The sequence below is a fragment of the Barbus barbus genome, assembly GCF_936440315.1.
Source record: "Barbus barbus genome assembly, chromosome: 20".
In the NCBI taxonomy this organism is placed as follows: Eukaryota; Metazoa; Chordata; class Actinopteri; order Cypriniformes; family Cyprinidae; genus Barbus; species Barbus barbus.
In genome coordinates, this window is record NC_136748.1 from 23,600,025 (window position 1) to 23,841,383 (window position 241,359).

General features: G+C 37.6%; 4 protein-coding genes across 18 annotated transcripts; 1 reads left to right on the forward strand and 3 right to left on the reverse strand.

The window, feature by feature from the left end:
- Positions 1-2,784: 2,784 nt before the first annotated feature.
- On the reverse strand, positions 2,785-29,633 carry LOC306886510 (stonin-2-like). 3 transcript variants are annotated; one of them, XM_079443665.1, is made up of 7 exons: positions 29,604-29,633; positions 21,579-21,738; positions 20,629-20,775; positions 16,774-16,956; positions 9,382-11,256; positions 6,999-7,201; positions 2,785-4,178 (listed from the first exon to the last, which is right to left on the reverse strand). In XM_079443665.1, exons 2-7 carry the CDS (start codon positions 21,652-21,654, stop codon positions 4,101-4,103), a joined length of 2,562 nt encoding a protein of 853 aa, XP_079299791.1. In that variant the 5' UTR covers positions 21,655-21,738; positions 29,604-29,633; the 3' UTR covers positions 2,785-4,100. The 3 variants fall into 3 exon arrangements, with proteins under 3 accessions (XP_079299791.1, XP_079299793.1, XP_079299792.1); XM_079443666.1 differs by having other exon boundaries at positions 3,042-4,178; positions 20,636-20,775; XM_079443667.1 differs by lacking the exons at positions 16,774-16,956; positions 20,629-20,775; positions 21,579-21,738; positions 29,604-29,633 and adding an exon at positions 13,257-13,369 and having other exon boundaries at positions 2,795-4,178.
- Positions 29,634-39,247: 9,614 nt separating this feature from the next.
- On the reverse strand, positions 39,248-146,520 carry LOC306886526 (forkhead box protein N3-like). 8 transcript variants are annotated; one of them, XM_079443706.1, is made up of 8 exons: positions 146,037-146,520; positions 145,725-145,841; positions 140,346-140,863; positions 106,137-106,693; positions 89,966-90,102; positions 73,359-73,426; positions 45,732-45,840; positions 39,248-42,912 (listed from the first exon to the last, which is right to left on the reverse strand). In XM_079443706.1, the coding sequence occupies exons 4-8, from the start codon at positions 106,677-106,679 to the stop codon at positions 42,447-42,449; spliced, it is 1,323 nt and encodes a 440-aa protein (XP_079299832.1). In that variant the 5' UTR covers positions 106,680-106,693; positions 140,346-140,863; positions 145,725-145,841; positions 146,037-146,520; the 3' UTR covers positions 39,248-42,446. The 8 variants fall into 8 exon arrangements, with proteins under 8 accessions (XP_079299832.1, XP_079299833.1, XP_079299828.1 ...); XM_079443707.1 differs by having other exon boundaries at positions 146,281-146,507; XM_079443702.1 differs by lacking the exons at positions 145,725-145,841; positions 146,037-146,520 and adding an exon at positions 142,453-142,479 and having other exon boundaries at positions 140,460-140,863.
- Positions 146,521-161,680: 15,160 nt separating this feature from the next.
- efcab11 (EF-hand calcium binding domain 11) lies at positions 161,681-215,075 on the reverse strand. Its single transcript, XM_079443730.1, has 6 exons — positions 214,878-215,075; positions 211,635-211,730; positions 210,536-210,578; positions 204,732-204,833; positions 198,593-198,683; positions 161,681-162,499 (listed from the first exon to the last, which is right to left on the reverse strand). The coding sequence occupies exons 1-6, from the start codon at positions 214,953-214,955 to the stop codon at positions 162,394-162,396; spliced, it is 516 nt and encodes a 171-aa protein (XP_079299856.1). The 5' UTR covers positions 214,956-215,075; the 3' UTR covers positions 161,681-162,393.
- Positions 215,076-215,630: 555 nt separating this feature from the next.
- tdp1 (tyrosyl-DNA phosphodiesterase 1) lies at positions 215,631-240,806 on the forward strand. Of its 6 annotated transcripts, none has more exons than XM_079443678.1 (16): positions 215,631-215,688; positions 216,078-216,679; positions 216,775-216,818; positions 216,922-216,977; positions 217,087-217,183; positions 217,384-217,418; positions 218,844-218,936; positions 221,795-221,965; positions 222,849-222,927; positions 223,610-223,795; positions 225,019-225,067; positions 225,152-225,218; positions 225,826-225,933; positions 227,745-227,847; positions 234,182-234,287; positions 240,143-240,806. In XM_079443678.1, the coding sequence occupies exons 2-16, from the start codon at positions 216,088-216,090 to the stop codon at positions 240,214-240,216; spliced, it is 1,860 nt and encodes a 619-aa protein (XP_079299804.1). In that variant the 5' UTR covers positions 215,631-215,688; positions 216,078-216,087; the 3' UTR covers positions 240,217-240,806. The 6 variants fall into 6 exon arrangements, 3 of the variants coding, with proteins under 3 accessions (XP_079299804.1, XP_079299805.1, XP_079299806.1); XM_079443679.1 differs by having other exon boundaries at positions 215,670-215,750; XM_079443680.1 differs by having other exon boundaries at positions 215,680-215,989.
- Positions 240,807-241,359: the final 553 nt, after the last annotated feature.

Sequence of the window (241,359 nt, forward strand, 5' to 3'; positions counted from 1 at the left end):
AGATAGACAGCAAATTGACAAATGAAAAGACTGATAAACAAACATGCGGACGGCTTGATAGGACATCTGAACACGCTAAGATCCGCTACAGTGCCCTCGGCTTTGCAAGCCAGACGGTCGTGCCAACCATCTTGCCGGCGCACACAGTATCCCACGCACGCCAGCAGACCCCTAACCCACAAAGAACAAATCAATAATGTGGCTTCATCACATGCATAGCACACCAGGTCAACGTGGCGTAAATTGACAAATTTGAACATTTTCCATAAAGAACACAAAAAGTTCAGTTTTCTTACTCCATCGTCTATAGGAGTTACTGCAAAAGTTGAGCCAAGTTGTGTTTGAAAGGACCTTATTGAGCATATGGTAACATTATATCCCGATGACATACTGCAGATGAATACAAGCCAGTTCTAATATGTAGGCCAAGAAAAGCAGTGTGTGGAGGACTGGGGTGAAGCAGCTGTTGTTGACTCATCCTTCTTCATTTAAGTTTGTTGTTGGCGTCCTCTGCTGGGTAACATTTCTTGACACAACAAATGCAATTGATACTATCCTCTACGATTGTTGTCAGTCGTATTGTAACGTTTTATCTATCTATCGATCTATCTATCGTAAATCACTCTACCTTTTCTCCATACATATTCTATTACAGAAATTTCCAGCTTCAGGTGGGATAATATAAATTGAAAATAACAGTAATTGAAAAAAAAATTAAATCCAGCTATAGGCTACGTATAAAACAGTCCTTGTGAGGTTTGGAGGTATTGAATTCAAATGACTTTATAGTTCAACTGCATCTCCTGGAGAAGTCTCACCCTATCACATTTATGCATGTGCAGACAGAGGATGAATTATTAAGAATTTGAGAATCCTCACAGGCGCTGTCCCTGCTAGAGAGAAACCTCTGCTAGATCAATACCTGCTTCACCTAGTGTCACTCGACAAGCGCTGGGAAATTGCTGCTCTACAGAATAAAAAAAGTCCTCATTTCTCTATAGGTCAAAGCTATTACTTTTCCAAAATATCACGGGCTTAGAACGCTCGAGCCTATCCAGGATTTTCTTTGTATCGACAGTGTAGGAAAATACAATAAAGCTGCAGGTCTAGTCTCGAGTGGACCTTTCCTTCACATTTGCAGCATTTCAATTTTCGAGATGGTAACCATGGAAATGTTGACTACGATTATTTGAGGGGCTAATACTTTCTTCACATTTTCTATTCAGGTTATAGACTGGAAATATACAGGTTCATGATATTTCAAACGAACCTAACTGACATCTATAAATTATAGCAGCAGCAAAGCTTGTACAAAAACATCCAACGCAGGACAAAAGTTGAATAGTGGGAAAGGAGGCATCTAAAAGCAAAAAGTCTGATCATTACTCAGAATATTTGAGGATCAATGTAAAAATGTCTGAAAGTACAGAGAGTTATGATAGGCAAAACCCTGGTTCTATTGCTGCCGTACAATAATAAATCTTTTAGGCAGATCTTTTTAGTACAAACTGATGACTGCCAACAGCAGCTCAGTTTCTGAATAGTCCAGCATTCAAACCTTTTTTCTCTCAAATCATTATCCCAGCAAATTGTTGAATCAAGCCTTTAAAGTAACAGTGCAAAAGCAAGAAAATAAGTTTTTATGTCTTTTGGTAGACAGCTGAATTCATGGTTCGATTTATCACAGCAATGTCCGGCCATCGGTTCGTGACCTCAAGCTGAAGCGAACTTGGGTTCTACAGCAGGACAATGATCCAAAACACACCAGCAAATCCACCTCTGAATGGCTGAAGAAAAACCAAATGAAGACTTTGGAGTGGCCTAGTCATTAAAATAACACTGTGCAAAAGCAAGAATATAAGTTATTTGGGCCACCTGACATAGAGAAAATTAGATGGTATTCGATGCATGTTCACTTGCAATGTAAGCATCATGTGTAAAATGGTACTATATACACTTTTTTTTTTTTATTACGATTCTAGGTAGAAAAAACTCTGTTGAAGCACTTGACGGTATTTTGGAGAACCATCCACCTAAGTACAAAAACAAGACATAATAATAATGTCTATGCTTACATGTGGGTTTCTGCTCCTCTGACTTAAAACCTGTTTTGTGGTCCATGCATGTCACTAAAATGTTAATGTTTATGTTAATATAACCCTATTACATTGTGATCATATATAGGAAATATTTCTCAAACTCATAAAACAAAAAGCATAGGCATCCACAAAATCAAAATACAAGCTAATTTCTAAATAATTTCCTTTTTCTACATAAAGTAACAATATTTATTTTTTTCCCCAAATCAAACATACTTTATTGTATGTATACCATCCAGCTGATAAATGATGACTGACAGATTGATGTTAGTGGAATTATAATTATGTGGAAGACGAAGAAAACACATCTAACAGTATTAAATGAATATCGTTAGACATTTCCAAACACGAACAAAGAAATTCAACCCAACAAAATCAATCAATCCTGGAACACACAAAAGACTCTTTAAGACATAAATTAAATTGAAGACGCTATTGCAAAATATGTCTTTGCCCAAAGTGTCAGTATTAACAGAAGTATTCAAATATTGCATAACTATTTATTTATTTTTTATTTTATGTCAGTGTATTTAACAAAATGCCAAATAAGAAGAAAAGCCAACAACATTGTTTATCATTTTTTGTTTAACTGCGAGATCATGACCCCCCCCACATGATTGTAAAGCGCTTTGGGTGTACAGCAATATACAATAAAGCGCTATATAAATGCATCATTCATTCATTCATGATCAGGTCAGATGAACCATCATCAGGCAATTTATAGTTCTATTAAATGTTTTCCTCTGCATTACAGGATAAAACAGAGCAATCTTAATTCATAATCATTTTGAATTAAGATTTTAAAAAAATACAGTCATTTTCAAATTCATTCTTGATTAGTACTAGGTTTGTGCACCGAACAATGAAAGCAACTGTGACTCCCAAAACCAAAACAACAAAACATGAAATACAAATGCAACAAAATAATGGACACATTATTTTGGAAATGTAATCTTAAATATAATTTTTTAAACACTTATTACTTATCAGTAAAAGTTCAACAACAATTAGTTAAAATCAACTGAACATAAACCTGAAAAGAAATCTGAAGAAAAATATTACAGCAGTAGTTAGTAGTTTAACAAACTTTAAGCCCACGTTAGTCATTATGACACTACTTTTGAACCTACTTAATTGTTAAACTCAGTTAAAAAAAATACTCAGTAACTCATCAAGATATGCAAAGTACAAGGTATTTGACATTCACAATCATTTCCCTCACTGCAGTACTACGCTTTAAGACTTAAACACATTTACAGCCACTCATTCTGTGTGTGGCAAACAAAACCCATAGAAAAAAAGTGAACAAATTGAATCTGAAGGACATTTTCATTTGGAATTTTTGTTGCTCTAATAAATATTCATAAAAACAAATTCAAATGTTCTTATAAGAGACTCATGAACACAAATCTAAGGTGAACAATTTGCATTACTGGTACCTTTTATTTTACTAGCATTTGTTTAATTATAATTTAGTGAGGTTTACTTGTTTGTCTTCTAATTTAAAAAATTAGAAGACAAACGAGTCCCTCGTTATCCTCTGTACAAAGTTAAATAATCAAGAAAATTTACTTGGTAAAACTACACAAATGACTCTTCATAGGCCAAAATATACAGAAACATTTACACAGCATTTCTGTGATATCTGCAGCTAAGACGAAACACAACAGCTGCATCGTTTTAGGCAAATATGATTACTTAAATATGAGATGATTGCGAGTTGCTCGCCTAGTGGACAAAGCCAGATTTTCATGTACATAAAATACGATTAATAGCAATAGCAAATCATATTCTTGAAATATTTGGACATGCGATGCTTGCGGAGATCTGGAAATATACTGTAGTGTTGCATGGGATCCCTTTTTGCATATCAATCTTACACGTAACATTTGCAAAAGGGAAAAAAACAATGTCCAAATGAGCAAGAAATGTAAACGAAAACTGCCCCAGTTCTCTCGTTCAACAAGTGCAAGATGTAAACCTCCTTCTCTTCCTGGTTCCTCACTGTTGAGTACACTGGCCTGGTTGCTCCTTCTGAGGACTGTCCAATGTGCTCTCATTCTTCTGCTCCACTGCCACCTACAGGACAACACAGGCAAGTGCAAGTGAGTAGTCGAGTAGTAGCAAACATTAGCCACAAGGAGGCAGTCACTCACAACGAAAGGAAGTCGGGACTAATAACCTAGTGTGAACTGAACAACCTAATCAAAAGCATCTCCTGTTCTCACATGCTCATCCCAATTCAATCTATCCGTGACTGACCTCACCGGGGTTCAAACACCTGCTGCCACTGTCCTGCCCCACAGCTATGCTGCATTTATCATATACAGCAAGATGCTTCATCAGCAGCTTCCTCTGTCATTCCTATACTGAGGTTACAGGCAGAGTTTTACATCTTGTTCCTGCCGTCCTGCTGTTTGTTGTGCACCTCTGCTCAGTGATGAATCACTCCCTGTGGCTGCTGAACAGTAATGGGAACAGATGTTTGTAGAAAACATCTCCAGCCACCTTAATGACATGTTTGGAATGCAGTAGGGAAAACAAGCTCTGGCAGCTGACACAGCGGGTTGCTTGAGGGTGACAACTTGTCTTTCAGTGGCTTTGTCACAGGGTACATGACATTTAGCTCAGACCCGCCCGAAGGGTTTGAAAATCACCACTAAATAACCTAATTAAATTACTGGTTTTCTAAAGTGTAATACTTAAGGTGAGGACAGGTGTATAACAAAACATGGTATAAACAGCTTTAATCACTACTACACTAACACAGATTTACAGCAGAGTGGGGTCATGATGTGTCAACCCTTAATCTAGTAAAGTGTGCATCATTTTTGTCATTTGACTGTACATTGCCTATTTGTATATTTGTATATTATTCTTTTATTATCTGTGTCCTGTCCTGTTGCTGTCTTTCTGTTGCACTGTGGAGCTTTTACACATAAAAGGAACAAATTCCTTTTATGTGTAAACATACTTGGCCAATAAAGCTCATTCTGATTCTGATATATAGCATTTAGTTGGCACCCATTATATACCGTTTCTTGCAAAATGAATATATTAAAATCCGTGTGAACTGGAAGTTTGTGACCATTTTTACTTCCGTATTGTGACGTACTTACAAGAGAAACAGAATACTGAATGAGGAAAATATAGGGCATGGCTTGTTTTTTCTACTGCGAATAGATTGGATGTAGTAAAGTAGGCGTTTCATTCATAAATGAACACTGACAGTTGGAGGGGCGTGGTTAAGCATGTTGTGTTAATGCCCAAGCCGTCAAACTGATGTCATCGGAGAAGGCCCATCATTTAGAGGGGAGAAGCATTTTCATGTTCGGATTAAAGATTATGAAGGCAAACTATTTTTTTTTTGTGTGTGTGTAGATTGACTTGCATGGATGAATTGTTCACCACAAAAATAGCAATGTGCGCTAACAAAATAAATATAGTCAATTTTGATTTCACGCGGACTTTAAAGTGCCCCTATTATGGGTTATGAAAGGTTCATATTTTGGTTTTGGGAGGCCCCAACAACAGGTTGACATGCATACAATGTAAAAAAAAAAAAAACTTTCATTTTCTTTTAATATGCATTTATTTTTACCTTATTTGCTCAACGACTCCAAAACGATTCGCTCAATGATTCATTTTTCCAAACCCCTCCTTTGCGTGGTCAATATACTAATGTTTCATGTTGATGTCAACATGAAACAGCTTGGGATGAAACATGCAGTTTTTAAATGAAGGTTTTTTTTTATGAAGGGAAAACAAAATCCAAACCCACATGGCCCTGTGTGAAAAAGTGTTTGAGGACTGACGAGACAAAACTTGAACTTTTTGGAAGGTGTCCCATTACATCTGGCATAAAATTAACACAGCATTTCAGAAAAAGAACATCCCATACCAACAGTAAAATATGGTGGTGGTAGTATGATGGTCTGGGGCTGTTTAGCTGCTTCAGGACCTGGAAGACTTGCTGTGATAAATGGAACCATGAATTCAGCTGTCTACCAAAAAATCCTGAAGGACAATGTCCGGCCATCAGTTCGTGACCTCAAGCTGAAGCGAACATGGGTTCTGCAGCAGGACAATGATCCAAAACACACCAGCAAATCCACCTCTGAATGGCTGAAGAAAAACAAAATGAAGACTTTGGAGTGGCCTAGTCAAATTCCTGACCTAAATCCTATTGAGATGCTGTGGCATGACCTTAAAAAGGCGGTTCATGCTCGAAAACCCTCCAATGTGGCTGAATTACAACAATTCTGCCAAGATGAGTGGGCCAAAATTCCTCCACAGCGCTGTAACAGACTCATTGCAAGTTATCGTAAACGCTTGATTGCAGTTGTTGCTGCTAAGGGTGGCCCAACCAGTTATTAGGTTTAGGGGGCAAGCACTTTTTCACACAGGGCCATGTGGGTTTGGATTTTGTTTTCCCTTCATAATAAAAAAACTTCCTTCAAAAACTGCATGTTGTATTTACTTGTGTTATCTTTGATTAATATTTAAATTTGTTTGATGATCTGAAACATTAAAGTGGGACAAACATGCAAAAAAAATCAGGAAGGGGGCCAACACTTTTTCACACCACTGTATATATTATATGTATAAGTTTTTAATTTTTAATTTTAATTTTAGTTAATATATTAGTAATTTAATTGTTTTTGTAGTTATTTTAGTACATCAAATAAAATTAATAATAATATAAAATAAATGACAATTTTTTTATGAAACTTTCAGTTGATAGCAGATATCTGAAATGGTTAAGTGTGTTAGTTTTACCTCATTCCTCCTTGCCTGGAGGACAACTTAAGTAAAAGGTGGCACAGCTACTTCACCCTCCTCTAACACACACACACACACACACACACACACACACACACACACACACAGACAGAATACCTGATAGGAGTAATGTGATTTGTAGGTGATCCATTTCTTCAAGTCATTTCTGTCCCCTACTGACAAAGAGCGAACGGTGGCTTTGGACGCAGAAGCAGAGGGCATGTCAAACTCAACCTCCACCAGGCACTCAAACTTACGAGGCACCTCCCAATCTGAGCCCAGCTCCAAATGACAGTAGAACGTATGAGGATGTCCCAGTGCTACAAAAAATACCATCCACAACCATATTAATGTAATGTATGCAATATTAACACAAATAATTAATTCATGCAAATTACTAGAGGACCTTTTAGATGAAGTAAACTACTGGACCTGATGTATAATTTAACATTAGCATAGAACTGGCCTCGATTCTGCTAAAATGAACTGAAGAAAGTGATGAAAAATGTTTTCTTCAGATGAATGATGCCAAACAGCATTGGTTTGTGTTCGTCTTGATGGCAAAACTTTGAACATGCCAAAAAAAAAACAATTTTAACTTGAAGCTAAACATGATGTAAATGTCTTTTAAAGTTGCAAAATAAAAAAGCTCACGAGTCTATGAACTAATTCTGATATGTATAGTGCCTTTTTGTCCTTTCAAGAATTTGACATTCTCTTTTTGTGTTCTATGGAAGAACAAGTCATATGGGTGAGTAAATGAACTAAATTATCATTCGATATATTTTTTGCATACTATTCTTTGAAATATGACTTTAGAGAAGAGAGAATTTTACAGAGAAAAAAATTATTTGAGGAAAAGCTGAATTGCAAAGCTCAGGGATGTCAGACTGTGAACCTGTGAATTAACAGATGATCACAGCATGAGCTTTATCTAACCAATCAGACTCATGCAGGAGGAGGAGCTCCCTGCTGATATACTACTGAAAAGCATAAAGCACCGGCCATTGACAGAAAAAAAAATACCAGCACTGGCCACAATGCAAATGCTATGACGACAGAAAATCTACAAACAGAATAAAAGATTTCTACAGAACTGCACTTGCTTTGGGAGTCAATACTGCATTAAGAGGCATGGCTTTTACCACAGCATTGTGATTTGGAGGTTGTGAGGATTTATTCAGCAGCACCAAAATATTAAAATCTTTATAAAAAAAAACTACTATCTATACTGTTATTATTATCATGACTATCGTGAAAAACAAACACTGATAATAAGAGTATAATTTTCAAATATTGGCAATATTTCAAAATCTTTCATACAGAGCAACAGTAAAATCATTATACAGTGACACTAAGAAAGAGTTCGAATTGTTGGGTTAATTTACTGACTTGGTCGATATGACACTCGTGATGAAACAGCAAAATAAAATAAAGCAGCTCTTAAATAACTATTTGCTTATGCTATTGCATAAGAGTAACAGAGGAGAACAAGATCAGTTTGACCTGAATGTAGTGACCGTAGCATAGCTGTGATATTGTAATGCTATATATAAATATTTTGATTTGTAAGTCACTACATTGACAAAAACTTTTAACATTAGGGATGTGCACGTAAACTACTTTTAAACTTCAGAACAACACAGGACACCTTTTCAGCATTCAAAAACTCTTAAAGGGATAGTTCATCCAAAAATGAAAATTCTGTCATTAATTACTCGCCCTCATGTCGTTCCAAACCCGTAAAACTTTGTTCATCTTTGTAACACAAATAACATATTTTTAATGAAATCCAAGAGCTTTCTGACCAGCATAGACAGCAACAGAACTACCACATTCAAGGCCCAGAAAGGAAGCAAGGACATCTTTAAAATAGTACGTGACATCAGTAGTTCAACTGTAATGTTATGAAGCTACGAGAATACTTTTTGTGAGCAAAGACGACAAAATTAACAGCTTTTTTAACAATTTCTTCTCTTTCGTGTCAGTCTGCTACACACATTCGCAACAGTACCACGACGCATGTGTGTGCATTCCTCTGCTTGTAAACAAGGTGAAGTGCATCCAGGTTCTACTTCAGAACGCCGGCTCCTGAACGCCGGCTCCTGTTTCAGCAGCACCACACACATGCGCCATGATACTTTCATGAACAGGCGTCAAAGTCTGACACAGAAGAGGCGAAATTGTTAAATAAAGTCATTATTTTTGTTGATCCTTTGATGTCACATTGACTATTTAAACAATGTCCTTACTACGTTTTTGGGCCTTGAATATGGTAGTTCAATTGCTGTCTATGCAGGGTCAGAAAACTCGGATTTCTTCAAAAATATCTTAATTTGTGTTCTGAAGATGAACGAAGGTCTTATGGGTTTGGAACGACATGAGGGTGAGTAATTAATGTCAGAATTTTCAATTTTGGGTGAACTATTCCTTTAAGATAATTCTTGTTGTTACAAAATTTGACTCTATAGCCACCTCAAAATCAAACCTAAGTTCCCACCTGAGTTCTTGTCTGGCAGGCGACTGATCCTCCACACCACAGACCCGAAGGCCTGTTCGTATTTCGCCGTACCAAGCGTGACCCTCATGGCCGGTTCGGACCCTGACGTGCTGGTTGAACCAAAACTGGCTCCTTTATTGAAGCGTGCCTTCAGGGACTTCTCTCCTGTCACACTCTCCCGCTTAAAGTTCTTTGCCCAAATTTCCGGTATGGGGTAACGGATAGCAATATTCTCACATGGTATTAATGTTAAAGAATCTCGATTGGATGAAAACCCCGTTGACATCACCAGCCAGGACTGTACCTCCACTTCCGCACCCTTGATGCAAGCGACTGTTCTCAGAGTGAAGGGAAGGTTTTTTTCAGCAAATGCCGTTCGGAAGCGCAGCAGTTCAAAACGACGACCAACCGGTGGACTAAACGTAATGGCTCGGGACTCTGCAAACTCTAATTGGTCCGCACACTCATGCAGTCGACAATCCCTCAGTTGAATCCAACGTGACGTTGTGTTGGGAATTATGTCATGCCGAGAAACCACCTCTTTACCTTTGACCTGGACATCATTGAGGCCGATACTGCAAGGTGGAGATCCGTTCAAGAAGGCTAGCATGTTCACTCGGGTCAAAACTAGCTGCTCCAAGATACGGCTGTCCCCTTTGGAGACAATCCCATAGAAGTTATCCCTCACCTCCACGTGGATCTCCTCCTCAGTGTACATTGTTGGCCAGTTAAGACCTTCTTGATCCACCGAGAGGCCCACAAGTCTCTCCTGCAGAGCATGTTGAAAGCTCAAGAAGTCTTCGTAGTTTGTTGTCCCAAGCTTCACCGCTTGCTCTCTTACAGGCATATGAACCACTGTAACCTTGGGCTGGATCTTCCTCTTCTCTTTGTAAACCACATGGTCTACACTGATGGTATGAACACGGCCATTCTCATCGTAGTTCTGAAGCTTGGGTTCAGATATTTCATGCTGGGAGTTTAGCTGGAACTCTTTGAACGGCTTTTCCAGCCCTTTCTCATAGAAAAGTTGCAGCTGGCCGCTGTTCGTCAACTTGACAAATATTGGTCCCCAGTGACGTGAGGACATGATGTTCTTCTTCTCAGGGATGCGCAGGAGCATGGGCCAGCCATCCTGAGGAGTCATATGGTCTGGTTCATAGGTGGAATCATCAGAGTCAATTTCCTCCACTGAACTATCTGGTAGAGTAGGACTACCGTCACGGTCAGGGTCAGAAATGTGAATATTCCTGAGCTGATCCAGACCATCTATAGGAAAGCCTGATGGGATACTATCTTTTCCAACTACAGAGTCTTTCTTAGATGAGAAAAGCATAATAGATTCCCTTTTGATATCAGCATCTTGATACTCAAAGAACGATGAGCTGAAGGTGGACACATCTGGTACCTCCTGACACAAGCCAATGCCTTGGGACGTTTTCAGGTCTGTTTTGTCAAAATAGGCACTGAAAGGGTTGATAGGAGAAGGTTGTAGGTTTGACAGCTCATCATCCAGGAAAGGGTTCTTCTTGGTGTAAGGGACGCTGTTGTTCGACAGTGTGTTATTACAGTCAAAGATGGAATTGGTCCCATCAGGGGTCAAGTCCAGAATGTGCCTCTCTGTCATCTGGCCACAAAAGGAAGAGGAAATCAGGTTGCTGTTGGCATCCTCCAGAGGACAATTGTTGAGGTTATCCAGTTTTATATTAGACTGTCTCCCTGGAGGTTGGAAAACTGAGTCCTCCTCATCATCAAAAGTAACCCAGCTGGCAAAGCGGTTGGAGGTGACATAAGATTGGCCATTAGTGTGTTGGTTGTTTGCTGTCCAGTTGAATGAATCCATGTTCATTCCGTCATCCTCTTGGCACACAGAAGAATCTATCAGTAAAAAAAAGAATACAGAGCTGTTTCAACACTTTTGGATTCAATTTGTGAAGGAAAAAGGGCATATGTCATATATGAGAGGCAGACAATTTTATAAACAAGAAAACGAATGACCTCCTTGGACTTTCCAGTGTCCTTTCAGCCTATTTCTGAAACCTAATGAGAGTCACAATGGTTGGATTATTTTGGTCCAAATCAAGAAACGACTGAAAGACATTTCCACTAACAGGAAAGAGGCAGATTCCAATCAACCACAATTCATAAGCATGCATTTGCATACATTCACTCTCTTTCCACATGCTATGCATTCATTTCAATATAGATCTATTAATATTTTATAGGAAGAGGTGTGATTGACTACAGAATAATGAAGTTTTCAGTCTGAGAGTTGTTTTTTCACTAGGACAAAAATGGATGTGTTTTCAGGAACAATGGGATAATTGAATAATCGATTTCTTTTTAGTCACACCAAGGTCATAGAAGACAGCTTGAAGACCATATCACAAGAGCTTAAATTTATTTGTGCAATACCCCTACTTTTAAAACAGCTAACAATTTGACTGTTTACCACATTCAGATTACAGACCTTGACTCGGTAAGTATGTTTACATGCACTTTAACAACAGAGGGCAGTCGTGGCCTAATGGATAGTCCCACTAACAGTAAAACAGTTTTTAAAATGTCATGTAAACACTTTTCATTTGAAACTGGGACGTTCAAGGATTCTGAATGAACCTGCAAAAAAACATAAGTAAGAGTGATAGCAAAAAAATATCATTCATTAATGAATCCTTCTTGAACCAAGTTCAAACTCTTGTCTGTTCTAGTTCTCCCATGCCAAATTAGAGAGACAGTCTTTACCTGTTGCTAGGCACCAGCATTCCCCACCTCAGACCTACTTTCTCTGCCAATGCAACAAAGCAATGAATGGTCTGTCTCACATGCTGGAAACTGGCATGACTGCACTATGCAAAAAGTCTCAGACTCCGACACGCTAACTCACAAACAACACTTTTTAGAAACTGAAATCCAGTAAACAACTAGTAAAGCTATGGGCCTAATTTATACTAGAATTGTTCAGGACTGCCTCTTTCCAGTCTCTTAAAACACTGCCTATTATATGTGAGAGAGTGTTGGCACTATGGCTTGTGGCTTTGTTAATCTTCTCATATTAGTTCAACAGGGTTCATCACACTACAAATCAACTGAAACCATTACTATCACAGAAAATAATAAGAGACTACAATACATGACATGTGCACACACAGAAGCAGCCACAAACATAAAGAGACTCAGATTTCAAGCTCATATCTTATCAGCCCTGGAGGGAGAAGGTTAAAAGATTATCCCAGCTCAGAAAAAAATGCAATATCCCAAACAGGAATACTTATGAACAGCGTCTGCGCAACTCCAAAGCAAGTTTGTTCATGTTCTTACAAGGGATACATCAAATCAGCCAGAGGGTTAGATGCAAATTGCAACCATTAGAACAAATGTTCAAGGTTGAATTAAGTTCGCGTTAAATTCACAAAAATACAAATTAACCTATGTATTTTTACTTATCTCAATTTTTTTCTGATTTACTGGACAAAAAAAAACATTAAGGAAACAATTCTTGAAGTCTAGAGTGTCTGTTGTTCTACGGAGTAAATCATGAAAGCAAAATCTTGTTGCTAGGCATCAACTTACTGGTATTTCGTCAAACTTCCAACTCCAAGTAAAACTCAGCATGGATAGAGCGCTGATCCTTACGCTATCTAAGCAATGCCAAGTGAGACTCCAGCAAATGCTCTCACCCCGCTTCTTTTTAAAAACAGACTACCCAGTTTTAAAATACACAACTGAAAGACAAATATATGCATAATCAGCATTAAAAGATCACATTATATATTTCTGAAGAGGAAGGACAGCTAAATGAAAATTCTGCAACAACCACAAGTCAAAACTCCGTGCAAAGTCTGTCACAAAGCAACAGTGCAAAGAAAAAGACTCACCAGTAGAGCAGATTCAAGAGTCCAGGTGCTAAAGAGAGGAAACAGATGGGACACCAATTGTGAGGCTTCGCTACTGCACCATGCATTAAAAAGCAGGTCACATTACCTCCTCTGTCTGTGAAGTGCTCGCACAGACATGTAGATGCCTGTTGGTCTGCCTGCCAGCCTGCCTCCTGCACAGGAGGAGTCTAAACTTTTTGACAGGTAGCTGTCTTTACAAAAACCATAGATCAACACTTGCACAGAAAGTAAATTAAAACAAGGTCAGAGAGTCACCTGCACTTTGTGTGCTCTCTCATGTTTGTCTTTAACCATGTGGAGAAGTGATTCTGTCCTTTGAATATCCCAATTATTTAACATATAAAAGAGAAGACGTGGAAATGTGATACAGAAACTGGCTCATCAATAACATGATGTGTGCAACAAACAACTATTTTTTACAGCTACAAAATGTGCAAGTCAACTGCCATCTGACTGCAAACTTAAGAACTGAGACAAATGGTTGACAGGTTGTGTTTGCACTGAAGTCTTGATCTGCTTTGAGATCTCTCAATCCTTTCCTACAGCACTAAGCTACTGACCTTTATTTTGCTGGTTTCAGGTCAGTCCTTCTAAACCAGAGCATTAACTGGGGATAACTTCAGAGTTAGCCTTACTGTGCACCCATTCATTTTCATTAATGTTCTCATCAAATGGAGTCTGGCACTATTACTTTACTGTTAAATAATCATATTTCACTATTGCTCTAAACTTTAAAGTTCACCAAATGATGCATATGAATTATCTATTTTACGATTTTTCATTCACAAAACTATGAATTTATCCTTAATTTAGAAAACACATATGATTCTTTTTTATAACATGTCGGCTTTAAGACATCTCTATGTAAATGCAAACTATTTATTTTCAAATGCAAAATTTCTAAATTTCAATGCTGCTTTCCGAACCATGTTGGTGAGAAGACACACAGTGGAAGTGTCATCTCTGACAGGCAGAGCTTTCCTATAACGCAAAGCGGAGTGATAGCTGCAGGTGCGAGTCACAGGAGGCGGGTGTTTTCACGAGGACATTTGCAGGGGTCAAAGGTCACAGACGGTGAGGAAGCGTGCGGGATTCCCAGCAGGATGTGCTCTTAAACAAGCTGCTGCTCTACTCTATAACCTCTGCTGATCTGAGATTACAGTAACTTCTGCTGTCCTCTGTAGAGATTTGCTAACTGATGACAATGCCCTTCTGTGTGGGTGCCTTTGGACATGACAAAAGCACATCCACACACGCTTTCTCTTCCTCTCCCGACCGCACACATACACACACATTGCATCTCTATGGACAACAACCTTCTTATGCATCACCGGAAATGGAATGAGAAGGAAGTGAAAATGGGCATTGTATATCAAATGCACTGCATGTCCTGATAAAGAACATCATTAGTCAAGTCAAGACAAGTCACCTTTATTTATCTAGCACTTTTAACAATACAGATTGTGTCAAAGCACTTAACAGTATCAAATTGGATGATAGAGTGTCAGTAATGTATAATAATAAGATTAAATATTCATTAGCCATCTGTGCCTGTAAATTAGCCTGACACAAAGCTTTCGTAAAGACCTGGCTGGTCCCATACAGCTACATAAACACTCGTATTCACTCGTAACCAATAGTCTCGGCTTACAATGACACATTCATAGCTATGTTTCATTCATGATCATAAGCTGTAAATCACATAATAGACAAGATCTGACAAACACTGCTTAAAGCGGACACAAGCCATGTGTAATGTGTACAAATAGTGAATCCAACTCAAAAAAAATTACAACAGAAGAACTATGTACACAAATAATCAGCAATTACACACAAATTTACACTCAGTTCAGCTGTAAATAAACAATCATTGAACAACACCCAGGGGTCACATGGTGAAAGGAAAACAAACAGAACGGCACCCTGCTGCCAGCTTTTAGCAGCATACACTTCAACACAGGGAAAATAGGGAAAATCCAAAAAAAGAAAACGAATGCTTCTACAGAAACTTACTGATAATGATTCCTATTGCTCATAGATACTCCTCAATATTAAGCACTCACATGTAACTTGACCTTGTGTACTACAGGCATGAATGATATCTCAAATATTCAGGTTTGATGAGAACAAGGGCACAATTACTTTTCAATATCATCTGACTTTTGTTTTGTTTTTAAGATTTTCACCTAGAGGCCAATACAATGGAACGAAAAAAAGCCATAGCCATATTAAAAGAACAGAGACCTGAGAATAGTTCTCTTTTGAGTAAGTAACCAGTAACCAACCACATCCTTGCAACCACACAGCAATGACCAACTATAACACCCTAGCATCATAGTAAAAATATAGTTTTTAAAAAATATATTAATTATTCATTCCCTTATGCTGCTATCCAAGTGTGTGCTCACCAAGGCTGTACTGATTCGATAAAAAAAAAAAAACCCAGTAAAAAATTTTAATATTGTAAAGTGTTATTACAATTTAAAATAACTATTCTCTATATTATATTTTAATAATTGAATTTTACTCCAGCCTTCAATGTTACATGATCCTTCAGAAATCATTCTAATATGCTGATTTGCTGCTCTATAAATATTTTTTATTATTATTATTATTATTATCAATGCTGAAAACAGTTGTGCTGCTTAATATTTTTGCTGCTTTTATATTTTCTTTTCCTAATTTAAGAAAAAAAGTGAAGAATATTGTTTGTATTCCTGAACAAATGATTTTTAAAGAATGTTTTTATCTTTTTTCTTACAGGCTCAAACACGACCAAACTCCAGCATAGCTTGGCATAATTACACACTTGACTATTTACTGTAACATTTGCTTTAACTAACACTGAGTATGCACTTCTATTCACTCCTGCCTCAAGTGAAAATTCTGTTGCAGTGACTCCATCTTCCCACAGCCTGAGAAATGAAGCATGCTGCATTTTAATAAATAAAACCATCTTAAGCACCTCACTCTCTCCTGTCTCCATAGAAACCCTGGTCTGAGTGAGCTATTGCTGGAGGCCGAGGCGAGAGGCCCGAGATGGATCGCGTAGGAGCGCTAACCGCTCCGCCACAAATTACCTGCGAGAGAGAGAGAGAGCGTCCTGCCTCAAATCAGCACAGCGTTCCTTCAGAGCCACCATCACTCACACGAGAGGAGAGTCTGAGGAGCAGCTGTCACAGACCGTGTGAATTTATTTGTCCCGATTGCTCCATCATTTACTTCTAAACCTGCCGTCTTTTTATTCTGCCTGCATTTCTGGATACGACCCCGGAGGCTGTGCTGAGCAACGGAAGGGATTTATTGATGGATAATTCAGCGTGTGAAGCATTTCCTGTGTGATTCTCACTTCCTTCTGTCTTCTCACGAGGGGACAGATTTTAATTACTGTTTGAGGCACTGGGTGGATATAAAACCGCCACTTACAGATGTTCGACTGATGAGAGTTACCCATTTATTAACTTAGTAGGTAGGACTCTGTGTATGTGGTACTCACTAGGAGAGTGGGGACAGGAGGGTGTTTGACTGGGTGGTTCTTCAGTGTTAAGTGAGGGCAGGTCACAGGAAGACGCCCCCACGCTCACGGAGCTCTGCTCTTCTGATTGGGTGGTCCAGCTGCTCTCCGATGGGGGAACGGCACTCCAGAAACTGGCCGAAGAGCAAATGCTGTGCCTGGGACCTGCAACAAAACAAATGTCTTTAGCGATATATAGGCATAAAACAAATGCCATCTTCATAAACAGGTTAAAATTCTGGATTTAAAAAGGAAAAGTTCACCCAGAAATATGTGTTAATGCATTTCCCTCATGCAGGTCTATATACACATAATCCATATGTATACCATACATTGTATTTGTATAACGATATTTACATGCATTAACTTTAAACAATTTGTGGTTGGTAAGTTTTTTTTTTTCATGTTACTCACCAAGGCTGCATATTGTGATATTGTACGATTGTGAATTATTATTCTTATGCTTTAAATAACTGTTCTCTATTTTAAGAGTTTTTAAAATGTAATTTATTCCTATGATGACAAGGCTGAATTTTCAGCAGTCATTACTCCAGTCTTCAGTGTCACCTGATACTTCAGAAGTCTCATTTGCTGATTTGGTGCTCAAGAAACATTTCATTATTATTATCAATGTTGAAAACCGTTGAGCTGCTTAATGTTTTTGTGGAAACTATGGCAAAGAACATAATTTATTTAAAACAGAAGTCTTTATTGATCAATTTAATGCATCCTTGCTAAATAAATAAAAAATTATTTCCATGAATTTGTTTGCATTTCATTCCATTTTAATTTCCTGAAATTAAACGGCTAAAATTTAATTTAATAATCTCCTGTTTACTACTGTAATTCAGGAATTGAGTTGGAATCTAAAAGGCATTGTCATTTTTTATTCTGAATGGCGCACAACTCAGTTATGTGTGTGTGAATACCGTAAATGTGTGTCGCTAATGAACAGGTGTTATCATTGAATTAGAAACGAGAGACTATTAAATATTCACAGTGGGGAAAAGTGCTTTAGTAAAAGGATTAAACATCAAGGGTGAAGCGAGATAACGCAGCATACTGATGTGTATCAGCCTCGTCAAACAATCGAAGCAATCTACTCAATGATTTTAATTAGCACTCCTGTAATTACTATCAGAGGACACATTACTTATGTTATGAAATACTGCATAGAAGAACGCTTTGAAACAATGATAGAGAGAATACAGTAGTACTACACAGATGATGTTTTAGATTCAGGTTGGAGTAAATATTTAAAGTCAGATTACATACTTCCAGTTCTTTAAATACATGTAGGCACTGCTGATGCTTAATTAAACAATTGGGATTCAGAAACATCCCAAACACAGGATGTGTTCACTGCCTAGCAACAAATCCAGCCGCACGCTTTTTTTCTGGAGCTCAATTAAAAAGTTCACAAAAGAAGTTATTTAAAACTTTATGACCTACATAAAAAAAGTACAACATAAAGAAGAACTTGAAAATGTTACAAGTAAAATATAAACATTTTGGGGTAACGAGTTGAAATGGATGCAGAAGTACATTAGATTAATTGTGTCATTACAACAGAGAAATGGTTGGATGCAATGAATTTAGATCATCTGACTAAGCATCACAAAGACAAAAAAAGATAATGATTGATGATGATGTCTAAGCATAACTTCTGCATCATTAGGTTGTAAAAATAAAAGTACAGTCAGCTAATTCTAAGAGGAATAATGCACATGCACGATTAAAAATTATCACTTGCCAAGTGATTAAAAGTCTTTCCTCAAATTAATAAACTGAATTTTAACTGATTCAAACTACTCAAATTTCTGTATTTTCATATAGCCGTTCTTGCCACTGATGAGTGAAATCTCATTCAAATTAATAGCTTTAAAGATTTATGAGTCTATGTGGGATTACTCCACCTAACACTCCTTTTCCCGAGGGTTCCCAAACCTCTGATTTCACCACAAACAACTTATTCACATTATGTTCACAATATACGTATTTAATACAACAAATATCAACATGAAGTTTCTGCTGCATTAGCATTAAAAAGCATTGCTTTCACTACTAATCTTTGTTGTTTTATCTTCCCATTAAAAAAAAAAATTGTATTCAATCAAGGTGATATGAATCTGGATGCCTTTGAATATAAATAATGGAAGACATTGTGGTTGGATAAACCCTACATGAGACATTGGCTTTCTGGCTGCTAAAGCTTCCTCTAGACCACACATGGAAATTAAGGCATCAAACCTGAAATCATCTGTTGGACAGCCCCTGTAATCAGACTAAATAAGCAGTACTTTAACAAACCCAGGCTTGATCTCTTAGTGATGATATTATGAAGGAATGATAGAGCGGCTGCACCCTTGACTTCATCCTAAGGCAGATTTCATACAAGAGCAACAACAGCCGTGATGAAAACTCTGCTTATGGCTTCAATTAGGGTTTGAAGGATTTGGCCATTTGCGTGTTGCTGCACTCGGCCTCTCACAGGAGATTTCCTGGGAAAGAGTTGCTGGCAAAGCTGCTGGGTTTTGACAAGAGTGGGGGTGGGTGAGTCAATGTGTGCAAAAAAGAGACAGACAGAGATAAACACAGACAAGACTAGACCAAGCATCAGGCCTCAAGGAAGTGACACAGTCAACCAACCCAATTGAGTCAACTCATTGTAGAAATCAGTAAAATAATGTTTCTCTGGAAAACTGGAAACATTGGGAAATTCTTGTTGAAATGGGTGTGGTGTAATGGTTAGAAGCTCAAGGCTGGCACAGGAAAGTTGCCATTGTGTCCTCAAGCAAGGTATAATCCCAGGTTGCTCCAGGAGAATTGTCAATTTCATAAGTCACATGTTGAGGAAGCATCTGTCACCCATTACTTTGAGTTTATTTTGAGTATCATTATGAAACTATGCAACTATTATGACTATTGTTATGAAACAGAGGAAATGCACTTGAGGGTTTAAAAGCAGAAATGTGAAGCTCTTACATGCACTTACATGAACTCTTCCTCAAAAATGTGTAAGTTTGTGAACCCTTTAGAATTTTCTATATTTCTGCATATATAAGTCCTGAAAATAGACAATGAAAACCCAACAAAACCATCTCTGAAGTGTTTGGACTCCACAAATCCACAGTCAGACAGACTGTGTACAAATGGAGGAAATTCAAGACCACCGTTACCCTCCCCGAGAGTGGTCCACCAACAAAGTTCACTCTAAAAGCAAGACCTGTAACAGTCCACAAGGTTGTAAAGGAGCCCATGGTAAACTCAAAGCAACTAAAGGCCTTTCTCAAAAAGGGGCTGCACCAGATAATGAAAGCAAAGATTCACATGCTTTTGCAACACACAGATATGTAACACTGGATTTTGCTTCTCAATAAATATATGACAAAAACAATTGTCTCATTTGTTTGATTGGGATCTCTTTGTTTACTTTCAAGACACGTGTGCAAAAATCTGATGATGTTTTTTTGGGTCATATTTACACAGAAATATAGATAATTCTAAAGAGTTCACAAACTTTCAAGCAACACTGTATATATACACGTGTGTGTGTGTGTGTTTAAACTTGAGTACTTAACCTTAGAGTACTTAAACTGAGCTCTTTTCTCAGAAGACTTTGTTTGTTTCCTTATGATATGACCGCTTTTGAAACCGTGTGCATTACGTTTCTCTATTTTCTTGTACTGTCAGTGGTTTTTTAAAAGAACTGAGGAATGCTGGATTGTATTGTACTATACTGAATCCTGAACATGCCTTTGGGAGCACAGTATACAAATCTCATGGTTAGATTCCAACTTCCATGCAATAAAAAACATATTTAAGTAGTTCTCATACCTTTTACCTGTGATGGGGGAGCAGGAGAGGGTGACCATGGTTTGTCATCAAACTGAGCCCAGGAATTTGGCTGCTCTGCTTTCTGACCAGATACACAGGAGGACTCCAGCACAGGCTGGTCTAAAGAGGGCTGGAGGTGGTCCTCATCTTTGGACCAGAAGAAGAAACACCGTTAGAGAAATACAGCCCCTTCTCAGTAAAAAGGTCACAGATAAATGTTAAATCTAGCAGGGTGCAAGAACTGTGGACCGTTCCCGCAGTAATCACTATGGAGCAATGACCTCAGGACACAGGAATCTCACAGAAAGGTCTGAACACAAACTCAGAGTAAAACAAACTGATATCCACTCAGCAAAACGATTACATGTCTTTATAATTCCTTACAAATGGTGCACATAAAGTCCTGAAACTATTTTTCCAATTAGACAAGAACTTCTAGAGCTTTTTCTTTGCCATCTAAAGCACCATTCAACAATCCGACATTGGACACGGCTTCCCAACTGTCTAAAACTAACATTAGTCAGGGTAGTGCCATATTTAATTTTTGACAAGTATGAAAACAAGGCTATGAGGGATCGAAGTACAGTATGTTTGGTGGATTTGTACAATTGTTTAACATCATGCCATGATGCCAATATTTCAGCTGACAAAACATCATCCCAAAGAAACTTTCTGTAGACAAAAATATCCATAAACTGTTTTGAAAGTTGTGAGTTTTCAAATCTTCAAACCTTTATACAGTACATACTATAGTCTATCCTTCACTTGCATAAAATTCAGTATGGCGTCTGCCCTGACAAATAGAAACCTCCATTTAAATTTATTTGTTTTGCAGACATCCATCAGCAGAGGATTCAAGGTCCACATTTCAATAGTTATGGTTGTTCCATTAGAATATGAACTCACAAAACATCTTGTAACTTGTAAGTAAAGACTAGGTTTGCACTGACCTGCCTGTGACTCCTCATCTGAAAAATCAACCCAGCCTGGTCTGGGTTCAGTTCTGCTATTGGCTGTAGCAGCCATGGAAGTTGTCCTGTCCTGTGTCTTGTTCCTTGTAATGTCGTCTCACTCCCCCCAAATCTTGGACTCCATGCCCACCTAAGAAGGCTTAAGAGGAGAGAAGCAATTAATTAGGATTTTATATATTTCAATGAAGGCAATTGCCAAAAAAAAAAAAATCATTTAAAAGGGATATTGTCCAAAGAGTTAGTGTTGCCAAAAATATTCAAAATGTTTAAAGTAAAACTAAAAGAGTAAATGTTTTTGAAATATCATAAATTTATCATAAATCTGTAATATTTTGAAATATTAGTACCGTTTCTGTTTGAATATATTTTAAAATGTAGTTTATTCCTGTGACGGGAAAGCTGAAATTTCAACATCTTCAGTGACATATTCAGTAATCATTTTAATATGCTGATTTGGTGCAGTTGTGAATCAGTGCAGATGTCAAAAATTCAGTTTCAGGAATCAGTAGTTTCATGTGTAACCAGTTGACATAAAGAGTAGAACATAACATCCCGTAAAGCCAGAGGAGAACTGACTCAATCAGTCAGTTATCCTCTGGCGTTACAGGATGAGTTATGTTCTACTTGCGCTTGTTGAGAATACAAAAAGAATGCACATTTGAGGCTGTGATACCACATTGAACAACCACTGCTACAGGAATAAAATAAGAGACAGAGAATCGGAAACTCAGGGACAACATGTATTGTCTAGGTCTAGGCAAAATCATTTCTCCACAGCAAGTAATGACAGCAGTAAACACAGAAGGGTTGTGTAAGTGTTTTTGACTGCCAAACAGAAAACATGCCTCGACAGGGCCCTCTAAAACAGGATGGAGGCAGTGCGAAGCCACAGGAAGGACTACTGATAAATGTCTGGCAACTGAAAACCATTTATAACACAAATACAGTTGGGCAAAAAAGTATTTAGTCAGCCAACAATTGTGCAAGTTCTCCCACTTAAAAGATGAGAGAGGCCTGTAATTTTCATCATAGGTACACTTCAACTGTGAGAGACAGAATGGGGGGGGGGGGGGGGGTGTTAGAATCCAGGAAATCTCATTGTCTGATTTTTAAAGAATTTATTTGCAAATTATGGTGGAAAATAAGTATTTGGTCAATAACAAAAGTTCATCTCAATACTTTGTTATATACCCTTTGACAGAGGTCAAATGTTTTCTGTAAGTCTTCACAAGGTTTTCACACACTGTTGCTGGTATTTTGGCCTATTCCTCCATGCAGATCTCCTCTAGAGCAGTGATGTTTTGGGGCTGTCGCTGGGCAACACAGACTTTCAACTCCCTCCAAAGATTTTCTATGGGGTTGAGATCTGGAGACTGGCTATGCCACTCCAGGACCTTGAAATGCTTCTTACGAAGCCACTCCTTCGTTGCCCGTGCGGTGCGTTTGGGATCATTGTCATGCTGAAAGACCCAGCCACGTTTCATCTTCAATGCCCTTGCTGATGGAAGGAGGTTTTCACTCAAAATCTCACGATACATGGCCCCATTCATTCTTTCCTTTACACGGATCAGTCGTCCTGGTCCCTTTGCAGAAAAACAGCCCCAAAGCATGATGTTTCCACCCCCATGCTTCACAGTAGGTATGGTGTTCTTTGGATGCAACTCAGCATTCTTTCTCCTCCAAACACGACGAGTTGAGTTTTTACCAAAAAGTTCTATTTTGGTTTCACCCAGCTACTCTGATCAAACATCATACAAAGAGGAGATATAAAAGTAGTGTGTTTTAAAGAAAATCAACGCTTCAAGTGTCAAGGATGACAGCACTCTAACGTATTATTAAGTGTTCACGAGGAACCAGGTAACAAATGCACCACCAAAAAGTCACAAATGCCCTTCAAAAGGTCACAAAAGAGGAAAAGCACAGTGACAAAATCTATGAGGCCATTGTGATCAGGATTTTTCCACATCAGAGAGGGCCTATTTACTCTCCTAAATCGAGACCCTGCAGGAAACACACTTGGATGTGCTGAACAATCTGGTAAACTGGGGCCAATACAGTAGGTATGGTGTTCTTTGGATGCAACTCAGCATTCTTTCTCCTCCAAACACGACGAGTTGAGTTTTTACCAAAAAGTTCTATTTTGGTTTCATCTGACATTCTCCCAATCCTCTTCTGGATCATCCAAATGCTCTCTAGCAAACTTCAGACGGGCCCGGACATGTACTGGCTTAAGCAGGGGGACACGTCTGGCACTGCAGGATTTGAGTCCCTGGCGGCGTAGTGTGTTACTGATGGTAGCCTTTGTTACTTTGGTCCCAGCTCTCTGCTGGTCATTCACTAGGTCCCCCGTGTGGTTCTGGGATTTTTCCTCACCGTTCTTGTGATCATTTTGACCCCACAGGGTGAGATCTTGCGTGGAGCCCCAGATCGAGGGAGATTATCAGTGGTCTTGTATGTCTTCCATTTTCTAATAATTGCTCCCACAGTTGATTTCTTCACACCAAGCTGCTTGCCTACTGCAGATTCAATCTTCCCAGCCTGGTGCAGGTCTACAATTTTGTTTCTGGTGTCCTTCGACAGCTCTTTGGTCTTGGCCATAGTGGAGTTTGGAGTGTAACTGTTTGAGGCTGTGGATAGGTGTCTTTTATACTGATAACGAGTTCAAACAGGTGCCATTAATACAGGTAACGAGTGGAGGACAGAGGAGACTCTTAAAGAAGAAGTTACAGGTCTGTGAGAGCCAGAAATCTTGCTTGTTTGTAGGTGACCAAATAGTTATTTTACAGAGGAATTTACCAATTAATTCATTAAAAATCCTACAATGTGATTTCCTGGATTCTTTCCCCCCATTCTGTCTCTCATAGTTGAAGTGTACCTATGATGAAAATTACAGGCCTTTCTCATCTTTTTAAGTGGGAGAGCTTGCACAATTGGTGGCTGACTAAATACTTTTTTGCCCAACTGTAGCTACAACAGCCCCTCTGGCTACTCTGATCAAACATCGTACAAAGAGGAGACATAAAAGTAGTGTGTTTTAAAGAAAATCAACGCTTCAAGTGTCAAGGATGACAGCACTCTAACGTATTATTAAGTGTTCACGAGGAACCAGGTAACAAATGCACCACCAAAAAGTCACAAATGCCCTTCAAAAGGTCACAAAAGAGGAAAAGCACAGTGACAAAATCTATGAGGCCATTGTGATCAGGATTTTTCCACATCAGAGAGGGCCTATTTACTCTCCTAAATCGAGACCCTGCAGGAAACACACTTGGATGTGCTGAACAATCTGGTAAACTGGGGCCAATTCCGTAACATGTTTTTGTTCTGGTAAATCTCTCCTTTGCATTCACAATTCGGCTGCATGCTACCCTTCCTCAGCCCCCTATTTCACACCAAACAAAGCAAGCACCTCCCTCCAATTAGAGGGTTCATTCAACATCGCACAACACCCACTGTTTCCTGAAAAACTCAGTGGTTTGGATGCTATCAGCACTATATCTTCAGCCATTGCTTGGCAAGTCATGTAACTATTTAAAAGTGATCTCTTTGAATATTTGTGAGAATTTATACAGTTACCAAAAAAAAAAAAAAATTGATATATATATATATAGAGAGAGAGAGAGAGAGAGAGAGAGAGAGAGAGAGAGAGAGAGAGAGAGAGTTACCACCATTTGTAAAATGGCCAGAAAACTAACATTAAAAACCAAAAAAACTCTAATTAGAAATCAATTATTTATTAATTAAAAGAATGAAAAAAATTATTTTTACACTATGCTGTAACTTTTTTCCAATTTTTTTTACAAACCTGTAATTTTGAATTTTTAACTAAACAACAAGTCAGTAATTACCTAATGTAAACATTACAGTAATTGTTATTAGTTCTTGGTTAATATGGAGTCAGATATGAACAGAAAAAAAAAAAAGTTTTAAAAAAGTCAGTCTCTTACTCAGCAGTCATTTAAAGAGTCAAACTGATGAGTTTGGGTCTGTGAGATTTGTGAACCTGTTTGACTGATTCAAATCTTACGAACACACGTGCAAATAAAGTTGCCCTGACTACATTTACATTTTTTCTGAAATATTTCCATTCTGGCCATTTTAGAGTGTGTAGCCAGAATTTCAAAGCAACACCGATATTTGCAGCTGCAAAATCTTACAAAACTCCCATCCACTTCTCAGACTCCAACAGTCTTGGGCTCTGGCGGTCTGTCAGTTATGTCAGTGGTGCATGCGGGCGTCCACAAGATATGTGCACAATATTGGGACGTTTGGCAGAACTGTGTCAAATCTCTCTCTCGCACAGCCATCCGAGAGCTCATGATCATGCATGGCATCATCATTCGGACTGTGCTTTCAGACACTGCATAATTTCCTGCTGTCAGTGCTCACAGTCACAGTGAGTTTGCCTCACACAGTCCAAGTTTTAACACTTCACCAAAACAAAACAAAAGTAGCTAGGAGTAAAAACCAACAAATCAAACAGGAAAAACAGTGTCCAAAGTGTCCAGAAATGCAAGAACAAAACGTTATTATCTATGTGGTAGTTCTGCTTTGTCAAGTCACAGCTAGACCTCAGAAATACATGGTGGTCACAGTCTGCAAGAAGCATCAGGTGCATCACATCATGAGGAGCCAACAGGGCTCAGTTCAGCCTCCTATTGGGCCAGGATAGCAATGATCCAAAGTATGTTGTTGTTATTGTTAAAGGGGTCATATGATGCGATTTCAAGTTTTCCTTTCTCTTTGGAGTGTTACAAGCTGTTTGTGCATAGATAAGATCCCTAAAGTCGCAAAGACTAAAGTTTCAAAACCAAAGAGATATTCAAGTTAAGACTCGACCACGCCCTCCTAAAACGGCTCATTTAAACACGCCCCCACATGCGATGCAACGCGACGCGTAAAAAGACACTATAATCAGTAATTATGTTACTGATTATGTTATCGTTTATAATGGGTTTTATTGTTTTTGTGTCATCGCGCCGGGACACAGCATCACATTTCTGTGTTGTGATGCTGTTGTGAACACTGTCACACGTTTGAGGTAGTCGGCCAATCACAACGCACTGGATAGCTGGCCAATCAGAGCACGCCTCACGTCTCAGAACGATGAGCTTTGTAAAAATCGACGTGTTTCAGAAAGGCGGAGCATAAAGGAGCAACAATAATGTAAAGTATGTGGAAAATTATGTGTTTTTTTTGTTATCTTAAACCGCAAACACATCGCATTACACCAAATACACAAAATAATGTTCTTTTTAGCAACGTCATATGACCCCTTTAACTAACAATAAAATTTAAATTATTTTAAAAATAATTTTGTTAATTGAAATAGATTAAATACAAACTTCAGTTTAACTAAAATTACTAAGACTAAAACATAATATAAATTGATATATAACATGAAATATAAATTAAAGCTAAACAGAAATATTTTTTTAAAATAATAATAATAATAATAATAAATAATACTAATTACAAAAGAACATAGCCAAATGACTAAACCCTAAACTAAGATTAAAACTAAAAATTATAATTCAAAAATTCAAATTCAAAATATTTATAAAAAAGACATAAAAATATAACAAAACAATAAAATAACACTGGGTTTATGATTTTCGAATAAAAATATATAATAAATAAAATTCATAGCAATCAATCAGACCTACAGTTTTAAGTTTTAAAAACTCTGGGGAAAATAAAGTGGCTGGAGTAGTTTTACAGCATGGCAAAAACAGGTGTTTGCTTCCAGACAGCTTGATTATAATTGAAGTGATCAAGATTTGTGTGTTAGTTTTGTTTTGCATCTGTCTAGCCAGATTATGTTGTTGTTGTTGTTGTTTTGAAATGTATATGGTGATGACAATTTCCTGCCTCACCAACCATGGCATTAATGATTCCTGGTTCAAGACCAACAGGTTTAAGCAGCCAGTGAGGAGCCAGATCATCCACCACAACAGGAAAGGAGGTCCTTAACTCCTGCAATGTCCCCTACTCTACCTAACAGGAGAGACCCCGTCATTCCCTAAAGCCTAATCTCATGGAGTGGGCTTGCTGAGATGTCTGACTAAAACTCAGCCCTGCACCAAAAGACAACAAATAGTAGTTTGATTTGAATAAAAAATTGCCTACACCCCCCTGCTTCCCAAAAGTTCTCAGCTTCATGCCAAGTTCACAGAAAAACAGTTTACAGAGCAGCGAAGCTCACATGAATCACACCATAATCTCCAGACGCTCTACCAGAAAATCCTGCTGCGCTCAGTCTTCAAAGACACGGCCATCAGTTCCAAAACAAGTAGAACGAGTAAAAACAAATATCAGTAACTAAACCCATGTATAGGTAAAGAGGTCAATCCACCACCTGGGACAGATGAATGCAGCAAATGAAGGACATTTCCCCTCGGATAGCCACACCATGTGCCCTGCGGTAACACTGCCCGTGTATGAAGATGAATACTGACAACTACAAACTTTCTTTTCACACATAGTCAGACTATAATTGTGTTAATGTACACAAGTAAAATACACATATAGCATTTCCATATGCAAACCTTTACTATGAGTCAGGGAATAAGAGTATTTTCACAGAGGTAGGTGGAATTGTGGGCAGGTTTTGCAATGTAGGACAAAAGATAATATTACATTATGCCTTGAATCATTTCTGAAACATCATGTTTGAGTGAAGCTTTGTAGTCTGGTAATTCCCAACAAGGACATGGATATTTAAGGTGTGTGAATTTGCATAGACAAAAGCAAACTGTACAAGCCCAGCTCTAGCCATGACTCAGCAAGAGAAAAGCTCCATGTTATTCACATACCTAAACAAAAAAATACAAAACATTGCTGCTGCCACCTCCACATGCTTTTCACAGTTTCAGTTTCACCATTCACTGAGGATCTGAACACTTCTCACAAACATGTCCCATGGTAGCCACAGTTTCTGCCAAAGTACCATGGTTACAAGTTATTGCCATAACAAAAAATTCTGCCACCGCTTTCATTAAAGATCCGTGAGTTATCTTAACAAGCACAATTGTATTTACTCTGAATGCATTTCCTATAGAAACTGAGGTTGGACATTTCAAATGGTGCATTTCCTTTTAAATTAATGAATTGATAGCAAGTGTTAGATTTTACACAAATCTATAAAGCCCAGCATAAGCCATCAACATTTAAGCACCATTTTTCCACTAAAACTGAACTGAAGATTGCTTGAAAACTAACACTAAAATGGTAAAACTCTAATTCTGATTTCATAGTTTAGAAGGAAAAAATTAAATGTTAGCACAAAATGATGAAAAGATGCTAAAACCATCTCGTATTATTTCAAGAAAGACCTATATTGAGCAACTTCTGTATTGTTTGTTGGAAAATGCTTACTGTGTAAAAAATAATCACTGGTGAGCCCTTCAAAAATTCGGAATATGCAGAAGTGGGGGCATATATCCATCTAAAATGTTACAACAATAGATAACCAACCATGCATTATGAAAATGTAGCAGATTGCAGAGAGTGGAACAACAAAAAAGTACCGAGAGTTATTTTATAGGCCTAATTAAAATGATTTTCACCAGCACTAAGCATTTAAGAATATTAAAGGTTTTATTCATTATCAACTCAATCTGTGCTGATAACACAACAATAATCTGATGTGATGTTATCAAATGAGTAAAGCAGGCTTCAACACGTAACAATGGCACAAATTACAACTAGAAATCTCTCATCACATCAACTTCACATAAAAACTTCTTCGATCTGAGTATTCTAACATTTGATAGCTTTTTGCTACGTATTACATATATCCTGCTACCTATGTAAACAAAGCACACGCGCTTACAACAACCTGTTGCAATACTGAGAGACAATAGTTTCACGGTAACTAATGTAACTTAAACATTACAGTTGAAAATAGTAAAAGATTATTAGGTTAAATTAAGTCGCCGGTATTATGTTTAACCCAGCGACGAGCCCAAATAACAAGACAAGTGCACGGGAATATTTACATACCGATATCGTGTTGTTGAGTCTAAGCAGAGTGTAGCTCTCACGGTGAATCTGGTCTAATGCCCACCTTACTCGCAGCTGATTGGACGGTGAAAGCAGCGCTGTTCGATGCCACGCCTTCTTGTCATATGATTGGACAGTTAAAGCAGCGCTGCTTCAAATGTCCAATCAGGTGCAAACCAGGTGGAGTACTAAAGAAAGTTGCCCCAAAACGCATCACACCAGAGAATAAAAAGTGCGTCTTTAATAATTTAAATATTATATTTTATTTCACTTTAAATTCAGTGTAATAATATAATTTATATTATATTAGCTACATTGAAGTTAAAGTGACAGCTGTTTTTTTATCTTTAATCTTATGAACAAAAGTAATTTAAAAGGGCCGTTTTGTGTCTACTCCATGGGCTTTCTTTGTTTGAAAGACTGAAAACAGTCATGTCGTGGATTTACATGCATTAATGTATTTAAATGCTTGTGGGATGTCTGTGTGTGGCAGCTTTTCTATTGTTGATATTTCTGCATAGTAATTCCTATGTAGGACTCATAAATTAAAATATTATTTTTAAAGTTAAGATGCATGACTTCTAAATAATTCTGAATAAAGTGAATGAGGTAGCATACAAGTGAAATAGTTTAAGTAAAACATAAATATCTCCTACAGGGGGCGCCAAAGTTCTTATAAAGCCTGGCATTAGACATAACTTTAGATCAACTGCACGAGCCACGTGTTTTTACAAATTAATGAACTGATAATAAATTGGCTTTTTGGAAACCATTTAATATGAAATAAAACATTAAATAAAAAATAAACAAGCAGGTTCGATGCATATCTTCAAATCGACAAAAATGTAGTTTTCTACCTGAGGAATGACTCTTTATCACATGAAACAGGATATCTGAGTCTTGTTTTCAACCCACAGGTATCTGCCTGTATGATCAGGAAGACCTCGGTTACAGACTCTTTGAACCCATTCCTGTCTATCAACCTGTCAAGCTTTGAAAAAGCCAGGGACATTTTCCCAGGAACCCCGAGTGGGAAAAGAATAAGAAGGTGAAAAAAGTAAACACAAAACAACTTTCAAGTCAGCACATCCGTCAGAGAAAGGAAAGCTTTATTTTTAGCATTAGCAGCGGGGTGATTTCTGGCGCTCTGTACGTGAATGGCAGAGACCCTGCTGAGCTCTCGGAGTCTTTAATGAAAGCGCTCGCTCAGTCTCTCACGCGCTCGGCTGTCTGTGTGTTAGCAGCGCGTTGCATAAGTACCAGTGACGCTGTGCTGTTTCTCACTGTTGCCAGGGACGGCGGGCATCTGCCCTCCTGCTGCACAGTCACCACCTCATGCATCTGAGACCCCTCCAGTCAAAGGTATTACTAAAGAAGTTTGCTTTCAAAGTTCCAAGTATACACTCGAAATATAAACATGTTCAGAGGTGCTTTCCTTTGTAGTTTAGCTTTATTTGTGTTTTCAGTAGTGTTTTGTTTAGTTTTAACATTATTTTATTTTTTATAAACTTAGGAGAAATAATATTGAAGCAAACAGGACAATTAATACCTAAATTGAAAATGACTACAACATAATAGGATAGCCCATATATATATATATATATATAGACTATCATTGAGCTATAAAGTTATAAATAAATATAAAATAACTATTGTGTAATAGTTTATAATGGCAATAGTTAAAACATTTAGTGTCAGTAAGTTTTCTTTTCTTTTTTAAATTAAGACTTTTGTTCAGCAAGTATACATTTAATTGATCAAAATTTACAGTAAACACAATGTTGCAAAATACTTTTTAAAATAAATAAAATATATATTTATTTATGTATTTATTATTATTATTATTATTACATTCTATTCATCAGAGAATCCTGAACAAAAATGTATTACAGTTTCCATAAATCGGGAAAAAGTAGCACAACTGTTTTCAAGGTTGATTTTATTAAATATAAATATATGTGTGTATGTTGTAATATAGTAAATATTATTATATTATATATATTATTATAATAAAAATATAACAAATATATTAAATGTTGCATTATTTTAAAGACAATATTTTTTTAATATGAAGTATAGCATTATAGCATAATATAGCATTATGTGTAGATATATCAAATATATTATCATTTCAGACTTTCCAATGGGAAGAAAAAACACTTAAGAATTTTTTTTTTCAAATGGTTCAAAAAACACTTTCTTTATAAAGTGCTTCATTTTTTATGCTAATGGCACTTGGATGAGGCATGTTGTAAGAGCGTGCCCAGAATAGTCGGTCTGCTCTCTGGCACGTGTGTCTTATTAGGAGTCAAGGTGAGAGGAAGGACCATTCACACGCTCCCTAGTCTCCCATCCATTCCACATGCTGGTAATTTATCCCCTCTGGTTAACCTACTTTCATCACAATTAAAATGCCCAGGGCTTCGGCGCATTACTGGTCTCGTTCTCTCTCTCTCTATTGCACAGAGACGCTGAGTTCAATCTTGCTTTTCTCTTTTCATAGAGGAATGATGAGGACATCATAGACTAGCCAGGGCGCTGATACAGTTTCAGTATTATAGGAGGCACCGAGCTGTAAATCTCATATGACATTACATTCAATTTGTGTGGATCAGGGACGCACCACGGCCTTCCCTTCATATTTATATCTGCATGCCGGAATGTCTCCCGCAAACTAAGTCAATCACCAAATCCCAAGCTGGCACAACATATCAGAGAGATTTTATCCCAAGTTCCTTGTGAAGTTTAATTCAAATGTTGATCTAATAAATCTCAAGCTTGTTTCTGATCCACATCAGTCCACACAGGCCTTTAAAATCTGATGACTACATCAGTTCTCCAGGGAGGAATAAACCTGTCCAGTTAAATGAGATTGCAGGAGTAGCTGTGCATCTGGATCCAAATGAATCCGTCGGACAGCCTAATTGTATAATGGCAGTCTCGATCAGAGCAGCTGCAGCCCTTCGCCAAGACACATTAATTCTCTAAATAAGTTCTCAATGAACTCATAGCGAATCAATGGGGTCTCTTCTGTCTGCAGGTGGCTGTGCCGTACAAAGCTGACTAATAGGCGGGTTTGATTGTTACACCGGGTGGAAAATGATCGATAGCGCCAAGTGCTTATCCAGTGGTCCATGCGCCTTCGACTTCACCTCAAATTTGAAAATGCCCCTTTCAATGTGGTTAATTTCCTGTCAAAGCAAGTTACTCAATACACAACAAACTACACTGGAATTGGAGACTCAATATTAAGACAGATTTGGATCTTAAACCTGATGTAATTCCGGGCAGTTTCTTCATGGTGAAGTGAATAGATTTTTAGTCTTAAGCAGACAAACGTGAAATTATGAAAGCATAAGTATGGGACGGGGTCACCTTTTGGACCAAACAATGGCATATGCAAGGGTGGGTGTTTGAAAATAATATTTTCAGTTCCATTTGGTGCCACTATTGGACCAAAAACTATACACATTACAAATTTTATTTCCGTAATGTTACATATTTCCAGTGTTGGTGGTTAACTCACGAACTCACAAAAGTTTGGTAGTATTTTTTGTTTGTTTGTTTTTGAAAGAAGTCTAATACTCACCAAGGCTGCCTTTATTTGATTGAAAATACAGTAAAACAGTAATACTGTGAAATATTATTACAATTTAAAATAACTGTTTCTATTTTTTATATTTTAGAAATCATTCTAATATGCTGATTTTATACTCAATAAACATTTCTTATTATAATCAATGTCTGAAACAGTTGTGCTGCTCAATTTCTTTTTAGAAACAGTGATATATATATATATATATAAGGGTTCTTTTAAGAGTAGAAATTTTAACATTTATTTAAAAAAATGTGTACCATTGTAAAAGCCTTTGATCAATTTAATGCATCCTTGCTGGAAAAAGTCCATTTTAATTTCATTTAACTTTTAATTGAACTTGAGTCAAATAACTCAAAATGACATGCATGCACTCAATTAACCAGACTGATCGTCACAGACACAAATAACTAAACTATACTTTGTGCACAACAGAAAATACAGAAACCTTTTAATAGTTGCTACATTGTACTGTAGTGCAGGAGAAAAGTGCAGAAAGTTAGTGGAGAATTACAAAGTAGTTGAAGTCCTTTCTGTGATAAGGGCCGGATGGACAGACTTGGCTGCTGATGGAAGGGCTTTCTCTCCTCCTCTCCCTCGCTCCACTGGCTTCAGCTTTCCCTGAGTTTCTTTAGGTGGACTCCTAATGAAAGATCAAGGGCATTAGCTGCCGTCGGTGCAAAATGGGGTACCTGCAGTTAGCGCAATGGTTACAGAACATTAATTTTACCGCAGGCTCATTTGTAACTGAGAGAAAAGTGTGTGCGTGTGGGTGCGTATAAAAGTGAAAGGGAGAATAAGAGAGTGACAGAGAGAGAAAGACAGAGGGGAAGAGAAAGAGATCAGTCCTGATTTGAAACTCTCTCACAAACTCAGTGTCCAAAGGTGTAAAATTCGTGGAAAGCATGGTGTAGAGAGCAAAACGGAGAAGTGGGAACCATTCAAGCTGGCATTTCCATCTGCTTCGTCAGCACAGCCTCTGTGGAAAATGTCAGATTCATTACCTGCTCCCTCTTTTCTCTCTCTCTTTACTTTATGATTCACACAACTTTGGCTAGTTCATCTCGTAAGCCCAAAGCACATTGTGTGATTTGTTCTGTCCTTTACGATAAGTTGCTTGACCCCGGTGAGGCCTTGCGTACAAGTTAAGGCAGACTTGGTGTGAGCAATGAAATCACTTCCATAGTCGGACTTTGGATTATTGTTATAATTTTTTATTTTTATAAACTTAATATTTGTAAAGAATTTTGATCATTTTTAACTATTTTTGACCCATTTTTAAATTTCCAATTGACTTGGACATTGATAGAACATATAGCATCAAACACTAATGATGTCATTGCAATGTATCATTGTAACATTGTAATGATTTTCAATAGGCATCTTTTGTACATTTATTTGCATAATGAGTTGTATATCTCTTTGGGGCGGTCGTGGGCTAATGGATAGAGAGTTGGACTTGTAACCTGAAGGTTGTGGGTTTGAGTCTCAGGTCCGGCAGGGATTGTAGGTGGGGGAGTGAATAACCAACACTCTCTCCACCCTCAATACCACGACTGAGGTGCCCTTGAGCAAGGCACCGAACCCCCAACTGCTCCCCGTGTGCCGCAGCATTGGCTGCCCACTGCTCCGGGTGTATGTTCACTACTGTATGTACACTTGGATGGGTTAAATGCAGAGCACAAATTCTGAGTATGGGTCACCATACTTGGCCACACATCACTTCCCTTTCCCTTAATTCTTAATAAGCCATTGAATTATACACCTGTTCATTTTCTTAATCAGTATTTTAGTTGTGATCAATTTATTTGAGAAGCATACGATATTTCAAATGTTTTCAGATAACAAAGGTTGATTTTTTTTTTTATCAAACATGCTCAAAAAATGGGGTAAGACAAATGAACAATTTATAAATTAAGTTTAGATTTGTTATCTATTATCCTTGTAACTTTTTTTCAGGTAAATGTAATTTGTTTTAAATTTGAAAACCTGAATTTTAGTTTTTTCAGTATCCTAGTAGTGCACAACACAATGAAAACAAGCTACAACACAACAGAAACAAGCTACAACACAACAGAAACAAGCCACAACACAACAGAAACAAGCTACAACACAACAGAAACAAGCTACAACACAACAGAAACAAGCCACGACACAACGGAAACAAGCCACGACACAACGGAAACAAGCCACGACACAACAGAAACAAGCCACAACACAACAGAAACAAGCTACAACACAACAGAAGCAAGCTACAACACAACAGAAACAAGCCACAACACAACAGAAACAAGCTACAACACAACAGAAACAAGCTACAACACAACAGAAACAAGCCACAACACAACGGAAACAAGCCACGACACAACGGAAACAAGCCACGACACAACAGAAACAAGCCACAACACAACAGAAACAAGCTACAACACAACAGAAGCAAGCTACAACACAACAGAAACAAGCCACAACACAACAGAAACAAGCTACAACACAACAGAAACAAGCTACAACACAACAGAAACAAGCTACGACACAACGGAAACAAGCCACGACACAACAGAAACAAGCCACGACACAACGGAAACAAGCTACAACACAACAGAAACAAGCTACAACACAACAGAAACAAGCTACAACACAACAGAAGCAAGCTACAACACAACAGAAACAAAGCTCCAACACAACAGAAACAAGCTACAACACAACAGAAACAAGCCACGACACAACGGAAACAAGCCACGACACAACGGAAACAAGCCACAACACAACAGAAACAAGCTACAACACAACAGAAACAAGCTACAACACAACAGAAACAAGCCACAACACAACAGAAACAAGCTACAACACAACAGAAACAAGCCACAACACAACAGAAACAAGCCACAACACAACAGAAACAAGCTACGACACAACGGAAACAAGCCACGACACAACGGAAACAAGCTACAACACAACAGAAACAAGCTACAACACAACAGAAACAAGCTACAACACAACAGAAACAAGCCACAACACAACAGAAACAAGCCACAACACAACAGAAACAAGCCACAACACAACAGAAACAAGCCACAACACAACGGAAACAAGCTACAACACAACGGAAACAAGCCACGACACAACGGAAACAAGCTACAACACAACGGAAACAAGCCACAACACAACGGAAACAAGCTACAACACAACGGAAACAAGCCACGACACAACGGAAACAAGCTACAACACAACAGAAACAAGCTACAACACAACAGAGACAAGCTACAACACAACAGAGACAAGCTACAACACAACAGAAGCAAGCTACAACACAACAGAAACAAGCCACAACACAACAGAAACAAGCTACAACACAACAGAAGCAAGCTACAACACAACAGAAACAAGCCACAACACAACAGAAGCAAGCTACAACACAACAGAAACAAGCCACAACACAACAGAAACAAGCTACAACACAACAAAATTAGCACAACACAACAGAAACAAACTACAACACAACAGAAGCAAGCTACAACACAACAGAAACAAGCCACAACACAACAGAAACAAGCTACAACACAACAGAAACAAGCTACAACACAACAGAAACAAGCCACAACACAACAGAAACAAGCCACAACACAACAGAAACAAGCCACAACACAACAGAAACAAGCCACAACACAACAGAAACAAGCTACAACACAACAAAATTAGCACAACACAACAGAAACAAAGCTCCAACACAACGATATTAGCACAACACAATGGAAACAAGCCACAATACAATGAAATTAGTACAACACAACGGAAACGAGCCTCAACACAGCGAAATTAGTCCTATGCTTTGTGTTGTGGCAATTTCGTTGTTTTGTGCATGGGCCACCCTACCTGAAATATTAAACATAACATGAATAAAATCTGGAATATTAACCCAACCCAATTTGAATGTACAATTTTTTATTAAAACTAAATATTTTGCTGCAAAGTGATGCGCTGTAAATTCAGTGATCATTCAATACTTCATGACGCTTATGGGTCACCTCAGGTACCGTAAGGGTTTTTTACTCTCATTATACATCAATGAGAGATATAGCAGTACCCTGGTGATTTCGCAGAGAGACCATGTAGACCTGAAAAACATGCCCTAGCTGATGAAGTCCTGGCACGTTTCGCCTTATGAGAGATTCCAATTTCTCCTCAAATCCCTCGACTGTGCCCTCATGCAAATCAGGCAGATTAAGGCAAGATGTATGGACTTGCAAATGTATTCAAACATTCTCTTTCCCTTAATGCCACAGATTTGCTGTAATGCTCCCATATTTGTGTCTGACTTACAAGGACCGGCAAACTGAAGGCAGATTTGAATGGTTATTATCTCGCGGCGCATTCCATCAAAGAGCGCACTTATTGATTCGAGCTGCCAATGAGCGCCTCGGTTTCCTGCTACCTTGGCAAACGAGTATAGTTACAGGTGGGAAGTGTTAGATCTGGTTGTCGGTCCTCCAAACCCAAAAAAACCTCCTGAGATGACAACTTTTTAGGTGATGAAGGAGGCAGCTGCTCCCCAGACGCAACAATGCGATAAACCCCAGTACAGTTTTTCATGCTACGTTCTGCAGATAGAGAGAAAGAAAGAAAAAAAAAACCATCCGGATGTGCTGGAATGAAAGCCACCTCACTTTGTTTCCTTGGCAACAAACACATGCAATATGGCTTTTGGAAGTGTGTTTTGGGGCTGCGCGCAGACTCTCGTGGGAGATTTCAGAGGAACGCTAAGATAGATTTACTGAGTAAACGAAACTCAAACACGCACAGACAGCTCAAATTGAATAATGACATTTGTTTGGTGTTTAGTTTAGTTTGAATATAATTTTTTCCCGGACTATGTCGGTGTAAAGTGAAGCGCACGTGTTACCTCAGCTCCGGTAACCTGCGCGCAACCCTTGCAAAATAAATGAACTCTGTATGTCTGTGTCTGGCAAAAATCTTCTTGTACATTTTCAGTCTCTCTTTTCCTGCAGTTGCATAGCAACACAGGCGAGCACGGGTGTGGTGACAGGGTGCAGGGAAGCAGTTGTGATTGCCAAACGCTCACTCTTTGATTAAGAATAGGCCACAGACTCCATCAGGGCTTATAAATGTGACCCTGAACCACAAAACCAGTCTTAAGTGTCAATTTTTCAAAATTGAGATTTATACTTCATCTGAAAGCTGAATAAATAAGCTTTCCATTGATGTGTTGTTTGGTAGGATAGGACAATATCTGGCCGAGATACAACTATTTGAAAATCTGGAATATGAGGGTGCAAAAAAATCTAAATATTGAGAAAATCATTTTTAAAGTTGTCCAAATGAAGTTCTTAGCAATGCATATTAAGTTTTTATATATTCACTGTAAGAAATTTACTAAATATCTTCATGGAACATGATCTTTACTTATTATCCTAATGATTTTTGGCATAAAAGGAAAAATGGATAATTTTGACCCATACAATGTATTTTTGGCTATTGCTACAAATATACGCCAGCGACTTAAGACTGCTTTTGTGGTCAAGGGTCAGATATGATGTGTAAACAAAGTTCACTCTGATAGGGATGACAGATATCATCAAACATTTTCAACACTCATGTTTAATGTTTGTTGCATTTATGAAGATCATAAAATATGGTATATCAGTTTTGCATAGGAACTGATTTAAAAATTAAAATAGTTGCACTGTATCTTTAAGAATGTAACTGTAAGCAAAACCAATAGCTTATGCTTTGTAATCATAGTATTTGTTCATTCAAGTCTTTCATCTGTAAATGTGCAGTGTGTGAAGTTGGGAGGTGGGTTGCAGAGATGGAAGCGACAATCAGGATCAATATAAAAATTGTGTGATGTTCCAGATACTGTCACTGCTGGAGTTTTGTCATGTGACATTCTGTAATGGATCAGTACAATAAGATGACATCAGCAGACAGTAAATAAGACAGTGGGGAAGGTCGTGGGTTCGAGTCTCCGGCCGGCAGGGATTGTAGGTGGGGGGAGTGAATGCACAAAACCATCATGCTAGTCCAGGATCAACTTTGCAACTTTTTTTTTATTTTTTATTGCAACTGGAAGACAATACATCACAGAAACTTGATGGTAGGTTGGAGGAAACAAAAACAAATAGAGTTTGTCATAGTCATGGACAAAGTGGTATTTACATTAATCGATAAAATTGTTGTCTTTGGCAATATGATTACAAGTCAAAGGAAATACAGAGTGCAATTACGCCTCTATATTGACATATTAGCAGGGTGCACATGCCATCAGACCGAATATTTCATCACAAACCAAATGGACTCCATTACTTTCATCTTAAACAACTCAAACACATAACAGAATGGCAGTTAACAGGAACCTTTCAACAAAAACAAAAAAACACAAAGGGAAGAAAAAGAAACACTTCGCCTCCTATTAACAATTTTTTTTGGCTGGCTCTTCTTGATGCTTTTTAACATGTTTCAGTTAACATGAAAAGTTCCGTAGTGAGTGTTGTCTTTGAAGGAAGGCAGTGTATAAAGGACTCATAGCTCTCTCTGCTACCGGTTTCCCAGTTTGAAGCATATTGAACAGAAATGTGATATGACAGATGTTCATAAAGACCAGCAGACAAGGTTATAATCAGGGTTATTTTGCGTCAAGAAATGTCTAGCTCGGTTAGGGGAAAGGCATGCCAACTGGAGACATCACATTAACACTCATGGGTCAGATATAACATTTAACACGCTACAAAACATCGGGTCGAACCATTATCATCATCGTCAGATGAACGGGGAAGGCCGTGTGGATTAATGAAACACAGCAATGCAGTGCGATATTAACAAATATGATGGAGAATATCTTATACATGAGTACTTGACAGAAATGATACAACTTATTGACATGTTTGTGACTGACATATCAAGTACGCATCATCCGTTTTGCAGTGTATAGAGTCATTACAGGCTTTGGCACTGAATCCTTAAGTTCTTTACTATACGTTAAAACAATAAAAGTGCAATTCGGTGAGGTCGTGAAAATATATACACTAGCGTTTGCACTGAGCTCTGGTATCACTTGACTTTTATTGTCTATAAGTGCTTAAATATATATGCGTGGAGGCGTAAATAACCGTCTGACTGCCTGTACCGAGAACAACTGAATCAATACTGATGACTCCTGAACAGTGCTACATGTAAATACAGAAATAAAATGAACCAAAAAAAAAAAACTGCAGATCCAAAGTCTCGCTGAACAAAATGGAAGACCCTGAATAAATCACAGACACGCACATCCGGATTACATATGGAAGTAAAGCAGGCACGAAGCCGGAAGGGGACTGACACTCACTACGAACTTCTCCTTGACGACACGGACATTGACGTAGCGGGTATTCATGGGTATTCGGGACGGCCGCTAGCGTGGACCGAGACGGCCTGAGCCCGAGTCCTCGTATTGCAGAGAGAGTTTCCCAACAGTCAAGTGTTTGTCCCTGAAGAAGGTAATTGTTAAGATGCCTGCTTCAACACAAAGGTGATGAGGACGACAAATAGAAATTAAATCTGACAAAAACAACGAAAGAGACTAGGCCTATTGGCATAGAAATTAGAGGCGGTGCCTTAGTTCTCTAGGATCTATATTTATATGAAAATAATTCATGCTCCATGCTAAATACATTATTTACCTTACATGAACTTTGATTTTTAAAAAAACGGTCTTCTTTTTCTTTACAGAACCCATGCAACACGATTTGGAAAATCCTGCTGGCTACATTGCTTAAATTAAGAAAGGAAAATGGTCTAGTGTTACTTTTATACAGTGTTTATCCTGACTGGATGAAATTGCTTATTACATCACGAGGGTTTCAAATCAAAAATTTGAAAATAACAAACAAAACAAAAAAACGTAAACAAATGAACAAACACAAAACAACTCCACAGTCATTATTTTCTGCTATTAAAATACAATTGGCAGGTATTGTAGCTTTAGCTCCGAGTTTTCATTTTCATTGTGCCGGAGAAAGAGTATCACCATCCACTATCGTTTTAGATGGAAAATATCACTCAATTTGATTGCTTAGGAAAAAAAACGTGGGCAGTTTTAAGAGACTTATTGGTAAATGTATCACTTTTGACTCCTTATGGCTTTACTCTCATCCTGGTAAACTATGATTCATACGAGCCAAACGACAACTACAGACATGAGTGTTTTCCACACGATGCTTTAACGGCCAGAGCATCAAGGGGAAGTGACATCAGAAACTGCTTGAGGATTGTCTTTGGCACTGCCCTGTGCTTCTAAAACATCTTATATTACAGCAGAGTTTACTATAACCCATAATCATCACTAACTCAAGAACTACTCCGACTACAGAACGTGCTGCAGAACACAATTTGTTGTCATGTTTTTAAATGATTAGTTCTCCCCAAAATTACAATTCTGTCATCATTTATTCACCCTTATGTCGTTCCAAACCTAAAGACTCATCTTTGGAACACAAATTAAGATATTTTTAAAGAAGCATGAGTGACTGTCCCACTGAAAGTCTTTTCAGGCAAAACTATCACGTTTCAAAACGTTCGTAAAGAAAAAAAAAAAATTCAAGTGGTATAATCCAAGTCTTCTGAAGAAACAATTAAGAACCTCATTGGTTCTTGCATGTCAAGCATAATCAAATTTGAATGTTATAAACATTGTTCGCTTAATGTTTGTGTGTGAATAAAAGCCCAAATTAAATCTGTTCAGAAGACTTGGATTAAATCGCTTAGTTTATGTGGATTTGTTTTTTAATCTCTTTATGAACGTTTGAGTTTTGGTTGAATAGACTTTCAGTGGAGGGACAGAAATCTTTCAGATTTGACTGAATTTCATTTGTGTTCCAAAAATGAATGAAAGCCTTATGGATTTGAAATGAAATGTGGTGAGTAAATGATGACAGAATTTTAATTTTGGGGTGACCTGTCTCTAACTATGGGGCAGGGCAATTTTTACTATCACTTTTTTCTCTCAGTCGAATGAAATGCTTTACTGAATATCTTAAAAAAGGGAAGGCTATGGCTTCAATCTCCGTAGATTAAAAAAATAAAATCACAATAAAATGAACCCTCAGTAAAATGTTACCTATAAAGATAGGAAAACAACGTGATTGTTGATATTGCCACAAATCAGTAGAATTCACCTGATGTCCTGGAAAAAAATAGTAAATTCTATTCAAAGTGATGTTTTTTTTTCTCATTATAATACAGTCAGTTCATTATTTTTGCTCTTTCTGCCCCTTTGCCGTCCGGTTGGTGATATTGTTCAAACAGGCCCTGACTCCTGCCAAATGAAGCAAGGATCCGGCCGCCTCCATCTCCTCGTCGTCACTTTCCGGAGGCTTCTCCGTGCGCCTCTTTTTTAGAGGAAGAGTGTCACTGGCCACTCTCTGTTTGACTTTTGTCAAATGTTGCCGTTTCTTGTGCTGGGCCAGAGCGAGGGCATCCACGGACCACTCCTTGGGTTCCTTCTTGATTTTGCTCTTGTCGTCCTCCTCGGCATCGCTGCCGGCCTCGTTGGCGTGGAAGCTCACCTCGCTTCCATCGCAGTGGGCCTCTTCTTCGACATCCGAGCTGGAAGATTTGGCAAAACTGTAGGTGTGGTCCTCCTTGGGGTCGCTGTTGACCAGTGGAGAGTTACAGGTTGGCTCGCAGTCACTGGTTATTCTGTACCCGAGTACTGACCTATTAACACAGACGAGAGATGCATTAGTGCAAGTGCACACATGCTGTTAATGTTGTACTGTGTAAGTGCTGAGTAAAACAAATGAACTACATGTGCTTACTGTGTAATTATTTTGTGGAGCTGCTTGTAATTATACTACTATAGCAATTAATTATAATAATATGTGTAACATGGACACTCATTTGATTAAAATACAGTAAGTTATTGCAATTTAAAATAATTGCTTTCTATTTGAATATGTGTAAGAAAATGTTATTTATTCCTGTGATGCAGAGCTGAATCTCAGCATCATTCCTCCAATCTTCAGCTTCACATTATCCTTCAGAAATCAGTTTAATATGCCAATTTGGTGCTCAAGAAACATTTATCATTATCAATATGAAAAGCAGTAGTGCTGCTTAATTTCTTTTTTAAAACCACCTCTTTTTCTTAAATTTGTGTTATGTGCTGGTAAGCACTGCGGCCTTCAAGCGCCTCATCCTTGAATGTTAAAAACAATTAAACATTTGTCTCTGAAACACATTTGAGCTTTGAAGCACCTCTTCAGTTGGCCAACAACATCGTTAAAAAGCTAATTAATTGGTGGATTACAAAACTCTCCACTTTTGGCTAAATTAATATGATGAAAAATGGCAAATAAAGACAGCTGAGCTCTATTTATGCCTTTTAAGTGATGCTTGTTTTGTGCTTCTGGTCACAGTTTATATAGCAGCAGCTCTGAGTGACAAAGAACATCCTGCCGCGCTTTGCAGAAATGTTAAAACTCCCTCTGTGGTTCGAAAAATAATCCTAAGAGCTTTTCAACTTCCTGCCTCATATGTGCATTTATGACTCATAAATTATAGCCACAGCACAGCAGGCTAAAGAAACTGCTTGAATAATTTATGCCTAAATGCAGTGTCACTCATTTTAAAGAGGCAAAGAGGCTGTTTTACTCTTTGGACTGTATGCAGCCTGTCACTGCACGATATGTGCATCATACAGCAACTGAGAGCCTGAGCAGACCCTGTGTGTGAGCAAATGGACAGAGGAGAACTGGTCCTGACTGCTCTTTTCATGACAGAGGTAATAAGAGAGATTTATCAGGTCTATGTTTTTATTTTATGCTAACAAAATTTTATTATTGGGTGATTCAACACACAGATGTTTTACCAGCTAAGAAGTTCAGCAATTTTAGAGTTTCATCCCTCTATCTGATGTGAGCATAAGTATTGGAGCAGTTGCCTCTCAGGTCTTTCTAAGTGATCAGCTGTGTCCTGTTGCATTAATTATTCAGATATTAAAAGCAGGGAATGTGACGTATCAGTTATATCCATTACTTCTGCATTCTGAATCTTGCATTTGATGATGACACACACAAACCAGGATGAAGACGAGGGAGCTGACTTTGAGAGAAAAGCAAGCAATTTGGATGCTAAAAGAAAAGAGGAAGTCAATTAGAGCTCTAGCAAAAACAAAGGGAATGGAGAAATCAAGAGTTTGGAAACCATCAGCGACACCAGCAACCAACACCTGATCGGCTGATAAAACAACAGTAGTTGATGACAGACAAATCATAAAAGCTGTGAAAATTAACCCTAAAAGACGTGTCTGTAAAATCACCAACAACCTCCAGAAAGCTGGGTGATGCTCTGACAATCTACTGTCCTCAGGAGACTTTGACACAGAATTACAGATGCTACACAGCAAGATGCAAACCCCTGACCAGCACCAAAAATAGAAAGGCGAGATTAGAGTTTGCAAAAAAGCACAAAGGCGAGCCAGAACAGTTTTGGAACTGTTTACTGTTTATGTTTATGGAAGATGAACCTTTATCTAAGTGATGGGAAAGCAAAAATGTGGAGAAAAAAAGGGAACTGCAAATGATCCCAAGCATACAGCCTCATCTGTAAAGCATGGTGGAGGTGGTGTCATGGCATGGGCATGCATGGCTGTCTCTGGAACAGGCCCTCTCAACTTTACTGATGACTTAATGTATGATGACAGAAGCAGAATGAATTTGGAAGGGTACAAAACCATCTTGCCTACCAATATTCAAGAAAATGCCACCAGAATCATTGGGAAGTGCTTCATATTGCATCAGGACAATGACCCAAAACACCCTGCCAGTTCCGTCAAGGAATTTATAAGGGCAAAGAAATGGAAAGTCTTAGATTGCCCAAGTCAATCTCCAGATTTAAATCTGATTGAACATGAATTTCACCAGCTGAAGAGGAGAGTAAGGGCGGAAACTCCCCAAAACAAGCAACAATTGGAATTGGCTGCATTAAAGGCTGGGAAAAGTATTTCAAAGGATGAGACCAAGAGTCTGGTGATGTCTATGGGTCACAGACTCACTGCTGTGATTGTGCGCAAGGGATCTGCATTGAGCTGCAGCAGAACTTGGAATGCTTGATTCTGTGACCGGGCCAAACCCTGAGCCCCTGTACCTTCAGCTGAGGGGACATTTTGTGAAGATTTTGCAGTGCACTGACGCTAGCATGCAGTACCTGAGGGGCGGCCTGTTTCTGAGGCCCAGCTTATGAATGTTTCACGGCAAGACAGTCAGTCTGTGTGTTTGGTCATGCCATTAAAAAAAGTGTTTGTGATCAATTATTCACGTCACATCATGCATGCAAGAGTGGGGCCTTAGCCCAGATAAGACTTCCTCTGCAATGACCTGGCTGTTCTGATCTAATGAAATGTGAGTCAAAGGGAGAGATAAGATATGAGCCAAAGCACTGCAGTGTAAGCATGATTCTGATTGGCTGATAAACCTGTGTTGATCATGTAATGAGTCGGGAAATGGGCTGAAAGTGACCTGAGGGACAGGACTGACCTGACAGCTGCTGTCCTGCTGACAATGGGGTTGATGGGAAGGGGTCGGATTCCTGGGAAGAGGCCCTGGCTCATCATTCGAGCTCCATTCTGGATCACTCCCTGAGGGACTGAGGAGAGAACACAGATAATGTACATTAATGCAAACGCTACCTGAAAGCATATGGGAGCAAAAAAACAATGTAAACAATCCTGCATTCATCATGTATAATAGCAGACATACAAAATCCATTCAAAAACTCCACACCATGTTTAAGCATTTAGAAATCTGCTTCAAATGTTTAGATTCCAGTTGTTGATGCTGCAAAGATTAAATTTCCCTATAGTTTCAAACTGTCTCAAATAGACAAGAGCTGTCTGAAATAATCGGTTTAAATCTGTTAGGCTGGCTTTTAGAAAATCTTGTCAGGTTTTCCATATTCAATCATGAAGCATAACCACAAACCCAATGGATGATTATTGCTTTTCTGGTTTACTCATAATGGGAGATGAAAGTAACCCAGACAGAAAAACAGAAAACAAGAATTGTGCTGCATCTGAATTAAAGGGTTAGTTCTACCAAAAATGAAATTCTGTCATAAATTCACACCATCATGTCGGTCAAAATCAGTAAGACCTTCGTTCATCTTCAGAACACAAATTAAAATATTTTTGATGAAATCTGAGAGCTTTCATGCGTCGTGGTACTCTTGTAAACACGCATCGATGACGGACATGGAAGAGAAGAAATTGTTGGGAAAAAAATCATTATTTTTGTTTTCTGTGTGCACAAAAAGTATTCCCGCTTCATTCATTTCTGTTGAACCACTGATGTCACATGGACTATTTTATCGATGTCCTTACAAACTTTCTGGGCCTTGAACATGTTAGTTCCGTTGCTGTCTACACTCTTGAAAATAAAGGTGCTTCACGATGCCATAGAAGAACCTTTTTTTGTCTAAATGGTTCAATAAAGAACCATTAACATCTGAAGAACCTTTCTGTTTAACAAAATGTTCTTTATGGCGAAATAAGGTTCTTCAGATTATAATTCAGATTTGACTTAATGGTTCTTCGTGGGACCAAAAATGGTTCTTCTATGGCAGGGGTGGCGAACTCCAGTCCTGGAGAGCCGCAGCCCTGCAGAGTTCAGCTCCAACCCTAATTAAAACTCACCTGTCTGTAGCTTCCAAGTAACTGTTCAGACCTTGATTAGCTTGTTCAGATGTGTTTGATTAGGGTTGAAGCAAAAGCTGCAGGGCTTTGATTTCTTGCGTTGTTCAATAAAATGCTGATAATGCTACATATAACAAGTGACCTTCTTAAAAAAACAAAAAAGTCAGATTAAGCCATTAAAATATGAGATGTCAAGAAGAAGAATACAATTACACAATTTCTCTCACACACACACACTTTAACAAATATTTATTATAAAATGTAATAAATATGTATTATTCTTTATTACATAGGCCTTTTTCATGGAGGTCCGCAGCCAACCTCATGGTTTTCACTCCGCAGCCAAAAAACTTGCATTTCCGTTAAGAGCATCAATGCAGCATCCTCCTTTAATGAGGGTTAACCAGGGTTAACCACAATTTTGGCGCTGCAGTCAAACAGACCTAATGGCCGCTGCCCTTCTCTCAGTCCAAGTATGGGGCAACATATAGCTCCATCTGGAAAACGAACCTGGACTGGTAGCAGATGGCGAACACAAAAAAAGGACAAAATAACCATCCATTCAGAATCCAGCACACTGATCTGTCCATTAGGCGGGAGCATTGTTGCCTAGGCAACCGGTCCCCCTATGTATGCCATAGTCGCAGAACTCAACACTAGGTGACAGCGAGATGCGGTTGCGAAGCCGAAAGGAACATCTGGGCTGGCTGGGTGCCCTCTTCACCCGCCTCTCCACCCTGAGGGAACACACTGCCATTACAAGGTGAAGCGATGCCCTGTGACAGAGGCCGCCCCAGCTAACAGAGTGCGCAATGAGAATTGACAGAGATGTACAGCTCTCCACCAATTAGCGTGGATGGGCTAGCAAACTGAATGGCTAATGATCTCGCCCCATTGTAGGCGGTTCATGTCGAGCCATCCATCCAGGCATCAGAAACAACAGCAGGACACAAAAGCAAAGCGCATTCACAGTGCAGCTACATCAGGAAGGAAGCCAGTGAGGCTTTTGTGCCTGGGGATGTTCCCTCTTTTATGTGGATGAGAGCTGTTAAACAAAGGCGAAAAAGTGTTCGCTGTCTCAATAGAAAAGAAATCCAGATCTGCGAAGCCAATGAATGCGCCATTGACCGAGATTTTCTATATGGCATTATGTGCGGATAATGCTGTGTTTAACAACAAGTAATAAATAAAGTACCGTGGACGGTGACTTCCAGGAAGCTGGGCACACACGTGAGCTGTGCAAACATCAGCAGTGATTCGTCGGCGTGATGCCCATGGGAAGGTGTCCTGGCGCTCTCACAGGGCCACTGCAGAGGCAGTCAGCGCACAAATGCTATCAGACTGTTCATTCGCTCGCTCTCTCAGCCTTCCTCTCAAGCGTATTAATGTCGGTGGCAGATGGCCCTGGAAACGGCGGCCCTAATGCACAATACTGTATTGAAAAGTCAGTTTCTCTCTAATTCTCTCTTTAACAACTGTATTCTAACAGGGGACAGTTGAGTTGGGTATCAGCGTAATGTTTGTTCTTACTGAAAATCTCATTCATCAGTCTTGTACATCTATTTTCATGCCTCGCAAACTTAAAACTTTAATGTATTCTACATTGTTACAGTTAACTAAATCCATATATAATATTTTGTTACTTTAAATAAAATTAAGTTTAACTGAAATAAAATATTTTTAAAAACTTTTATAATTTTCATTTTGTCTAACTGAAATAAATGTAATAAAATCTATACAGACAAAAAGAAAAACAAATAATAATAATAAAAATGACTTTTATGATAACTAAAAATTTATATAAAATAAAAACTATTCAAAATATTAATAAAAACTAATAGTTTCTCATTGCCACTAATATAAAACTGCTGCAAATTACGCTGATTTTTACTCATGATAATATTTAGAAGTTGACAAAATTGCAAAAATGCCAAAAAAAGAGAAATTAGTACAAACCAATCAATCAAGCAAAACATCTGCATAATTCCTGGCCTGTTTTTGTCAAGAAACTTCTGTTGTTGTTGAAAAAAAAAGTTATAAAAAACTATACATATATAAAAAATGTATAAAATAAAAATATATATTAAAAATAAAATAAAGTAAATGGTTGTTGGAAATAGTTCTTGTTCTGAAACATGCTTGCAAACGTTAATCAAAAGTACTCAACAGTCTTCAGCACCAGTCTTTGCCATATTTTCCCACCAGGGGGACTCATTCACAACAAAGCAGGCATCTACAGTAAGGGAACATTTAGTCCACTCTTTCCACACGCTTCCATATAACCTTATCAAAGTACATAAAAAAACCCATTAAAGTTCATTCTACACAATAATGCTCCCTCAAAGCCTCTCATCACTCGATGCTTTTTTTGTAACAAAAGGGTGAGTAAATGAAGCCTGAATTTTCATTTTTGCGTGAACTATCCCTTTAATACATGACTTACAACTCCTTCACATGAAATTTCACAGCAGTCAATCTGTAGATGAGCCGTCCTGACAGGACTCCTCCTTGGGCAAACTACACATTCTGTAAGAAGTACCTTAAAAACGCTGCTTATACAAAGAGCTTCATGGCGAGAGTGCTTTTGGCCATTGTTTTCTCACAATACAGCTGGGGGCTGCGTGATTCGTACATTCGGGCCTATGACACGCACCACTGCTTCTGGAGAGTGAGCGCTTCTTTACTCACAAAAGCCAAACAGCAGGGACTCCACATCCTCTCAAGAATCAGCCTCCGCACATGGGCTCTATGGCCACTGGGCTTCTTTCTGTATAAACACCAGTGGAGGAGGAGGTGTACTGAAGGGGCTTTTGTATTCAGCTGGCACACTTCTGTATGAACAGGTTCAAGTAAGCAAGGTCAGAGGCCATATAGAATGACCGACTAAAAGTTTGACTTGTATCTGAGTTTGATATAGTGAGAAAATCCTCAGCTTTATGGCTATAAATTGTACCAGCTACACAATAAAGACTGATCCAAAAACAACAGTGTTTATTCGTGTATTAGTATCGATCCAGCATGATTTTATTTAAAAAAATTAAAGTCAATTGTCTTTTAAAGGGAGAATTCAATGCTGAACATTTTGTCAGCATTTACTCACCCTCATGTTGTTCCAAACCTGTATGAGTTTCTTTGTTATGCTGAACATAAAAGCAGTTATTTTAAAGAATGCTCGTAATCAAAGAGCTTATGGTCTCCATTGACTTCCATAGTATTTCTTTCCCTACTTTGGAAGTCAATGGGTGCCAACAACTGTTTGGCTCTTCAAAATTCTTCAAAATATCTTCTTTTGTGGTCAACATAAGAAATACATTTATGTAAATGAGTAAATAATGCACTGTAAAAAGTGATGCTGACCTAAAGGTGCACTGTGTAATATTTAGGATGATCTACAGAAATGCAATATAATATACATAACTACGTTTTCAGAGGAGTATAAAGACCTTACATAATGAACCGTTATGTTTTTATTACCTTAGAATGAGCAATTTATATCTACATACACCGCGGGTCCCCTTACATGGAAGTCACCACCATGTTTCTACAGTAGAGCTATAAACAGACAAACTGCTCTACAGAGCGCGTTTTGTCACTATGTTGTTCTTGCGAAAAAACACTGACACAATGATGAACAAGTAACAGTAATATTCGCAATGACATTGGCTTATTGAATAATTAAGTAAATATAATTCCTTAATTTACCTTTGTAAAGAACAAAGATCCAGGGGGCGGGGTTGGATCTACATCTAGGGGGTGGAGATTGGTAGGTTTAGGGGTTGAGATGGGTGGGTTTAGGGGTGGTGATGGGTGGGTTTAGGGATCAGGGGGTGGAGACGGGTAGGTTTAGGTAAATGTAAGGTGGGAGGAGTTGGATCTAGATCCAACCACACCCCCTGGATCTTGTGTTCTGCAGTGAGGACCATCTCGTCTCAGACGACGGCATCTTAGCCCTGTATCGGCCACCGTAGCTTCTCTAAAGGGAGGGGTGAGCAGGGGACTGAGCCGTTGGATGCAACCTCAACCGCTAGATGCCGCTAAAATCTACACACTGCAAGTAAATAATAATAATAATAATAAAAAAAAAGTTAAGTGAACTTGACAGTTCACTTAACTTATACTTTTTTATTATTAATTACTAATTTTAAGGCAACGGGTTTCCTCGATTTTTTTAAGTTAAGTCAACTTATCACTTTTTACAGTGTAAGATGCCTATTTATGAAATATTGTGTGTCATCAAGCAACACGCAGACTCAACCAGAGTAAAACAAGTTTCACAAAAGATAAATATTTCATTGTGTTTGGGGCAAATATCTGCACTCCTTGAATACCGAATTTGGGGGCTGTAGCTAACTGCTGTAATCACTGTAAAAAAAGAAAAGTTGTTTCAACTTAAAATAATTTGTTACCCCGCTGACTTAAAATTTATCAACTAAAATATTCCAGTTGTCCCTTAAATTAACATTGAGTAACTTAAAATTTCAAGTTGACAAAACTAAAAATTTTAAGTCAGGGGGGTAACAAATTATTTTAAGTTGAAACAACTTTTTGAAAAACAAATTTACAGTGTGACAATTAAAAGTTTTGGGTGAACTTTTCCTTTAAGTAAAAGCTATGATGTCGTCATCTCCGATACACTACCATGTTCCCAAAAATACAAATTCTGTCATCATTTACTCACCCTCACCCTCCAAACATGACTTTCTATCATCTGTGGAACACAAAAGGAAATATTTTGAAGAATAATCACTCTGCTCTTTTATAATGAAAGCAAAAAAAAAAAAAAAAACGCCACAGAGGCTCCATAAAAGCAATCCATATATGATTTATATAACTTAAGTCTTTGAACTATTTGTGAGATTTCCTGAGGTTAATTATTCTGAACAATGTAATATAATTTAATAAATAAATAATTAAAATGTCTACATGTATTATTATTATTAAATTTCAAAATTAAAATTAAGTAAATTCTAAAAGTAATTCATTTAAATACATGTTCTTTTGTGTAAAAAGAAATAAAACCAAAAGGTCACTCTGTATTAGGGCCAGCAGGCACAAAAAATACCAAAAAAGGCAGGCAACCTGGAGCAAAAAAAAAAAAAATGCACCAATTCCTGTCTTCATTTTCTTTTGTTCTGGTTCTGAACTCATTTGGGAGCCATATGGAAATCTCTCATTCCAAGACTAAAAACTGAGCCAAACATATATCGCCTGATTTAAAAATCAGCTCTAGGAATGTCTGTGCCATAAATATCCAATTCAACGAGAAAAAAGAATCCAGATTAACACCAGCAAGACTTAATTGTGACTACAGCTTTGTAGAAATGTGCCAGAGAAACAAGCATTTACATGCCTGCTCATTTAATCTAATACTGCATCCGCTGGAATCACTCCTCCGGGGTATAATGAGTGAGACACAGTGAGAAAAGAGATAAAGACAGATAAACACACAGACAGACACTGAAAGGAAGAGGAAAGGCGATGAGAAATGCAGATGACAAATTCCCTGTACTGTAAACTTGGCACCTGCTGTTGTGCAATAAAGCCCATGCATTTAGCTTAATTCGTTTCCCAGACGAACTATGGGAAGTATATTGGATTTGAGGGGATCAGTTTTCAGCTCGAATATTTGCAGCGTGATAAATGTCAGCATTAGCTGGAATTAAAAGGAAGGAGCAGTCAAGTGATACACTGCTATCTTGAGGCATTGAGGCAGGAATAGCAGTGCAAAACGATGCCGGCGTCTTAAACAATTCTCCTACACGCTACAGAGAGCACTCGGCTGTGCTGATGGATTCTTGGGTTGCTATGAGAAGTTCTTCTGCCTTTCACGGCCAAATAAAAGCCCCAATGCACACTCGCGAGATGGCTAGTGCATACATCACACGCATAAAGCCTTGAGAGACAGAAACCAAGTTCAATAGCAGATGCCTTTTTGTTCATAGAGCCACAGAGACAGCCACGGCACAGAACCAAATCCAAACAAAATGCCATTTAAGGATATCATTTCAGGAGGAGTTGCTGTCAGTACACTGGCAGAGATCGAAGGGCCCTTTGTAGGTCACACAGTGACAAGGGACCTCCTTAGGGACTAATCTTCCGCTCGCTGCTTCACAACTATTTACCAGGCTGCCATGGCAACCCAGACCGACATCTGAGTGTTCGCATTTCACTCAGATCCCGCCTCTCACCCCGGTGACCAGGAGCAAGGTCAAGCTGCAAAGATAAACAGTGCACAGGGTCTCAACGTTACGCAATGCTCCCGCTGACAGAAAGCAGATGCGAGCAAACGAATGCTCTTTTTAAGTCAGCGCCGGCTGCGTAAAACAAGTCGGGCGGGATGCCAGCGCATGTTTTGAAGGCTCGGCATGTGAGCACGCCTTTGATTCTTCAGACAAATGAACATGTTGAAGTGCTTGAAGAATATCTATTATTCACAGGGTGGAGACCCAGCGTTCATTTAAGTGCTAGGCTCTGATGAGATTTTAGCACACGTTGTCAGGCGCGCAAACTTAACAACGCCTCGCACCACGTCGGGGCCCCGGGGTTAAGCATTTTTAAGTGGCACGTCTTCAAACACAATCAGCGTTTTTACAAATAAACCTGTAGTTGAGGTCAAGTTGAGGTATGCAAGTTGGAAAACAAAATAAATCAAGTCATTTCACTATGCTGGGTCTCGCTGCACTCTTAAAGGGATAGTCTACTCAAAAATGGAAATTCTGTCATCATTTAGTCACCCACATTCTGTTAAAAAGCTGTATGCATCTTTTGTTAAAACACAAAATTAGAAATTCTGAAGAATGTTGGTAATAAAACAGTTGCGCGTAGCCATTGACTTCCAACATTGAAATAGTTTCCATACAATGGAAGTCAATGAGAACCAGAATTTTGGGAACAGAATTTTCGATTTTGGTATATGCCTTTAAAAGTAAAGGTTTGAAAAAAAAAAAAAGAGTGTTTTCAGAGTGATGCCATAGAAGACGGTAAAAAAAAAAAAATGGTAACACTTTATTTTAAGTTGTCCTTGTTACACGTTACATATACTTACTATTATAATAACAGTAAATTATGCATAATTACATGCAAGTAACCCTGAGCAACCATATAAATTAATACATGTAGTTAATTAAAGTGATAGTTCACCCAAAAATTTAAATTCTGTCATCATTTACTCACCCTCAAGTAGTTCCAAACCTGTATGTATTTCTTTGTTCTGCCGAACACGATGGAAGATATTTTGAAGAAAGTTTGTAACCAGGCTGTTTTGGGGCATAGTAGGAAAAAAAATACAAATACTATGGAAGTCAATGGTGCCCCAGAACTGCTCTGTTTTCCACATTCTTCAGAATATCTTCCTTTGTGTTCGGCAGAACAAAGAAATTGATGACAGAATTAAAATTTTTGGGTGAACTATCCCTTTATTATTTTTCAGTACTTAAATGTATAATTAGACCATAACAAGGACACCTTAAAATAAAGTAGATATCTAACAAATAGATATCACCATACTTTCACCATACCATACTACTTGATTAATTACATAAAGACATTACATACATTTTTTTTTTTAGAAATATTATGTGTAAATATGCAAATGAGACATTGTCTGATTAAATATGCACTAATTTGCATACAGTTTTAGAACAGAAGTGTGAACACTGGATAAAGGCAGGTTCAAAATTCTTGTTTCATTTTGTTGACATATTAGAATCAAAGGTTTTTACAGAAGGGATTTTTAATACCTCCAATTATCATGAATCAGAAAATACTGTGAACATCCATAAAAAAAAATTTCACAATGCTTTTAGGAATTAAATGTACAAAAGCAGGCAAATTATTCAGTATATAAACAAACCCTGCTGTAGACCCCTTCAGAATATAGATAGGAATACAACGGTAAAGTTTAGTGTAAATACTACTAAAGAGGAGATTTCTGACTTATTTTGACAAAATAGCCTTTGAAGATGTGTATTATACATGAAATATACAGACACAAATAGAAAAAGTCCAATAAATAAAGTAACTGAAAGTGTATTTTGCGTGTTTTCTTTCCACTAGTCTAAAAAAAGAAACATCACGAAAAGTGAAACCAGTGCATGAAAAAAAAAGTTTTTGTCTGTCGTGTCTTGCCTTAAAACAAATTTTCTTATTGTGAAATTTATTTTTTCAAAATCAGAAGAACCTTTTTCTACTATAATCAACTTTCTGTACAATGTAAGGTTCCATGGAACTATAAATGCCAATAAAGAACCTTTATTTTTAAGAGTGTCTGACAGAATCTGACAGTCTTTTTCATATCGCGATGGCTACATAGAATCGATTGCATAGATCATCAGATTTGAATCCATAAGAGCAGCTGTCCCAGTTAAGCATTGAGCCATAGTAGAGGAACATCCCTCCATCTGTGTGTGTGGGGGGGGTAAATAATTCACAAAACCCCTGTGAAAGGTCAATCACCATTTTTATAATGATGTGGATGGGGATTTGCTTGTTTGCAGCAACAACTAAGTTTAATTGCGCAGTTAATAACACGAAATTCCTTCCCAAAATACACCGTGTTGGCAAACAGATCATAGCCGTTGGATATCAGAGACTGAGGGAGGAAAACAGTCTAAGGAGAGAGAAAAAGACAAAGGGGGCAGAAATACTTGAGAAGGGGGGCTATAAAGCCAGTCAGACTCCTAAAGCTAGTGTTGTTTTTGTTTCACTGGGAAAAATCTATAGTACACACACACACACACATCTGAACGCTTTTAAATCCGAGTGCTTTTAAAAACTACTGCGAGCTAAAAACAGAAAACCGTACAGATTTTGGGTGTCCTGCCTCTTCATTTTCATAAGATTAAAGCGACTTCTGTATCTAGAGTGGGTCGCCTCAAAGACGCCGACTCTACTGTACCGCTATAAACTAAGCTCGGAGGCATTCGATGTTACAGTGATGAATAAACACGAAGAGCGTGTTTGTGTGGGTGCCATCACGTGGTCCGTGTTGATATGCAGAAATTGCTCTAATTCTGAGAGAAGTTTCCCTCAGGTGCCCGCCTCAGGCCCCGCAGCGGTGCGTAGGCCTCGGGAGTGCTCAGAGATTAAGGGCTTACAGTTGGCACATTAGCTGCTAAATGAATCCTGCTCTGTCACTGTAACGGGGCCACCTAGCTGTCAGATGCATTTCACTGTAGTCCAACTCCACCCCTTGCCTAAATATACCCTTCAACACGCTAAAGTACACAAATGCTTACCTACAGTAGCTGATCTTACAGACTATGAAATATTATTTATTTTGTTTGGGCCTTTATGCTACTTCATCAATACAATGCAAGGTGAGAATGCAATCAGAAAAATATAAATATTTATATTTGCCTGGCTTTGAAGTTATATTATAATATAAAAAAGACTTTAATAATGGTTCAGCAATGTAGTCAATAAACAAAATAAAAAAAATTATTTTGTGTTCTTCTATACATATCCAAATATATTTTTGAGGACTTTTTAAAAATTGTTTATATATATATATATATATATAAAAAAAAAACTTTAAAAAGTATAATAATGTACCAAAAACAACAAAAAATTATATAGCTGTACTTTTATACACTCAACACAATATTACACAGTAAAAAAAAGATAAGAAACGGTTTAGAAAAAGGTTCTGTAATAGTACTAATAACCTAGCTGTGTTATATAACCAGGTTTATATACAGTATGTATCATCAATAAATCCAATTTGCTTTAATCTCATATATTTTAACTAACTGAATATTACTTGTTCAACAGCTAGCCATATTTAATTTTATATTTATTTTAGCCATACTTTTTAACTGAATAAGTTTTTTTCACAATGAACAGATTTATGTTGATTCTAATCAATTTGATTAAATGTATTTTTAAACTATGATTATTTAAATAAGTGCTGTCATGTTTTATTTACAGTATGATTGACAAATCTGTAAAATATTGTGTTAAAATGGTTTGAATTTTAATATGCAATTCAAATACTTAAATTTAGGCCTCTCTCTCTCTCTCTCTCTAAATATATATATATATATTTAAAAATTTTTTGATGTCCTAAAAGGGAGGAAACAGTTTCAGCAAATTCTTTGCCAGAAGTATAGACGGTTTCAACGCCAACATAAAAACCGTTACGGTGCATGAACGCTTTTGTGGCCCTAACTTAATTTCCGGTAGACATCCAAATAGAATCAATAACAACAGCTAAGTCCCTCTAGAGTAGATTTTTTTTTGATAATAAGCAAAATATGTTTGTTGCATAAATCAGACGGACTTATTAAAAATTCTAATTCATTCTCTGCCAGCAGGAGGCGCTTCAAAGCGAAAGAACCAGGGGAGAACTAGAGGTTTCCACAGTAAAGGCTGTAGACAAAGCAGCACTGAGTTTACAAACGCTGCATTTTCAGGCATTACATCCAAGATGAAGTGAAAATGAAAATGACATCGAACATTTTATAAAGGCAGTCTTCCTTCAGAAATACAGTGATATAAAAACACCCGTGCATCGTTTTCATTTTTAAATATTCTCTAAGTGCTCATGTTTATTCAACAAAGCCTTTTGGATCAGTTTTGATTTTGTGGCAGGTCGCCACAAATAAATCAATGTATGTGAAACATCCCACAGCACAACAACCTGAGTCCAACTTCATTACTCATCACTTAACTTTAACTGTGTTTGTAGCCGGCGCCACTAACCAGACTGATAAACAAACAGACCGGAAGTTAACTGCGGGCCAGGCGCGTGCGCCCGATGAAACCGCCTAGAGCTAGATCTGAAACACACACATACACACTTGGGTGGGCAAATTAGCCAAACATCAGTACTCCAAAATCAGCTCAGTTTTTGTTTTGAGTGTGGGGTGTTAAGTTACCCAGCGGTACCCCACAGGAGGGAGTTGTGTTGTTTTCTCTCTTTGCTTTGGTGCATGTCGATACATGCTAGTGGAGCGTGAAAAGCTGCTGCTACAACAGTGTCCACTCAAACAGTTCTTCTTCTCCCCCTTCTGTCTTTAACTCCCCAAACAAGGATTGTGGGCGGTATGGCGGAGACACCTGCCAAACAGGATCAAACATTACGGAGACACTCGACGTGTGTGGACACCAGTCAGTCTCGCCCCCTTTGGGACACGCCCTTCTCATAATGACCCTGTCTTCACGTAGCCCTCCACAACCCAGCAGATAAGCCACTAGCGCAGGGTTCCTCAAATCTCTCACTGGAGGTCCAATCTGCTGCAGAGTTTAGCTCCAACCCTGATCAAACTCACCTACCTGTGATTTTCTAATGATCTTGAAGACTCTGATGAGCATGCTCAGGTGTGTTTGATTAGGGTTAGAGCTAAACTCTGCAGGAATGGTCCAGATTTGAGGATCCCTGCACTAGCGTCTGTGTGTTTTATGAGCCTCTAATGGCCTCCGCACGCATGAGTAGAGCTTAAAACTGTAGAGCATGCTTATTCTGTCCTCCCCCCTCTGCTAGCCCTGCTAAACACAAATACACACATGCTGGACAATCCTCTCCTGCACATCTTTAATAAGCTAGTGCACCCACTCACTTCCAATACTCTTCCACAGACGACAAAAGGAGACGTTTAGCAAGATGCTCAAGCTGCTTTTTTCCATACAATGAAAAAGCGAGGAGTGATCAACAGCTATCAAGCTCCAAAAATGACAAAAAGCACCATAACAGTGATGATATGAGAGTTGTGCATGGTATTTTAAGTATTTTTTTTGTGTAAAGAACAGACAAAATTATAAATTGCTAGTACATGAAAATCTTAAGATTTTTTTTTTTTCAATTGCACATTGTAATTTGTTACATGTAACAAAATATTATTTGGCAAATTTTTGGCAAAATATTAATCTCATATTTTATTCATCTGATTTAAAAGATTTTTTAATTTGATTGAAATTAATTAGTAAGTTTTGAACTGTCAGAGAGCTACAACTATTGTCTAGCAAGAAAAACTTAAAATTGATTTTACATTTTAAAATCGGAAATTCCTCTTCATCTGAAAACTTATTTATGGCTAATTCACCTCTAAAAAAATCATGAGACTTTAAAGCGCACAAAGTGTATATGGACTAATTTAAAGGAACAGTTCACCCAAAAATGAAAATTTGCTGAACGTTTTACCAAGATGTAGATGAGAACAGATCTGAAGAAATTTAGCATAGCATCACTTACTTACCAATGTAGAAAGCAATCATATCATGGATAGAGGACTCGTATTTTAGCCTGAAGCAATTATTTGAAGATAAAAACACCCTGATGGATTTGTTTATTACAAACACACAGCTTTCTCTGTACAAAACATTAATTGATGGTCTAAAGCAGCGGTTTTCAATTCCAGTCCTCGTGCCCCCCCGCTCTGCAAATGTTGTATGTTTCTCTTCTATTCGACCGTAAGTGCCCTGCGAAGTGGACATCACAGGATATTCCGCCATGATTCCAGTTCGAAGCGAACATATATGTTCCATTAAAAGTGCACTGAAGTGTGCGAGACGTGAACTTAAATTGTATATATTTACAGAGGTATATTATGTCACACTCGTCCGTGTGTGAAGACGTTGCGCAACGCAAATCCATGAATAAATGTTCTTTACTGCAATGATTTTATCAGCTGTTTAGACTTTCATTCTGACGGCACCCATTCACTGTGATGTAATGCAAAATTTCTCTAAATCTGTTTTGATGAAGAAACAAATTCATTTACATGGATATGTGTTGCATTTTTGAGTGAACAATTCCTTGAATTCTGCTTTGTCGTCACCTTTAGAGCTTGACAGGTCTGGTTCACCATTCATCTTTTATATTCTACAGAAGAAACTCATACACAGAAGAAGTCATACAGATTTGAAACAACATATAGGTGTGAGTACATTATGCCATTTTTGGGTGAATATCCCTTTAAAACTCATTTTACAGATGCCTACAATGCAAGAAAACGAAGAACTGTCAGGCACAGACCTTCCCTCCTGTTTTTTATTTTTGGCTTTGCACTGTAAAAACGGCCCAGTGTGTTGAGTCGAGGAGGATTAATAATTAAAACGGCTCTTTAAGACATCTTAGTGAGTTTTTCAGCAACATGCACTCAATGTAAGATCTCCGGACGTCTTCCTTCCTCTTGATTCCTTTCGCTCCCCTGGCCTGGGCTTGCTGTCGCCATGACAACTGCTCACATTTCACACACTCCAGAACAGTATATCATGCAAAGGCCGAGGCTAAAACAGGAAATAGCGCTCTGTGCTCAGTCGTGGCTTTTAGAGGCGTGTTTACAGCCGGTAATAGAAACCAGACACATGGTGGCGACTATAAACGTGGACACTGACATACACACTCTCGGTGTAATATTATAATACGCTGCCCCTGACTTCAGAGTGTATTTATAGAAGTTATTGTGAGGAAGCAGAGAAATCAGGACGCACTTTATATAACAGAGACAAACACATTTCTGTAAATGACTTTTAGAGCCACACTGTTCTCAGGTCAGTTTACTGTGTGACCGACACGCTCAAATCCACTTCCAGCTGACCTCAGAGCCCCCGTGAGCAGTCAGAGAGAGCGCTAGAGTTACGAGGTGAACCCGAGGGACGCGTCCAGATAAGACCTTGAAGCCACGGATGGTTTATTTGTTTTGGCATTTTCAGTAAAGCGGACATAAAACAGAGCAAGACATTTTTTGAAGGGCACGTCAATGTAGCAGCACAAAGCGCTATACGTGTTTCACCTCTGATAATGCGCACGGAACATCCACACAAATCTTTTCAGGCAAACCTCCTTAGAGGAGCCGCTAAAACACAATGTAGGATTGAAAATCAACAAAGACTTTGCTTTTCTGTCCCAATCCTGTCTTCCACAACAAAAGGGCCATTTGGAATGCATGAGGACATAGTGATTAAGGCTATAGGCCAAGATGTGTATACATTGGGGGTGTGCTGATTGTCACACTTTTAGTACAGTGGGGAAAGATACAATCTGCAGACTGGTCAGTTTGAATATCTCAGATTTAGTTTTTAGTCCCGTGGTCAAGGAAGGAATAAAAGAAGATTGTAACAATTGCTTTGTCTCTTTTCTTCGGCTCTCTTCTTGGGGCTCTGTGTTGTCTTTCTCTCACTCTCAGGTAGCATTCTACATACAAGCTGGGTAGAATTACTGTAACTGTATATGCTTTTTCATCTTTCATCTATATTGTAACCAATTCAAGCATAAATAAATAAATACTGTTATTAAACCTGTTATTAATCTCAATTACATACACTAAAGTTTGAGATCAGTAAGATTTTCTAAAGAAGTGCCTTATGTTTACCAAACGCTGCATTTATTTTGATAAAGTAAAAACAGTAATATTTTGAAATATTATTACAATTTAAAATACTGGTTTTCTATTTTAATATATTTTCAAATATAATTTATTCCTGTGATGGCAAAGCTGAATTTTCATCAGCCATTACTACAGTCTTCAATGTCACATGATCCTTCAGAAATCATTCTAATATGCTGATTTATTATCAGTGTTGGAAACAGTTATGCTGTTTAATATTATTTTGGAATCTGTGATACTTTTGTAAGATTCTCTGGCAGTGTTACTGTTTTTACTGTATTTTCGATCAAATAAATGCAGCCTTGATGAGAATAAGACACTTCTTCCAAAAAACTGATCCCAAACTTTTAAATGGTAGAGTATGTGCTAAACTAGTCTTGATTTAACAATACCATTAAAGTGCTAAGTATTGAAATACAATACTGTATATTCACACAATAGCAACACTCTCCTACAAATTTTGCAATTCTGTGCTTATTTCTATCATTGGTATAAGTAGCAGATGGTGGTAATAGACAAGAAATGTGCAGTTTTATACCATCATGCTTACACTATAACATTTCTTTAGTCATTGTAGCAATCCTACAGCCTGAACCACTGTAGTGAAAGCACCCTTACAGTGGAACGGACGGTGACGGTTAAGTGCGGACAGCTTTACAATAGCAGCCTTCAATAAACTTTACACTTTTCACAGAGCAATTAGCATGAGCCATGCCACTTGACGATTTCAATTTGCTCAGCAAGATGCAACACCCACGAAACTCCGTCTGAGAGACGGCGCGAGAAAACAATGCGAAGAACATCACTATTATTATTGATTATTATTCAAAACCGCTAATGCTAAGTGCTAAGCTTCATCCTGAACTTCTACAGACTACAGACAGGAATTCTTTCTTTCGCTCAGCCCAATCAAATCCACCCTCGTTCTTTCTCTCTGTCATTTCATTTTATTGTCTTCACTAGCCTGACAAAAATGGAGATTTATTCTTCTTTCATCTGAGTCATACAGACACAATGCCTTCCTTCTTTGGTGGGAGTGGGAGAAGGAGATGGAGGAAAGATGGGATGGAAAGAGGGAAAGTTGGAGGGATAGAAAGACTTAGGGGCAGTCAGTGTCTATTCAGATATGCAGGTCAGGAGGCACAAGAGCCAATATATTATGTATATAAAGTACAGTGAGCTCCAAAAATCACAAATTACACATATATTACAATATAGCAATTTGAGTGAAAATGATATTGATAAAATATTAATTTCACAATGTCTTAGGATCTGTATTGTCCCTCTTGCTGTAAAGGAGAAACACTGGAGCTGCATGAACTCCACACATTTGCTTAAAACCTGATTATCATGTTCTCCAACATGATGATCCAAAGAGCATCTTGAGCTTCAACAGAAGAAGCAACATTCGTTACATGATCAGTAGCTGTGGACCCTAATAATCCAGTCAGAATAAAAAATGTCACAAAGTAACCTTCTCTATGTGAGTTGTGAATTGACCAAATCCAATTGAAATTTCCTTCGGATTGAAAGAGATGGCTTAAAGGGATACTTCACCCAAAAATGAAAATTGCCCCATGATTTACTCACCCTCAAGCCATCCTATGTGTATATGACTTTCTTCTTTCAGACGAATACAATCAGAGTTATATTAAAAAATGTCCTGGCTCCTCCAAGCTTTATAATGGCAGTGAACGGGGTTTAAGATTTAAAAAGTCCAATAAAGTGCATCCACCCATCATAAAAAGTGCTCCACACGACTCCGAGGGGTTAATAAAGGCCTCCTGAAGTGAATCGATGCGTTTGTGTAAGAAAAATATCCATATATTTAAGACTTTCTAAACTGTAATCTATAGCTTCCGCTAAATGTCGTACACGTGTTCACAAGAGAGTGGCGCTCCAGCAGATGATGTAGGACATAGGCGAACGCGGTGATGAACACGGAAGTGACGAATGTGGAAGCACAGAGGAGAAAGCAAAAAAAACAAAACAGATAAAATAAGGATAAAATAAGTTTTAAATAAGGATATTTTTCTTACACAAAAGCATCATTTCACTTCAGGAGGCCTTCATTAACCGCCCGGAGGCATGCGGGGCACTTTTTATGATGTATGGACATACAATGTGTTAATTTCGTCGACGAAGACGACGACGAAAAATATTCATCAACAAACCTTTTTTGTGTGACTAAGACGTCGACAAGCTAAAACTAATATCTGATGACGAAATTTATGCCGTGTCTTCGTTAACGAGACGAGACGGGACTAGAATGTTATTTGAGGACTGCCGGACACTCAAAATACATCCTATAGGCTAAGTTAACTATCTTGTCTTTCAAAATGTGCGTCTCTGTCATTGGATAAGGTGCGTTTTCATATCTAGTCTCAGTATGGCAGCCGCAGTGGACGGCTAGGCTACCAAAACGCGAACTAGCGATCTGAAACAACGGCTTAACAAAAGGGTTAGGGACCGAGTGACCAGATGTCCCGTTTTTCCCGGGAGTCACAATTTGTTGTCGATTAACAAAGTTAGTGAAGGCGGGATAGGCGGAATCACGCTGATGGAAGTGCTCTCTCTCGAGCGCATGCTCCACTTCTTCAGTCTCAGCGCACGATCAGTTCTCAGCGCTCAAATACACACACAGCAGTCTAAATGTATATTGTGTAGAGTCAGAGAATCTCACGTAAATACAGTCGGTTATGGCTTAAGTGAGTGTAAATAGGTGGGTGAAAACTGAATGCGTGTCAGTATTACATACATACCTTCCATCTTAAATGGACAGCATTCCTAATTATCTGTCATCAGTGTTAACCAACAAAAGATGTTAAATAAATGTATACTTAAGTAAACCTACTGTCTCTGAAACAATGAGTTTAATTTGTATCTCTACCAAAAAATTACAATTTATTCCAGTTTTTCCAAATTCAATCCTTGATTCAAATTTCTCATAAGCCTAATTGATTTGGCCTATTTTTGTTTGAATACTACATATAAAATAGCTACCAAAATAAATGGTGTTAACTGCAATTTGACAAAAATGCAATGACTTTTCGTCGACTAAAACTATGAAGGTCTCAAATGACTAAAATGTGACTAAGACCATTAAGCATGTTAGTCTAAAGATAAAGACTAAGAATAAATCAAAAATGCCAGCCAAAATTAACACTGGCATGGACGCAGTTTTTTTGGCCTTAAATTTTAAAACCCATTCCCTGCCAGCTTAAAAGAGCCAGGACATTTTTAACTCAAAAGAAGGAAGTCATATACACCTAGGATGGCTTGATAGTGAGTAATCTTCATTTTTGGGTGAACTATCCCATTAACCTTTTCTAATCTCTTCAACAGGACATGTAAACACTTGATCGGATTGAAAATATTTGTGCTCGGCACAAACTTTAATGTGCTCATCGTCTCCCAATTAGGACATGAAATAGATAAATATAAAGTCTCAAAGCTTTTTAAATCAAAGAAACAGGAGGAAGGCTAGTATGCATGTCTTGAAGCAATGAGAAACTCTGTATATTCATGCACTCTGCGCATGTCAAATCTGACTGGACGTTACTTATTACTTATTAAAATGACTTATCTTACCTTAGCTCGTTGAAATACTTCTAAAACATTTTCAGGTTTAAATCAAATTTTGGATTCTCAGATTTAAATGTGAATCCCACTGTAAATTGACATTTATACAGTATGCTTTATGTTGGCTGGGACCTTGCGAAATGATCAGACAAGGGTTCCCTAGATTCTCCCTGATACTGGAAGGCATGTACCTTTTAGAGCAGACCCCCCATCATTAGCTGGGGTGGCATCAGAGGCAGAGATTAATACATTTCAATGCGACTTTTTAGTCACTCATCTGACTCATGTAGGTTCAAAGCAGCCGTTGTAGTAGAGAATGAAAGAATGACTGAAATGAAAATTTACATATCCACCTCTAGAGAAGACAGGTAATGTCACCGGCATGACAACACAGCGCTCTATTGTGCTCTCTTTGCACTCCTTCTCTCAATGCTTCTCTCTTTTTTTCAACTAATTCAAAGAGAGGAAGAAATGCAGAACAGTAATGACACAGCAGCTATTTATCAGCGATGAAATCTGAGGAATGGCAGGTGAACTGAGCACAAGGAACATTTTCAGCCTGATCCCCTGAAGCAAAGCCTCCAGCCAAGAGAAACTAACTCTCCCACATTCATTCATTACTGCTTTACATGAAGAAAACACATGCATGGGGGGGGGGTCTATGTTTTCTACTGTAAACATGCATTTCTGCCCACAAAATTTAGGTTACACTTTAAAAAATAGTGTTGTTTGACATAGGCAGTCATATCTTAAATTAATGTTCTGGGTTCAGACAAGTTGAGCTCAATCAACAGCATTTGTTGTCTCCACTTGTCCTTCCTTTTCTTAATTTTTTTTAATAAAAATACAATAAATAAATAATTCTGCAATTTATTTCATAAAAATACAGTGAAAACAGTAAATCTTATTACAATTTAAAATAACTGTTTTCTAATTTATCATATTTTTAATAGTGCTCTCAAACTATTAATCGCGATTAATCGCATTCAAAATAAAAGCTTTTCTTTAAATAATATATGTTACTGTGTATATTTATTATGTATATATAAATACAAACACATGCATGTATATATTTAAGAAAAATATGTTATGTTTATATATTAAATATATTTATATATATATAATATAAAATGTAAGAATATAAATGTAAATATTTTCAAAATATATACTGTATACATAATAAATATACACAGTACACATACATATATTATGAAAATCTTTTATTTTGGATGTGATTAATCGTTTGACAGCATTCATTTTAAAATGTAATTTATTCCTGTGATAGAAAAGCTGAAATTACTGCTGCAAAATTAGTCTTCAGAAATCATTCTAATAAGCTGATTTGATGCTTAAGAAATATTTCTTATTATTGTCAAAGTTTATATATTTTTGTGTGATACATTTTCTTCCCTTGCTGTATAAAAAATTCATTATTTGCAATGCATTAAAACCTTTTTCTTTTAGAGTTATATCCAATCATACAGTATTTAATTTTTGTCATGACAATGTAACATTATAAACATTATAAACCTTAAAATGCCTGAAAAATATTTTATTCTTGTATTAAATGATTGTGTATAAGTTTAACAGAAAAAAAAAAAGTAAGTGCTTTTATAAAATGATAAGCTTCACATTTATGCTTCTAAATCTCATAAAATTGGCCTTAATCCTTCGTGCCTCAACTTTTTTTTTTTTTTTTGCTTTTTTAAAGATAATTGAGTTGGAATGCTAAAAAATATTTTTAACAATAATTAGAAAATTTCAATTGAGCTTAACTTGTATTGAACCTGGATTATTCCTTTAATGTGAATATGGCTGTGATGTCATACTTATCAAATTAGATTATCGATAACCCTAATAACATTACAGTAAGAGAACGCTAGGCAAGGACGGAAAGCGCACAAACAGACACACACTGACATGAAAGTACATACACCCATTCTCATACACAAACTAGACGTGAACTAGACGTGACCACATACATATTCAAAACATGACTCAGTTTTGTCACGTCCATTTTGATACAACTCTTGTAGAACAAAGAGGAGATAAGAGGAAACGTGCAAGACAGCAAGGCAGGCAGGAGACAGTGTTCTCGTTCCAGCGCACACTTGCAGGCGTTGAGAATAATAAGGTCTGAAAAGCATTACTGAAAGAATTCCACAGCTCCGTCCAATCCTGACAGCCTTTCTTCTCAACAAGCGAGTGACTGAATTTCAAACTGTTGCGGCTGAGAAAAACTGAGAGATGTGTCTCTGTGTAATTCTTCAGAATTCAAAAACAAAAGTTAGTTTTAACGTGTCGTCTACATGATGAATATAGTCGGCTTGTGGGAAAAGAGAGTTTTTACAATTTTAGTTTGTGCACTGTTAAGCTGTGAAACGGTTTCTGCATATCTTTGCCCCTTTTAAACTGTGGATGTGACCGGAGAATATGCATGCACTTCCAATGCATGTGTCACAGCACATCAAGTTTTTTTTAGTCCTAATCCTATTGGTCCAGAATGATTCAGCGCGAACATGAAGTGAAATTTACTACAACAACTCATAGATCACACTAGTCACAGAGAGGGGAAAAGTGCACTCTGGTAACTGGAACATCTACTCAACAAGACTTCCTTCCTTTTTATTGTTGTTGTCATGCCTCATAAAAAACACTGACCTCTTCATAGTAAATATGTGCACCTCAATGAGCAATCATGCAACTTGATGAAGAAACTACTCAGTAACCTTCCAGAACACAGATAGAAACCACATAGTAGCCACACAAAGCACCCTAAAAACACCACAGGGTCTTTCCGTGTCAACTCAACCAGAGGTCCCCGGCTCAAATTTTTGAGTTTGATAATATGTTTTCTGAAGAAAGACAGACATGCATAGTAATGAAAGCCAAAATATTAAATGTCATGGATGAATATTTACTGAGTAATCCACTATTTGGTAGATAGGGGTCAAAATAGCAATTTTCACCTGAAATTCAAAGCCAAATTACAAGGGGGTAAAAATGACTTCAGAAAGATGGCAGCATCATAATGTTATTTTTACACAGAGATTGGTAGGTCTGTTAGCAAAATCTGTTGACTTTAGCAATCTTTGTTGCATTTTGTGCCAATGGTGACCATTCAAAAATGGGGAAACGGCACTTTTCAAGTTTTTTTCTCCAAGGTTTGCATGCCTGTAACTCAAGAGGTATTCAAGATATCTTAATTCCCTTTTAGATATAGAGTCTTAACAAACTTTCCTTTTGGCATCTTCATTTTTATGGCCCTATATCATTCGGTTCCATATTGGAATTTCAATAAGGCTCCAGGAGTAAATTGTTCAAATGTGGGTCAATTTGCAAAAATATGAATATTTTAAAACTGCAATGAACATACCTGTCTGAGTGCCATAAATATTTTTTTTTTTCCAAAGTTTGCATAACTCAAGAAGTATTAAAAGATATTGCAATATGATTTTAGTTCTTAATAAACTTTTCTTTTGGGATCTTCATTTTTAAGACCCTACATCGCTCAGTCCCAGAGATATGGGGATCTCAATGAGGCTCCATTTTAAGATTGTTGAATGTTACCTATTTTTAGGGGTTGAAAACCAAATGTTGATCACTTTGTATACAGCTGATACTTACTGTATTTAAAACAGAATGTCTGAAGTATAAGTAATGTTGAAACTAGGAATGCATCTTGTTTCCCTCTATCATTTGTTTCCCCATATCAAAACAATATGAACAGAACACAACATACCTGTCCGAGTGCTAAAAATGCACTGAAATGGTAAAGTTAAGGCACATGACCTTTCTCTCAGTAGTCTACTCATACTTTTTGAAATTTGGTTGATTTGACATGGAATGACCCCATAGCAAACACTCTAGCATTATGAGGGATTTCCAAAAATACGTAAAAAAGTTATAAATCCTTTCACCAATTTAGCAACAGAAGCTGAGTTCATGTTCTACAGAATTTCTAAACACAGCCACAGCTTTCTAGAGGCTTTGAACTTCAGGAGGCGCTACTCAACATAAGGAGGCTGGGGAAAAAAACAGGAAGGAGCAAAAGAGAGGAAAGAGGGGGGTTTATTTGGATCGTTTTTCATGGAGTGTCAAAAGGGCTTCAACAATCACTAAATCAATCCCGACCTACTGGTAACTGGGCGAGAGGTGAGAGGTGCTTAGCTGTGAGAGAGTGTGAGAAAATAAGAAAGAGAGAAAGAGACAGAAAGAAAGGGGGAGAGAGAGAGAAAGCAATGATCAGTTTTGCAGTGAAACTGAAGGAGTAAATCTCACTGGTAATCCCTTATTAAATAGTTCTTAGAACTTCTTGGTCTTTGTGCGGTTCTGTGCTTGTCTTTTCCGTCAGTAAAAAGTGTTAAAATCCAATAAGAGGGCTGGATATGGACCACTTGTCACAGTGCTAATACACACCACCAGTGTGCAGGACCCAGCACACTAATTTACCTCAAGCTTGTGCTATAACAAGATCTCAGGACAGAATAATGCTACATGCAACTTTTTAATAAAATAAAATACATAAATGCATCCTTACAGTATTATTCAAAAGTTTGGGGTGAGTATGTTTTTTTTTTTTTTAAGAAATTGATACTTTATGCCACAAGGGGAAAAAAACGACAAAAACATTTATAATATCAAAGTTACGATTTCATATTAAAACCATTATAACATATAATGGTGGCTATAAAAAAATGCTATAAAGTTTCTATTTATCAAATAATTCTGAAAAAAAATTAAGATTTACACACAAAAAAAGTGAATAAAATAACTGTTTTTAACATTGGTAACAATAAGATTTTTTCTTGAGTCCAAATCAGCATATTAAAATGATTTCTGAAGAAATGAAAAAAAAAAAAATAATTATAATATTTGACAACATTGTTGGGTTTGACTTTTTGATTAAATAAATACAAATAAATAAATTTGCAAAAAAGTTAAAAATAACTATTCTGATTCCATTTCCATCTCAAATAACAAATCAATATTTCCTTTTGTTGATTTATTTATTTGGGTGGCCACTGTTTTAACAAACTTCCTAAGTATACGATTAATTCCTGATGGCCCTACATGGAATATAATGTTTCACCCAGAAATACTTTACATTATGGACTTAAAAAGTGATGCAAATTTAAATTCCAGTTGACTTTATCAACTAAGCTACACATGCCCCCAATCTGTGTTCACACTCGCTTCCAATTTATGACAAGTTAGGAAGTTTCTAGTAGACTTCAAAGAAAGCCATTTTGAAACTAAATGACCTCTGGGCTGCCATGACTGACAATGTGCCAGTGATCGACCTGTCACCAATAAAAGCCACAGTCAAAAGACCTGCAGCTAGTCCATCTAGTGACTTCACAGCAAATCTTCATCTCAGAGAGCAGTGTTGGATGTAACTTGTTACTAAGTAGTTACTTACTGTAATTTACATACTTTTCCCTTGAAAAAGTCAAGTAAGGGATTACTCTTATTTTTTCTGTAATTTAATTACAGTTACTTCTTATGTAATTGAACTTTAATTACTGTGTTTAGAACATCTCTACACAACACAATAGTGGATTTTACATCAAAATGTAAAGTCTAACCTTAAAATATATATTTTTTTATGTACCCAACACTGTCAGAGAGTATAGAAACACAAAAACCTAAATATTTGAGTCTCTTTGTACTTATCAAATGATATCTGAGGATGCAAGTCAATCACGTTCCGCATAAACACTAAACAGCTCATTTGCCTGTCACTCCCTCAAACATCATCTCCAAACACAGTCGAGTGTCACTCCCAGGATCCTCAGAGACATTTCAACTACTTTGCAAGACACCAGTGCTAGCAAACAAACCGAGAGCAATTCATTCCAATGCTCGTTCAGTATTTGTTACAAAAGCAAAACCTCCTTGAAAAATGTTATCTCTAAAATGAAGCTGGCTTGCACTTTCTTCTCCTGCCTTTGTTGAACCCATTCCAAATCCATCTTTCTCATAAAAAGGATTATTTAGCCTTAATAACTCTTTTGCCTTTTAAAAACTTCCTCTAAAATGTCTAATTATATCAAGCTAGCTTCTTAGATCTAACTGATGTTTCAATAGCTATGCAACAGACAGGGTCTTGACAAGCAGAAGAAAACTTTACTTTAATGTTTAATGGCATATCTGAGAAAGAAGGATGCAGTACGTGTGAATGTGCGTTAGTGTGCGCTAGCACTTCTGAGCTCAGCAGATGTCCCTCCTACAAATGTGGCAGCCGTTGCAGGTGTATCGCTGTCGCCTCCCCACGCGTCAGATAATATCACAGCCACAAAAGAGTTTACAAAACAAACAGCTAACTGCCAATTATACCGAACAAGTCGCTGCCTGCACGGCACCTCAATGCAGCGCTCAAAAGCCCCTCTTCGAGAGGGTGTATTGTGATTCTCTCTGTCATTTAAGCATGTTTAAGAGGGTGATGATATATCACCGATTATATATAACTAGGCACTCATTCGCACACATCAGATACTCATTATGGTGCAGAGGTTTATGTAAAAAAGCAAAATAATGATCAGGCTGTGAGTGAGCAGCTAAAGCTGCACTGCCGTGGTGCTGTTGGAGGTGGATGTCTGCTGGGCTTTGGACTGCTGTGAGTGTCACGATGAAAAACATATTTATAATAACAGCTCTTACCCCACACTTCCATTAGTGTGCCGCTTTAAATGCCACCAGGTTAATTAAATCTCTGATTACTGTGATTCACATGCGTGAGTATACATGTGGAGGGAATCCAGCACACACTAAGGAGAGATTTGAACAAGGACATTTTCAGGACAAGAATATCAAGTGTTTCAAGTGAAACAATCCAAGCCATCGCTCAATGTCTTCAGAGTTTGGCGCAAATTAATTTCCAGTCAAATGAAATATAGATCACATCTTAGGTGCGCGGAATGCAAATTAATTTAGGTGGCTAAAGAACCGCTTCCGGACATGTCAATAAGTCAACTGCTTGTATCATTGGACCACAGTAGGCATTGGATAAAACTGTTAAGAGGTGGATTGGTTCACTGCGACCAAACTTGCGCACATGAACCAGTCATGCATAACTTCTTGTCCTCTACCCACCATCTCTATCAATAAAAAGCAGCAAAATTCACATGCAACAAATAGGAAGTATATTATCTGTAAAACATTACTTACTGCTACTTTGCATTGACTAAATAAACTAAAAACACTGTTACTGTTATCAGGACATTTACTCTGCAAGTGCTGGGACCGAGATACTGAGGAAAAGTGCACAGCGACCCATCCAATCCTCTGCCTGCTGAGGCTAATGAGTGTAATAAGGCATTTCATTGCAGCCATTATTAAAATAAGCTAGGAAACAGCTACGAGGTCTAGTTTTAAAAGGTTTGCTATCGTAGATTCAACTTTAAAAGGGTTCTGTGTACAAAACAATTTGTTTTTAGGCAGGGAACAAGCATTAACCCTGTATGGTGTACATTATCGCATAATGGTGGAATATTTTATAGACTACCGTTTAAGTCTTAAAAAATGAATAATTTTACACAACAAGGACACATTCAGTTAATCAAAAGTGACCATAAACACGTTTGTATTGTAACAAAATATTTTTTATTTCTATCAATAAGAGAATGCAAAAATATTAAGTAGCAAAACTGAATTCAACATTAATAATAATAAGAAATGTTTCTTGAGCAGCAAATCAGCACATTAAAATGATTTTTAAGGATTGCCATCAAATAAATACATTTTTAAATATTAAAATAGAAAATATTCACAATATTACCATTAAATACCATTCATTCAAAAGAGGACAATTCAAGAAAGAATAATGATGCCATATGAAAAATGTTTTTATTTTAAGAAAAAAAAATCTTCAAAATAATTTCTTCCTGAATTAATTGTTATATTTCAATAATTGGAACTCTTACATACTAAAGCAGCATATTATCTGGTACTTTAAGCATTTCAATCTTATTTCCAATATATTACATTATATCCTTTTCTGTAAAAAGAGAGTAAATGAAAGCCTTATGGATGCACCATACAGGGTTAAGGAACAAAGTTTAGGCCAGGACATTAACAATCTCCACTCAATCATTTGTCCCATTTGATCCATTTAGCTTTCTTTGAGTACTTTACACTTCAACAAGTTTGTTCAACAATAGAGAAAAGGACTTGCACGTCAGAATTGAGGGAAACATTTCTCAGGATTACAGAATGAGACAGCGAGAGGAAACAATTGAAAAGCTGGCAGGATCCAAATACCACATTGAAAAGAAGTGAAGAAAAACAGTCTTGCATTTGAAGCAGCTCTTTTTAAACCAGGGCAAACAAACCAAATAAACACCCACCCAGCTAATTCCTTTAGGAGCTAGCCAGGTACATGAATATGAGCCTTTTGTTGATGGAAAGTCTCATCTAAAGAGCATGCAAATAAACCAAGATCCCTTCTTGTAGTAGAACTGATGCGGATAAAATAAATAAAGAGCACTTGTCAGTGGACCCAATGACACATTAAGGACAAAATGGTTCAAAGCGTGTAAATACGGTAAGACACGTCACTCTACCTTGTAGCAGGACTCCCTTGTTTTTTCTGTAAAAGGGACTTCCTGGCCAAATTGGAGGACTGGACATACTGTAAAGAAAACACAGTGGAGAGAATGATGAGAAAGTGACACAAACAGATGATGTACAACTGACAGATGGACTCCAATTCTGAAAAACAGACAGCGAAAACGGCATGAAAGATATTTTAAGAGATAAACAGTGCCAAAAGACAGAAAGCGAGAGTGAGACAGATTACCATGGTGACTGTAGCTTCTGCCAATTTTTATGTTGATACTGTAAAATCATAAATTAATACAGGATCGCAGTTCAATTTATCAAGTTATGAGATCATGTTATCACAGTTTTACATTAACAACATTAACTGATGCAGCTAGAGTCTGTCTGATTATGCATGGCTGTTTTAAAAAAAATGTAGCATAACATCACTTGCTCACCAATGGAGTGAATGGGTGCCGTCAGAATGAGAGTTCAAACAGCTGAAAAAACATCACAATAATCCACAAGTAATCAACACAACTCCAGTCCATCAGGCCTAAATCCATAAGTTTCCTTAAGCGATAAAGCCTCTGTTGTCCTTTCACATCTAAATCCACCTTTATATTTATATCTGTGCATATTTCACTCCTGATTCAGACGAAACATTCGACTTTAAAAACGTCTTAATGATGGATTTGTTTCATACAAACACATAGACTTTCACTTCAAAATACATTAATTGATGGACTGGAGTTGTGGATTATTGTGATGTTTTTATCAGCTGTTTGGACTCTCACTCTGACGGCAAATTTCTCCAAATCTGATCCGATGAAGAAACAAACTCATCTAAGATGGCCTGACGGTGAATACATTTTCAACAAATTTTCATTTTGGGGTAAACTGTTCCTTCAAGTATTATAGCTAATCAAAAGTGTAATAAATTAAATAAAGAAAAAAAAGGCTAAAACTAGTAAACCTTTAACAGCCAAGTAGTAAACTTTGGGTACAATGGCAGGTTTCTGTATGGGAACTACAGTACTTCTGCCCCAGGAACCAGAAAACAGCTTCTGACCAAGTAAACAAAACATGGAGGCTTATGCAATATTGAGACGTGACTATGCAGCAACATAGTCATTACATCCTCTTTCAAATTGAGCCCTTGTAGCTTTAATCATTACTTTCTGGTGGTGAGATCAGGTGAGATCAGGCCAGCTCAGGTGATGGTGCTGCAGACTTCAGTATGCAGCTAAACAGCAGGAACTTTTCAGCTGAATTACACCCCCCCGACTGACAGTGAGACCTTTTTTTGGCACAAATGAACCGAGCGATCAGGAAAACCATGTCAGCACTCTGAGCTGTCACTCAGCCAGGAAAATTGGATGTTAATTTTTTATTTATATTGCTAGTTTTATAAAATGCCTGAAAATAGACATTTGAATATGCCTGTGATGAACAGGAAGAAAGCTAGTTACTCTGCTGGCTGCAAGAATCAGACTTCAGGATTGCTCACATATAAAAGCTATTGATTTTTCTTGGTGATCATGGGCATCCTTTGGAGAAGGAGGTCAACAGGTCCTTCATGAAAAGAAATGATGGTGTGAAGCAGGATGTGTGTACAAACTCAAAAGGTATCTGAGAAGAATGTAAGGAACAACAGATCACCGTAACAAAACATCATACTCAGATGCCTGCGGTTCAGTATATTATTTGACATATTAGTGTAATAAATCAAATAATATATGATATATTTAGTACTTATTTTATAATAAATATAACCATTATTGTATTAATAAAAAATGTTAAGCATACATATAAAGAAAATAGTGATATTACCTTATATAATCAGTATAGAAACTAATTGTATTACTAAATAATATTGCATAATTACATGTTTATATTTATTATTATTATTTTTTGATTATTAATAAGTATATAAATATAAATATACATATATGTGTATGTATGCATACAGTATATATACATTTATATAAATAACAATTACATTTATTTAAATCATATATAAACATACACGTGTAATAAATATAAAAATAATAAAAAATATAAATGATAAACATAGAAAAGATAAACTACTGTAAGTGTTGCAACAGTATGTAAACTGCAAAGTAATAAATGTTGATCAAATGTACTACTTGAGAACATTTGTGAAGAATATGAGTGCTTCAAATATGATCAAAGTTCCCAAATTCAGTCACGAATTTTCTCTTTATCTTTTTCATCTCCTCCAATGCAATCTTCCTCCCTTAGTCATGATTTTTCATGCTCCATACTGTTTGCATTCCCAAACACTGATGATTTGTGACAGCACATATGAATGTCCTGACCTTTTTGTTTGGGATTTGTGAAGTACTGGAACATGGTTTCACATTTAGCAGTTCCCATAGAGTTTAGAAATGGTTTATCCACGTCTCTGTTTTCTTACAGTTCCTTCTGATCTGAATGTTTTGCTTCAAAGGTTACGATTTTTTTTTTTTTTTTTTTTTGGATTAGCTGCTCAGTTTCTATCAATTATCTGCTTGCGTACGATTCCTCCTCCATCTCACTGTCTCACTCAGCGCTCACTGTGAGCTTCACAAATCTAATCAGGAGCAGTCTAATCTTCAATTTAGCCCTCTATCCACTTTCTGCCTCCCTGTAGATTCAGTATGTGCAGACACTGGCTCTGTCATCTCCCCCTTCTTAATCTTCTTAGAGTATATTAACTAATTGAGAATTAGAACAAACAGAGGTGGCACAGGGCTTTGAGCACATTTGTCTACATGGTGTATTTAAAAGCCCAATACTGCAGGTTGACAGGGTTGTTTTGGCTCTGGACCTCTTGCGTTGAAGGAGCGCTCTACGGTGCATGGTATCTCCGAGCGTCGAGAGGCCGTGTGCCAAAGCGAATACACACAGCACTGCCACTTCACATTTGCTAATCTCCGCAGGGCTGTCAGACTTCAGGTATCTGCCCTGACAATTGAGGATAATTTAGTGTGAGAAGTAATGGAACCTCTCTTTCTTTACGGATCCATTAATTACAGTGTTCCATCAGAATGTTTGATTTTTTTCCCTCTTTTTTCCTGTTGAGAGTGATTAAAACATATCTCGCACAGCTCAGACGCAGCTTGAGACGAACATCTTCATTAGCATACTAGTCGCCTAGCAACTGAAACATCTCTAACTTTCAACTTTGAGATTTTTTCACTAACCTTACACCTGAGTACAGCACGCAGTCATTACTAATCTAAGGATCCACCAGTTCTGATCCACTTATCCCCACAAATGAATAAAAAAACACAGCGTACCTTAAAACAAGCAAACTAAAACTAAATACAAATACATTTCCTTTTGCTCCTAATAACCACAATAAATGAGACTCAAATCAGAACAGTATAAAAATATTCACTCCACAAAAATCTGAAACTTGTACAGTATAACTTAAAGACCACTGTGAATTTAATTGCTGATTAAATATTTGCGTTGAAGACTTGCAAACTGAGTACTAAAGGCAGAAATTAATATTATCTATATATCTATATACACAAACACACACACATTATATTAGGGATGCACGATATTATCGGACTGATATCGAAATCGGCCGATAATCACTTTAAATGTAAATATCGGCATCGGCCTGACATGCAAAATTATGCCGATATGTCTTGCCGATAAGGGGAAGGGGTTAACTCGCATGTGCTCAGGGTGTGCTAGTGATTAGATCACGTCAGCAATGTGGCTCATTCTTGAAGCAAAGTTTTGTCTGAATGATGAATAGATTGACTGTTTTGGATCGCTGCATTTAATGTGTGAAGGCATGTACAGAATGACGCGTTCGGTGTGGGATAGAGTAAACAGTTATAGCACAAGCAGGGGCAGCAGTGACAGCCTCCCCCAGGTCCTAATGCCCGTTCGGTAAGTAGTTTTAATAGTAGGGGCGCAGTTGGCCTACTTCTAATTAAATTAAAAGTAAAATAGCCTACACAAATAACATTTAGACTGTGTTTCTGATTAAATAAAGCAGTAATTGATGTAATAAAATAAGTATGTTTTGATTTAATAGTCAGAGGCTATAGCTTACATGAAAAAAAAAATCACAAACATGACACTTGTAAATTAAATAATTTTATATATACTGATTTATTCATTAATGTGTAACGTTTTATTTTTTAAACAAATCATGAGCTCTAAAAGATTTTCAGAATTTTTACAACTCTTGTTTTAGACCATCTACAAATGTTAAATCTTAAAATAAAATATTAGGGTTAACACTGCATCTTTCCGGGGGAAAAAATGCAGCGATTGATATAGTTGATTTATATTTATTTTCAAAGCTTCAATGTACTGTTAAAAAACCTTTATTATTTTTTATTTAATTCTAATAAATAAGTTCTTGTTAAAAACTAACCAAAATTAATAATATTTTGCTTATAATTTCTGCACAGGAGAGACTTGGTGTTGTTTCCAAACAAAAGGAAATATATCGGTATCGGCATCGATATCGGCCAAAATGAGTTGAAAAATATCGGCATATCGAATATCGGCAGAATTCCAATATCGTGCATCCCTACATTATATATATATATATATATAACAATTATATTACATACATTTTATATAAAGATACAAAAAAAGATAATGTTTATAGTATTTTTAAAACAATTTTAATATTTAAAATATTTTATATATCTATATTTGATAATTGATTATTTCTATAATTGATTATTAATTAATATTGTATGCAAACTGCTCACTATTTATACTCATTATTACATAAAATATGTATTATATAAATATATAGTATATATTATTATAGAATACTTATTCTAAATCAAATTATTTTAAAAAAATCTGACATCTGACAAGATTTGATCATTGTGGCATAATCCATTTATATATATATACACACAGGGCTCTAGACTCATTCTTCCCTCTGGTCGCACCTTTGCGACTAACTTTCTCAGTTGGTCGCACGAGCACATAAATCATGTTTGATACAACATTTGATTAATCAAGGCATGCTGATGAACTTTTATCATAGATTATAGTTATATGGTAACGAAAGTGTTCAGCATTCAACCCGTTCTTTTTAATCAGTATTATTTGTGATTTAAATTTTGTGAACAGGAATTCCTTTTTTCGTGCACTTTTACTTTCACTTTCAAATTCGCGATTTTGGTGTCACGTTTTACAAGAAAAGATAACGGTCTGTTTTGCTTATATCTATACACCTTTCACTTTTTAAGACTAAAACAAAAGATGGATTCATTGTTATTCTTAATTAAAAAGCACAACTTCAAGAAAACAGTAGGCTGCAATGACAAACTGTCTTACATAATGTTTATTAGCAAAATGCATGGCATAGGACACATCAAATGCTGTCTTATATACCGACTAATAAATTACAGAATGTTTAGCAAACACTGAGGATCCAATAAATAATAATATTTTTCAAAAATTAAGGAAAGTCTCCATAGCGTAACGTGAGGTAAATAGCAAAGATAACAAGCTTCTCAAAACAAAAAGAAAAGTAAAACTAAACTGGCTGTCGCTGACAGGACTTGCATGTTTTTTTCTACAAGAATACCAACATGTTCACCTTCTGTGGTTTAAGAAGCGGTCGTTTACTTTAGTTTGAAAACCAAATCCTCCGTTGCGCTCAGTCCGCTGCGTGCACCTTCATGCTCGTGCTGACGCGGCGAGTATAAACCAGGTGCTGACGCAGCGAGTATACCAGTAAACCAGGCTCTACCCACGAAGCGCTCGCACTGAAAGCAGCTCTCTTCACGTGATCAGTGAAATCTGACTCCTACTACAATGTGCCGCGGCTCTGCAGCTCGCGCTGTATGAAGCAGCGCAGACCATGTCAAATTTTTTATTTATATATATATATATATATATATATATATATATATATATATATATATATATATATATATATATTTTAGCTAAATTAGATAAAAATTATACATCAAAATTGATATACATCAAAAAACTACATAAAAAAAAACTACATCAGAAATTTATAACAAATATTTATCCTAACTTTTAAGAAGAAAAAGTGTGCAGTACCAAAGTATTCTAATGAAATAAAAACACAGATGAAACAGATCTGAATTCACTTACAAACACACTAAGCTACAAATAAATAAGAGCAAACTCTTTTGTTGATATAAACAGTTAGGCGTAGGTATTCACAGGAAAAGAAAGACTGCTGGCTGAAGAACAGTAAGAAAGAGCAAGATCCCCGTGGTGTTGGGTTCACCGTGCCATCTCTCCCTCTTTCTGCTTCTCCTTGCATCTCTTTAGCAGTCAAGAGCAGTGCTTATTCTCCTAATGCACATATGCTTTGTATCGGGTTACAGCTACGGTATGTGTTGCCATGGACACAGCATGCCTCATGATAGACGACTCAGGTCCTTTTTTTAATCAGCTGTAAGAACCGAACCAAAAAAGCAGGAAAGCTTTTATGATATTACGTTATTTATATGTTATTATGTGCCCTCCACTCTCTGAACATAATAAAAAGAAATGAGATCTGCCGCTGCAATTATTTGGCCCATGGTTTCGCCAGTATAATTTAACACATTCAAAGGAGGGAACAATCAAACAGCTGCTGATGAAATTTGAGCCCATGAGGCCTGATGTGGCCTTGTATCAATAGCAGGTCTTGTTCTTGACTAAAGGAACTATTACTGTTGCTCACAGTCAACGTTAGTGATTTGAAAAAAGCTCCTATTCAACTTAAGTGCAAAACCGTTTGTGCTACAGGCAACGAATGATACTGCAAATCATACAGCTAGTTGCTTGGCAGACGATCATCTAAATTAAAGGAGGGAAAATCAGAGACTTAGGGTGTACTCTTTGGCCTTGGGACAATGAGAAACCACCTAGCAACCAGTAAGATCACCTTAGCAACGCCATGGCAAACACCCTACAGGTCTCAACCATAATTATTTTTTTCTACTTGCCCAATCAGGCCAGTAGTTCAGGTTTCTACTTCCTTTCCACCACATCACTGGCTCACAAAAAAATTATACATGTATTTAAAAAATTTATTTATATCAAATTTTTTATCTCTAATTAAAAGCATATATATAATCCTATAATTGTATATGTAATGTACATATATATAATTATTTTATTTAAAATAAATGTATATATATATATATATATATATATATATATATATATATATATATATATATATGAAATTATTTTAAATAAAATAAATGTACAATTTTATTTTGTTGATATTTTTAATTGTTATATTTAGGGATGCACCGAAATTAAAAATCTTGGCAGAAACCGAAAACCGACAAAGAGGAAACCAAGGCCGAAAACCGAAACACCGAAAGAAATTATGCCAATTATTAGTACCATTGCATTTATGGCTATGACTGTGTACTAACTTTACTAAAATCAAGGCATTGCAATTGCATAAATTAATATTAAAGTTTCAAAGAATAAATCAATTACAAATTATGCAAATATTTATTTAGCACATTACAACAATGCACAGTATAAAATCAAATTCAAACTAAAATGTTTAACTTGACCCCACTCATGTGCACTTTAAATAATAATGTACAGGCCTGCTGGCCTGCTGAAAGGTTGTAAAATTAAATGTTCTCTCATAATACAAAGTGCATTAAGGTCAAGTGCATTTTAAATGTTTCTCTGTAGGACTACTACAAGAAAGTGCATTCAGAACAAGTGCAACTGCTTAAAGATACAACAATATTTTCTCTGTAGGCCTTCAACATAATAGTGTATCAAAACAAAGATTGCCATAGCCCATATGTTAACTGTAGAACTTTAACAACAACAAATGCACCAAGAATTGCATATGTGCAAAGTGGATAATAAATATTTAAACACTAGACAAGCCCATTCTACTTCTTGAGGTAAAGTGGCAGGTTTTTCTTGATGAAGAGTAGCTTCTCTGCTTTATCACAGTGAAGTCTGTTCCTCTTCTCATCGAGAACCTGAGCTGCTGCACTGAGCAGTCTCTCGCTGGCAGTGCCAAGTACTTGCGTGCCATCTTTGCTAGGTCAGGAAAGCGGCCGTGATTATTTCTCCAGTAGGCAAGAGGGTTATCACTTCTGGGATGGGGACTTCAGACAGATAACCATCTAGCTGTTGAGCGGTTGAGCTTGTCATCTGCCTGACATTTGAGAAAGATTTGAGAGAGTGTATTTAAATAGGGCCTGTGCATAAATACAAATTTTTATCAAATTAAAAAAATATCTAGCAGAAATATGGCTACAATCTTATAGTCACATATATAGTAGCCTAAGAACAGAATAGCCTACCTATTATATGAGGCACTTTCTTGCAGGATTTCACTGAACATATCAGACAACGAGGGTGCATGCCCCTCATCTGGTGCAGAGAGACGAGTCTTTTTTTCTGTGCTCTGATCTCCTTCCGTCTCCGTCTCCATGCGGGTTCTCCGCATCCATATTCAGTGTAGCGACCGGAATGTTTGGATTTCAGGTGATAAATTAAACCCGACGTGGAGAAAGTCTTTGCAGATGCAACCCCTCTTGAAATTTCGGCATTACATGTTTTGCAAATCGCTGTCCGTGGTTCTTTCTCAGATATACTGAAATACTTCCACAACGCAGACATGTTGCTTCGGACAAGCACGTGCAGGTCACAGTTTCTGTTTGCGTCATCACAAAATTTTGGCTGTATTGTTTCGATGATAAAAGTCTTTTTTTTAATTTTCGTCGGCCGAATATTCGGCACACCCCTAGTTATATTTAATTTATTCTGTATTATATTTCAAAATTATTTTATGTATGTATTTATGTATATACAGGGGCGTCATGCACTCATTATTTTTGAGGGGGCACGAGTTGGGGGGGGGGAGCTGTCATGTGTTTTAATTTTTTTTCCCCTTTTTATTTGAAACATTCCCAAATGCATTAACTATATCATGAAATATCTTAATTCTCACCTTTACAGATTATGTTAATTGATCTAGTGGGCGATGGTTAAAGTAACCTAATAATGTAATATATTAACTATGCTTAAAAACCTGTCTGTTTACTTAAGAGATATGGGTGTCATCAGGGTTTCTACAGACATGAACAAGCTAAATTTAAGACTTTTTAATACCACCTTGTATGAAATTTAAAACCTAAACCTGCAATTGAAATACACATTATATTACAAACACATACGTAATATTTAATGTGTTTAACGTAAAAAGAAAACAATGTCATCGCTGTAATAAATGATATTTATTACTACGATATACAGTGAACTTTCCATATCAGCAGACAATATTCCATACAAAATATCCCCACAAAAGATCCTCACTGAGATTTTTGGTGGTGGAAACAATTTATACTGAAGCAATATTTTCAGTGTTCTATCAGCTTTTCCATACTTACATCTGCATATTGTTATTTACCTTTACAAAGGCCTATTTTTTTACAGACGCATAAATATTTTTATATATATATATATATATATATATATATATATATATATATATATATATATATATATATATATATACATATATTGTCTAAACAAAATAATGAATAAAACAAAATAATTTACAATTAAGAATAAAAAACAAAATTTATATTTTATATATGCATATAAAATATAAATTTATTATATATATTTTATATGCATAAAATGCACGTATATAATCAAAAATGTCAGACAAAGCAATGACCAAAACGAATTTTCCATCAACTAGATAAAAAAAAAAAAAGGGAAATGCTCGTACACTCTGGGCCAGCCTTATTGTTGAGCCGTGTCCTAGCATTGTGCCAGTAAGTTTTGCATGGGCAAGCCTCATTTTCTTCAAAACCTTTAAAAATCTATTTAAAACCTGTTGTATAACAGCACTTGAGGGGTGGAGGGGGAGGGGATACATCAGGGTACAGGGCCTGGGACAGAACAGAGCCGTTACCTCGGCCTGCATATGCATATCCCGGTTATCTAAGCGGAAACGACCCCGACCGGCTCCAGCGGAACCTCTTTGAACCTGCTCTGTGGGAACGTGGCTCGCTCCTTCAGCTGAAATGCTTTTTAATCAAATGTTAATGCCAGCTTTGAGAGCCAAAACCTGCATCTTCAGAGCTCTGGTGGTGCGGCTATGACCGTCAGAGCATTTTCAAAAATGTTAACATCAATGGGGAAGGGCGCTCTTTTGCCCTTGCTGTATGTTTGAATGTAAAACACACGTGCCACCGGCTGAAGTCTTGCTGGGTATATACCCCATCTATTTTTAATCTGCCGCGCTCTATCTGTTTGCTCTGTTAATGCAAACACTCACACCTTTCAAGGAACAGCCGCTTTCTCCATCTCCATCAGGAGCAGGCCTGGGTTATTCATTTTTAAACAAAGCTTACCTCCTTTCGCTTGATTCTATAATCTCATTTCAAATCCTATCGCCCATTACATTTTCCTTTTACCCCTACAATCGCAATCCTCTTTAACTAATCTAAAGTCTAATTGGTGCCAGCACGGGTTCTACCCTGTAGGTTACTTCTCGTCTTGAGGTTTTTAACTTTTGTTCATGTGAAATCTGAACTGCTCTCGCCCGGGCTCACGGCTCACAATGGAGGCTTTCTCAGGGCCAGAGGGTTGTGAATGCCACACACAATTAGTGGAAGGAATTTCGGAGCAGAATCTCGCAGACTTCCTAAACCCGGGCGAATTCCTAAACCTGAAAACATGCAGGTGTGGTAGAGCAAAGTCAGTGAAGAACCTTTAACATCCATAGAACCTTACCATTCCACAAAATGTTGTGTACAGTGAAAAGAAGGTTCTTAAAACATTTTTTAAATGTTCTTCACACTGATTCTTTTAAGCACAGACCACTGAGAGGTTGAGTTTTAAGAGTGTGGAACTTGTCAATTCTACAAAAGGTTCTTTATAGTGGAAAAAGGTTCTTTAGACTATTAAAATGTTCTTTATTCTTCACACTAATAAAAAAAAATGGCTCTTTTAAGAACTGCCCACTGAAAGGTTCTTCAGGGAACCCGAAAGGTTCTGGCATTGCATTGCTACAAAACCGCCCTTGGAGCCTTTATTTTTAAGTGTGTAGATGGTAAACTCAAAGAAAGCATATTTGTAATTTGAGATTCATCTGTACAAACAACTAAATCAGAGCTGGAGGGAAGTGGTTTTGGAGCACAGAAAAAAACAGCTTGTGGAACCAGACTAAATATTTTCCATGGACTTTTAACAGGAAAAAGGCAGGCAGTTGACAAACCTCCAAAAGAACAAAAATACCTCAAAGACAATAAATGTCCACAGACTCGCTTCCAATGACTGCTTACCGCCACCCAAAAAAGCCACAATCTTCCACAATAAGATGTTTGTGTATGCTAAATGAACTTAAGCACTAGACACTCAAAATACCTCAACCGCCCCCAAACCTTCTCTTTGCGAAGGATGTTCTTCTCATGCCTACGTTAATCAAAGAGACATGTGACATGTTCCATTGGAGGGTTCATCAGTCTGGGCTGCTGAAAAGCTAATATATCTCTGAACTTTATAGGCGGAGAAGATCCAAGGGTTTCTGCCAGATATGGAAGCCCCATCATTCACAGCACTGGCCCAGTAGAGAAAGCGTGGAAAAGTGGGCGATCTTGTCATTTAGTGTTACTGAGAAGACTTGAAAGCAGGAAAGGTGGGGGCTGAGGCACACAAATAAACCTAGAAGTCTGGGAGAGAAAGGAGCTAAACAAGACAATACCCGACTGGGGCTTTTCATCAGCTTGTACATTGAATTTGTTTTCTTAGTAATGCGTTTTTACCCACGGGCTGAAATGACAACTATTAAAAATGAGAACTATGTCACTCTCGATGCATTCAGCATTTTTTTCCTCCCCTCCTTCTTTTTCTGTCAGGGCTTCATTTAAAATTAATCTCCTAAAGTAACTGGACCTCCAGTTGTCATCTCTGATAATTCACGCATCCCCGAATTTTTATGAAGACGGACAAAAGCAGGTACAGAAAACCCTAAAATAGGCTCCAAGCCATCTGCGGTTGCTATGGAGAGTTGCGTGTTTCCAGGGCGCTAGTGTATTTCTCGAGCGCTAATGGCCTGTCCTTTTGCCAGGCAACAAATAGCCCTGTGATGCAACTGCACCTGTCTCGCCTATGTGTTACCATGGAGGCGTTCCTGTTGCTATGGCGACCATCACGCTAATAACCTCGCAAGGGCAAACGCTTGTTGGTGAACTCTGAGGCCCAGCTGTTCCTCCTGCACTCTCGTTCTTCTCATATCTCTCAAACTCTCTGAGCATGTTAAGGAATGTTCATCTACCTGAGCCCACACGCGGCCATTTAATATTGGTCAAGGTTTCTTGCACCAAAACCACAGGATTACCGTCCTCTCAGTGACCTTTACACAGTGTACACAACAACATGACAAACAATACAAACATGGAATCTCTTCCATATTAGACTGATTTTGATTGGTCATGACAGCAACAAAAGATGTTTTTGCTACTGTTCTGTAAGACTATTATGTTTGAATTTACATTGATTACTTTAGTCAAAATTACAGTACTTTGAGGGCATACAAGCAGTCCTCAATCACAAAATTATTTATAGAATTTAGCAAATTCGGAATGAAAGGAAGAGGAATTTAGTGTAATGTAATGCATTTTAGGAAAGTGTTTTTTTTTCATCCTATATCCACAAAAAGTTCATTTATTAAATATGATGAAATATATATTCACAAGGTCTAAAAACCTTCAAACTTTGAGGCTTTTTAAACTTTTCAGAACTTTCACACAAAACTTATAACCAGTTACTGTACACTACAGTTAAATTTTGGTGTCAGTAAGATTTATTATTTTATTTTTTGCTCTCCAAGGCAGCATTTACAGTATTTAAACAAAAATACAGTAAAAATAGTAATATTGTGAAATATTACTACAATTTTAAGTAACTGTTTTCAGTATTAATATCATTTAAAATGTAATTTATTCCTTTGATGGCAAAGCTGTATTTTCAGCAGTCATTACTCCAGTGTTGATCCTTCAGAAATCATTCTAATATGCTGATTTGATGCTCAAGAAACATTTCTAATTATTATCAGTGTTAAAAATGTTTCTAATTCTTTGTTAGAAAAATGTAGAAAAGAACAGCATTCATTTGGAATAGAAATCTTTTGTAATGATGTAAAATGTTATGTTAATGTATAATGTGTCCTTGCTGAATAAAAATATTCTTATTCTTTCTTCAAAAAAATACTTTTTTGCTGCCTCAATTTAAATGAAATTTGATTAAGGCGCACCTATTATGCCACTTTTTCCAATATGTAATATAAGTCTCAGGTGTCCAGAGAATGTGAAGTTTCAGCTCAAAATACCCCACAGATAATTTATTATATCATTTTGAAAATGCCTATTTTGAGTGGAAGCAGAAACAGTACGTTTTCGTGCATGTCTCTTTAAATGTAAATGAGCTGTTGTTCCCCGTTCCCTTTTCCAGAATAGGGCTGTGCCTTCACAAAATGTACTTCAGATACTCTGGTTTTGATTATGATGTCTATCGCGCTGAAATCATGCGTTTTAAACCATATTAACTTAAACTTCTGATGTCCGGTTTTCTGAGCGCACACCCCAAAGCATGCACACAGAAAGCGGCTGTCGCACGACACGTGAGTACTAATCTAAGTTCTCTTTCATGTCTTATTGCTCTTAAAATGTCAAGTTTGTTAAAAACACACATAAGCTTGTTCTGAGACACTGCTTATGATTTATGGGGATTATTATTATTTTTTATCATTATATGGTGGTTGTGTACAAGGGTGGATGTTTATGTTCAAAAAACATGTATAAGTGAATTTTGCATAATAGGTGCCCCTTAAAATTAGATCTTAAAATTAAGCTTTGGGGTTTGAACCTCGTGTATCTACAAAATGGATCAAACTATTCTATTTCGAAAAAGATGCCCTAAAAAATGAAATCACCTCCTCCCTCCACAGTGAATAAGGACACATACCTATCCACAGGGATTGATGATGACATCACCAGAACAGACTATGCATTCATCCCATCTGTCTACCTGACCAACAACCTGAAAAAGAGCTGAAGCCCTCAGCTTACCACTCTCAGGATCTAATAATCTCCACGCTATTGCTGTGAGTACAAAAACAGCAAAGATGAAAGAATGGTGTGTTAAAAACAAATTGAGCAGGAAAGAGGAGTGTGTCAGTCTATGACTCAGCTGATTCGTGTGAACCTTAGGAATGCTATAAAAAGCTTCATTCTGCTTTCTGAGAGCCGCAGTGGCCAGATGAACACTTTATTACACACTGCTACATGCAGATTCACCATCTGGCCTGAGAGAGAAAGGATGCCGAGTCTGTGTGTGCCCAACAGTACTGTGCTATCTTTGCTACCTTATTCACACACACACACACACACACACCTTACACAAGGGCCATCAGAACAATCTGAAATATGAGGGCGGAACATAGTATAAACAACTTATAAATATTAATTAGATAAGGTAGAGTTCGTTCAATAAGAGTAACGGATTTGCTCAAAAAGCAATTAGCTGAAAGAAGTATCTCTTGTGTTCGTTTTTACACTCCCAATTTCCACCAAGTAAACACAGCATTAGATTTCTTAGATTTTTTAGGCTGCAAGGTTCTTTGGAGATTAAAAAAGTTCTTAAGGTTCCATTATAAAGTTCAGATCTGTGAATCGGTATCATCTGTTAAAACAGAACAAGTTAAACTCTCCTGAGACCTTTAGAGCAGCACGTGGAAAAATCGAGATTTATAACTTCTTTGTGGACCTTAAAAATTGGAAAGTTTATTTTTAAGAGTGTGTCTTTGAAAATAGTATTGTGAGGTTGTTATAGGCTGTTGTTTTGAAGAGGTGTAGGCTAGAGGGACCGTCCTCTGTGATCTCCTCTTCCCACAGGGCCTCCGCGTCTTTGAACACCTGGTGCTTATAACCAACCCAGCGCTGTTCCCACACAACATTATCAGCGGAATACAACTGACTGCAACACTCAATACAGAAGGGCAATTCTCTAAGAATGAACTGCGCCCACTGACAGCGTCATTTATTTGCACATGCTGTCTGCGCTGTTTTAGCGTGTGAATTATGCAAATCAGGTAACGGCACTAACACAGCCAAAAAATGACTGTGGAATGCAATTTGCACTATTCCACTATTCCATAAGTTTTAAGACTGCTCTGAGCCCTAAGGTCTTTAAAATGCTAAAAAATGTCTTGATATACCCATACACAATTTTTTTTTTTGCCCACAATATATTTTAAATATTTACTCAATCAAGGTGTGTTTGTATATTGTTTAAACCCTTAAATGCCACAATATATTAGATTAAACTTGTACTTAAAGGAGCACATATACCTTTCCAATATATAAAATATATTTTGGGTAAATACCATTTTTTTTTATGTACTTTGGACAATGCAAAAATATTTTGACTGAAAATGGCCCAAAATTTTACAATACTATTACTAAAACTTACTGAAAATATATGTTGCCATTTCGAAGTACATTAAAAATATATCTGATAAAAAAAATGGAGAAGGACAATGTAACCGCATATACCCTTACAGCAAAAAAAATTTAAAATAAATACATAAATCACACACACACACACACACACATATATATATATTTTTTCTTATATATATATATATATATATATATATATATATATAAGGGTGTAGATATATGTTTTCATTGATAACAGCTCACTCAAAGTTAACTTCTAGCCAAATACTTCTAATTTGTGCAATCTATAATAATCCAAACAATATAAAGCATTTACCTGACACCTGAGGGTGGTTATTCAATAAGACTGATTTAGCAGGTGCAAAGGTTTAGAAAAATCTTTCAGATATAATAAGAAACCTTAGAATAGAATAACACCAATTATCATTCCTCTCAAAAAGCCTCTCATCAGGTAAGTGATGATTTTCACTCAGTATTCTGTGCAGTTTGGCCAACAGTGCAATTTCACCTCCTGTACACATGCATTGTAGGAGAAAAAAGTAATGTTTTTTTTATGTTCTTATTCAGCATTTGTTTGTCGAGCTGTGAGATTTCTGCCTTGATGAGGCAGCATTGTGCTGCTGAAGGGAGAAATGCAGGCCGTTGTCACAAAACCCATCCAAAAACATCTGAGCGCGGCTCCCTTCTCCACCTCATTCCTTAATCATCTTGCCATGCTTAAGCAACACCTGAAACCCAGCCGATCTCTCTTACTAGAGCTGTCCGCTTTAATTCAATCTCTTTAAAAGCATCCATCTCCATTTTCCCTTTCTAGCCTCTAAGCTGGCCGCCCATTTGTTCCATATCCTTTGTTAAGGATGATATGCCAGTTTGAGTTTTACAGTAAAGCAATTATTTTGTCTTGTACAGTCGAGTGGCTGGGAGCACGCAAACCTGTTAGCCGGATCAAAATGAAATGGAGTGGCGAGGGAGCCGCTCGGAACCCAACGCCGGGTCTCGCTCTGACAGCTCCGCTCAGCTGGCTGCCGCCCGTGGGTTCCGCTGCTAACCGATACCAACAGGGACAAGCGCGCAACACAGAGGGGGAGAGAGACATTTGGCGAGGTTTAAGGATCGATGTGTCCAGTGGGCCACTTGCCTACCTTTGATATGCCTGAGGAGAGGTGGGAGGCGTGGTGAACACCTGGGAATACGGATGATAAGGCGTCTTCTTCAGTGCCTGGATGAGATTCTGTCTGTATTCTGGGTCTATGCACCACAGGGAGCCCTTTCCAATACTCTGTGGAGGAGGAAGAGGAGTATATAGTCAGAACAGAAAAAGAAAATCATCTAAATGTCTCAAGAGACATCAGTAAAGACCAGGGCGGCTAGCAGGACCAGTCAAATATGTACAGCTGTCACTGTCTTGTGGCAAAAACTGGTGTTTGTGTACTCCATTTACCTTTAGGCTCAGATAAATTGCCTGTTATTCAATGTATGGATCGTATCTATGATCATCAGTTATTGAGCTATACATCCCTTTGTTATGTTAATTTCCTTCACATCCCAAAAATCTGATCATCAAGAAGGAATGAAATCGTGAATATTCAATGATGGATAGCTGAGCATACAAATACTTTTTCTACCTCTTGAAAATGGGCCATCTTGAGATGTTTATCTAAAATGAAATTTTGTTTATTTAAAATGATGGACAGAAATGTGAATACTGTAAACTTCACATAAAATATAATTTATATTAATATTTTATAAAACATGAAATATATAAACTAGCAAACACATTTACACCCAAAATGAAGGAGTGTTCACATTTCCTATCACTTTGTAGCTACAAATCATTTTAAATACAAATACACATCTTACTTGGCAAAATAAGGCAAATATGTTAATTTAGTGGATTTCTGAGTTAATGGTTTGCTCTGGCTACAAGATAAGGCTGAGTTTGTTTGGTCCAGTACAAGGGAAGAAATGAGAACCTGACCACCTGCATTACCTTGACCTCCACATTCTCCAGTTCATTAAAGTGAAACGGGCAGAAAAAAAATGCATCAAAAACCCAAGAAGTGCAAACTACAGCTAGCACATATGCTACAGGCCACTTAGACAAACTCAGCATTTTAAAAAACAGCACGGCGAGCGAACGCTCCTAGTATATAAATTAGCTCTCCTGACAGATCCTGCTGAAAACGAGGAAAGAGCAAAATGTCACTTTGAAAGTGATATCAGGGGAAAATTACTTGGGCTCATTAGTATAGACTACAATCAGTGTCATGTTACTAAGCCCCATTTTTCAGCTCAAGTTATCCTTGTACTCTCAGAGATTTACACAATCAGCAAACTACCGCGACAGAACAAAGTGTAGACTATCACAGTGCTTTTGTAAAGTCAAAGTCATTCCCTTTCACTCAGACACTTCAAAGCGATGGACAGTATGTGCCGTTTTGTTAGACAGACTGGGTGTTCTCAATGAATCAATAGTCATGACCTTCAGATAACTGACAGTGTGTCATACTGTGTGCCCTGAGGTAACACACACACACACACTGGTCTGGGCTGTGTGTCACGTATTCAAACTTCGCTAAACTAACAAACCGGACATTGCTTTTGCAGAAGGTTTCGCTTTCATTAACACCCCTGAAATCAGTCGTCTCTACTGACCGCTGTTAATCACTTCGAGTTAATTGAGCGTTTTTTGAAGGGGCCAAAATATCTTTAACAGAAAGCTGCCATGAGATTTTTTCAGCTTGAATACTAGATTCCCCCGAAAAGGGCTAAGAAACGATAACACACTCTATTGATTGCAGCAAACCCCAGAGCGAGCGCTCGGCTCTTTACCCACAGTATTTGGCTTCAGTGGAAAGATTTGTACCAGAGCAAGTCAAACAATTCAAACCCTTGGAGTGTTTTAGCAAACAAAATAAACAGAACATTTATTGGACTCACAATTCATTTGCACTCATGTCTCGATGATTTACAGCTTGACCAGTAAAATCTGAGGTACAACAGCAACGATGAAAAATCTAGTGGTTAAATAAAGAAAGAATAAATTGTTGTAATAATAATATTAATATCAATAGTAACAAAAACTACTGCAAACACTACTCTTACAATAATTACTAATTATAATTTATTTTTTCTATTTATAATTTAGATTATATAGAATTATTCCAGTAAATAATTGAATAGTAGGCCTGTGGAGTGTTGTATTGTGCCATGTAATATTTTTCCGGAGGGAAAGGTCTGTCCTAGCAAAAAATACAATTTTCTTCTGAAAGCAGCGAATGCATTTATTCTTAGCACAAACTGGCATTCTCCACTTAATTAAGCTGTCAACTTTCCATCAGCGTGTTTTAAAACCATACCTGGACCAACCACAAAGATGAATTGCACCATGAAATTCAATCCTTAAATAGTCTGTCCGGTAGATGCTCTGATGGAAAAGAAAAATTGAGGAGTTGAAAGAAATTAACAGGATGGAAGCAATGGGGGAAAAAAAACGAAGGAAGGCAAAAATATAGTGACTAGTAAAGAAAAAAGAAAAATTAATAAATATATATTATTATAGGGACACAGAAGAATTTAAACCGCAAAAAAACTAATCATTATTAATGATAATTTTAGTATTATTAATGATATTCATATTATTATTACTGTAGGGTCTTAGAAAAATGAAACCCACAAAAAAAAATAGTGTGCTACATTTTTCCCCTTCAAATATTACCTATATTTAGCTAAAATATCTGAAAAAAGTGGGTGTACTGGTCTTTTTGTCTCTTGGGAACAGGTAAAAGTGTGAGATTAAACAAAGACGATCAATTCTAATTACCATAGCATCATAAATCGCAGGGCAAAAAATCTACTACTGTTGAACTGACTAAAGTCAGTTTCTCTTGAGAATATGACATTCTGACAGCTTTAAGAAAGTGAAATAAAAAAACACCTATTGATGAGTATTGACGTTTTAAAGTTATACGCAGTGACTACGTTCTCAACTGATGTATTTGAGTACTATCTGTACATTCAGACACAATAAAGCTTCCAACAGGGCCACATCCGTCTTTAAAGGGTGTGATATGTGATCCTGAGAGCATCAGATTATTCATATATGCTCCGTGGAGAAGAGGCTGCACTGGTCTATCTTTCCAAATGTTCCGTAATCAGGAGAAATCAATAGGTTTCAGAGCACTTTGCCTCAGATTTATCTCCATCTCCTGACAGCTGCTGTGTCCGTCTGAAGGCCAGCTCAATGGCACCAGCCAATAGAGACTCCAATCAGAGAGAGGGGGTGAAAAAGGGAAAGGAGAGCCAAGGAAAAGGGGGGAAAGCACTTGGATTACACTGGTCTCCTAGGCAACAGGCAATGGTGGAGTATATAAAGACTGTTTGATAGTCTTAGCAGAGAGATCTTTCATTCTCTCCAAGAAGCACGGGTCTCTGAAGATGCTATATTCCATTATAAGCAGTAAAGTTAATCCTATCAGTTCCTGAGCAAAATGAAAGACCTGCTATTATGAAGCACCCCCCTTCCCTCAACCGACTGTCCAGAGTCCCCCCTTTTATGCTCACAACTTTAAACATGTGAAAGAACGAACTGTGGGGAAATATTTAACCCAAAAAGCCAAGTTTTGGATCCATTTTCATGAGACAACAGCCCATTATACTATCACTCTGCAGAACTACAAAAACACCGGTTTCTTTCTTTTTTTTATTATGACTGTTTATATTTAGGTGTGAGATTTTAAAAATGGTTTTATTAAGATTTAAAATGAGCTTTTATTTGGGTATTTAATAATCTATAATTTTACTAATTTTGTTATGCGCTTTTTTTAACTATTTGTTTTTCATTTATTTTTATTTTTGGACTTAGTTTTAGTACTGTTTTATTTATTTTTTATTTTTTTACTTGTAGTAAATTTAGTGCTTTAACTTAAAAAAAAAAAACTAATATTCTAATTAATATTTAATCTAAAATTTATTGGATGTGTACCTTTTCCGTAATCAACTGCTCAGATTACTCTTAATCTTTAAAAAATTATCATTTAATAATGATGTTAAATCTAATCTTTAGAAAATCTGAAATTAATATCCATTTTCATACTGTACATTATAACATTTTGATGCCCAAGTTAACTTTTTAATTTATTTACACAAAAGAGTGTATAATTTACATTGGCAGTCACTGGCCAAACCATGAAATGTTTTTATCTATTGGACCAAACAGGTGAAGAAGAAAAAAATACATTTAAGGAGGGACCTGAGCCATTTCTAGGGATTTTGCATTGGCACCATTCACATTTATTTTAGAAAATCAAGTTAATTGCTATTCTTAGTAAAAATACAACAAGGAGATTCTGTTTGACAAAAACACTATTTCTGAAGAAAACCAATTCGCTTCAGCAGCACAGTGTACTGACTTCCTAAAGCGAGTGTGTTAATGCTCTGTTGGTAAGGTGATCTATATAAATGCAGACATCGACTGTTCTGAAACATGGATAAATCAAGGTGTCCAAAAGGACATCATTGCTTTGGTCTCCAAATCCCAGCAGTCATCAGCTGCTAATGGCTGCGGCCCCAGAGTAGTCATCCTTCTGAGGCTCTGCGGCTTAAATCACACGAAGGAGCAGAGAAGCGATAAGCTCGCTCTGTGATTGGTGGAGACACGATGACCTCCGTTCATATTGGCTGAATTCTGCACACAATGCCATTTTTAAATCAGGTCTATATTGTGGAGTTCTGCTGCAGAGCATTAAGAGACCGATGACTCTACTCACCTTCAGAGGCTCTCAGTGCATTAGGAAGGGCATGAAAGGTCATTCATAATGAAGGCATTTGGGGAGGGGGAAGCTTGGCTGTTGTTGGTTCTATTCACTGAGACGAGTCCAACACATCACCCCCATCCAACTCTCACTCTCTCCTTTCAGTCTTTCTAAGACTTTCTGAAGCCTGAGTAGAGCATGAACATCCACCATTGAAGTGTCTTCATGAAGAACATCAGAAGAACACATCACACCTCCAACAATCAACACGAACGTCTTTCCTCACCCATTACAAACAATTTAAACAATGCTATGAAAAAGATGATCCCAACTCTGAATTCTGATTGGATGTCGCAGTCAAATCCAAACTATTGTAAAATAGCTGATATATATTGTTTTACAATGGCTTGGTTGTAACAGTGTCAATGTATAATGTATCAAAGTTGATATAATGCAAAGCAAACATAAACAGCCAACCATACATCTAATGGACTATATTATTTGGCAGAAAAATAAATGATTTAACTAATAATAATAATACATACATATTATTATTATTAAGTAATACAAAATGACAATAAATGCACATGACAATACTCTATTCTCTAGAAATAGTAAGGATGAAATTTCCCTTTAAGTAAAACTCAAAATTAAATATTACAAAATTAAAACAATATACATCTTCAAATTATTATTAGTAGTAGTGGTATTAATGTTACTATTATATTCCCATTATTTATATAAATCATAATTATTATTAAATAATACAATATTACAACATATACAATAGAATATTCTAGTCTCTAGAAATGATCAGAATATGATTTTGGCCATAAACCATAAATTAAAAAAGACTTTTTATAAAGCTATAAAAATGTTGTTACAGATTATTAAATTATTCTAAATGAAAAAAAATAAATACAATTAAACTATTCTAATTTAAAAACTTCTAAATAATTTTTTTACAATAAATAAAATTCTTTATCTTTTCTTTCTTTCTCTCTCTATGTATGCTTTATATTTTTTTCTAAATAACTATACTTTCAATATTTCTTACTTTCATCTCTATTCTAGTCTGCACTCCTAAAAATGTTTGCAAACTCTTGCGTTTTTCCTCTACATCCTTGCAACAGAAAATAAATGGATTTTCAGCATAAGTTTTCTGTAAATGCCCTTTAGTGATGTAGGATTTTTAGACAGCGCTGCCAAATAAAAAAAAAGTCCACCAAAAGAAGCTAAACTGAGCAACGCCACTGACACAACCACGATAAATAATTTAGTTTAACACCAAAACAGGTCCCAATAATGAGGCTCACATAAAAAACTTGGGTTTGCTAATGACCTGTGTAATCCTAATTAAAGAGGATTCCTTTGCAGAGCCTGAAGCCATCCAGAGTAAAGCAGATACAAAAGTAAAAGCTGATGACATGATAAATTGAGTCAAGTTCTGTTCCCACAGCGCAGTCTGTGCCAGAACAGTACCCAGGACAGAGTGTGTGTGGGTGTGTGTGTATATGAAAGCGTGCGTGTGCATTTATAACATCTTCTGAGTGTATATGCTGTACATGATTACCAGTGACGAAGGGTGGCCAGATCAAGCCCGCTGAGATGTAGTCCCACAAATTTCGCACATTCTTGAGCAAACCGTCTCTCTTGGCGTTCACGCACCATGTTTATTCTGACACAGTCAGCGCACGCCGAGATCATACGCAAGCAATATGGTGTCCCCCACGGGTGCAGCATACGGCCACGAGGCGTGAGGAGACCAAGCCTTGGAATCAAATCAGTTACTCAACCTTGTGCAGGAAGTGAACAGACTCACACATGCCATCACATTTTAAACAAAGTGACCTTTTATGTGACTGCAGTTAATATAGCAGTGTAGTCTATTTCGACCTATTGCCTGTTAACTACAGCGAAAGGTTCCTGTCACAGAAACTGAATAATATGCCTCTATAACACTGAATCAGAATGCAAATGAGATTAATAAGTGGGTGGAGCCATGAATCAAAAATCTTAAAAATGGCATAAAATTTGAAATAATATATTAAAATGTATTCAAATATTGCAAAATGTTATATATTATATAAATATATTTTATATAAAAATATGTTTAATATCCATATAACAAATATTTTTTGAAGAATAAATTAAAATAAAATTAAAATCTCTGGGTGGAGTCATGAAGGATTAAATCATTACCATTGAAAGAGCAGCATACTAAAAAAATAATAGTTCAAATTATTGTGTAAAATGTAAAATATAACATTTATTAAAAATAATGTATATATTTATTAAAATATACAATTGTACAAAACAAAAGAAAATAATATAAAATTATAAACATACGTGTGTGTGTGCAGTTGCTAGATCGTTGCTAAGTGATTGCTAGGTTCACGCCCCACACAATGTTGTAATATTTAAGCAATTTGTGATGTAATTAGTGGCCCTTAAGTGCAAATGGTAAAGGACGAGCTATGCACCAAAATTGAATTTGCTTGTTCAAATACCCATAACCTTAAGCATGAGCATCAGACATGGGGGGGAAAAAGCAGTGAAACCCCTAAAACTGTTATTAATTGTGGAGGGAGACAAGCAGACAGCCAGATATCTTGAGGACTGAACTGCTGAGGTTCTCTTGTGTATCAGGCACCTGAAGCTCTACCAAGAGGCTCTTTAAGCGCAGACAATTGACAAAAGACGCTGATTTCCATAATCAGATGGTAAAGATTTCTACCACACAGATTATCTCATTTAACAACACTTCTCACCCTGACAGACTTGTATTCAACACAGATTCAGACACACTGCTCTGTCGGTGAAAAGACCTAATGATGAAGCACTTATGGGGCTATATCTGTAACAGACAAGTCAAACAATCTCTAAAATTGCTCAATTCTACAGCTCAAATGACAGCATTAGCTGCAATTATCCTTTCATCTGTTCAGTGTTAGTCTTGTTAAAAGCAGTAGTCCCAACACGGATCCTAAGTGCTAGCACAATTCTGTTAGGTTGTGTTTTTGACCACAAAATTAAATTTCTGTCATTGTTTACTCGCACTCAAGTTGTTCTGCTTGACTTTCAATCTGTCGTGGAACACAAAAAAGATAGCTTTTGGAATTGTACATTGTTCAAAAATAAACAGTAATATTGTGAAATATTATTACAAAATAAAATTATTATTTTCTATTTTATTACATTTAAAAATGTAATTTATTCATGTGATGAAAAACTTAATTATCAGCGGTCATATATTATTAATAGCAATGTTGAAAACAGTTGTAATGCTTAATATTTTTATGGAAACTATCATACATATTTTCTGGATACTGAATAGAATTGCATTTAATTAAAACACATATTTTGTAACATTTTTAAATGTCTTTACTCTCACTTTTGATCAACTGAATGCATCCTTACTGATGAAAAATGTTGTCATGCCATAGATTTTCTTAGCATATTCATGATGGTTCATGAAGTAACAATGTCCATACACCATTATTTAATAATTCCTTTTAGTTTATTAGTTTAGTACATAAAATCTGTCTATTTCTTCATGAATCTGACTGATCTGGTTTTCACACAGTTATCATATCACTTTAGAGGACCTGAAATATAGCTCACATTACTCTTTGATGATACTTCTGCAGATTTATGAGATTTTGCATGCTTTTAGAACTTGAAAGCTCCATAGCGATCTGTACAATTCTTCCAAATTTCTCCTTTTTGTTGAGGGTGAGTAAACAGAATTTTTCATGTTTTGGGTGAACTAATCCTTTAATCATGCATTCCTTTTGCAGAATGCAAGGTGCTAATAATGGTTTCTTACAACCATTATAGCAAATATAAAACTGCGTAAAAGCCACCCAGTGAACGTTTTCATGTCATTTTAAATGACTGGTCAGTGAGTCATGAGTTAAGTAATGACAGAGCAAGGAGTGCTCTTTCATTTTCGCTATCATCACAACCTACAATAACCATAAAAAACATTGATAGATCCATAGCATTCCCCAAAGTTGCATCAATTGGTCTTATCATCAAGACCAGCCTTATCTTTGCTGCCAAAACTTTAGCTTGGACGTCAATAAGCAAGACATTAAGTTTTAGAGTTAAATCTCCATCCTGCTCTCATTAAATGATTAGTTTACTTCCAGAAAAAAAATTTGCTGATAATTTATTCACCCCTATGTCATCCATGATGTTAATGTATTTCTTTCTTCAGTCAAAAAGAAATGGGTTTTTGATGAAAACATTCCAGGATTTCTCTCTATAAAGTTGACTTCAACGGGGATCAAAGGGTTGAAGGTCCAAATTGCAGTTTCAATACAGCTTCAACAGGCTTTAAACGATCTCAGCCGAGAAATAAGGGTCTTATCTAGTGAAACGATTGGTCATCTTCTAAAAAAAATAAAAAATGTATATACTTTTTAACCTTGCACTAGCTCGACTTCACGCATTACGTAGTCACATTGGAGAGGTCACGTATGACGTATAGGCAGAAGTACTGACCTAATGTTAACAAAGCGAATATGCAAAGAAAGTCAAACGGCCTTTACAAAAAAAAGGTAAAACAACAATGTCGGATAATTTTGAAGATGAAGGAGAAAATGTGAAAAATGAATGAATAGCACAGGTATATTTGTAGCAATAGCCAACAATACATTATATGGGTCAAAATTATCGATTTTTCTTTTATGCCAAAAATCATTAGGATATTAAGTAAAGATAATGTTCCATGAAGATATTTTATTCATTTCCAACCGGAAATATATCAAAACGTAAATTTTGATTAGTAATATGCATTGCTAAAAACTCATCAACTTTAAAGACGATTTTCTCAATACTTCAGATTTTTTTGAACCCTCGGATTCCAGATTTTCAAGTAGTTGTATCTCAGCCAAATATTGTCCTATACATGAATGGTGATGATGATGTATAAATCTCAATTTAAAAAAACGTGACCCTTATTAATGGTTTTGTGGTCCAGGGTCACAAATGAGATGGAGTATTTCGCGCTACCCTACCTTTCTGAAACGAAGTACACAGACGAAGAACTAACGATGCGTGACCTTTCCAATGTGACTATGTAATGCGTGAAGTCGCGGACGTGCATCACAGAGCTAATGCAAGATGAGCATTACTGGTTAAAACGTCTATAAATTTTTGTTTTTGTTTTTTAGAAAATTAATCGTTTCACAAGATAAGACCCTTATTTTGTTTACCAGGGATTGAGTAGAAACTGCAATTTGGGCCTTCAACCCGTTGGTCCCAGTTGAAGTCCACTATATGGAGAAAAATCCTGGAATGTTTTCCTCAAAAATTTTAATTTCTTTTTTCGACTGAACAAAGAAAGAAATGAACATTATGGATGGCATGGGGGTGAGTAAATTATCAGGAAATTTTCATTCTGGAAGTGAACAAATCCTTTGCAACATTCAAATTCCGGAAGGTGCTGACATCCTGAGAGTCAGCGCTCTGCTCCGTGTCCGCTATTGATCGGCAGGTACTGTGGTATCAGCATCAGGATCCCTGGGGGACATGGTGCAGCCAACAAAAGTCAGCCGCGCTAGTGACGTCAAAGGTAGGTTTGCGTGCAAATCTCCCGCAGCTTCCCTCGCAACCAACATCTGTCCACAGGGAACACAACAGCTGGCCAGGGAACATGTCAGCGAGCAGGCCGGCTTTATCTTACATCAACCTGGCTTTCAGAGCAAGGGATAAATCGTGTCACGCGGATCAGCGCTATCGACGTAACCCCTCATGGTTCCATAAAGTTGGGGATTGGAGAGTGGGGATCAGAGAAAAACAAAGAGAGTGATAGATATATATATATATATATATATATATATATATATATATATATAAAAAACACAATGCTCTTTAAATAATTCAACTTCTGAACTCAATCGAATATCCGAGCAAACACCCAGAACATCACCATTACAGTGCTGACAGTACGGAAAACGCTACCCGCTGGAAATGCCAATACGTGCTCTTCCATCCTGTGTTTCTTTAAAAATGGCTCCACTGCTACCTGTTCAACTGCAACTCTTGTGTAACCTCGTGTTGTTGCTATGGAGATGACATCAACAATGGAACAGACACATTAATCATCGAAGCTCCCTCTATGTGTAAACGCCGATGCATGTGCTTGTATGTGAAACAGGCTTTGTAAGGGACACAAGAGCTCTGGAGATCTACCCATATATCCACCACTCAGGTGCCAAGTTCAGATCCTGTGTTCATAACAGTGCCATGGAAACAAATGACAGGGTGTCATTTCTAGACCGCTCACTCTTCACCAGTCACTGTGCATGCACGCTTGAAACCACTAAAGAGTTGCACCACTCTAGTGCACCGAAATTCAGTGCAGAACTCTGCTTCTTATTTCACATACGCAGCAATACCAAGGTCATGAGTTTGATTCCCAGGGAATCCGTAAACTGGTCAAATTTACCTCGAATGCATTACAAGTTGCTTTGGATAAAAGCACCTGCCAAATGCATTAAATATGAATAGAAATATTTATCGAAAAGCAGCTTTTATATAAAGTTACTTGCAGTTAAGTTAAAATATATATTTATCAGTATTTTCACTCCCTGGAAATTGAACCTATGACCTTCAGCTAAGCTACAAGAATTTAAAAATATATATATTTTTTAAAATTATTCAATAATTCTTGGAATAGCAATATTAAAATAATTTTATTTATTAAATAATTTTGAATCATATTTTATTAAAAACCTTTAACTGAGCAAATACCTTATTTCTATGTAAATAAGGGTTATTTTAGGATGTGCCGGATTCATAAATGTTACTGCCACTTGCTTGATATAATTTAAGATGCACTATTACCAGCCAGGGAAGCTGATGGTAAAGAGAGTCATTTTTTTGTGTGTGCACATTTCCTTGTGATTGTTGAAGCAGTAATTTTATACCCGTGTGAAAAATGTATCTTTGGCTGTCTTTAAGCCATTGTCTAGGTACATTTATGTGAACAGGGTTGAACTGCCCCATGCAACACTAATTTTGTTGCCGTAATTTATCATGTTACCTGATTTGCATAATTCCTTTGTGAATCTGGTGCTAAAACAGTGCAGACAGCATGTGCAAATGACGCTAGCAGCGGGTGCAACTCATTCTCAATCCGTAAAAAGCAAAAACAACATTTTCTTGAGGTCTGGATCTCTTAATTTGATTCTCCTTTTGGCCGAAATGAATTATTCCTCCGTAAACCCCTGGGGATTGAGCATCTATCAAATGTTTGTTTATTCAGACTCTTATTTTGCTGGTTTAATTTGCCCCTTACTGTCTCATTATGTAGAGTGATGCATGATTGCATAGCAAATCCACAATGAATCTGAAATTAAAACAGACTTAAAATAGTCATCTCATTCATTAAGTAGGCCAATGAGGCTAGAGAAATTAAATCAAATAGCAAATGAACAGGCATACGGCTAATCATGACTTTGTGACCTAACTGAAACTTTTTTTCCTAAAAAGTATGAAATAAACAACTCTGGAAAACTGGAGCCAACACTAAGTTGTAGAAGTTTTGCCAACATTACTGTTGTCATGCAATGTTAGTGGTGTTTGCTAAGGTTGTCATCATTGTTACTAATTATCATACCAAGACTTGTGGATTTGAAAAAACCCAAGTGATTTGAGTAATGACCTGGCAGACAATAAAAGAACCTAAAAAATATATGCACTCACTTCACATTAAATGAAGACTCTAGAGGCTTTTGACCTGGCACTGTAAGGAACTCTCACCCTAGCAACAACAACACACAACACCATAGCATCATGGCAACAACTTTTGCACATGCAAGGACCACCTAGATCAGGGCTACAGTGTATGAAATCCATTTAATTTTTTCCCTAACTCAGTTTGAATTTTTCTGGATTTAGATTTTTTTTTTCTATTTTCATTTTTTCTAGACTCTGTTTTAATGGTTAAATTTAATTGTATTAATCAAAAAGCATGTACAATTAATTGAAATCATGAACCAGTTTTATTTTTACCAAATTCTGTTTTACATTATTTTTTCTGGATTCCATCTTAATGGCTTCATTAAATATTGATAATCAAAGCATCTCTAATTAACTGACTTTATTTTATATATATATATATATATATATATATATATATATATATATATATAAAATAAAGTATTTATATTGTATGGATGGTCATTTATTGAAACTCAAATGTAAATATTCTAATATTTTGAGATACTGATTTTTGACTTTCATTAGCTGTAAGTTCTAAAAACAAAAACAAAAAACTTTTGAAGTGTTTTACTTTACATGTAATGAATCTAAAATATATGAAAGTTTAACTTTTTAAAATAAGTTACAAGAAAAAATGAACTTTTTCACAATATTCAAATTTTCTGAGATGCACCTGTATATATATATATATTTTGTGACGAGTCGGCTGCCTCCCCCCTTATTATCATCATCACCCCGTCCCGTATTCGCCGCCCTTCACCAGGCTCCCAACGGGAGTGGGTGTGTGTGTGAGAAAGGAGGGGCGCTGAAACAGCCAGGGCTGGCAGCGTGTAATGAGGCGCACCTGATCTGAATAGAGCCTCATCACCGCTGCTGTTTAAATGCTGAGCGCGCCTCTCCTCGAGAGACCGGTCTCTTCCATGCATGCACGCTGGTGTCCTCGTGGGTCCAGGAAGGGAGCGTCGAGAATGGGTCGAGTTCCGCACCCGTACGACAGCTGACGGGCCAGGATGCTGGGCCGTACTATCCCACGGAAACGCCGCGGGCCGAAGAAGGACGAAGCTGCTAGAAGAAGCCGCCGCCCCTCGCTCCCCGGTCCCGAGAGGGGAGCGCATGCGGCCGCCGGACTCCGCCCCTTACCTGGACCCTTTTTTCCAGAACTGCCCTCCTTCACAAACCCCGCAGCATGACGAGGACACCAGACCCCCTGTTTATTTTTGGTCACTTTTACCCCCTTTGGACACTTTTATTTTATTATTTTGTTTAATAAAAGTTTAATAAAAATAACCCACTGTGTTTGTCATTTGCTCCTCCCGCCACTATATATATATATATATATATATATATATATATATTTGTTTTTTTTCCCTTAGAAATGCTGTGTGTATTTACATTTTTATCTGCTAAATAAATTATTTTAAATAATTGTTTTGGTAAATACTGTTTTAAAAATAATGATATTATTTAAAATAATTTAATAATTAATTAAAATAATTGTATTATTAGTGGTAGTAGTACTACCATTACATTAAGTACAATTTCTGTTATGGTTTCGTCAAGTTAAACTGAACTTTTATTTTGACGGGTTGCTGTGAAGACCTTTAGGTTTCTGTTTGTATGTAATATGACAATAGTTTTCTCAAAAGAAACAATAAAATGCTAATTAAGTGATGTAATGAAGTTGTTTATGTACTCATATATTGTGGCGGCAGAAGCTGAAAATGCTGTGAGCCTCATGCACGCATTAGTATCTGTGTAGTAAACGAAATGGCGCGTCTGCGCAATTCATTCACACAGAGACACACAGAACATGCAGGATTCATATTTAACTAGTATTTTAGCGGCTAGTCCATACAGTGCTTTGAATTAAGTGAACTGACCTACTTTTGATGTATCCATCCAAAATTTGGCAAATTCCATGACATTCCACGTTATATAGTAAATTCCATGATTCCGTCGGTGATTTCCGCATAGCGGAAATAATAGGGCCCTACTAGATCACCCTAGCAACCATGCTGCAACATTCTAACAACCAGTCACAACAACCTAGCATCATGTTTGCAAGTTTTTCACAGGCAACACCGTCGAAAAACCACTTAGACCACCCTAGCAACAACCTAATAACCATGCACAAACGCCCTAGCATCATATTGACACGTTTTGCACAAGCAAAAAATAATCACGTAACCACCTAATCACCCTAGCATCCACTCACAAGAACATCATCTTCACATTTTGTTTAATTTTTATTTTTAAAAAGAATATTGTTTCATTTTTGTTTTTATGCATTTCCTATGTGTATAATAAAGAAGTTTAAACTTCCCTGAGATATTATAAGGCTCTTTGTGCAATAAAGAAAAAAAAGAAAAGGAACCTTTAATTCCAAAAAGCCCAGAGCTCAAACTTACACTTCATTTGAATAAAGAAAAACCAACTCGACACTGAGTATCAGCAAGGCACAAATACATTTTGGATGGCAAAGCTGTTAAATGAAATTTGATGAGTGCATTAGAAACAAGCTCTAAAATGATATCTGGAGTCGAGTCGAACATCACAGCAGATGAAAAACAGCCCCAGTCCATTGAGGGAAGATTTTAAATTGAATTTTAACTCAATATTAAGCAATCCTAAACAAAGAACATGTGGATTGAATTCCTCAAGTTAAATATTTTGACCAGGTCAACCAAAGCGAATACACAAAACACTCATTCTGCAGCGAAAATGTTGCTCTTATTATTGGGGCAGGAGTGAAGGGGTTAAATCTGGCAACACTATACTAGCATCAGTGGATTAGCCATTCCCAGCCAGAACACTTTCTCACACACATACACACACAAACACATCAGTTTCTCTGTTGCTACAGCAACAGCTTACTTTCCATGTCAACTGCAAAGCTGTTTCTATGGAGACACATATACAGAAAAAAATCTTTGCTCCACAGCCAGGGACCAGATGGCAATGAACTGTAAGACTCACATGGAATGGCTTTACTGTTCTGACTAACTTGCAGACAGAAGCACACCATAAACACACGCACGCACACGTGCGCACACACACACACACACACATCAGTCAATACTCTAATGAGTCCCAATTCATAAGTTCCATCCCCTTATCAAACAATTATAAAATGTTATTTTATAGGAATCAATTCAATCAACAAGTCACACCCGTGAATATTGACACATTCTGCACACTCCTGCAAAGCCTCTTTTAAAAAAGCAGTTAACTACACAACAACTTTTTTTTTTTTTTTTTAAACAGGCCAAACCTTTCAAACTATATTCTATTATAACATTTGGTAACACTTTGCAATAAGGTTAAATACATTAACATTATTTAATGCATTAGATATCATTAACTAATACTCAAAAACAAACACTGTTCATGGCAATTTTTTAATTTATGATTAACAAATAAAAATGGAAAATTTCTCAAATTGATTCACAAATCATTTTATGAATCGGTTCATTGCTGATCTGAACATTCTGATTCACTGCAAATGAACTGAATTCCCAGCAGCACCTGACAAAAGCATTTATTATTGCCTCGTCTTGCAAATCTATAAGGCTTTATAAGCAAAAAATGTGAACTACAAACGTTCTGTTTAGCCTGTTTGTCACAGCTATTTTTATTTTTTGTAAAGCAGCTGTTTTCAGGCTACTGAAAAATGTCAAGCAAATGTTTGGTACTGCTAAAAAAAAAAAAGTGAAGTCAAATAAAAAGTGTAAAAATGAAATGAAAACTAGAGCAAATTATGGTCAGCGCTTCCCACTCTGCAATTAAAGATTGATGTTTCGATGCAGAGTGGTTTTGGCATGCTTACCTGACTCCTGTCTTTGTCCACTTTCTTAAAACACTTATTAAGGGACAGATTGTGCCTGACTGAGTTCTTCCACCCCGTGGGGGCGTTGGCAAAGTAAGGGAAGTGTTCCAGGATCCAGTTGTATATGTCTTTAACTGGCAGTCTCTTGGAGGGGGCCTCTTCTATGGCCATGAATATGAGGCAGCTGAAGGAATAAGGGGGTTTGCAGTTCGGGTTCTGCTTGGCGTCGTAAGGGAGGTCCGAGTGGGCTGGGGAGGGCGGGGTGTCATCGTCCAAGTCCTGGACGGGACTGACGCTCCTCAGCACGGGGTCACCGAAGCTGTTGAGCAGGTTCTTGCTCTCGTGGAGCCAGTTGAGGTTAGTGAGTTCCTCGTCCTCCATGCTGCCCTTCTCCAGTTTGATGGTGGGAAGAGCCAGGTCCATCTCCTCGGCCTCCTGCAGGGCACGTGTGATGGAGCTCGCCTGATAGAACTGGCTCAGGCCACTCGCGACGCTGACCCCGGAACTTTCCGGCTTCTTACTGGGAGGCATAACCGGACCCATTTAGACCAAGGCTCCTACGGAAGACACCAAAGAGAACACAATCACAGAAGGTCAAAGATGAAATTGTAACACATTAAGAGCACCATTTGGGACAGTGCAAGAGACTACGAAGCAGGCTTTACACAAGATATTTCTCAATCCGAATCCGCTATTGTACAAGTTAACAGACTGACAGTCTTGGAGGATGACTAAGATCACTTGATGTTCAGATCACTGCAGGAAGCCCTTTTTTCCATCCAAGGGACAAAACATTCTCTGAGAGCACAAAAGAATGAGACTATGAGAACCATCTTACTCTGTCAACAGCAAGAATGCTCTCGGAAATGATGGAACAGCTATCGAGCAACCGAAGACGCCTTGCTGTAGTGTGAAATATTTCAAGTAAATGGAATATAACGCTCAAGGTCATCTACAAAGGATCTGCTCTGTTTTATGTTCTCTCAATTGCTCTTTTTATAGTTGCCATATACAGATAAAAGTACAGATATCAATACATATATAATGTAACAAATAGAGATACAGTAATGGAATGATAATTTCTTATCATGATTATAGTGACCAAAATTATCAAGGTTGCCAGTATTATCAAGGTATTGTTAAAATGTGCTGGAAATTTCCAAAACGTACTGACATGATAATTGATTAATAAATGATTATATGTATGATTATAAGCATAAATCAAATACGGTTTTAATGATACTTACATTACTTACTTAATGTAAGCAATCAAAATCAACAAAAGAGCAATGATATGCAAGTGCTATAACAAGCCTCAGTTAGCTTAACGCAGTACACATAGAAAGGGTTTTTTTTTTTTTTATCAGGAGGGAACTTTTATTTTAAAAGTCAGTGAAAGTGATTTTGTGCCTCTTTGGGATGGCACAATAAAGTGACGTTCACTTCCAGAACGCAAGTTTCTAGAGGGCACATAAATCTGAATTAATGAATTTAGGTAAAGGGGAGCAGAGCCAGTGGTGGTTTTGTAGGCAAACATCAATGCCTTGAATTTTATGCGAGCAGCTATTGGTAGCCAGTACAAACTGATAAAAAGAGGTTTGACGTGCATTCTTTTTGGCTCATTAAAAAATTAATCTTGCTGCCACGTTCTGGATTAATTGTAAAGGTTTGATAGACCTGCCAAGAGAGCATTGTAATAGTCCAGCCTGGACAGAACAAGAGTTTAAAATATGAAACGGTAATACTAAACTTGGGGAATTTTATCATGATTTATCGTCAAACCGGTAATGATGAAATAAGACAGTAAAATCATGTGACAATAAGAAATGTTTCTCAAACAACAAATCAGCATATTATAATGATTTCTGAAGGATCATGTGACACTAAAGACTGACGTAATGGCTGCTGAGAATTCAACTTTACCATCACAGGAATCAATTATTTTATGTTTATTTTCTGTATATTATAAAACATTACATTTCAATTGTAATAATATTTTACATTGTAACAGAGTAAAATCTGATTAAATATTTATGCATTACTTCATATTCATAAGCTAAGTCTTGGCCATTTTAAGATGTCACCACAACCAGCACAAATGACAGCCATAGTATAGTATTACTAATCTAAAAATTACTGACTATTTCAATACACTAACCCATAAAGAACTGGGTGTGACAGAGGGGAAAGATATTATAGGGGCATGTCAATCACTGAATCAAACACTCCGAACATGACACCAGAAAAACAGTCTGCGACCTTCCCTGTGATCTGTCACAAAGATCAATTTATGTGGCGCTGTCTCTCCTGCCTCGCTCTTTCGCTCAACACACCCGGTCCATCTGCAAAAGCAATTACTAGAAAGTCACCATCAAACAAGATACTGCTTAAATTACACATAAAAATCTAACTCTGATTCCCCTCTTCAAAGAGCAGATTATGTTTTTCTAAAACAACAAGACCTCTGCTTTACACTGATTGTCATTCAGAAAAGAGAAATACTTAAAGATTACACTTTAGCGCTGCAGAGAGAGCAGCATTTTGAAGAGGAACGAAATCGCCTCTTGTTCAAACCAGCCATCCGCACATTGAAATGCAACGCGGACATGAAAATCACTCATGAAAAATCAATGTACTGCATCTTTCCAATGAGGAGCGCTCATCTCACTCAGCCTCCGATGGGGCGCTCCGGTCCCGTGAGCCGCTGCACAGGAAAATTATATTACAGCTGACAGTAAAGTAATTTAATTGCACTGTTGCTATGACAACGCAGGGCTCTGTTTAGGCCTAATTTGCTGGCAACTGCCAATTGTGTCCCGAGAGACCCGAAACATCATTCTTGACCATTATTTTCGACTTCAAAGAAAGTTTTTACAAAATACTTCTTAGTATCACACGATAAGGAAGAGCAATGATGTGAATTCTCTTTTCCTGGTTTATTTTACAATAAAGTTTGCTGTCAGGTTAACATTTACAAGAAAACATGCATTTAGCAATTTCAGTAAGCTCAAAATGTGAGGGTCATTTTGAACATGGAAAGCTAATTTGCAACACTTTGCTCTTAGAATATCCTCAAAATGCAAACTTTTGCACTGGCTGTTAACGCCATCTGCACCAAAATGGCCCAAAAGAAAAGCATGCATACTGGATCCCACACAAGTTATTGTTGTGAATGACACATTATACTCGATGTCCAGGTTCAGGTTTGTTTCTGCAGGATTGTGTTTCTCTGGCAAATAGCTGTAAATGTGCTCCAGTCATGCGTCCAGATGACAGCAGAAAGCCAGATCACAGAGGGTGGGTTAAAGCTACAGATAATTAGGCATGATGCTCTGATCAGAGCCCAAATACCATCTGCCTGTCTAAATCAACATTTATTTGGCAGCCTCATCATAAATCAGTGATTAAACACATGCATACATTCAGTTTGCATTTAATATAGTCATATACAGTACATCTGCATATGCAAGTGACTGGCCGTTGGACTTGAATAAATTAACGTCCACCCGTGTCTGTCATGTGTTAAACTGCATAACGATATTCTATAATCGGCTATGTTCATTTACATGCCAGTATGAGTGACATAACAAAGACAGCACGATGACAAAGAACAGCACTTTGTTCCCTCATCACCCATCTTAACATCTGACTATTAACCACATGCACGAGTGCCAAGAGAGATCCTCTATTCAACACGCAGACGCGGACTGTCCTGATATTACAAGCCAGCCGACTGCCAAACTGTCACTGTTTTGCTCGCTTGATTGGGAGAGCTGCGTTAAAACAAGCACGAAACTCATTTAAAGTGGGCGAAGAACGAGTAATGAGTCTATTCATGCTGGTAATAAATCGCTCACTGAGTCACTCAGCCACAAAAACAAGAAAAAGTCAACTTTATGTGCAACTTGACTTCTAATATGTCACATTCTCAACAAATTAGACTAAACTAGACTTTTACAATGTCAGAAGAAAATGCGACTGGTGCAAAATTCGTTAGTGGTTGCCAGGATGATGCTAAGGTCAAGTCAAAACCTCCTCAATCTTCTTCTCTTTTCATGCAAACCTGGCGATGAACTAGACGTCAATGGGGTTTAAACAAGAGCAGCTTCCTAGAAGAGTTTGTTTTGTTGCTTGAGGGTAAAAGTATAAAAAATAGAACCACACTGTAATAAATAATCAGATTTAAGAATACTTTGACAAGTCCTTCAGCTTTACATCAAAACAATTGCCATCCATCCCACAAGACTCCTATTTCCTTACTCACATCACACTTAATATCAACCTGACATATAAATGGGCCTTTGAGAAAGTAAAAATAAACTCTGTACCTGCTCTGAGATTTCATTCATAAGCTTGGCGTAGGCTTCTCTCAGCTCTTGTGACAAACACTTTGCTTCCCTCTAGACAGAAACACATTTATATGTAATCTCACACCATGCTACCCATATTTCCGAGGCACTCCAAAGTATGTAATAGCTCTCTTTTGAGGGCATAAACACTCCACAGCCTACGTCAAAATCCCGGCAAGCCTTGACTCATCACAGTGTTTACCTGTAAGAATTCTCTCAAAGGGTGTGACCTGCGGAGGCTCCTCCTCCAGTGGAATCAAATTTCATGCCCTACTATCCTAACTGGCGAAGCCCCGCCCCCGGCATGTCTGATTGGACGCAGGCCCACGAGCTGCAGAGACACGTTTCAGCGAAAACAGAGACAAGAAACGTCATTTACATGAGAAAAACAAACTTAGCTGGAGGACTACTGGCATTTTCTTGAAGCCGGTAATCAACATATTCGAAGCTATGAAAACAAATCCAGTCTTGGTCTCGGCTCGAACAAAAAAAGTCTTGTGCTGTCAATACTCAAGGAATGAAGGAGAGGTGAAAGGTCACGTTCTCTCCGCCGCAGTGGCAGTAAATAGCTGCACTCAGCCTGTTTTTAAAGCAGCTCTCTTATCACTCCGCAACAGAGAAGTGGCAGGTAGAGATTTCATACGGCTCAAAGCGAAAACCATGTCCAACTCAAAGCCTCCACTGAGCAGACACAAAACAACCACTCTGCGTTCAAATAGCCCCAATTACACGAGAAATAATCAAAGGGCTTTAATCTTGGCATGAAAAAACATTACAAAAGTTGCAGTGAGTCTTTTTATCCCATTTGAAACTACAGCTTTTAATTACAGCTGGTCTGTGCAGCTCTCTGCTCACAGTATTGTTATGCCCAGAGCCAAGTATTGAGCAAGAGTTTCCACAGCTTAACACGGTTATCATGGGTTAGTACTTGCAGAAATGATATATAACCACCCTTTTGATTAATCGACCCTAGTGTATTTATTCAAAGCCAAAACACCTTTTGCACAGACAGTCTGTGAACAACTTCACTATGAGATGTTGGTTCACACAAGTGACTCAGAGTTGTCTGAGCATAACTTTCCTTTCATTCTTAACCAGGAATGCTTCATGTTTAATACAAGCTCAGGTATGTTCAACAACATTCAGAAGGATGTTTGGCAAAATATGTAAACTTATAAAAAAACGTTTTGAGACGAAGTTTAGTCTTCTCTCTTATCTGCCCAAGAGCAAAGCCTCATTTTGCCCTCTGTGAGAGCAGACGATATCTTAAACTGTATCTAAACACATCTGGTATATTTATGAATGGCTGGCCTTTCCAGTGTTGTGGAAGCTACTTTGAAACTATAGCTTGCCAACCTACACTTTAAAGCAGTCACGGTACAGCTAAGTTACTAACCACTTATAAAGAGAAATTCTAAAACAGACAGCTAGTAGCATTTAACATTTCTAAAATAAAAGTTCTGAAGAATGTTTACACATTTAAAAACACTATATGCAAAAATATATATTTTTTCATAATATATTTTATAAAACAATTATTTTATATACATGTTTTTTAAACATTAAAAAGAGACATCTTTTTCTTCATTTGTTTTCCTTAATATTTACAAAATATAAATATATTTTAAATATTAAATATTATACTTGATGCATTATAAAAAGTATATGAATATAAATATTATATACAAATATTTATTTAAAATATAAATCAAAATATGTAATTACACATGTAATTTAATTGGGTTATAATTTTTGGTAGTTTTTAAATTAATGAAAAAAATCTCAAAATGGTGACAGCAACAATTTAAATTTAGACATACATTATATATATATATATATATATATATATATATATATATATATATATATTTATTTATACACACACACACACACACACACACACATACATACATACAATTCTAAAATTCTATGTAGATTCTCAAATTGGTCAACTGTTTTTTTTTTTATCAATTCATTTACATGAACTCTCCAAATGAATTAATTCCCTAGAATGTATCAGATGTATCAGTGCTAAATATAAGAGTGCATCTGATTACTGACTTAACTCTCTCTGCAGTAAAACCACATGCAAATTACAATGTGACATTGAAAACAGCAATGTAGCTGTTGTTGCAGTGTGGTTGCGCTACACTGCTACTAGTTAGGAAAAGACTCTTGGAAAAGCTACAGTATTTTGAAGACAACCAAGCGACTGTCATGCTAATGAGAAATGTAGTTAAATCAGTAAAATCACTCCATTTAGTCTCAAATGCTCCTTTGCCCCCTCTGTTTACTAGAACAAAAGTACGGTCAAAAAGGAAGTACTCTTATAGTGAATTCCGCCATTTCAGTAGTACCTAAATGATCCTGTTCTAATTTAAGCACACTGGATTTAAGATATGATATTCTAAAATAGTTTTATCTCACAGCGCCCAATAAGCAGATTACCACAAATGTTCAACCTAGTAGCCGAGAGCTCATTAAAGAAGAAACAAAGACTCGATAGTGTCAGAGGCTGCATATATTTTCCCCACAGAGGTCATTAGGGTAGATTATGACTGTTCTGAGGAGATAGAAACTCCAATTCCTGCTGGTTTCAGCTCTGACTGGGCTGCTGCCCGCGAGGAGAGCTTCAGTCAGGCTGCAGCGGCAACTGTGTCACCACACTTACTCCGAGGCACATGGGCGTCCGTTACCCTGGTAACCGGAGGATGGCTGGGACAAAGTGACAAGCTGTGTTAATTCTTTCACCCGTGAACCCCAGAGGATCACCGCCATTTCTCTTCATTTCCAGTGGATTCGGAGACCCCATTAAAACTTTTTATTTTTTCTTCTAATTACCTTATTTGATACGTCAGAGGGAAAGAGAGGTACACATTGAACAAGAGCTTTGAATAAATGCTGTAATAGATCTCCATACAAGTACAAAGCTGTGTTCAGCTATGGATTTATATCCATAATGTAATCATGCTTAATGGATCTCAATCACATCTACCAACCCCCTCATGAAGCAATGCAGCCTCCACCATGACCATTCTGACAGCAGCGTGAAGAACTCAGGTCAGCCTCGCTATAAACAGCAATGGACTTTTCTTTGTGCTTAGATCACAATCCTGTGGCATACTAGATACCCAGACAACGAGACAGCTAGTTTGTAGTTAGTAGTGATCAAAAATTTCTAAAACATATATATGTATATATATGTATATGTGTGTGTGTGTGTGTATATATATATATATATATATATATATATATATATATATATATATATATATATATACACACACACACAGTTGAAGTCAAAACTTTACATACACCTTTCAGAATCTGCAAAATGTTAATTATTTTACCAAAATAAGAGGGATCATACAAAATGCATGTTATTGTTTATTTAGTACTGAGCTGAATAAGAAATTTCACAAAGATGTTTACATGTAGTCCACAAGAGAAAATAGCTGAATTTATAAAAATGACCCCATTCAAAAGTTTACATACACTTGATTCTTAATACGGTGTTCTGAACGATCCACAGCTGTGTGTTTTTTGTTGTTGTTTGGTGATAGTTGTTCATGAGTCCCTTGTTTGTCCTGAACAGTTAAACTGCCTGCTGTTCTTCAGAAAAATCCTTCAGGTTCCACAAATTCTTTGGTTTTCCAGCATTTTTGTATGTTTGAACCCTTTCCAACAATGACTATGATTTTGAGATCCATCTTTTCACACCGAGGACGACTGAGGGACTAAGTTTGCAACTATTACAGAAGATTCAAAATGCTCACTGATGCTCCAGAAGGAAACATCATGCATTAAGAGCCTTTAGAGAAACTTTTGAACAGAATGAAGACGTGTATATTTTTCTTGTTTTGCCTAAATATCATATTTTTTCATTTAGTACTGCCCTTCAGAAGCTACAGAAGATACTTACATGTTTTCCAGAAGACAAACTGTCTTTCCTTCTGGATCACCAGAGAGTGTTTGAACTTTCTATGATAGTTGCATACGAGTCCCTCAGCTGTCCTCAGTGTGGAAAGATGAATCTCAAAATCATACAGTCATAGTTGGAAAGGGTTCAAATACACAAAAATGCTGGAAAACCAAAGAATTTGTGGGACCTGAAGGATTTTACACAGTATTATGGGTGTATATATTAGGGGTGTAACGGTACACAAATATGACAGTTTGGTACGTACCTCGGTCTTAACGTCACGGTTCAGTATGATTTCGGTACAGCATGGGGAAAAACTAAACTTTTTTTTTTTTTTTTTTTTATAAACAGTGGTTTACTGAACAAGTTGCTCTGTCTTTAAATGCATTCAGTTATAGTTGAAATTTTCTTAGTGATAAAAATCTACCTCAGCTTATACTTAAAACTATAGGGAGCCCTTTTAAATTATAAGGTTACAATTAGGCCTAACAACTTAACCCAAACTTAAATTTAATTATATTTATTTTTAAATAGATGATCAACACACAAAAACAATTGTATGCAAACATGTAAATTGCACATAATGCAGTTTTTAAATTAACTTATGTAAATAAATTATGTAACTAAATAATACAATTTCTAGGCTATTTGTTCAAATATATTCAATAACACACTGGCTGTCACAGCATGTTTCATAACAGATTAATTTAAACATACATTAGATAATTAAGACTAACAGGTTTAGTAAAATATAATGAGTATATGGTGTAATATTTGGCAAAATTCTCCTCTCTAGACTTCATTTCTCTAGTGAACTAACGAGCTGTGGACACATTTTATTTCCACACTGTTTTGTTGATGTCTTTCCGCGGTTGAAACACTGATTGAGCAATTACATGAGGCATGAGCTGTTCAGTCATGTTTATTTGCGTTAAAACTAGTAGTACAGATGAAGGAATGATCGCGTTCACTCGCGCTCCGCTCTGCACAACTCTGTGTCACGGCTCAGACATGGGAACCGGAGCTGATCGCGGCCGCTCGAGTCAATGCTTGTGTTGGGTTTATACCAGCACGTTTCTGAACCATCCTAGAAGCGGCTCTCCGAAGCGTTTATACAGCGATCTGTCATGCCACATCAAAAACGGCATTTATTATATGAATTTCCTGAAAAAAATTAAATACTGTATTCTGAATACACACATATACATATATATATATATATATATATACACACATATATACACACACACACACACGTATCTATAAAGCAAATGAGAGGAAAATACATATTGTATTGTCCCAAGTTTAAAATAAATATTTAAAAACATTATTCAATTAATGTTTTAATAAATACATTATTAATGTCAATTAAAGTTATTATTTTTTATAAAAATGCATAATAAAATTTTACAATTTTGGATTTACATAGACATACATACAGGTCCTTCTCAAAAAATTAGCATATTGTGATAAAGTTAATTATTTTCTGTAATGTACTGATAAACATTAGACTTTCATATATTTTAGATTCATTACAACACAACTGAAGTAGTTCAAGCCTTTTATTGTTTTAATATTGATGATTTTGGCATACAGCTCATGAAAACCCAAAATTCCTATCTCAAAAAATTAGCATATCATGAAAAGGTTCTCTAAACGAGCTATTAACCTAATCATCTGAATCAACTAATTAACTCTAAACACCTGCAAAAGATTCCTGAGGCTTTTAAAAACTCCCAGCCTGGTTCATTACTCAAAACCGCAATCATGGGTAAGACTGCCGACCTGACTGCTGTCCAGAAGGCCATCATTGACACCCTCAAGCAAGAGGGTAAGACACAGAAAGAAATTTCTGAACGAATAGGCTGTTCCCAGAGTGCTGTATCAAGGCACCTCAGTGGGAAGTCTGTGGGAAGGATAAAGTGTGGCAGAAAACGCAGCACAACGAGAAGAGGTGACCGGACCCTGAGGAAGATTGTGGAGAAGGACCGATTCCAGACCTTGGGGGACCTGCGGAAGCAGTGGACTGAGTCTGGAGTAGAAACATCCAGAGCCACCGTGTACAGGCGTGTGCAGGAAATGGGCTACAGGTGCCGCATTCCCCAGGTCAAGCCACTTTTGAACCAGAAACAGCGGCAGAAGCGCCTGACCTGGGCTACAGAGAAGCAGCACTGGACTGTTGCTCAGTGGTCCAAAGTACGTTTTTCGGATGAAAGCAAATTTTGCATGTCATTCGGAAATCAAGGTGCCAGAGTCTGGAGGAAGACTGGGGAGAGGGAAATGCCAAAATGCCTGAAGTCCAGTGTCAAGTACCCACAGTCAGTGATGCTGGTGTTGGTCCACTGTGTTTTATCAAGGGCAGGGTCAATGCAGCTAGCTATCAGGAGATTTTGGAGCACTTCATGCTTCCATCTGCTGAAAAGCTTTATGGAGATGAAGATTTCATTTTTCAGCACGACCTGGCACCTGCTCACAGTGCCAAAACCACTGGTAAATGGTTTACTGACCATGGTATTACTGTGCTCAATTGGCCTGCCAACTCTCCTGACCTGAACCCCATATAGAATCTGTGGGATATTGTGAAGAGAAAGATGAGAGACGCAAGACCCAACACTCTGGATGAGCTTAAGGCCGCTATCGAAGCATCCTGGGCCTCCATAACACCTCAGCAGTGCCACTGGCTGATTGCCTCCATGCCACGCCGCATTGAAGCAGTCATTTCTGCAAAAGGATTCCCGACCAAGTATTGAGTGCATAAATGAACATAATGGCCATTCTTTTATTGGTCGGATGAAATATGCTAATTTTTTGAGTTTCATGGTTTTCATGAGCTGTATGCCAAAATCAATATTAAAACAATAAAAGGCTTGAACTACTTCAGTTGTGTTGTAATGAATCTAAAATATATGAAAGTCTAATGTTTATCAGTACATTACAGAAAATAATTAACTTTATCACAATATGCTAATTTTTTGAGAAGGACCTGTATACTGTGTGTACATATATACACATATATATCAGCACCGACAACAAACCCATGCATTCGAATTAATGCTTCGAAATAAACCAGAGACCTTTCTGACACCAGTTACGATCTTCAACCATTAAGAAACCACCACCCAGGACAGGCCTGCGTGGGGCCAGAGGGGACAAACAGTGATAAAATCAGAATGGCTGCAGCTCCCAACCCAGCAGAAATGAACCGCATTCGATGATAGTGAATCTGACAGAGCTGCTGCGTTGATGCATATGACCTGCTACACCGCAGAGCCTGCTTTTATCACACCGCAAATCAAATGGACCCAGAGCTTTTAAACCATGTGGACACACATAGACACACACCTTGACATTCAAATTCCCTCAGAATTCTCCTCCCATAGGTTTCTATCTTCTCCGTGACGCTTGCCAGATGGTGAGATTGTGCGGCGGTCGAGCTGGGCTGAGGTTTAACATTTCACAGAAGGTCAGTGAACATAGTGTGATTTGAAATCCAGCAGCTTTATCTCTATTGTAGAAACCGGCCATCTCCCCATGAATGCCACTGCCCTGCTGGGGCTCAGCTAATACAGCAAAGCATCCAGGCATGAGAGTACAGGCTAATCTAATTCCAATGACAGAGGCGCGAGCAGAGAAAAATGTCCGCACAACTCTCCAACACATGTACAGGCATATCTCGACAGGAAACACGGGAGGATGATGGGTAACTGTATCCTAGTCACCACGCTCAACCTGGGGCTTGCGGTATGATGGAGTAAGTCCCTGTTGTTGCGAGCATTGGCTCAGGGCCTGCGGGGAACACCTGCGAGACCGGAAATTGAATTTGCCAGTGTATCGTGACAAGGGAAACCCAGTTAGCAGCAGAGTCCAAGGATGCAGGGCCTCAAGGGGAGAGGGCACTTAATGAAAATTAAGATGCTGCTCACCCAAACCACTCAATTCAGCTGATCAGCAGGCCACAATCGAATACAAAGTTTAGAAAGACCTACAAAAACTTTTAGAAACAAAAAGGGTCTGACTAGCCTGATGTCACTGAAGAAGGTTTTAAGCTCTTAAAATAACTTTTTTTTTTTTATTATTAAGAAAGCTACAGCTGAAAAACACATGAAAAAAAAAAACTTCAAAAAGTTTTACTAATTTTCAAAACCAGCACTGACTGACAGGTGAGTGTCCAAAACTTTCAACATTCAAATGCATTATTAAACAAAAAGTCTTGCTAGAAAAGTCATGCAGTCAGTTACCTGAATAAAATTAAATAAAAATACATTGAAATGAGGTATAAAAATTAAATCTTGGGCTGTGTATGTATATGTATGTGTATATATATATATATATATATATATATATATATAAATAAACATGAAAAGGAAAGCCTTAAGAAAAATTATTATTTTATTATATCTAGCAATCATGCTAATAATAATTTAAATAGATACATTTAGTTAGTCAAATTTGATAACTTTTTCCATTCCACTGAAGTGCTGTAGTACCACAGCAACCTCACTATACAGCAAAAAATGGTTCTTTATTGAATCTAAAGTGCTGCAATGAACCACTGAAGAACCTTCATTTTTAAGAGGGTATGTGCTGGCGGGGGAAAGGAAACTTCTTGCTGTTCACTCAGGCCACTCTAACAGGCTCCTAATGAAAGTGTGCCTCACGGGAACTCTTCAGTTGTAGTTTTTCTTTCTTTATTTTTCTTCAATCCCAAAAGGAGTGAGGGATCAGAGTATGGCTGCTTTAGGTTTAATAGCCGCGTTAAACAGGCACAAACTGTCTCGCTGCGCGACGCGTTTCATTAGTAAACAGCACTCAAGACGGCATTGCCATTTGGTACAATAACACGTAACAATGCAATTAATGGTGTTACATGCGGGAGGGGCCGCGGTCTCGGGTGCACTGGGAAGATTATAATTGTTCCAGTCTGACTACCTCTGGGAGCCAGAGAGAGAGAGAGAGAGAGAGAGAGAGAGAAAGAGAGCAGCAGCTATACTGTACACCATAAACAGAAACATAAGCACTCTTTCAAACCGTACTGAGCTGCCTCAATGCATACTGCCTTTTAAGCCAGCATCCTAACCATCTTGAAACCTTGTGACTTATTTGGAATGGCCTAAATAAGCATTAACCAAACAATACAACTCCTCACAGATCCTCATGGAAGACTCAACAGGGTTTTCATTTCAATAGGGTTTGGCGAAGGCGCTAAACTATTTAAAATATTGTTTTATTTCAGCTTTATTTTAATTAACAAAAAATAATAATAATTAAAAAAAATCTAAAATTGTAATTGTTGCTTTGTCAAATAATTGAAATTTTAAGCTTACGTAATAAAAATTACTGAAATAAAAAAAATTTTTTAATAAAAAACTAAAAAAAATGGCAGCACACAAAAAAAAAAATCACTAAAATTTAAACTACAATAAAAATGAAAATATAAAATCTAAACTGAAAATATGAAATATAAAAGCTAAATATTATATTACAAAATATAAAAAATAATCTTTAAAATAACCACTGGTTCTGATCCCACTCCTGCACCCTCCTCCTATCTATCTATCTATCTATCTATATAATTACATTTAATATAATAATTTGAAATAAAAAAGACTGCAAACACACATAAAATGTGCCATTTGAAAAATGGTCTCAAGCATAAAAATACATACAATTTGGGTGAAAAAAGTAATTACACTGAAATATTTACTTCAAGTATTGAATACAATATTAGTTTCTTATTCTTCCTATTAATATACTTCTTGCAATGCATTCTGACATTGCATCCTCTGTGAATAACACATGCACTGCTGCCTTAGAATTTGACTAAAACAAGTTAATTTAGGATGCTCTACGTTTTGGAACAAACTTTGCCTTGATATGCTGCCTCACTAGGTTTCAGAGCAAAGCGATTGACTCTAAAACAAACAGCAACTGCACAGACACAGCGTCCTTTTTCCACAGTCTCAAAGGGGAAGACAGCACGCAAACTGCTCGCTCTTAAATGAAAGTATATTCGTCCCCAACCGCAAGCATTTCGGAGCACATTCCTTTTGATCTACGTCTCCAATGTCTTCCAGAGGAGTCAATAAAAGCTACACACCGGCTCCTTTACGAGCCCTGCAGATATATATTAGAGGGATCTTACTGATTCAAAGCACAGCCATAAACACAATGGCAGGCCTGGCTCAGTGATAAGCCTCCCTTAGTGGAGACTGATGTTATCGGAGCGAGCACTGGACTGAGAGAAGGTTGAATGGATGTTGAAGTCCTTCAAGGGAAAGAGAGAGACCATCAACTCAGTAAATTACAGTTCAGTGTAGGACACAACTCACACACACGAGTACATCACGGCCCAGCAAACAGATTCCCAACTTTCCGCAGAAATCCTGCTAGATGAGGTTGTACAGCAGTCTTAATCTTTAATCACCAAGCCTGGATCAGAAACATTCATTCCCGCACCGATGATAATACCGTCTCCTGTACCTCAGGATCCACCTCTAATCACTCAGCATCCTCCTCCACAATGACAAACAGGGACATAAACAGAAACAATACATACACGTTAATGCCAATTAACCACATTATAGTTATGATACATACTAGGGCTGGGTTTTAACACAAATTTCATGATTTGATTATGCTTCACACGTTTGCAATTCAATTCGATTCTGATTTTGATTCGATTCAGTATCAATTATTTTGGCTATATATCAGGTACAGTACATGGCAAAGTTTCTTAAGAAAAAAACAAATCTCTCAACTAATGCTGTAAAATATACATGAGTCAGTTGGTATTACATTATAATATTGAAGGTTAAAATTAGCTGATTTGTATACAAACACTACACTCAATAAGTTTTTATAATATTGAAGTTATAACACTAACTTTAAATTTCATAATTATATTTCTACTCCATATCGTTTTTTAAATATAAATATTTAAATAGTGGCTGTCATAAAAACTTAACAGATTTATTTAATTATAAAAATTATAATGAATATGTTAGCAAATCTATAGAGTTTCTAGTTGACTAATGAGTTTATTCTAATGAGTTACATGATATTGTTTACAAGCGGTTACATTGACGTCTTTCTGCGGTTGAAACAATAATTAAGTGAGTACATGAGACAGAATACAGATTTTCGGTAAGTTGTACTCCTTTTAAAATACCTTTTTTTATAAAGATTTATTTTTGGCATTTTTGCCTTTATTTTGATAGGATAGTTCTTTTAACATACCCTCGGATGTTTTTTCTAGGGCCGGGACTCGATTAAAAAAATTAATCTAATTAATTAGAGGCTTTGTAATTAATTAATCGAAATTAATCGCATTTTAATCGCATATAAATATTTGACCTGAGAACAGTGAGAAGTAAGTTTTTTTATATGGATTTTTAAATTTCCCATCCACAGGGCCAACCAAAGCGGTCTCATCAGCTTCTTTGTCCATGTTCACTGTGGTTTGTTTTTGTCTGTTTCTCAATATGCGTTCTTCAGCGATCTTGCGTCCTTGTGTTCTCGTTAACCATCGAAGTTCAGTTCCAATTCTCAAGAACGCAAGTACAGAGGATGCATGAAAGTGCCCGGATATGTTCTTGAAACTGAGGATGCATCGAGTGCAGACTTAAGAGAATCGAGCCGTTAGAAATCGCAGAAAACGCTGTGGGCGGCCGGTGTACGGAAGCCTGTAAGCTTTAAAGTCGCTCTCACAAATACTTAACGGCTCTTCAAGTTGAAAGTAAGCATTTATCGTTTTGTTTTGGTTAATTTTAATAAAGTTATAAGACCCGGAGAAAGTCTGCATTTTTATTGGCATATTAAAATTAATCTTAACAGTAAAACATATAACGCTGTAAAATAAAACAATACAATTATATGAAAGTAATATCTATAATAGTATGAAATGTTTTAATAAGTTATGATATGACATTTTGTAATATTTATTGTTCATTGGCCGTTTCTTATGCTGAGACTATGCGGTCAGTTAAGCAGGAATGCAGTACATCTCAGTTCTCATAAGTGTGCGTTCTGTGTTCTCGCGTCCTTCCGAGTTCGTTCTTCCAAGGAAGCTTGCCAAGACTAGGGCTGGGTATCGTTCAAAAAATTTCGATATCGATACCGATACCTTGAGTTCGATACCGGTTCCTGAACGGTACTTTTTTCGATACCAGTTTTATAAAATCAGTTTTAATAAGATTACATTATCTGAAAAAACTATTTTTTTTAGCTTGTTGATATTTATACAGACTCAAAGTCTCATCTCCTGAGCCACTGCACAAAGGAACAAAATATATCCAACACAATAAATAAATAAATAATTTTAATAAAGTTCAAATTGTTTTCAGTTTACACATCTGTTAGGCTACGTTTACATTAGTGCATGTTCATTTTAAAACACATAGCTCAGACAGAATCATCATTTCTAGGTTAAAGACTTCAAGAAATGTAAAACCTTCATCCACTTTCATAAGTGGGTGTTTTATTTTCTTTCACCATATGTTTTATTGTTATTAAATTCTGGTGTAGTATGTCTAATTATTTGAATGCATAAAAACAACTTAGTTTATTTAAATTTATTCTTAAAATAGCCTAATGAAATGTTTTATTTTTCCTCAGAAATTCTGTGTTCTGTATCTGGTTTTCAAATGAAGACATAAAACTTTAATTTAATTTCTCTTTAAATTATTGAAAATCAAAGTTTATTTATTTTGGCAAACAAAGGGAGGTTACTATTACAATTAAAACATGGAATGACTGTTGTGTGATCATTACTAAAAAAAAAAAAAGTTTTAATAATTTTAATAGTAGCCTAGTAGTAGCAGTATGTACTGTCTGCTGAACAATATTAATACCGTTAATATTAAAACCGAACTTTTATTTTGACGGGTTGCCTGGAATACCTTTACAGTTCTGTGTGTATATGAGATGACTTAGTTTTACTCGAATCAAACGGTAAAATGCTCATGAAGTGACTTTCAGAGCAGGTCTGGAGATGTTGTTCATGTCCTCATCTAGAGAGGCGGCAGACGCTGAAATGACCGCGAACGTCACTCGAGCTTCAGTCTGTGTATAATAAACAAACCGCGCGATTTAAAGAGCTGACTGCTCCGTGCGCTTTCGAAACGCTCTCGCGGAGGTCAAACACTGATCAATCTGCACGTCGCCGTTTCTAGTCAAACACAGCTAGTGATGCAGGCTTATTGGCTCACTGATGTGATGAGATTAACCCCTTAGGTATCGAAATTTGGTACCGAACGACAAGACGTTTTTCGATACTCGGTGGTATCGAGGCAATTCGGTCGGTGCCTAAAAAGTATCGAACTCGATACCCAGCCCTAGCCAAGACCGGTCTCCACGAACGCAAGTCCGTTCTGACGCTAGTTGGTGCTCCAGTATAATCGGTCCGCCGAAACTCATCCAGTGAGAAACGTTCCGCGGTGCAGAAATAAGTGCGATTAAAATGCGTTAAAAAAAATTAACGCGTTATTTTTGTGTAATTAATTAATCTAAATTAACGCGTTAAAGTCCCGGCCCTAGTTTTTTCATGTTTATTTCACACTGTAACTGGTACTTAAGCGGAGGAGATGATCAGTTCTCGTGCGTTTCGTGCTACCGCTTCTCTTGAACTGAGGAGTTACAGAAATCTGTCACTTAAACACCGCAAAACTGTATTTATTTTTGGAATACTGTAATAAAAAGGACCTTTTAGCCCTGTTTACAATAGTACGTTTTAGTTTTAAAATGGTGTTTTAAAATGTTTTAAAATGAAAACGATCCTCGTCTACACTGGCGTTCTCACTGCCATTGTCACATGACCATTCACAATGAGCATGATGTTATTGTTTACACGGTCGTCAAGGATATGCAGTGCAAAGGTGGGCCGCCATGGCATCATTTCAATAGTCGTTTACACTGAAAAACAAACCTTGAGTTTACAAACTAAAACAGCACCTTCGAATGTCTGTTTTCGAGGGTTGAAAACACCGGGGTAGTGCAAATGACAGACGTAGCCGTAGCAAAAGTCATGCATTTTAAAACGAAAACACACTGGTATAAACAAATAGTAACAAATCTGGATTTATTGGATGGGAGGTGCACTACAATGTTCCGTTTAACTGAAAACAGGCTAGACTACTTGATTCTTGGGATTTTAGAACTGATATCGTTTTGTTAAAATGCGATAAAAAAAATTCTTTTTTTACCCAGCCCTAATACTGTACATACAAATACCTACACCTTTCAATCATGTTGAGCAATTTCCATTAGTTTTATACTAAGCTAATGACACTTTCTATCCTGTTAACCTAAACCAAACCCTCGCAAAAACCTCTTTGCATTTACTTTAAGTAGGGGTGGGCGATATGGGAAAAATATCATATCACGATTTTTTTTAGAAATATCACGATTCACGATTTTAATCACGATTCTTTGTCATGTTGGTTTTACAAGTTGTCTGAGCATTACAGCCAAACTAGAAAGACAAAGCCTTTCAAGGTAACAAAAAAAAAAAAAAGACATGGCAGATATTTAGGCCAAAGTGGGCGAAGATCAAAATCTTTGTCATCATTCTATCTACACATTACAAATACACATAATATACAAATAAAACAAACAGTGCTTTATTTTCAGGTACAATAGGTGTATTTAGCAGAGCATTCAATGAAATTGAATGAACAAATATAACAATAAAACACTAGATAGACTGACTCCTAAAGAAACTGTATTAAAGTTTTTCAGTCAAGAATAGTGAGTGATTTTTCTCTTTGCGTGTTGTTGTTTTGTTAACGTTAAATGAATAGTTCCCCCGAAAATAAATATTCTGTCATCTGTCAATTCTGTCATAATGTTTTATTTTTATACCATCATTTACTCAAAAGTTGTTTTAAACCTGAATGAGTTTCTTTCTTCTGCTGAACATAAATGCTATTTTGAAGAAGGTGGAAAACCAAACAGTTGCTGGTCCAGTGACTTCCATGGGATTTTTCTTTCCTGCTATCAAAGTCAATGTGGACCAGCAACTGTTTGGTTACCCTCATTCTTCAAAATATCTTATTTTGGGTTCAGCACAAGAAATTAATAGTGGTTTGGGACAACATGTGAGTGAATAAATAATGACAGAAATTACATTTTAGGTTGAACTATCCCTTTAATGACAGTCGACAGCATGTTTAGTGTCCTGTCCCTTTAAGAGCTGCACGCATCTAATATACAGGCACGCATCTGTTTCTCTCTTAACCATTTACTTTCATTTTAGAGATAACCAACTGAGTCTGTCTGTAAACCTTGTGTGTTTTGACAGTATTAGCGCAAAAGACAAGTTAGTTGAGTAATCAGGCGCTGTTAGACAGGCTTTTTAGTGCGCGTGCTTCAGGTGTATGCGCTCAGAAAAAGCGCACGTCAGACCAGCGCGCGAATTAAACATTTAACCAGCAAGGCTTGTGTGCAAATAATGTACTTTTGCGATCGCGAATAAGTGCAGTGTCCTGTCAGAGTAACTCTACTGCTGTATGTGGTGTTGTACAGTATATAGAGACGGAGGCGCCAGAACTGTATTTGACATAATGTGTGCTGTAGCACGATACTACGATATTTCTTCAAAAGCAGATCGTGGAGACATTTTTATCGTCCACGATCAAAAATCGTCATATCGCACACCCCTAACTTTAAGATATATTTAGTATATTTATTGAGCCATTTTATTTATTGGGTCATTCCCCGGCCCCTGCATTGTCGACAAAACCTGACCCGCACTCTCACACAAGCGCACACCTCCAGCTGAATACGTCTCAGAGGTCAACTGTGGTCACGGAGATAAGCTATCATTCATCATTGTGACAGGCGGCGCTCCTGAATTAAGCTCATGGTACAGTTATAACCAGAGGAAGAGAGTCCATATCAGCGCTAAACGAAACCGTCTCAGTGATAGCGGGGTCAGTGAGAGCATGTGAGCGAGATTCTTAAGCTCTCCTGCTCATTTGACCTGCTCTCCTTTCAAACATGATCACTCCACATTCATTCAGCTTTCATATAAAGCAAGATCTGTTAAAGCAGCCTTGAGGAAGAGGTCATTTGAGTGTTTGTGCTTGTCTACATTTCACAATGTCAACGTCCTCACAAATATAGAAATATATGAAGAGACACGTAAAAAAGACAAAAGTAAAAAATAATGTCATTTGAAAATCTAATAATGCCAAAAGGTGTCCTTGCATATGAATATGCCTACTTCTTTACAGGATGCAAAAGAAGAAAAATGTTCTGGTATCCACTTTCCTATCCCATAAGGCTACAGGGGAGGAGTCATCATTGGCAACAGCAACATGGCTGACGTTGTAGTAGGTCAAATGACAACACATCACTGCTGAGGTAGTATATTCAAACTGTATTGATACTACACACAATGCCTACAGATTTACCTTTATATATATTTATTTAGATTAGATCAAATTGAAAGAAGCCTCTATATATGTTCATCAATACTGCATTTTTTAAATACAAATACAGCAAAACAGTAATATAGTTAAATGTTAATGCTAACGTTTTCTAATTTAATATATTTTAAAATGAAAATGTAAAATCTACTAAATTAAATATTCATATATTACTAAAGATGATTTTCCCCCTAGCCATTACTTCAGTCTTCATTTGAAATAGAAATCTTTTGTAACAATGTAAATGTGTTTACTGTCACATTATATCAATTTAATCTAGTCCTTGCTGAATAAAATTATGAATTTATTTTAAAAAACACACAACCAAACAAAAAATCTTAATGATCCCAATCCTTTAGATATAGAGAAAGACAGTAAATTTTGGAGTTCAAGTTGTGTTTAAAAATATTAAGTCTAACTGAGGTCATCTCATGTATATAGTGTAGTGAGATATTTTTTTTGTGCACTGACGGCTGATCTTAACATGAGCATCGCTGTTCATCTGTAAAGGATACAGCCTCCTAATGAGGAGAGTAAAACAGCTGCTCTCTGCACCACTAAATTTAGGCAGTCAAAATCACACGCATAAACGTGCACGAACAAATACTCATGCTCCGGCAGTGCTGGCACAGCATAATTAAAATATTATTCATTGCATTTGATTTGCAGTTAAGGTTAAATGGTCGCAAATTATTTATTCCTCAATTAAACATCACATGTGCAAAGGTGAACACCATTAAATTGTAAATACTTGTGTCAACAGTTTTTTTCCCCCATATTTTTAGCAGTGTGGCATTATTAAATGGAAATTGTGCCCGTGGCGGAAACTAAAATTTGACCCAGGTGAAAATACAAATGAACCCAGCTGTCATTTGCAAAACACAAGCTTTTCATGAATGCAGGAATTATAAGAAACAGCTGCCATGTAGTGAACAGACAATCCATGATACTGGTAACTCAACACTCAACTCAAGGCCCTCGTCTTGGAAAATGAAACAAGGTGATGTTCATCTGTGTGTTCTATTCAGATTAAGCACTGCATTCTGCATTTACAGATCTGTTTATCAAAAAGACTGAAAAATGGGCAACTGATAAATTGGTTATCTGATATTCCAGATATTTTTCTGAAAAGAACTGTTAAAAAACCTTCATAAAATGTGAATGTAGAAAGAGAAAGAGTGAGATTATACAAGTTCATCATACAGCCCAACGTATGGCAGCACAATTTTCTATAAAACAGCAATAACTGCTCAAATTTACCTTGATACAAGCCTACTGTGAAGTCTGCAGTGCTGGAGGCAGTACTCCAGTTTCCCAGCGTGCCGCCAATGTGGAACAACTTATTAAAATATTCTGAAAGTGCCACAACACCACTACTGAAACTACATCAAGGACAAAATAATCACCAATGAAATCATTAATAAGCTGAAATCATTTAAATAAATGAGAATCTGACTCATTAAAATCCTTATTTCTTCCCATCTCAATAATTTAAAGTGCAGCTCAGCCATTAAATGTGGAGTCTCTCCATCATTGTGTGTAAACAGGGAATAAAATATGGATAAAAGTAAGAAAAGTAAAAGTCTGACAGAAGATGCATTAAATTGATCAAACATGTCAGTAAAGACATTTATAAATGTTAATCAAATATTTCTATTTTAAATAAATGATACCCTTTGAACTTTCTATTCAAAGCATCTTGAAAAATTTGTTTCAACAAAAACGTTTTTTCAGCATTTATGATAAGAAAAGTTTCTTGAGGAACAAATCAGGATATCAGAATGATTTCTGAAAGATCATGTGATATGACTTTAGTAATGACGCTGAAAATTCAGCTTTGTCATCAGAATTCAATTACATTTTAAAATCTAGAAGAATAGAAAACACTTATTTGAAATTGTGATATTTCAGTATTTTTACTGCACTTTTGGTCAAATAAATGCAACCTTGGTAAGCATAAGAGACTTATTTCAGAAACTTTCAGTGACTTTTTCTGTGTCCTGAATCTAGCAGACTTAAATCTAAAGAGAGCACGAATCCTTCTCAAACCTGGGCAGGAGACAGATAGAGGTAATCAAAATATATATCCTGTTCTTCTCAATCTCTCTCTGCCTCACTCATACACACATCAGCAGGAGCCAGAGTTTGATCAGTGGCAGGCGCACACTTCCTTAAAGGCTTCCTAATCTGAGGGAGTCAGGTGTTTGTACCTTCTGCCAAAGCTTTGGTGGAAAAGTGGAACGGCGCAATCTGACAATGCTCCTCTGACACAGTTGCCTAGCAACGGCGAAGCTTGGGGTCTCAAGATGATGGTCTCAAGCAGGATTTATCATCTCTGACGACTTTTATTTGATCTAGACAGATTAACGTGCCCTGCGAGGAGCGGAGGACACACAGGCGTATAAACCCCCCTCCATAAACACATATTCGAGCATAAACAGCAGGCACGGATAACAGATGTAGAATATGTCGCTGGCAAGAGAAGACAGGGAAACGAGAGTTACCTTTCCTAAGATCTCTCCTTCCTTGCTCCGCAGGCTGAGAGATCTTATACATTCGGCAGTCGCCTTTTGCTGCCAAGTGCGGCTGATTTTGAGGAGATGAGAGCTCTGGTCTTGGCGTGGTGTGATGAGCTGTTGGGAGACTAATTGCGGAGTGTAATCTGCTCTGATTAGCGGGAGAGGAGCGGGCAGGTGTGAGCACACACACATCGGCTCGGGCCGACGCAGCTGCAGCCTGACCGCGTGCCAGATAAACAAAAGGCATGAGGCCGAGGCCACAATAACACACACGCAAACACACAGTCTCCGTCGCTATCCTCTGCTAATTAACCAACACACCTATCACACTTAACTGCCTGTCATATGTTTACATCCAGATGAGTTTTCATCTCAGCCACCTTCCCAGGAGCGCAGTTCACATCCAATTCTAAAGCGGCAGTGACAAACTATTTAGGAGCACGCACGGGTTGCAGGCAGCGCATACATCTTGTTTAGATTTCTGTAGCGTTGTCCTGGGCTAGGAAAGGCGCATGAAAACGCATGCTGTGCTTGAGTCAGCAGGATCCGGGGCTGGCGCATTAAGTTATCACGCCTCGCTATCCCTGCCCACAGCTGACACAGGGAATTAGAGCTGAGGTTAATATCACGCAGTCACAGACCAAAAAAATGCGTATCTCCCTATCCCATCGCTCTGGAGGAGGAACGCAGGGTCCTCGCAGAATTAGTGCTGGGGCAGCACACGCGACGCCAGGAAGAACATTCCGCGGCCTTGGTGTAACCTTGAGGTACAACTGCTTGGTTCGATACCAGGTTCGGGAATTAACAGGGGTTTTGGACAAAAATGCCATCAAAATGAACAAATTTTAAGATAAGGGGGCCAATAAATTCCCCTGTATAATTCTATTATGGTTTGTCGCAATTAAAATGAAACGTGAACATAAATGTGTTGATTGTTGCATTACACATTGCATCAGATTTCTTTTTACGCATTTTTTCTTTGCAGTGCTGAGTATTATAACCAAATTACACAAGTTTCTGTTGAACTTATGAACGCAATAGACAATCACCACTGAAAATGCTGGAGTTTTGTTAAGTACATGCATAAACTGCAAAAATCTAAGTAAGAGATTCATTTTGCAGTGTAGACAGATTCAGTAGTTGTAACAAGAGCTTTTGTGAGTGCATAACTAGCGCTAGACTGAAGTCATGTCCTGCTTTAGTGATGTTTTTCCTGTTTTCTGAATATAATTTATTCACAGTTTAAATAACTTTTTTTTTTCCATGCTACTAAATTTTCTAATGCATACCTAACACATTAATGGTTCTTAGCTTGTTTTGTCTGTGTAGTCAGATATGACATTTTCCCAAACAAAAAAACATTATTATAATATCAAGAGCAATAACCAACAAAAATTATTTATAAGTGTAGGCATATACTGTAATAGGTTTAAGTTTTTGTCATAATTTATATGCTTTGTGTACAGTAGGCTATTTAAATTATGCATTTGCTGTGTTAATACACACACCTTTGAGCAGCATTAAACAGCCACTTAAAATAAACTTAAGTGCCATGTCAGAGGCATCTTCTGTTTTACCTCTGCAGTGTAAAGATGGAATTTGTTGATGTTGATAACATTTCGTGGATAACAGTCTATATATATTATAATATATATATATATATATATATATATATATATATATATATATATATATATATATATATATATATATATATATATATATATATATATATATATATATATATATATATATGCCACTGGAAATCAACTCTAGGGGGCAAATATCAGTTCATTTCTGCCCCTGTTCTACACACAATCACCTAACCAGGACTCTTAACCTTCTACAGCAAGGTGAAGGGTATAAACCGAAAGGAGACGTGACGGCGATGTTTACTGTGCTCCGGTTCACTTAATCTCTGTGTCAGATGACAATTTATACATGTCATTCCATTACCACACCATAAACTGTCCCCAGTGAAACGCTGCCCTGCTAATCAACTCCCTCACAAACAGAATTAGATTTCCAATTGAATTCGTTTCGGCCTGTAATAATATGACAAACCGCTAGGACAATGCAGCCCGATGGCCGTGGAAGGGCGGTTTTCTTTTGATAATCGAGTTAAAACAAAACATAGCACGAGGGAGCGCTTTCACGTAGTGCTCTGGCGTGGAAAGTGTTTGCAGAGAGGGGAACGAATCTACATTCCAAACACACAATGGCTGGTCAGAGGTCCGTCTCTTTATTTTCCCTTTGCTGTGTGTTGTCGAGGCATCTGAAGACCTGTGGCTCTTTCACTTATCTTTAGCAAACACTGGCGGAGGCTGACTGTCACAAGCCCAAAGTTTGTTCATGTTGATAATGTCATGGCAACACAGGGAACGGGAAAACGGCACTCCAGCTGGGATGGTGGCAAACACGCTAAAAGCACAGTAAAAAGACTTCGGAGGCGTTTATTGTTGCTACCAAAAACATGAGAATGAGAAGCCAGCGATCTGGAAGACAATGCTCATTTTAGAATCAACTACGTCACCTCACCTCAGATTTCACACCTCAGAGTGAAAAAAGGTATTAAACTATTTTAAAATAACATTTTATACTAGATAATTTTGGTTTCAAAATTATTGTCTTTTCATGAATTTGGTAGAAGCACAAAAATGTTGTTATTGAGTGTACCACCATTACATCTTGAATGCAAGAAAAAGTAAATTTCTCCAAAAATGCTTTACATCAAAGTGCTAAATAAATTCAAAAATACATAAATAAAAAAAGAACCCAGGTCTCTTGTTTTTATAAATAACTATGGTAAGTTGTTAAAAAAACATTTTCTTTCCCTCATGTATCATCTCACTGAAAAAGACACATTCCCACATTATCAGAGAAACCAGAACTTCCAGCGGACAAATCAGCTGTATGCAAGATGAAGCACATTGCTTCAAGATCAGCGGAAGAGATCGTGAGAGAAAAGCTGTCTAGGGTCATTAGTAAGGTTTCAAAGTCACTCTGCCCTCTGACAGAGAGCATTTGACAGGTGCTGCCGAGGCAAAGCTTGCCGCAGAAGAGAGAAATGATACCGTCCTGATTAGATCGTCCACCTTAGGGAAGGTGCTGATGCACAGAAATTCTAAAAGAGAGGAAGAGGAGGACGAGGGTGGCGGGTGGCGAAAAAAAAAACTAGAAGTGCAAAATAGAAGAGCTGTCAAATGTGCAATGTTTCTTCCCCCACGTCGCACTGTCCCTCCTCTGGTGTGGTCTGGTGCATCACCCCCAGCGGAGACGTCTCAGTGCAATGTGTCAGTCAACAGAACCCTATCCTTGTGCCGTTCACAAAACTGTCAGGTTTCACACCGACCTGCCAGCCTGTGTTACCACCACGTCAAAAAAATCAGACATTTGAGAAAATAAACCACTCTTGCGCAATCCACCAAACCGAAATTCGCACTTGTTAACCGGGAATGGCTCCCAGAGCACTCCAAGCCCTCTCCCAATCAAGAGCCGATCCTCATCTGGCATTTCATTAAACTCAAACAAGCATTACAATGCATTGGCTCGCACGAAAGCGGAGTAATTCGAGGGGTTAGGCTCATCAGCGCTGGCCGCTTCTCTAAAGTCATTAATGAGGGCTCAGGCCAGGCTAAGGGCTTTCCACGAGTAACTAACACTTCTACAACCCCTCTTCATTTGATGAGCTCGTTCATAAAGCCTGAGGAGCCGGGATGACTTTTTAGAAACGGTCCCTTTTTCCAGGCTAAATGAACAGTTATTAAGTGAAAACAGGTCAAGAGGACTGGGGACACACTGCTAAGTAAAGCTAAAGAGAAAAGTATAATAGCGGTGGTGGTGGGGGGGCGAGAGCGGAGCGGAGTGCGTAAGCATGAAAGCAGAGGCGGACTGGCTGTTGCTCAGCATCTATGGGAAGTGGTGGCAGCACAGAACGAGGTGATTTGCACATTAAAAGCAGCAAATGTAGCGCAGCTTTGAGGAAGCCACCAGCAAAGAATTTACACTCTCTAAATAAATAAAGCAAGTTGACAAAAAACCCTCAACGTTAGGCGAGATAAAACCCTTTCGCTTGAGTAGTAAATCGATGCAGAGTCAGTGCCTGGATGTCAACAATGTTTTGAATGTGTTTTGACACTGAGAGGTGACAGTCATTCACTGAAGACACATTCTGCCTTGGGCTTATGATTGGGCACAGGATGTTTGTGTGTGTGTGTGTGTGTGTGTGCGTGTGTGACGAATAGAGAGAATGATACAAACCATAGTGCGCTGAAAATGAAGCTGAGAGCCACCCCGCTGCACAAGAGCCCCGTAAAATACAGTTGTTTATATGCTTGACAGCAGGGCTGTGCCCTCCCTGACAGAACAAAAATGAAAGCAATATCAATGAAATATGACACTGATGATAGATCGGGAGAGGAGATGGAAATGGCTTGATTCTCCCGAGTTTTCCGAATGAGATCCGACCTGCGAGGATGTGTTCAAGCTGAACTCTGAGATGGCTCGCACTTGTCAGGTTTCTCAAACAATCAGGGCATCAGCTCCGCTGGGAGTTGTCTGAAATGAGCAGAAAACTCAGCAGGTTTGTATGAAGCCCACAGCGGAAGTGCGGTACTGTTAATAAACCGCCTCTAAAGGCTACAGCTAGATCCGAAAACCACTTACTCCAACTACATAAAATGCTGCTGACTGTTCCAATCAGCTAAACTCAACATTTTCTCTGAAAGCTGACTCCTACATGACCTTTATGTTTATCTGTGGTTTGAGAAAGCAAGTGTCCCTATGTCCTTGGGCGAACATCTCTTGCTGTCAGCAGGAACAGACCGTGTCCACTGGCTGTATAGACAGAGTTCTCAATGCCCTTGATGCCTGCAGAACAGAGGACAATAGGATCAGTTTGAACAATGCAAGCCCTCTTAACAACACTGATCCACTAGGCCCAGAACCACAGTTCGTCTTCACTATCATCACACCACACAAAGCCACCAAAGCTTCAATTCAGATGAAAAATGCTTGATTTCTCCTGAATTTAAATGATTAATAATTGAAATGTTGAATCTTAGAAGAATCAATTCTTTTAAAGAGATTCGAATTGAAGATTTGACATGTCAGTTGATTTGAGTGTTATGTATTATACTATTATTATAAAATATAGGCCTATTATATGTGTACAAAAAAAAAAATGGTGCTATATAGCACTAAAAGTGGTTCTTGGCTCATAGTCGTAGGGGAACCACTTTTGGTGCTATGTAGAACCATAAGAGGTGCCATATTACATTGTATTTCTTCAACAAAAATGGTGCTAAATGGCACCAACAGTGGTTCTTTGGCTCGTAAAGAACCTTTAAAAGGGCTTAACAGGTTTTTTTACAGCAGTGGTGCTATATATAATCAACCCAAAGAACCGCTGAAGAACCATACAGGAGCTTAACAGGTTCTGTATATGGTAGAGGCGCAATATAGGAACTCAGTCATGCCAAAGAACCGGTGAAGAACCGCTGAAGAACCACCAAAAGTGGTTCCCCTATGATTACGAGTCAAAGAACCACTTTTAGTGCTATATCTATTTTTTTAGAATAATATATATATATATATATATATATATATATATATATATATATATATATATATATATACATATACACACACACATAGTAGTGTTGTCAAATGATTAATCGCAATTAATCGCATTCAAAATAAGTTCTTATATAATGTGTGTACTCTGTATATTTATTATGTATATATAAATGTGAACAAAACTTTTATTTTGGATGCTATTAATCACGATTAATCGTTTGACAGCACTTCTATATATATATTAGGGGTGGCAGAAAAAAAAACGATCCATCGATGCATCGCGATTCTCTCTCCAATGATTCTGAGAATTTCAGAATCGATTCGGAGCTTAGTTTTTAACCAGTTGTGCGATGATGCCGAGTTTGCTTTAGAAACACCAGTATTCTGCTTGCTTCCAATCCCTCACACACATACACCACTCGAACCTTCCGTAAAATAATCTTTCATAAAGTTGGGAAAGGTTGAAGCGAAATACAACGACATTCACGAGCTTCATTGCACAGGATGCGCTGTGAGAGACGCGCGCTTTGTTTGATGTTACACTTGAAGTGTGTGGTCTCGCGCGTCAGTATTTTCCTTACAAATGCTCTACGAAGTCATCATTTATGTGGTTTGGAATGCAGTGGACTTATATATTTAAAATATGAACCTCACCAACAGAAGGCTGCTTTCAATTTCAAATGCTGACGCGCGCTTTGTTTGTCTTTAAGTGGTTTAATGTACTTGCTTCTCAAAATGGTTTTATGACGCAAAATTAATGTAAACACAGCCAGTTATGTCTTAAGGGATTAAACGGACAGGACAAACTACATTACTTCTTATATTTCAAAAGAGATCCGTGCGTGAATGCAGCTTAATAGATCTCCTGCTGTCTATGATGTCATAGTAAAAAACAACAGTAAAGATGAAGAAAAATCACTTACAGTTCTTGAATAGAAAACGTTCAGATAATCTTAAATACTAAAAGCACTCTTTGTTTGTTGTTTGTTATATGTTTCTATGCTCCTCTTCATTATTATGAAGTTATATTAGTTTAAAATTCTTAACATACAACGGTTTAAATAATTTGTTTTTTATTTGCAATTATTTTAAAAAGTACTTAATTACTTATGTAAGGATATGTAAATGTAAGGATTGTAAAATTCTCAAGTCGGTAAACTAATTAATTAATAAGGGGGGACAAAAGTAGATCAAGAATCGTTCTGGAATCGGATCGTGAGGTGACTAAAGATAGATATATATATATATATAATCTTTTTTTATATCATGCAGCAGGCATAAGTTGACGGTCACTTAGAAAAATAAAACCTCCTTAATTTTCTCCTTAAAGCCACACAGTTTGATTCGTGTCTGTTGCACAAACATTGTGAAACAAGTTACACACTTAAAGTTAATACTTAGTTCTAGGGATTTGAACAAACCCCTAGCATTAATTATAAGCTATAAAAAGTGTGAAGTGTTCACAAGCACATAGTTTTGAAAAGGATCTAAACATTCCGTAAAGCTCTGACAATTATGCTCTGTAAGCCACAGTAAAGAGCCACTGCAGTCAGTGAGCATTTTGGGGCACAATCCTCCATTGTGCCTGTAGCACAGGGCCTTTTGACCCAGGTGTGAACTTGAGTGTCAATACCATTCTAGAGTCTGTTATTATTTGATCGGTAGCGGTCGGCTGGGGATATAATTCCAGTGCACTGGAGAGCCGGTCATGCACTCACACTGGACCTAAGTGGTCAGCCATTTCAGCAGCAGCTACACTTCTCATTTTTCCCAAGTGTTTACATCAAATTTACAGTTATTTTTTCCCTCCTGTGCAACCAGAGAGGCACCAAAAATAAGGAGAGATGATGCAAAAAGGAAACAAAACCAAGAGAAAATTTGGTCTAGAAGGGACAGAGTTCATTTTAGATTAAAACGAGACAAGTGTGAGATTCAAAACATGTCTTTGAAGCTCACTCATTTTTAGCCAGAGTTCAGCAAGGGGTAAACGTGCTTCCCAGAGGTACTGCTGCCAAGGGTCTATCATTCATTAGGCTGCCACCATCATCACATGCATTCCAGACACTTAATCACTAGGATAGAGATAAAATAAAAAGCTTGAAGGTCACCAGGGGGAGATAGCATAAAGGGGTGAAGATGTATGGCCTCATTTTGATTGAGGACGTGACGCTTTCAGTCACACGCGACAGAACACCTGATGAGGAGATGCGTTTTGACTGGAGACCTTTATCACAGACTCCAACGGTTTGGCAGGCTACACACAACAAGAAAACGGCCCTGGAGAATTCATCCGCAAATCACAAGTGAAAACATTTAATAGGACTATCTGAGTCTACCCTCTTCCGTATTCACTTTACGCTCCAAAAGCCGAGCGACAGTAGAGCGTTGAGCGAAACTCTGAATCTGAACCATCATGCATATTTCCCCTTCTTTCCCATCAGGTGTTTTTTTGCCTGTCTACTCCTCTGATGTTTTGACATATTTCTCTGCCTCGTCGAGCGCTCGTCTCCGATTTGCCGTGCTGTTTAATGTTCATGAGGGGCGGTGCAAAACTCGGTCCGTTGACAACCCACTGGCTGTTGTTACAAGATCTCAGACATACAAAGAAGACGAGGTGCACCGCTGAGGAGTCCCACACTCCACTGCCTCAAAATAAAAAGTGCCTTGACCTCCTCGGCAGCTAGCTTCACCTCTCAACTGTGACGGAAGGACGGCGCCCTAGTCTCCTCCCGTGGCCCAGCGTGCTTGAATAATGCCAGCTCTCTGCATGCCCCGGGCCAACAGCCACCCACCATACTGGGAAACTTCTGATGCTTAATCTCCTGAAATGCAAATGTGCCAAATGAGAGACGGGGTCTCGAAAGAGAGCCTGCCATGCTGCGAGTGTAAACGGACACGGTTAAACCCTCCTCTAAGACCAGCTCAGACTGCACCGACAACCAAATCTGAACTATAACAGTCACTTTCCGGGCAGGAATTTGTATGGCATTTGAATTTGAAAGGGTGTACGGTGGGGCATACAGTTTTGCTCGAGGATATTGGATCTTTCAAGAGGCTTTGTTCGCATGCCGTGATGACAACGGCGGCGCGCACCAACTGAGGAGAAATTGTTAAAGCGACATGCATAGAATTTCACAAAAGTTCAGAGCAAAGCGATTTCCCTCCCCTCTCCAAACCTCCCGCCGAAGACGAAACAAGCGATCCACGACACATCCTCTTACTTTAAAGAAAACAAGCGGCTGACACATTTCTTGCCAACAGGCCCTTTCCTCAGATAACACAAGACTCCCGTCAACAGGAAGCCCTTTCACCGGCGGCTCTGCCTCCCTTCACGTCACACAAAACAGCTCCTCAAACCCAGCCCCCACAGCCTTCCCTCCAACTGTTGAGGATAACTTGCAGACGATGCTTGCTGAAAACAGTTTGCAAGGAACCGGACTTAAAAGTGTGGGCTGTAGCCTCGAGTCTTTCAAATGCTCTTGGTCTGAGAGGCAACGTTTTAACAGCCTCAACAATACCCCTGAAATCAATTAACGTGCAGCCCGTGGTATCAATATTACACACAGCCTGCCATTACATCAGATCCCACAAATAGCTCTGGCCAGACGGACGGACATCGTTACGGTCTGTGCAAACCACGGGAAAGGGTGCACACAAAAGCACAAACATGCCCTCTAGGCACGGGTCAATGCTTTAGATTTGTTAAAAGCCTCCAGTTCTGGTGCGCTCACAAGAAGTTTACACGAGTGAGTGCACGAGCACGGTAACGACGTATAAAAGATTTGAGGAAAGTTTGTAAAAAGCAAAGCAGAACTCACGTTAAGTGCAGAGTGCATTTGAAGAGCGGTGAGAGAAGAAAACCTGAGGCAACCTTCATAAGGCAGGGGCTGTACTGTTTGAGCAGCTGCTAATAGGAGAACTGGCAGAAGAGAGAGAGAGAGAGAGAGCAGACGCTTTCTGCAGGCTGCTGTGATGACATGCAGGCTTTTTTTCCTTTTTTTTTAGTAAGGGGGCTTATCTTTGTCTCTATGGTAACTGTGTCTCTGGGTGGTTATTAGAAACCCTGAACTTCCTGTGCATCTGCAGGATCAGCCAATCACACGCCGTGTTTTCATAGGCGGAGATAGCTCGTGCTATAGGCAGTGAAGAGCGGCCACATGAGGGGGCCATGGAAACAGAGGGTCAGGGAAAACTTACAGCACGGCACGACATGCAGGTTTGCATAAAATAGCCCAAAACGGTCTTCACTGCACTCTACATATTTATAGAAACATCTAGTGACTAAAGTAGGTTATAAAACCAAGAGCTCATTTTTTCCATCAAAACAGCCTCCATGACACAAGCTTTTTCCAAATAGGACAATGCCATCAAGGTATTTCAGTATTTTTTAGGATGAAAATGGAAACTTGTGGAAAACACAAGCTCAGCATCTTGGATTCCCAGAAAGAACTTGCTATAGCATTGTGGTAAAGAGACTTGCAGACAGACAGCCCCAGAAAGCTCAAAGCTCAGCAGAATGGCCAGAGTTACCCGAGTCCAGCTCTAATGACAATAAATCCACAGGATGTGCCGTGTACCAACACACTCATGCGGTTCGTTTTAACAGCAGACTGTGGATGAGCAGAACTTAATGCTCTTGAATGCAAATGAACGGAGAGCATGCAGGATTACAGTTGCAAGGCAAGAAGATGACATGGAGCATGCATCTAGGACAGGACTTTCAGCTGCTGTGCACAGAAAAGAACTGGAGAACTTAAAACTATCAGATTTCAATGAGAAAGCTTCGTTTTCCCAGCGGAAAGTAGATATGAACCAACAGTAAAAAGTAATATATGCCTGTTTATCCTTGCAGACAGGAATGGGAACACACTTTTTGTGTGTTTATAGGAAAAACACGCTACACACACACACTCAAGCGCTCACTGCATAGTTTCCCAGTAGTCTCTCTGTCTCCTCGGTTTAAGCTGGTGAAATCATTTGGAGCAATGTGGCTCACTTCTTCCCTGCGCTGACTTGTTTTCCACCCAGCGAGCACATTCAAACTTCACTCGGTGGCTGCTTTATTTAACACCGCATTTGTTGACAAGTCTTGGAGCAAAGTTCCCCACGCAGAACACCCTGGGTGCTGAACTCGAGAACATCAAATACAAACAATGCCGACCAGAACAGAGTGCCCTACCCCCTGAGGGCGAGATGTTACTTCATCGGCACCAAGAAAAACATCAACCGGTCTACTAGGACAGTGAGGGAACGACCCCTGAGGCACACTCAGCGAGGGACGGTCTAGACCTCTTCCAGCACTGTTTACAGCTGCAGCGACTTCCATTCCTCAGTGACAGTGCCCTCTTTCCTGTCTCTGCTGTCACAATATTTCATCCGGCGTAAGTAGCACATGTCCCACACGTAACTAGACTCACCAGCCAGGAGCTCCCAGTGGCGTCTATATGCCCACACTCTTGCACGCCAGCTGACTCCTGACAAAACAGAAAGCCCTGATAGATTACAGCAAGAATGATCAATCACACACAAACCTTTTAATCCAGATCGTCCCCTGATTGGCTGCCTCCGCATGAGCTCCAGATTTTTAAATCCAACTGGTTAATCCCTCCATTTCTCTCAGATTCAGTGTTTCAGCAGTGACCACAGTGGGCTCTAACATTCACTTGGCTTTTTTCTCTCCCTCCCTCTTTCTCTCTCTCTCTTTGCACTCTGTTCTGAGACCGCTCACTGAGCTCTGGAACTAAGGGAGCCTGATCAGGAGGGAAGAGACTCGCTGGGTCCTAGTGTCTCTGGAGTTAACTGAAAGAATGCCATTGTTTCATGTGTAACCCAGGGCTACACTCTACAGATGGCTGATAAGCCCTGCGCTGTGCCAGATCCACTGCTGGGGTATTTGTAGATGGATAGTGATGGAGAGCTGTTCGATATCAATTACCTGGAAAACAATATAATAGTTGAAAGATCATTTACAAACTGATCTAGTTAAAAAAATTAAAATAAATCATTTTCTTATTATGCTTTTGCTGTCTGCAATATAAATATCTAAACATACTTGAAAAATATCTTAAAGTGAATGTATCTTGTTTTAAGCTTTTGTTTTTTTGCAAAATGGCACAAGATATCAAATCCTGTTTTAGAGAAATTATAGCAAAACTGGTAATAAAACCCAAAACAAAATAGTGTTCCAGCCAAATTATTATAATTTTTTCTTTATTTTTCTTACTCCATTGTCAATTAGATTCCTCAAAAAAAAAAAAAAAAAAAAACAACAACAAAAAAAAAAACAAGACTTAATATTTTGTTGGGGTTTTTTCCAAGTAAATATATCTTGTTTTATTGCTCATGAGATGTTTTTACTGTATATGATATTGATATGAGATTTTTTTTTTTTAGATGTCACAGAAACACTGATATAGGACTGACCTCATTTTAGCATTTTCCCTGTTTGCTCAGCTTTGTTAGGCAGAATATTTAGACTGCTGTTTTGCATACTTGTAACTTGTGTGTTACATAGTCTCCTGAAGAAATACAGTAAGATAGCTGAAAGTAGTTATAAGATTTCTGATCAAATCTGTCTTCATTGTAAGATATAAAATTTAATCCGCAGGTTTAACATTAATGATATTGGGCATATGTGAACACGGCAATCGAGTTCGGATCCGTGCCAAAACAATCGGTCCGAGCAGGAGCGGACTGGGACTAAAAAGTGGGACTAATTCAGTCTGGAGTAAGATAAAAAAAATAAATAAAAAAAAATCAATACTTTTATTCAACAAGGTTGCATTAAATTTATTTAATTGACAGTACAGATATACTTATTACAAATTATTTATATATATATATATATATATATATATATATATATATATGCTGTTCTTTAACTTCGTATTCAACTAATAACCCTGAAAAAGTTAGTGTCACAGTTTCCACAAAAATATTAAGAGACAAAAACAATTTTCAGTATTCTTAATATTACGCACCATTTTTAATAACTGAGCACAAATAATAATTGAAAATAATTAAGCAGCAAATCAGCATATTACAATGATTTCTGAAGAATCATGTGACACTGAAGACTGGAGTATGATCCTGAATATTCAGCTTTGATCACAGAAAATAAAAACGTTAAACCATTAAAACATGTACATTAAAATATCTTAAGAACTTCCCTAATCACGGCACTTGAACGCGAAAGTCTTCAGATTTACAATGTTCTACAGTAAGTTTGAGAATTACATTTTCAGCTTTTTTTAAAACATTTTCTTCAAATCACGGAAGAAATATAACAAACATTCACTGTTATCTTGTCTGCTGAAAACGGCTGCGTTAATGTTTCCATGTTACCTTAGACTAGCTACACTGTGGCCAATAATGTAAATAGCATTACAATCGGAGAAATTCGAAAAGGCCAGTAGTAGTTTGCATCCCTGAAAATTAATGTCTGTCGTTTGACAGTTTTTGAAAACAGCTGGCAAATATTGCTAAATTGTCTCATTATGTTTTGCTGATTAGCATACATCTTACCTCAGCTCGCATTCAAATACGGCAGCCGCGCGGCTCAGTTCAGAGAACACGTAATCCCGCCTTCTTCGATTTGATTGGCTAAAACATTTTGACGTTGACGAGCGCTTTTTAACAAGCAGTATTACTTTTTTTTTTTTTTTTTATATATTTTGCAAGTAACATTTTTAGTTTGAAAACATACTTTAAGGTACAAAGATATTTGGATTTTAACAATGTGTAAAACAAGCAACCTATTGCGAGGGATTGATATATAAACCAACAAGATAAAATAAATTAAGATAAAGAACAATAATATATAAAATCTAAATAATGAAATACATAGATAATAATAGCAAATAAAAAAAACAACAATTTGTTTTCTTTTCGTTTTGAATCAAGTAGGGAGTAAGAAACCTCATCTAAACAATGTATCTCTGTTCACAAACAAATCAATAATCTTATTTAAAATCTGGCATGTTTTAAATGCTTTTTTGTTTCTTAACAAACATTGTTACTTGCAAACTTCTCATGGTTTGTGCGAAGATGTCCAGGGAGGTTTATATTGGACATTTCACTTGCATTGCTGGGTCAGTCTGTATGTCTATGCATTCATTTTTATTTTTACAGCGCTTTTCACAATACATATCGTTTCACTGCAGCTTTACAGAACATGCATGTTTATTACAACGCTAAATGAATGCTAGTAAGCCAATCACTTCATGCCATTATTACTGATTTCATTCGTTTTTATAATGTGTGCTGTGGAACAGTGCTAGAAAGCTTTTGAATGCTCTGAGTCATCATGTGGTCACAAATAAACAAGATGAATGCAATTCAATGCTGGCTACCGTGTTTTGCATTAACCTTTATTAGTTTTTTTTTTTTTAAGATAAAAGTATAGCCTACATGCAGATTAATACATGCACACACACTACAGAGTATATGTAGGTATGCTTTTATGCACATTTACTGTAAACACACATACAGGTAAAAAGTGTGGCCACTGTTAATGTTTTTGAAATAAGTCTCCAATGCTCATCAAGCCTGCATTTAATTGATCAAAAATATATTAAAAAAAAGTAATATTTTAATTATAAATATTACAATTTAAAATAATGTTTTCTTTTTTAATATGCTTTAAATTATAATTTATTTCTGTGATCAAATCTACTCTAGGGCTGCAACTAACGATTATTTTGATAATCGATTAGTTGGCCGATTATTCTTTCGATTAATCGGATTAAAAAAATATTGACCAAAAAAAACACTATTCCACATTCTGCCCAATGTCCTTCAAACAAACGTGACAACTGAATGCTATGAAAACATACAGTGCTTAATTTATTAGACCACTTATCATAATAAAGAGAAAACATATTTTAGAAATTTGTCAAAAATTTGTTTAAATTTAAAAATGTTATTGTCATTTATTGGACATAATAATAAAAAATGTCCTCATAACAGCTTGCATTCTTGCTGGTATTGTTTATGTACTTTTTGACTGCAATTGGGTATCGCGAAAAAAAAATACTCAAATAAAAAAAAAAAAAAAAAAAATAAGTGCTCTGGTTTTCTTTCATAGATAACAGCAATAATGATATTATAGCATTAAAAATAGCCTACTACTGTTACTAAAGAGCTTACACATATTGGAGTACTAACCAGTACAGAAAGCCGAAAAATGATTTTGGTTATCACCAATACTGTTACTTTAGAGCAGCAGTGGCACAAACCTTACATAAACACATTGTTAAACTTACATAAATTTGTTAAGCATTGTAAAAATTGAATATAGTTTAAACCTCTATTAAAAATTAAAATAATAAAGATAATAATAAAGACGAATAAAAACACAAACTCAGTGTTAACCAACAGGTAAGAGTAATGTTCTGCAGGAACTACTTTGATCACAGTCACCTCGTCATTTCTTTATCCTGTAAAAGGCCGTTATGGAGCGTCTCATGTTTATATTCAGACAGACAATTACACGCTGTTATCCCTTTAAAGTTCCTACTCTCATAAAATATTTTAATTTATTTTAAACCTTAAATTAACTTTCAACAACAGATAATTCAGCACAATGGATATGTTTGCGCTGAAAAGCCTATTAATTGTCTCCCTCTCTACTGTGTTCTGTCCGTCTGACGCGCGTGCGCGCGCCCGCCGCGCCGACGCTCATTCGGTATTTTAAACTTAACACAGACTGTCAGGACGGACCTTCATGCAAAAATGGAAATGCTCGCGTGAATTTGTGGCATTTATAGATAAGGATATGACCGTAAACTGAACGTTTTTGCGCTGAGGACGCACACGCATCTGTCAAAGCGCCTGACAGGGCAAGCCATTACTCTTATTCATTAACTTAAAGCTTAAAATAAAGAATTATCATGTTTTGGGCAGCTTGGATCACGTGCTTCTCCGGCAGAATCTCATTCTGTTTCCTCCACTATTTTTAGATGCATTTTGTCCATAGAAATGCATTATTCAGTGCCGTAATTTGACTAACCAGCTGAAGTGCACTGTGGGCAGACCCGATTAATCGATAATGAGAATCGTTGTCGATGATTTTCATAATCGATAATAATCGATTTTATCGATTAGTTGTTGCAGCCCTAATCTACTCCAGTCTTCAGTGTCACATGATCCTTCAGAAATTATTCTAATATGCTGATTTACTATCAGTGATGGAAAGCAGTTGTGCTGCTTAATATTTCTTTATAAACTGAGATCATTTTAGTATTCTTTGAATAAAAAGACAACATTTATTTTATTTATAATAGAAATGTTTTGTAACAGGCACTACTGTTCAAAAATTTTGGGTCAATATTTATTTATTTATTTTTAAAGAATATGGATACATTTATTCAGCATTTTTATTTTTTTAAGTGATAGTAAAGACATTCTTTTAGGAAAGATTTCTAGATTTAGAAAATCCCTGCCAGGATCCAGAAAAAAAAAATATTAAGCAGCACAATTGTTTCCAACACTGACAATAACCAAATATCAAATCAGCATCTTAGAATGATCTCTAAAGGACCATGTGACACTTAAGACTGGAGTAATGGCTGATCAAAATCCAGCTTTGCATCACAGAAATAAATATAAAGAATATTACAACAGAAAACGATTATTTTAAATTGTAATATTTCACAATATTACTGATTTTGTCTGTATTTTTTATCAAATAAACGGAGGCTTGATGAGCATAAGAGACTTTTTTCAAAAACATTAAAAATAGTAATGCGTCCAGACATTTGACCAGTACTACATATAAACAAAACACAGAAACTTACATTGCATTTCATCCTCAAGTTGTCAAACACATCTGGGTGCTCATATGGTCACATGTGGTTTAGCACCGTCCCGTTTCCCTGTAGCACTCACTGTCTTACATTACAGATGATGGCTTTCTAAAGACAGAAGTAGAAAAACAATTATCTATTTAATGCACAACATTTACAAATAATACTATTATTGTTTAATACATCAGTACATGTTGGAATTAACATTAGACAAGCAATAATGATGAAAAATGTTTACCGTTAGCTTTGGTAAACTACTGCAGTTAACTGTTTCACTATTCAACATTCAAGTTTACAGAATACATTTCTATAACGTGTTATTCACTGCATTTATCTGCTGACAAGATAGCTAGACAACTAATGAGAACTCATATTTAATTATAGCCCACATAACGCTCGCAATAAAACGGAAATAAAAGCTTGGCCTTTTTCACTAAACAAGAATCAAAATGCCAGGCGCATATGTAAACAATGACGAAAACACAACGCTGCATCATACATGAAAAGTTAACGTAAATAAAGACAAAGAATCAAATGGAAAAAAAACATTATATCCTAGAGCTGCTAGTGTCTATTCTGTCTATCCAGGCGCGTTTCTCGGACATCAAAACCCTTTAATTTCCGATTATTTATAAATTAATGTTAGTTCCAGGCCAGAGGGAGCAACGAGCAACAAGGATCTAATTTTAATTTTGACATTTTAAACAGCAGAATTAAATAAATTAATCGCAATCCCTCTGTGCATCAAGCGCTTGCCGCCATTGTTTTAAATGCGCTGATTGCGCTCGAACGCTAACCGGAAACGTCCGAGGAACAAAGACGTCACTTCCTTATACTGCCGAATATCCGTTGAAATGGTGTTTTTTAACAATGTTTTGCCGACGAATCCTGGACCGATAAATCCAAATGATAAATTAATAAATATATTGACAGCTACAAAAAAAAACAACAACAACAAGCCCTCAAAGTTGTTGTCGTTCCATCTGATGTGTGTGTGCGCGTGTGTGTGTGTATTAGGGATGGGAAGATTCCCCGATTCGCTCGGTGCATCGACAAAAAAGTTAACGATGCGATGCATTGGTTTAAAAAGTGTGCGTCGGATACAAGTTGGCATTTGTATCGCGATGCATCGTTTCTAACATATTTGCATCGGTAAAAAACTATTTATTTATATTTAATTACTAGTGGATGCACAGTACTGTTCCAATACTTTTGGAGGGCACTGTATATATATATATATATATATATATATATATATATAAACCTGTCTTTCACTCTGCCTGTGTCAATTTGAGTCTTGTTAAAGATTTAAATCCCAGCCGCCAAAATGCTCCTCTGTCGGTCACAGATTATGGAAAGTGAAAATTCAAATAAATGGCTTAAGTATGTCATAATCCATGACATCAGCAGCATCAAAGCACACAAATCATTACCATTACCAAAAAAAAAAAAGTCTTCCAAAAGGTCAAAACCCCTACTTTTAACTTCCTCTCTATCCTTAGAAAACATACTGAAAACAAAACCCTAATTTTAGCTCTATCCTTTAAAACATACTAATATTTAAACCCCAAATCCTTTGCTATCACTCTGAAGTGTTTGCTATTGTTTGCAAATGTGGCAGCAATGCTAAAACTATTATGTGCACGGACACTACAGCCAAGGCTATAAATATAAGCAACACATGGAGCGGCAGACTGCAAAACAGGGGGGAATTTGGGCTGCTTATATCTGTCAAGAGCTGCACGAATCAGGCCGCCGGCCATATGATCAGCCTGGAGGCTGAGTCCACCTCCTCAGCAGGGAGCTTTGTAAGAGCGCTTCTCGTTTCTTTTTCAAAAAACAGATTGAGAGAGGGGGGGGGTTGTAAAATGCCCTGGATGCTTATGCGATAAATGCCTCGTGAGGATCATAAAGTGTCTAAAATAAAACTTGGCTCTTATCTAAATAACAGTTGACTAATGTGCTCACAATGTAAACCCAGTGGCTTACCGCAAATCTTGGTGGCCCCCCGGTGAACCATGAGATGGGGCCCTGGACACAAGTGGATACATCATGCACCAGTGCTTCTTCTCAGGGTGAAACAGCATCTGATGGACACAGACAATCATGTCATTTTGGCCAATTTTTCCTCTCAAATCCTTATTTATCTATTATATGCAGATATATCTTTCTAGATTTAGTTTCAGCCAGTAGAGTATGCAAATTCTAACCAGTTAGTAAACAATTACAAGCATGATTTATTCTTTTCCATGATTGTGATTTCTTTGTAAACACATTTACAGTTGGGCAAAAAGTAGCCACCAATTGTGCAAGTTCTCCCACTTAAAAAGATGAGAGAGGCCTGTAATTTTCATCATAGGTACACTTCAACTATGAGAGACAGAATGGGGGGAAAGAATCCAGGAAATCACATTGTAGGATTTTTAATGAATTAATTGGTAAATTCCTCTGTAAAATAAGTATTTGGTCACCTACAAACAAGCAAGATTTCGCAGACCTGTAACAACTTCTTTAAGAGTCTCCTCTGTCCTCCACTCGTTACCTGTATTAATGGCACCTGTTTGAACTCGTTATCAGTATAAAAGACACCTGTCCACAACCTCAAACAGTCCAAACTCCACTATGGCCAAGACCAAAGAGCTGTCGAAGGACACCAGAAACAAAATTGTAGACCTGCACCAGGCTGGGAAGACTGAATCTGCAGTAGGCAAGCAGCTTGGTGTGAAGAAATCAACTGTGGGAGCAATTATTAGAAAATGGAAGACATACAAGACCACTGATAATCTCCCTCGATCTGGGGCTCCACGCAAGATCTCACCCTGTGGGGTCAAAATGATCACAAGAACGGTGAGCAAAAATCCCAGAACCACACGGGGGACCTAGTGAATGACCAGCAGAGAGCTGGGACCAAAGTAACAAAGGCTACCATCAGTAACACACTACGCCGCCAGGGACTCAAATCCTGCAGTGCCAGACGTGCCCCCCTGCTTAAGCCAGTACATGTCCCGGCCCGTCTGAAGTTTGCTAGAGAGCATTTGGATGATCCAGAAGAGGATTGGGAGAATGTCATATGGTCAGATGAAACCAAAATAGAACTTTTTGGTAAAAACTCAACTCGTCGTGTTTGGAGGAGAAAGAATGCTGAGTTGCATCCAAAGAACACCATACCTACTGTGAAGCATGGGGGTGGAAACATCATGCTTTGGGGCTGTTTTTCTGCAAAGGGACCAGGACAACTGATCCGTGTAAAGGAAAGAATGAATGGGGCCATGTATCGTGAGATTTTGAGTGAAAACCTCCTTCCATCAACAAGGGCATTGAAGATGAAACGTGGCTGGGTCTTTCAGCATGACAATGATCCCAAACGCACCGCCCGGGCAACGAAGGAGTGGCTTCGTAAGAAGCATTTCAAGGTCCTGGAGTGGCCTAGCCAGTCTCCAGATCTCAACCCCATAGGAAGTCTTTGGAGGGAGTTGAAAGTCCGTGTTGCCCAGCGACAGCCCCAAAACATCACTGCTCTAGAGGAGATCTGCATGGAGGAATGGGCCAAAATACCAGCAACAGTGTGTGAAAACCTTGTGAAGACTTACAGAAAACGTTTGACCTCTGTCAATGCCAACAAAGGGTATATAACAAAGTATTGAGATGAACTTTTGTTATTGACCAAATACTTATTTTTCCACCATAATTTGCAAATAAATTCTTTAAAAATCCTACAATGTGATTTCCTGGATTCTTTCCCCCCATTCTGTCTCTCATAGTTGAAGTGTACCTATGATGAAAATTACAGGCCTCTCTCATCTTTTTAAGTGGGAGAACTTGCACAATTGGTGGCTGACTAAATACTTTTTTCCCCAACTGTATGTTGAATTTGCACAGCATTAAAAAGCAAAGCTTTAGTAAGCTATAGTACCTGCTTTCATCATGCAACATGTACAGAGTAAATTTGCTCTGTATCTGCAGTTTAACCCTAATGTAATCGACTCATGTTGGCTTGAGGGTCCAATGTTTGACAATGTATACGCCTGAATCGTGAGCACATCTTTAATAGCCTATAACAAAAACTATATGTAAAGGGAAAACAAATGCCTGTCCTTGACTGATGTGTAAAAAAACAGAGCTGTTGGCTTTTGTTATGTGAATGAAGCCAGACTTGTGAGCATGAGAGCTTTCCAAAACTGTACATTTTCAGATCAAGCAGTTAATCATGTTCAATAACGTTTCAGTAACAGAAACCGACTGAGCTGCCAAATGCTCTGGCCTCTGTACGTCTGGCAAAAAGATCCAGCTTTTGCAGCAGCTGTAGGATGGAATTCTGTTTGTGTTTCCCAGTACTAATGTTCAAGTGCCACTAAACATATAAAAATAATAGCTTGTCTCACTATAAGGCAAAATCTTTATGAGTAGGTTGCAAAAATGAAATGTAGCAATAAGTGATTTACATAATTTGTATATATATATATATATATATATATATAAATGACTCTCATGATGCCATAAATTAAAAAACGTATATCATGAGAGCAAATGCATATCAGAATATTGCTTTATTAAACAAAATGTATACAGTATGATTGGATGAACAACGATATAACACCTGTGATTGCACATCAATTCAATTCTATATTAATGTGCACTCACACTCATCTGTGAGCGTTATGTTGCTTGGCAACCATAAACAGCCAGCAGCTGAGCTAATGAACTATATTACTTAGCAGGAGAATTGTTTATGATCATTAACAAATGTAATTATTTATTGAACATAAGTGTCTGCTATCATATTGATGTTGCCATTTAATAAAAAACAATAAGCCACTTGAGGATGTAACAATGATTTTTCCATATCACATTTCCCCTTGCCTTTTGTTTAAATGTAAACTGTACAGAGAAGTGCTCCATAAGCGCTCTAGTAAACAATGAGAGAAATGAATTAGTGTCCATACCTTTCATATATCACAATCTGTTTTGCTATACTAATAAGAATAAGACAATTAATAAAGCTAATTCTGATTCTGATTAATGTTCTTCTCAGTTAATTACTCCACCTTCCTCTGTCACATCTTCGAACGCATTTGAAAAAAAAAAAAATACAAAGCCCAGATGAATGTCTTCATCATATAATATTTTGCCCAAGGCACTTAAGTGAATTAATGTAGCATAATTCCTGAGCAAAGTGCTTGCTTAGTGCAATCAAAGGATTAGAAATATGCATTTTTCAAATGATATTTCAGGCAACACTTACTGAGAATAAAATATGAACGTGTCTTTGAACTAAGCAGAACCCTGGTAAACCCTTGCCTACAACCAAGAAGTGATTTCTGTGTGGTTTCATATTATATTGCTAAACCTGCTCAGTGAATCAGAGTGAACCATTTACTGTACAATTACAAGCAGAAAATGTAATTTGGTGGAAAAATACTTGAAATCATCTCTGTGCTTGATGCAAGAGTTTGATCAATATCGGTAGGGTGAATCTTACAAAACCTGTCAACACCACCAACATCAAAACAAAGGAAGAAGAAATCAAGAAATCTTTCTTTTGTAAGAAAATGAAACCTAATTTAGAATCATTTTTCATTGACATTATTTTATATTTTGCACATTTCCTGCTATTCTCATTGCTATTCAGAAACAAACCAACAAAAGAAAAACTATTTCTCAGAATTTCTTACAGTATTTAACACAATTAAATTATAATAAAATTACACTTTCATTAGTGCAATTCGAAAATATATTTGTGTAGTGCTTTCAAATAGTTTTTATGTTGTTGTTGTTGTACTGCCTTCAGTATAATGTTTTTTTTCCCAGTCTTTATTAGCATAAATTAGTGTTTAGAATTTACTAATTACAAATAGTCAATAAAATTAAAGTCTACTGACATTAAAAAAATCCAGATGCATTTATATGGATGAGAATTTGGGGTAAATGTCCAATGTTTCATTATGAATGAATGACTAAACAACAAAACAATTATTGATTTTGGGGGGAAATTTGACCTGGGCATATTTTCAGGAGTTTCGCCTAGTAATACCCCTACTGAGGTTAAAACTCAAATAACAAAATAATCAACAGATCTTTAAAACACACCTCTCATCTCAATGTTCTGTCATTCCAAACGAACCACAGTCAGATACAGCTGTTTCTGAAAAAACAAAAAAAAACAATCCTTGCTAAATGCTGCAATCATCCTGTATTATTTATCTGAGTTAAACCTACCTGAGCGAAAATGACCTGTACATAAGAGATGCAAGAAATGGAACAGTGCTCTTGCATGAGTATGAATATGATCCAGGCGCATAATAGGATATAATGCAAACCATACTACTTAAACCACTCAACCGATTCCCACCGTCAAAACTCAATAAACACTGTTTACACAGAAGAGGTGGATCTGCACACATCTTTAACTATTGCGCTGTTTTCTCTGCACTCGGTGGCAGAAAATAACTTAAGAGCGCGAGTATAAGAGTTGGCCCCCCATAATTGAAATAAGTGGTGAAATCCGTTAGCTTCGAATCCTCCCAGTGCGATTCAGGGATGGGTAACTAGTCTCACACTATGAGCGGAAATGTTCTTTCACGGGGATGCAGCATCAACTCATATCTATAATGTGACACAAGGGACAATAACCATTATTATAATCTATTGAAGTCTGGGAAGCTAATAGACACCCAAAACAGAATGAGGCGGCACTGCCTCGCTGCTGGGGAGAAACGAGGGTGATTGTTTTTCACTCTCTGCGAGAGTGTGAGCAAAGAGCAGGGAGAACGGGTGATGGATCTAGCACAGCCACGCGCCTGCCGACTGAAAAATCAATCACAGTAATGGCTGGCGCTCCCGCAACGATTCTCCCGCAGAATGAAACGCAGCTTTAATGTGATATGCAAACAATAAAAACGGAGTGCAATTCTTTTTCAATAAAAGAAGGCACTTTTCACACAACAAACGCAGCATGAACAGGAAACTAATGTCGCCATCCCTCCATCCATCCGTCTGTCTTGCTCTTTCTCAGGGAAAAGCACTTGTAGATGGAGCCGTCTCTGACAAATGTACTGCTGGAAGACAGAACAGGTCATGTTAACTGCTGTCTCTGGAATGGTGTGCGGCAGCGCTTCATTACGATGGCTACGCTAAGGACATAAAACCAGTTCCTGTGAGTCCAAACCTTGGTATATGGCACATGATGGCTCTCTAAGCGTCCAGGGGCTTTCACCACCAGGCACATCCTGATACGACCTTGTGGGCCAAAGTAATCCATCCATTGTTTTTTCCATCCCTCATGCAGGGGACACACACAGTGCAGATGGCATAATTTGTTGAGATCCTCACCCGGCTAATGGCCTAAAGCCCAAGTGGGTCATTTGCGCAGAGAAATATTGGGCCTTTTGTCCACTCAATCCTCACACACAACCTACACTCACCTATTGTACTACAGCGCCAACAGCCAGCCACAGGCATTTGGATCAAGGACATGGTGGGTTTGAATTAATGCAGTACATTAAAATTTGTGGTGCATAGCTGAGATTTTATAGCTGGTAACAACTGAGTGGAATCTAGACTATTCATTTGTTTTATTGACAGTGCGGCTATCAGCAGTTATGTGCAAGGCACACATTTGAAACAAAGGAAAAGGATTACAAATATGCCTGCAAAAATTCCCATGCAACTCTTTAACACGGTTTTACTATAGGAATAATATTATTGTGGCAAAATTGCATCAAATACAAATCTAAGCAATGTATTCAGGATACTATTTTTAATAGAAATACAAATGTTTGATGATTGCTATAGAGCTGCTGAAATACCACTGTTAAACTATTTTTAAAAAATTCACAAGGATTAAATAAAAATAGTTTGAGACCAGAAAATATTAACTTACCATACTTTAGGCCCATCATATATCACTATGCGAGATCATCTGACTTTCTTCATCAGATCTGCATGACTTCAACTGGCAGTAATCAAACCTTTAGGAGTCATTTAAATGCAGTGGATGAAAAATAATTAACAGGTGTTTGCATGTATTTAAGCCTCGTGAGAGTACCAGAATTTAAACGTCAAAGGTTGACAGCACATACATTATACATTAGCCACAGGTGGAAAATAAAATGTGCCGAAAAATCAGTGCCATTTAATAAATATCTGCACAAAATTGAAAATCTAATTGAATCTGTGTGCGCGTATCATGCGGGATTCGCTTTGACACACTCCGCTGCATTTTCCCTGATAAAACATTAATGAGAGGAACGCACAACATTTATAATGTTTGCCTCTCACACTGATCATAACATTACCAAGACATAATTTGATATTTTTACTGAAATATTTCTGAAAAGTTACTCATTGAGCTCAAGCCTGTCGAGACGTGCAGCAGATAATGTGTGTAAAAGCACTATTTCTGTGAAAATCAAACCTTCTCTTCATGGAAATCATAGTTTCCCTAAAATAACATAGCTACTGCTACTGCTGGCAGTACATTAATTGTGGAAATAAACTAATTTTAACATGACAGAAAAAAAGTTCTGTGTGATGATGTGGGGCTATTTTAATTCCAAAAGCTAAGGGAACTTTATCAGGATGCATAGTATCCTGGATCCATGAAGTAACTGGCCTTTAAAAATAAAAATCTGCCTGCCTCTATGGGAATTTAACATAGGGGTGCCCAGACTTATGCACCCTGTATTTTAAGGAAGAACATTTATTTATTTACGAGACATTATTCATTCACAAAGAAAATTGGTGTCCTTAAAGGTTGGATTTTTCCTAATTTTTTAAATTAAGGCATTAAGTTCAATTTCCAAAAGATGATTTTTTATTTCTCTTTTTAGTCAACTTTAGCATGGGTGTCTAAACTTATGCATAGCACTGTAGATAGATAGACAAGACAGACAGACAGACAGACAGATATATGATAGATAGATAGATAGATAGATAGATAGATAGATAGATAGATAGATAGATAGATAGATAGATAGATAGATAGATAGATAGATAGATAGATAGATAGATAGATAGATAGATAGATAGATAGATAGATAGATAGATAGATAATTGCAGGTTCACATTCATCTGGGTGATTGATAAACAAGCAAAACAAATAAATTGCAGCTTACCCCAGCATATTGGAAAACCATATTTTCTTCCTTCCTCTGGAGAGTTCTGATCAGATTTGCTGCAAGATATGTATTTTCTGTAACCAGTCACATCATATTAGTCAGCACGGCCTTAACAGGCCTCTACCTTCTATAGTATCCAGCTCCCTCAAATTTATGATTCATTCATGCCTGAGGCAAAGGCAAAGGAACTAGTTTCTTTAAAAGTGGGCCAGAAGCGTGGGGCCAGTGTAAAGCCCCTCTCCAAATGGAGCCCTCTCTGAATACACAGAAAGAGAGAAGGGGATTACAGACACAATACTCTGCCATGTTCTCCGTAGCCAAAACTCCCAAGGGTCTGCTTGAGTCCTCACAAAAGCATTGATCTCTCTTTATTGATCGACTTTATGTACCACTTTTCCTCCTCCTGCTCCCCTCCATCTTTTTGTTTTCTCAGTGTCACCCTGTATGCTCGCCGTGCCAAGTAAGAACTCCAGATCTGTTTGTAAAGGTCTTGGAGTGCCGTTCGTTTTCTTCTTGTGCTTGAAAGCCTTTGAGCTAAGAACTCAGCTCCAGGTAATTGCCTCTTAGATCAGTGAACACGAGTGCTTATTCCTCAGGTTTGAAATATTGAGTGGCTAATTTGATTGCTGGTTGATGAGTTGAATGAAACAAGTGCAATGTGCAGCTCAAATGCATAAAAATACGTTAGTCAAATGATTTCAGGAGGAGTATTGCTGATCAGAATGCATAGGATCAATGTGGTGACAATGTGTCTGACTGCCCTCTATGAACCTTCCCGGTCATTTATTACAGGGGTTTCTTCCTGGTGTATATGATTAATTACCCCTCTCAAATGAATGAACTCTGCTACTTCATTCTTTTGAATGTGTGAACATTTTATATGTAATTTCCATTACTGATAATCTGAAAAACTGATGCATTAATAATAATAAAAAAAGCCCATGAAAAGTTGACTAAGGAGGTCTATAAATATACTAAACATAATAAATCAAATAAAATTATATATATATATATAATATAAAATAAATATATATTAAATATTTCAAAATATTATTTTAATATATATATAAATATATATATATATATATACATATATCATGAATAAATTATAAACTAAAATATACATATACAAAAATAAATAAATCAGATTACACAGCTAATTTTGAATGGCCAGCAACGGAAAAAATAACACATTTTGCATTTTGGGGTGAGACATGTTGAAGGTAAATGGATAACAGACAAAAAGCCTCAAAACTCCAATTTTGATTTAAACAATTAAGTATGTATGTTGACTTGGTCGTTATTATTGCTCTATGCAGCTGTGCCATAAATAAACATGACCTTCTTCCAACGAACTGGCTGTCTACTCTTCCTAAATAGTTTGTGTATTTGTCTGTGTCCCCATTTTATCAATGTCAATAATAAGTCGTGAGCTGGTTAATCTTCCAGCTTGGCTTGAACGCTGATGTTGGTCATTAGTAGGCCCATGTGGCATGAATCACAAACTAGTGGACAGACCGCACAGGGACAAGCAAAGTGAATTGATGAGAGATGCATCTGGTCTGTTTGTCCCATTCAGACAGGCCCGTTGAGCATTAACATATGCGACCTGTTGAAGGAAACAGACAATATGTTGAGGAACTAACATGCAGTGTGGCTTATAATTAGTAGAGCATATCGGTATTGTTTTATAATGACTCATTTAGGCAAAATCAGCTTTCTTTTGCTAAAATGACATAAAGGGAGAATTTAGAGAAAAATCATGTGGCCTTGAACACAAATAAAATGTCTAATACTGTCTTAAAATCTGCTTGTGTGAGCCATTTATCTGTGATCCTGATTAAATGAATGTTTAAATCAATAAACGAGTATTGCGAATGCATCAAATTCTGATATTAAACCTATCAATGAGCTTTAATTCATCAGCGCAGCAACAGAAAAGGCTTGTTGAAACATAATGATTTAATGTTTGTGCAATAATGAATCAAAGGCAGTGAAACAGAACAGCACCTTTAAACATAATACGGTGATAAGAGGCTCTTCAGTGGCTGCCAGTGTGATATTTACACAAGCTAATTGAGCCAAACCCTCTGTGATACAGTAATATGGGCTTCAACTCTGTTTGCACGTATAATTAGAGTTCAGAGACTCTGCGCCCAGCCACCAAGGCATGAAGTAAAACGAATCTTGAGGGGTGCATGAAGGCCACATTTGTTGCATTCAACACCATATGCAGCTATGAGACTTAAAGTGACTTAAATGTATCATTTCAAAGCCCTTCGTGAGATCAAGGTCTTCCTACATCTTAAAAAGACATAATATTCTCAATTAATATATTACAATATTACATTAAGTGCCTTCATTAAAGTGACTTCAGAGAGTAATTGCATCATTAATGTGACTTCAAAGACTAATCAGCGGTAAATTTCTAATTTACTAATGATGCATGTGCCGTTTCTCTAAGTACATAAGGGCAGATCCATTCATTTCTACATAACACACATAATGGACTGTGTATTCTATCTTGGAAATCTTGCTATCCCGTTGCCACACTACTGTTAACATCAACACAGCAAAACATCAGTGCAGTTGAATTTAAGGCAGGACTATCTTTGTCCAATGGCAGGAGTGAGTATTTGAGAAATCTGTTCCATTTGGAATTGCAATTCCATTTGGAAACACCAGCGGCAAAGGAAGTAAAACATTTATCTGGATATAAAGGTTTCGAAGATCTGTTGAATTTCCTGAACCTATAAAAAGTCTTGAAGTGGCACATAAAATAAGATAAAAAAATCTATTGAAACAACCTTTCAAACCCAAGATTTAAATTGGTCTCCATCCATGTAGCAGTTTCACACCTCATTAAGCTAATACACAAATAAATGAAGAACACATCTTTAATTTTTGAACGTGATGAGTGATCTATGGTACTGCGAGGAGACACCACGTCTGTTTCGTCAGTTCGTCTGAGTAAATCACCCATCATTTTTCATCCATTCTCTCCATTACGTTTGGGCTCTTGTGTGGCTAAACACAGCTTTAGGGAAAGAAAAGGAGGAAAGTATCTATAAATCATGTTTAATAGGCCCCCCATAAGGAAATCGATATGCTCATAGCGCCTTGGAATACACCTTCCACCATCGGCATTTTTCAGTGACTGTCAGCCTTTACAAAAACTAGCTCGGAGCAGTATTTTTTATACGTTTAACCCCACAACAGATGGTAGCCAACCAAATGGAAAATTGAGAATTTATAAATATGGCTGACTTCGATTTTAATCTTAATCTTGATTACTCAGATTACATAAAAGTACCAAAAACATAATCTCAGATTAGAAAGCAAGGTTTAAAATATGTCCTTACCTCTCACTTGGTCACTAAGACTTCCTTGAGGAGAATATTTGGCACAGAAAACATTTTTTCCTTTTATTGATGCAAAATTGTAGAGGTGACTTGAAACGATGAAGAAGATGGGAAATATGAGAAAATCTGACAAGACAGATGCTACCTTGTGTCATTCATTTGAACACCTCGGTTCAAAGCACCTGCTGGGTCAACTGTTAGGCCACGACTCATGTTTGGGCACTGAACCAGTTACATCAAGTAAGTAAAATACCAGTTACATTGAATTTCAAACACACAGCCCCTACATTTTCTCTCCAGACTTTGTTTTAAAGGTGCCATAGAATGCATTGATACAGTATTTTAAATTGTTCTCTGATATCTACACAGAAGGTATGTGGCTTAGGTAAGGGCAAAAAATCTCCAGAAACGATTTCTCCCTAGAATGAAACGGTCTGTTATTGGCTTATTTGGCAGGGCCATGAATAATAATGAGCTCTGCTCTGATTGGCTGTTTCACAGTACGGCTCATCAGCAAGAAGGAAGCACAGGGAGGAAAATATATATTTAAATACTTTCTCTCGCAGTTATATTGTCGGGTAATTATACTGTATATAAAACGCGGGCATCAGGGAGCCGTTATTAATATGCGAGGCATTGAACTGCTTTTGAACGATCCATCGATCGCGTTATAGTTTCACTTTCAAGAGACACGATCACACAAACTATGTTTACATTATGGAGCAACAGTACTTACCACACATTTCACAAGATCAGATGCTTGTCAGTGGTGCTCAGGATCTGTAAGTCATTCGCCATCATCCTCATCTCTCCTTACTGAGAGTGAAATCTTATGTACTGTAACAGGCTACCGCTAGCAAGGAGCTAATCATGTCCCTTTAGTGGCTCGCGTTATTTGCTTTCTGTGCCTTTCTGAATACAGACACCAACCCATCCCTGCACTTCACACCCCCTGCACGGCCTGGAACATAACATTTATTGTGTTATTTCCGCTGTTGTCCGCGCTTGTTTATTTACAATACCTGCAGAGCTTCTGATGGTTCGGCCGGCTTAGAACAAGGGCGGGTTTATGCAAATGTTGGGGGCGTAGTGATCCCGACTGTTGCGTCACAGTCGGTGTTATGTTCCGATTCGCCTGTTTTTCAGTGGTCTTTTTTAATCACGAGATTTACATATGATGGAGGAAACTATGGTGTTTGAGGCTCACTGTATGTCATTTCCATGTACAGAACTGTTATTATTTAAATATGCCAGGGTAAAGACAGTTTTTCATTCTATGGCACCTTTAAAGAGCATCATGCCAACAATGACTTGACTTTCAGTAGTAGCAGTGACAGCAGCATGATCAAGTTGCTCGTGACAGGTCTGCTCAGACCGAACTACACAAGAACTCCACAAAGAAGGCACTGATGGACTGCAACAGAGCTTCTCGCTCTGTGGCAGCGCTCTCTTTCTGCTAGAAGGTTGAGCAGGGAGCAAGGTCCCTCATTTGTATCTGCCAGTCCTGATTAATGATATTTCATCCTTACCATGTTCGCTTGTTCTTTTGTTTCCTCCCCCCAACTTGTTCTCTGTGTTTCTCTCTCATGCTCATTTTAATACAGATACATCAAGCTGAAGCAGGACTTATTGATAATACATAGTGCTTCTAAACAGCCCATGACACATGCAGACCTACACATGACTAACTCACATGTGCACATTAGATTGGACGAGGGTAAGAGGACTAATAAAATTAAAGTGATTGCAACATCTCAGTTTCTCCTATAGAGAAACACAGGAAGGATTACATGTCAGTGTATCCAATTAGAACATCCAGAGAACTTGGGGCATAGAAGTCTACGTAGACTAGGGGTGTCACATTATAATAATAGTATTGATGACAACCATGATATTTAAAAAAAAAAATGAAGTAGCGATATCATGTTTCTACTACACAATGATAATATTGTAAATAATCCAGTGTCTGGTTGACACTTCAACAGGATTGGTGGCAAAAATGCATCTTAAAGCCGGATGCCAACCATGATTGTGTAGAAAAAACTAAAAGCATAAAGATAAAATCATAAAAGCATAAAATCATGTTGGAGGAGGCGACACTCATCCGAAAAAAAAAAAAATCTGGGAGTGTTTTGGATTCTGAAAAAAAGACAGTCTGCATGAACTGCCACTCAATGTTGTTATTTTTGCACAGATATGGTTAAATGCTTGTATTTTGAGTGATTCATTGGCCAAAAAATTTTAAACTCAAAATAAACTAAGTTAAAGATAAATTTGATTGGTAGCACTATTAATGTTTTACTTTATTTAATTTTTTATAGATGCCATATTTAATATATATATTTTTTAATATTGTGCATGTTCATTTCCCTTATTTTGACATTTGAGTTACTTTTGCTGTCATCAAACACTCAAAGTTAATCTTTCTAAACACTAATAATTTTATAAAAAAAAAAAAAAATCTTTAGTCAATGTCAAAATATTTTTCATACTGTACATTTTGTGATGCCTACATTGACTTGTTGCATTTACAAGGGTTGATTTTACTTTATAATGTTTTTATTATTATTTCTAATTTGTTTGCTAATGGCTAATTTTATAGCAGTGATATCATCGCAGTGTGGGTCTCCCTCTAACCTGACCGCAAAGTAACACCTAAAATGCTAACATAAACCGCAGTTACAAATGAGGCCCCACGGAAACTTGTTAACATTTGATCAACTGAATGATTGATTGCATTGAGTATCTAAACTTAATAACCAGCACAGCATTCCAACAAACACAGCTCTTTCAGAGGCTTTTTTGGTTTGCTCCACACTCTTTGATTTCAGCCAGACCATGTTAAATTTTATCATGCATTCGCTTCCTGGGTGAGTGTGGAATTATTTTCAAATACGTTTGGTCTTGTTCACAACTGTCAATTGTTGAATTCTTTTTCTCGCTATCAGCTCATAGCAGCTCCATGGCATGAAAACGAATGAGAAAAATAGAAAAGCTATCCTCATCGGCGGAAAAAGAGCTACAGAGAACACAAAGGAACACAATCTATTCCCTCAAACGGCTGGCATAAACAACAGGCACACAATGTGTTAATCTACAGCTCTTTGCACCGTTGGCAAGGCTTAGACTGAAGCCACATCGCAAGACAGCTCTACCGTCTTTCCTCGCACGGGTTTGGCTCACGGTGTCGCACGCTCTCTCCCACAGCACAATACAGCAACTAAACTGGGGGATTCGTTTAATCGAGTTTCAAAGAGGAAGGTGAAGATTAAACTAGCACCTCTCTGTTTATATTTGAACAGCGGGCCATTCCCGAAAATGAACCTATGAGTGGATTAAGCACGTATTTGATTAAAACTGTATTTGATTATTTTTCTCCAAGGCCATTTCCTTACTTGATGCCTCCTGAGCCCCCTGATGGATTGAGGATAGAGTGAGCGTCATGTCATACAGATGAAGACTCAGGACTGATTACAAAAACAAATTAATCTTTATTCAGATGGGAGTGCAGCAAATCTCTCGAAACACAAACAAGTATTTACAGTTCCATAATCGCATGTAACAAGACAAGTCGCATAAAATCCTCCCTGAACGAGTACGCTTGGGCTTTTTAATATATGTCGCTAGCAGGGAGTTCTGCAAAAACAGAATCTGAATGTGATAGTTAATATTCAATTTTTAGGCAACCTGCCTATTTTGCAGATGGAAATTGAACGAGGAAGGAGAATTGTAAAGATCCGACCCCTTAGTTGCCATAAAATGAGGTGACAGAACTCACAGAATTCATTTTAAGAGGCACAGAGTACAGAATATCAGAAGTCAGGGACGGGAATATTGTTCCCGCATCTAGTGAAGTAGACCCTGAGAGGCTGGGTTAAATTTAATGTAGTTTGTAAGGCAACTGCACAATAGAAATGTGTGCTTCTCTATTACATGGTGCAGCCTCAGTCCAAATGGATCGATACAACATCAAAACTCATCATCAAACCCAAGTGTCAAGCATTCGAGGTAACTCTGCCATTTTACCAGACAAGGCCAAACGGTGTTCTCTAAAGTGCTAACAATTATCTATTGGAGATTCAATTTGAAAACCTGACTATCAAAGCTTTAAATTAAAAGCCAAAAGGAAGGGGGGAAAAAAAATCACTGGGTTAGTTTTTTAAAGAAGCCGTTTCCAGACTCTTATTTTGTGGCTCCTGTGAAGCTGCAGATGTTCGCCAAACCATAGCTGATGACATTTTCAAAGTCCTTGAAGCTGATATGACCATCAGAATCCTGATCTGCATACCTGTGCGACAGAAAAAATTTACAACAAATACATTTGTTAATGTTTGTGTAAGAACAAATAAGTATAGCAGGGTAAGATGGGGGAAGAAGTTCCTTTTAAAAACAGTATCCAAACTATAATATTTAGAGATGTGTTAAGCATGTACAACAGGGGTCGGCAAGTAAGTTTGGCATCGGGCCAAAAAAAACAATTAATTACTAGATGGCGGACCAGAACATAGTCAAAGGATAATTGAAGATGTTAATTGATGAAAAATGCAACCAGAATTGCCTGTGACTGACTGTTACAATGTATTTTGTAACTGGTAGTGAGCTGTTACTCTGTAAAATCCTGCGACAGTCATTAACAAAAAGCCACATTTGTGTGGCGGTGTCCGATCAGAGTATGTGAGCGGAGTGGAGCGTCAACAATTTCCCTCCGCGCTCCGAGCATTTAATAATGATATCAGAAACACCGCTCCGCGTCTAAAGTATTTCAGTATGTTTGAAATATCACAGTTCTATGGAAGCCCGTTTCTGCCACTGAATAAAAAAAATTATAAACTTTTATAAGATAAACTTTTTATCTCACAATTCTGACCTTTATTTTTTCTTCTCAGTTTTGAGGGGGGAAAAAGACTGACATATTCTCAGAATTGCGAGTTTATATCTCAGAATTATGACTTTTTAACTCGCAATTGCGAGTTTATATCACGCAATTCTGAGAAAAAAAGTCAGCTTTCAGCTGAAAATATTCAGAAGGAACATACAAATTCCTTGAGAAATATAACTACCACTGCAGTCATCATAGCCTTCACATTCTTTCTGATTTGAGTGATCCTTTTCTATCTAGCTAGCTAAATATGTTTAACGTGAATTCTTGATAAATATGCAGTTATATTACAGGTCGTTGGCATGAATTGTACTCGTGATGCAGCGGTGATGGAGCACTCTTGGAGCGAGTGAAAACCACGACGCTCCGAATTTGAAAAAATCTGCTTCTCGCTCCATTCACAATCACACCGCTCCGCTCCGCTCCCATACTCTGATTGTGAGTAACTGCTGCTGTCATGACAGATCTATTTCAGAACCGGCCGCTATCAAAATAATCTGGCTACGGGCATGGGCCAGATATTATTGCTGGCCCGCGGGCCGCCTGTTGCCGACCACTGATGTATAAGATGATGATGATTCATAATGCAGTATATTAAGTAAAGGAAATAAATGGAAACATTTGCTAATTTAGCAGTATAGTAAAAGTCTATATTTCTCATTACAAGTATGCAATGGTAGCAACAGACCATAAATCCAGATTATATGATGCCACTCAATTGGCCTATACAGGTTACAATGAATAATGGAATTGTTTGAAATGTAAATCTAATGCACATAATTATTCCATACATCCATGAATTATAATTATTTTTAAATTAAATCATTAAAATACCAGTAACAACATCCCTTCTGAGTGCCCCAAAGGTCTAACTTAAACTTTAGCGTAAAATAAATTCATAGATCAAATTTTATCTCATTGTTATTATCTAATAACAATAATTAGATCATTTAACCTCACAAACTGTTTAGATTCAGAAGATTAAAAATTGAGTGAAAGAACATTAAGAGCAAAAACATTCAATAAATGTGTTAATATTTAGTGACATCTATGGTCAAGTGGTGGGACATCTTACCCCAGAGGATATCTTAAAACTTTTCAAAGGGGTCATATAATGCGATTTCAAGTTTTCCTTTCTCTTTGGAGTGTTACAAGCTGTTTGTGCATAGATAAGATCCCTGAAGTTGCAAAGACTAAAGTCTCAAAACCAAAGAGATATTCTTTATTCAAGTTAAGACTCGACCACGCCCTCCTAAAACGGCTCATTTAAACAAGCCCCCACATGTCTACGTCACGATTTTCAAAACACCACCCAAATGTATACGCAAAGAGAGAGGGCATGATTTTTATTCTCGCTGTAGCGTTGTTGCTGCCGCTGGCACCATGTCCTGGAGACGCTGTGTTTCGTTGTGTAAGAGAAAGTACTTTCTTTGGTCTTCCAAAAGAGGACACAACTAGAAATCAGTGGTTAAGTTGTATTTACAACATTGTTCCTGAACAGTTCAACCCAAATATTAGAGTGTGTGCAGCGTATTTTACGGAGGATTATTTCCCGAACCTGGAAGTAGCCTACCAACTGTGCTCAAAGGCTGTTTCTACAAAGTGGGGCAATTCCAACTTTGCAAAGACAGTCTGGCATTCTAACTCACAGCCTGTAAGTACGTTTTCTTATTTAAAGAATTTGCCACTGACTATTCAAATGCGAGTTTTGAGCTGTGTAGTGTAGTGCTTGTTGTTTGACGTTTCTCTGATCACAAATGCAGACATAGTAATGTTTAAAAGACAGTATAAGTCATAATTATAATCAGTAATTATGTCCCCACTGGATGCAACAAATGCCTCGTTTATAATGGGTTTTATTGTTTTTGTGTCGTCGCACCGGGACACGGCATCACAATACGGTAAGGGGCATAACATTTCCGTCTCAAGCTTGAGGTATTCGGCCAATCACAACGCACTGGATAGCTGGCCAATCAGAGCATGCCTTGCTTCTCAGAACGATGAAAAATCGGCACATTTCAGAAAGGCGGAGCATAGAGGAGCAACAATAATGTACAGTATGTGGAATATAATGTGTTTTTTAACTTTAAACTGCATAAACACATTGCATTACACCAAATACACAAAATAATGTTCTTTTTAGCAACATCATATGACCCCTTTAAGTAAAATCATTACAAGACATTCAATTACATGCTGAAGATACAGAAAACATGTAAGATCTGATTAGTTTGAACATTTTAATAGCATTCAGCTGAATTTCTGAACGGCATCAAAAAAAAAAGAAAAAGAAAAGACGTGAGGGCAAAGTGCACTGTAATATTAAGCCAGAACTCAGAAAAAACTATTGAATATCTGTCAGTGTCTGATATAAACTTAAACTGAATAGCAGGAGGGTTAAGTAATATGCAATGCTTCAGCTCTCTCACTCAAATTCAACATGACATCCTTTCTTTGATCTATAGCCCAGGCACTTCATCACTAACATGGCCAGCAATAGTATTCCTTTTGAACTGCACCAAGGCTGTTGATGCAATCTGATAATCCATAAATGTGATGACAAATGAGTTGCGTGGACATTTTCTGGTTCAGCACGTGTAGTCAAATGTCTTTGTGGGCTGACACAGTTGAATACCCGTAGAGGTGGTAGATGTATCTCAGCTCTCAGATGTGAAAGTGACTGATGTTCACTCTAACCTTGCGAGTAAGTGCTGTCTGATTGACTTGAGCGAGCCAGCACCAGACTTATTTCACTTCCTGGTAGTAGTCTGTCCCTGGACAGGTGGTGGATGTGCGGAGAGCTGCTCATTTTCAGCAGACTAAGTCTTATCAGTCCTGAGGGGGAAGTCATGTGGCAGGAAGAGAAGCCTTGACTAGAGGTCTTATACCAAAGCCATGAATTTCAGGAAGTTCCAGTTTAGAAATAAGCTTTTCTAGCTGGAAGGGTCACCGAAAAAGTGTCTTGATACCAAAAGTAAAAGCAAAGAAAATGAAGCTGAGAAAAAGAAATACACCATCTCATCTGGTACCATGGTTATAGGCTCACACACGTTTGTCTTTAAGTGTCAATGTCCACTGACTGTCTCATCAGTCTGTGTCTCGGTTTGATGGTTTTTATTTATTTATTTTTTCTACTTTTCTTTTTCTTAATATTTATGTACATTCTGTGTTTTGTATTCTATATAATTGCACTGTCCTTGGAGCGGACCTGACTTACATTTCACTGCTGGTTATACTCTGTATAATTGTGTATGTGACAAATAAAAATCTTGAAATCTTGATGCTGCAACCAAGTGACTTGCAATTGTCCAGATCTATCACACACTTACAGCTTCTGAGAGCAAAGCTCTTCTCTGTTCTCCCTCTCAAAGCAAGCGCACATTTCACATTGGCGAATGAGTCATTCGTGACATAACGAGCAGATAAAGACAGTGTGAGCAAATTGAATCGTGTCCGAGGAGCAAAGGAGGACATTACAGAGCAATGGGCTGACCATTTCTTCCTCTCAGTGCTCACTTCCTGTTTCAAAGATGAAATTAAAATAGCTATTCTGCTGGAGAGAGATCTTATTTCCTGCTTTTTGGTTCAGCTGTTTATCGTCTACAGTGCATCATGCAAGTCTGCAAGCGCAGAATCAAATTGCAATCACGTAAAACTCATTAAGCGGATGTTTTTACCAAGACCGAGATTAATGCGGATAAAAACCGCCACAGGAAAACTGCTCCTCCAACTGCAGATGAGGAAAAGCAAACAGCAAACATAAGGGAAGAGATATAGAGGGAGCTGAAATTTTCCTGCCTCTCCCTCTCACTGGGGTGATTTCTCTATTACTCTCAACAGCAGACTGATCGTGTGCAAACACAGCAGATGTGAGGGAAATTTGGTAGCAACAGGGAGGAGAATTAAAACAACATTAAGCATCCAGCAACTGGAAAATCACACTTCCCTTTTCCATGCCGGTGACTCCCATTCAAATGGAAGTGTAGCACATCTAATTAGATTCTAATGAAGTCCTCCCCATGGAGGAGGACCGTTGAGACATCAAGCATGCCCCTTTCCTGAGCCTCTGCACCTCTCTGAAGCTTTCAACAGAAAGAAATATGGCAAAGAGAGAAGATGATGAAACTTCACGAACAGCTTTTGAACACCTGTGCTACTTCCACTGATTAAACGAATAAGGCAAAATATCTCTCTTGCTAGCCTGCAATCAAGAGGTTGCAATTGAAGTGTGACAAGGTTGAGCATAATCACGTGTGAAGAGGATTGCGTGGACTGACAATCTAATTTATGTAGCAAAGCGGACCGATTCCTGCATTGCCGTGTTTGATTGAGTGATGTGATATTAGAACTAAGGCTTTGCATCAAACAGACTGACAGGTTGTTATATGAGAGGGCACAGTGCTGTACACGGAGGGACTGTATAGTCTTCATGGTCTTTATCTCAGCGAGAAGAGACACATGAGTGATATTTTAGCTGTCCCTTCTTTCAGATACTGTGAGTTGTAGTTAACTTAGCAGTGTCAATCAAAGCAGGACTGTGTTGCAAAGCCCGTTCATTGTTTGAATGAATGTAACAATTCTACAGCTGATGTGTACGATACCGATTTTCTAGTACAATCATATTTTGATTCAATTGTCATTTCAATTTTATTTCGAATCAGTTGAGTGTTCATTACAATGTCTATTTTGCTTACATAAGAAAAAAGATATATTTGTTAAAGCAGTAAATTTTACATAGCAGTGACTAACTTGTTTAACTCTTTTCCCACCGGAATCTTCCATCATTTATAAGATAACGCTTGCCCACTATTGACAGAATTTCGTCTGGATCAAAACACCATGAAGAAGAAGCAGAAACATGAAATCATGTCTTTAGACTGATGCTTATGTAAAATAACGCAATCATCAAACATTAATCACTATATAAATCGTAACAGAATGAAATGACGATCCAGGACCATGGATGTGTTGATTATCAGTCTGAACCTGATCCTGGTGGGATTATGCTATGGGGCGAGTTCGTATTGACTTCTCCATTACGAGATTAAATGAAAATTGTACATAAAAAAACTGCCCGATCTTCTGATCAACACATTTTACGTAAACCCATTGAACGCATGGTCCGCCAAATGCGGTCGACTGTGAGTAACGTCACGTCCCAACACGAACACGCCCCATAGCATAATCCCACCCTTGACACTGATTGACAGGTTTCTGTGTAAGGCATCGGAAATGGAAATACAAAGGGAATTGCGATTCCATTTGAGTTTTGGCTGGCTACATACGCGACGCTGAGAAAGGGAAAAAGCAGACGTGGTCATTGAAATTGCTATTTAAATATGACTGGGTCAATACTCGTAAGATATGGGAAACACAGATGCAAACGGACTTTGCATTTCCATTTTAAATTTGGCTGTCACTGTGCGTTCGCGTAAACGAAAATGCAAACGGTAATGCGCGATTTGCATTTGCGTTTGGATTGTCACATTTTATGTGTCCACAAATTGAAAACGCAATTGCAAATACAATTTGCAATTCTGTTTGAATAATGTCCGGAATATCATTCCATAGTTTTTTGTTTAAAAACAGAGGCTCTTTGTTTTGACATTACATGTTCACATATTCATTCAACAAAATATTTTGGATGCCATTAAACTTTTGTGAAAATGATCAAAAATGCTGGCGGTGGTTGGCAACTTTTAAAAAAATATGAAAGAGTTAACTGATTAACTATTTTTCAACATTTTGTTTGTAATATAAGGATAAAATCACCCCCCAAAAAATAATAATAATAATAATCACCCTCCTGCCATTCCTTACCTGTACGACTTTCATTATTCTCTGAGAATGTTTAAAGACAACAAAATATTTTGAGAGTTTTTGAGAGACCCCACAGAATTTCATTGTATTGGCTAAAGGACTCACAAATGATCTTCTTGTTTTCTGCAGATGAATGAAAGGTTAAAGGGCTAGTTTGCCCACAATGAAAATTGTCATCATTTACTCACGTCGTGTCCAAACCTGTATGATTTTCTTTCTTCTGCACAACACAGAAGATATTCTGAGAAATGTATCAGTGTTTTTGTCCAAGACTGTCTGGTTACCAACACTCTTCAAAATATCGAGTATGTTCCACAGAAGAAGAAAAAAAAAATCAGGTTTGGAACAGGTTTTGTAATGACAGAATAAAATTTTTTGTTTGAACTATTACTTTAAGCTTCCAATGCTGGTCGTTTCAGAAGGGTTTTCTGTCAGAAGATAGCCAGCTACTCTAAAGAAGGGCTGAGTTGTTGGTCCCTAACCGGGCCTGCCATTCCATGTGCACAGGTGTCTTCCTCCTCGGGCTCTTAACTGCTTGGGTGCTTATTAGCCTTCAGCCAGAGATGAGGAATATCTTGGGGGCTGAGCGGTGATGAAGACTCATCGAAGCATGCAGATCCTCTAATTACCACATTGTCATAGCTAGAATACCGTCGTAATCAGAATAATGGCGCATGGCTCGGGATGTTGTTCTTATTACCACGCAGTGTGGCAGCTGTATCTGTGAACGCTCAGCTAATCAACTCAGCTGAGAATCTGCCAAGTCATTCGCCCAGACCACGACTACTACGAAACACTCGCTGTGTGTGATCTGTGCCGCTTCTGATAACGTACCACAGAGGGGTGAGATGGAACCTGAGCGTAGCGAGAACGACGAGCCAGTCTTCTCAGTCACACAGGATTTGTGTTGGGACAAAAATCAGCATGGAATTGTGAGAGAGTGGGCAAGATTTGCTCGGCAGCAATGTGTTGGACAGCCATAAGTGAGATAAATATTGCCTAGACGATTCGTTTGTCTCACACCTCCATGCCAGGATTCCCTGTGGAGGACACTGCAGCCTTCCCGGGAGATGGAAAGAGGCGGGTGATGACATCATCAGCATGGCCCACAGGAACAGGTGTATTCTTCTGATTGGTGTTCAGATGTTCTTTTTTCCTCTCTCTTTATTTATTTAATTTTGGAACAAGGGGAGATGGGGAGGAGAGGCATGGCAGACCGCAAGCGCTACTCTGTCACTGTCAAGAAAACGCACGCTTCGCTCCTGTACTGACTCTGCATAAACCTGAAGGAAAAAGATGCTCTATTGGCCTAACTTTTCTCTACACCAGCACAGTTTTTATTCTAAGACACAGAACAATATGAAAAGTGCTACAACAGGGGTTTTCAAACTTTGATGTCAACAACCCCTCCTGTATACATTAAACATGAAAAGATACTGAAATTATCAGTTTAATTGAAATTAATTTAAATACTGCTTTTCACAATAAATATCATTCCATAGCTTTTAGTATAGATTTGGCTATTCATTCTTATGGTTAAACACAACAGAATACAATAATCATGATTAATCAAACCGTAAATTAAACTAATAAAAATTGCATGAACATAAAATTTGACAGCCATAATAATATATATTTTGTACAATTCTTTTCCAGTCAAGTGCCCTTGCAGCCCTCTGGACCCTCAGTTTGAAACCCCCTGTCCTAAAATATCTGTAGAGGTATCTGTAGATAACTGTCATCTTCTCTAACACACTGTTTCAACATCCAAAAAGGAGAAAACTTAGACACAATCAGATTCTACTTCAAATAAAGAAAATGACAGATATGCATATGGCCCAGGAGCTCAACAAGCAATCAAAGATGCACGCCATTGTAGAAAAGAAAACCTTCTGCTCTTTCATGCCAGTGGGTAGGGAAAGAGCCACTGCACTGCTGAGATGTGCTCTGATTGTGTCTTAATTGGGACACATCATGGATCCTCTGACTGTTTCATTTAATTTGCTCTTCTTTTGTCCTAATAAGAGAGCACAAAGAGGGGTGGAGCTGGGATCCTGGGAAGTGCTGCATTTTCACCTGTGATAAATGGAGACCTGCTGCACCGTGGGAGAGATGTTACGGCCACAGCTCAATTTTATATTAACAAAATCACTTCCATTAAAACCACTGCACATTGCTGTCATGGCAACTGCTGAAAGTATCAATGGGAGTTGTGAAATGTGCAGCAGAAATTTCTTCCCCGCCTGTGGCCCCCAGACGTGATATTGATGCCGCTGTCAGGGGCGGCTGGCTTCCAGCTCCACAGCTACCTGTCGAGCCTACAAACAAGATGCAGTTTAATTCTGCCAGCAAGAATCTACACATCTTGTCCCCATGCATACACACATAATCCCTCAAGCTGCTTAAGCACGAGGAAAGCTCATATGTATGCCTAAGCAATGTTTTTTTAGACAATACACACAATTAGTAAAGCTGCAATGTTTGAGTTATTGAGTGTGTAGTATTACAAGCCATGACCTGTAAAGATAGGCAGATGAAAACCTATTTTATCTGTATGTACAAACCAGGGCTCAGCAATAGGGATGGTCTGTTGACCCAGGGCCAGAATGAATAGGCCAGACTTACTTTTTTTTATTAAGTACATGCATTTTAATGCCTTTACATACATTTTAAATGCAGTTTTTTTTTTTTATCAAAATGTAAATTCATGCCCCAGTCACATTTTCTTGGAGAAATAAATATAACTTACACTTTCAGAAAAAGAAAAAAAAATATTTTATATTTTTACATTAACAATGTAATCAATATTCTATTTATTAAACCCAGGGATGAATATCATCAAGTTAAGTATTTTACATTTATTCCAAAATAATAACAAGGCAGTAACAATTTAAACAACATATATTATTTGTGAACTTATGTTCAGCTTTTTTTTTTTAGAGTTAACTTTTAACTATTTTTCAGTCATCAAAGCTTGGTAAATATTGGTCACGGACACAGAGATTTACCTTAAATTTAACCAAGCTGATTACTCCCTAAAAACTCCCACAGATCATGTTTTCAGGCCATTCCAAGTCTTATTTTGATGTAACAAAGTGGTTATATCTAAGTGTGTGAGTTGTTTACTTACTTTTTTAAATCAGTCTTCCCACTGATGTCATTATATTGGTCAATCAGACTGATTCATGAAAGAGGAACACGCACAAACACAAGAGGCAGGATTTATCACATGAACTAATCACAGACGATCATAATTCATATCCAATCACACTCACACTGCGATTAGGGCTGCCACTAACGACTATTTTTATTTCGTTTAAGTCTAAATATGTGTTTTATGGATTCTCGTCCGTGAAATGCGCCACTTCCGGTATTTTGCCGGTTAGTCGACGTGAGCAAAATGAAGTCGACAATTTTTAAAAATCAACTAGTCGACTAAAATCGACGAATCGCGACAGCCCTAACTGCGATGAAGACATTGCCTCCTCTCACATGACTTTTCCCCATTCATTCTCAATTAGCCCTCAATCAAACTCATTGCACTTTATGGGGTCTGTTAAAACCCAATGGGCTCAGGGGAGGCAAGAGAGTCATGGACTCCCACTGTAACTTTACCTGCAGGTGTCACTGTCACAGTGTTTCTTTAGAAAAACGAGTGATTTATGCACTTTTTAGTGATATATTTTGTAATGTTTGCGTTGTTATATTTTTGTACTACAATTTTTTTTCTCATCCAATTTATTATATATATTATATATATATATATATACACACACACACAAACAAACACATACACAAGTAGGCATTGTCTTACAAGTAGAAATCTAAACTACTGGCCTCACCAGACCTAATCTTTCTGTTGAGAGCGGTTGCACAGAATACACTCAAACACAGCATGCAACAGCTGTATTTCCATCTGAATTTCTCTATTTGTCCCTCTTCTCTACAGCACAGGTGGTCTGCAAACACCAGTCACCAGGGAAGAAAGAGAGCAGTGCTAGTAGGGACAGTCTATTCTTAACAATCCGACAGGAGTGCACTGAAAACTAAGCTGTTGTTCCAGTAGTCCCACACACCCAGAGAGAGCGCATGCCAAACAACACTCACAGCCTGTCAGATGAGCAGTCTCTTTCTCTTTCACTCACACACACAAAATTGTGCACGCAAACACACATCTAGATAACACAACACAAAACCATTGCACACACACACACCCAAAACCAATCACCTTTCTGTGCACCCGACATTAGGATATAAAGCACTAAAATATCTAAAGGAGAATGCCACAATTTGATTCATGCCATGCTTAAAATCCTGACACGTTTTCAGCACAAAGCCATGAAGGCGAAACTAGGCTGTAAAGCCACAGCTTGCAGCTGTAAATTAGAATGTGCTTACCGCGAGGAGAGATTGATGACTACGTAGTGTGCATCTTGTGACTCGCTCACTTGGTTAATAGGGCATCTCTGTGACTTTCCACATATGCACTCATCCCAGGCGCAGCGGCTTCTTAAACAGAATTAAAAGAGATGTCCGTGTGACATCCTTAAAAAGCTTGTTGACCAATTGGTTGAGGAGGCAATTTCCCCAGCGAGCTTTACAGGTGGTAAATGGATTACGTAACTGGGATTGAAAGTTACGACGATGGGGCTTTGTGGAGCATGCAGAGGAAAACGAGAGGAGCGGTGTTGTTTGTTCCAAGGCTATGGATTTCTAATAAATGTTTACCACTCGCTTTGGCCCCAAAACTCTCAACAACAATCCGTTTTAGTCACGGGTAGGGAAAGTCAATTTATTTAAATCCGGCTCTTATCCTGAAAACTCATCCTGGCTTCAAACCCGTCCCAAGCCACTGGCTCCATTTGGCATCGCTGTCATTTCCAGCCGTCTTCTTAATAACTCCTTGACTTAACCCACTTCCCGACGCAGGGGCCCTCGTATTCAATCATCGTCTGCTCCAGGAGAGACCAATCCTCTGTTTATATTACTCCACAATTTATTCTACTTTAAAAGACTGCTCGGAGAGTGAGGAAGGAAGAGAGAGAAGGCACTGGAGGCTCTTTACAATAAGCCTGATTCATCGTGAAAATTTCCTCGTTGTTTAATCAGCCAGTGTAATGAGAGAGAGTCGCAGTCTATTCAGACGTCTATTGACTCTTCTGCTCTATTCAAACACTTTTGCTGCTTTAGTTCTCTCTGCACTTCATAAGCTTTTCCAGAAAAGCCTCTTAATGGAATGTGAGTCAGAGAGACCGGTGTTTTCTGACAAGTGAAGACACATTCGGGAAAACAAAACGAACAAGGCTGTCGAACGTGGAACCTGCTCTGGTACAAATAAATCCATTGAATCGCTGCCAGTATTGTTCGTATTGTCGAGCTTGGAACACAAACCACGTAGGACAGAAAGCAGGCAAAACGCACAGACTCATTGGGTAATCAATCCATTTCTGTGTCCCTGCAGAGACTTGAATAGACATCTCCTGCACCTACTCCCGTTTAGGCCAACAACCGGGGTATCAGGCAGGCACAGACAAGGTCCTGTTTCTCATGCAGTAGCTGGTCTCTTTTAGAACTGGCCCAAGTTTCCACTGCCTTGAAAGTTATGCCATAGCTATGTTACTTCACAACGTGCACACAAATGTGCTTGAATGCATATTTTGACAAGTAATTTAATGGCTTTATGTTGGGGAAGGGAAAAAAACCTAGTGGATGGAGACACTGTGCACCACTATATGTACATAAAACGTACACCACATGCCTCAGGACCTTTGGGTTTTGTTAGATTTGGTTTGTGTGCCATTGAATTCTAAATTGCACTCAAGTTCCTGATTTTTAATTGAGGTAGCAAAATGGATGCAGAACTGCAATTTAAATTTGCATGTAAGAAAGTGGATATAAAACTCATTTGAGTTTAAATCGAAAAAAAAATAAAGTCAAACAAATGTATATAAATGAAAGTAAAATGAAATTTTTAACTAGAAAAGTAAAGATTGACAAGACCGTTTGAACAAAAGTTTAAATATTTATGTCTGTAGACAGAAACAGTATGTACAATGACGGACGGACGGACGGACGGACAGACGGACAGACGGACAGACAGACAGACAGACAGACAGATAGACAGATAGAGAATTTTGCTCAACCCTGTAGATTGTTGTGAGCGATCTTGTTTTGTATCCATTTTACCACATTGCATACACATAGAAGGTTCCAGATCAGGGCACTGGCTCTGCACCAATAGGCTACCGGCACCCTGACGGTGGAAAAGCAGCGAGAGTGCACTCTTCAAGACAAAAAGCTGAACTCCTGCTACCAAATTACCATAATATCAAAAGTCAATTTTTGCTCATGTCTACAGAAGGAGCCATGGTTACAAATCAAGTGTAAAATTTTTGGGTTATACAGCAGGACTTTAAAGCTCAGCGGAGAGAGTGGGCGTGGAGCATCTGGGCCCAGTCAGGTACAGATGAGAAATCCAGAGAAGAAATGAGGTTCAATATGAGGAAGCCCTGCTGGGGATGAAATGACCCTAGTATTGAGGAGGTAAGGATGGCAGCTTTCCATGTGCGTGGCTCTCGCTGCTGATTAGTAGGACTGATGCTCTCCTGTGTGAGCCGGGCCTGTGGACTGATGGGACATCACCAGGGTTCCACATCGTCTCCATTAACACTTCATCTCGCTCACCTGAGGGGAGCCGAAATATGAAATCAAAATATAAAGAGCAGAGCCGAGAGAGAATCTCTGAGCAGACAAAACATGCACAGTCAAACTCCTCCACTCGCCCATGTACAGTTTATCCCCCACACATACGTTCTGTGGTTGGAACTCCAGATACACACTCTCCAACAGTGCTCCAGTTACATATTCAGATCAAACGCTTCACAGTACTCTCCAGCTGAAGCAAGCGCACTGATCCTCCAAGCTTCTAGTGCTGTTGTGTTCTTGTTGGATGTTCCTCTGTGCTTTGTGACTGAAAAAGAGAGCTCTTTCTTTGTGTCTTAAAATATGCTTCTTCTGCTTCTGTAGCAAGTCACGATTTCTTTTGTCAGACGCAACTGAATGAAAGACCTTCATCTTTCTGGGAGGGGTCCACTGAGACACGTCACACGCAAAATTGTCAAAATCAGTGGAAATGCGGCGCACTGTTGGGAATTTGTGTTTTTAATTTGATTTTTCTTTGCTGTCTAGACTCTGCTGCAAAAACGGTACAGTCGTCGCATTTCCTGACTCTCTATGGAGACATATGCCACTTTTTATCATGCCAGGGTTGACATATAGATGCACGCCACAGAAATTAATTTCAGGGTCACAGTAAGGAGTTTTTGTATAATCAAACTGATTAAAAACTGAAAAACATTAAAACTGCATGCCTTAGATAAACACGGTCTGAACAACAAAAACAAAGCTCTAAGTTGCAGGAGGTCCTCTGCAATTCTTGTTATGGACAACCCACAGAGGCCACAGAGAGTGCCATCGTAACCATAAGAACCCCCCTGTGGGATGCGCACAATTGCAAATCATGCTAAACATAATTTGTGGGATGTTTTGCCCCTTAGGACGACTGCACTCATAATTCATGCTATTGTCCGTACAGACGCATTCGTTTGATGTTTCTCCGATATCTCTTACTCACCCCCTCTCGAAAAAGTCAACACATGCTTGGGAGGAAATTCAAATGTGGAGCACTGCAGCAAATGTCAGGAACAATATAAGCCTTTGAGACCAGCAATGTGAGTGGGGGTTTGTCAGGGAGGAAAGCCAGTGATGGTCTCAGATATAGATGCTGATAGACCCTAGGGCTTCTCGACATGGACATGAGGGGTGTACAGTAAAGCACAGACAGCTGTAAGAGGATACAAAGAATTAGATCCAAAATCATAGAAACAAAATCAAATAATATCAATGCAATAATGACTTAACTTCATGAAGAATAAATCTTGTTTAATCAAACAAGAGCAGTCTGTATGTATTTTAAATGAGGTCACAGACATAAAAAGATGTTTATGACAGCCAAGAGTGAAGTAAAAACAAGACAAAAAAAAAAAAAAAAAAACACGCTGCATTAAAATGAAGGAAACAGTGTATTTTTTGCAAATCCTCTGCTTGAGAACTCATTGTGCTGGGTGACTGATGGTAATTAGTTGAAATTAGGTTGCAAGCTGGGCCACAGTATATCAGAGCAATGCTGTTCTTTTTTCCCTTATTCTAATTTGTTTACAGTCTTTAAGCCTCTTGAGTGAGCTCTGGAGTTTTTTTTATTTTTACATAAACTGGAATTAAAAAATAAACAATAAAAAAATGCAATTCAGGGCTGCAACAAACAATTATTTTGACAATTGATTATTCTGCAGATTATCTCCTGGATTATTCAGACCTGGTTCAATGTGGTTCTTCAAACAATCTGCAAAGCAAAGACTATGTAATATATAAAACACAATATATGCAAGTATAGCTGAAATAAACTCAGCCAAAAAAAAAACTCTTTGGCTTATGCATAAATAACACTATAGTAAACTAGCAACACACTGATTTATAATATTATTTAATATAAAATACCAATATTTACATTATATATAAAATTACATAAGAGTAATTCTGGTTTATTAAAAAAAAAAAAAAGACATCATTCTGTCCTGGTCAAATTGATTGTACATGAGTTGTTGCAGTCCTATTATTGCTTATAAAAGTTGTTTCACTGGATCTGGAAAGAACATACAAAGTATACAAAAGACTATTGAGCATAGTTTCCATAACACTCAAAAAAGTGCTGGATTTTACAAATCAGATTTATTGGCAAGAGGATACATTACAACACATTCAAATGACTCTCCAGAAGAAAAAAAACACTGCTGAGCTGGGCAAAGCTCAAGAGAAATTAAAACTCCAGGGCAACACGATCTTTAAACGGAGGTCAAAACATCTATATCTATGAAATGAGCATCTTTTCAAAATCAAAGCAGATAGGACAGTCCACGTCATAACAGTAAGGTGGATGTCTTGGCATAAAGATCACCAACGAGATTAACATCGAGAATGCATTATACACAATTAATGAGCTATAAATAGTTCCCATCCCATTCTTTTTGAGAACGTTTCACCAGTTTAACTGAGTAAGAAGATCATGGAATATATGGATGGAGAGAAAAAGTGACCAAGGAAAAATATTTGTGTGTGTCAATGCATTATGCCTCAGAGGTTAAGACTTCAATCAGTCACATTATCTCTACCTGAACGTTACCTGTTCACAGCTGGCCTGTTGCATCCCGATAGATTGAATTCTTCAGAGGGACAATGTAATCACTTCTACCTGAGGTTGCCTTATCATACATCAAGCACAGATAAGAGCAATGACAAGCATTTCTAATGAATGAGCTCTCAAAAATGCTATGACTGGGGGGAACTGACTGACTGACTATGATGGACGACTAGAGTGAGAGGCTTTTAAAGGTTTCTACCATTTTATGCTGACTGCCCAGCAGCCATCTTTACTGTGAGACTTACAGGATATAAAATCAACTGCCTACTTGGAAAAAAAAAAAAAGTATAGAAAGAGGTTGTGCTTGTCTGTAAAGATGAACATTCAGTTGGTTCTGACAGTGAAGGCAAAATAGATATAGAAGACTGGGAGATTGTGCATATGGCATTGAATGATGGGATAGATTCCACATTCCGAACATTGAGATGCAGTGCAAAGATAGCAACGCTACGGCTGTGACGGACAGGTGTCAGAATGTGAGTCATCACTTCATCAAATGAAGTCCACAAAATGCATCTGTGATCATTCAGGAATGTGCAAAACTACACATTTTCAGTGAGTCGTTTGAACTGCTAGTCAACTAATTGGTCTTAAGAAGCACAGAACGCCAATTAAAAACTGCTACTAAAAATATAAAAGCATAAATAAATCAAATGCATTATTTTACAGAGAAAGCATAATAAAACATCTTCTTCTAGCTGTGATAGTAGAAGTTTTACCATAAACAGACATCACATCAAAACCTCATTTCAAGACCAGCAAATCTTCATTGATAGACACAATAAGCTGATAACACTTGTTGTTTCACACAGACAGGAATTAGACCAACAGACGCTCGGGATGATCAGAGATCTGCTGAACATGCCAAGTGAGCCGCTCACCCTGTGTTTACTTAACCACAGCCTTCTCAGAAGTATTTACATTTTCTGCACAAATGGAAATCCAGATATTGCGCTGAAGGGTAAACAGCCCCTGCTAGAGAAAAACACGGGTGATTGAGCCCTTGTCTGATTTGATTACAGGTTTTATACATCAACTACATTGGGAGTACCAGTCAGTACAGAGTGCTCACAAGTCTGCCGCTTGACAGAGCAAAAGCTGAGGGATCCTGTGCTGCAATTCATTCATTAGCATGCTAATTACATCCATTCACAAATGAAAATACCCACAAATGCCCACTGCCTTGTCAGAGGCAGAACGCACAAATCCATTAACTGCAGCGTTCAGTGACGTGCCGCCTCCTACATATCTCTTACGTGATCTGCTACACTACCACTCCCATTCACACTGATCTGAGTTTACTGCTGTATGGTGTGGTAATATTTGCTAACAAACTGGCTTTGCAAACTTGACAGAATATGATTAGCACTCAGGGTGAGTGGGGCTGGTGCTTCGCTGAACACCATCAAATTTCTGCTGACAAGCAAAGATTCTGAAAGCATTTAAATGCTACTTTAATATTGGGGCTATTTTCTTTATTATTACTCAACCATTTTCTTTGTGAGCATAATATAAATTAACTTCGGAGACTACATTTTGAAAATTCTATATTAAATGAACTGTAGAGCGTAACAGGTTATTTCTGGCAAAGTTTGATCATAAATCCTTTTTCTTCAAAAGGAGCAGTTCAAAAAACAGCAATGTTGCATTTCATATTTATAATTTCACAAAAACTCCTGAAGTTAAAGGTTCTTCAGTGGTTTATCCCTGTTGAAAAAAACAGCATATGCTGGCTAGGTATGCTTTGCATGGCAGCTGGTTTGAGCTGGTCCTTAGTTGGTCATGAGCTGGTTTATGCTGGTCCTGAGCTGGTCTGAGCAGGAGCTAACCACCTTAGGACCAGCACATGACCATCTTAAACCAGCTCAGGACCAGCTTAAACCAGCTGCCTTGCTTCAAAACATACCTAACCAGCATATGCTGTTTTTTTCAACAGGGATATCAGCACTTAGGGTTCAGAAAAGAACATTTGATAGTTTTTGTTCACATTGCTATTTTCTATACAAAGAAAATGAATGGACAAAAGGACAATCTTCAATATTTTTATGGTACTCTTATAATTCTTTTTAGAGACCAACACACCCATCACCACTCAATTATTTTGCATGGAAAACATTCTGGCTAACAGTAATAAAAGATGATAGAAATTTCATATTTGGATGAACTATTCCCATTCCAAATGTTTTATTAAATATGCTTCAAATCAGCACACTGGTTATTCTAGGTACTGTCTGCTTATATTTTTTAGCTTTTTGCCATTTCGGTGAATGAGACAGACAGCTGACAGAGTAATAGTGAGAAAAGAGGAGAGCCAGAATCAAACCTGGGTTACCTATGCATCAGCAGCACCACCACTCAACAAACCCACAGTTCTCTGAATGGACATCATCTGTTGACAGAGTAAAAGTGAAGCCCTAGAACATCCAGTAGATGCTTTTATAAACTTTCACTAAAGAATGAAAACCTAAAATGGTCATGACGCTGTAAAATCTCTTTCTAGTACAGGCTATAATTGTACCCACTGTTGTACTCTTAATAGCCTCTATTTATAGGTCTCTAACCTGAGAAATATAGCTAACAGATAAATAACTCCATAGCAAGTGCCCAATACCAGTGTGTGGTGTTCTCTGACCCCTTTCATCTGTTCAGATCACTTGTACCATCTACAAAGAGCCCCTAAAATGGTTCAGGTGTTTACTTCAAATTGCCTGTGACACAGGCAATGCAGTCCGCAGGCGAAATGCTTAATGCATTCAAGTTGTAAAACATACTGCCCTCAGGCAAACACAGTTTTCAAAAGCTTTTGATTAGCAGGTAACTGATGAGGACACTTCTTCTCTAACTGTAGAAACACATCTGCTGGAATGGAAATGTAACATGAAAGTGTGTTGTGAGCTGGAGAGACAGTCTAGATATTAATTTATAAACACTCAAGTATCTGCTTAAAACATAATGCCTTGATGTGACTTGTCTGAACAATTAGCAAATTACAAAAATTAAAGGGATAGTTTACACAAAAATTAAAGTTTTGGCATCATTTACTCACCCTCATGTTATTTCAAACCTGTATGAGTTTCTTTCTTATGCCGAGGATAAAAGAATATATTTTGAAGAAGGCTGGTAATCAAACACTTGATGGTCCCCATTGCCTTCCATAGTATTTCTTTCCCTACTATGGAAGTCAATGGAGACCAACAACTGTTGGTTCTTTAAAATTCTTCAAAATATCTTCTTTTGTGTTCAACATAAGAAAGAAACTACAGGTTTGGTACGACATGAGGGTGTGTAAATTATGAAAAAAAAAATATTTTGGGGTGAACTATCTTTAAGCCACATTTCTCATTTTTCATAATTAATAGCATGAAATTCAAAAATAAGATACTAAATGTTCACTAAACCTTCAACAGGACATATTACTGTAAATCAATCACAAAACAGACCGCAAAGTCTTAGAAAATACCATTTCTGAGCTTCTCACGCTTCATCGTACTGTCCATCGAGTATTTTTTTTGTCCTGTAAAACTTAAGGGAAAATGATGAGGGTTTCCTGACAATGCTTTAGAATTAACAATGAGATGTGTCATATTGTGTAGCTCAGCAAGGAGCTGAAGAAAGCTTGTGCCGTGAAGTGTCCTGAAATTTGCTCAAGCTGACATCAGCGGCATCAATAACGTTGTTAATATTGCTAACGCACGGTTCGGCTAGGCTTGAGAGCCCTTGAGCATCACTGACCTTGACCCTGCTGAACAGCCGGCTTCCAGCAGCAGATGACAATTTCCTCTGTACTCTGCCCAAAGGGTCTACCGGCTCCATTAAGCCAGCACATCTGTAACAAAGCTCTAATCACTTCAGTAGAGGTATCTAGTGGCATCCTGGACATGATTATAAGATCAGGAGCGCTGAGAGATCGTAATCATTTAATCCTCTCAGAACACAGAGCTGCCTGATTTCTACAACTCTCCAGTGTTTCCTATTATAGAATTCATTACCGGGAGGGGGGAAAACAATTTAGACCTGAAAACCACAAAAAAAAACAAGAAGTCTTCTTCATCTTGTCTGCTCGTGAACCAAAAATTTCTAAGGAACATCGGGGGAACATCTGTGCATATTTGATCAGACAAAGCAATAAAAATTCATATTGATTTGATTATGAATTGGCATAGAGGAGGGTCTTGTCATCAAGTCATGCAGAAACAGTCTGTGTTCTTCTAGTGGAGGCAGAGCATTGTATCCCTCTATAAATCACTGTGCCATCAACTCCCAATGACAGGGTGGAAACGAAGCCCTTTGCACTGAGAGCCATCTGCCCTTGTGTACAATGACACAATGGGGAAGCACAGATCTGTGAAAAACACACAAACACTCCCTCTGTCTTTTAGCATCGGAAAAGTAGTACACACAGAAAGACTCAGGAACTGGTGCCAGGGATGCGGCAGAAACAGGCATCTTCTCTTCAAGGGGCATCTGCAACTGTAACAGCTATTCGTAACTTATAACTCGGCATAACTATGTGTAACTTTGACCACCCTGAAATTGGAGTCCAATTGCCCCAGCATTGAGGCAGAAGGCTATGCACTGTGAGCAGGTGCCAATTGAGCCCCCACTAGCCACATACCACCAGGGAAACAATCTGAAGGGGATACGTGGAACTCAAAGTGTGCTGATGTTTTTAGACATCCCCATCAGCCTGTCACTCTCCTTAACGCGCCTAAAACCACACACCAGCTTACACCAATACCGCTGTGGCAGTCATCCCACACAGCACAGCACGAGAGGAATCCTGACTCCACCCTCATGTTCAAAGAGATGTCTGAAGAGAAGCCGGCTCGGTTTCCGCTCAAAAGTGAGACAGAGCACACCATGTCTTTCCATCCCAAAAGCAAGGGAGGGAGCTAACTCAAACGTCAACACCTTTCAACACATTTGTTTCACCTATATTTATATTTACATTTATTCATTTAGCTGACGCTTTTATCCAAAGCGACTTACAATTGCTATACATGTCAGAGGTCGCACGCCTCTGGAGCAACTAGGGGTTAAGTGTCTTGCTCAGGGACACATTGGTGTCTCACAGTGGATTCGAACCCGGGTCTCTCACACCAAAGGCATGTGTCTTATCCACTGCGCCATCACCACCCCTCAACCACCCACAACTTCATTTATGGAAGTTATATAATGACACGTCCAGTATTATAAAACAGATAGCTCATGCTAGGTTGGCTGAGCTACATTTGGAGCTGTTTTTGTTACCTGCACATCTATGCAATTATACCTGAATTAGACTAATGATATACTCAGTGAAAGAACTGTTTAATGTAATTTTTAATATTCATGAATAAACATTAGTATGCTATAATTACTATTTCCAACATTTTACAAAAGCAACAAGCCACTTGATGCTATGCGTTACAGTGAATTTACTACAATTAGATAAGTTAATTTATGTTGCATTTTACACAACACAGATTGTTTCAAAGCACCTTCACCTGAGAGGATTTTAGGCGTTCATGCTACACAACAGCCCTGTAACCATAGTAAAAATCACTATACTTTTCAGTCTGGGGAGGCTTATCACCTCTTAAAGGGATAGTTCACCCAAAAATGAACATTTTGTCATCATTTACTCACCCTCATGTCATTCCAAATCTGTTAAACATAAAAGAAATAGATACTTTGAAGAATTTTGAAGAACCAAACAGTTGTTGGTTCCCACTGACTTCAATAGTAGGGAAAGAAATTCTATGAAAGTCAATGGACACCAACAACTGTTTGATTACCAGCATTCTTCAAAATATCTTCTTTTATGTTCAACATAAGAAAGAAACTCATACAGGTTTGGAACGACATGAGGGTGAGTATATGATGACAAATTTTTCATTTTCTGGTGATCTCTTTAATGTGAAGTGAAGGGAAATACTGCCAAGTATGGTGACCCATACTCGGAATTCGTGCTCTGCATTTAACCCATCCAACGTGCACACACACAGCAGTGAACACACACACACCGTGAACACACACCCGGACCAGTGGGCAGCCATTTATGCTGCGGCGCCCGGAGAGCAGTTGGGGGTTCGGTGCCTTGCGCTGTACATTCACTCCCCCCACCTACAATCCCTGCTGGCCCGAGACTTGAACCCGCAACCTTTGGATTACGAGTCCGACTCTCTAACCATTAGGCCACAACTTCCCCAGGTGCAACATATACAATAAAAGAAAGGAGATTAGAATATCCATACTGTATAAAAATACTTGTATCTTAAAACACCAATCACACTTCACTTATAAAGATATTCTACTGCATATGCACACACTTTGAGCTTTAATATAAAATGAAGCATGTGTATACTGTGAATATTAAGCACTCTCACTGCTAAAGGTGTGCTTGCTTCTTTTTCTCAGATAAAAATAAATTTTGCTGCGCTATGCAGGGCTATTTATAAATGAAGGCCAAGTGACTACATGTATGAGCTACTGCTTTTGAACTGATGAACTTGTTCCATTTCCTCTTGTTCTTTTCTCCTCAAGCGAGAAAACAAACCTTGGTTCCGTGCAACCTCTGTAGTGAAGGTAGTGAGTGAGCAGTGTGTGCCAGGAGAGCAGTAAACGCATTACAGCTGAGGACTCACACTGAAGTTGTGGTGCTGGAGGCGCACAGTTCCTGGTGTGTGTCTTGTAAACCAGTCCTCTCACTGAACCCTCTACGACTCACTCGCCTCCCCCTCCTGTTCTCACACACACACACACACACACACACCATCACCGTTTCCACTGGGACCCCTGTCTTTATTATCACAGCCCGGCAGCTTACTGTTTCCATGGCTCTGCAAGATGGATTAATCACACCATTTAATGTGTTTATTTCCCCCTGTCCAGGAGGCACAGGACTTGTGTGGAGGAGGTGGGCCTGTTATAACCGGCTATGTGCTGTCTTTAATTGGCGTGAGAGGGGACATGCTGCGCCGTGGCCCCGAGTGGGACGCACCCATAAAAGGTGCACTACATAAGGGCACCTGGGCCCCAAGGTACACTCTCACACACACCTCCTCTTCTACTCCTAAATCTCATCCATTGATGTGCTAAATAAAAATCCCCCCAAATAAGCACAGCAGTGGAATGTCATACCAACAAATGGCTGGAGGTCTGTTTCCAAGACAACAGCTAAGAATGCCCACGGAGCACATGTGAGAGAGCTCACTATGAATAATTTCTATTTGACTTCCTTTGAAGGCATTACAGTAAGGGCTACACCTTTATATGGGCTTGAGTACCCATCTGAAACACTGAAACAAATACATATGGATGTATAATATATAAAATATAACAAACAAAATGCACATGAATGCAAAGAAAAACAAACACATTTATATATAAATAAAGTGGTGCTCATATGTATTAAAATTGGCATCACATTGCTAAGATTCTGCTTTGTAGTTGTTTTGAGCACTCTTTAGTATGTTGCTATGTGGTTGCTAGGGCATTCGGGGTGGTTTCTTCTTGGCTCACCTCAAAAAATGATGTTTTGTGAAATCACTCTGAAAAGTGCAATATTTAATATTTAAGTGAGTAATTATTCCTGTATTTTTTTTTCTCTGATATGGACCCACATGCATGTTTCTGAGTTAAGAAACAAACATGTTGGTTCATATCAGAAATAATGCAGGAATAATTACTCACCTGAGTTTAATACTTGGAAATAAACCAATAAAGGTGCATTCAGATTTATTGTTCGGCAAATTTTCACAGAAAATCCAGTCATTGGAATCCATTCGAATGGGAATTTTGTTTGGCAAAACAGTTTCCCACTTAGATTTCGTATAGTGTTCAAGTTTGTCATGTGGCAAAGAGTTGCCTGGTTTGAAAGTGACTTCTGTGTGAGCTGTGCTTCATACATTGCTACGCTATTGACAATAAACAATGGACATTTTTTTGCGCACAAATATTGAGCTGAAATTTCGGGCTAATGTGACCATACCTTTACTTCTTCCAAACACCGGTAAGTAGGGCCCTATGATTTCTGCGATGCGGAAAACGCAGATGGAATCGTGGAATCCTAAAAATGGAATTTACTGTATAATGCGGTATGTCACAGAATTTGTCAAACTTTGGATGAATTAATCAAAAGTAGATAATTACACTTGAATCAATTTGTGATATGGACTAGTATCTGTGAATATTAAGTTGCAAAAAGACTACGTAAATATGAATCATGCATGTCTCTGTGAGTGTGAATGACGCAGACGCACGGTTTTGTTTACTACACACATACTGAATCGTGCATGACGCTCGCAATGTTTTCAGTGTCTGCTGTCTCACTAAATGAGGACATAAATACATGAACAACATCTCCAGAACTGCTCCGAGAGACACTTCATGAGCATTTTACCGTTTCATTCGAGTAAACTAGCAACATATCATATATACGCAGAAATGTAAAGGTATTCACGGCAACCCGTCAAAATAAAAGTTTGGTTTAACTTGAAGACATTGAGCCAGAAATACATTACTATTGTTTGATAAAATGTACATACTACTGCTACTACTATTACGAATAATAATAATAATAAAATTATTAAAACTTTATTTTTAAGGAATAATCACACATTTCTTCCAAGTTTAATCTTAATGTTTATAAATAAATATAAATAAAGTTTGTATAATTTTCAATAATTAAAAGATAAATAAATGATTTTTTTTATGTCTTCATTTGATATCCAGTAAAATTTAAATACACAACAGAATGTCTGATGAAGATAAAAACATTTTATGAGGCTGTTGTAATTGTGAACAAATTTGAATAAATTACGTTGTTTTTAAGCATTCAAATAATGAGACATGCTAAAACAGAATTTGGTAACAATAAAACATATGTTGAGAAAAAATAAAATAGGGCCCTAAACATGTCATTTTTGTTAAACTTTTAATAAATTGATGTGAAATGATGTACGTTTGATGATTTAAATTAGTTAGAAATGCTTTTCTATTAATAAAATTCAATTTAACCATTGAAAAGGAGTCTAGAAAAATTTAAACAGGAAAAAAAAAAGAATCCAGAAAAATTAAAATGGAAAAAACGGAATATGGAAAAAATAAAATGGATTTCATAGTAAGCAAGCTAGATGATAGTGAAGATGAGAATCTCCCAAGTAAAAAAAAAAAAAAATAAATAAAAAATCACTAACTATTCCTGAAACTTCTTACAATACAGGGACAAAGAGAAACACTTTATTTTAAGGTGTCCTTGTTACAGTGTAATTATATATTTAAGTACTGAGTAATATTTAACTACATGTATTTACTATATGGTTAGGGTTAGGATTAGGGGTTTGGCACAGGGTTACTTGCATGTAATTATGCATAATGTATTGTTATTATAATATTAAGTACATGTAACAAGGACACCTTTAAATAAAGTGTTACCTTTTTTTTCTCTAAAGCTACATGTACTAGGTTATTTCTTTTCATTTCTTGTTGCTGAAAACTAGAACGCTAAACCATAATAACAAAAATTGCAAATCAATTTTTCTCTTGGTTTAAAAAAAAAAAACCCTGAGCAATCACAACATAAATGTTTATTTAATTTTGAACTGTTCTTTTATCTGTTTTGTTGAACATAAATTAATATAAAAAATCTAATGGCTTTTACAGTATCTTTGTTTGCAACTAGTTCACTGAACAAATATAAAAACCTCCGGTATGACAGTAAACAGCACAGGCTCCAATAGAAGCCCTGTTTTCGACTCTCTAATGTCTCCTCACCGCTCTGTGCTCTCAGGTCTGAACAACCCTGCTCTCCTTCTGCTCACGTCTGAACAAGGTAATTATACCTGCAGGTGTCTGATAGCTTTATTCATGGGACAATCCTTCCAGTTATCCTCTTTGATCAGTGGGAGAAAAAGCACTTTTGGGCTGTCATCTCCATCTCCAAAGCATACTCTCTCTCATGCTACGCTTGCCGATGATGAGAGAGACGTCAGTATGGCAGCTCAGGGGGCCAAGTATAATCTGAATCTGACTGGAAGCTTTTAGAGAGACACAGGAAGTGCCTAAACTCAGATGTCGCCAAACTTAATTTTAAATCTCTCCCTGTTTGAAAACTAGGGTGGTATGTAGAATCAAGCAATCCTATCTTTAATTCACTGACATCAAGCTATTCTTGTGTTAGTCGTGTTGACCCAGAGAACAGAAATATGATCAGAGTCATTTTTCCATCCAAATATTTCTTGGTTCAGTCTGTTTGACGACTGTAACATGAGTTAAAACCATCTTTTACTCATGTAATGTAGGAAAGATCCACTCAATTATTCACAATCAGAATGTTTTGGCTAGTCGGTCTTGGCAGACGGACCAATTCCATTCCAGTTGCAAAATGTAGCTTGTCAAGAAAATGGAACCCTGTAGAAACGAGGCAGAGTCAATCATCTCTTTTCTGCAAGAGACACCACAGCCAAAACAGGAAGTGATGCAATCCTGGACACAAATTACCCATTTGACCCATGATTGTCATGTATCTACAGCTGCCCCAGACCAACGTCCCAGAGATGTTTTTTTTCAAACAAGCATGATCTGGAGTAAGTATTCACCGCTGCTACTGACAGACACAAACAGAATCCACAACTTTGCTTTTCAATCTCCACGGTAATTCAGACAAGACTTACGTAATGTGTGTCACACAAACACGCCGCCTCAAATCCCGGCTGCAAAAACTTTAATGGCCTGCGCCTTTGAAGACAGACCTTCCATGCGGTGGTTGTTTAACAATAAAATCGTGACAGCAGAAAGGCTGTGGAGAAAGAGAGAGACAGTCTCGCTATTCCCATGAGCCTCAGTTTAGAATCACTGACAGCCAATCACAGCTTAGGGCACAGACATGCTTCTAGTTCTCTAAACTAACAGGCTCTTTGAGTGAACAGGCTAAAGATACATTCTACAGTGAATTCATGTCTCAGAAATGTAATAAAAAACATTACAAACCAAGCATAAGTTGATTTGTGTCCTTTGATCAGCAGTCCACAGTGACCCTCAGGGCATTATGGGTAGCCATCTCTGCATTGACCAGTCAGAAGAAGACAAGCAGCAAACTGCCTGCGGAGATCAAAGGTACTCTTTTGCGCCTATGAAGATTGGTTTTGAGAGTTTTCACAGGGTGCTGGGGTGAAAACATAATAGGGGTCCAAACAACATTAAACTCCTTTGACTTTCATTGTTCAGTATTGGACATTTTTTTATATCAACAAAAGAGAGTCAGTCATACAAGTTTAGAAAGATATGAGGGTGAATACATGACATAACTTTTATTTTTGGGTGAACCATCCCTTTAAGCCTGAAGAAACAGCTCATCTCTTATTTAAACCAGGACTTAACGTAGGTTCTTCTTTTAGAAGCCTGCTTGATTTTGAGAGACAGTTCTTATATGCTTACTGCCTCTACACTCTTGATAGTTCAAAGAAATGATTCAGTCAAATAAGAATAATGGACCATGTCAACTGAAGCCCTATACTCATGCCTCTATTAAACATAATGAGATACAAAACATCCGAGAGAAGTTCAAGGAAACTCCTCTACTTGATAATGCCATAGCTACACAGAGAGGGAGGAAATGAATTGAATGATGGAATAATCCCTAAACAAAGACTTCTTATATTATAGAAATATGCCTATTTTCTCTGACTGAAAGGAGGCGGATATAAGACCTATACTTGGCATTCACCATAAGAGCTTTTGAGCAGCCATTCACTCTAAGTGCAGACACAAATGCTGTTCCTTAAAAGTATTCTAACAGAGCATTTACTTTTACAATAATAGCTCCTCCAAATAACGAACATTTATACAAGTACACACTCTTTCCAAGATCACTCTAAAGCCAGCCAAGTCTAGCGGGGAATATTTCAATAATGTAGTGGAGGACTTATATAGTGTTTTGTCAAACATTTTTATCTTCGTTATGTTTTTAAGTCCATTCGCAAATCACTACAGTTCAGCATCAGAATGCGATGCAGCAATATTTCATCTAAGTACTGGAAAATCTGTCACTCTGACAAAACTATTTGCGAATGCATCACGGCGGCATAATTCTATTGCACTGTGCTAAAACAAGCCCTGTTGTCTTTTACGTACAACATATTGGAAAACCAACAGTTTAAAGCCTGCAGTGTACTTTGTAAATGATGACTATAAAGAGAAATGTTGTCCAGTGCAATAATATGATCGCCAACATAATTGGTTGCTGCTTTGCCAGATATTTTCTAGAGAACAGCTCTGTTGCCTCTACCCATGTTGTTTTACAGAGCAAGCTATTCATTACAACAGAGCAGGGGTCTTCAACCGGGGGGTCCACAGCAGTACTGCAGGGGCTCTGGGAATTATTTTTTATGTGAAACAAAATTTTGTGAAAAAATAAGAACATTGAGTTAACTTCGAGGCTAAAGAAACAAGAGTTCAGTTATTTATACATCACATCCCATCCACATATAAAGGGGTCCCTACTCCATCTTTCTATTTGAATTACACAGTTACAATATTTTATTAGGTGACCAATTCCCTTCTGAAGCAGTTTTGAAATGGTTGTCTGTGTATAAAAGACAATATTTTTTCTGATACGTTTGAAAGAACATTACATGAGCATAGCACAACATAGCAGGAACATGAACAGGGGTTATATAAGGTCCTTATGAAAGGAGAATGCAGGACAAACACAAGTGCTGCAGTGAGCTTCCTTCCATCCCTGCAATCCCATCCCATCAGCATCAAACACATACACACAGCCAACACGCTGTAAATGGCCAGGATTTACTTAATGCCCCTGGCTCAGAATGGCTTGGAGCTTGGGCACTTCCTGTATCCTCTCATCCTGGAGAGAATTTGCTTGTCCTGTGGCTTCAGCCCAATTCAACGTCTTGATTTAGTACCAAGAGAAGCATAAGCATCGATAAAGAGAAGCTTACAGTGTTGAGACCGAATGGGCTCCCACTGCTTCCTCTTCCACAATGGGAATGAGAATATTGACAAGTAAAAATGTATCCTCTAGCGAAAATCACGCCGCACAAAGTAAAAAAACATGATAAAGTGTCACTAGTGAAAAAGAGCACAGACAACATCAATCCTGGTAAAAGGGGCTACAGTGACCTTGCGTTTGTATCAGGAAATAAACCTCGATAGATTGTGTGATTTGAGCTTGGTTGGAATGTACCCTCGATAGAAGAGAGATCATTTTCTTTGATAGCCTTAATTAATTCATTGATTTATTCAGCGCTCCAGAAGCTCCTTAAATCACTCCTTAGATTATGATCTCACCGGTACACATCAAACGTGTGAAAATTTGGTGTCTTATGTGCAGTAACGGATATGCCTGCAGGTGGAAATTAAATGAATAACATTCAAAAGCATATTAAACACAGAAAGGTGCCATTTAAAAAAAAGAGAAAGTGTCACACTTTTTGTTACTAAAGGTAAGTTTTTAAAGTGATTCTCGTCACGCATGCTTATCGCCCATCTTCGGGGAGCGCCACCAATGTTACCTCACTCCTGGAACAACGCCTCTCGCTCTCTCATACTTTCTGAGGCGGGTTCTGACGGACATATCAACCCATCTTTATTAGCCTAGACCCCAGGAGAGAGAGTAATGGGCATAGCCCAGCAGCGTTCTGCTATCTCTCTCAGACAGCAGACCGTGGCCCCCTCCGTGGCCCTATTTAAAAGGCACTTATATTTTCGCTTCAAGGAACGCAGTTTTCCACTATGGCAAGAGATCCTTGATAGCCGCACACACACCCAAACAAAAAAAAGTAGGAGGAGAAAAAAAAAGAGGAGGGGGAAACCTCCTCATTAGAATTCCAACAAGGTGGATGATTGCCAGTGGAGACTATAATGTAATTGTCATGGCAACTACACAATGTACAAAGATCCCAGTGGAATTACTCTGATTCTCCCCTTCCCCCTTTCCCTAAAAGCCATTGGTTTAAAAAGAAACCGAAGACATTTCAGTTTGGAAATCTCAGATGAACTGACAAGCTCTAAATAATTTCACAGGGTGAAAAAACAAAACCATCAGGTTCCAGACAAAAATCAGTTATATATGGCTGTCAAATTGTATACAGAAACAGTACGTATGCAAAATTAAATGGGCTAAAAAAGCACGTCTTTAAGACAGACGTGGAACAATACAAAAAGAAATGGATTTTCTGCATTTACACAGGGTGTATGTTTAGCCTCCCTCTGCAACTGAAGCCAGCCAAGACGTATGCAGAGGCTGGAGGAACAGCCACAAGCAGAGGGCACCGCTCTCCTCACCCATTCGCCCACTCTAAGGGGAACCAATGTGATTACTGCATTACCCTCTGGCAACCCTGCTTGAATTCTGAGTCTGCCTTTAACCAGCTCGCTCGTCTAAAGACTGAGAAACAGACAGAAAGAGAACAAGACAGAGCAGATAAAGGGTCAACAAAGCAAAATCTAAAATGAAAAGATTCATCTAAGCATTTTTTTTGTCTCACTCCTAATCACCATTCTGCATCTATGCATGGCTGATGAAGTTTTCAGTACAGACGGGGAAAATAATGCAAGCCCTGATGCAGGCTTTGCCCTTTTTCAGCAATTTATTATTTCAATGAGATGACAAAAAAAAAAGCAAGGGACTGAGGAAATTAGATTAAACCATTCCACCTCCCACAAATCCGGGTCCATTGCACTGTCAAATTGTCGTGAGAGAGTGTTTGCTTGTGTGTGTTTGATATGTGTGAAGGAATAACGCTAATGTTTCCAAAAGGCGCTCTTCAGCTCACCATTAGCGGCTTTCTGAGTGTCCAGGACAGAGCTGAATCGGCGGTGTTATTGTGCCTTCATTAAGCTTATTGTGTCAGCAGGAAGAGGGGGGAAAAGAGCTATTTTAAGGGATTTATGCACTCTGTGCTTCCATGGGCGGGCAGTGAAACTCCAGGCCAGCAATACCTCCTTTCAGAGCACTACAAAGGAAATGTAATTACCTTGATATGGTGGCAAAGGGAAAGGGCAAACTCTCAATATGCAGTAAATGCACTCATGCTGAGACCAGGCAGGGCTAATTTGCTACTGATCTGTAGGAGTTTTTCCTCATTTCTCCTCCCACCACCTATTTCTCTCTCTCTTCGTCACTCTTGGGGAAAAAAAAAATAGCATGAAGAAGTCATGACCCTATTCCTACATGTGGCTGGTCTCCTCATCACAGATGCCACCTAAACAGGAAAGAATGAGATACCAGAGGCATGAGGCATGTATATTTAAAACAGAGGTATGACAATCTTTTTTAGAGAGAGAGAGAGAGAGAGAGAGAGAGAGAGAGAGAGAGAGAGAGAGAGAGAGAGCGAACGAGAGATATTCGCCAAAAACTCTTGCTTGGCCTTAGGCGTTCACTTTGTGGGGTAATTTGCATGAATATTTTTTAAAGGCGCATAAAAAGCACTCAATGGTTAATAAGACGAAACTCCTAGAGAAGTTTAATTTAGGAATGCTAATTAATTCACTTTTTCATTAGCCTCCATTTCAGATTAGGGAGACTCTAAAGACAGAAGCAGAGAACACAACGTTTTTGGAGAGTACAAGTAAACCGCCACTCATCGCTGCAGTTGAGAGAGAGATGCAATTACATTTTTCACTGATAAGGGCAAGTGCTTCCATTATTCTACAGGCTTTTCTCTTTGTTTTACTTAATTTCAAAGTAAAACTGACAAATTTGTAATAAAAATCCACTATTGTAGTTGACATCCAGTATATGCTAGGGCAGGGTAAAGACATTGAATCTCTATATATATTTGTTTTACATTAGAATCAAAAACATACAGCACAACTAATGTAGCCCAGACCTCTAAAGAACTTAAGCCACAATAAAATAAAAACAATAAAAGGCCACCATTGTAGTTTTGATACTGTACATACTAGGGCTGGGGAAAAATATTGATATTCAATTAACATACAACACAAACAAACAACTCGTACAAGATTAGTCTTTTTTTTTTTGTAGTAAATAAAAAAAAATGTAGTGACACCGGTGCAGTAAAATTTTCTAAACAAGTTACTTTTACGAGCCTGTTTTTTTCACTCACTGAATAAAAATTATTATTAAAAATTACCATCATTATGATTTTAATACAGTATAAACTAGGGCTGGGTCCAAAAATTGTCAATTTCAATCGCCATACATGTAGTCTGATTTAGAACAAAATTACTTTTCTTCAGTTTGTTAATTCCTGTGCTGGAGGCGAATATAAAATAAAAGATTTCTGTTTTAGCCACCAACATAACACCTTTTAGCACCTGACTGCTCCATGGGCACAATTCTCCGACTTCAGTTTGTCCTGTATAGTCACAAGAAAGAGGAAGATATATGCGAAGCAATCAGGTTTAATGGATGTACAGTAATGCACATAAAAGCTCCACTAAATGAGAATGAAAGGATGTACAGTGCAAAATGGGCTTTTCCTTTAGACTGATTAGTAAGAACAAGTCTGTCAGTACAACCAGGCTAAAGCTGGGACATCAGAGAGGAGAACAATGAGAAACCTGAGATTCCTCAGCGGGTGAGAGAACGAGAGCGATGTGGAGGGGGAGGAGGATAAAGTGAATAAGAGGGAAAAAACGCTGCATTCTTGTAACTCAAGAACTGTAAGAATGTGTGTGCAGCAGGTATTTATGGAAAGGTGATGGCAGATAGTTGCTCTGGAAACGGCGACAACAAAAGAGAAAAGCAGAGAGTAGCGAAAGAAGAAGAAGAAGAAGAAAAAAAGAAAAACAACCGCAGGCAGCGCTCAAGGTGTGATGGCACCAGCTCTGCGTACCACGTCGTCATGGCAACAAGCAGCGGGGAGAAATGGTGGTGTTAACATTCATTCAGAGAGGAAGCACATGTCCATCAATCTCTAGCACATAAAGAGGCAACAGCACATCTGCTAATGGTGTGACGCCTGCATGGCACTCCATTGTTCTGCTATAATTATGCCAAAAAGGACAGGAAAAGGGGTTGCAACACAAACACCGATTCAAAAGAGAGGCTTCAGTTCATCTCAAGGTATAAAAGAAGAGCAAACCTGACAACACACACACACACACGTACGTGCACGCACACGGGGCACCCCGTGCACCCTCTGAAAGAGACACCAAAGGCGGACGTTCCTGCTTATCACTTTGTTGTGATAATCTTTTCTAAACACAGCCCTGGGCTTGCAGATAAACTCCAAACACAACATTCAAGGTGAGCTCTCTCTCTCTCTTCCTTGGAACTCCGTTTTTTTCCATTCGGTCCGTTTGCTGCCACACTCTGTCAGCGGTGGCAGGATGACGGGGCGGAGGAGAACCGGAGGAGGTGGAGAGAGGAAAACAAGATGGCACAGCGGCGTGAAGGTTATGACTTTGAACGTGCACTAGCTGGGGACCGGAGCGCACACACACTGACACGCCAAGACACAAATACACACACACAGAGTGCTCCAAGTGTTCCTGTTTGTTCCAGGTGCTTCTCTACTCTTGCTAAGTCAAACATCTACATGGCTTTTCATAGCAGGAGATACACCTCAACTGGTGAAGGTCAACACCTGAGAGGGCAAAAGGGAATCCCCAGGCTAAAACGAGTAGTCATTATTTGACAGTAAATTATTTGTTCATTTGTATTTTTGTTGTTGAATAGTTGATTGACCTTGTTATTGTTAACTACAAATAATAAAATCAAAAAGTAAAGAAAAAAAGTTTGCATAAACAGAAAGCAGAAATAAAATGAACATTTGATAAATTCAACTGTCTTGGGGACTAGATAATATAAAAGTACTAAAATTACAAAAAAAGTAATAAAAGAAACAAATCTAAAAAATTATATAAATAAGAAAAATTCCAAAAAGTATGTAACAAAATTACTAAAACTTAAACTGAAAATAAAAGCTACTTCTATACTATTGTAATAGTATATAATTAATACCAAAACAAAAAGTAATTTCAGAAGTTAATTCTATTTCAGTTTAGATTACTTTTGGGTATAATTCAGCTTTTTGCCTGCAAATCAAAGATTAATAACTAAGCCCAAACTATGCAGTTCACTTTCTAAAAGATATAATCAGCACAACCAAAAATTATGGTATTGAAAAAAAAAAAAAAAAAAAAAAAAGTACACTGGTAGTGGTGTATGGTTTTGATTTATTAGGAAGACTAGGTTCATAAAACTGGTGACGGAAACACTGTAAAAAAACAGTGTTCTTGGAATTTTAAGCATATCAAGATAAAGATGTGATTAATCACAAAGCTACAGTGGACCAGTAGGGCACAACACAATGGAAACAAGCCGCCCGCAACCCAACAGAAACGAGCCAAAACACAACAAAATTAGCACAACCCAACAGAAACAAGCTGTAATACAACAGAAACAAGTCGCAACACAATCAAATCAGCAAAGCACAACGGAAACAGTCACAAAACAACAAAATTAGCATAACACAACAAAAACAAACCACAACACAATTAAATTAATCCTGTCGGCTGTGTTGTGGAGATTTTGTTGTGTTGTGCACTACTGGGCCACCGTACATTGCAGATTAATATCGGATCATTATATTAGCTAATTATCAAAATAATCAATAGCTACAGTCCTAATGCCAAATGAGAAGATGCTAGATACAAATCAAATGTCCACTAAAGGAGGTAGAGCTTTTTCACATTTGGCTCCCAAACTCTGGAATAGTCTTCCTGATAACGTTGGGGGTTCAGACACACTCTCTGTTTAAATCTAGATTAAAGACACATCTCTTTAGCCAAGCATTCACATAATGCATCTTATAATCTTGTACTGCAGTTATTTCTGATCAAATGTACATTATTATTATACTTTAGCTTGGGTTGAACAAATCATTTTTGCTTAGATGGAACAGCAGCTATGCTAATTATGTCTCTATTTGTTTCTCTGTTCAGTCTGGATCCAACCCTTAAATGATCTGAGATGACCGAACACCTGAGAAAAGATGATGCCAACCCCTCAGAGGACCTCAGAGGATGCCAATGCTCACACAACATACAAAATTACCATATTTTGCCATAAGTTAAATATATTAAGGTTCTGCAATATATAAATATATTGTGGAAACTTAATTTCTTGTAGAGCTGCTTTGCAACAATATGTATCGTAAAAATCGCTATACAAATAAACTTGAACTTGAACTTGAATGTCTAAAGTCATGCTACATGATTTTTCGTGACATAAGCCCTTAGCGCTTCGGTTCTGACATGACTGCGGCATTTAATTAAAAAAACAAATGCCACAATGCCTCCTGCACTCATAAGTCACTCTGCCAATGCAGTGCTGGCATGTCATTGCAATCATAGCAAAACAGTGACTCACTGAGGATCTTAGGTTATCAACTCCTAGTAAGTCAGCTGAGCTTAAGGTCAGAAAGACACAGTATCTATGCTGTCAGTGATCATGGTTTGCGTGGTGTGAGAGGGTGTCCGTTTATTAGCTGGCTTTGCAGGACAACAGTAGCTGCTCTCAACAGTAGCTGCAACTCACAGCAGTGGCCAACTGCAGAGGATGAGTCACATCAAACAAAGCACTAAATCTGTCCAATCACAAACAAACACACACGTTTGTGCACAAGGAGACGTGTATCGCATCTCAGAGCTCTTGAGCCCTCAAACATAGGATGAAAGAGATTAATTGCCCCGTCTCAGAACTGCGTACGATATCCACATCACCTCTTCAAAAGGAGTAGAAACCGAGAAGAGAGACTCAGCTGAGGGCTGATAATAATGTCACTATAACTGCAAACGCAGGGACAAGCTGAAACCTCTAAATACATCATAGTACGAAAGTAATGCTGAGATCTTAGTGGGAGATTGTCGAATGTCATATTGGCTTTGGGATCCGGCGATAGCTCTGGGTCTAGTGATAACTGTTTGAAATGGGTGTGAACACATAGCACGCGCAGACTCGGAATCACACCTGTTCAGAGCAGTTTTGAGCGTGAAGATGAGGTGTACAGAGACACGTGGAGCAGCTATGGGGTCTGAACAGGAGTGGAAAGGGGCTGAGAAACTCCACAGGGAGCTTGGCACAAAGGAACGGTTCTCACCCTAATGAGCAGCCAGATCTCAACACCGCAAGCTTCTAGACTCTCAGACCTGTGCTACTCTCACATGGGACTGTATCAAACATTTTCACTTACACTGGAGGGGTTCGAGTAACAAAGCTTCGGCCAAACACACAGCTTGTTGATGAGGTTGAAGTGGGAGGCCTGCTCTGAGCGATGGGCGCAAAAATCCCTTTCTGACTTTACATTCACGGCGTAATTACATCCACCTGCCTTTTTAATCTACTTTGGAAAAGGAAATCAAGAGGGAAGATGACGGAGACATGAGAGATTCAGACCAGAGAACCCTCTGAATGATGTATCTATAGAGAGGCCGCGGGCCTGAACTCTTACCGGAAAGCCTCCAGCACAGTCCTCTCCGGCAAACGAGGGGCAACCCGATTGAAGATGCTTTTAAAGTCATCCAGCTTCAAGAAGCCACGACCTGTAGAGAGCACAGAAATTCAGAGCAAGTGTTAACAAGACTAATACTTTAAAACATCAAAACGTTGTTCAATGTGAGGCCGGGTGTGTTATTAGAGCGCCACACTTGCATGAAATCAAGTAAAGAGGATGAGATAAGCACACCTGAGAGCGCACTCTCATTATTTTTGCTTATCTTAAGGAGTAAAATCAGCTTTCTTTGCTCGTTCCACCCACTAAAAAGCTGGTGGATAAAGCCGAAAGTACACTTCCCTTGTCCGTGTTCTGCTCCAGCTCACAGACTGTCTGTGTGATGGAATTTTCGTCATCAGTACAGTCCGCTAATGTTCACAAACACACAACCCACAAACAGGCCTGACTTTGAGTCTGTGAGGACTTGTTAGCAGACAACAGTGTTGGACTATGCAATATGACAAAAATAAAATCTTTTTTTTTTTTAATATTTTGACCACTTAAAGATTTAGATTTTTTTATATTTATCCAGTCAACTAAAAACGTAACTGCAACATGATTAAAGTAACTTTCTCTTTGCCAACCATCTGGTTAAAAGAAGTTTTATTCCAAGTGCATCACACAAGAATTGGTCAACATGGTGCAAATGTAAAACAAATGACTTGATATCCATGATATATGAAGGCATACAGTGCCCTCCATAAGTATTGGAACAGTAAAGACAAAATTGCTCTGTTGGCTGTGGAGTTAAGACATTTGCAAATATGATTAAAAGATGAATATAGACAAAACTACAGAATGTCACATTTTATTATTAGCCGTTTCAACACATATAGGTTTTACCAAATAAAAAGAACAGCACTTTTAGAGTTCATCCCACTCATTGATGTGAGCATAAGTATTGGGACAGTTGAACATAAGGCAGATATAAGATTAAAAGCTATTATTAAGTTGCAGATCCCTTGCGCACAATCACAGCAGTGAGTCTGTGACCCATAGACATCACCAGACTCTTGGTCTCATTCTTTGAAATACTTTTCCCAGCCTTTAATGCAGCCAATTCCAATTGTTGCTTGTTTTGGAGAGCCTTTACTCTCCTCTTCAGCTGGTGAAATTCATGTTCAATCAGATTTAAATCTGGAGATTCACTTGGGCAGTCTAAGACTTTCCATTTCTTTGCCTTTATACATACCTTGATGGAACTGGCAGGGTGTTTTGGGTCATTGTCCTGATGAAATATGAAGCACTTCCCAATGATTCTGGTGGCATTTTCTTGAATACTGGTAGGCAAGATGGTTTTGTACCCTTCCAAATTAATTCTGCTACTGTCATCATACATTAAGTCATCAGTAAAGTTGAGAGGGCCTGTTCCAGAGGCAGCCACGCATGCCCATGCCATGACACCACCTCCACCATGCTTTACAGATGAGGCTGTATGCTTGGGATCATTGCAGTTCCCTTTTTTTCTCCACATTTTTGCTTTCCCATCACTTAGAAAAAGGTTCATCTTTGTCTCATCGGTCCATAAACACAGTTCCAAAACTGTTCTGGCTCGCCTTTGTGCTTTTTTGCAAACTCTAATCTTGCCTTTCTATTTTTGGTGCTGGTCAGAGGTTTGCATCTTGCTGTGTAGCATCTGTAATTCTGTGTCAAAGTCTCCTGAGGACAGTAGATTGTCAGAGCATCACCCCAGCTTTCTGGAAGTTGTTGGTGATTTTACAGACACGTCTTTTAGGATTCATTTTCACAGCTTTTATGATTTGTCTGTCATCAACTACTGTTGTTTTCTCAGCCGATCAGGTCGTTGTTGGTCGCTGGTGGTTTCCAAACTCTTGATTTCTCCATGCCCTTTGTTTTTGCTAGAGCTCTAACTGACATCCTCTTTTCTTTTAGCATCCAAATTGCTTGCTTTTCTCTCAAAGTCAGTTCCCTTGTCTTCATCCTAGTTTGTGTGCGTCATCATCAAATGCAAGATTCAGAATGCAGAAGTAATGGATATAACTAATACGACACATTCCCTACTTTTAATATCTGAAGAATTAATGCAACAGGACACAGCTGATCACTTAGAAAGACCTGTGAGGCAACTGTTCCAATACTTATGCTCACATCAGATAGAGGGATGAAACTCTAAAAGTGCTGAACTTCTTAGCTGGTAAAACATCTGTGTTGAATCACCCAATAATAAAATGTGACATTCTGTAGTTTTGTCTCATATTCATCTTTTAATCATATTTGTGAATGTCTTGACTCCACAGCCAACAGAGCAATTTTGTCTTTACTGTTCCAATACTTTTGGAGGGCACTGCATATTGTGCAAACATGTTTTAAACATATTCGATATGTTCAGAAATAAGAAAAATGCTAAATATTTCTTACGCAAAAAAGGCATTCAGTTTCAGAGGTTAAAGGCCTGTTCACACCAAGAACGATAACCATAAAGACAACTATATTAGCGTCCACACCAGCAGATGATATCTTCTGTTTATTCTAAGCGCACACTCGTCTGCCACTTTAAATTCTCAAGTTCGTTAAAGCACGAATCATTCTGATTGGGTGTCATGTTTTTATCATTCATTAGCTCAAAAAAATAATTCTGAAAATGATTCCAACGATATCATTTCTCTGTGCCTTTATATTATAGTTGCGACGTCGTTATTCTTTAATATAGAGAACGATTTTTAGAATTATATCCTTATCGTTATCTTTATAGTTATCTTGGTATGAACAGGCCTTAACTCAAAGGCAAGACAATTCAAATTTAAAATTACTAAAAATTTAATACCAGTTAAACTTAAGAGTTAATATTTTGTAAAAACAAAAGACAATAACAGCCTTGTAGCCTGTCACCATCATGCAAACATGAAATATCAAACATACAGCAGTAGTTCTTTACAGATTTTAGCATTTTATTGTGCTGCTTTTCCATTGTGCTTTCTATGTAAACATGCACTTGGTGGACATGTTTGACCATTGCGCTGACGTCTCGTGTCTCTTGTAGCATCTGATGCATTAAATGGCATTTTAATATGCGGTGCTGAAGTTAAAAGAAGTTCAACTCGGTTCTCAGATAACCTTTCTTTTTCTTCATTCCACCGCTGGTGTCTTGTTTTTTTTCCCCAAAAAAACATTGTGTGTGAATACTACATTTTTGTTTTCTCTTAACTGTAACCACTGGCGTGGTTAAAAAGGAAAAAAAAATTCTAATTAATCAATAAAATTACCCAGCCCTACAACAGTGTATGTGTGAATGATCTGAACACTTGAAAAAATGGTTCACAAGATGTGTCCATCCACACTCATGGTCAAAGGAACATACTCTGAAAAGCTTGCATACTCAACTGTGTGCAAGACGGCATGGAAAATGAAGTACGCCTAAGTCCACTTGCAGTTTTTTGCCTGATATTGTGAAAGCAAGAAGTAAGACCAGCTGAGATCTCAGAGTGTCTCTGGGATCTTCCTCCTGAGAGCTCAAAGGAACAGCTTGTTGTGCCTTTTTCTCAGTGGCTGGCACGCAGGACTTTGATTTGCAGGAAATGGCTCCCCTGAGGAAGTTTACAGCGCTCGGATCCAAAGTCAGAGCTGAGAGTGGAATCTGTTTAGCGTGTCTGCTGAATTGATGAGAGGCACAGCGGTGCACTGAGCGGGGGGATTATGGGGGTGGGGGTCGTGGAGCACTGTGACATGCATGTCAACACACCAGACCCGACAACACCAGCTCACCAACCGTAACCAAACACTGCCCTCCACAGCCACGACAACAGGGATGAGAGCGGACACCTGCGGAAACCACAGGACCTGCGCAAAACTAGAAAAATGACATATCTCATATAAAAGAATTTGAAGTGTTAGAAAGGTGCATAATTGCATGATTTATTTGCTGAATGAAGGAGAAAACAAATGTTTTGACGACAAAGCCGGAGTAGGAATCGGCAGGGAGCTCAGCTCACTTTCACACCGGGTGAGAACGGGAGGGTTTCCAAATGCACCGAGCATGCTCTGTCACCGGGCAGGATGCCACTTCAGCTCTGAATGGGAGCGACGCACTTCAGCGCGCTTTAGCTTCCAGCACGTCCCCATTGAAGATGAGGATGGGGGTGACGGCGCAGATGAAACAGTCAAACATCTCATCCAGCGCAAACTGTTCAGCCGCAGATAGGAGAGGACTTGCCTCTGTTGGCAGTCTGACAGGAACATCAGGCAGAGAAAGCCAGGACAGAGGGTTTAAGCTTAGCTGGCAGAGGAACAAAGACAATCAATCTGGGAACTGCTGAAATTATTAAGACACTTTGCTAGCATGTAAGCTCTGCTGGAGAACACCTGCCTGAAGGTTGTCCTTCAGCTTTCCAGCTGTGCATGTTCATTCACAGCCGTTTAATGAGAAGCCAATTTCATTTTCAAAAAGATTCAAATTTGATACAAAGAGCATTTTATAGCACTATCAATTGTCAGTGCTGATAGACACAGTTAAGATCGGAATCACAATAAGCTGGGTGAGTTAAGAGTAAGTCAGAATCACACTTCCAATCTCGGTTCTAAAATTAGCCAATTTTCGGGTCGCTCAGAATTCGTACAAGGGCTGAGTGAACTCGCTCACAGCAATTTGGTCCTCAAGATGAATTTGATGGTTCATTAACATTCACAATTCTAATTAAAAGCCAACTGTATTTTTTAAATGCCTACTACTGATTGCTGGAGACTATTCTAGGTCCTAGGAGGATATAAAATTTCTCCAAAGCCTGATCGGGAGGCTCACAGGACGTCGGAGATATCTCAAAGCAGTCTGAGAAAGCAAATGAGATACCAAAGAGATAAACAGAAAGTGAATGAGAGAGTCAGCTTCAGGGCAATAATGGGTCCAATAATGGGTCCATCGAACATCTGCTGAAGAGGCAGCCTTCATATGTATAAATATTCTGCTCAAACACACCACTTTTCCTCTTTAATGGCGGGTCAGCAGGGTTAATGACATAAGATCCCTCGACCATTCTGAGCAGATTCAATCACGGTCAGCTGATATCCTCCTCCTGTGGTCACTCCTAACTTACTCAGTGAAATTATTTTTGTAACAAAATTAATTAGTTAATTATACATTTGCCTCTCATTGGAATATCCTACAAACAGTTTCAGGGAGGGTGAAATGATCCACGGAGACCACGAGACCCATTTTACTGTTTTCTACCCAACCTTGAAGCCTAAAACATTGGTTCAGACACTTAGTTTCATATAGGGCAGAAAAATACTTCAGAAACAGCAGATGAAGGGAACCTCTGTATTTGACTTTCTAGTGTATCAGGCATTAACTGTTTAAAAATCAGAAGTTAAATCACCAAAAAAGGTTTATTTCTTTTTCCACAAATATCAAAGGGGAAAAAAATACCAGGAGGGAGAATATCAATTGCCTGATAGTCACAGTGGACCAAAAAAGGACACATGGCTCCCTCTACTGCAATAATATGAAAACACCACCCATCCCCAATACCACAATTGTGTGTAAACTACACATTAGAAACTTGCAACCAAATATAATAGCTGACAAAAGCACCAAACCTTGCATTGCATTCATTTCACCTTCACACTGAGCACATACTTATTCAAAGCGACTCGAGGTACACATCTTGCCAATTTGTATGTTTCTTTTCTGAGAATAGAAACCTTATACGTTCTGCCACACACTACCAGCTAAGTTACAAGAACTGTAAACACAGCAAACCACAAATTCCTGGCACAACCTGTTCACAGTTATTCTAGGCCTCTAATATTGTTTACTTCTAGTTCTCCTTGGCTAATGGGGCCTAAACTTAGTATGTGACATATTATATTCATAACCACCTTAGTACTTGTCGCTTGCACTGTTTTGTTAGTTGCACTTGAAAAGTGTCAGCTAAAACCACACATTTAGTGTGCATATGCCTTGTACTTGCACAGAAGACAATCCCAAAATAATTTGCACATGTGCAAAAAGGCTGCACAGGTGTTTCAACTGATTTGATATTCTTTAGCATTTCCACAAAATAAAGATCATGAGGTCTGCAAGCAGATATATTTGTCAGTCTAATTTTGTAACAACTCAATCTGAAAGAGAGGAGGAACATACAGTGTACATCAAAGGCACTGAAGATCTGCCTCGTCTTCTCATATGGATCTTCTACTGACATCTTCCTCCCCATGAGACACACAAACCGCTCCAGCGGGACCCCTTTCAGAGAAAGAGAGGGAGAGAAAGAATACTGGGTTATTACAAAGCTCTTGTCTGAAGTGCATGCTCTTCCTTTACATGGCAGTCATCTGAAAGCACTGTGTTTAAAGGAGTAATATCTTTCCCTCTTGCCTGCAGGGTAGTCATTTTTTTCTCTGAGTGCTGTTATTGAGATGAAAAGGTAGGCTGGGGAGTTCTAGACAGCATTCTCGCGAAACACCAAACATACAGAGGGAGTTTGGCGAGGAGATCTGGGTGGGCTACGCTGACAGTGATGGCTGAGAAACTGGGGGATAAACCTCTATTGGGAAAAGCCTAAATTAATTAAGAGATCCAAAGACAGATGTGATGGCTCCACTGCACTTCCGAGTCATGCCAAAACATACGCTGTAATCTGTCCTTTGAGAATCTCACGCCAAGTGATAAAAGAATACTACGTGAGCACGGAAAGGACTGTTTACTAAAAACAAGTCATTAAGCAGATTTGTACCTCTTCCTGAAGAAAACATTAGTGGTGCTTGACCAGAAGGAACACAACCACAATGTTAGACTGACTATCAGGGTTCTGCTATGTGGTCACTAATGTGTTCTGGATGGGTTTTAGAGGGTTGCTGGTTGGTTGCTTACTAGTCCACGTGAAAAATCCCAACATCGAGTTTCTATGATATTATGGTCTTTAGATATGGCTTGCCTCCCTCCTTCTCTCATTGTTTGTCTGAAAATCACATGTCTGATTGCTTAGAAAAGTAACAGCACACCTCTGCTCAAGCTGCATGATTTGAGGCATCACATATTGTATATCTGTCGTACAAATGGTGAAGCACAAGATACATACTGATGTTTCATAATTTTATTTTTTTTCCAAATTGTCCAAATCCCTTATCCTAAGCAATAGTAACAGTAATACTTGCCTTAGCAAGCACCTTTAATAACTAAAACACACTAAAACACAATAACGTTTTCTTAAAGTCACAACATAACAGAAGTAGTGACATATCTTTTTATCCGCACGGTGACACATCCATGTGAGATAGATTATCAAAAAAATTATCGAAAATTTAAAATGTAAGGCGAGGAAACATGCATGGATGAATTATTCACAATAAGATCAATAACATGCATTTACAAAATAGATGGGTAAATTTTCATTTCATGTTGACTTTAATGTGTGCTGCCAAATTTTAATAGAATTAGGACAACTTTGGCCTACAGAGATTTTAAACACCACATAAGTGATATCTGTTTCTGTTATCATTACATAGCTATGAAAAATCTATTATTTAACCTACATATTTGAATGGAATTATAAAAGTATTATACGTAGATGCACAATGCATGTAGCTAGTTCAGTTTTTCTTACCCTCACGCTCTCTTACAAAACAAAAAGTGCACAGATTTACGTATAACCCAGACAGCATGTTTGGCAACAAATAATAGACGAAGAGCTGTGCCTCTTTATTTTTAAGACCTCTTTAAACCCATCTCTCTCTCTCTGTTTCCCTTTAAACGATGCTGGTGCAGGAAGCCAGATCAGGGCTGACTGACATTCACTGTGATACAGAGCCCATCAGTCAAGGATGTGTCAACTGGGTGGTCTGTGCGTCCTTCCCAAGTTCCCACCCCTTTCTTCATTTCTGCCTCTCTACAATCTTCACTACCTTGGGGTCTTTCTATGCTCTTCTTTTTGCAATTGGTTTTCTTCTCACCACCCTCCCCTTCCCTCTGATCCTCACATCTTCTCTCCTCTTTTGCGTGACTCATTTAGCAGAACAGACCACTGCCTGACTTACACACACACACACACACACACACACAGGGAAATGTGCAAGTGTTCTCGCCTAAAGCTCCTATTTCAAATCATGGACATCTCTGATTTGATGTGATCTTTCCTCCCTTTTCACTTCGGACTATCCCTGAGCCATTCCAGCCTAGGGTGGAAGCTGAAACATAACATTGCATGGATGCTGATTGTTGCATAACCAGCCTAAATATAAGAAGTTTTTTGGAGAATCAAGGACAAAATCTAAACCTTAAGATCTAATCTACTCTGCCATTCTGGTTAGTCAAGCATTTGTCTGGGCTTTTCAAATCAAGTGCCATCATAATCAAATACTTGTCATGCAAAGCCTGGGAAGAGCCCATGTATACATTTGCATGAATCTGAATGCATTCATATACATAGGGTTTAGACATTTTCTGAGTTTTCCTCTAGTATTCTCAACAAATGCTGGCTATTCATGCAGGGATGTATAGAATACTGATTATCTGATAAGTATGTTCATGTCAACAGATAAATGGTTTATAATAAATTAATATAAATTGACATTTTGATAAAAGACTAGAATAGCAGGAGATATGTGCAACACTGAAATGTCTAATAAATTAGCACTTCTTTATGAATTATAATGGTCACCACAAAATGGTATTTACCTTTATAAGCGTTTCTACCACACCAAAAATAAAAAAAATACCTAGAAGTATTCCTATAACTTATTAATCAATAAACTAAATCTACTCCAACTATTCAATGGCTTTGAATAGTTGGAGTAGTTTTAGTTTATTGATGTAGTGGTTGCTAGTGGCTGCTCTGTCACATTAACCTGTGGCGCTCATGGGGATCACGAGTTTGCTCCTTGCATTGTATTCCTAATAGGGATGGGCATTTCAGGCAAAAATAATATTCGAAAATCGCACCCCTCCCCTGCATGCATAGGCTACAGTACACTACACACCCATAAACAGAGAGCGAGGGAGAGACCATCACCATTCACGCTTTCAATCTGTATGTTAACAAACTGTTTAATACATATTAGGGAATAGGCCAGGGGTGGTGAACTCCGGTCCTGGAGAGCCACAGCCCTGCAGAGTTCAGCTCCAACCCTCACCTGCCAGTAACTTCCTAGTAACTCTTCAGGCCTTGATTAGCTTGTTCAGGTGTGTTTGATTAAGGTTGAATTAAAACTCTGCAGGGCTGCGGCGAAATTAGCCACCTGTGAAAACGTTTGGCATTTAATTCCTGACGTAAATCTACTACAGTGTGCGCGTGAGCATAGATGTGAGAGCACAAGATCCAGGGGGTGTGGTTGGATCTAGATCCAACTCCTCCCACCTAAACCTACCCGTCTCCATCCCCTGATCCCTTAACCCACCTATCTCCACCCCTAAACCTAACCATCCCCACCCCTAAACCTACCCATCTCCACCCCCTAGATGTGGATCCAACCCCGCCCCCTGGATCTTTGTTCTGTAGTGAGGGGCTACTGGAATGTGCTGTTCTTCTGTTGTCTTTGGCAGCTTTTAGGTGCATTATCGCAGCGCCTCCCTCTGGTTACATGAATGCGTCACCACCACATCAGCCCCAAAAACATGAAGAATTCTTGTAAAAAAAAAATAAAATTAAATAAACCACAGCCTATTCGATATTCTATTATTAAATCAACTAAACGAATATTCAAAAATCGCGACCCATCCCTAATTCCTAACAACAAAAAGGGCCAAAAATAAACATCTGTTATTAAAGCTTCAGCCCATAAGTTTAGCTTCTTTGTCGCCATCTCTGTTTGAAAACCCGCAATTGCAGCTGTGTGCGGAATTATCTTCCTTGCGTGGGTTGTGCTCCGGCACGGATAAATCTAATGTTTTGAGGAGTATGTGTGGCATTGTGTTACTGTACTTCGCAATCACAGATTCTAGCCTACGTTTTGGAATACATGACCCAAATAAGATTTTCACAATAAATAAAATAAATGTAATAAATGTTTTTCCATCTTAGATTTATATCTAAGTTGAAGTTAGATATAGATCTAAGATTATCTAAATTGTATAGTTCTAATATTACAATAAATCACGCTACCAATGGTGATTTAATCTAAAGATTGGTTAGCTCATATCACATCAAACCATGCAAATTATTATTATTGTTATACTTTATTCTCAAATTATTAATGTTAACAACATCAGCATTGTGTGACTGAGTATAGTGTGTATTAGCGTGTAGATTTCAATTTCTGTACAGTCTAATCTCTAATTGTCATACCATTTGAATTTCATATTGAGAAATTCTTTTAACCCAAAAAGCAAACTATGCTCCCTTCGAACTGGTTGTCTTTAAAATCTAAATCTTGTGCAATCCCGGGACAACTTCTTTATATTTACAGACGTGACGTAATGACTCGGCAGCATGCTCGAATTCAGAAACCTACCCATACCACTCAAATTAGAAAACATTATTATAAACTAACCGTTGTGAATCGGGCTAAAGTAAGGCAATAGTTTTGAACACTGGCTGGTTATGTACTTGCTCAAATATTGATTTAGATTTTTTTTTTACCGAAAAAAAGTTACAGACTGCAGCTTTAAAGTTCGGGTGAACTGGAAGTTGCTGCTGACTTTATTTCAGTGTAGTGGCGTATTTCCAGCAGAAACTGAATATTGAATAGAGGGCAGGGTTTTATTTTAGCGCTCCTCCTCTCTGTCTCTCACTCATAGCAACCTAACGGTTGGAGGGGTGTGTTTACAGATATTCTGCCCAAGCCGTCAAACTGACGTCATCAGAAAAGAAACGCCATTCCAGAGCGGAAGTAAATGTTCAGATTTTGATTAAAGATTACCAAAACAAACAATTTTGTTCAGCGGATTAACTTGCATGGATTAATTGTTAACATCAAGACTAGCAATGTGCACTAGTAAAGTAAATAAAGTCCATTTTGATTTCATGCCGACTTTAAATATCCATCGGTTACCATTGTGGATGGATTTCTGAATCAACAACATCTCACATCAAGCTTTCATGCATCTGTGATAAAAATAGAGGCACTAGAAATTGCAATTAGCTAGGTGTGTGACCTTTCCTCCGTTTCTCGCTTATTTTGCTAGTGCAAGGAGACTAAAGAGAGTAAAATAAAGAAAAGGACAGTAGCAAGGGGGTGAGTGGGCTAGGCAAGTGGCAGTGGTATTGTGAACACCGTGTAGCACTGAAGCCTTAAGTGGCCTCTTTTCCATGCGATGAGCCTGCCAAAGCATTTCACTACTCAGTCTAGTCAAGCCTCCTACATCACCACCAGCAACCCTCTCCTCCCGACCATCACAAATTTAGTAATCACATGAAATTCAAAAGAGGGGAAATTTAATTCACCATTTGCTCTGAGCAAGATTTAATGGTGGAATATTTCATCACACAAAGCATGCCACTTTAACTAGATTATCTTCTGCTTTCCCACAGGGCAGCATACAAAAGCAATTTGCTTGTGGGATAAAACAAGAAACAAATTACTTACTAATCTAGGTCTTCAGCAATTTAATGTCTCCCTCAAAATGCTGTCCTGCCAAACTCCCATTTTCCTCAGTGTTTCTGTCTGTCAAAAGGGCCTGTATAAATCCTGTATGCATTTCACGGCAACATTATTTACCGCTGTTTTTCAGGATTTCATTACTGGCAATGTGTAAAAAGATTACACAGTATCTACGTCAAGCTCCTTTTCCTTTCACTTTGCCTGAGCGGTATAAAATTTGTTTTTCCACATCGAAAAATAAATCAGGAGCGAAATTGTGCATATAATTTTAGACTGCACATCAATGTGGGTAGAGCGTCTGCTGTAGGTGAATCGCAAAACACTAAAATACACAGCATTGGCATGTGTACAACTGTACAGCAAACTGTGATGCAGTAATTCAATATGACAGTTACTATATTATGCCCTTACCTGGACAGTCAGTGCCATTTTCCATCAACATATTTGACTCTGACTGCAAGAGAAAATACAAAATTAACATTAAATTATAATAAAAATATATAAACAACAAACTATATACAGGTATATATTGTTTTTTATCTCCAATTCCTTTCAGCTAAAATCATAAAATATGTGTAGGCTATACAGTTGTCACTATGTAGGTATTGAAATAATGTTTTCACATGTTTTGATAATCTGACAGTCTGATAAAATGAGACCGATCCACTTCCACAGTTATCGACATAAAAGAAGGTGGCAAGTGCACATTGTGTTGAGGTCGTAAACCTATTTCTAGTACGTTTAATATTTCAAACATTGTTGAATTCGTTATTCATTTATCTTATTAAAGTAACTCACTTCGCTGTAGCAGTCAAATACTTGATACCAAATGTTTCAATATAACTCACTTTTGCTCACTCACAAACCACAGATATCTGCATTAGATGGTAGGCGAGTGCCAATGGGCATTTTTCGCACTTGAACTTGAAGTTACTCCGGTAAAATAGTTGAATAGTTGTTCCAAACCGAAAGGTAAGCATCTTAATCCACATATGATGCCCCTTTTCTACAAGGCTGTTAACGAACAGCAATGCTACATATGCAATGGTTCGAGGGTTTTGGTCGTGTGATCCTGGGTGTGGCATCCTAGCTGAGGAACCGAGGTTATTTGACATTACATAAAATGGTTTTTAATTATTAATTTATTTAACTCTGTTGTGATTTGTTGGGACTAGAACTGCTCGGATTGATTTTCAGTTCCTGAATGAATCGTTCAATCCGGTTGTCTGAATCAGTTCAACGCAATCAAAGCTATAGTCAACATCCCAGCTGGGGCCGGTTGCATAGACTAGTCTTAAAAGTTAGTCATCTCATTTTTTTTCTTTAAGACTGGCCATAATGTTTTAAATTCAGTGTGAAGTGAACACACCCTAAAACAGTCTTAACATAGAGGCTAAGTTTATGCAGCTGACCCCAGAATAGAATTTCAGAACCAAGCAGGTCTCAGTTAAAGAGAGTAAATGTATATATTGGAAAATATCAAGCAAGCAATTCTGATTATTTTCTGTACCTTTGATGGCTTGTATCCAAAAAGCATGACCACTGCTATCTTAAGATCTTCTCTGGACAAATAACCTTTCTTACCCACATCACATTGATGAAAAACCTAAAGAACATAGACATGAAATTATTATATTCAGAGTCAATCTGCAATGTTTATTAAGTAGTATGTATAACCCCAGAAGTAGCAACATTAGAATCAGAAACATAAGTTCCATATGAAATTGGACTGTAAACGGAGAGGAATCGTACTGAATGTTCATAGGATTTTTAAGAAAAGAATCTGTGTTTAACACTTAACGCAGATGAAAGAAATCTGTGATTAGAGATCGCTAATCACAGTAAATGTTTGTGGGAGAATATGCCTGGCGTTCATGCACACTACTGTGAGCATGGAGGGGTGAGTACTGTAACACAGAAAGAAAGAAGTTTAGTCTGATGTTACAGATATATAGCATGGTCACCAAATCCAACAAGTCAGCATAATAGGTTGTCCTCCGTTACCCCCACTATTTCACACAAAATGGCTTTAATGTTAAACAAATTCACTCTAGTAATGTCAAATCTCCTCTGTTTTATATCCTAGAAAGCATATTGCTCTGATGTGAACAGACATAGGCTGATGGTACACAGGGGAACTTTTTGAGCAATGTTAGTTAATGTTACGGTCAACAGGCAACCAGGTGAGACACAGGGTCCACGACCGATCTAAAGTATCCAAAAAACCATCAAGATGGCGCCGCGCATGGCAGCCATTGTGCTTGGCTCTCCAGTTGTTTTAGTGTTTTTGTTCGTTTTTCCTGTTTTTTGTTTTTCTAGCACGATCAGTTTCACCAAGGAAGAACTGCTGAACATTCGGTTGAACACTCCACAAAATCTCCAACCGGTTTTTGATTATTCGGATGTTTTGCTGAACATAGCAGTCGGCGGAGCTGCAGCGCTGTTTAGGGAAGCGAACCGGCGCAGCGTGGATTTCGAAGGCCATTGCCTAGCATCCATCTGGCGAATCTCCGCTCTCTACCCAACAAAACTTGGACTTTAATAAAGCAAATCTCTCCCGCGAACTGCCAAGCTTTAGGACTCTCTGATCACTGTTTGGTTCATCTTATTCCAACCTACAGGCAGAAACTTAAATCTGTTAATCCTGTATTAAGGACTGTAAAGAGATGAGACAGATGAGGGTTTTACAAGCCTGTCTCAAACTTACTGATCGGACTGTTTTTGAAGCTGCTGCCACAGATCTGGACAAGCTCACAGAGACTGTAACATCTTATATCAGTTTCTGTGAGGATATGTGCATTCCTACCAGGACTCATTTAACCTAAAACAATGACAAACCATGGTTCACTGCAAAACTCAGACAGCTCCGTCAGGCCAAAGAAGATGCTTACAGGAATGGGGACAGAGTCTTGTATAAACAGGCCAAATACACACTGGAAAAGGACATCAGAGTGGCAAAGAGGAATTATTCTGATAAATTAAGGATCCAATTCTCTTCCAGTGACACAGCTTCAGTGTGGAAAGGTCTGAAAGACATCACCAATTACAATACACCATCCCCCAGCACTGTGGAGAATCAACAACTGGCATACGATCTTAATGAGTTCTATTGTAGGTTTGAAAAAACACCATTCACACCTGCTGCCACCCCCCTCTCCCCACACCTGAACTGCAGATAAGAGAAGATGACGTGTGCCAGGTCTTCAAAAAGAACAAGAGAAGGAAGGCACCAGGCCCAGACGGTGTGACACCAGCCTGCCTGAAATCCTGTGCTGACCAGCTGGCCCCCATCTTCACACAGATCTTCAACAAATCACTGGAGCTGTGTGAAGTCCCCACATGCTTCAAACACCCCACCATCATCCCCATCCCAAAGAAACCCAAGATTACAGGATTTAATGACTACAGACCTGTGGCTCTAACGTCTGTGGTCATGAAGTCATTTGAAAAACTGGTTTTGGCTTATCTGAAGGATATCACTGGACCCTTACTGAACCCCCTGCAGTTTGCCTACAGAGCAAACAGGTCTGTGGATGATGCAGTCAACATGGGACTGCATTATGTTCTGCAGCATCTGGACAGACCAGGAACTTATGTGAGGATCCTGTTTGTGGACTTCAGCTCGGCCTTTAACACTATAATTCCAGACCTCCTTCTGCCCAAACTAACTCAGCTCTCCGTGCCCACCTCTGTCTGTCAGTGGATCAACAGCTTCCTGACAGACAGGCAGGTTCGTCCGTTTTGTTGGGTAGAGAGCAGAGATGAGCATCAGATGGATGCTCGGCAACGGCTGTGAAACATTTGTAATAAAGGAGAATTTGGTGAACATTACCAAAGACAATAGAATACCTCATGTCTTAAAGAGACTTTGACATTACAGACGTTTTTATTTATATTTTCCGCATTTTATTTAACATAATCTCCAAAAGAGCTTTACAGAATACAAACAAATGAAAAAAAAATCAAAATGTAAATTATATATAATGTACATCAGTGGCATCCGGATGGACTGGATTGTTTCATTAATGTATTTAATGATTCAAATAACAATCAGAAAGGTAAAACCCAAACAGAAATATAATAATAACATGTAACATGTTGTAACATGTTTCACATCACCGCTCATTCAAAGACTTCAACAAACTCCCAGCTGTGTTCTCGCACAAACAAACATATAATGAACAGACCTCTAGTCACGGATTTCTCTAGTGGTGTAGGTCACCGAGACAATATTATGTAGATTACTTCTTTGTAATGATTTAAGAGGCTGCTGTTTAAAACAGATGTAACGCATTTTACATTACAGGTAGTGATTTAACTAACCCTCCCTAAACTTGCGTTCAGAGCCCGGATAGCTCAGTCGGTAGAGCATCAGACTTTTAATCTGAGGGTCCAGGGTTCAAGTCCCTGTTCGGGCGGATCGTTTTTTCGCTCTTTAGGTAGAGAAATGTTTTTTTCCTTTGCGTCTGGGATGTCGACAGACCTTATTTAACGTTACGTTACTTTTCTATTCACATCTAACTTATCTAAATGCTACACCAAGCTTTTTAAATAATGCAGCACAGATCCATCCCATGCTCGTTCACTTTTACTGAAGTGACTGAATGTTCTGTCGTTTCACTTTTGAACCACTTAACGTTACATTGATCACAATATTGTCATTTGTAAATACCGTATAAGTTAACTCCGCATCTAACTTACACCAGAATCTGTTTCACATGACATCGTTCAACAACATTAACTCAGATCTTACCAACTCCATTTTTTTCCTCTCGGCATTGTTTATTTCTCTCTCACTCCTAAAGCTTCTTCCAGTTGTGAATATTTGCATTGAGACAACCTAGATAAAAAAATAAAACTTCTGGAAAGTTGTTTATGTTTGCATAGAAACCGTATGGATGTGAGGGATTGGTTGTGCAGAGACGCTGACTGGAGAGAAACCTGAACAGTCAGCTATTTTCAAAATAAAAGTGTAAACGCTAACTTACTCATTGCAAGTAACTTTCGACAAATCTTTCCTCAACATATTTCACCTCTCAAATCAATTTATTAACGTGTAAGAAAAATGTTATTCCACTTAAAGAAAAAGCTTGTTTTTAATTAAGGATGTTTACATCCTCATTATTGTCAAGCAAAAATACAAACACAGTTGTAATGAAATACTGATTAAGAATGTGTTAAAATATTACATATTACATTATAATAATTACTTATTATACCATACTTACATTATTATTTTGATTATAATTCTATTATTATTCTATGAATTTTGCTTGTCACTTAATTTTCTTTTTTTTTTTTTTTATTAATAAATAAAACTCCCAGTGGCATAACGTTATTTATTTACAAAACATGATAGAAGCCCACTTCCGCTACATCTGAAACAAAAATGTGTTTGCTGAAAGCTAAACATATAAAGTCGAAATGATATAAATCACAATTATGAAATTAAAGTCGAAATTATAAGATTGTTCAATGTCGAGTATTATAGACTTTTATTTTGAAGGACATTGTGGCGCGTCTCTGCTGCTGCTGCACGCACGTGGAATGAATCTACAGTCAGAGTGAGTGCATGCCAAATCAAAACACAGCGAGCTGTTATGATATTAGTTACAAATGGACAAGGGTATAGTAGTTTTGTAGCTGTATATTTGCAGCACTTATCTTTCTTTATAACCGTAAACAATTCTAAAATTATCTTCTTGTAGCCTTACAGTTCCTCTTCTACGTTCATTTACGTTGAACTTCATTGGTATTATGTAACGCATACAGTTTATCTTTACCATCTATCTATGCGAGCATTTATCTTTTGTACAAACTCCATCTACCTGTGCAAATACACAAAGTTGTTATTTTAAGACAAAGGTGCTGTATACATTACATAGTATGAAAGTTTACAGTATATAGTTTACTGTTTGCAACTATAAAAGTAAAATAATACTGTGATCCACAGCTGAACAAAAATGTCCCAGGACAGTCAACATGGCAAGTGGACCATATCAGATAGTGAGGACGAGGACAACATTATTCCTCCAACACCTCAGAAGGATTCAAACAAACCAAGCATTAAATCTGATTTAGAAAGAAAACCTGATACGATCACCACTTTCTTCAAGCAAGAGCCTAAGCTGAGTCCAAAACGCAATGAGGACACCCATTCTGTAAAAGAACCATCCGCTCCCTCCATGGGATCTGAAGCCAGGAAAGCTGCACATATGACTCAAACCATCCCTGTAAGATATGAAAGCAACCCTTCACCTTCTGTAAAGAGAAAGAGAGAAACAGAGGAGGCAGGCTGGAACCTCTCAAGCAGTGATGATGAAACTCCATCACCTGCCCTGAAAAAAGAGCCCAAGAAGTCTATTGGAAGTCCTAAGAAGAAGAAGACTGAAGACAGGCGTCCTCCGAGTCCTCATGGCACTAGTTATTATAAAGAAGAGCCAGCTGATTTCTTTGAGACCAATTTATTGTCTATGAATGACATGTATCGTTTTTATTTAAACAAAGTCACTGGGATACCAAAAAAGTCCAACACTGGAGCGCTGCATATCAAAGGTATCTAAAGAATTTGTCTACTTAAGTTCTGATACATGTTATATATTTCTAATCATCTTATAATAATCTGTTTTCTACTCCCGTTCTATAATCAGAGATACTTTCTCCAATGTTTGGAGCCCTGAAAGAGTCTGTACAGGTATTGTGTTAATAAATGAAGTTGCAGCTAAAGAGACTACTACCAACCATACACAATTTTGTAATGTTTTTATCCTGATCAACATCTTTTTTTTCTTTTGTAGTTTAATTACTGCTTTGACATTCCATGGATGGTGGAGCAATATCCACTTGAATTCAGGTAGGATGAAATCTCACCTTTTTGGATTTGATGTAGAATTGCACACTCATTTCCCCACACTGAACACATGTCAGTGTGTACTTATGCTGTTTGTTTTTGTTGTTTTTAGGGACAAACCGGTCATACTCGTTCACGGAGAAAAAAGAGAGTCCAAGGCTCGGTTAATCGAGCAAGCCAAACCATATCCACATATTCGTTTCTGCCAGGTTCTGTCATTTTTGCAATAATCAAATTTTTCCACTAGAGGGAAGCATTAAACTTTATGGTAGTCTGAGGTCCTCTAAAATATTATGTCTTTCAGTAACTGTGTGTAAATTGGAAAAACATATAAAAAATATTTTTTAATGTTTAAAAAAGGAATACTAAATGTGTCTTGGTGAATCAAACTCTCTCTTGTTTTTAACAGGCCAAGCTGGATATTGCATTTGGCACACATCATACGTGAGTGTTGGACATTTTATTTATCTATATAATTTAAAGTGAGGCAGTGGGTGAAGAAAATAAGACTTACCTTGAAGTTTCTAGTAAAAATCCTGTACATTACATTGTTAAACATATATGTACAACCATAAAACGGGTGCGTAAAATAAAGCATTCAACCATATGATAAGCTATTTCAGTAGAATGGGTTATACCAAAAAGCTTTTAACGTGTCATCGGATGCCACCAGTTAAATGCAAATGTAGAGCTTTACTGGCCTGCACAAAGTCCACACCTGAACCATGGGACTTCTTTGGGATGAGCTGAAATGCCAACTGTAAGCCACATCCCATCAGTACCATCACAGAATATGGAAAAAGCAATTTGCTCAGTCAGGAGAGCACCTAACATCAAAACATATTAATGCTCACAGTTATGAATTGAAATATTCAGAAAGCAAATATTGGTGTGGTTCTAGTGGTGGCTTGGTTTTTATGTAACAGTGGCGGTGTTGTAGCTCACTAATATAATTTCATTAACACCTTGATCAGGATTTAGGTTTAATTAGCATGCATACTGAATGTAGCACTCTTCGAACTACTGAAATGAGTATTAATGTCTTCGCAGTCCATGCTGGCGTGCAGATTATCAGCTGGGCATCTGTTGTGATGAGTTGAAATTAGATGTTAAACAGGCGCAGTATTGAATTTTAATGTGATGTATTCCTAGAGTACATTTTACATTTACATTTATGTATTTAGCAGACGCTTTTATCCAAAGCGACTTACATTGCATTCAAGTTACGTTTTTTTTACATTTTATCAGTACTGTTTTACAGAGTACTGTTTTCTCACACAAGAATCTTTCATGTTTTATTCAACAGAGAAAGACATTACAGGATTGAGCATTTTTGACTCCAGAGGAGCGAATTAAATGGCTTGTCTTATTTTATATAAATTCAGCAAAAAGGAAGCAAAAGAACAAAAAAATTGGCAATATAATCCTTCTCGAACACCTTTGTCAAGTCTTCATGTGCTAATTTGCCTTTAAATGAGTTCTAAACATCCCTCTCTGAAGAACATGGAGAGTTATTTTATTAAGTGAAATAATACATTTTCACACAAAGAACAGCATAGAATTGATTTTGTATTTCAATACGTAGGGTTTTTGTTATAATTAATATAGCACAAAAGCTGAAGGAGTAATAAATGTGCCCCGGTGTTTAAATGTAGTCTTTTATGCCGCTTGACACAAAAAGCCATGGATTTTAGGTAAACTCGAAGTTATTATGTAGAGGAGTAATATTGAGTCTTTGGTAAATGTGCCATAGGGTTTAATGGTGGTGTTTTGTACTGTTTGATGGACACAAATGAAAGAAAAAGATTGCATCAAATGAGTGTCATTATGTAAGATCTGTCGTATTAAAATCATAGTTGCCTTTTGCAGGAAAATGATGCTGCTTTGGTACGAGGAGGGATTCAGAGTCATCATTCTTACCTCAAACCTCATCCGAGCCGATTGGTACCAGAAGACACAGGGGTAAGGTGGTCCAATGTGGAATGGGAGGGGCTAAAGGGAAGCTCATGTGAATGAATGGTCAGAATGGAAAAGTTCTAGCTGACGGTGCAGTCAATTTAGAAACGACCTGTTTATGTTGTGCTCTCTTTTGTAGTTGCTCGTTTTCTGAATACACCAACATTTGTTTCATATCTGAAATGAAAGTGGTGCATTTGCTAGTCCTAATGATACATTTGTCTGTTGCTATGACAACACACTGAGCAGACACATAGAGTAAATTGAAATTAAGCTAATGTATCCTAAATAGGAGTGCATCCGAATAAACCAATCACATTGTTATAGACACTTCTCTGACCCGAAAAGGTGTGTTTAAATTAACTACATGGAATAATTGCTTAAAAGAAGCAGCGGCTTATGAAAGCTGTCCTTTAATAAAGATATTCTCCATGGTGTCATATTCATACCAGCAGAAGCTAGCAGGCAGGTCAGAACGATGGCCAATGAATTAGCAATCGCTTTCGGTTATTAGGTTCAATTTTATAAACGGTGTATCAGGAACAGAACACCAATAAGGAGACAAAAGCTCCAGAGTCAGAGGGTTAGGATGGCAGTTAGGTTATCAACCACACTAAGCTGTGGATTAGTAAGGAGGAAATGAAATCTCTAAATTGAGCAGTTAATATTTAAACCCGCTGGCATACATATATTCAGACAATCTGACATAGTACAGTATATTGGCACATTCACTCAACCTGTACTGCCCTCAGTTCACAAAGAGAGCATTAAGTGCTGTTAAAGCTGCACATGGTGGTACTGTGGTGTTTATACGGGCGATGTGAGTTTGAATTCGGCTTAATATTTCCCAAAACCATTCCCATCTGTTCTAAGCATAATTTCTTGTCCTCAGTGTCCCTGTAAATAAAGTGTAACCACAAATGAAAATGATTGGCATACTGGAAAAGTGGAGAAAATAGCCACAGCTGCTAAATTTGAAATAATAAGGCAATGTGTCCACCAAAGCATCTCTGGCCAGCTAAAAATGCCTGTGGTTGTACATTTGGTTGTAAAATTAACATTTAATCAAAGCTGGCACTATTGACTATTCACATTTTTGGTCTTGTTTTGAACAATTATTTGAAAGAAGTTTCTTATGCTCACCAAGGCTGCTATTATTTGATCAAAAATACACTAAAAGCAGCAATATTACAGTAATGTTACCATTTAAAGTTATTAATATAATTTAAAAGTTGTTTATTTCTGTGATGGCAGAGTTGAATTTTAAGCAGCCATTACTCCAGTTTTCAGTGCCACATTATGATCCTTCAGAAATCATTCTAATATGCTGATTTTGTGCTCAGGAAACATTTCTCTAATTAACGGTGTTGAAAACGGTTGTATGGGCAATCCATAGTTTTGCTATGGATTGCCCCTTATCACCAACAATTGATTTAATTGGTGCATATGTCTTCAGAAATTCCATATACACCAATTTTTGTGGTATTCTTCTTAACAATATTAAATTAGACATTATAGATAGTATAGGACATAGATAGGATATAGATATTTTGTTTCTAGTCCATGATGTTTTGGAGTAAACATAAATTTGCTGCATATAACACCACCTTGTGTCAGAAAGATGTGCTTGTGTGTCATGAGCGAGGTTGGGACCATGGCTGAATGGATAATAGATCTGCTATTCTCATGAAAATTGCAAAGCTTTTAAACAGCAACTATTTTTTCTCTCTCACGATAGTAAGGCATAGTTCGGCTGTTTGAATTGGCTGGGCAAATGCTACAAAGGCCAGAGTATTTCGTCAATATTATGTAGAATGCACCCTCTGTTCCTCGCATTTACCAATCAGCTTCAGACCGCAGTGAAGTACAATGAATATCATTAAAGGTCTGACGTGTCTCCCCATCTGGTTCTGTCTGATCCCAGGTATCCCTTCTATATTGCAGCGCAAGCCACGTTCTCTTTATTATTCACACAGACGAAGGTTCTTCCTCTCAAGTCTCTTCTGAAGGGCTTTTCTGCTGCCTTTATTGTAATGGCTCCAGTCTGAATCCATATTGATTTATTCTCCTTGAGTCTCATGGGAATATGCTATAACCAGTCTGTCAAGACGAGTCCCCACACTCCCACAGTCATGAGTTATTGGACTTCTTTATTGAAGTCTTTTTCTGCATGAGTGTGTGAATGCAGAAGCCTCTGTTGATCTTTTCTACAAAAGTTAAAATGTTAACTAGCAAAAAATTATTAGAAATGAACATAGTGTATAAATTGCTTTATTGCTATCAGCCATAGTAAAATTAGACCCCATATTTTAATTGAGGTGAATGAAAATCCATATAGAATTTTGACAACCCATGATTTATCTTTTTTCACTGAATTAATTTTATTGAGAGACATATTTAACTTTTACTCCAATGCTTTTGTTCTTCGCAGTGATGCCCCTTCACTACTGAATCTTCTGAGCCATGGCAAAATAAATCATATTTTAAACATTTAAGTGTGAGTTTTCAATCTGTATTGAATGTGATGCAATAAAAAAGATGTGGAATGATATCAAACAATATCCCTCTGTTGAGCTGTCTTCATGGGATGTGTACAAAACCAAACAAGTGCAGTCTGATTCGCAAACAAATGACTTATGAATGAATTATTTTAATGAATTGCCCTTGGAATTGTTTTTTCAGAGTCATTCTTTTAAATTTTAACTTTTAAATTTTTTGCTTTTTAAACAGATAACACAAGCAAGGCAAAAATGACATGCCCCAGTCACAACTTCAGGATCTGACAATCTTGTGCATGAACTTTGTAACATTTTGTTGATTCCCGCCCTTCATTAGTAAATATGTTGCTGGTATCTCTGTGACAGGATGTGGATGAGTCCTCTGTACCCCAGGTTACCGGAGGGAAGTCCGGGAACAGCGGGGGAGTCTCCCACTAACTTCAAAAGCGACCTGCTGGAATACCTGGAAGCATACCGGGCTCCAGAGCTTGCTGAGTGGATTGACCGCATCAAACAGCATGATCTGTCAGAAACAAGGTGAGAAACTTAAAAAGTGAAAGAGCCATTATTCAAATTAGGTAGATGACATGATATCAGGCTAGTATAGTCAGACCTTTCACTGATTGCAAATCACAATGCTTCTTATTTGCTTAATGCTGCAGAAACCATCCATTTTGAGACTGTTTGATTGACATGTAAATCAACCAGTTTATTTAGTTTTTCATGCAGTTTAGTTGTGGGTTTATGTAAATTAGATGATACCATTGTAAACTTTTTTTATGTTTTTGAAAGCTCGCCAAGACAGCCATTTTCTATTTTAATACGTTTTTAAATATAATTTATTCCTGTGATGGCAAAGCTGAATTTTCAGCATTACATGATTCTTCAGAAATATCTAATATGCTGATTCAGTGCTCAAGAAGCATTTCTTATTATTATCTACGTTGAAAACAGTTGTGCTGCTTAACATTTTTGTGGGAACCATTTTACAGAATTCATCCTTGAATCCTGAATGGAAGTATTATTTTCTTGAAAACAAATCCTACTGACCCCAAACTTCTGAATGGTAGTATACAACTTAAAACACAAAAACATTGAGTATTGAATTTGTAGACTTTATGATCAGAGTATCTGTCCATCCAAATGGAATTATTTTTCACAGACGACTAGTAAACAATGCAGTCCTTCTCATGAATACCTAGTTTATTTGCAGTTTGATTTCTAAATAAAACTCAGCATATCTGTCTTTGGTTCCACTAATATGACTTGGTTGATTTGATAAGTTGTGAAAATTGCAGAAACAAATCCCACCTCCATCATTTAAATGGTGATTAATAGTATAGATAATATCTAAATTAAACATTTAAATACATAAAAATGTTTAAATCACATAACTTATTTGATATGTTTTCTTGTATAGAGTATATCTCATTGGTTCAACTCCAGGAAGATATCAAGGACCTGCCATGGAGAAGTGGGGCCATCTACGATTAAGAAAAGTAATGTTTTTGTGTGATTACACAATCCTTTTGTGTGATTCAAGTCTTTTTCCTTCAAAGGCAATAGTTCCTCTCCGCCCTAGACTTAAGAATGATTGATGTTCATGAAAAAGCATTGTACGCCTGCAGGATGCCTTGGAGATGTACTCTTCATGCCTTATTTATTGAGGGAATTCAGATAACACGGGCAGAGTGAGGTGTTGGATTGGTCTTTGCAAGATTCAGAAACTGAGCCAGGAGAAATCCGTTTCTGTACTGAAATGAAGTCACACTGGACATTATCTAAACAGCGCTTTGATATAAATGACTGACTCGCATAGAGCACACACTTTACACCTTCATAAGGCTCATCCCACATCAGTGGATCTCAACTGGTGGGTCGTGAACCAAAAATAGGTCAAGGGCTGTTTTGAAAAGATTACTGACAGCAGAGCAAAATAATACTAGTGCACATAATAACATGCAACCGACCATTTAATCATGCATACTTGTGATACTTAGAATAAATAGGCTTATGATCTTTTAAAAGAGAAGTAAAAACACTTCCCATATCGTCTGTTGTTGACGTCAAAGGCCCAATTATGTTGCTAATTCATCTGTCACTTGATAAAAGCTAGCCAAATTAGACACATGCAAATATTGATGTAGTGTGACATGCACTCATTGTTTTTGTTTCTCTCAGCTGCTCAGCGAGCACACGAAGCCCGTGCAGAACGAAGAACGATGGCACGTGCTCGGCCAGTTCTCCAGTATTGGCTCCATGGGACTTGATAAAACTAAATGGTTGGCAGCTGAGTTCCAGCGCACTCTGACCACACTGGGGAAGGCAGGGAAATCATTAGCCAGTCCAGAAACACAGATGCTCCTGGTGAGTGTTTCGAACAGCCCCCGCAGAGCATGCTAAAGTGGTGAAAGGATCTGCTTGTATCGCTGCCGTAGACTCTCTGGATTGCAAACAACGTGGCCAGATGGATATTACAATAAACACAGTTGCATATTCTCCTACCAGCTTGCTTGTCTATCAGGATAAATGAGCCCTCAATTGTGTCTCAATTTTAATTAGGTTAGAATCAAGGAGAGACGCCGGAGTGCACATGTGTGTCTGCCTGTTTCTGCATGTTCCTCATTCATGTATTTCAGTATATAATTCCTCTGAGCTATGAAATTTGAAATTTGTTGACATCCTGCGTGTTTTATTAGCAATTAGTATTCATAGCATATTCCCATTTGCTATACTTGAATTCCAATTTTGCAGAAAAGGAAACCTTTTCAAGTCTCTCTCAGCACGAGCTGTTAGAGACAATAGTTACAAGAAGAATTCTTATCCATTTTGTTATTTGCATAACGATATCTGCTCAGGTGGAGGGATAGAAGATTGATTTTTGTCTGATGCAGCTATTGTTAAATGTCAGTTGAAAAGTCAAGGCGGCACACAGAGAGTCTTCAGCACAGAGAAAGATGGCACACAGTACCATCAAGCCTTTAATGTTACTGTGTCATCTCTAAAGACCGAAGACTCTTACAATTAGCAGGCTTCAGAAACTGTTGAACTCTTGAGGTGATTCAGTGCCATTACTGTTAAGGAGGGGTGAGATTATTCAGAAGTTCTATATGTAGACATACGTAGCTACTTTTCTTTTGAGATCACATCTGTATTGTGCGAGTCAGACAGTTTAGTTCTGTCTAGTTTCTTAGTGTTTTAAAGGTCAGTAGGTTTAATGGGTGGATAGGTAGATAGCCTACAGTTCAATAGTTTGGGGATTATATGATTTTTTGTCACATGATGCTTTAGAAATTATTCTAATCTGCTGATTTTGTACTCAAGAAACATTTCTTATTATCAATCAGTTGTGCTGCTTAATATTTTTGTGAAACTGATTCTTTTTTTTCTTTGAGAATGGAAAGTTCAGAAGAGCAGCATTTATTTGAAATAGAATCTTTAACAGTGTAAAGGTCTGTTACTTTTGATCCATTGAATCCATCCTTGAATCCCTAAACAAACGTATTAATTTATTTTAAGAAAAGAATATTACTTGACATTTAGTCAAACTAAAAAAAAAAAGGAATGAATCCTTTTGTTTACATTTCTAGATTTACCCGTCTGTGGAAAATGTGAGAACCAGTTTGGAGGGCTATCCAGGTATCATTAATTTTTTTGCTCTGAAACCAAAACATTTTTTTCCCCACTTCCACCTATGACGACCAACTTTTCTTATCCCTGCAGCTGGGGGATCTTTACCCTACAGCATACAGACGGCTCAAAAACAGCTCTGGCTTCACTCTTACTTCCAGTAAGTTCTCATATCTCTGTGAAGAAAAAAAAAAAAACATTTTGACAATGTACTCATCAATATTCAGCCTAAAATGACCCTTTTTAAATGTTACCATATATTCTCCTGAAAAGGCTCCTCAGCAGTGCTCCAGACCTCGTGATCTAAACAGCTGCCTTTCCCAAGAGTTGTCTGACCCTTAAATTGCTTCTTAGAAATTTCAGTTGGGTTCTTATCCCATCTCTCCCATCATTTGAACATATTATAACCATAAATAAGCTATTTTACTGGTCGCCTCGATTTTGTTAAGTGATCAGAGAAGGGCCTGTTGCGATGTAGATTCAATCTCAGACTCCCCCTCTGGAGTGCGCACCCTACACTTCTACTCCGTATATTTAAATGAGTCCATGTAGACTTCTGTATTCATGCCTGAATGCTGACAGCAATCAGACAGAAAGCTCTCCTCTTTATCTGCACAGTACGCCCTAAAGCATCATCTCTCTGCACCTGCAAATGGCATGAAATACTTCTTTGGGTGTTTTTGCACCTAGGAAAAGTATATCAGCAGATGTTTCTCCATTTTCTTTCTCTCCTTCCCTTACCTTCTCAATCTTTCTCCTCTAAACAGTGGCTGGCATGCTGATGTTACTGGCAGGAGCAATGCAATGCCTCACATTAAAACCTATATGAGGGTTTCACCGGACTTCACACAACTAGCCTGGTTTCTTGTCACAAGGTTAGAATGATGAAGTAACTTGCTTGCTAAATTGAATTCATTTTAGGCCTGTTTGACAGTCAGCATTTCAGACACAGCTGGCTGAAGAACTGTGCCAAGCAGTGTTATTTTAGTGTTATTTATATACTATTATAGTTTTTATTAATATTTTGAATAAGCTTTTATTTTTAAATTTTCAGTTTTTATTTTAGCTTATTTTAAATATTTAAATTATTTGAATTTCAGTTTTGGTTCAGTTTAAATTTTATTTCCAGTTTTAGTGATTCAACTAAAACTTGTTAAACCTGTTTTCAAGCCAGCATTTTAAAATTGTTCATGTATCACTCTTTTATTGTTTTTTATTTAATTTTTAAAAAAATGTTTTGAGTAGTTTTAGTGAACCAAGGTAATAACCTCGGTGCCAAGTTTGTTGAATGCAACTTAAAATTTCTAGATTTTAGAGGAAAAATAGGTTGTACAATTACAATATTTTGGCTTGGTTAAGCCATAATAATGGTTGCAAATACAGATTGCCATTCTGCTATTACACAATGCACTTTTAAATTAATAGGCAATATAATCATATATCATCATGTTAAATGCCTGTTTTATTGAGATTTTATGTCTTTGTTATTTCACATCCAAGCTGCTTTGGCAGTATTAGATAATTAAGTGTTTATCATGTATTAGTTCAGATCATCTCCAAATTGCAGTCTAGAAGGAAATACACAATTTTAAATATAATTGCTTCAGCACTGAAATCAGTTTGTGGTTACTCAGGTTTTGTCGATGATGCATACAGTATATGATTGTGTTAGTCTTTTACGACAAACACCAAAACTCAACTTTATTGCCTTGAATATGTCGTTAATGCTAAGCTGGATGAGATCAGCACCGTTTCTGCTCTTTTGTTCTTCAGAGAGTTGATCATAGCTCCCAAAATAATGCTCTTGGCAGAAGGAGGCTTGTTTTTCTCTGATCCCTGGCAGATTTGTGTCTTCTGTGCTGCATTGATAGTGTTCCACTTGAAGGATCCCTTAGGCTCCATAAATGTATATTTACACAACATAAGCCTGATATGTTTATTGAAGATTATGCCATTCTCTTTCATTGGCTGTTTCTTAGCTGCAAAAGAATAACCACTTTCCTGTTTCTTCAGTCTGGGAGGTTATATGTTTGTTAGTTACAGATTTGGTGGTGAAGTGGACAAGCGGCAGGTGTGTTATAAAATGCAATGACATGGTAAAAGAACCCAATTCTCTTTGATGATCTTTCCAATTACATCCTGGAATAGCATGTTTATTCAGCAATTTTGTCGATTTTGCCCTAGAAAACCAATCACTGAGGAGAGATTCTGGTTTTAAAACCTTCTCTTTAACCAGCAGACAAAGATATTCTTTATTCAAATCTTTTAACACATGATGTTCCTGTGGCTGTGGCATTGAAGCCCACATGATTTTCATCCCAAGGCAGCATGAATGGCCACTGTTCCTGTGGCATTTCTCAAAGCGGTGGCTTTAATCGGGGTTGAAATGCACAGGGAGGGAGATCGTGAGCAGTGTCTCTAGGTCAGTCGTGTCCGACGATGAGTTATTCATAGATCTTTTATGAAGATTAAAGCCTGCAGTGGATGGAAAGCCTTTAGGCATAGCCTGTCATTCTTAAACATCTAAGTCCAAAACGCATGAATTATTCAGTAATTGCAGTCTGAAAAAATCTCCTCGACAATATCCTTTAGCTTTGACATGTTTAATGCTAACACTTCTAGTTTAGGTCATGAATGTTTGAGTTTGAAACATGGGTGAAACTTCATCTGCTGGTATCCTCCACAGTGCCAATTTATCAAAAGCTGCCTGGGGCGCCCTGGAGAAGAACAACACTCAGATTATGGTTCGTTCCTATGAACTGGGAGTTCTCTACCTGCCTTCAGCCTTTGTGAGTACTGTGACTGTTCAAATACCTGTGCATTTCTGACTTTCTGCTAAATTCAGATAAAACCAGCTTCTGATTGTGGCTGGATGGTATCTAGTTTGGCCGCATGTTCACCAAAGTGTTTTTTTCCCGAGGCTAGTGTATTTTTTCAATTGTTTTCAATGGGAGCACCTCATTTTTAAAACACCAGGAGTGCGAAGAGACACTGAGCATTTATTTGTTGAAGAATGTTCAACTTTGGGTAAAACGCAGTGCTTATCGCTGTCACTTTTTAGTCATCTAACCAATCACTGTGGAAGAGGGGCGGGACTAATACCACGCCGACCAACCGTCACACTCTGCTTGTACTGTGACTGAACAACAATGGAGAAGTTAATATTGCTCGTCTCTACGTATTCATGACTTCACCAGATGGAATTCCTGGACTATCAAAATAACCTTGAAATATGGAGAGGAATTTCATAAGTATGATTTCCAAGCTTGGAAAGGTCATGGGAAATCATGTAATTTACTGTAGAAACCATATGAACTCTAACCAAAATGAGTGTTACCTATATTTTCTAGTCATGTATCAAAATATTTACTACTGGTTGTTGAGTCGAGCACTTTAACTGTCTTCCAGCGGGGTGTTAGTTTAAAAGAGAAATTAAGATCTCCAGTAAAACCCCAAGAGAAGGAGCTCTGAGCATACTTCTAAACTACTCTAAGTGTGTAAATACTAAACATAATGTCTTGGAGTAGATCTCTTATTTATCCATATGTAGAGACAGAGCTTTTGTGTAGCGCTCACATACTCGCAGGGTAATTTGTCCTTGTTGTCAGGGTAGGTCTTAGAATTACTTCAAAAGTTGCTAAGCAACAGTATGGTTCAGTTCTCTCGCCGTGGAAAAAAAAGAGGGGGGAAAAGCATGAGTTTGAAAGAGGATAGTGAAAGGTTTTGCTCTCTTATTCAAAAGGGATGTATTGTGTCTTTTTTGTGGCCAGAAGCCTCTTTGTTTTAGTTGAACACGGTCTTGTTTATGTCATGGTAAATTCTTGCTAGAGGTCATTTTTGAATAAATCGCAAGGTTTGTTACATTATAATGTATCCATAATTAGCCATTTTTAGGTTGTATAATATTTTTCACTTGTTTTTAGGACATTATATTTGCATTCAGTACACAATATCACTACTTGGTTGCTTGCTTACAAATGTTGCAAATGAGGCTGCATGTTGACTATTGAAGTTATTTTTACATCTGTAGAGGTCATGCTCCATAATCAGGCACGTTTGTTTTGGTTGCCACAGTGTGGTCCCTTTAAAGTTCTCTTGTTTAAGAAAGTCTAGGATCAGACTGTTCAAGATCACCAGAGTACAAAATACATTTAGTTTTTGCTCTTAACGAAACACCTTTGACAGCATGTTTTCTGGTTGATGAGTCATGCTAATCTTTTTATAATACAGGATTTCATAATTGTGTAAATGTTTCTGATTTAGTATTCATGTATATTGCTCATTACTAGCTCCTCGAAGCAGTCAAGGCCATTACAAAAAGATTAGAAGAAAATGAGTGTTCAGTATAACATGCAATAAGATTGAGATGTACTTAATTGCAGAGATGCACGGAATTGAAACTAAAAATGAAGGAATAGTTCAAATGTTGTCATCATTTAAGCACCCTCATGTCATTCCAAACCTGTATGAGTTTCTTTCTCATGTTAAACATAAAAGAAGATATTTTGAAGAATGCTGGTAATCAAACAGTTGATGGTCCACATTGACTTTCATCGTATTTCTTATATGGACGTCAACGGAGACCAACAACTGCTTGGTTCAACAAAATTCTTCAAAGTATATTATTTTGTGTTCAACATAAGAAAGAAACTTATACAGGTTTGGAACAACATGATGGTGAGTATACGATGACAGAAGTTTCATAGGTTCAAGTAAGAAGAAATTATGTTTTTCACTTTTCAGTCTCATTGCGTATGGATTCATGGTGTTCTGTTTAGTGAATTCATTTTTGTTTTGTGTTTGCTTTTACAAACTGTTGGATGAAATTATAAACTGTGGTAGACAACAACCCCTAAAATTCCTGGTTTACCACTTAAGCTCTGACCCAATTGGATATTTAACCTTTGGCATCCTCTTGAACCACATAATTGGCTACTTGTTTTTAACTGGAACCAAAAACAGCTGTGGTTAAACAACAGAACAGCTGGATTCAATAGACATGAAGATGCTAGTGAAAAACATAGGAACCAGTGAAGTTAGTAATGAGAAATGGGATGTTTTTGCTAGTGCTACAACAAATATGCTTGAACTCTGTCAATATGTCTGCCTGCTGCTGATTGAGCAGAAATTCAGATAAATTACTCAATTATTAACTCTCATGTTACTCCAGACCACATTAACCTTAATGATGCCTCTGCTAAACCACTAAGACGCGTTTATTAGTTACACCCACACAATTTATCAGTATTACTTGTGACAGCTGAGATTTAACTAGAAGTTTGAAGGTTACTCTGGAGTTTTGTTGATTTTATTTATTTTTTAAGTATTAATTTTTTTTTCTTTTTTTTTCTTTTTTTGGTGTGTGTGTATACATATATATATATATATATATATATATATATATATATATATATATATATATATATATATATATATATATATATATATATATATAATATAATATAATATGCTTCTTGAAGCATCTTGGAGACGTTGCCACTGTTCTTCTGGGTTTAGTCTGTCTCAGTTTGTTCTGTTTCTTCATGTCATTCCAGACAGATTGGATGATGATGAGATCAGATCTCTGTGTGAAGCACTGGCTGTTGTCAGACTTAGTGGCGTAGCAAGTCAGCCCCGGGTCCATATGCAAAAAATTTGTATTATAACACAGTCTCATCCTTCTGTCAATTTTAAGATCATATACAAACAATACATGTGTTTTGCGCTCTTTTATTTGTAGTGAGGTAACTACAATAGCCTCCGTTCAAGCGGCATGTGAATCTTTAATATTTGCAGCACAAAATAAACATGAATAAATGTTTGAATGCATATTGAAAAAAAATCTGAACAATTTAATACAAACGAATGTCTCATGAAATCGATCAATTACAGTTTCAAAAACATCACTAAGCCTATGTTTTATTGCTGTTTTTCGTGTTAAGAATGACAGGTTGGATGCCACAGACTTTTTTGGGGGGTTTTTTGCGGAGTCTAATTTTAACTTCACATTAACTTCACGCAATATAACATGATTTGTTATCGTAATTTTGACGTTATTCTTAAAATAGTATGACGTTAATCTTTAGTTATTTTTCAGCGTGACACTAAAATGCCACTATAGGGTATTTGTACTGCATGCAAACACAATCTTGGCACAGCGGCCCAAAAAAACAAAACAAACAAAAAATTTATAAATCAAAATAAAATAGTATGAAGTTGACGACCCTGAAAATCTCCTCATTGGACGTGCCTTTAGAGAGAAATGTATCTTTACGGATTACATATAATGAAAGATTTTATCATTTTTGATCATTGTAAAGTAGTAATTTATAGCATTCTATAAATATATTTATCATGTCAGTGAGGCAAGTATTTGCTGAGTTTCAGTTCAGTTTTTGTGAAGTGTTCCAGCTCAATATCAAGACCACCCTGTTTGTTTTCTTTATTTTTTACAATAGCAAAACATTTTGTTGATATTGTGAGTGCACACAAATAAAACTATTTGCAGCTTCGAATGATGTATACTCTTACCTTTATGAGGAAAAATTATGGCGTATTTTAATTTTCCACTCTTAAGAAAAAAAAATGCAAGTGATCTCACTAGCGCCTCCATGTCCTTCAAAGCGCGCTTCCACTTTTAGCACAAACATTTTGATATGTATCACACATTTTTAAATTTATATTGTAAAATGCATTGTTTTTTTTATGTCTCAGATCGTGTTTATTTGAGAAGGCTAAACTGATCAAACATATGCACTGTCTGGCGCTGGCCGCTTGGTATTTAAAAATAAAAATAAAAACTTGAATTTAACTAACATAAAATGTTCCAATCGCGTTTCTAAATTAACTTAATAAAGAAACGAAACAAAATATAACCACTTTGCCATTAAAAACCAAAACTGAACTTTTATAATACGCCCCTGGTCAGACTCCTTGTGCAAACAAAATTCTCACTGGATTATTACAATTAATGGCAAAATGAACGTTTGGAAATGTAAATTGATATTTCCTACTGACACACTACAGCAAAAAATAAAAATAACTATTTTAACCCTAAAAAGGGCAAAACCATAAAGAGACATCAGAAAATTCATTTATTTCTATTTTCCATCTTATTGGAACTCAAATAATACAATTTCATGATTTTTTTATTATTATTTATTATTTTTGATTTTAATGTTTGTTTATCAATGATTTTTACAACATGGTTGTGATTCCTGAACGCTTTGGAATACAGAGCTAAGGTTGGTCCCTTTTTGAAGAAGACACATTGCAGATTTGTCACACTTCTTGGGAAGCACGGAAAAAGGAGACGAGGAATTCTCAAACGAGTCTTTTAATCGTCAACTGGGAGCATGGGAGGCACAGGAAACACGAGGAATGACGTTCAGAACCGACAAACATTCACAGAAGGACTGGGGCTTTTAAACAGGATAATCAGGGAAGACGACGAGACACACCTGGAGCAAATTAACACAATCAGACTGGGGAGAAACTGGGTCACAGGGAACACATGAGGAGCAAAAACACAACAAAACAGTCCAGGATCCTGACAAGATTATTGCTGAAGTGAAAGCATTTCAAAAAACAAAAGTATAAAACGTTATAGAAGTTTAAGTTTACAATAGAGATAATGTAGTATACTATTTTTTTATTTTATTTTACATAAAATAAGTATTTTATAAAATATGTTGAACTCTAAAATTTCTATGAAATCAAAGCCATATGGCGAACCAAGTTGTGTTCCAAATTTGAAGTTGATATCACAACAATTGTGGTTCCTGTGAGATTTTGTTTGGGCACTATACCAAAAATAACACTAGGATACACCCAGACTCTATTGATTTTTTTCTTTTTCACAAATCAGTCATTTTCTGTCACAATATCACTTCTATTACAAAACAGTTACCAAATATGGAACCTTGACTGTCAGATATTTCCAACGATATGTGTTTTGTCAAGATTACAAAAATATACATACAGTCTATGTATAAGTTTTTATATATTGATTTATACCCCTAAAAGGGCAACGTATCCCCTGAGATACAAACATTTAGGGACGGATTACAAAAAAATGTAAGCATTTAATTCATATAATTTCAATGTAAACTTAAGCTAATGCTGAATAACAACTTTTTAAACAGGTAAGTCCCCTCCATGTGTAAATATGTGAACTAGATCAACTTTTATTGGAGGGTGAGTAGATTTCCCACTACAGGCAGCTATGCAGTTTTAAATGCTTCCTGCGAGCGAAAAAAATTATGTAGAAACAAAAGTCATGTAAATGTATGTAAATAGCTTTCTAAAAATTCCCAAATGCCTTCCATATTCAGAATGAACTCTTTTCAACTTTTTATATTGAGTTTCTAGGTCACTTCCTGTTTTTTCTTCACAGATAGCAGGACAGTGTTTGCGTGTGCTTGCGCCTGCTCTGGGTTTTGTGAAAGTTTTAGCTGTCTGAGTCTGGGTGATATATTCCCCACTGCCCTTTAAATCTATCCAGCCCCCTCCATCATCATGCCCACCACACAAATGAGAGTTTAGCTTCCCTCAGAACAGCCCTGCCCCCCTCTGGCTTTTTCCACAGAAAACAGGATGAATAAATGCACACGTTCTCATTAGAGCTGGATGAGCACTTTTGTCATGTGTTGTCTCCATCATCTGAGTTCATGGGAGTCAAGGTCTATTGATATGAGGTTAAAATAAATGGGTCTTTCATTGAGTTTGGGCCTTTTTTTATTTACATGTTCCCAGTCTTTTTTGAACAATGTTAATAATCCACTGGTTCTTTTTATGGAAATACTGTTTTTGTCATACATTTCAGAGTTGTTGTTGTTATTATTATGCATATAATTATTTATTTGTGTGAAAACTATTTTTTGTAGGAACTTTAGGCATTAGATATGAGCAGGATAGTCAACTAGTCATTTGGCCAAGTAGTGATTATTTAAGCCTCTCTTGCAGTGTTGTTGTCATTTTGTGCAATAAGTAGGCTAATTTCTATTTAGCTTATTTATATGTTGAATATCAGACTGGTTGATTATGCATTTGAACATAAACAGATTTGAGCATTAATCCCTATTGAGCATTAATAATGCATGTGCTTTCTCTTTGTCTGTGTAGAATATGAGCACATTTCCTGTGGAGAAGAATGTGTTTCCAGCCTCCAGCACCTCCAAAGGCTTCCCAGTGCCTTTTGACCTCCCACCTCAGCGTTACTCAAGCAAAGGTGAGACTGAACATTGTGTCATTCCCCAAAAGTAACTCGACTAAGATTCATTGTAGTTCCAACATTCATTAAAATGTCAGAGATGTTCTTCTGAACTCTTAACAACCACATATATATAAAATGACAGATTTACACTTCAATGGGGCATTTGCATCAAAGTTTAAAGGTTTGCTTAATGCGTAAAAAGTACACTGAATCATCGCTTGAAGAAAGGTTAACCTTTATTTTGAGTTTCAGAGTTCAAATGATTGCTAAGGAAACACTCTGTAGATATTAATTGCGCAATGCAAAAGCTTGAATGAAAGCTTGCAGTGCAGGCCAGTATCCAGGCTGTTCATGTATGAATGTGTTTATGTATGTATGCAAGAAGAAAAAGGATATTACTTGTCACCTTCCGGTAAGCCAATATATATAAACGAGAAGCCTGCCATTTTATGTAAATAAGCATTTTGGTCATGAGTCAAGATAATGGCTGTTTAGTAAAACTTTGCATTGTTTTGACTAACAGCATAATTGCAGATGAACCCAAACTCTAGCCTGCAGGACTTGCTGATGACACTAAATTAACTCATTATCATCTGCTGGATAATTGCAGTGTTTTGTGGTTCAGACTTTTGTGCAAATGCACAGATTCAGAGGCAGTAGGCTCACAGGGATATATCCCCATGTTTGCATTCAACGTATTCTATCAAAAGAAAAAGAGATTTCATATTAATTGGTGTTAAAACATTGAAAATGTTAAATGATTTAAAAAAATATATATATTTTTTCTTAGGATTTATATTTCTGAAATAGTTTTATGAAAGTCCAAATCCAGTTCTAGGGAAAGCACAGTATGTCATTTTATACTTATCTCCATTTTTTAGCCCAAACTCATAGGAAATGGTGCAAGAAATGTCATTCCTTTGTTGGAAGTGCCATGATATTTAACCATGACTTGCGGGGCAAACTTGAAATGACAGCTTCTGCATTATGGTCTCAGGTACAGAAGTTTTTCATAGAAAAATAAAGCACCTGATGTTGAAAATAGAGCATATTAGACAGACTTTGTGCTTTTTTAAATGTTCAGTTTTTGCTTTGTTTCGAGAGAAAAGATCATTTTATTCTGTTTTTGGGTATCCACTATGTGACATGCTACTGATAACATCAGGAATCATTAGTTCTTATATCAGTCTCTGTCAAAGACCGTTTGATTGCTCAGCCCTATAATTGCAGACAAAATCCATCTGTCATTGGCGCCACATTCTTAGTAAATGAAAATAACAGCGCTATGGGCCCTGCTCCTGACACGTCAGTTTGACGACCTTTAATCATGGTGAGAAAATAGAGGCGGCAATCGATGGTACTATTGAAACCAAGGGTGTCATCAGTTTATGAACTGAGGCAGAAGCCCTCTGTGGTTGCCATAGCAGCGTAGGTCTTTTGATAACAGAGGCTTCAGCCATGAAGTGGGATCAGTGGGCGTGGCCTTCAAATCAAGATAAAAATGGGCAATCCTCTCAGTATGTTTAGTAAGTTGGGGCTTCTGCACTGATTATGATGCGTCAGTGTGGTTTCAATGGGCTTTTAGCAGTAAATTATGTTTTAGCACTCTATCAGTGAATCTTTTTGTCTGTGTTTGGAATATATATTACAATGTGCATGACCCTGGACCACAAAACCAGTCATAAGGGTCAGTTTTTTGAAATTGAGATTTATACATCATCAGAAAGCTAAATAACCTTTATATTAATAACCTTTCCATTGATGTATGGTTTGTTAGGATATGACCATATTTAGCTGAGATACAACTATTTGAAAAATTGCCTTTAAAGTTGTCCAAATGAAGTTCTTAGCAATGCATATTACTAATCCAAAATTAAGTTTTGATATATTTGCGGTATGAATATCTTCATGGAACATGATCTTTACTTAATAACCTAATGATTTTTGGCATAAAAGAAAAATCTATAATTTTGACCCATACAATGAATTGTTGCTACAAATATACCTGTGTTACTTATGACTGGTTTTGTGGTCCAGGGCCACATATATTCTATTAGGATATATACTACCATTCAAAAGTTTGAGGTCAGTACTTTTTTTTTTTTTTTTTAGAAATTACTAAATTTATTTTGCGAAGATGCATTAAATTGATCAAAAGTGACAGTAAAGGCATTTATGATGTTACAAAAGATTTCTATTTTGAATAAATGTTGTTCTTTTAACAATAATCGTAAAAAGAATTAAGCTGTAACTATTTTCAACATTGATAATAATAGTTTCTTGAGCACCAAATCAGAATATTAGAATTATTTGCTGAAAATTCAGCTTTTTCACCACAGGACTAAATTGCATTTAAACAGTTATTAACCCCAAACTTTTGAACTGTAGTGTATACCTTTTTTTGTTTATATGTATTTTTATGAGTTATATTTAATTTATATGTAATTTATATAATACTTTTGATTGTAACATATTTTTAGCTATGTGCAACTCCAAAATTATGACATACTGTTCGAGGAGTGTCTCTCAGCTTGGCCTGAATTGCATTCATGTCAGACTAAATTATTTTAATTATTATTTATTTATTTTGTAATACTTTTTTTGTAATAGACAATCAATGAAGCATATTTTAGTGTTCTGAAATGAGTGCAAGTGAAGGGCAGAACTATGATTCTCCAGTCGTCCACTCAAAGAGTCACGGCCAGGACAGACAGCACTCAATGAAAGCTAACATCAAAGTTATTTCCACCGAGGCCTTTCGTAGTGTCTCGCCTCTGCTATCAGTGCACAAATGCTTAATAGAGGCACTTCATTTCCTACAGATTATTGCTTATCTAATCAAATCAAATGTCGTGTCACTGTCCTTGTTGATACTCATTTGTGTAATATTCAGTTTCCCACTAGATCTGTTCCAATGTCATTCGTTTACATAGCTGTGTGTCTAACAATTAACTGCAATGGAGTCACACAAGCGTTTTCAAGTCACCCAAAGCTTTACTATTGTGCATCCCCCACATTACGGCAGACTACATAATACTCAGAAGGCCATTTAAGACCTATAATTAAAGCTTTTAGGAGACAGACAGATGACCCTGGGCTTTACAAAGCAAATGTGCAATTGCAAACTTCTCTGCATGCACCATAGCAACAGCTCTTCCATACCTGACCTTCTTCACACTCTCAAGGAAATACATGAAAATGTTCAGGTAAAGAGACTTTTTTTTGCGCTTGATTTTCATTTTTGCATAGCTGTTTGCTATGGAAGGAATCTGGTCTCAAGTGTTATTTCTGTCAGATGCTCTGCTTGCCAGAGCACCAGCATGGGGTTGAATTAATAGTACTTTGTAATGAATCATTTTGAATGTAAGTTCCAAACGAATCCGTTTTGAAAACTAGAATCGAATGTAGGGCTGCACGATTATGACAAAAATCATAATTGTCGATTATTCCCTTGAGATTGTAATTGCGATTATTAATAACAATTATTTTGAACAGATTTATGCCATTGTTTGAAGCTGCATGCCATATTTTTATATAAAATATATATATAAAAAAAGCTGAAAACACTCTTCCTGAACTTTTATTGCTTTTCTATAGCATTGAGCCTCAAATATCAACTAAATGTGGGTGATTTGTGGATTGAAACGTCTTCTAACTGGATCGTTGTTGCACTGTTTCTTCATCAGTGTTGATTTATTTGGCTTTAAACTAGTTTAAATGAAAGAAACGTGATTTGTTCTGGAGATCTCTGCGCTGAATTCAAGTGCTTCTTAATGGATTTCACAGCATTGTTTAGCTCGTGAAACAGAAAAAGATTTTTGATACATTATTTAAATGTATTATCATATATTATCTATATTATAATATTTTAGTTTTTTTCTGATTTAAATAAAAATATAAATCACTGTAGAGATGACAAACTTAAAAGTGAAACGTTCTTATACATTATTGAGGATTAGGAAAGGAAAACATACTTATTTTGCATCAAAATCAGAATTTTTAGTTAAAGTTAAAAATTGCATTTTAAATGACATTAAATTACATTAAAATGTATTAATTGAAAAGTGTTTGTTAGAGGTATTATTTTTCTTAAAATATGACTTCTCTTATGGGGAGGGGATATGTTACTGATTATAGTTTCTTTAATAAGAGCATCTGTCATGCTCATTCTCACAGTTCATTTCATCTGAGCCCCTGCTGTCAACACCTGTGATATTAATACAGACTGAACCCAGTCACACACTCAAATGTACACCTCAAAGAGTACCTGCACCTCTATATTAAGACAAACGTAAAACATTTCTATTTCTGACCTGACTGATGCTGCTGCTGTTTCTGCTTAGTGATGAGAAAAGGATAGTTTCGTTTCCCTCTAAATCAGCTCAGAACTTCTCAGCTCTCTCTACTCTTCAAACGGGCTCAGTCTCGGCTCATGACCAAAAAGGGACCAGTTATTGTGAATTAGAATGGACAGCTGCTCAGTAGCTACTTGAGTCTAGTTCTTTAATTCGGTGAGGAGACCGTTGAGTGCTGCTTAATATCCTCTCATGTGCAAACGCCATTAAAGTAATGGTTCACTCGAAAAACTAAATTCTGTCATCTATGTACCCAAATCATTCAAGCTTCAATTTTCCATACAATGAAAGTTACCACAGCTGCGAAGTAAGTTTATAATAATTTTCATTTTTAGGAGAACTCTTCCTTCCAAAAAATTAGGTGGTTCTTTATGAATGCTTTTTAATGTGCAAGAATAGATCAGGTCAGAAGTGTGTCGTTCAGTAATCATTTTGGTAAATTGCATGCATTTTTTTATGCACCCCTTCTGGCATGATTAGTTATGCTTCACTTCCTCTTCACGTATATTGCTGCTGTTCCAGGCAACAATTAAGGTATTCATCGTTATTGCATACTCAGGCTTTGGGATCTGAACAAACCCAACTTCAAGTATTACATTTTAATGCATAATTCATCCTGCACCAATTGTTCATTTGGTTCAACTTGATATACTAAAAGTAAAACTGAAAATAAAAATTAAATTATAGACATTTTTTTTAAAAATAATAAAAATGACAGAAACTTTATCTAAAATTAAAACAACATAGAAATATAAAAACTAATTCAAAAAATTAACAACAACTGTATAGCATTCCAGTGATTAAAATAAAATAACACTGTTATGTATTCATTTTTAAAGCATTATTTTTGCATAATGCAATGCATTACGATACACCCAAGGCATCTATTTATTTAAATCATTTTGTTGGGTACTACACCACATAAATAAGAAGCGTTTTAAAGGTTGACTATATATGCCTCTGTATTTTACACAGTTATCTGAGAACTCCTTTGAGATAAGTGACTCACTTATATTTTTCTGTAAGTTATAAAGTGTAATTTTCTCATATCACAGGTATAACAATGAACCATTTGCCTCATTTACCACATTGTTTTGTTTCATGCGGGTATTTTAACTGCTGGGTTGTTTTGAGATTGAATCCAGTTGTGTCAGCTGGTTACCATGGATACTGCTTTTCTACAGTCTTTTATAGAAGTCAGTATCCTATAATACATTATTAAGTAAACCGTACAGTTTGTGCACGATCCCTCATACTGATACAGTACACCCACCAGTAGTTATGCCACAGGTGAGCGTATATCTCAAGGCATTTCAGCATTCAGGGAAAGGTCAAAACCTTCTCTTCTGTCCATACTGGGAATCTTTGTTGGCCCAAGGCAAATATGTAATTCTGCATCATCTCAAAGCTTCATGAACTCTGCCGGGAGCAGGTCAGACTCAGAGACTGTTAATCTCCAGGGTTTCCATTAATGTATGCTGTTGCATTTCAGTTGTCTTTTTTTTCTTTTTGCAGATCAACCGTGGATCTGGAATATTCCTTACACTAAAGCCCCAGACACTCATGGAAATGTATGGGTTCCTTCTTGAGTAGTTTGAGGTTCAGGGAATCATCTGCATAAGACAGAGTTAATATGGAAATCAGACCATCGGCATCTCACTCCGCTTCACGTTTGTTCACCCTTATGAGGATTTAGCCACCTTAATGACACACTTTTATGGAATAGTTCACCCAAAAATTTACATTTTGTCATTTTCGCATCCTCATGTCATTCCAAACTTGTATGAGTTTTTTTCTTTTTTTATCTTATGTTGAACATAAAGGAAGATATTTTAAATAATGCTGGTAATCAAACAGTTGACGGTCCCCATTGACTTCCATTGTACTTCTTTCCCTACTATGGAAGTCAATGGGGACCAACAACTGTTTGGTTCTTCAGAATTCTTCCAAATATCTTCTTTTGTGTTCAACATAGGAAAGAAACTCATACAGACATGAGGGTGAGTAAATGATAAAACTTTCATTTTTGGGCGAATGGTAGATGTACATCATAAGAGTGTGCACCCTAAATGTCCTGTTTAGTCCTGTTTTGTAATCACAGAAACTGTAGAGATTTTTAGTTATGCCTTAATTGTAAACATTTTGTAAAAAGGCCAAATAAAATGCATTTTACAACAGGAAAACCTTGGAACTAAATACATTTTTTAGTAGCAGTGTCCTCATATGACTTGTGGAAAAAAACTTATGTTTATTTTGAAATCCAGTAATGCATGTTGAAAATAGCAATCAATTGGTGTTTTTATTCAGCGAAACAACCATTGTCGGTGGCTTTGACCCAGTCATGTTTACTTCTTGATTCAAAAACCTCAGAAGAAGGTAACGGGTACCGTTTATCTATCTATCTATATATATATATATATATATATATAAAATCACATCCATTTTGAGCCGTATTTGTCGTATAACCAATAGAGTTCAGATAAAAAGAAGACTAAATGAAATGGTGAAAACATCTCAAATTGGTCTTTTTTAAAAGTTTGATTATGGACACGTCCTCTGAAATGAATTCCGGGCGAGCTCCAAGGGCGGATTGATTTTTTCATTCCCGGCTACAGTGATGCAGTAATGTGTTTGAGGAGGACTTTGCTCCCCCGGCATCAGTGATATATTGAATGTGTTCAAAATACAGAACAATTGGTGCCGTTTTCTACTCATCCTGAAATTGTCATGTT

Excerpts from the sequence above, each read along its gene's own strand:
- LOC306886526 (XM_079443706.1), bottom strand. The coding sequence starts at position 106,679 with ATGGGTCCGGTTATGCCTCCCAGTAAGAAGCCGGAAAGTTCCGGGGTC. Across the intron at positions 73,427-89,965 it reads TCTCCTCAGGCATATCAAAG|TATGTCCAGTCCTCCAATTT; the intron begins GTAGGCAAGTGG and ends TTTTCTTTACAG. Across the intron at positions 45,841-73,358 it reads CAAGGGAGTCCTGCTACAAG|TCCCTCAGGGAGTGATCCAG; the intron begins GTAGAGTGACGT and ends TTCTCTCCTCAG.
- efcab11 (XM_079443730.1), bottom strand. The coding sequence starts at position 214,955 with ATGCAAATATTCACAACTGGAAGAAGCTTTAGGAGTGAGAGAGAAATA. Across the intron at positions 211,731-214,877 it reads AGAGGAAAAAAATGGAGTTG|GTTTTTCATCAATGTGATGT; the intron begins GTAAGATCTGAG and ends TATGTTCTTTAG. Across the intron at positions 198,684-204,731 it reads CAGTGCCTTTGATGTACACT|GTCGTGGCTTCTTGAAGCTG; the intron begins GTATGTTCCTCC and ends TGCTCTCTACAG.
- LOC306886510 (XM_079443665.1), bottom strand. The coding sequence starts at position 21,654 with ATGGCTGCTACAGCCAATAGCAGAACTGAACCCAGACCAGGCTGGGTT. Across the intron at positions 16,957-20,628 it reads TCCCCCATCACAGGTAAAAG|GTCCCAGGCACAGCATTTGC; the intron begins GTATGAGAACTA and ends GTTTTGTTGCAG. Across the intron at positions 4,179-6,998 it reads AATCACATTACTCCTATCAG|GTGGCAGTGGAGCAGAAGAA; the intron begins GTATTCTGTCTG and ends GTTGTCCTGTAG.
- tdp1 (XM_079443678.1), top strand. The coding sequence starts at position 216,088 with ATGTCCCAGGACAGTCAACATGGCAAGTGGACCATATCAGATAGTGAG. Across the intron at positions 222,928-223,609 it reads GCCATCTACGATTAAGAAAA|CTGCTCAGCGAGCACACGAA; the intron begins GTAATGTTTTTG and ends TGTTTCTCTCAG. Across the intron at positions 225,934-227,744 it reads GCCTGGTTTCTTGTCACAAG|TGCCAATTTATCAAAAGCTG; the intron begins GTTAGAATGATG and ends TATCCTCCACAG.